Source organism: Wyeomyia smithii, chromosome 3, assembly GCF_029784165.1.
Source record: "Wyeomyia smithii strain HCP4-BCI-WySm-NY-G18 chromosome 3, ASM2978416v1, whole genome shotgun sequence".
Taxonomy (NCBI): domain Eukaryota; kingdom Metazoa; phylum Arthropoda; class Insecta; order Diptera; family Culicidae; genus Wyeomyia; species Wyeomyia smithii.
The window spans coordinates 43,606,994-43,895,351 of record NC_073696.1 but is presented as its reverse complement, the minus strand read 5'-3'; the positions used below and the strand labels follow the sequence as shown (position 1 = coordinate 43,895,351).

General features: G+C 38.5%; 2 protein-coding genes across 2 annotated transcripts; one reads left to right on the top strand and one right to left on the bottom strand.

Moving 5' to 3' along the window:
• Positions 1-133,512: 133,512 nt before the first annotated feature.
• Positions 133,513-277,154, bottom strand: LOC129726608 (uncharacterized). The gene is made up of 2 exons (XM_055683520.1): positions 276,052-277,154; positions 133,513-137,713 (listed from the first exon to the last, which is right to left on the bottom strand). Exon 2 carries the CDS (start codon positions 136,389-136,391, stop codon positions 133,851-133,853), a length of 2,541 nt encoding a protein of 846 aa, XP_055539495.1. The 5' UTR covers positions 136,392-137,713; positions 276,052-277,154; the 3' UTR covers positions 133,513-133,850.
• LOC129728251 (uncharacterized) lies at positions 259,824-260,201 on the top strand. Its single transcript, XM_055686674.1, has one exon. It carries the CDS (start codon positions 259,824-259,826, stop codon positions 260,199-260,201), a length of 378 nt encoding a protein of 125 aa, XP_055542649.1.
• Positions 277,155-288,358: the final 11,204 nt, after the last annotated feature.

The following is a 288,358-nucleotide window of genomic DNA, read 5'->3' as shown; positions in this document are numbered from 1 at the left end:
TGTGCTGTTGCTCGACCAATGTATAAATTTATTTGCGGTATAGGTAAAAGTTAAGTCCTTTGAAAAGAATATTCATTCATGTTTCTAGAAAGATTTCAAAAGTGGTCGACCTGAGTTGAATACTTTGTGTGATCCACAGTGGAATACGTGTTATAGAAAATTTCAAAGCAGCACAAATCGCTCGCTGAAAGCATCTGGAGTGGCAACATGGAAAGTGAAAAGTATAATAATGTCCTCAAACCAAGGCGGCAAAAAATTCCGATGAATGTTGCTACATCAAAAGGAAAGAAAACGCCAGACTAGCGCATATTCACCCAAAGCCGCACACATTTACAAATACGCACATGGGGATGTGCACCTTAAAGAAACAGAACGTTTCTCGGAAATAATTGCTTTGTTGAACTAAATTGTTGGCGATACACGATTTTGCTTTGGAACTGGATAATCTTGTTTGCTGATGCTGATACAGTAGGAAGGGTAAATTTCTATGTAAATTAAAGAAATGACAAAAACAAGATAACAGGATATTTTTGTTTCAAGGAAAGCACCATCGTCTCCGGCTAACGGCATAGTCCGTGGAGTTTCTTCACCCCAACCCGTTTCATACCACGGATCACAGTTTTTGTTTACCCACCGAAAAGTTTCTGCGATCTCAAGCACAAGCACTATTCACTGTGTCAGAGTAAAAGCCCATTTGAGTACCGAATACTTAAGCTGTCTACACCAACGAAGCGTTGAACCTCAAGAGCCAAGGCAGGCCGACAGTGTGAATGTGTAGGGAGGTATGTGAAAATGAAAAGTTTTTACCGGCATATTTGGGTTGACTTTTCATCAGATTTCATAGGCTCCCATTACGGTTTGTTATTTCGAAAGGATTTCGATGCTGCTGCCATCGTCCTCGTTAAAAATCTGGCAAGCAGCAACAGCTTAAAACGACAGCCGACGAGTGTCGCACAGATACACACACTACCGTTGAACCATCGCACAGTAGTACCGGGAAGCTTTCACAGGCAACACCACCATTATTGAAAAGTTTTTTCCCCTCACTGAAAAAAGTTATATTCATTTTGTACGCTGTTATGCATCGTTGCGACGAAATCATGATGGCAGACTCCAGACATTATCAGTGTCCCAATTTTTTCCCATGAATACTTCTTCTACTCGGTACACTAAGGATAGATTTCCTTTTTATCAAGTTTGTACTCGAATATGCCTTTGTGGGAAAATAAAGTTTAGAAACAAAATAAAGCATTTCTGTTTACAAACCATGTTTTCGCTGGGATTAGTTTTAGAGAGTGGATGCGGTAAAATTACATTGATTGATTTTTGGAGTCGTCCATTAACCCTTGCATTTTCTTCTCTGTCTGTGTTTAAGTGTACCGCTAAAATGTTTCGAAAACAGTAGGAAAACTACTGAAACCAAAATATTTATTATCTACAAAAACAAAATAAAAAGCAAAACATAAGCATTAAATTTTCTTCTCCAGAGAAGCACCGATCGTTGTCCTGTAGAGAGGCTCCCACTCCGTCAGCTATAAATTAAAATGTTACTACTTTCGAAGTGAATTACCATCAGCACGTAATCAGATGACGTTTGGCTGACCTATCGCTGCTGCAGTCTACCTGCTCAGGCTTGGCGAGCTTGGCAAGCTGAAGCAACAAATTTAAAACTTTGCCTCGTAAAATTTCAGTGTCTACTGCGCATTCCGACGTTGGCGAGTACGGCAGATACGGCCACAGCCTCCCCTCCCTGTGCTGTGACCACCACCGTCGTAGCAAAGCAATAAAGATAAGAAGCTAACAGCACCGACACTCAAAATCCACCGGGTGAGCATTTTCCTCTAGGTTCCTAGCGGTGGCAATTATTCGTCGAAACTCCCGGGCTCAGCTAGCACCCGGTCGGGACAGATAAATATTGGTTGATCATTTCCCACCTGATCAATTGCTCCCACACGCACAGTGCCGTTTTTTTGTCACTAGTCGTCTGACAGCGGCTTGGAGAGGTGACTTTTTTCAACGTGCTTCGGCTACTGATGCCTTATCATGCTATCACTTCGGTCCGGGGAGCCTCAAGACAGCTCAATGTCCCCTCTAACTCCCGCTGTGTCGCGTGTTGGCCGGGCTACTCGCGTTCGCTGTTTCGCATAGCAGTACCATTGCGCCGAAAGTTCGTAGAACCATAATAAACTTTGGACATTATTCCTGGGGACTTATCTTTATAACTAGTCCATGAAACGGTGACTTTCGGCTGGAGCGGATCCCCAGTTCGGCTTCGAGCTGTTCTTATTTATATCCTCGTACACCCAGAGCGGTGGTAAAACTTTTCGCCACTCACGAATGAATACGGCTAATACACTATTTATGAATAGCAGAAATGTGAGGTCCCACCTGACGGCATCAGGCTAATCAGTATCAATGTGTGATGTTCGAAGGTGGAACGGGTGTTGTTATGTTTTTCATCAATGTTCGTTTTAGTGAAGTGTTCGGAGTTCAAACGATATTACTTGGTCAAAGTAAATATCCAGCAGGAAAATCTTTCGTATCAAGGTGGTTTTAGGGGTATTTTTCCTCCCAGAGACGAAAGAAGGAATGCTTTTGATGAGAAAGAGTTTGGAAGTAACTAGGTAGGAGTTAATTAAATTATATGCTCAAGTCATACTACAAAAGTTCTAATCAATAAACGCAGCAGTCCAATTCCTCATACGCTTGTACTGCCCATAATCGCATAATTGTAACATTCGACATTTTATGGATTTCGTGCTTTTTATTGGGAAATGCTCAAAATAGTATGTGATTTTCACATCTGAAAAAATATGCCTATGTTTGTTTGAAAAAAGTCGTAAAAAATACCAAGTTGTTTTGTCACATAGCATAAATAACCGCATAATTGTCACACTACTTAACTTTTTCAAATTTTTTTTGTCAAAAAAGTTTCCATCCAAATCTACATCTGCATCCTTTGAAACTCGGAAGTTATTCTACTCCGGTAACCAACCACCGGTGATCTGTTTCTGATGTTCAGCTCATGCTTGTTGATTACAAGAAAAACTTCATTTCCCCTGTAATATATTCCAAAAGTAGCTTGAAAGTGACGGCATAAAAGTATCATTGCAAAAATTTCAACCAATTTGATCTCAAAAGTAATGTTCAATGTATACATAGTGTAAAGTAGTGCTTTCTTCATGATGCTAAGTTTAGTTGAACTGTCTATTTGCAAGAATATATTGGGAACAAAGCATTTAAGGTCAAAATATAAAAGTGTCATTTGCTCGAACAACAAATTTTGCAAATGTTACAACTATGTGATTATGGGCAGTGTAGGTGAAAATTAGGTTAAAATAGTGTTAGTTTTGTCAGATATTTATACAATTTATCAAGATGTCAGCAATTATGAAACTCAGTTTTTTCGTATGGACCGTGGATATTTCATCATCCCCCTCACTCTTCAATATTAAATATCGCACGCTAGCCTGGAGCGCTAATGCGGTCTCGATCAACTAGATTAGTTGAGAGAATTCGTTATCGATATTGTTTTCGGCACATTTTGCATGTCGTAGGATAAGTACAACGATACACCGTGCCCCAGTGCTGAGTCGAGAAAATTTCCAGGTCGAAAATATCCTCGACCTGATCGGGAATCGAGCCCGACATCACAACCGTGTGTGAGAGCTAGCCGACCGACATCGCTAACCACAGAACCACGGGGACCACTCCCCCTCTCCCTCCGTTATGTTAAAATGTGATTTGAACCGTTATGTTAAGGGCAGATATACAATGAAAACCATCTCAATCACGTTTCTCGTTTTAAAATAATCATATATAAATTGAAAAAAAAAAATCACTCTTTTTGGTGTAAATACTGAAAAGTTTTAATAGTGTATTTTTAACTTCAGTCTATACTAAGCTCAAGTTCGTGAATGTTTGGGACGATTTTCTACGTTATTTTTTCAACACAATTTAGTCTTTTTTACACGGTTTCATACAAATTTTGAACGTACCCCCCACGTAAAAAAAACCTGACTGTATAAACAATTCTCTAAGTAAAATTCGGGTTGCAAAAAAGGTCCGCCTCTTTGCGGTGCAACTTGGGTAACACTAAATGGACACAACAATCGCTTGCTTGATGCGAATCCTATCCCAGCCATCAATTTCCTTCAACTCGACGGTCAGTGGCCTCCCTAAGCTACAGTAAAGATGGGCCAGCAATGGTGACTGTCAGGCCTACTTCCGCTTAGATTGGTTCCAATGTTACTCCAAACATTGTTCCTCAAGCAACCTGAGTGGAAATAATAGTCATCAGTCTGCAATCTAAAAAATACACCGTGCTTAGGCTGCGTAAAAAAATTCTTTAACCCATTATAGCCAGGACCTGGAACTAGATTTTTCTCCAACGCGATTTTCACGACACATGTTTGTATTGTTCTTATCAAGAAAAAAACGACGTAGAAAATTTTTATCGACTTCCCACAACCGTGTTTTTCACTGTTTGTTTTACCGGAGAGTGGGTCGATGTGCAATAATGAAAAATTATCTTGAAGAATCCTAGGAAATATGATTTTGTTAAAATTTGTTTACTATGTGGTAAGAAGCTTCAAAACATTCAGAATATACACGAACATTAAATTTTTTACAGATGAATAGTGCGGGTTTGTGACAATGTATGAATTAGGATCCCAATGGAATGTATGAGAAAAATTTGATATTAAAATTTCGTTTAGCGGTAGGACTGAAAATTTTCGTTTTCTAGAAAGGGGTTCCTATGCAAAATTTCAGCTCAATTGGACTTCGGAAAGTCGTGTTTCATAGCGATTAAAATTGATTTACAAGGCACCCTGGTGAACACGCGCGCGTTGTAATGCTTGTGAAATATTTATATATAGTATAAAAATAATTTTATTTATAAGCTAATAGAATATATTAATATTTAGGGTTTCAACTATTTTTATTAGTTTGAAAAATAATATTGAAAAATTGTTGTTTTGAACACATTTGCACGAAACGCTCCCCTCCCTACTAAATGGGAGGGGAGGGATGCCTGGTAGGGTTTTCCTGTACCTAACATTTCCAGAATAGAATAGAATATATAGAAAACGGAATATGGTCATCGCATTACAGTTATGCATAAAAAATTCTAAAGTACTGTACGATAAATCGAACACCTGGGCCATAATGGGTTAAGTAAAATCCGTTGATTAACCAATCGTTAACAGGTGTAAAATAGGATTAAAAAATAAAACAAAATTTAACATATTTTAGATACAAGTTGACAATTTTCACTACATTAACAATTTTTTACTTGTTTTTGTCACATTGTAGATAAATTTCAAGTATAATGTAATTATTTCTGGGCACCTTTTTGTTACATCCACTACATTATTTGAACATATTTTTGTGCAGCTTCAAGAATTTTTTTAATATAGTTTTGCTTCAGACGAAAATAAAGGGTATCATCCCTCTTTTTGAGGTTTCCTTCACGCTGAATTAAAAAAAAATCGAAGCGATACAGTTAAAGTCAAACAACTAAAATTGTTGATAGTTAGCAGAAGTCTCTTAGCAGGTCTCGAGGTACGATGCTGACCATATTAGCCAGTCGTCGTATGGTCGTATCTTGGGCAGGGCTGGTAATAATCATTTTCACTACAGGAATTCTGTGAAAATTACAGCCAATATTTTGAAACTTTCGCTTCCAGTAAACACAGCACTTTTTCAAACACACTAGATTTTCAACCTTAAAACGAGCTGTCAAACTCCGATTTAATAATTCACGCGCATTGTTCATGGTCACGCAATAAAATTTTTTGAAAATCCAACAAAATGATATTCACCGTTGCTTAAGTAAAAGAAAAATGACGATAGGCATCGTCCACAAATTACGTAACGCTAAAAATCTAGATTTCATACCCCTACGTAACAATGTGGAACGTTTAATATGACTCCCCCCTTCCTGGAATTTTCTAACGCCGAACAACCTTCAAATTTGCAATTTAGAACAAACATCACAGTTACGTAACTGTCTCTACTACCCTCCCACCTATGTAACGCAGACACCTCTTCCCCTCCTTCATGCGTTACGTAATTTCTGTACGACGCCAAACGAAAGTTCAGTTAAATCAGTTGAGTAGATGCTGAAAAAAACTTACCACCAGTTAGGTACTGTTTTAGTAAAAGCACCCGCGTTCCCAGATGCCAACAACGTAATACTATATTTGCATCCACGACATGCAAAATATATCTACAAATATACTTAAATGAATAGCCCGAACCCGAACACTTCTTTTGCAACTTATTGACATATTTCTTGTTACATATTTTTACGTATGACATTTTACTCATCACATTCTGCATAATTTATTTTTTCAAATTTTGGCATATTTTTGGTACATTTTTGACACGGTTTTAAGTAGTTTCTGAACAAATAAATAAATTTTAAAACATTTATGACATTCTTATGAGCGGTTGAAACCGATCCAAAACATCACTGGAAACGGTATTTGCTTCAGTTGATGGAATTGAGTTGAGCACAAAGAGAAAAACGGTCACAATACGAGCAGAAGTTAGAAAAAGTGGTTCTACTGCATGACAACACTAGGCCCCATACTGAAAAAGTAGCAAAAAAACTTGCTTGGAAACGTTAAAGTGGGAAATTTCTGCCAGAAAGATGGTATAAAGTTAAAGCTAGCGATGGCAAATTATTTGAATAAATTCTAGGTAACGATTGTTTTATTAACGTAGAACTATGTCTCTCAAGCAGTTCGGCTACACAGGGGTGTAAAATGAAAATCTGAAAACGGAAATAGAGAAAATATGTCCAATTTCAAATGCTGATAATTCGGTTATTTTTCAATGCATTCACTTTGATCTTGTAGCAATCGATTGGAAAATTGTAATTTGATTTTTCGAGCTAGTGTACTATTGAAAATTGCCAAACCTTGATTTTAACCTCTTATTGGTCGCTCAACGCTTGCTTCTCCTAGCGCGGTCGGTCGACAGAATTATTTACCTGTTAAACCAGGAATGCACTCTTTGGGCTATGCAAGAGCCTATTTTCACTTAAACCAATCATTTTACAAGTGGATGGCTAGTGGAAGTAGTTGCATCGGGTACCAGCAGCAGTAGTGGTAGCAGCGCACAGTGGTCCAATAAGACAAAAAGTGGAACTTAACTCCATAGCGCCTTTCACCTTCAACCTAGCTTAATAGTGTCTTCGTTGGCAATCGTTCCGGAGCCATACTCTAATATGGGTGGATTGGGACAAACCGAACCTACAAGAGTTTATAGTACTAGAGCTTAACTTCAAGGAAATGTGTTGACATCATGATTCCACTTGCCCCTTTTTAACTTATACGTTCTTGAAGTTATCGAAAAAATAAGCTAAAGTATGACATAACTTTGCAAGGAAAAGTCCTGGAGATGTTTGGTCTCCAGCAAAAATGTGTGTTTTGTGTGCCCTAAAAATTCCTCCGAACAACATTTTCATGTAAAATGCAACTAACAAAAGTTAAGTACAAAAACTAAATTTTAAGTAAGTTCCATATAATAACATTATTACTATGTACCAATTAAAAATGGGATTTCCATTTCCTCAACAAAGTTATATATTTTTGAATCTTCTACAACTTTCCTGAAAAAACAATTCCTCTTCCTCTTAACACAAAATAGTTAGTTTTTTTTTATTTTTAGTATAGTAAACTTTTCATAATTTTTGACAATTTGCGATTATGCGGGTCATTCATGCAAACAATTGTTCCGAAGACACTATTAAGCTAGGATGAAGGTGAAAGACGCTATGGAATTAAGGCCGGCACTACCTCCAGTGAAAAGTTCTGCCCTATGTTTGTAACATTTTGGGCAATAAAATAAGAGCCTGCTTCTACTCAAACTAATCAGTTTGCTAGTGGATGGCCACGTGCGCAGTAGACTGGGACACGGTTATATGGGAAAAAAACGATGGTGTTATTTTTTGGCTCTCTTGCACTTTTCGTGTTCCTTATGGGTCCTATGGGTCCTGTAACTTTTCAGATCGATCGGTGAAGCGCTCGATTTTTAGAGCATCCATACGATTTTGTATGGGAAAAACCACTGTTTCAAAACTTTTTCTATAGAGATGTCCAGTTGGCTCCTAAAAATATATAAATATATGATATTTATAGGAAATTTTTCAGGGAAAAACTCTTCTGAATATCGCAAGGCGCTACCTTGCTTGCGAAAAAAGATATTCACCCCAAACTGATTGAATATCTGACGAACGGCTCACCATTGAATTTTATTAGCAATACTGCTGTAGCATGCTGCTGTTGCAAATTCAACCATGTGATGAAAAATGATATCGCTTAAATTTATCTCGGAGGCTTCCCCGAAGATACTTTGAGCAAAAATCACACTTTAAAAATTGATTTCAAGCGAAATTATTTCTCATACTTATGCAATAGCAGCATGCTGTAGCAGTGTTGCTGGAAAATTTCAATGGTGAGCCGTCCGACAGACATTCAATCAGTTTTAGGTGAATAGCTGTTTCTACAAGCATCGTAGCGCCGTACAGTCTTCAGAAGAGTTTTTTCCAGGAAAATTTCCTACAAATATCATGCATTGATATTTTTTTAAGAGCCAACTTGACATGTCTAGAGATAATGGATTTTCTCATATAAAATCGTATGGAAACTGTAAAAATCGGCCGCAAATCGGGCGTTTCACCGATCGATCTGAAAAGTTACACAGTTGTTATGGGACCCATAAGGAACACGAAAAGTGCATTTGTTTTCTGTCCCACTCTAATGGTCACCCTTCAACGTTGTCGATTCGACCCAATACACAAGCAAAAAAGGTATTGTTGTGCATTTGGTCAGTCGGTCACAATGGAGCCCAATATAGCGTGTATATTTTTTTCGGAAAGACAAAATAATTATCCACAACTTTGCCGAAGACGTCACACCGATCGAACAAACCGTTTTGGCCCTAATAATATTTGTAATCATTAATACCTTCCCAAAATAGCATTTTCCTTTAGCTTCTCAAAAATGAGTCGTGTTCCAAAAAATTAAACCAATAGCACAAAATGGCATTTTTTGTTTATAGAAACGTCTTTGAAAAGTTTCAGCCAAATATAAAATGACCAATTAAATTGTTTGCCCGTTTTTTATGGAATTGCTTAATACAAGCAGCGATTAGAAAAAGTGGCTCTACTGCATGACAATCACTCGGCCCCATACTGTGAAGTCCTACCTCACTGCTTATTTTCTCAAAGACACCGTAATATGGAATAAAATTGTAATGAGCGATGGGCAATTATTTGAATGAACTCTAGGTAACGGTTGTTTTATTGACGATGGACTACGTCTCTCAGGAAGTTGGGCCACATAGGGGTGTGAAATAAAAATCTAAAAACGGAAAAAAATATACGTTCAATTTCAAATGCTGACAAGTCGGTTATAGTTTTCAATGGTTTTACTTCGTTCTTGTAGCAATTCATTGGAAAATCATTCATTTATGCATCATCTCAAATGAAGAAAATTGTAATTTGATCATTCGAGCTATTGTACTATTGAAAATTGTCGAGCCTTGATTTCAAGCTGTGGTTGGTCGCATAATGCTTGCTTTTCCTAGCACGGTCGATCGACAGAATAATATACCTATTAAACCAGGAATTCACTCTTTGGGCTATACAAGAGCCTATTACCACTCAAACCAATCACTTTACTGGCGGATGGCCACTAGGACGATCCTAACTAAGCAGTAGCGGGTAACAGCAGCAGCGGCGGCGGATAGTAGTAGGTACCAGCAGCAGTAGTGGTAGCAGTGTTGAGGGTAGATGCAGCTGCACTGCCTCTAGTGAAAATTTTGCTTTGCGCGGTAGCGGTAGGTGCAGTTGCCAGCACTACCTCCAGTGAGAAGCTCTGCCATATTTTGATAACACTTTGGGCGATAATATAAGAGCCTGCTTCTACTCAAATACTAGTGGACTAGGACAGTCCTAACTAGGCAGAACTTTTGATTTTAACACTTGCATTGTTGCATTCGGGAGTGATCGCGGATTCTTTGAATGATACACACTAAAATTACGATAGAATATCTTCTCAATGTTAATGACCTTCATCTAGCACGATTTAATAATGTAAATCTCTGGAAATGATGCCCGAAATTTAAAATGACAACTGCGGTCGATTTACGGCTTATAAATATCATCCCGGTTCCGACAGTACTCATATAAGTTGGCGTTCGGCCATCTTTGGTTATTTTCTAGGAATTTTTTACAGAGAGTCTTTTGATTAGAGTTGGACAAAAGTTATTGTGATTGATCACTCTCGCATACAAAAAAAAAACAAGTTATAAACAACTATATATAGTTCTACGTTAACTTTACGGTCGTTGCTTTGAGTTCATCTTATCTGTTATTTTTTAAAATAAGTTACATTTTTTTTATAAAATGAAAACAACAAGAACTTAGTTATACAAATAACTAAAACAAAAGTATGTTTTATATTTGCGTATATTTTTAATAATGAGTGATAAATAAATTGAATTTGACACGGTGATTTCTTTTTCAAATGGTTGTTTTTTAATAAATGTTACAGCTTATTTTTTGTACGTTTTTCTTGTAACGAGGGGAAGGGGGGTGTCATCTAATGCTAGGTTTTTTCAAGGGAGAGATGAGATTTTGTGATCAAATGCTGCGAGGAGGAGAAGGGATTAAAATCTTGAAAAAAAGCTACATCATTTAAGTATGCTGCTCCCTTATTAATCCATATTAATTTTGATATCAAATCATTTTTGATACAAATTTTGGCACAATTTTTTCGGCACGGCAATTTTGACATATTTTTGTAAATTTGAATTTATATTCGGCAAGCCAAAAGTTTGTGACACGTTTTTAACACTTTTTTGCATATTTTTACTGCATTTTTAATAAGAGGTACGCAACAAGGCCAGCTACTGTGTGTGTTCTTACTCTACGAAACGTTCTAGTAGCAAAGGCTGTTTTCCTTGGTATGACATTGGTTTGATTAGTAGAAGCTCAATGTTATGGTCCTTCGATTGCCTGGAATAGCGGAGAAGAGAATTAGCAGATCGTTTTAAAGATAAGTTACATTTTATTTTTAATAACAATTAATTGCAGTGGCGCCATGAGATTCATGAACGAAAATTAGCCGTAATGCTTTAATATTAGCGTTTTCATACTAAATATTCGTATTCGGTGCTTAAGAAGAAAGTATGGAGATTGTGAGAGAGTAAATTATTCAAAATATTCGTTAGGGTAAGATTTCTTCTATATATTTCTTTCGCATCACTAACGTATCGCTCCTTTCTGTCAAAATTTACTGGACTGGATATTTAAAACAAATATAGAGGTACCGTACATTTGGTACATTTATAACGCATTATTGACATGTATTTACAAATTTTTGACACGTGTTTTGATATATCCGTTTTCCCTGTTTAACTCGCTAGTAACACATTTTTACCCAATTTTAGACACATATTTGTAAATTTTTACCGTTGTTGACACTATGTTTGGCATGTTCTCGGCATTTCATCGTCACGCTTTCAATACCCCCTCTGTGTGCTGGTGGAGAATCCTGAGTGAAAACTCCCAGAATATGTACATATAACTCGGTGACGGAATCTTGAGCGGGATCGTTTCCATGACACAGACAGAATATGTTTGGAAAAACTTCTCAGTGATTTCTATTCTGGACATTCACGGGTTCTCCGTTTGTTAAATGGTGAAGTGTTCTCCGAAATTTCCGTGAACAAGCGAAATCGAATTTGTTCGTTTTTCCTTTCTGCGAATACTTTAAATTGAAAGGTTTCGAATTCGTTGGATTCTCCTGCGTGAAATCTAGTCCCATTAACAGGACAGTCTTTAAGATTTCTTTTTCAGGCTACCTTATCGACGGCGCCCACGATTCCAACGTGAGGAATCCTAGAGAATCTTCGCTTTAGTATTCGTCCGGGCATCCATATAACACACTTTAACTTTTGATCTTTAATAAATTTTCGATACATTTTTGATATATTTATGGAATATTTTTGACACATTTTCGACAATAAAGTTTTTATTGATTTTTTACCAATTATTGACATGTTTTTTTAAAATTTGTGATATATCTAATACATTTTACATTTTTTGATCCTCTGAAATGTGATAAGGAAAGGAATTTTATGAAATTCATTGACACTGGTATTATATTTTGACGTAGGATTACGTCTTACCCAATTGTACAACAAAATGCATATAATATTCGAACACTAATGACTTGATCGATAAAATGTCATTTGGCAGTCGTCAAATGCAAATAGTGAAAGCAAAGAGCTCGCGTGGATGCTGCTTTGGAGGTAAAATTTCCAGGTCCAGGTAAAATTTGACGACAATGAAATGCCTTGATAGCTCCACAGAGTAGAATCTGTTCAATATTTTTTGGGTTCTCATAGGAATTTATGTAAAGGGGCAGTTTCAACAGCCAAAAATTGATTTATTTCTTCTTATTCCACGTAATTGATTGTTTTGTTTTCTTTTATTTATGCCAGCTATACAAATTATTTACGTCCCCATCGGCAGTTGACATAAAAGTTAGGTATTTAAAGTAAACGGCTATAAATATTATCTTTTTAACCAACCAACCTTACTGATTATTGGAGCCTATTGCGAAGATCTAGAAAAATCATCTGGGTAGAGCTCCAAACGCAAATCCTGCGCACGGCTAAGTATGGGCAAGATAACTTTGTTTTTTTTTTTAGAACTAGAACTAGCTTTAGGGAATTGGTTACTGCTGAATACATAAAAATGAAAAATATTTTTATCGAAAGTCCAGGAACAATAACAAACTCAAAGTTTTTCGTACGTGCCTGCATCTTTTTAAGTGCAAATCATGCATAAATCAGAAGGAACCCAGTTCAACCTGCCCCCAAAACTACAGTTGGCGAAAAACTCCGCCAGCGCAGGAAATAACTCCCCCAAAGTTCATGTAAATTCTGCCACATTCATCAGAAATGCCTATTCCATTCCAGAAAAGGGTTCACCCGAAATTACGAGCCAATCATTTATCCTTTGTTGCTGGAAAGCCATATGAGCAGATTGTGCCCGGGCTTCGGGTCCAAGAATTTGGTGCGTGGTTCAGAGTTCGGAGATGGACAACAGTCAATATGTGGGCTAACACTTGTATTTTCGGTGGTCGTTTGGTACGGTTTAGGGTGGTAAGAAAAAAGCGGATAGCTATTCTGGGAGCGACTGCAAACTCAATTTATCTCTTCGGTTGAAATGTGATAACTTCTACCGGTACAGGCCATTTACTGATACTGTACTGAGAGTGTGTCGCTGGTGTAGCCAGGATTAATAGGAGGACTTTGATAAATCAAAATTGACTTTCACTCAAAAAGTGAAGATGGAAACATTATGGAGTACCGCCGGGTATGGTTTTACGACTCAAGTGCTCTGTATGTTAAGGGAACCGAGCGACACGTTTACTCATTGGCTCGCTTCTGGAATGTGGCAGATGATGGAAGATACGGTTGAAGGGAAGTATATGCATGATTTTCTGTTATCGATGGCAGACACCCCCGCACCTCGGATTCGCATCTATTTATATGGCATATTGGAAGTTTCTCGTAACACAAATTTGGATCGATTGTGCGTGCCCCTCTCGAGAAGGACTTGAAGAGATAAATACAGGTACATGCCGATAACCGAGTGCGTTCGGATGGAACGAAAGCGAGATAAATCCACATATATGTGAAAATTCAATCAAGCTAGAAGCCCATTCGATTTCATTCGATTCGGTAGTTTATCATAACGGTTCCCAATATGTTATCATTATTATGATAAATCACTTGAACCCGCCATTTTCGAATGTTGCGGAATTGGAAAACGCTTCTTAGAAGCACCAAACGAAAGGTTATCGGCAAAGAAAAACATTATCGTTACTGTAGCTACATGTCCCGAATCGAACCCGGCAATCATTCACTGATATAAGCCGCGTTTTCATTACCAACCATCGCCATCGTCAAAACGTGGTCGTGTATCTGCAGTACTCTAATATTCCCCGGAAAGGTCCTAATTCAATTTGCGCCCTTATTCTCGCTCGCTGTTCTTGCAAGATTAATCAAACAGAATATGGTGTTCGATACTGTTGCTGCCACGTTACTGGTCTCCGGGTTCTGTGAATCGTCTCGTCTCGGTAATTCCACGGACGCTAGCAGCAAGACGAGATTGCAATGAAACATGTATAGCAGCGCATGATTCTGCTTTTGCAGCCCAACCAGGTTGGGCCACTTTTAACCTTGTCTTTGAATCGACTCCAACAGATACGTGGGTACCGCGCCCACGCTTACCTATGTCTTCACCGATCCTGCGGATGATGCACCACAAGACGTGCTGTCGGTTCGCTTCAATGCACAGATTAAACAGACGGAATTGAAATGTTGAACTGAAGAGTTTTGGGCCGGCAACGGCTGTCGTAGCCTAGGAACTGTTGTCGAAAATGTGATTCAGAGTTGGAATTGGTGCTTAATTGTGGCTGCGCTAAATAATGTAAACTTCTATTTATTTTTTACTTATTATTTTTTGTATCGGCAAAAATGTATAGGTGGTTTTCTGTCAAAAAAAGACAGATCGAAATAATAAATACATCGAGCAGTTTTATTGAGGCAAAGTTAAAAACGAATTAGGTGATATCCCTAAACTACGTAACGCTAAAACCCGAATACTTGTATTTCGACCATCTTGCTCGTTTTGCTGAGGAGTTTGTGTGCGATTAAATCCATTTGACAGAAATATCGATGCGCTGTTAGAAGATGGGTTCTGGGGCGGTGCGGAGCCAATCACTGCTCTCATATAACTTCCATCAGGTATCCATCGTTGTCTATCAGAGCATTTGAAAGATCGGATTCAACCCCAGCGCATTCGAACAGACATCCTGGCCTAGATGTAACATGTTTTATCGAGATACTCCTGTTCATGTAAAAACCCATTAAGATAGCGTCTTTCCGTTCAGGCTAGCTATGAAAAAGTTCAGTTTTCCCCTTTTGATGGATTCAGTGAATATCACTTGTTGTTCGCAATGAGCAGATAAAGACACAAGAGATGTACCAGCCCAAGATTAATATTAGCCCCTAAGTACGGTTTGAGAATTTCATCTCTGAATGTAAACGGGTGTAGAGTCAACAAAAATCGGCAACTTGTTGACAATTGTTCACTGACACATCAGATTCACCTAACTCTTCTCCAGAAAATCAACCTCTATCAAACTGAACCTCGTATTACACCGACAAACTTAACTGAAGACTGGAAATCCCTGAATGGATAGAGTACCAGAATTCTGGGTATGTCTTTCATGCAATAAACACATTTTCACATAAAACCTGTGGTTGTATTCAAATTGAAATACCATAAAAACACAAAAAACACATGGAGGAGGAGTATGTAGATAAAAATGGTCGACAAGGGTAAAAAAAGTAAGTCTTCGAGAAAGTTGTCTTCACTAGGCGCAATGTGAACCACTCCTTATCACTCAGGCGACAAGAACGTGTAGCATGATTGTAGGATCTATATAATGTATGTTTATGATAATTTTAAAATACTCGTTTAGAACGTTATTTTCGATAAAAATTACCATTACTATACCATACATACCGTGGACCAAAACGCCCAAGTGCATGGCTAAGACGCATCACAACAAAAGCCAACTCGCTCCAACGCAGACTGCTTATATGTCCCTGGCAGAAATTCGCCCTCGAAATGAGAAGCGCTCAAAGTCTCAGAAGCAAAATCAAAAGCAATACACACTAGGCCAGAATTAGAATCTAGCAGAACGAAATTGGTAGCGCTCTCAGGGTTTGACCAATCAGTTTGCGATCTTCTACAAAGTTTCTTAGTATAGTTGAAGCTTCCGAGGAATAACTGCGTCATTTTCTTGTGAGTACAGAAGTTTTTTAAGTACTTAACCCTCTAGTGCCCAGTGCCGCCTTCGGACGGTCTTCATTTGAACTTCTAAAACGCTTCAATCAATACTTAAAAAATGTTTATTAAGTTTCAAAATGATTATTTCGAAGTCCGTCTGAAAATTAATTTGGGCACTAGAAAGTTAAGTGAAAATATGACACAGAATTCGAAAAAATACACAACTTTATGAATTAGATATCGCATCGGTTAGCAAGTATTAGCAAACCATGACTTTTTCTAAAAATTGTCCGTCAAAAAAATATTTGTTTTCTGAAATATTGAGAGATGTGCTTTTTGTGTTTTTGTGATATTTCGATTTGGGTATAACCATAGGTTTCATGTAAAAATACAATTGCTATGTATTTATTGCATATAATACACATTCCACCCCTCTAATACTCCATCCAATTGTATCAGTTAACGATAAAATATATATAAAACTCATGAATAATTACTATATACAGTCAGGTTTTTTTCACGCGGTTTTTTATACGCGGTTTTTTTACGAGGTTTTTTTACGCGGATTTTTGAATTGCCGCGGTTTTTTTTTACACGGAATTTTGAGTTAACGCGGTTTTTTTACGCGGATTTTTGAACTAACGCGTTTTTTTTACGCGATACCGCGCTAATTCAAAAAAAATTTCACGAATTTCCGAATTAACGTGGGTTGGAACCAAAAACGTTTAAGTGTTTATCTAGTAAAAAACTTAGTCCAAAAAATGCTCTCTGCCCACCGAAAGATCCGGAATAACCGTCAAAGAGGACAATTTTAAATACTGGTTCTGGAGCGTCTAGGGGTTTTTCTAAAGCCCTTCTTGCTGGACTACTTTACGCGGATTTTTTAAAAACGTAGTTTTTTTAAGCGGATTTTTGAATTAGGTAACGCGGATTTTTTACGCGGATTTTTGAATTAGCGCGGTTTTTTTACGCGGATTTTCGAATTAACGCGGTTTTTTTACGAGGTACGTATCCCCCGCGTAAAAAAAACCTGACTGTATATATAAACTATTAACTCATGAATAATTACAGTTCTACAGTTTTTGAGGAATTTTAGCAATCAAGGCGCGCTTTTTTTACGAAAACTGTAGGAAAGCTGGGTTTAAATGAGAAAAACGTAAATGTTCAATAAACTCAAGCATGCTATGTACCTTGGGTGTGAGTCAATGAGATCAAATTTAGAATCTAAGATTATTCCCTATCTGTTTCATATATTTTTACATTCTGATTTCCAAAAGCAATAAAAACATTGGGCGCTGCTAATTTTCTGCTCGAAAATATTCACTTATTTTTTTACATGGCGTTCATGTGCAAAACAAAAAGAACTGGTCCTAAATAGGAGCCTTGTGGGACTTATGAAATAACTTGGAAAGGAATTTGATTTCCTTCCATTAAATTTTATTATTTGTTGCCTGCTGGTTTAATATGATTAAATCCACTTCAAAAGACCAGGCTCAAATTCATTTTTTGCAGTTTTAAAAATAGAATTGGTATATGAATACGGTCAAATGACTTGCTTGAGTCTATGTAAAGAGCTTCAACGTGGTTCTCATTACCCATTGCATTCAGTGACTCTCTGAAATCAGCGTGAATATTTCCTATCGTGATCTAAGATTGCGCAACTTCCTGCGCATCTCATTGAAGTGGGGTGTTTGATCGTGCATCGGATTATGCAAAACCTGATCCTGGAGCTGAGCTCAATTATTGATAAACCATTGAATATTCAGATTTTTTAAATCAAAATAATTTTCAAAGCTGCTACTGTTTCTTGCCGATACATACCCATGTTTTTATGAAAACTACTTCAGCTAGCTCTGATAACCAAGCAAATAAGAGATGCAAATTTGGCTGCTGATACCTCCACCGAAAAAGTCTGTTTGAACATGTATACAGTATTGTAGCCCATGAAGTAATACAGTAATCACCCGATTTATTTTTTATTTTTATATTTTTTTATCACATTTTTCACCCGATTTTATCATCATAAAACATTTCATTAAAAAAATGTCAGGGTGAACTGATTTTCTATTACGCTTCAATATTTAAGATATTTTCATAATTCTGTATATCATTCTGGATGCAGTTTACATTAAAAATTCAACCGATGCACAATGTTACATTTTGCTGTTATCGTGCGAATAATTGAATAGTGATACAAATGTTTATTATAACCGTATAATATGTTCGGAGAAGTTTCAAAATATTTGAAAACGCATATTTTGATGTAGAAAGCTGGGTGATCAATCCTCCTAAAAGTGAGATAGAATGTTTACTTTTTCATTAGATAAAGATAGACGGTTGGTGTCTTAGGCAAAGTATTAGGTGATCTCAAATTAAGAAACTTTACAGAAGATATCATGTTTCTATCTCTTATATATTGCAAGCAACATAAAATTTTCTATGAGAAGGCATTAAAAATCGTTATTTACATTTTAAGATTTTTCTGGTTGCAATATGTGAGAGATATCAGCATGCTGTCTTCGGCAAAGTTTAGTGTTGTGAGAACATCTCAAATTTTGCTTATGGTACTGCGCTACAAAAAAGCAAGTAATTCATTTTACCAATTCAAACAAAAACACGAACGAATAATAAAACTTAATTGTAATTTATTTGCAACATTACATCGATTTTTTTAGGTTTTTTATTTTTTTAGGTTTGTTCAGAAAAGTTTTAGGCAACTGAATTATCTATCTAAAAAAATGTTTTTAATAAAATAGTGATGATCGACCTTTTTTTAGTCACTCATTGTTTTTGAAATTTTTTTTTCAGTAAGCAAAAGCAAAAAAAAAAGCAAAGCCTTGGTGCTACATTCCGATTCGGAACTCGACCTTCTGTTTATTTTACACAGACTTCGCAGCCAACTGTTAAGTGTACAGGACAATTGCGGGGCTAGCGCTACGATCCTACTGACACAAACAGTCTCTCCCGAGCCGAGACTCGAACCTACGACGACTGGCTTGTTAGGCCAGCATCGTACCGCGAGACCAGCTGGGATGTTTTTTTTCAGTACAGGATCTCAAATTGAATTTTTAAAATATTTTTATAAAAGCTCAGACAGTTTTCTCAAATTCATCCCTTGACAACTTTTCTCTATCTTTTGTCATTATTCAGATATATCGATTTATGAAAAAACAACTGCTGCTTTTTTCATATGTTTTTACGCTTATCGCTTATCGCTGATTTTACGTATTTAGTTATTGATTTAACATCTTCAATAAAAAAATAAAATTTTAAAAATTTCCCGATTTTGTCACTTTCCCTATTTTATCACGCCAAAAATCATCAGGGTGAGATATAATCGGGTGATCACTGTACTTCAAATTACTTACAAAACAATAATTCATCAAAACTTTACCAGTATTAAAACGTTTAGTTATAGGGAAAAAATTCTCTGATTGTGACGTATTTTGATAATACAATACATACTAATTTCACTAATTCACGCTAGAAGCAGCGCACATTGTTACTATTTTACCCGAAGATTTTCAACTAACCGCTCTGCAAAAACCTCGAGAAAAACAGTAAAAAGCAGTCAGAGTTCACTATAAAATAAAAGGAATTGGTTCATTTTGGTCCAATTGGCGTATCATTTACTTCAATAGAGATACTGGCCAAAAATATGAAGTGCGAAATCTAAAAAAACCCTGGGCAATTTCACAAAAGATCAAATGTCTCTGGTCGTAGTGATGAGTCCACAGAGAGAAAAAAAACTTTTGCACTTTTCTTTCGATTTCGTTAGTTTATACATCAAAATATTCAACAACTCATCTAGTTTTATGTAAGCATGGATTTCAAAAAGATTCAAGATTGTTCTCCTTCTTGGTTGCTCTTTTTCTCAATTTCACAGATTTCGTTTTAGTCTTTTGATGTTTCGACTAATAAACATGACAAGTTCTGAATATTTACGCGATAAATTAATGCCACGCAGACATAGCCGGATTATGAGCGTTTTGGTCCCACAACATTGCTCTTATTATGGCCAATCATTTTTTGTTAAAAGTATTGTTAACTGGAATCGACTACCTCATAGAATCAAATTAGCTGTTCGTAGAAAACCTTCAAGCAAGATTTACTCATCCACCTCAGCAATTTACGTTAGTCTTTTGTATACTTCTGATTCGGCCACCATTTGTTCATCAAGATTCTGAGCACCGGTTCTGGTTTTATTATTTATTTCGAAGAACCGGTTTGGTTGTTTGCTGGCTCGGTAGAAGTTTATGCCTTCTCGGAGATGAATTCTTTGAACTGTGCTACGGGAGGCACCAAAATTGTTAATCGACAGTTCCACTCTGTCGTTTGCGACGTCAGTGTTTCGTTTATACTTTCCATGTTTCCGCCATATGGTATTTTCAGGAAAAAAAAACTCTTTAGCAAGCTAAGATGCGGACCACAATGGGTTTTCTATATGACTGTGTACACTTTTCATCCTTTCTTTTTGCACGACGTTTGTTCTCAAAACAGGTTTGATCCACAGAATGGAAAAAAAAACTGTTATTGATGTTTCCAGCACAAGGGTATTAAAATCCGTCCGCTAGGAGCGCTGAAGTATGTAAAAGTGTTTGTTCTATTGCTGAATTGACTTAGTCTACGATAGTTAACATAATCTATACATATAAAAATGCAGCTCTGTCTGTCTGTCTCTCTGTTCCATATAGGCTTGGAAACGACTAAACCGATCGGCGTAAAATTTTGTATATAGGGGTTTTAGGGCCCGAGAAAGGTGACTAAGGTAATTCGAGACCCCTCCCTCTTCTGGAAGGGAGGGGTCCCATACAAATGAAACACAAATTCATGCACATCTCGAAAACAAACCAAACGAATGGAACCAAATTTGGAATGTGGATGTTTTTAGGGGTAACAAATATATAAATAATGGTTTGACACCCCTCCCTCTTCTGGAAGGAAGGGGTCCCATACAAATGAAACGCAATTTCATGCACATCTCGAAAACTAACAAAGCAAATGGAACCAAATTTGGCAGGTGGATGTTTTTAGGTGTAAAAAATATATCCATAACAGTTTGACGCCCCACCCTCTACTAAAAGGGAGGGGTTCCATACAAATGAAACACAAATTCATGCACGTCTCGAAAACTAACCAAGTAAATGGAACCAAATTGGGCAGGGGGTTGTTTTTAGGGGTATCAAATATATCCATAACAAATTGACGCCCCTCCCCCCCTTAAATGGGAGGGGTCCCATACAAAAGAAACACAAATTTCGCACAGTTCGAGAACCAATCCACCAAATAGAACCAAATTTGGCATGTAAATGTTTTTAAAGGTAACAAATATGTTCATAAAATTTCGACACCCCTCCTTCTTCTGAAAGGAGGGGTTCCACACAAATTTCTGCACATCTCGAGAAATAATCAAAATGTATCCAAATTTGATATATTGAGGTTTTTGAGAGCAAGATAAAATTTTGACTCCAGACGCCATTGTTAAATTTAAGATGGAAACTTCCGGTTTCTATCCGTAAAATGTCTTCAAATATCATTTTCAAATCCAAGATGGTGACTTCCGGTTTCTGAAAAACAGCGGGATATGACCAAATACCACCCAATATGGGTATTTCCGAAATCGTGATGATACACTGAAATCACAAATCGACCTCAGGCAACATTTTGAGTTGTGATATGGCAACTTTGACTGTTGAATGGTGACTGGAAAACTACCGAAAATGACCCAAAAGTAACCAAATATGGGTCTTTCTTCAACCAGAATGTTGCTCAGGGGCCAGAAATTGTCACAAAATTTCATTTTGAAATACAAGATGGCGACTTACGGTTTCTGAAAAATAGTCAAAAAAGGCCGATTTCCATCCAATATGAAATGCTTCGATACTAGAATGATACACAGGAGCTAGAATCGACCACAGACACCATTTTGAATCCTGGTTTCTGAAAAATAGCCCAAAGTGACCAATTACCACCCAATATGAGCGTTTCTTTAACCAGAATGATGCATAAAGCTAAAAATTGACCTCAGGCACCATTTTGAATTGTAAGATGGCAACTTCTGGAAAACAGCCGTAATCGTAATGATGTATAGAAGCCAAGCATTGACCCTGGATACCATCTTGAATTCGAAGATGACCACTTTCAGTATTTGAAAAATAACGAAAATAACTGAATACCACCCAATATGAGTATTTCCGGAGAGGCGATGTACCATAACCATTGCATGGAAGTGAAATATTATATTGAATTGTAGAATTAAACACCAGCGTTTATGGTGGCTATTTTTTACTCCCATGCAAAAGCGCTGAAAAATATCAGCCCTGGTCCGTGTTTCCTACCGTCTTTACACTCTTAAAATATGTTGAACAAGTTGTATATCCCGGGGATATTTACTGCTACTAAGTAGCACACCTTCCTTGAAAAGTTACGATTTCTTAGTAGGCAAATAACGAGTAACTTTATTCACGCCTCGCACTGCTAGCAGACTTTCAGAAGACATGTTCAGTGATGCACAAATGGTCTCAATAGACTGGCTGATTGCAACATCAACTGGCTGATTGCAAAACATCGCACTTCTGTGTCACGCAGCCCAAAGTTCGGCATCTTCAGTGACGATGTGCACCACGTCTGGCCAAGCAAGCCGAGCGTCTGCAGTTCGCTTCACAGACAGGTGTTCTTCCTTACCTTTCGTGCTCACGTGCTCGCTACGTTCCGAATGTAGCCATGATTGCAGGGCAGCAGAATCCAACAACGATTAGGATGTCTACAAACTGGGAAGGTGTTTCACACGCTTCAGTTGTTACGGAGTGTTCAATACAATTCTCCAGCTGGCGGTGCAGGAGAATGAAGAGAACGGCCAAGTTATGCTACCGAGCGAGACATTCCCTCGGGGACCTTTCCACTCTGTTCAATTAAAAAGTAAAATTTTGTTCATAACTTACCCGAACGAACGAAAATATGGATGTAGAAATACATCAAGCAGAGAATTTCTTGTTTTCTCGAGTTAAATCAAAATTATACAGCGTCCATTCCAAGGAAAGCGAAAATAAGTGCGCCATTGCACAGTGGGGCGGCTCCATACAAATGCTGGCCAAGCGAAAAAATATCTTCAAATCATTGAAAATACATGGTTTTAATATAGTTTTGGGACGCTGAGTCCGAATTTGATATTATTTTTGCATGAAAATGCGCATTTTTGACGCCAGGGGAATTTTCATGTTTTTATATATATTATATGAGGAAAATTTTACGCCGGTTTCAATCTTTTGGAAAATAAAATGCATGATGCTTGAAAGACTTTCATATGCCATAAAAAACATAAAATATTAATCACTTGTTAAGAAAAAGAAAAAAAAATTGAAAAATATGCTTCGTGTTGAAAATCACTTATGACTTGTTTTTTTTTTTCAAAGTGACTATATTACATTGATTCTTTTTATCGCATTCGCTTTTTTTTTCATTCGCATTTTTTTTTCATTCACTTTCACCTTCATCTTTATTTTTGTGTTCATTTTCAATACAGTTTTAATATCTTCAAGAAGGGTTTTCAAAATGCAGTTTCTAACGTCAAAATAATTATTCACTATTTGCTCTGTAGAAATTAGCAGGCGATGTATTTTGTCATGGTTTATGTTTACACGATTGTTTTTACATGTGACTGGTATGATATAAACTTAAAACATGATGTTGGTGATCAGTGCTAGTATTCCAAAACATAAACAATGACTAGTTTTTGATACTTCGTTAATTATCGAAATATAGATCAGTTAAACTTGTAAATATGAAAATAGTGTGATTAGTTATACTAAAACTTGTTTGAAAACGTTGTTATTATCAGACTAATATGAGCCATTTGTTATTATGTAGACGGTTTGCAGTGTGCAACTCAAATTTACATTTTTGAAATCCGATATGTGCCGAACACTCGTTGTTTCTCTTCGAAAGAAAGGTACTCTGCGCAACTCTGCGCAGGATCAAACTAGATGCATTTTACAGCATTTTTTCCAAGCTATCTTTTAAAACTAGTGCCAATAGTGCCAAACTCTGCCGTCTAAACTTTAAATGCTGTTTTATGCAAAAAATACGTAATTTTTTGATTCCGTCAAATTTTTTTGAGTATTACATTGAGATTGTCCATTATCCAATGATGAGGATTTATTCTCCACTATTTTATAGACAACTTTTACTTAGACGTCATCAAGATTCAAGTTACTCTTGAGGCTCCAGCAAATTTCGCAACATTGCATTTTTTTCAAGAAAAACGCTTAAAAACGCTGACTCAGTACAATTTGAAAATTCATAGAAAATTCAAATTTTGTCGTTATGCTCTAAAAATTTGGATTCTGTCACTTCAATAGTATACAACTATAGGAAAAATATAATTGAGATGAAATTCACATTTTCAATTTTGGGTCGATGGCCAGCGATTCCCCACTGTGCATTGGGTTCAGTCAGCGTTCAGAAACTTTTGATAAGAACGATTAACATCGTACAAACTTTCATTTACCGAAACTGAAATTGTTTCGATGAAAACTTATTTACCCACTCGCGCATTGCTACGTCGCGCATAAACGGTTGCTATGAATTTTTCGAATTTCGCAAAAGCATTGGAAAAGAAATGGCTCGCAGAAACTTTGCTTCGAATCCTGGGTGCAAACATTGCTGGCACAATTTGGCGCATTATTGAGCTGATTCCATTGTCCCGGGGCAAACTGCACAAATAAACCCGGAATATTTGCTGTTTCAGTTTCTTTTTGTGTTCGCCTCTCGTCGTCGGTTTCGCGCCCGGTGCCGGTTTCTGCCTTTGCCTTTGCGTTTCCAAACGATAGGGGCTGCACTCGTAAAATTGGATGATGTTTGCTTAGCTGCCGGTGACAGATTTCCACTGTGCCGTGTTGTTCACTATAAATCCCCACTGCTGCTTGCTACTGCAGTGGTGCCAGGCTAGTGGAGGAAGTCTACCCACCACCGTGCGGCCCACCTTCCTACTAACCCGCATGGCGGAGCAACTTTTCGAGGGTTTACTTCCTGCACCATTTTTCCCCGCGGGAAATTTTCGACGAAGTGAAAATTCTTTTCAGTTCAAAATTACCCATTGAGAAGAAAATCGACGTCAGCCATCTGTCGCATGGTTTGTGTGTCTGTGTGTATTGTGTGCTTTTGTCGCGCTTGGTGTAAGTGGTGGAAATACGCGAAGGACGAAAAGTGGTAGTGCATGAATCAGGCATGCCAATCTTCGCGAACAAGCCAGTAAAATCGATTGTTTATGAGGGCAGTATAGTTACAGAGTTGATGGGCAATTCACGAGAGCAACGATAGAGAAACTAGTATAGAGAGATTGCGTGGCTTTTGTTTTGTGGATGTCAGAAATTGTAGCGCAGCACAGTTTAATTGTACCGTTCCCTTTTTTGCTGTTGATTTGCACTACGATTTCGGACGTGATGAAGAGTAGAGATTCGAACGCTTTTCATAAAAAAAAAAATAAATAAATTTAAAATATTTCTTCTAGAAGATTACTTTTGACGTGAGAAATCAATGTAAAATGAAGCTTCTGTGACGAATTGTAGAAAACCCCTTTTTTGACGCCATCTTAACCCCAGTTCTAGTTTTTTTTATTGTTTCTTCTTGCCGTAACATTTTTTATATTGTCCTATCGTCCTATATATGTTCTACCTTTGCTCTTCTTTTTCGATTTAGACGTTCTTCGCATTTTTTTCGTCTATATAATTGTTTAAATCTCTGTGCTCTGCTGATTTTTCTGGTCGAAGTTTTCGACAAACCTTCTGCAAGTGAACCATTCATATTAATTTCTAATGTTTTGTTTGTGGACTCAGTATAGAACAAATTTCCTCTGTTTACAACAAATAAATCGATATCAAATAAATGCAGATCTGGACATATAGATGAGAATGATCTCTGGGAATAGATAGGCCTTCTTCAAATTATTTTTGTTTACACTTCGCTTAAAAACCAAGTAACGAATGCGTTCCAGCTTCGTCTCGCTCTAACTGCACCAATTCTTTAGTCTGTGTCACTATAGGCTGTTCTTGTGGTGCACCTACCTTCTTCCTGTGGGACTCCCGGACAGGGTTGGGTTTTAAATTGCTGTTTACGGTCCAACAATGTCAATATGCACAGCGAACCACAATATACATTTATCAGCATTTCAGGAATGCTGCTCTCGGTTTCTGCTGCCTGTCGGTCAGTTTTTCGTTCTTGGGGACAAATTTACTTGACATTCTGCCGGTGTGGTTTGTGGGCTGGGGTGCACAGCACGTGGAGTCAATTTGGTGTTGTTTTTCGTTTCGGTTCCATTTTGTTAAACCCGCCTTGAATATTAATTGTGTGTCAGTGCTAGCTATGCAGGGGTGGTAAATTCTTGGGGTGGCTGGATAACTTTTATCGTATTTGTCTTGGCTGTGGTGATCAGAGTCAGCTTGGCCTTCAACCGGTACTCACAACTGTTACAGCGTTGGGAAGAAGTCAGCAAGGCTTCGATAAACACATTTTTTTTAAGTTATTTATTTTTACAGCCATCAACCCTACTAAATTCGGAAAAATTTGAATAGCAGGTAGATTATAATATTCATTTATTGGTAGTCTACACAGCAAACCGGCAAAATCACTTTGTTTACTCTATTATTCCGGACTGGTTTCTGCACTAATCTGATTGAAAATGTAAAACACCCAACATGCATCCGAAAGCATCGGTCGAAGTAAATGGGTAACTTGCTGTATTCTCGCCCCCTGACTAGGACCGATGCTGGTTTGGCTGGCTGGCTGAAATCATGGACCAAGGAGACAACGATGATCGGCCGGTACGGTTGGCCAACTTTATGTACACACCCCTGGAGGAGTGATGAAAACCGATAAGACTCTGACAAAGGTGTACAAATATTTGCATATGTTTGAGTTTTCACCGCTCGCTCGTTCGAACGATGACGACAAGGAAAACCATTTCGGATATTCATAACTGTCATCTGCCAACCGGTATTGTGTTCGTGGTGCGTTCGAGTTTACAACCATCTGGAAGCCAGCGGTGCGAATCGGTACACTCTGGGTTGACTGGGTTTTCTAAGGGCTTACCAGAATTGGCTCTATTGACACACGTGTTGAATTTTGATGAAGGTCTAATCACCCCCCTACTTGGTACTGTCTCGATCGTAAGACAATAGTAAAATTGTAGCTCCGTAAATTGCGATTTAAACGACGGTAAGATTTTATAAGCACTATAAATAGGCAAATTTCTCGTACCAGCTTGAGTATCAACTAAAAAATAATAATTGGCGTCTGGTAATACAGCGATAGTTGAAAAATTAATAAATATTTTAAATTAGCTGTTCCAGCAAACTTCGTTGCGCTCATTTTTTATATTCAAATAATTTCAAACACCCCAAATTGATTTCACCTACATTAAAAAATTTAATTTTCGATTTGTTTATAGTCTGCAAATGCATAACGAATTGGACATTAGATATGTTCAAACTCAAAAGAATAATCGTTTGAAATGATTGGTTTTATTGGAATGAGAACATCTTTACCTTTCAGAAAAAGAAGTCGTCAACATGGATTTCGGAAATACCCATATTAGGTGGTGTTCGGCCATTTTTTGCTGTTTTCCGGAAACCGGAAGGCGTTATCATGGATTTCATAAAAGCATGTGAAGATCATTTCTGGCCTCAGTGCGTCATACTGGTTTCGGAAATAATTATTTTGGGTTGTAACCGGCCTTTTCGGGCTGTTCTCTAGAAACCGTAGGCCACCATCTGAGAACTCGAAATGGTGTCTGAAATCGATTTTTGACTTCTGTGCATCATCGCCATCATATCCATTTTGGATGGTATTTGGCCACGTTCGGCTATTTTCCAGACACCGGAAGTCGCCATTTTGGAATCCAAATTGTGTCTGTGGTCGATTTTTTGGCTTCTGTGCATCATCATGATTAAGGAGATATCCACATTTGAAGGTATTTGATCACTTTTGGCTGTTTTCCAGCCCTCTTCCATCCAAAATAGGCAAGGTTTACAAACCATCCGGGAAACATTCATCACCCCCAAAAACCTTCACATGCCAAATTTGGCTCCATTTGCTCGATTAGATCTTCAGTTGTGCAGAAATTTATGTTTGATATGTGTGGTACCCCCCCCCCCCCCCTTTCTGAAGAGGGAGGGGTGTCGAACTATCATGAAAGTATTATCTGCCCCCAAAAATCCTTTCATGCCAAATTTGGTTCTATTTGTTTTATTAGTTATTGAGCTGTATAGAAATTGGTGTTCTATTAGTATGGGATCCCTTCTTTTCAGAAGAGGAAGGGATGTCGAACCATCATGAAAATATTTTTAGCCTCTAAAAATTCTAACATGCAAAATTTGGTTCCATTTGCTTGATTATTTATGGAGTCATGCAAAAAAATTGTGTTTCATTTGTAGGGAAGCCCCCCCCTCCCTTTCCAGAGAAGCGAGAGGTGTCAAACCACCATAGAAACATTTCTTACCCCCAAAAACCTCCACATGCCAAATTTGGTTCATATATTTGTTTAGTTTATGAATTATGCAGAAATTTGTGTTTTATCTGTATGGGAGCCCCCCTTCTAGAGAAGTGAGGGGTGTTGATCTACCACCGAAACATTTCTTGCTCTTGTTAACTACTACTCGCCAAATTTGATTCTATTTGCCTGATTGAATTTCGAGTTAGACAGATATTTTTGGCTCGTTTATATGGGAGCCCACCCTTCCAGAGCGAGGAGGGGTGTCAAACTACCACAGAATTATTTCTTGCTTCTTTTAAACATTTAAGTTTCAAGTTTGGCTTCATTTGTCTGATTGATTCTCGAGTTATGCGAAAATTTGTGTTCAATTTGTATAGGGGCCTTCCCTTCCCTTAGCCCCATCCTTCCCCGGCCCCAAAAATTCATATATACAACTTTTCATGTCGATCGGTTCAGTAGTTTCCAAGTCTTTATGTATCAGACAAACAAACAAACAGAAGTCCATTTTTATACATATAGAATATTTATTTTTTTGATGAAAAGAATTGAAAGGCTACAAAACTACAAACTCGATGATTTTTATTGCACCAATAATAGCCTTCAGTCTTCCCTTGTTCTTTACTGAAACGTTGCTTAGTTATTAGGGGCATTTACGAGCACTAAGGTAGCAATTTTTTGGATTTTCGATTGGGGATGTCCATTTTCGAGGGTCAAAACATCAAAATTTTGAACACTTTGAGGCACCCCTAAATCATGTCCGATTGAGCTGAAATTTTACACAGATTATATTTCTAGGTCAATGAGCAAAATGTAAATGGTCGGTGACATGACCATTTTCGCTGCCACCCTAATAAGCACTTACATTTTGAAATGCAGAAAGAAAACATACTATTTGAATCATTTTTAAATTTTAAAATTTTACAAAATGACATCAAAACATAGGAGTGGTCATATGGATATTTTTTTGGCAACGAATCAATAAAATGGAAAGCTCATACCAGTAAGAACCAAGTATTTTTCACAGTTTGTAGACTCAAGAGTAATTTTATAGAGGTCGTACGCATTTTGACATAAGTTTGTAGCTCAGGAACCTTCGGCTTTACCGAAAAATTGTTGGAAATCGAATTGTAGGGACCTAAAAATACTCTAAATAAAATAATATACACCGTAAAAATCTATTTATTTTTGCTGTCAAAGGATGCATTGTGTTATATTGATTGTATATTCCAATAAATCTATGCTGGGTTGCTGGAGTACAACGAACCACTGCCACCTATCAAAAAGGCGTATTTTTTTTTTGTATGCCTGAAGGGCGTTAAGACTAAAGTTGGTAGTAATGCTGTGCCCAAAAATGACTCGAACAAAATACCTAACTTTCATTTTTTTCATACATTTTGCCCACGACACCTTTACAACGGCTAGTTCTGCCAACTGATGACTTAAATGCGCATAAAACTGTGGTGACTAGCAAAATCGATTTATTGTGCATAGTCCGTCAGATGAAATGAAAAGTAGATAGCAGCACCGTATAAGAATATCGAAAATCAGATGGCCTCACCGTGCAAGGTTATTGAAAATTAGATAACAGGACCATACAGAATATCGAAAAAAATTGCTTCACCTTTCTCCACCTTGCCGTAATCATCAGATTACCAGTATACACATTATTTCGGCCTTCGTTCACGCGCAGCGACATTCAAGTCCGCTCGCTCTCGGTAATTTATTGCCGAAAACGGCACCATTGAGTGTTCGGTTAAACAAAGTTACGACTGTAACATTTTTCGTAAATAATAATAAAGTATTGCAGTCCGAGGTTTAGGCTGAGTGTTAGAGTAGATTACCAATCTTAGTGTTGTTGACCTATGGTTCCTGAACTAGAGCAATAGAGGTTAGTTGCTCTTTGGTGAATCTTCTGCTAAGGACGCTGCAGGCTCCCTAAACGTGATGAAGATTTACCTGGATGCAGCGAAAGCTGCTAATTGCGTGTTGGGTCCGCCTTTGGTTGGATTGAAGGAACCAATACCTGTCAGACGGTTGCCGACAGCAGAACTGCTGGTTTGGGTTACCTGTGCTTCGACACCGGCTAGCTTTGTCTGTTGTAGGCGAAGGGCAACAGACACATGGCCAGCACCGGAAGGTGGTTTCTGGACCTAAGTTTGCAAGCTAAGGATGGTTGAGGATATGAGCTCCTTTGAGTTTTCTGCGAAATGTTCTTTCAACTCGCGGGGTTGCGAATGGGGAGTGGTTGAGGCATCAAGCTGTAACTAGCCGTCTACTAAACCTTAACCTCAATTGCAGGTGCTGATGACCATTTGTACCTGCCTGTTCTTTGCGAAATTGCGTTGAGTAGGTGGTGATGACTAAACTGATCGTTCGCCATGTACCTTACTCTTCGTCGCAACAGAGGTTTCCTTCCGTGTTTTTGGTCGTCGATCTGCCTACCCGGCGCATGCAAGCCTTACCAAACATGTAGTTTAGTACGAAGCGCTGCTCGGTGATTCGGTTGGCGGATTATTCATCGATCTCCAGAAAAAGTTCAATGGTTTTCCCTGCTACCTTGTGGTTTCTTACGCGTCACTCCAGTGCAGAGATACCGTGCGTCGTTCTGATTCTGGATAAATCGCAGTATCTTCCCGTTTGAAGTGTCTAGCTGTTCTAAAAATAACCTGCGAACAGGATCGTTTTCGGCAGGTTAACCGTGTTGCAAGCACACAGGTGTGCTCCTCCCCTGTGAGTTAGGTCTTTATGGGTGGTCTTCACCAGCCACACAACCATTTCGCAACTCCTGAACTCAAAACTGAATAGCGTCTAGTGCCGCAATTTGATCTAGGATCGAATCATGCACAGCTCCAAGTTACTCCTTGGATAAAAGTTTGTTGGGGTAGCCGTCAAGGCTTATGGCGATGCTAAAAGCCTCAACCATTTCCCTGTTGGTAACGCCCTCCGAGTGTCTCGGGACCGAGAGACAATCCTCATTGCAGACCCGAGATTTTTTGTTCGCCGGACGATCGGCGCTGGTGTTTGGTGACGGAACAGCAGCTTGACCTTGTAGATTTGGCCGGCCGGAGGATCGCAGGGCGAGCATTCTGACTTCATCCCTTGAGTGGCCTTCTTTCGAGTATGCAGCGTACCTGACGATTCGCTCTCTCCGTACGGGTAGCAGACAGAGTAGAAGGTGCGTCAGCGTCTGTCTTCTTTGGGGAATCGAGGATCATGGAGATGGTGGATGGGTATTCTTACAGCAAAACACTATCAAGATTAACCCCTGCCTCCATCTGCTGTTCAAGAAGAGTTCGTTCGACCACTTCCTTCGTTTCCTGTTGACTGTGTTTTTTGAAACTGTTTGGATTGTTTATGTTGTCCATGTGAATCTTATGATAAGCTAGGGAAATACAGTTTCGCTGCGTCAGAGCCCCCTTTAACGCAGTAAGTGTAGAGGCACAGTGGAGGGTGCCCGGGTACTCCACTGGCTTCGTTTGCGGCTAGGGCAATTTGTTAAATCCCCCCTGCCATTAATCCCTCGGCACGGGTTGCACGACACCATAGATAAGCGGTTCATCCATTCTTTTTAGATTTTGTGAAATTTGTAGTATGTAAGTTGTAAATATTTGTTTTGTTTGTGGTTGGCTCTTCGATATTGTTGTTAGCTGTTAATTTATTGTGTTTTCCAAATATTGTTTATTTTTTTTTTGTTCATCTATAATTCATTTGACACGACACAAATACAATTTAATGTTTAACGGCGCCAATTATATCTGGTAGCTTACTTTCTAAAGTATCTTAATAACTAAAAGCAATTTTTTTATCCTCGCTGCCGACTACGAGCTGAAACTAAATCTAACTTAAAGCTAGAATGTTTTGCATTAAAAGCACTGATTTGTTGTTTGTTGGTTTTCCATCGCCATAGGTAAGCAGCATATTGAATATGTTCCGCTGCTGGGCCAAGATATTACGGACTGGCATATTGGGTTGTCTCCCTCGGGTCCTGAGAGTATCGTGCGGGTCTAGTTGCTGTTTCCGGATCCGGGGTCTTAACGTGTTCTTGTCGTTTGGTTGGATGTAGACGGAAGGGAATAGGATTAAACTGGGGCGTGGATGGATTTCAGGAAAACGTATATAAGGGACATGTAGGATAGGTCACGGCTCGCCAAGACATCACGAACAGGAACAGCCGGCTGCCTACCTTCGGCCTGCAGGGAAGCTATTAATCTAGACCTGGCGTCACGGTGTACAAGGCATGACCAAACAACGTGCTCTATGTCGTGATAACCTTCACCACAGGCACAGATACCACTTTCCCCGAGCCCAACACGACGGAGATGCGCGTCAAATCTATAGTGATTGGACATAAGCCGGGACATCACGCAAATGAAATCCCGACCTACATCCAACCCCTTGAACCACGGGTTCGTCGACACCTTGGGGATTATGGAATGTAACCACCTTCCCAGTTCCCCTCTGGTCCAAGCATTTTGCCAACTGATGATCGTATTCTGACGTACAAATGAGAAAAATTCATTAAAGGCAATTGGTCTTTCATAAATTCCACCGTTTGTTGCGCCCACCTTAGCCAAAGAGTCCGCTTTCTCATTGCCCGGTATCGAGCAGTGAGAAGGGACCCACGCTAAGGTAATCTGAAACGATTTTTCGGATAAAGCACTCAAATGTTCCCGTATTTTTTCCAGGAAATACGGAGAGTGCTTAACATCTTTCATCGATCGGAGAGCCTCAATAGAACTGAGACTGTCCGTGAAGATGAAATAATGGTCCGTGGGCATTTTTTCAATAATCCCTAGGGTGTACTGAATTGCAGCTAATTCTACGACGTAAACAGAAGCAGGATTATCGAGCTTATGGGAGACGGTTAAATTGTTATTGAAGATACCGAAGCCAGTGGACCCATCAAGAAGTGATCCGTCAGTGTAATACATATTGTCGCAGTTGATGTTTCGATATTTATTGGAAAAAATTTTAGGGATCCGCTGCACGCGTAAATGATCCGGGATTCCACGAGTTTCTTCTATCATGGATGTATCGAAAAACACAGTAGAATTAGAAGTATTTGATAAGTCGACACGATTTGGAATATTCGAAGAAGGGTTAATATTTTGGGACATGTGATTTAAATACAATGTCATAAAACGGGTTTGAGAATTAAGTTCGATTAACTTTTCAAAATTTTCAATCACAGGACGGTTCAAGACCTCACATTTGATAAGAATACGAGAAGACAGGCTCCAGAAGCGGTTTTTCAATGGTAGTACTCCAGCTAAGACCTCCAAACTCATCGTATGGGACCCAAGGCGATACGCAAACAACGATATTGTATTCGCTCCAGTTTGATCAAATGTGTGTTTGCTGCGGAGCGGAAGCAGAAACACCCGTACTCAATAACAGACAGTATCGTTGTTTGGTAAAGCCTTATAAGGTCTCCTGGATGGGCTCCCCACCATTGTCCGGTTATTGTACGAAGCAAATTCACTCTTTGTTGACATTTTTCCATCAGATACCTAACGTGACAACCCTAGGTGCCTTTAGAGTCGAACCAGACACCAAGATATTTGTGTACCGAAACCTGAGAAATCGTTTTACCCATTAATTGTGTTTGAAGCTGAGCAGGTTCATGCTTCCTAGAAAAAACTACTATCTCAGTCTTCTCCGGAGAGAGTTCGATACCTAGCTGTAAAGCCCAAGCAGACAAATTGTCCAAGGTATCTTGCAATGGTCCAATCGGCAGCTTTGGCTCCTGTAACAGAGATTACACTGTCGTCTGCAAGTTGTCTTATCGTGCATGAATTTGCCAGACATTCGTCGATGTCATTTACATAAAAGTTGTAAAGAAGGGGGCTTAAACATGAGCCCTGGGGAAGACCCATGTAGCTAATGCGACAAGTTGCAAAATCGCCGTGCGTAAAATGCATGTGCTTTTCGGACAACAAATTGTGCAAAAAATTGTTCAAAATTGGAGAAAATCCTTGTCAGTGAAGTTTACCCGAAAGAATGTCAATAGAAACGGAATCAAAAGCCCCCTTAATGTCCAAGAACGCAAACGCCATTTGTTCTTTGCGAGCATACGCCAGCTGAATATCTGTTGAAAGCAACGCAAGACAATCATTCGTCCCTTTGGCACGGCGGAAGCCAAATTGAGTATCTGATAGTAGACCATTTGATTCGACCCAATGGTCTAAACGACGGAGTATCATTTTTTCCATCAATTTCCGGATACAGGATAGCATTGCAATCGGCCTATAAGAGTTGTGATCAGAAGCTGGTTTCCCTGGTTTTTGGATGGCGATCACCTTCACTTGCCTCCTTCACTGGCGAGGGATCTACATCCATCGCGCTAAATCTAGCGCACTAGCGCCGACAGAACACGTTCCTCTTTACTTCTCCTTTCAGCAGGGTTGGTTGTCCGAACGGTCAAAGCTGCAGCCGTTACAGCCAGCAGCACCAATACAGCAGCTCCAAACAGCCACCAGCAGCGAGCAGGGTGTTTGATCACTCAGCACAGCGACACAACTCGCTATCAACTGTTGGCTTCTTCTTTTTCCTCCTTTGTGTTGAGATTCTCGTCCACTGCTGTAGCACAAATCACTTAGCAGCCAAATCGGCTTACGCACCAGCAAACAGCCACGATGCGAAACAGTTGCACAAAGGCGGGCGACCTTGAACCTTCACTCGACCAGGCAAACAATGCCAACACTTGCTCGCGCGTCTTTTGTTTTATATTCTATCGGAGCGATCACCAAACACGTCCTATACTGATGCGTGTTCAGCACAGAATGATTGTTTATTTTTGTTCAACATAGATTTAAGCTTTACTAAACCTACTAACATGAAAATATCAAATTACTGTATAATCAGGCAACAAAAATTTGTGAAAAACGAAAGCTATGTATTCTTGCCGTTTACTAGTTCGTGGAACCCCCGCCGATTCACAACCTGGGAACAAAAAAACGTTGGAGTCCACCCTGGAACGTGTAGACCAGACTGTGAGGCTTAAGCCGTGGTTCCCAAGACACCATCTGAAATCCAGGAGGCGGCCACAACTTGTAAACGGTAACAATAAACCTTATGAAATTTTAAGTACAGCCGAAATTTGTTGGTGGGATCACAACTGCCACCCAACTAGCGAATCGTGTTCGTTAGTTGGATGAACTGACAACTGGGTAAATTTTTCAAAGGGGAGCGCCGATTGTTTGTTTTCTTCCTGCTTTGCAAAATTTCCTAATTTTATTGCGGTAAAACTATGTCGAAGAAAATGAGCTTTGCTCATCTGTCGTGCTGCTGTAGTAAATATTTTATGTAGGGGGATTTGGGGCATAATGAGCACACGGGGCGAGATGGGCACCCCTCTTTTATACGAAACTACGCATTTTTTAATACAATATGGTATGTGGAACTCTTCCGTAGTTACTACAGTATCTCTTTATGTAGCACAAAAGTGGTTTTTCTGTTTAAAATATGGAAAAATATTGAAAAAATCAACTTGGTTCCCGGATGTTGGAAAAATTATTATTATTGCGCATTACCGTGCTGGATCGAAATCCGTACACCTAAGCACATGATAATCTTCGACGGTCAATCAAAATAAAATCAAGAAATCACATATTGCTTCAAACTGACATGTTTACTTATAGGCCTACTTAAATTTTATCACTATTTTCAAGCAAAATGATTAAAATCACTCCGAAACTCGAAAAAATCATGTTTAAATAGAACATGTTTTGAATCGAAATCCGTACACAGTTTTTCGTCTGAATCAAAACCCGTACACTTTTGAATCGAAATCCGCACACACGCGATAGAGACTGAATCAAAGTCCATACAGTAATGAATCAAAATTCGTATAGATATAGAATTTCTAATTTTTTATATCAGCTGAAATAGATGCAATTTTCGTAACGCTTCGTTGCGGCACCTCTGTCGTAGTAACCGAAACGCCGGAACCTCTCGAAGCTTCCCGGTACGACTTTCCCTTGCGCACCTCAGTCAAAGCTCCGTCGGAATTGTTTGCCGTATATTTAAACTTGTTTTCTTTCATCATATGCTGAAAACAAGAAGAAAGTTCAACAATATAGGGTAATCGCTCCTATATTCATCTCAGTACCTATATTCATCTTATCACGCCTTTTTGATCAATTTATCGTCAAATTTTACCATATTTTCAACGTGAAACTTTCAGCCACTTGAGAAAATCGACTAGCAAATAGATTTACTTTCAAAAATTTGTAGAAATTTGACGGTAAATTGGACAAATGAGAGAAATGAGATGAATATAGGTGCACCAAGCTGTTGAGATGAATAATGGAGCGATTACCCTATGCATGATACACACACTGTACGGATTTCGATTCAAACAATTAACAAGAATCAAAATCCGTACAGCACAGTTTTTGTTGAATAAATACAATTTATACTATTTACCAGACAATATTCAGCTCGAAAATGATAAAGACTTACCTTTTCCATCAATTTCAAAAAGATTCACAGAGTAAAACACTTATATCTCACTCGAAAAACCTTTTTATCTGAAGAACGTTTCCTCAGTAAATTCTCTAACGATACAACGAAATGACAACTGACCGATACACAATTGATATTTCATTTTTAATATTTTTGTTTCATGGCCTACTGGCGCAAAGTTCAATTGAACAGAAGGCCAACAGCTCAACGGACATGTACATGTAACTATCATATGAATTTTCCTTTTTATAATGCTTAAAACTTAAGGAAAACATCAAGGTGTACGGGTTTCGATCCAGCACGGTACAAAATAAGCTTCTACGGTCATTTAAATGGCTCAATCAAGTATGTAGACACATCAATATGTGGTATGGGTTGTACCCCAATTTCATCATCATCAAAGTTTTGATTTTAAGCTATAATTAGTGTTAAAATCTCACGTTAACTTAAACTAATTTGATAGGGGCGAAATGGTCACTTTTAGGTGCGGTAAAATGAGCACACCTTGTCACATAAACTTACCTGAAATTCATCTCAGTAGACTTGTGAGTTTGTCTGTTTCCATAGTCAGTGTTTGTTTACAGTGTTGGTGCGAACATACATTAGAAAATCTTTGAGACCGAATCGGTCAGAAAAAGGGACTGCAGGCAGAATTGGCCACCACAAGGCACGACGGGACATTCACGAAACAAGCCGCCAAGTATTACGGCATCCCGCGACAAACGTTGGCCCATTAGTTGTACTTCTATACAGTTTCAAGATATGTTCTATAAGAGTGCTCATTATACCCCGTCGGTGCTCATTATGCCCTTGTGGGGTGCTCATTGTGCCCCACACGTCGACTGATTGTTAGTTTTTGATACATGAATCTAATTTGTGTTTTTCACCACTATACGATAAACTATTCAATTTGTTAATAGTGTACCTTTAATTATAAATAGTTAATTCAAGTTTTGCACTGAAGACAGCTTAAAATTTTTGTCGCTTTCCATGCTTAAATCGGCAAAGAAGTTAGGGTGCTCATTATGCCCCTATTCCCCCTATTTGGTCAATACTATTTCATACAAAAAATCCAACGAGAAGCAAAACGATAAAGCGCAAGCACATCACTCTGCTTTTTGCCTAAAAAATGGAGGATCGCTTCGCTGGATATTTCCGGTGAAGGCGTTGAAGAAATAAAAGAACAAACAACCGAACAGTAAACCTCTAAATTAAACAAAAAATGTTGTAAATTTATAACATGTAGTTTTCAAATTACGCGATTGATTATACCAGAGATGATCTGAATGAAGTGTCCAGTTAATAGCATGAGCATGAGCATGATTGTGAATGAAGTGTCCAGTTAATAGCGCTGAGAAACAAACTTATTAGTGCTGAATGGATTAAGCGTAATAACTAAACATGTTTACAAATTTTTTACAACAATAAATAATATAATTTTATTTTAGTAATATTTCGGACCCCTGAAATGCATTTGAATGACGTTAAATTCTGACAATAGAGTGCTTTTTAGTTGGGTGACAGCCCAACTAACGAACATCCAACGAGCGAATCATCACTGTATCGGGAAAACCGCAATGGCAAAAGACGGCAAAATTATCCACACTAAAATTGTTTCAACATACAACGCCACCTAGGTGTATGTGGAAGCAAGAAAATAATCCGTCAAGATTGCTGCATCCGAATAAAGTAAAAGAGAGAGAGATAGAAAGCAGAGAGGGAGACAGACGATGGAGAGGAGATCGTTACTAGGTGACAGACTTGGAAGAAGAGTTGTTGGCGTTCGTACAGCACTACGACAGTAAAGACGTAAAATAAAAGTGAGCAGACAGACATAAGGATGAAATTACAAAAAAAGGAGCAGAAACAGTTCGTTGGAGTGGAACAACAGCCAACACAATGGCCAACAGACAATGGCCAGCTGGAAGAATCGACGTCCCGACCGTACACGACATAACTCGCCGTTCAGCTGGATAAGATTGGACGTTCACGTGCTGTAATGCCGTGAGTAATGTGTTGGAATTGGTATTTCAGCGTGAAATGTGCACTCTGAATAAATAGTAAAATGAATTTGGTTCTTTGATATTCAAAAAAAAAAGAGCCAATCCCTTTTTTCGCCAGAGTGTTACGGACATAGGTTCTCATTGCATAGTACCCTTACTAACACGCAGAGAATCCTGAGTAAGAATCCCCAGGATACCTCTAACTCGGTGACGGAATCGTGAAAGGAATCGCAAACACGATCCGGAGGATTCCCACTCAGGATTCTTATTGAAGAATCCTAGAGCCATATACAGGGCATTCCTGAGGATTCTTTTTTCAGGAAACCTTTTCAAGGACGCTCACGAATCCAATGTGAGGAATCCTAGAGAATCTATGCGAATCGTATGTGTTCGTCTGGGTATAGAGTCCCCCCGAACACGCTACGACCTTGAGAACGTGAAAGTGAGTCATCTGGACAGAGGAGAGCTTTTATATAAATATTCTATTATTATATATTATTATATATTATTAGGAAAGCTTATATATATATAGCTAGCTTATATATATATAGCTTTATATATTATTAGGAAAGCTTTTATATAAATATTCTCATTTCTCTCTGGGCGTGTTTGTTGTTGAATATGAGTACCTCAAAAAATCTGAATTTTTAGTTGTCACCCGTTAGTTGTGTTAGAATTAATAATTTAAGAAATTTGTGAGAAATATTAATTGCGCCTGTTAAGTAGAACACGATGCTTATTAATGTTTTGAACTTTGTCGCCCAATGTTAGCAGACGGTTTCAATCTAATTTCTTTTCTTATATTCTTCAAGCTGACATTTAGTGTTTTGTGATATGTGGAACATGTTCACAACTAGTTACACGTACGATGCATTTCCACACGGAATAAAATATTTAAAAAAAACATATCTTTTATTTGAAGGTTTATTCATGAGCCGAATTCAGGCCCCTGAGCACCGGTTCCGGAAATCTTAACCGGTACCTAATCTCAATTATTATTCATTAGTGTACTTTATCTCATTCTCATTTTTGAAAAATTTCAGAGCAGCAGATAAACACTGTAAATAGTGTAAGATTACGTCCTAAACTTTCTCTAATAACCAGAATAATAATAAATTCATGCAATTTGTCCTGAAAATTTCGCTTTCATTCGATTTCAATTTTTCACCATCAAGCAATTCAGGTTTATGTACTTTCAAACGAATATTTGTAAAAAAAATGTTTGTCTATAAACTTATACAAAATACTATTTAGATTAGATCACTATAAAATTTCTATTCATTATTGTCCTATTAGGCACTAATGAGCTCATTCACTTTTTAATAGTCTTATCAGTCGTTTACTTAATTTGGAACATGGCACAAATATAAGCAGAACAGCAAGGCCGGGTGAATATAATATTTAAAAATATGACCGCGTGATTTAGAAATGGCCTCTTTTGTTCGTTTTAGGCGCAGTTTTCTAAAATCACGAAACACAGCAAAACGTGTTTAGCGTCTGAACATTTGTTTAATTTATTTCATTTTCCTCTGTTCGGGTAGTGTCCCTACTCAAAAAGCTGAAAAGCTACAAGGTGCAGATTAACTTGCACTGCCTGTGAGGTGGAACTTTAATGAAAACAAAGTTCTTCTCCTCCTTCTGTTTTGTCTTTCCCTTAGCGAGCTCGGTTGGATGTGGAGCTCCATTGCTGCGCAAACACAAGCTTCCGGAAATGTTTTCCGACAGTCCGGCTGGAACGCAACGCCGGCCGGTGTCGACCTTCGTCAAGTGAGAAGCGCTTGGAGTCGGGGTCAAGCTGGAGAGAAACAAAAAATGTTTCTCCCATAGTACGTGAATTGTAGGGATTCCGTTCGTAGGAGAATTCGATTGAAAATGGCGATTGTGGTTTCCTAAAGAACTTGCTTCTGAACTAAAACTTACGATTTGTTCCACTTTACGAGATGCTCAGGAACTATCTGGTGGCGATCTACTAGATCTAAGCATGCTCTGCTGATTCAACTGAATCCATTTATCATTACCATGTGTCATTGAAATCGACACGATTGATTATTTATTTTAAATTCTCCTCTGTGTGAAATCATGCAGATTACAAATGGGAAAGCAAGTCGAAAGACTAACTGAATGATGAAATGGCAAATTCCCCCTTCTGTTCTCAAGCCATGCCACAGTGTCGTGGAACGATGTGATTTACTGTCGTCGCATACCTTCGGTATTATGTACGTGTGAATGTGAAACCCGGTTACGAAGAGAATGCATGATGATCATTATCCGCGATGAAAATGTTTCTTCATCACTGGCTTCGATGTGGGTAAGGTACGGTAGAACCTCTCCCGCCGGATATCGTGCTAACGAACAACATTCCGCGCATTCCAGTCATCAGCAACGGTGGCATTACCTTTTGATGTTTGCATCGTCACTTATGAAACGACGCCGAAAATCAATCGAGTCGTTAAGAATGCTTAAAGCGTCTGTCTGCCGAACGTTCCGCACTCCGCACCGGAATAAGACAATTTTCCTATGACAAAGCTTCGCCTCTCGAGGCATCAAAGTTGTGTATGCGAAGGAGATTAAATGAGTGGATGAGGGACTCGTTTTCAACGGTGGAAGGAATTGATTTTCCACATTTCCGAACGAAAATAATGACCTTTTGCTTGTGTGAAGAAGTGTAACGTCTGAATGATATCGACGCTGACAGTAAATAAGGATTATACTTGTGCGGAAAGTGGATTTTATGCTTGAGCCGGGTAATTCCGGGGGACTTGCTAATAAATCTTATTGGTTTATGGGGGACTTTTTCGAGCTATTTTGTGCGCAGAAATTGTGAGTGAATGGTTTGGTATGTTAAAAGGGGCGAAGAAATGAATTATTGCAACAAACAGTTCTCCATACCATACAAGTTGTAAGAAGCTGTTCGCTTTTTTAAGCAGGAATGGCAATCGGAATTCGTTGGGATTGTTGTAATCTAACTTTTTCATAAATTTATTCTACCTGACAAATTTATCGCGTTCGAAGTCATATTGAAGATTACAGTTAGAGTATCGCAAACTAACTTGTCAGTACAGCATGTACATGTCAGCAGGCAATATTTGCACTGCGAAAGTACTACTTGATAGTTTTCATTGTCAGCTTAGAGCCAGCTGTGAAAAAGTTTCAAAGGTTGTTAGGAGACAAAACCGCTAGGTTTACCCATTCCTGGCGGCTGATGCCATATAGTATTACCACACATTAAAACTTCGATTGAAGTTTAACAATTGTACTAAAAATTTGGCACAATGAAACTGTTAAATACGGTTAGAGAACCGATTGAAGTTTAATATGCAATGCGGTTCGTGTCAATTGTGAATATAGTTGATGAGTAATACGAGTTTATAAGGCATTTTTTGAGGTAAAAATGGATTTTTCTTCGCCGGGATAGGATTAACGTAGAGTTACGACAGCCTGTCTTATGTCAATAAATTTCTTGCAACTGTAAGGGAATACACTCGATTGATGTTCTGAAGTACTAAGATAATCTCTAATAGTTGAGCTAAAAGCAAAAAGCAAAGTCCAGGTACTAAATTTCGCAGCCAACCGTAATAGTGTGGACAATTGTGGGGCTAGCACTACAATCCTATTGATACTAACAGTCTCTCTCCCGAAACGGAATTTGAACATACGACGACTGGCTTGTTAGACCAGCATCGTACCTCGAAACCAGCTGGGAGTGTTGAGTTATAAAACACATAGAATATTTCTGAAACCACTAATTCAATTTCAATTGCGTTCGATTCGGTAGTTTTGAGGTAACGTAAATCAAGTAGCGTTTTCAAAAACAGGAGAAAGATTAAAAAAAAACAGTGATGATGATATTGACGATGATAAGTAAAATATAAAAACCGCAAAACCGTTGTTTTGAAAAATAAACCTTCATGTAAATGAATACTTCGCAGTAATTCAGAAACGTCCCAACAACAGAAAAGTATATATTGACTGCAACAACCATATTAAACCAAAAAACAATATCGCACGCTAGCCTGTAGAGCTAATAGCGGTCTCGATCAGCTAGGTTAGTTGTGAGAATTCGTTATCGATATTGTTTGTGGCACATTTTGCTTGTGTAGGATAAATACCACGATACACCGAAAAGATCCTCGACCTGATTGGGGATCGAACCCGATATCACAACCGCCGGGTTAGAAGACTAGTCTTTCTTATTAAGTATTCGAGGAAACTTATTGAAGAAAGATTGGTCTTGTAATCGCCATGGGATGGCTGACAAACAATGCGTTTGTATGCAGTGTTGCGAAATTTCGACACTACAAAATGAAAATGATACAACAGCAGTTTCAATCTCACTCTCTTCAAACTGATATTGAGTTAACTATCAGTGAAAATCATGTCAGTGAAATAAATGGTATACCCTAATTAATGTAGAAATTCTTCGATCTGAGCCAATCCATTGCATGAAGATGATGGAGTAGGTAGGTATCTTCATCTTTCACCGCATAAACATCGCTAAAGTATCACAGCATGTGCAAAATCATAGTGATGCTGCCAGTCAGCATTAACACTTTCAACTGATTGGAGCTAAAGGTAATTATTACTTTCAGCTCGTTCGTGTTGAAACTGATTTTCGCACTTGTTAGTTTCGACTGAGAACCTATCACTGACAGTGAAAATTTGCAACACTGACGGGGACCATAAATATTAAACCTATAAATATTATTATATGTGATCTTTCTACTGGTTCCCAAATAGAAATCCTCCAATAGTGGTCCTCTTGAACTACTTCAACTCTAGTTGAATGAAACTACTAACTACTTCTGCAGAGTATACCAATATTCACAAATCACCTTGCGCCTCCATTACAATCTCTGTTCGCAAAGAAACTTTTTGTTCAACGAGGTAAAACAAAAGTCCTATGAAATGAATCCCGCCTGACCCTTTCAACCTGTTTCATAATATTTTATATTATAGACCACTCAAACAGGTATCTCATACATTTTCCTATAATTACGATAAATGGTGGAACAATGTTTATATGGAAAACAAAGGAAGAGAAGCAACGCATGAAAATTTTGCTCGCGCATCGCGAAAATCCAAACGTGATAGTTAGAAGTGTTTGGAGAACATTTGTCGGCTATCAGGAAGATAAGATGGGGGTCAAATCGAAATTCTATGGCCGCAAAAATGACGTAAAGACTGGCCAGCCAGCAGTTTTTAGCGGAATCCCAACTTTTCCGTCCGTGATGTCGCAAGCAAGCTGTCGTCTACAACTGTGAATTGATCTTAAAAACGAGCCGGACGGTCGACTTACAAATGGACGATGACTCCAAATCGTGACGATAAGCAAAACAAATCGCCCAGACAACGATCGCGAAAGCTGTACGTGAAGATGCTGCCGAAGTTTGATTGCGTGGTACAGGATGATGAAAGTTATATTAGGGAAGACTTTGCACAGCTTCTTGGATACGGCAAATGGAAGAAAAAAGGCGACAAGGATTTTCAAACACCTTAAGCTGTCGAAGTTGGCATAGTAATATCTCGTGTGGCAGGTCATCTATTCCGGTGGTTTCAAGAGCAACATTTTGTTTTTTGTTAATTTGTTAAAATGCATAGTTTTTCATCACATAGAAAAATGCCAATATCTCAGTTCCCCGATAAGCTATCAAGTATCTTTTTTCATGTAAATTTTTGCCTTAAATCCCGCTTCGCAATGAAAACTTTAGTTCTTGATCAAAAATTTTTTTTATTTGTGTTTTATCTAAAAATTATTAGAAAAAATATATTTCTTGTGATGTTCAATGGGCTCTGCGAGTCAAACAATTGAATGCGATGCTGAACCAAACCATGCAAAATATTCAAAAATAAAAAAAAATATGGAAAAATTTAGGAATCGAACAGAGTTGAAAAAAGTGCAACAGTGTTTGTAGCTGAAAAAAGTCATTTTTTCATAAATCACGTTTGGGCAACCTGAAAACGATTTAGAAAGTCGAAATGTTCTACAAAAATGCTATAAATAACATTATCTTTCAATTTAGGGGTGAGCACCTTGACTTTTTCAACATTGATTTTTTTTTGGGACAGCCTAGTGCACATACATGAGTGTCGGAAAACCTACTGTAGTCTTTCCTCAAGCAGTATAGTTGCTCCGTTCTGTTTTGGCCGGATTTGGCATCTTGCCATTACGATAAAAGTCTATGGATTGGTATGCCGCGAACAACGTCCAGGTGGTGCCAAATGACTTGAGCCCTCCTAACAGAGCTCTGCCCTATAGAAAAATACCTCCTAACAGAGCTCTGTCCTATAGAAAAAGACCACAGTCAAGCGGAACCTCAAAAAGACACAAAAATAGTTCTTCGAACTAAATTTTTATTTTTAACAACGGCCTTTACCCGTTGACACACAAGTTCATTAAGCAGACAGTATGTGCAGTAGGGAAAGCGAAAAATAAGCGAACTGGAAACATGAGACAGATTTGGAAAAATATACCGCATTCCGACGGAGCATGAGCCCGCAATCTCCCTGTCTCCGGCATGGTGTTTTGACCAAATAAACTACGGGGGACGGTAGTACTGTTCCACAATCTATATCGTATCACATTCCACTGCCGACTTATTCTATTGCTCATCCCTAACTGCACACACTGCTGTGCAAGCGTTATTTATAGACTGAAAGGAATGTCTCATCACACCCAGAAGAGTCGGCTGATGCTGATAACGCTTATAGACCTGTGTGGTCGAGACCAAAGTGAGTCTGAGTCGTGCTTGCAAGTGCGACACAACAACGGAAGGGGCTCCGCAGGGCTAAATTTTTCGAACTAAATTTCTATATTACGTCCTAACGATTCTTAACCCTCTCCTGCTCACAAGGTTTATCATAAAAATTTATAGCTCCACGAGAAAATTCAAGCTGAACACTTTGAAAACTAACTAAAATTACTGTCAACTGTAGTATTTTGAAGAAAATGCCCAGTGATGCTCTGAGGCAGCATATAAAAGTTTATGGAACAATCGTAAGCACAACAAACTATTTTATGTCAAGATATGATGATTATAATTCTTGGTGCTCTAGAGTCACCATGAGTGGGAAAGGGTTAATTACGTTACTAAACATTACGTTACTAAATATACGTCCCGTCGGGATGCGGTATAGTTTTCCAAATCTGTATCTTATTTCCAGTTCGCTTATTTTTCGCTTTCCCTACTGCACTTACTGTCTGCTTAATGAACGAAGATAGTTGTCAACGATATGTGGTTCAAGGTTAAATGGCGTTCTGCGGCGAACAAAAAGATCAAGAAGGATGTACCTGTAACTGTAAAACTGTAGGAACTGGAAATAAAGGCGGGGCTTATCAAAAGACTGCTCTAGCCAGAATGAATGAGATGTATTTTTCGTACAATAGTATTACGACATACGAATGAAAAATTTTCGAACGTTGTAGAATGGTATACCTGGAAATAATTAAGTCACTCTATTTCCAGTTATATCATTCCACAACGTTCGAAAAATTTGTTATGCCAGAGCGGATATCGCACGCTACTAAATATATTTGGAAAAGCATAATGAATGGGTATTACTAAATTACAACTGTAGTTTGATGCTGCTGAAAATGCACAGCAGTGTTATGTTTATTGCGATTTGTTGATACTGTGCATAACAAGCGGTATATACGAAACAAATCCGATTTCAAACAGAAAAGTTCGGCACGTTCTGCTCACGATACTGAAACCGTTTTAGAAAATTCACAACACTTCATAACAAGGATGTAACGTCTTGAAGAAGTCGGTTATAGTTTGACACCACAGCAGAATTTCGACCTTCATACTCATGTAATAATATACGAAAAGTATATGGAAAAATATACCGCATCACACCATTAAATTGATTAACCATAATCGAGTGTATTTCCAAAGCTATTGCAAAAAATTTATTGATATAAGACAGGCTGTCGTAATTTTACGTTAACCTTGCGGTCGTTTCTTATAAACAACCTCTTCAACTTTCATTTTTTACGAATGAAACGTGACAAATTAACATCGTGTGATTCAATATAATTTTTTTCAATATCAATTTATGATCGTAGCACCCTCTATTGTACTATTAAAAAATGTATTGCTTTTATAAACGCATATCTCGACCAATGAGAGCTGAAAAAATATCAAATATCAGACTAAACTCTCAGTGTCAGTTCAAATCAAATTAAACAACCAGTTACTATCCCTTTCTTTCTCAGTACGGCCGACACTGAAGTATACAAACGATTTGAGTTTGTAAACGATTTGATTTTGTTTATTGCTGCCTTTTTAACCTTGCAAATTATAAAATGTGCAGTCCTTCATTTATTCCAAACGAATAAATGGTGACACTAAAAATCCATGAAAAAGAACTGTTTGCGAACTAAATGCGATTATATTTTGATTATCGAGCTAGTTTGAATTATGTTAAAATGGTTTGTGGTTGTGATTGATATATATTTTGTAATGTGGAACACAGGTTAAACCGCCAGATTCATGCAACCACACAACTCATGTAAATCATTTGATAATTGAGTTGAAAGGATTTCATTGGTGCGTTGTGAAATAAATTTCACTCTCACGCTCACTCCACTTTTTTTAAACTTTTCCTGATTCCACCTAAAGTGAGGTGACAAAAATTGACTCCGTGAAGTGAAATCGACAGTGAAGTGAAAATGAGAATAGGACAAAAGAAATGAGGGAGTTTCCCAGCTCAAAAATTTTTAAGTTCCAGAAAGTCGATTGAGTTGAAATTGTGTATGAGGACAAATTCGGAAAAAACTAAACTTTTGCGCCCTACCGCTAAAGGAAATTCAAAGGTCAATTTTCTCTCTTACGTTCCATTGGCCGCAGCTCAAAAATTCGTAAATCCCAGAAAGTCGACTGAAAAAAAATAAATGATTATTTTTTACTGGAAAGTAAATCCGATATATATATTACACAGCGCAACAAAAATTGACTTTTTTTCTGCCTTGGCTCCATTTTTTGTGTATTTTTACGCAAAACTAAATTTCGCCAAGTTTGAACATATTTCAACTTATGGGGCAACAATGCGCCATTTTCAATTTTTGAGAAACCGGAAATTTTGATGTTTTTTCGACGCCATTTTGTTTTAAGCCAAATATCAAAATTTTAAGAGTTTGTCCACATATTAGCATCTTTTTACACATCTTTTGAAAAAAAAACAGAACTGAATTCGGACAAAAACTGAGCTCAAAACGGTGATTCTACGAAACCGGTTTTGGCATAGTATATTTCACAAAGCAAAATAATATAGAGTATGTCTGAGCAATAATGGTCATGCGCTAATATCTAAAAGTGGTAATCAAATTATGTCTTATATTGAAAAAAAAACTCAGAAATCGAATGGTAGGTGTCTGATCTACGTAAAATGTTAGCAGATAAACCTATTTTTGTATTGTAGGAGAATTGGGGCAAAATCGACATTTTGCTGACATTTTACGTAGATCAGACACCTACCATTAGATTTCTGAGACCTTTTTACTCAGAATTAGACATAATTTGACTTAAGATTTTAAGATTTTAAGATTTAAGATTTTAGCGCATTACCATAGTTGCTCAGACATACTCGATATTATTTTGCTTTGTGAAATACACTAAGATCGCTTTCTACGCCTTTTTTACGCGGCTTTTTCACGCGGATTCCGGAATTTACGCGGTTTTTTTCACGCGGATTCCGGAATTTACGCGGTGTTTTTTGCGCGGATTTCGATTCCTCTTCACTCGGATTGCAGAATTCACGCAGGTTTTTTTTACGCAGATTCTGGAATTTACGAGGTTTTTTCACGCGGATCCCGGAATTTACGCGGCTTTTTTACGCAAATTCCGGAATTACGCGATTTTTTACGCGGTTTTTTTTTACGCGGCACGTATACCCCACGTAAAAAGCGACTTTAGTGTATACTAAAACTATGCCAAAACCGGTTTCGTAGGATCACCGTTTTGAGCTCAGTTTTTGTCAGATTTAAGATCTGTTTTTTTTAAAGATGTTGAAAAAGATGCTTATATGTGGACAAGCTTCTGAAATTTTGATATTTGGTCTTAAAACAAAATGGCGGCGAAAAAACATCAAAACTTTCCGGTTTCTCAAAAAATCAAAATGGCGCCATTGTTGCCCCTTAAGTTGAAATATGTTAAAACTCTGGGAAATTTATTTTCGTATCAAACTTCATCAAAAAATCATACATAGAAGCCAAGCAAAAAAAAAATTGTTGCACTGTGTTATCGGTAGATTAGATCAATTGATATTTAAACCTTCCCCTTCTTCGTTAAATCATTTCATTGTTCAAAATAATCGTGAAATAATTCCACGCGAAACGTCGCTTTTTCCGTTTTCGCTTTAGTGATATGACACTTATAATAACCCAGATTTCACAACAGATGTCACTCTGCAAGAAACTTCTCTCACTTACGTGAGTCCCGTAATAGGGCTGCTTCCAGTTCACTCTGAATTCACCGTAAAGTAATTCCCATACTAAGCGCCAATATGAAGATATACGAGGAATTGGTGGAGAAGTTAGAACATTTTCGATCGCTCGCGGTCAAAACACAAACACTAGGAAGAAAATCGAGATTTCCAATACTATTACTACTGCCTGTTTCTACTCCCATCAATTTATTTATCAACCTCTTCGTTATTGGCATCGCTTTTGTCGAGATTTCCATTATTCCATTTTCCCATTAGAATTTCCTTATTCCATTTTTCCATTAGAAAAATCAAAATTTGACTGTCAGATTATATGTGGCTTAGTTTTTCTTCCTCCAGTTCTGGTATAAATATTAGTGGTTCGAATTTCGCAGAATTAAACGGTGTGTCCAGAGAAATTTCATCTGCATCGATAACAAGATTGTTTTGAACCACAAACCTATTTGCTTTCAGGACTTATTGTGGTAAGAAAAAAAATCCTGACAGGATTGAAAATGTTAAAACACCATATCTTTTGATATTATTTTTTCAGTGCGTTAGATCATTGATATATTTTGAATTATTCATTGGTCGATTGGTTGAGCATTCGATACAATATTCGATGGTAGAAGAAAAAGCTTGTCATATAGCATAGCTACAGTGGTGTGCGCTGCAGCTATCTATCATTAAAACTGGTTTAGGGGGCGATTTCTCTCAGCCAGGTACTCACAATTATGAGGAGCACACTGTTCTTGGTACCAATCACCAAATTTTTTGATTTATCCTGACACGCACCAGCAGATCCTCGCTAATGCAATGAAATCGTTACAGTTTTCAAACATCTAGTTATTTTTGATAGCAAAATAATAGAATAATAAATAAGCAAATAAACAATAACGACGACGTTCGAGCATAGCATGAAAGTTGTCAGATTTGTGTCAATTTCATTCCCTGAAAGGTTTTTTCTTCCAAATAAGTAAATGTTCTCGGGAAGTCATTTTAAAAAGCAAGCCAGATTCGGCACAGTTGTAAAATTGATCAGCAAACAAACCATTAATCATCATGTAATTGCAGAACTCCCTTGAAAAAATCGATTGCCTGAAAATCGGGTGCAAAGATATCAACTACTTCATTTATGTGATTTTGGTTCCCTAAAAAGTGCCATTGGTGTTTTACAAAAGTTACATCACAAAGTTAGTTTAATTTATCGTAATTGCGGATTGCCATTTGTCGATCACACTGGATGATACTATTTCTTTTATTATTTTTTCTCTTCTGTGCCCGGAGATGTTTTTAAAAAATGTCGGCAACTGCTCGAAAAACCGGAAAAATGTGCTCGGAATCTGCAAAAAATCTATCCGTGATCCGAAAAAATTTCGCTCGTGCAGGCAAAAGTCTGTAAGAATCTGCACACAATATAAGAAAATCTGCGCCACGTAAACGGTGAATCCTGCAATAATTAGATTAACCTTGAATTTTAGTTAATGCGATAAAAAAAACAATATCGTTTTGCAGATTTTCGGATACGCCATTTTTTGGTTAGTGTAAGCAATTTTACTTATATTGAACAATCAAAAGATTTTGGGCACTAAGAAGGTAATTTCTCTCCATTGCAAAAAGCCATTGAACATCTGATTCATTGGACTCTGCAGTAAAGGCATCTTCGCTGGTTGAAAATTCCGGTCTTTCTGCGGTGAAACTCACCTTTCTTCCAGCATCATGAATTCAAACCAGCATCATGAATTGAGACAAACAGTCTCATGTGCCTGATCAAGAATTCCGACCATACCTCCAGTAACAAACAATGCTTGCTGCTTTGACAACAAGGTCAACATAAGAACATATTGATCGTATTTCCAAACCTATTACAAGGAATACATTGACATAAGAAAGGCTGTCGTAAATCTACGTTAACCTTTTGCGGCCGTGTCTTATAAACAACCTCTTTAACTACTGAAAACAACAAAACACTGATGGTTGTCCGATCATGGCGAAATGAGAAAAAAAGCTTAAATTTTCAAAATAAAAACAAGTTATGCGATGTCTTCAGTAAAATGGTATACAGTAGAAATTATTCACTGCAGGAAAAAATTCTTTTTGAAGAAAAGATAAAAAAAAATAATTATTTTATCTGAACATCTCATAAAACCCTCTTTTCAAAGATCTGATTTCTTATCACATATTATACACAATACTAGCTAAACATTGATGCTTGTTCGAACTGGGCGAAATGAGCACAAACAGTTATAATTTTCTAAGGAACAAAATTTGTTATCCAAACTTTTTCGTTTTAAGGGGTTATATCTACTAAATGCTCAAAAAATTAAGACTTTTTTCATGATTTTTTTTTCACAGGACATTTGAGATGTAAGGTATATTAGTAATATATCATTGGATTGAGCAACTCTTGCAGAATGAAAAAAAAATATTTTTATTGCTATTTTCGTTACAAAATGGCGGCTGTGCAGCGATTGCCATGAACCGCTTCTTTTAAAAGTTGTTCCGCGGCGAGCATTAGAAGTCGTGCCTAACTCCCCTATAACCAAAACAAAAATTTTTTCATTATCTACATAAGTGTCGCTTGTGAAGTACACATGATTATATTTTTAGAATTTTTCTTCGCAAAATGGCAACGGTTTGAAAAAAAAAGTTCTGTTTTGACAAAAAAAAATCGACTTAGATTGTTTATAACTTTAGTTGTTGGTAATAAATCGTTTAAATCCAGTGTACTTCACTAGATAATCTAATCAAAAAGCTACAGTTAAAATTTCTAGTCAATCGGATGTAAACGTTTTACAGTTTTACTGCTCGCCGATTTTGAAAACATGGTTTTGAGAAAAAACGCGTTTAAAGTTTCAAAATGCTATAAATCTTAAGAATCGCAATAAAAAAGCCCCTGATAATTTTTTACCTTCAGTCAGCTATCCCTGCGCCGTAAAATTGTCCTTCCTGGGTATTATTTTCCACTTCTTCCTTTTTGTCATCTGATGTATGGCTGCGCCTAGCCTCTTTCGCGATGTCGGACATGCGATGCTTAGCGACTTGGACACAGTTGGCGCCCGATCCCGCGCAAAACTCAATCTTGTCACTCATATTTAAGTACTTTTGAATATTACTCACAGTTAAAAAGTATAAAAAACTCAAACAAAGAATGTACACAACGAGAACGGCTGATCGACTAAACAAAGGGAAATTGTGAGTAAACACGTTCTGTAGAGACGCTATAATGGTCGAAATTTGATGCAGAAACCTCTATACTTCAAATTTGAAACACGATAACGATCGAAGGTAACTTCTGTTAGTTTACAAAGCCTCGAAATAAAAAAAAAACGAGCATCGCCAAATTAAACAAAAAATGTGATTTTGTAGTATAAAAGTTGTTCGGTAAAATTGATTTAAACAAACTTTGAGCTTAGATCTGTACTTGGGCGATGTAGATTTTGATTCTTGGATTGTTTTAGCATGATTTAGGCCAATAAAAATAAATGACGAAAATATTTTTTTTTTGGTAGATATAACCCCTTAGGTTTTAATTTTTTGAGAGCACAAAATTATTTTCTACAACAATGCCGAAGACAGTATACTGATCTAATAAGCCGTTCTTATTGATATTTAATCTCACCCTTTTGAAGGTGATACGTATGAAAATTTTCCTCCCTTCCCTTCCCGCCACCCTCATGCTCATGCCCAGTGTTAGTTGGCATTTGTCATTTTCGACTATTTTCCAGAATCTGGACATCATCATCTTGGACTCCAAAATGGCGTTTGTAGTTGACTTCTTGTTTCTGGGCATCGTCCTTGTTCCGAAAATATTTTATTACTGTTTTTAAGATATCAGAAGTCTTCATCGTGAACAATAAAATGGCATCGGAAGTCGATTTCCAGTCTCTAGATATTATCCCGGTTCCGAAAATACCCATATTGGATGGTACATATTTGGCCTTGTTCTCAGCTCTGATCGATTAAAGTCTGCATTCAAAACAAGAAATCCAATCCATTAAGCAAATTTCAATTTGCTTACAAAAACAACGTATCAACCACTGACGCGCTACACATGTTAGTGGAAAAAATCGAAAAATCCATCCATGCCAAGGAAATTTCTCTGGCAGCCTTCCTTGATATTGAGGGAGCACTTAATAATGCGTCTCACAACTCAATGAAAATAGCCATGGAAAGACATGGCATAGACAGGAACACAATAAAGTGGATTCAAGCCATGCTAATAAGTCGCGAAATAACAGCTAAACTCGGTGGGACGTCCCTAACATGAAAAACTACGAAAGGATGCCCTCAAGGAGGGATATTATCTCCCCTGTTATGGTCATTAATCGTAGACGATCTTCTTCGGAGCCTATCGGAAAACGGCTTCGAAGTGATAGGTTTTTCAGACGACGTAGTGATTTTAGTTAGGGGGAAGCACAACTGCGTTATTTCTGATAGAATGCAAACTGCACCTAATCTCACAGCTCAATGGTATAGGCGAGAGGGGTCGAGTGTAAATCCATCCAAAACAATTATTTTTCCTTTCACTCGAAAAAGGAATTATTCATAAATTGCGATTGGAAGGCATCGATATAAAGCTTTCCACTGAAATCAAATATTTGGGAATCATACTTGACCAGAAACTAAGCTGGAACACTCAAATAGAACAAACAGTTACCAAGGCCACAGACGCCTTATGGGTATGCAGCAAAGCCGTTGGAAAAAGCTGGGGTCTCAAACCCAGCATGATACATTGGATATATAAATCAATAATCATACCCAGAATAACCTACGCCTCGGTAGTTTGGTGGCCCAAAACCACTGAAACATCCACTCAAGCTAAGCTAGGTAAAATCCAAAGATTGGCCTGTGCATCGATTTGTGGAGCTATGAGAAGATGCAATACTTCCTACCTTCTTCCACTTCATCAGGTGGTTCAACTAGAAGCGGAAAAAAGTGCTCTAAGGCTAAATCGACAGTGCAACATAAAAGAAGGAGATCTAACAGGACACCTGACAATACTGAAAGATTTCCAAATAGATGATCTAATAAAAAATAAGGAAGATTGGCTGGAGAGGAAACCAAATTGCAAAATTCCTAACAGAACAGTAGAGATTGAACGAGAAAGTTGGCAACAAGGTGGACCCACAATTCGGGGTTTTTCACTTTGCTTCTACACAGACGGTTCTCAAATTAATGCTTCCGCAGGTGCGGGATTCACAGGACCAGGAAAATAATAATTTTTTTTCCATGGGACACTGGCTAACAGTATTTAAAGCCAATACATAGGCGATAATAGAATGCCCGAATACGTGTCTGAAATGAAATTATCGACACGTATATATTCGCTTTTTCTGTAATAGTCAGGCAGCACTTAAAGCCCTGAATTCTCCTTTCTGCCACTCTAAACTAGTGTGGGAATGCATCGGTGGAATCGAAGGAAACGAGAAGGCCGATTTACTAGCCAGACAAGGGTCATCCACTAACTTTGTTGGCCCAAAACCTTTCTGTGGAGTCTCCCCGAGCGCTCTAAAAACTGAACTCGGTAAATGGGAGAAAGCGACCTTCAAAGCAAACTGGGATGTCATAAGCAGATTACGAAAATCGAAAATATTCATAGATCCAAATCGCGGGAAGAGCCTCGTCCCTAAGGACATACTTACCTTACCAAACAGTCCCAAGCCGTGGTGTGGCCTTTGCTGTACGTAAGAGTCGTCTCCATTCCACTCGGTCCATGGCTGCAGTTCGCCAGCTCTGCAGTCTGCGTAGGGTCCGCAGGTCGTCTTCCACCTGATCGATCCACCTTGCCCGCTGTGCACCTCTCCGTCTCGTCCCTGACGGATTGGTTTCAAGAACCATCTTTACAGGGCTGTCGTCTGACATCCTTACAACATGCCCAGCCCAACGCAACCTGCCTATCTTAGCAGTGTGGACGAGTTCGCGGTTCATTCGCCTTCTCCACACTCCGTTTTCCATCTGCAGTCCACCGAAGACGGTACGTAACACCTTCCGCTCGAAGACCGCAAGGGCGCGTTGGTCCTCCACAAGCATAGTCCATGTCTCATGCCCGTAGAGGACTACCGGTCTGATCAGCGTCTTGTAGATGGTTAACTTGGTGCGGCGACGAATTCTACTCGATCGGAGCGTCCTCCGGAGACCAAAGTATGCACGATTTCCTGTCATGATGCGCCGTTAAATTTCTCTGCTGGTATCGTTGTCGGCAGTTACCAGTGAGCCCAGATACACGTACTCATCAACCACCTCGATTTCATCACCACCAATTTGAGCTCGAGGTGGGAGGTTAGCACTGTCCTCTCGTGAACCCCTTCTTTTCATGTACTTCGTCTTCGATGCATTAATGACCAGTACAATCAGTTTGGATTCAGCCTTTAGTCTGATGTACGTATCCGCCATCTTCACAAAGGTCCGAGCCACAATGTCAATATCGTCAGCGAAACCAAACAGTTGAACAGACTTTTGGAATATCGTGCCACTCGTGTTAATCCCCGCTCTTCTAATGACACCTTCCAGGGCAATGTTAAACAGACCTCTTCGGGGTTCGAAGGGGCTCAAGAGTGCCCCCGAAACTGGAACTACAGACATCACTCGATCCATCGTCGCTTTGACCAACCGCGTCAGTTTGTCCGGAAATCCGTAGTCGTGCATAATTTGCCATAGCTTGTCCCGATCGATTGTGCCGTACGCCGATTAAAAATCGATGAACAAATGATGGGTAGGCACGTTATATTCGCGGCATTTCAGCATAACCTGCCGAACCGCGAATATCTGATCCGTGGTGGCGCGGGCACCCATAAATCCCGCCTGGTAGTGCCTCACGAACTGCTTCGCATATTGTGATAGTCGACGGCAAAGTATTTGGGAGAGTACCTTGTAGGCGGCGTTCAACAGAGTAATTGCCCGGTAATTGCAGCACTCCAGTTTGTCACCCTTTTTGTAGATGGGACACACAATACCCTCCATCCACTCCTCCGGTACTCGTTATTCCTCCCAAACCTTGACAATGACCCAGTGCAGACCTAAGGACATTCACAGGTCTTATTACAGGGCACTGTCCGAGAAAGTATCATCTCAACAAGATAGGCAAACTTGATGATGATAAATTTCGCCTGTGTGGCACAGGCGAAATTTATCCGTTCAAGTTATTGATTTATAAGTGTTCAATGAGGCCAAACTTGTTAAAAAGTATAAAGATGTGCTCTGTGATGCTTTGTTTGTGTAAGAAAAGTGATGGTTTAGTAAAAAAACGCTTGAAAATTGAAATATGTGAAACTCGTAATGCCGGCAAAGCTGTTCCGCGTGTGTATGAGTGCTTGCTTTGTGCGTCGACTTTTCAGTGATGCGAACGAAGAGAATGATAATTAATATTTGGAGAGCGAAGAATAGCTCTGCGTTGCGCTGTGTTGTGTCGCTAGGTGTTGGTCGGTGTTCGTTTCGCTAACATAAACATCACCAAAACGATAAATGATGCATACAGCTCGTTGCTGTTACTGTCTTTGTGTTGGTGAAAGCGAGGGAAAGCTGCTCCAGTGTTCCTGTCTTTTATTTTTGGTAGCTTCGATGAGGTGGTTTCTACTATGTCGTGGAGAGAGTTTGGTTCCGGTGCGTCGTTGGATTACTGCTGTCTGGGGAATGGAGGATGGATGGCGAATGTGAGGTTCCGTAAATGGTGAGCGGCTTCATGGAGCTCCGCTTATATGTTCTATCATCCCAATTGCTGTGTACGGCAGACACAGCCGTGCGGTGCCAGCAGAGAAATTTTACTGAAGCGAGTCCGACAACATCAATACAAGAATACCCGTCGCGCTCACATACATCGTCGCAGTGAGTAATAATGAGTGTGTGTGAGACGAGTGAATGCATTTATTGCGTGAGTCGAGAGTATGAAAGGGTGTGTGAAAGTAGACGAAGGTGATCACGAAGGTAAGTTACCTAATGTCGAATTCGTTTTCGCGGTGTAGCTGCACTTTTCCGGACTACACTTTGCAGCTTTAAATAAAACATTTTCAGTGTGGTTGCATTGGTATGCGTAATAATGGGATAGCTGTTAATTTGTTTTGTTTTGGTTATTATTGCCATCGTCATTTTGTCTCGTTTCCATTTCATATGTCCTTCTAGCAAATGCTGAAAAAAAATTATCTGAAACTTTACCACGTGGAACGAGAACCAAAACAAACCAGTTTTGACACATACGCGTGAATGTGTTGGTAACTTCCTACTGTAACAGTACACTCTGTTTTTTTCGGGTGTAGTCCGGGACAGAAAAAAGTGTAGTCCAGAAGGTCAAATAAAACATTTACGGTGTCAAAAGTGTAGTCCGAGTGTAGCCACACCGCGAAAACGAAAACTACATATGTTACCATATATCAAAATATTCTTGAACATGTTCACATCACTCTATCTTGTCAAAATAGAGATCCTTGGCATATTACCTCTCCTACTAACACAACACCATTACCATAAAAAATAAAAATAAAAAAAATAAAAAAATATATAAAAAAATAAATAAAATAAATAAATATTTCCTGTAACGTCTATGAAGGTAGTAGTATAGTCCCTGCACCTTCTTAATTAGACGTTGAACTAACATTCCTACTTCCTTTCCCCGGCGATTGTAAGGACGTAGCCAGGTATCCAATGAAAGGCTTAGTTTGCAACTCACATCATCTGTAAGAAGGATACTAGTCCCAAGTTTCTTTTCTGTGACAACAGATGCTGTGTTTGTGAAGTTATTACTATTATCACTATATTTATCCTAAGCTGATCATTGTATAGCCACCTACGATGTGTGTATTCCCTCTTGCTATGCTAGGAGGTAATTTTACGTTAAGATAGGGTAAACAGGTATAATACGCCCCCCCCCCCCCCCCCCCTAAGGAACATCTTCTATATTGTAGGTATGTTTATCACAAACAAAAAATCTTTCATGCAGTTGGATACACTATCTAGTTGGTAATGCACTGCTATTATTTTGTTTTGTAATTACTATTACACAAAAACGCCATAATTAAAGCAAACGCTAAAGCAATGAACAAATCAGCCGGGCTAGCGGTGGGGCATATTGCCCGGGAGCTGTAATGTAGTAGAAAGCATTGAATACCTACTTAAGCAAATTATACAATTTTTATCGTTTCTTCACTAGATACAGCTGCTTAGAGGTTCATTTGAGATATATAAGTGCAAATACCAGGTAATAAACTTTATACACTAATGAAAAAACGTTACGGAAACGCTGAATAAAATTAGATCTGAAGCCGCTCAAAACAAAATTGATTTTTGTTTATTTTTTGCTGCTAGTGATTCCCAATTACGGATTCCCAATAGTCTCATGTCTTATTTTTTGTGTGTTTCCGAATAAATGCCCCGGGGGGGGGGGTGGGGTGGTTCGTTTTATACATATTTATTCAAGTTACAATTACGAAAATCGAGGCAACCAATTGAATATACCTACAAGGGGCTAAACTCTGTCAAAAACAAAACTGGCGCTTTGTAGGAATAATCATGACTAAATAAGTTGAAACTCTTGAATTTAAATGCAATCTAAAATCAAGAATAAATTCGCCTTCAAAACCAGACATGATGTATTAAAAAAAATGATCACAAATTAAGTCTTAACCACATTCCGAAAAAGCAAACCAAATGATGTAAGTTTGGGAATAATTCCAAATTAGATTTAGACGAGCTTTTTGAAAAGCATGAAATGTAAGAGATAAAAATGACTTTGAACTGATGTGAACGTTCTTTCGAAGTGAAATAGTTAAAAATAGTTTATAAGATCGAGCAGAGATTGAAAAAATTATCAACAATAGAGAAGACCGTAGAGAAAAATAATTCCAAATTTGTAAATCTCTAATTATCGAAGAGAATGAGTTCAACAACTACTTTAAAATCAGATTTAAAATTATGATATGAATTGCCAATCGAAGTTAGGTTGAAAATTGATCTGATGATAATAAAAGAAAATGGAAGATCATAAATTGATAAGATGTTCATCCCCAAGCAAGCCTAAAATTAATGAAAAAATAAATTAAAAAATCATTTTATATAGGACGAGGGTGAAAGAAATATTACTGGTCGACGAGAGCGAAAGCTTGAGAAAGCTACCGTAAAAAGACTACAGATGATTTAACCATTTCTGTAAAGCTTCTAGTGAATGCAGAAGTGCGTCAAAAGGCCGCAGAATAATTTCTCGTCGAGTTGGTCGCTTCTACGTTTGCTTACGGGAAAACTCAATTACCTCTTTGAAAAAGTTACCTGTCCTTGAAAATAGTCAAAAAGTTCATGAGAATGGTTAAGAAGCTATAATCTCTCATTTTTTTCAGTTTGAGCTCTTGGGTAAAACCTGTGTTTACCAGTGTGATTATAGATTAAGAACTACCCTTCCAGGATGTCGAACCGTTGAAGCTTTTGCATGACATTAGATTGAAACTAAAAAAAACTATAGTAGATATTGCGTGGTGTGACGGAAAAATGTTTGCTTACAGCTGGGAGGTAAGCAAGAGTGAATGGTAATTCGTGCTGAGCTTCCGGCAAGAAGCAAGAGATTATAGCAGTTTGTGCAAATCTTTAGGGGGCGGATGGTGGCGCGTGTTGTTATACTCCACAGCGGTAATTACAAAAAAAAACTAATACTGTAGTGAACCAGTACTTTCTTCCCAGCCTGTTCTCTTCTACCGCTCTCAAATATAGATGAAGACAAAACCTTTGAAATTAGTGGAATTTTATAGTGTTATTGTTAGGGAAATATACAAATACCTATATAATTAAACTTATTCTAAACAAAAACATAATATTTTCGTTAAGGAAAATAAATAAATTTGACGGTTTAGGAACATTGAATAATGTAGAAATTGTGTATTTTGTATATATTTGTATTACGGTTTCTCCCTTCTAATGAAATCTTATTGCATAAGATCTTTGTCGTCAATCAGATTTAATACGGCATTTAGTTTCAATTCCCTCTATGATCGTCTTCCTAATTGCCTATCTGCTAAACCGGATGAGGTCTTATATAACGTGACCAACCCAGCACCGCTTGACTGTAACAAAAGGATAACCAACCTCTAGCTATCTCCTTGATCCCGGAACGGCAGCAAGCCACCGCCAAGTTCAAATGAGTAAAAATCAATTTAACCGCAATAAATCACTTGACAAGATAATTAAAATTGATTAACGACATTTCCATGAAACGGCATGGACCACAAACCCGTCATCACGGCCGCCAGCTCGTCCGATTCAACAACACCCATGTCAAACCGCCGAGCCATGAAGCAGTGCAACCGAACCAAGTGGCTTTTCCAGTCCTTTCCGTACGCCAGGGAGCAGCTTTCACTGAGCCGGATTATACTACAGCCGCTGAGTATACACTCGTACCTTTTCCTACATGTACTTACGGTATGCGCAAATTGCTGCATCTTCTGGCGGAGAATTCATTTTGTTGGGAAAAGACGACAGTGGCTCATTTGGGGGCGATGTTCTCATGGCAAACAGGATTCTCTGCGGTGAAGGCTTGTCGTTGTCGTCCTCGTTCTCGTCGTTGTTGCACCGTCATCAGTGAGCTTTCAGCTTAATGTGCATCTAGCTAGAAGCATGTTCGTCATATTCCAGTGTACCGGGCACTGAAAGTGGGACCCATAATAATTACGTTAGAGGTGTCTGTTGGCATCCATGCGCGTATAACGAGCGAAGATTGGAAATAGAATGTGCTTAACCTAGTGCACCGAGATTTTCAGCAGTGGAAGAAGCATTCTTCTCCTCAATTCATAAGTATCAATATTTATTTTACTTTGAATTCATTGTTTGTAGTGTAAGATAGACAACTAATTGTATTCTAACTACTTGAAAACTAATTCGGAAGTGTTTGAAGCCACAAACAATCAACCTCAGTTCGTTGACTGCCTTGGCCTGCCAAATAACTCAACATATTCCAGTTTAGTGCAACGTGGCCCCATTGTGGTGTAAGCATTCAGTTTCATGCGAAACTATTTATTTAATTTCATGTTCAATTGCGAATGCCACCAGCCACCATTGCATATCCAAACGATTCAATTATATTTACAACACGTGCTTGAACAGGGCGGTGAACAATATGTACAAAATTTCAGTCCCTTCCCCTCCTCCTGGCACGTGCATCAACAACAGTACGGAACAATTATTGTAGTCTGTTTGAAAATAATCAAATCAAAAGCTTCGTGTTTAGCACTCCCAGATAGCCACCGGAATGGGCTATTGTGAAACCATACACAGTTACGTACACACACACATTCAACGAATAACTGAATTATGCTGAGATTTTCTAAAAGTGTTCTATGGTATTCGAATAAAATAAATATTGTATGTAAATTCATATGCCGTACGGATTGTTTGAATTGTGATGTTTTTCAAATAGGTAAACTTTCACGCTCTAGTGTGGGTGTGACGCCACCGGAAGCATGAGGATGTTTCAACTAATTAGGGCTCAGCAGGGTAAAGCGTGCCGGCGATTGCAATTATGGTTCGTTACAATTCCACCCGACTGCGACACGTGCGATATGGTGATGCAGAACCGAGTGCGTGAGTGTGGAAGACTCGGGCTAAACTTCCACCGAGCAATTATGCATATATATATGCACAAAATCGAATTATATCGGATCAACCGGTCTGATCCGATGGTGGTGCTGCTACTATGGTGTTCGACCCTGGACCGGAGCAGACACACCGCACAGCACGGCCAGGCTCGATCAGTGATTATTTCATTACCGATAATTTGAAATTTAATTAAAAGTTTGCTCGGACAAATCATTATAAATGTACACATCAAGCAAGTGCGTTTATGCAATTTTTATTGGGGCGGTATATTCGGTTGTGGATGCAATTACGAACGGATAGGTTTAAGGTCAAGTGAGCACTCTAAAGATTTGAATGTATAAACCATTGAAAACTTATGAATGCGTTGATGAAATAAAAACAGAACAAGGCTGGGGTAAAGAAATAAGTAAAATCTGCAGTTTAATTCAAAAAATTGATCAGGACGTTTTAGTATTGAAATAAAAAATATAACAGCAGTTATATAGAAAACATAAGATAATCACTGGTCAACACAGGTGCACTCCAAAAGCAGAAACCGGGAAAAACGAAAGACTATAGCCACAGACTAACAGACGTAACACTGGAACCTAGCTCCATCGCCACAAAAAACGATCATTTCGAATTTCCAATCGAAAAATATTCATGGCGCGAAAACTCCGTCTGGGGCGCTGTCATGCAATATCATACATATTTCGTGGTTCCACATTTGACACACGCAGCAACGCTAGCGCTAATATAAAAATACATGACGCAGCGCGAACACGGCAGCAGATGGTGCTAGTGTTACTAACGTAAAGTACTGAAAGCATCCGAACGATGATTTTATTGAAAATTTGTGTTATGTTATGTCTGTTAGTCTGTGCTATAGCTATTCAAACATATTTGTGAATTTTGATGTCCCCAGCCACTTTTTTTCAGAGACTTAAACGAGTTTGCTCATAGTGAACCTGTATATCAGAGAAATGACAAGGCACTCACCGTTAAGGAAACTGCCAACATCAAAACGGGCGAGCTGTATAATTTTGCATTGCCGTTATCCGTTTTGATGTTGACAGTTGCCCTAACGGTGAGTGTCTCTGCGTCTCTCTGGTGTATAGGCTCCCTATTTGCTCGTAAAAATAACGTCGACGACGAATAACTCAAAGCGACGAACCCGGTGAGCAATTACTATGCGAACTCTCAAGCGTTTGGTATTGGCTAGGGGCACCAAAATTCATGGGAATGGTTGGATAGCTATGATTTTTCTTTTTTTCCCTTTTGACTTTTTGGAATGCACTTTTTTCCATTCTGTCGACCAGTGTAGTTCAGACCACCATCAGAGTAAAGCAAATCAAATAAAAAAAATTAACACTGACCATAGAGAATGCTTAAAATAAAGATAAGATTTACCAAAAATGAAGACGACGTTCACAGACCAAATGATGATATTGATGTTCGACGCTATTTTCAATTTCATAAAAACTAGATCGATTTCAGGATAGTGCTCAAATACTCCTCTGTATTGATATTTCCGGAGCTTTGAAATTCAATTTATGACTTCCAGTATGTGCATGGTTATGTAAAATGATTCCGGAAATAAGAATGAAACCTACAGAGAAATGAGTAAAGATTTTTTTATGCAATAATTTGCTGAAGCTGAAACACAGTGGATCGGGACGTGGCTAATGCACATCCGGTAAACGGAATTTGAAACGAGAATGACGGAGTGTATGCTTTTGTACCGCTGACAAGCGACTCGGACCGCAGTTGATTGCTATCCAGTATCTTGACATTGGAGAAAACAGTATTTTCGAAGTAGCCGATACCGGTTATGGTGCGATATTTTTATCAGGAACCTACCTAGTATGACAACCCCTGGTGGCTTTAGAATCTAACTAGACACCAAGGTATTTGTATATCAAAACCTGATAAATCGTTTTACCCAGCGGATTCATGCTTCCTAAAAAAATTACTAACTAAGTCTTCTCCAGAAAGAATTCGATACCTACCAGTGAAGCTCAAGCAGACAAATTGCCCAACGTATCTTGCAACGGTACTGCAAGTTGTGTTATCATGTATGAATTTGCAAGACACTTAAACAATGTGATTTTCTCAGCATTTATAAAGAAGAGATTCTCAGCAATTATAAAGAAGAGAATGAGCCCTAGGGAATATCTTAGAGAAGATCCTTGTATCTACTACGCAAAGTTGCCAAATCGCCATGCGTAAAATGCATGTACTTTCCGGATAATAAATCAAATCTTCGGCTATGATATGCTTGAGACACTGAAGAGCTAGGATTTCCCTAAGAAGAGCTATAGCTGTTCAAAGTTGAAAATGTCGTTTTAAATGCAGAAAATCTTGTTTTCTGCCAACATTACCAATGTACCGGCATCAGTAGGATTCCCATCAGAAGTAACCTGTCGTAACGAGTTTATACACTCAGCTGGATCAAGCAAACAAATTTAGGTCAATATTCTAGACGTAGGTAGAATCTACAACGCGTGACAGAGGTTACTTCTGATGGAAATATGACTGACGCCGGTACGCTGGCAGTGTTGGCAGAAAACATGATTTGCAACATAAATTTCGACACAATCAACTTTGAACAGCTCTGGTATTGTTTTGGGACACCCTAGCTCTTTAGTGTCTTCGGTCAAGTTGTTAGGCATCAAAAAACCTTCCATTTGAAGTCATTAAACTTATGGTTAGCCGTTTTAAGCTCTTTAGAATGGGAAATGCAAAAAAGTTGGTTTTTCCATACAAATCTCCATATAAATTTGAAATGCAATGCGTCAAGCAGAGACAAAACCAATCGACTTCCGATAAATTTAGGATTGTTTGCAGCATCGTACCTCGAGACCAACTGGAAGGTATTTCCGGATAACAAATTGAGCAAAATTGGAGTAAATGTTTGTCGGAGGAGTTTAACCGAAAGGATGTCAATTGAGACGGAAAGTCCCCTCAAATGCCCAAGAGCACAGAAGCCATTTCTGCTTTGCTAGTATACGCCAGCTGAGTTTCTGTTGTTTTGACTCTGACATTAATTACCACTTAAAAAATGTTGCGCATAATGTTTGCTTTTGTACTCTTCATGTTCATGTGTATTTTTTTTTCAATGTTCATTAATAAAAATGTATGTGTCAGGGTTGACAGGATGTCAAAAATAGATTTTTTTTAATTATTTATATTACTTTTATTATTATTTTTATTAATCAAGCGCAGAAAGTACAAAAAGATGTAATTCCCAAAAAATCATCATCCAGTCCACAATAAAAAAAAAACCAATGAATACTCTTCCCAGAGACGTTCACCTTAGGAAAAAAAGGTAGAGTTTTTCGATATGTTCATTTTGATTAACTACTTTGGGAAAATTCGATATATCTTTCGTTAGAGGGTCGTTTTCAACTTTCATATATTTTGTTAGGTTACACAAAAAAACTGAAAAAATGAGAAACTCTTTCCATACGAGATCTTCGTTAACCTCCTCAGATTTTTATTTTCTATTGCAGCTTTTGAAAAATCATTGTTTGTTTGGAATAGCGTTGAAAAAAGCAACAAAACCACATGAGCTATGTGATGTCATTTTCATGAAAATCGCGCCTTAATATGATGGGTCGAAAGCGACCCATTCTGACCGAATGGGTCTGCAAATATCACCATGGTGTGGTAGTGGAAAATAGCTAAAAGTGTACTTTTCGATGCCTTGGCGTTCAAGCAACAAAGAACGAGAAAGCACTAAAAAAAAAGTAGGAGGGTGGTATTCAAGACACGACCGCATGACGTTGACTACCGTATTCTTAAAAAAAAAATATTCCATTGAAGCAAATAGTAGAGGGAATTGCAACGCTTCTTTTACAAAACTTCTGTAACAAAATTTCGAGGCTCCAGAAGGTACCAGTTTCCGATTATTCTCGTCCAGAATTCCAGCCATTTTAGTATTTTGCAGTAGCCATTTATTACTAACAGCCACCAGCATAACGGGTGAAACCGGCACGAGATGACCGGTACTATTTTGTCTTTCCTCCTTTCAGCTGCTAACACCTAGCGCTGTCGTGAAATTAACATCAACATAAACATGCATTTTTGCAAGGTTTTTTCCGCTAGCAACAGCAATTTTAAAACATAAAATTCAACTAACCGCTTCTATTATAAAACTGCTAGGCACCAAAAGGAGCCAGTTGCCGATTTCTTGTTTACTGGTTTCCGTCCAGAATTCCAGCCATTTTAATATTTTGCAGTAGCCACCAGCATCACGGGTCAAACCGGCACGAGATGACCGGTACTATTTTGTTTTTCCTCCTTTTAGCTGCTAACACCGAGCGTCCGTATGTACCCGGTACGGTTTAATAATGAAACTGATGGGGTGAAATGTTCAAACGATACGTTTTATACCAAGGCTTCGTCAGATAATTAGAAAAAGGGAGGGGCTACATAGATGATGGAATGGTAGAGACAAATGTTTCTTGAAAGCTGCGCCGGCCGCTGTCGTAATATTAACGCCAACACAAACATGCATTTTTGCAAGGTTTTTTTCCGCTAGCAGCAGCATTTGGTAAAACAGAAAATTCAATTAGCCGCTTCTGTACCAAAATTTCGAGGCACCAAAAGGTGCCAGTTGCCGATTATAGTTTCCTGGTTAGTCCGTCCAGAATTCCAGCCATTTAAGTGTTTTGCAGTAGCCATTTACTACTAAAAGCCACCAGCATTACGGGTGAAACCGGCACGAGATGACCGGTACTCTTTTGTCTTTCCTCCTTTCAGCTGCTATCACCTAGCGTCCGCATGTCACTGGTGCGGTTTTGGAATTAAAATGACGGGGCGCCGGCCGCTGTCGTAAAATTAACCCCAACAAAAAGAAGCATATTTGCAAGGTTTTTTCCGCTAGCAGCAGCATAAACATCGGAAACAGAAAGTGACAACAACAACAACAACAAAGTCAGATCGATTGTATCCGTTAGTGTCGACTGTGCTTGGGAAGAGAGGTAGTGATTGGCTGCGCGGTATGATTTAGACAATCGATATTAATTACCAATTTTTCAATAGTGTATCTCAAACAATAGTTTGTTTTTGTTACATAAATTTACCCATAAAAGAATTTCTGATCGATTGATGCCAAAACCTCGAAAACCTGATTATAGATGACTGCAAAATAAGCGCTCAAAACCTGACCACTTTTCTCTGGTTTTCCCTGGTTGAATTACTAGATTTTCAAATTCAGGGGCCTAACTTCGATATAGACGTTAGTCAACGTCAATATAGTCGTTTTTGAAAATGTTCTTGTTGATAATTTTGAATGGTATGAAGTTCATCGTGAATTTTGGCGAAAAGTTTAAGACCGATGTTGAAAAAATAACTATCTGCAAAAAATCTCTGTTTCATCGAAATATGCTAGAATATTTTGCGCATAGTTTTCAGTGAATTCTCGCATATTTCTCCGAGAAAACTAAAGTCTTCACCAAAAATTGATAAAAATCACTAGTCGTTTTTTCTGAATTTTTTGAGCATTTTCGGACTGCTCATACGTTTGCATAAAAAATACTTAAGTCTAAATATAAAATGTGTGTATAGTTAGGGATGAGCAACAGAATAGGTCGGCAGTGGAATGTGATACGATATAGATTGTGGAACAGTACCATCATCTCCCGTAGTTTAATTGGTCAAAACACCATGCCGGAGACAGGGAGATAGCGGGTTCAAGTCCCGTCTGGATGCGGTATATTTTTTCAAATCTGTATCATAATTCCGGTTCGCTTATTTTTCGCTTCCCCTGCTGCACACATTGTCTGCCTCAAAGAACTTGAATACAATGTCAAATATTGTATAAAATTTTCACAAAGTAAAATAATTTACACTTAGGGAACACTCGTAAATAATCACTCAGGGGAGGAGAGGTACTTAGCGAAGTGTTACACTGCGCGAGGCCACCATGAAAAATTGCGTTACGTAGGGGTGAAGGAATATTGAGATTTGCCAAATTCCGCGTTACTTAATGTACGAGTGTTCCCTTATCGGCTGTGATTTGTGGTATTTCCATAATAAGAAAATAATCCAGCATACACAACCACTATCGCCGTATCAAAAATTTCCTCGGTGGCGCGCCGAGTCCAAATTGTCGGCAAAGGCGGCGTGGGTAAAAGTGTTGGCGGCAGCGGCGTGGCGGCGCACAGGACTGCATGCGACAAATTTGGAGCCGGGAAACAAGGGGAGGTTAATATGATAGTAAATATCGTATTTTTCAATCCGTGGAACCACTGAGAGAGATGAACTCTGTGGATCGAGGCTTCTACACATTCGGTGTACGTAACACTGAACGAGTCTAACGGAGTGAATTATTTTGCACCACAGACGAGCGACACGGATTGCAGTCTAGTATCTGTACATCGGAGGAAGCAGTATATTCAAAGTAGCCGATAAAGCTGTCTTACATAAATATCTCGAATCGGTTATGACGCCGTCGATCTCCACGTTCTTGTGAATCAATACCTACAAGCTTGCTCGGTTTGACCTCAAATCTTCCGAAATTTGCAAAATAATCATTGATCTTGATCCAGGTTCTGTTGTGGACCGAAAAAAAAACAACCAATAGACCTGCTGATCCGTCCGGGTAAAACTGAGGAATGACTGAAAATAGGACAAGAGAGAAGTGAGTAGCTGCAACTAAAACATTTAAACTGATGCTGCTGGTTTTAGTTGCTGTGCAATTGATCTTACCCTCCCAGTTGCTCCCGAGGTACTAACAAGCCAGTACAATAAACAGTTGGCTGCGAAGTCAGTGTATAAATAAACAGAAGGTCGAGTTCCGAATCGGAATGTAGCACCCAAGGCTTTGGCTTGCTTGGTTAGGCCATTGTTCTTGCACATGCAATTCACTAATAAGTCAGGTGTTTCCCAAGAAAGCGATATGGGGCCTTTGCTATCCGCATTGTTTTCAAACAACGTGACGCTGCTGATAATTGCAAGGTGGTATGTGCACTTGATTTGAAACTATTTTTGGAAGTTCGAACTATCGAAAATTGCCATCGTCAACAAGATTGGATTTTTTTACCAAAACTGGTTCGTGATCTGTATCACCTAGCACAAAGTTATAACCTTCCACAGTATTTTGAAACCGATCATCATCGACTTCGATGGTTTGGAACTTAAGAGGGTTGATCATGTAGGGGAAGGATAATTTCGAAGGCTACAACCAGTTTGGTTTCACTTCAAAAATTGGTCGTGATTTAGAAAGCCGCACTGCCTTGAATCGCTTTCTACTTTATTGGAAGAACTGCAATCCGGTTTGGCTCCCTCACCAGCTAACTTGGAACTTACGTATTTGCGGCACGGACCATTATTATATCTTTACGGATAGTCTCAGTTCCATCGAGGCTTTCCGATCGATGAAAGATGTTAAGCGCTCTCCGTTTTTCCTGGGGAAAATACGGGAAAATTTAAGTGCTTTATCCGAAAAATCTTTTCAGATTACCGACGGACTCTTTGGCTAAGGTGGGTGCAACAAACGATGACATTTATGAAAGACCAACTGCCACTAATGATTTTTTTTTTGCACTTTTGCGATCATCAGTTGGCAAAATTCTTGGACCAAAGGGGAACTGGGAAGGTGGTTACATTCCATTATTCCCAAAGTATCGATGAATCCGTGGTTGTAGATCGATATTTCGTTTGCGTGATGACATTTGCTTATGTTCAACCACTATAGATTTGTCACACATCTCCGTCGTATTGGGCTCGGAGAAAGCGGTATCTGTGCCTGTGGTGAAGGTTATCACGACATAGAGCACGTTGTATGGTCATGCCTTGTACACCGTGACGCCAGGTCTAAATTAATAGCTTCCCTTCAGGTCGGGGGTAAACGGCCAGCTGTACCCACTCGTGATGCCTATAATATCCAAACCGGAAGAAAAAGTTTATATCCCTGAGACGTTATTTTCACTTCGAACAATATTACGAAAAATCACCTCCGACTGATGAGAAGACCTCCTTAATAACGTTTGGCGTATTATGTTCAAGTATACTATTTAGAATAATTTGTCGAAAAGCTAGTTTTGAGTACCTACTCAAGGAATGTTGAAAACAAGAATAAAGAACACAAAAGTTCCTCCTTTCACCAGGCAATTTCCGGCAGGAAAATTTACGAAAATTACACGTCGCTTTTGGGCACCGGCCCCAGAATGCTTTGTCGCCTGGTGTCACATTGCAGAAAGAAACCTATATTGCAAGGTGATGCAGTCACTGCCGATGCAGCCGTTTACCCCGGCTGGTCATGTACACAGTTTAATAATATAGCCTTCCGCTGTAATACCCAAGCACTTCCTGCCTGGCCAAGCCGGCACAAAGCAGCCTCAGCTTTGCCGGGGGGCGTTCTATAATGAATATACGTACGGATGTGTACCTCGTGTTGGCACACAATACAGAGGGCAAGATGATCATTGTTAGGTACCCAGACTATTCGAGCCCAAATCCGAGGGCTGTCGGGAGCGGTGCGGCAAATTGACAAAAAAGTCATGAAAGCACATTTCTCGCCCAGGTGCGACACCGAGGTTGGCGAGGCCAGCAGGCAGCAGTTATAGTGCGAAAGCTAGATTGTCGTGTTTTCCAATTTGGAATCATGTGCAGACTGCAAATGCAGTAGCGTCGTTTTCGTGGACCAAAATGGAGTGGCAGCTCTCCGAGAATATTTTGTTGTTTTGTACGCATAACATGACACTGTTGTGTGTCTTATCTGGTTCCCATTGAAAGTGGTTAAAATAGTTCGTTGTAGTGTTTCGGTTAGAAAGAGCAATGATAAGTTGCAGAACGAGCAGCTTAATCGTCTAGCAGTGGCCAGCTTGTTCTGCAAGGCGAATGAATCATTTGTTCTTTGCTCGTCGTTAAACAAGGATGAAACAGTGTACGAACGCTGTAGAAACGTTTTCCATTTCTTATGTATGAGTGGTTGTAATTGAGGGGTATCACCTAATTGTTGTTTTTCCTGCATATGTACCAAGAACCACAACCCAAACGATTCGAAAACTAAACGGTATCTGTTAGTTCAGTTTTGCAATGAGTGCTAGGGTGTGTGACTTGAATATCGTATGCCAGGTAGCCAGCAGAAGCTATTGTTTGTGTTTGTGTTTTACATGAATTTTTTCATAAGCTTTTTCCGGGTTGTCTAAGACTAGCTAAGTGGTTGCCTGCAGACTTTAGAACCGCTTTGGTGAACATGTATTAACTGGTTGCAGTGGCGTCTATACAATTTTGATAAAAACAGTTCACATTTTTGGTTTCTTTATTTTGTCACTGGAAAAAAATTGCAAGATCGGCGATATTTTTCAATGATACTTGCTTTAGGTTAGGTAAGCTGCACAAACTGCTCATTTCTAGTTTCGTCTCGTTCCCCTGAAATTTTATGTGTTTCAAGCCTCTCCGGTAGAATACGATGCTCTTTTCTCATTTTTTTGTGTTATAAGCCGCTTTCTGTTGGCTCTTTTGATCGGAAGGCGCCACAATCAGGAAAGAAACGCATGACACAATTTTGTATGGACAGTAGGGACTCTTCGTATGCGGTTGATTGTTAAATTATTCATAATATTTTAACTTTATTTAATGGAAAATTCCGCTTGAAAAGTACGGCAAAAAACACAATTTGATATAAATCTAATAAGGTCATTGCAAATGCTCCCACTATATGCCATCATTTAGTTGTTTAAATGGACTCATAGGACGACCGGAATCGGTATTTTCAGCGGCGGTATACATTCAGTAAATAATAAAAACAGCACAGTAAACCAACACACACACGAGCGCTGATATCCCACCAGAATCGTTATTGTCTGCCTCAGCATAATTTCTGATCCGGATTGGCATCGGATTAGATTCGGGACGCTCTATGCTTCGAACGAAAACGTTTGACGCAAGGCAGCAAATCTACGAAAGCTACGCCGTTCCCACGGTAGGAAGCAGTAGGAGGACACTGTGTACGGTTTCGTACGCCACATTAAATGTAATCTACAAACGACGATAAACTGCTCCAGCTCTTTTGCCAGTGTCGCCCAAGTTTGGTTATGAAGGATGCGAGCCCAAATTGAATGAGTTTGTCAGATGAAATCGCTATCATTTAGCAAACTGTAGTGCGACGCCTGAGTGTAACTTCCTGCTGTTGCTGGATATTTCGCACTGCTGCGAAAAAGCTAGGCGGGTGGCTGAAGAAATGAGATTGTTACGCATTACGAGAGAAAGCAACAAAGTTGACACTATTATCTCGGAGTTGTGTCGTACGGAATTGGGCCGGAAGTTTTGTCACACTTAATACGTCTTTTTTTGCACGTTTTGCTTGCTGCTTTGCTTTGTGTAAAAAAGTATTACATATAAAAAAGGACCAAATTTGAAAGTTTGCAATGTTCTGTGAAACACTAGAATATGTCCGAATTTAAAGCTTTTGTTTAAACTAAGAAAATATGTATCGCTATCTCAGTCTGAATAAAATGAAACAATCTCTAAGTGATAAAGAAATGTTCTACAATTATTGCTTTTACTGCAGGACCCACCATAAAGTAGGGCAAAATGAGGTGTTATAACAGCACGGAAATATATCTGTAAAATTCAATTTGAAACAGTTTTCTTTTGTCTAATATAAACCAAGTAGAATCTTTTACCCTTTTTTATGTTTGAACATCCGCAACCATTTGAATAAATTTTCCATTTATGTAGTGTTTCCTGATGTTTAAGAATAGCAAAATAAACTTTTTCCAATTAGTGTTCCCTTCGAGGGCATCCTCCGTCTGGATACAGAAACGAATTTATTCCAGACTTTTTAGGTGCCAAAAATAGCTGCAAACCGCAGCAGAAGAATCGGACTACTGTTCGGCGGTGGAGAAAGGTAAAATCGGAAACTTTCACGTGAATAAATCTGACTAATGGCTTGTCAATGTTTCAACCTTCCTCGTTAGTGCATCTCTCGGGGAAGTGGCATAGAAGGTGTTCGGGAAGCATCCTGGAGAAAGCGGATGGTATGATGCTCGACGTGTTATTTATTGTACTCGGAGTCCAGGATGAAATGCAAAAAAAAACTAAATAGGTATATTGGCTAGTTTTGCAAGTTTATTAAAAAGTGTAGGTCTTCAGTTATAGTTTCCTCCTGACCTTTTGTTATTGCATCACAGCATTTGCTCCTATTCGGTATTCATCAAGATACTAACTATTGTCATACCTATGTACTCCACAGCACCAAAGTCGCTCTTTATGCGTCCTCTGTTCGCGCAGAATTCACAAATTTAAGTGTTTTTTAACAAACTTTATAATTTATACATTTAAGCACATCTTTCAGATTATCGTACAAATACTCTTTGTGATTCGGGATTTACAGCAAATTATTAAGCATACTTTTTCGTTTTATTTGCGCTGATCGCTTGATGTTAAGCAAGATTTGAATAGGTTTCATATAAATTTAAAAATTAATTGATAGAATTCATGTTAACAATGTAACAAACCATCCTCAAATAATCTCACCGAATAAACAAGAATTTATCCCTTTATAATCGGGGCAAATGTACTGAAGCATCGTATATCAACATACAAATTTCAGCTGCTTACACTTGTTTGCCACATTCAGGATTCAAACATTAAGCAGTGCACAATTTGTACGCTTAAGATTGGAGCCTAGTGCTTCTTGTTTGCAAACCGATACGAATTTCCTCTGCGAATCCGCCCAGACAATAGTTTTAATCCACATCTGATGATTTTACAGCAGATGAACTCAAAATGATACCAGTCCAAACCACAACCGTAGACTGCACAGCAACAGAGGTACCAAACGGTGTTGAATACGGGAAACGGCAAACAAAGGGACTTGGCTTCCAATTTCTGTCCATAGATGAGTTTGCATGTAGATAAACCAAGTTGGTGCCAAGCAAGTGCGCTTGCTTGCTCCTAGGTAGCAGTCAAGCCGCATTACATTTCATGTGTGCAGTGCACACATGCTTCAGAGCACAATATTTGCGTCTTCACTGGATAAGGCCAAACTCAATGAACCGTTTAAATTCGGGCCAGTTTACAGGCAGGAAATGCTACTAGTTACTAACTATAACCTAGTGATATTAGATAACACAAACCATTCGGTTGAGTAATTTAACAAATATACATTTTGTGAAAATTTATCATCTTTTTTAACTCAAATGTTTAATTGGTTGATAATAATTTCTTCGAAAGTATTCATGTTTGCTATACAGAAAAAATAAATATCGCAACTTTTCAGTGTAGTAACTAACAACGAACTCATATGTCAAAGGTAGCGTTGCATCTCAGGGAGCAACGGAAATTCGTACCCTGTGGAACGACCTGCACTCATGGCAGAGATGGGAGAAGATGGCAGAGCGCTCGTAATGTTTGCTATTGCAAAAGCTGGGAACATCCATTAGCAGTTGCATCGTGCGCATTCACAACAGTGTTGCATTCTGGGTGAAGGGTCTGTACAAACTGTTATTGGTATCGGTTCGATTTCCCCCGAGGAAATGTGGAATCTTCTTAAGTGCTGTGTTTGGTTGGTTCGAATAGTTTATCCGGAAACGAAACTCAACAATAAACTGAGAGACACCCGGTGCACCAAGAGCACTAAGAAAGCAGCTAATATATAAATCTAGACGACAAACTACTTCGTTTTATTTGTGAATATTTTTTTTATTTGCTCTGTTCTCTGGCACTTTAATTGATGTAAGACAATTATTTATTTATATTCACTCAGTTTTTGTGAAATAATTGGATATTCATATTCATTAATTCTATGTAGGCAAACAAATATAACAAAAGCTCACGCTGTGGGACAACGTAATTTTATTCCCCTAACAGAACACAGCAAAGTATTCGAATAAGTTTCTCGAGTTTCATCAGAAATAAAACTTCAGAAACTCAAAGCTCGTAAAGCCTTAATACATAGTTTCGAATACAAAATTTGAATTCTGAAATCAAACATCCAAAATCATTCACGTCAAACTGCAAATTATAGGTCCCAAAACTAAAACCCAAAATCCAAAATCAAAACTCTAATATCGTATTTTCAAAATCCTGAATCCTAAATTGTAAATTCGAAGTCACAAATCCTATAACGTAAACGCTAAACTGGAGACCCTTAATCCTTAGGCGACATCCCTAAATTACGTAACGCAAAAAACCCAATTTTCGGACCCCCGACCCCCATATGTAACGAAACGTAACGTCAACACCCACCCCCCCATAAAAATTACGTAACGCTGTAGAAGAATTTGCTTGATAAAAATGCTCGTTTTTGGAAAGTCTCTCCAGAGATTTTTTGTTACGTAACGCTGAACTAACCTCCCCCCGTCCCCTGTGTAACAAATCGTAACGATCAACAATACCCCCTCTCCCCCCTATGAGCGTAACGTAATTTATGGATACCGCCTTATACCTGAATCCTAATTCCCAAGTTTAAAATTCTAAATCTCAAGTCTTAAATCTTAGATATCGAATCCCAAAATAAAAAATTCTCAATTTTAAATCCCAAACAATAAGTCCTAGATCCTAGTTATTAAATCCCAAATTCCAAATCCTTAGTCCCAAATTACAACTCCCAAATCCTAAATCACAAACCCTAAATTCTCAATACTTTATCCTAAATCATGAATTGCTAAACCTAGGTCTCAAATCTTGATTTCTCAACGCAATATTCAAAATTATCATTAAAAAAGTTTATAAACTTGCTAATTAAATATAAGTAATTATTCAAACTTATTGTTCAGGGTCTTCAAACCACAAGGTTACTTAGTTCACTTCGACATGCGAGAGGTCGTTGGTTCGAATTTCGAAACAATGATAAACATGTTACTTACTCTTAATAGTATACGATGTGCAGAATAGAGCAAACGATCTAGCAATAGCATACGAGATCATTATATTATGATGGCTATTCGAATTACCTTTTTTGAGTAGATAATAAAAAAAAACAAACCGCATGAAAAACCGCGTAAAAAAGGATCTTAACCCTGGAAAGATAATCTGCGTCAATTTGACTCCTCGCTTCCGGCAATGTTGCGCTCTGTTCATCTGACAGTGCGTCAGATTTTTCTCGGTTTTTCTAAATCAATAAAGAAATATTAAAATCTAAATTATGGGTTTTGCTATTTATCGTTGTGTTAACACCGTAATGATCATTCATCGAGAAAAAGTTGCATTTTCAATAATTTGAAAGTTGGGAGTCAATTTGACGCACGATTATCCTTTTACGCATACGATTATAATACGAAATTTACACCTCGTGGTTTCCAAAATCTGCAATACATAATTTTGAATCCCAAACCCAAGTTTTAAAATTTGAAATCCAAATTATTTCTACACTTTTAAAACTGAACTAGTTAGATATTAGAAATCCTAGTCCATAATCTGGAACAAGTAATTAACCAATCTTATATCTACTTGCAACACAAGGAATTCGAATTAGTAGCCTGAATCTGAATTTTAAATCTAGAAATCCATAATTTGAACTTCGATGTAATAAGTTGGTAACACGAAATTTGAACACGAAGAAATCAATATGCTTAAATTGAAATTCCAGGATCCAAAATTAGAATTCTAAAATCCAAAGGTCTAAATCCTAAATTTAGATCCTATTATATTCATATAGGGGAGGAGTACCAGTTATGGCAATACCTGAAAAATGTACCATTTATGGCAGGAACCAGTTATGGCCTATGGAGTTTAAATGGGCTATTGCCATAACTGGTACCATTGCGCTTAGGCGATATAGCCATAACTGGTACACTTGCCATAACTGGCTCACCTACCCTAAATCAAATCTACATTTTCAGTACCGTAAAAACGGATAACTTTGATAGCTGATTAAAGTATACCTTGGATATTTGAAACTTCAATGGGTTACCTCCGGGTTTCACATTTTTAAAATAGGTACTATTTTTAAAATAGGTCGGGTGGCAGCAAAAATGGTTATGTCAAATTTCTAAAACCGACCATGTACATTTTGTTTATTGACCTAAAAAAATTATATGTGCAAAATTCCAGCTCAATTCAAATTTAGATGAGCCTTAAAGTGTTCAAAGTTTTGATGTTTTGACTCTCGAAAATGGACATCCCTGATAAAATAAATCTAGTTTGAGATACCTAATAAACATTAAAAACATTAAAATGATTCATCATACCACATGTATATCATTTTACTGTTTATTAGGCACCTTAAACATAATTTTCAATTACGGATGATAATTGTCGAGGGTCAAACCACCGAAATTTTATGGTCGTTGAGGCACCCCTAAATCATGTCTGATCAAGCTGAAATTTTGCACAGGTACAAGGTCGGTTCTTTAAATTCGATGATGGAGTTTTTTCCATACATCTCGTTGCCACCCTACTGTACTAGACTGCATCAAGCATCAAGATCCATCAATATTGTTTTAAACATTTTTAATTTTTTGCTGGAACCAGTGACTAAATTTTCGTTCGAGAGTAACTTTTATGATGCTGAAATAATGAATGAAAAGTCAAATGGTCAAAGAGCCCTAAGCGTAGAAACATTTTGGATCATTTCTGACTCCTTTCCTCAAAAACTCTAGTCTCTACATATTTTTAGCATAGATTTTCATCAGATCCCCTTTTTCCTTAATAGTTTAAGCTTTTCATGGGTAATTCCAAGGTAGGCTACCCACGTGCTTCGTTAATAATGATTTTTAATGATTTTGGTGATTTTGTTTGATTGTCTGTTTGTTACTTTTATCACTAGCCCATATGAAAGTTTTGGATATTACCTAGGAAAGTGCAAATTCATGGCACATATTCTCATTTGTATGAATAAATTTTGTGTTGTTGTATATTGGGATATTGCTCTTTGGGTTAGTTATAAAAAATATTTGATTGTTCGAGTGCTTCAGAGTTCAAGACCACGAAAAATGTTTTTCTTTTCATTTTTCGGAAAATTTTATGACGCTAACAGCACAACATCGCCATTGTTACCCCTTAAGTTGAAATATGTTCAAACTCGGGGAAATTCAGTTTTGCATAAAAATACACAACAAAATTATACATAGAAGCCAAGGCAGAAAAAAAGTCAATTTTTTTGCACTGTGTAATCACATAAAATCAATACAACAATTGTAAACTCGCAAAATCAAGATTCCAAACTTTAAAAAAAAGTATTGAACCGTTATATACTCGGCAATTTTAAGACACGTAAGCACTCGACGGGGTACCTTCTTACTTCTGCAATTCTTGACCAATTTTCGATCTTGACCCATCTAAAGATTGGAAAATTTGTCAATTTCCAGTATACGTGACCTAAAAAGCCATTTTCCCTTATCGGGAATCTGCTCCGCAACAGCCATTTCGGACAACTCTTCAGGTAAACTCAAAATGTATGAAAATCATTGTACTTGCCAGATTATGCTCCACCTGATCTTACCAGCTTGCTCTTTTTCGTCTCGTACCAACCCGATTCGAGGTGAGAACTTTACAGGGTTGTTCGTCGTTCTCGCAACGTGCCCTGTTTCCAGATTGGGCCACTTTCTGGATGTTGGGTTTTCCGTAGTGGTGCGCTAGCTCATGGTTTATTCTCCGTCTCTACATTTCGTTCTCTTGCACACCGCTTAAGATGATTTTTAGCACCCGCCCCTCGAAAAGTCCTCTACAAGCATTGTCCACGTCTAATACTCGTGGAGAACAACCGGTATAATAAGCGTTTAGTGCAAGGTGCACTTTGCGCGGGGACCTAGGCGTTTCGACTGTATTTTTCTGTGGAGCCAATAGTAGGCACGAGTCCCGCTGATAATTCGCCACCTATTTTCACGGCTGGTATCGTTGTTTTTAGTCACCATTGAGCTAAGGTACACGAACTAGTTGGCTACCTTAAAATGAGTTTAAGCAAAGCAGATTAATTGACCACATTTAATTAACATCGTGCCTCGCGCGTCTATTCCCGCTCATCTCACAACACCTTGTTTGTAGCGCAATATAGAACAGCAGGCAGGAAAAACCAGCACCTTATCGAAGTCCCTTGCGGTATTCGAATGGGTCGGATAGACCACCCGATATCCTCACACAACACTGCACATCCTTCATCGTAACCTTTATCAGTGCGGTGAGCTTCCCGAGGAAACTGTTCTCGCCGAGTATTCTCCATTTACAAATAAACGTATCAAAGGCGGCTTTAAAGTCAATGAAGAGATGATAAGTAGGGACACTGTATTGGCGGCATTTTCGGAGAATCTGCCGCAGGGTAAAGATCTGGCCCGTTGTGGACCGACCCTCCATGAAACCGGCCTGGTAACTTCCCACAAATCTGTCGGCTAGCGGTGACAGTCACTAGAAAATTATTTGGGATATCACTTTATAGGCGGCATTCAGGATAGTGATCGCTCGGTAGTTTTCAAAATCTAGCTTGTGACCTTCCTTGTAGATTGGGTAAATAACGCCACCCTTCCACTCTTCCGTAGGCATTCCGTCTCCCAAATCTTGACAATCATCCGATGCAGACAACTGGCCAACTTGTCCGGGGTCATCTTGAGAAACTCCATTTCGATACCATCTATTCCAGCTTGCTTGTTGTTCTTAAGCCGCCGGATAGCATCATTAACATTTGCGTACCTGACGCCTCCCGAGCTGGAAAAATGAAAATGCTTTTACCTGCCATTCCGCAAGATTGAAACCGAATTTGATCGAACCTTTCTTAAAAGATCACAAATTTATCACAGTTTTTGAGACAGTAGGGGACATTTCGACAGTTTCCGTTGTTCCGGATTTGTCGAGAGGAACCGTGGGGTAAGTATCCTTCCAGAGACACAGGCTAGATTAAAAACGATAACGAAACCTTGCTTGCGTCGTATCAAACTTTAAGTGTCTGTAAAACAACACTATTGGCGATCGGTATTGACGTCGATGATGTCAGAAAAGTGCCGACCCCATTTATCAAAACCTGGTCGATTTGAGTTGTTGTTCGGTTGGGTGATTTCCAGGTGCACTGGTGTTGGGGGCTATGCCGGAACAAGGTGCTACGTATGGTCATGTTCTTGGAGGCGGCGAAGTCGATTAGTCTTAGGCCATTTTCATTCGTCAGTCGGAGTGCGTCCAACTACCGGTCTAAATTCCTCCTCCTGACCGACTCGAGCGTTGTTATCTTCGAACTCCGCCTCACACGATTGAAATTTTTTCGATGTCTAAAACAATTTTTTTAGATGGCACCTGTCAACGTTTCATGCGTTTTTAAGTCATTTATTAAATTTCACATCTTTCATTTTTCAAACTCATGGCCTTCACTAGAATCTTGAATAACAAATTCTGGGATCAAAACTTCAAGAATGAGAACTTTTGGTACATTATCTCAACCGTACACTTTATCATGCCACTCTGGCCGTCAGTTTCAGATTTTAGATTTATGAACAGTGATATCTGACAACTTCTGTCTTCCATTTTCGAATTTTCCCCGTGGTTCTTTCAACATTGTGTGTAAAATTTAATTGTTTCAAACGCTGCTACCTTCAAAATGGCATTCAAATACCCCGAAAGCGTTCATTTTCGATTAGGGGAGAACTGTACAAACGCACCAGTTAAGCATTTACGCAATTTACAGTGCTTCTAATCATTTTTGAGAGACATTGAACATGTAAGATGATTGAATGGTCTATTTTATGTATGTTTATGACGAAGTTTGTTCTAAAATACTGGATTTCTATGTTGTTTTTGATGAAAATTACCATTGCTACCAAACAAGCTTGCGGCCAAGACGTACCACAACAAAGGCCAATATGTTCCAACGCAGAAGGCCAAAATATCCCTAGGATAAGCGAGAAGCGCTTGAAGTTTCAGAAGTAAAAACAAAAGCAATGGAACATACTCTGAGTTTTCAAGTAATCTTCGGCAGCGCTTCATAGTTTATGCAATTGCAAGTCAGGAAACCATTAAAGCTTATATAAAATTCATAAATAATTACATGGTCAATATAGAGCTATATATAGTTCTATAGCTTGTTAAGTATTTTAGTCATTATGGCGCACTTTTTGACGTGGGAAACGTCTTTGTTTACTATACTGGGATACATTCTGTAAAATTGGAAATGAAACGGGCAAATGTTGCGTCAGATTTCAAACGCTAATAACAGCATAACCACATGATGGATAACAATAACCAATATGTTGTTGGATAGATAAAATGTATAACAATTTTCTAATGTGTTAATTATCACTCTAATTTCATTGCTAAGCGGTAAAATTGATAATAATTTCAATAACAAATTTACGCGAATAATGAACCAATTACATGCGAGCATTCCTAGCACAGACGACGTGAATGGACACCATCCGTTCCCTGTGATATTCCCTGTATCAATTTCGAAATAAAAATTGACAGAGTCTCCCCGTCCCAATAGGTCAATTTATTTTTGCTTCCATGAGCTTAGACTAATATGATGTCTCGAAGGTAAAAGTTTTCCTAAAAGTTTGAAACAATACCCATCCTTGAACAATCTCTTAACCTGCGTGTTAGGTACTGTAGAACCTAATAAAAACTGATGTCTTGAAAGAAAACATGCCAGTAAAAGCAACAGTACCAGTGGAGTATAGAACCACAGGTCTCTCGTCGTCTATGATTGCATTGGTACTCTTCTATTCGTACTGCAGCAGTACTATTCGTATTGCAGTGGTACACTTTTGTTCGTACATTTCTATTCGTATGCAATTGAGGAAAAACTACAATGCTGCTGTTGATGGTGATTGAAAGTTGATTTCATAAATATGATTGCCATAAATTACTCAACAAGAATTGTAAATTTTTGCAACCGATATTTTTTTAATTCTATCTTCAATATTCACTAAATAATCGTGACCGGATAGTATCGAAAGAGTAAATTCCTAAATATATACATTTATAGAAGAGTAAGAACCTGCGAATGCTTGTGATTTTTTAGTTTATTTAGTAAGATTCGTACAGAATCTCTTTTTATATTTCAAAATTGTTAGATGATATATTATTATTCTAAGCTTTACCATAATAAACGTATGTTTCCTGTCTTCGTAATACAGCGAATGAAGTTGCAGGCAAATGAAAAAATTGTCAAGCAAAAAATAAAAATATAATTGTGGATTTCTACGATTTTTTGCTGGAACTTGTTAGGAATTTTGTTCAAAATATTTTCTTATGTTTTCCAATTGATGAACCTTTGTAAGGGCTTCCATATTATTTTGAAAGTAATATCCATACTATAGATTTGATTTAGTTAGAGTTAAATAAGACAAAACCATTCATTATGATAACGTAAGCATTATTGGATTTGGTTTTTGAGGATATAGAGATAATTCTGACTTTGACGCATTATGAGAAATTCTTTGTGCTTCTTCAACAAGCACGATATGCTTGTGCCTTGTTAAATACATATTTTTTTGCACAAAAAAAAAAAAAAATACTAAAGGTATAATATCGCCAAATATAAATGATATTTTTTCGAGTGTTGTTGAATATATTCCAAAAATTGATTTCCAGGGGAGGCTGAAAATAAACACATTGATTCTGTCTGCAGACTCTGTATATTTTGTAACAAAAAATCCCCTAATTACAGTGTTTAGTCCCACATCACCATTTCATACAACCCTAGGGCTGTATACCTTGTAGTATTTATATTACAACTGTAGGAAAGCTGGGTTTGTATGGGAAAAAGGAAGAAATTTAGTATTAAAAGCCACATGTGTAAGGGGCCATCCACATACCACGTGGACAGATTTTTAACGATTATTACTTCCCCCGTGGACAAATGCCCATATAAATTCTTTTCTTTCTTCTCTGTCCACGTGGTATGTGGATGGCCTCTAAGTAATTTAGGGAATTGATAACAAGGGTCATCTCACCCCACTAGTGCGTTTGGTACGGTTCTCCCCTACTAGATTACGTTGAAATACTGCGATTACGTTAGAACCAGCAGCTAGCACAGAGACGTGAGAAATATTCAAGCGTGCTTGAACAGGAGTACGAAATGTAGGCGGTATTAGCTGAAAAGGAACCCGTTACAACAAAATGTCCCGCGTTGTAAGACGTCAATAGTGCCGCGCGCGTTTAAAATTTCCCGCGGATTTAATAAAATTGAACTATCAGATATTTTCATTAGGACAGTTCCATTCTGTTAAGTGTCATCCTACTCATTATTGTGCTTTCGCTACCAGCCATGTATACATTCGACATCTGCTTCTATAACAACTAAATAAAGGGAGCGTAAAGCCCTGCTTAGAGTTCCAAGCAACGAAGTGAGAATCTTATACAAAATGTTCGAAATACCACTTCGCTTGGAAATATAAAAAACTTCTATCGAACAAAATCTATAGCTGTGGTATTTTTTTTTTCATTAGGGTTTCTTTCTTCTTGCATGCAGCTACCTTGCATGCATACAACCCGTCGACTGTATTTTGGACGAGTAGCTCGTCTGAGTAAGCTATTTATGTGTAATTTTTGACTATTTTCAAGAAAACTACTAAAACTAAAACCAAAAACCCCATTCCCCAATTATAGAGGAATTAAATTGGAGTCCCGCGTTGGAGCTCTAACTTTTTAAAATATTGCTATATGAGAGCCTTCACAGTTGGCATAACGAAAATTTATACTCTCATTTACTGGACAGGTGCACTATTAACGATTTTTTTTCACAAATCACATATTCTGAACTCATGTGACAAAAATTTGCCACATTGGCTACTGCATGGGATAAAAAGTCTTCAACCTTTTAATGAAAAAACGTTAATTATTGTAAAAAACAATTGATTTCCTGACCTAATTTTCACTTTACCAAAATTCATTCAATCTATTCAATTTATCAGCTGTATCGTGAGTAGAATGAGTGGGAGCGTTGTACTTGTGAGAGAAAATTTTGCGGCCATTTCGCCTTGATTTCAACGTCTAAAGTTAAACAATCTATCTAATAATACTGTTCATTGATTGTAGTCGATGAATATCATGCTTTGCGAATCACACAAAACACTGGCCAACACAATATTGGCTGATGGTTGCGCTTATCAATCAATCATATAAAACGCACTCTCTTGTGATGTCTATGGTCTCATAGGGTGGGGAAAAATGATCGATTTTCCAGAACCAAGTTTTTTTGGTTTCTTTTGAGGTCCCATACAACCCCAAACTTACTTGAAGTCGATTGGTTTTGTCTCCGCTTGGCGCATTGCATTTCAAATTTGTATGAAAATTCGTATGGGAAAACCTACTTTTTTGCATTTACCTTTCTAGAGAGCTCAATAATGCTCTAATAATGCACTACATTATGTTAAAGTATAGTATTTTAGATGCCTAACAACAAGACACTGAAGAGCTAGGATGTCCCTAAGAAAAGCTATAGCTGTTCAAAGTTGAGTATGTCGATTTATATGCAGAAAATCTTGTTTTCTGCCAACATTACCAATGTACCGGCGTCAGTAGGATTCCCATCACAAGTAACCTGTCGTAACGAGTTTATACACTCAGCTGGATCAAGCAAACAAATTTAGGTCAATATTCTAGGCGTAAATAAAATCTACAACGTGTTTCAGAGGTAACTTCTGATGGAAATCGGACTGACGCCGGTACACTGGCAGTGTTGGCAGAAAAAATGATTTGCAACATAAATTTCGAGATACTCAACTTTGAACAGCTCTAGTATTTTTTTGACACACCCTAGCTCTTTAGTGTCTTCGGCCAAGTTGTTAGGCATCAAAAAACCTACCATATGAAGTCATGAAACCTATGGTTTGAGCCATTTTGAGATCTTTAGGATGGAAAATGCAAAAAAGTTGGTTTTTCCATACAAATCTCCATATGAATTTAAAATGCAATGCGCCAAGCGGTGACAAAACCAATCGACTTTCAATAAATTCAGGATTGTTTGGGGCCCCAAATAGAACAAAAAAAAAACTTGGTTCTGGCTTTCTGCTATCAAATTTCGCTTTTTCCATATAACGATTCCCCACTCTAATGGTCTCATTCAGCTCGCTCAATTTCATTTGCGGCCATTTGGCACGGATCCACGAAATTTACCCTCCACCAAAATTCTCATAATTTTCCATTTTGCCGCGACATAGTTAAAATTAATTATTTACTTCGTTGCGAAAGATCCAGTTCAACGACTGTATTCACTTGGTGATTTTTATTCCACGACTACTGCCGAAAAAACACAAACTTCGAAGTTGCAGGTAATCACAGGCCTAAGGTTGCAAATAACCGAGTTGAGCCTTTGTTTAGAAACATTTATCATTCATCACCGTTGAATTTTGAAAATGAATGACTTTTAGTTTGGGGTAAACACAAAAAGTTTAATGGAAATGGAGAAAAATCGATATTACACAGGGCAAAAAGCTCTGGGTGAAAATTTTTCACCCTAAAATTCGTGCCAAATTATCAAACCTTGCATCTTTCAAAACAGTTAGCAACTATCTGAAATTGTACTCAGCGAGGAAGCCCAATCCCCGTCGGTTGGTTTACGATTGCGAATAGCTTCTACTCGAGTGAGTTTATTTTGCCGCTTAGTTCTAAACACTCAGCCATCGTGTTCTGGTGCAGTTCAGTGCTTTTTACTGCGAAAGTGCATTATTCAATCAACTCAAGCACCTGCACTTCTATAGCGCACAAGGTTGTATTTTGCGCTGTAGTTGGTTTGCGTTCGCAGCGGGCGAAAAAAAAACGTAAATTCCCTTCCCCAAACCAGCAAATTGCACGCAAACTTGAGCTTAAATTTCTTGCCGGTTAAAGTTGTACTGCGCCACGAGGAGTGGCGAAAAACATCATGACGCAGCGACTCTGAAAAGTACAGGTAGATTCGTAGTACGACTGTCTACGTTCTTCCGCTGCTATTGATGGGAATTTTTCCTAAAAGAGCATCCGGTATAACACTAAAAACAGCGTGCCACCGGGCAGATGCTTCCCTTGCCGTAAATTGTTTTTTCGCATCGGCATAAAACTATTGAAGTGTGCTGAAGAAGAAAGCGCACAACACAGGGGCCCTCGAGAGTCAGCTGGACGATGAATTACGAATAGATAGTTGCATTTTTAGGATGCTGGTTAGAATTTCCAAGCAATCGACATTTCGGGGGAAGTTGTAAATGTGTTTTGCTATAAAAGAAACTATTATTATGCAAACTTTTCACGACTTTTTTTAGGAAAGTTTCACTTGTGAAACACCGTTAAAAACTACTAACGAAGAACCCATTCCTCGAAGATATCAACGCAGAGGAAAGCTTCTGGTATTTGGTTAAGTGCGAATAGTTTTGCTTGGGATGATAGACATCGTTCGAATGCCTGCCTGGAGAAATGAATCGTTCCAAGTACCTATTCTGCAGTTCTCGTTGCTTGTCGTTGAAAAAGCCGCCCGAAAAACCAAGTCATAACGGAATTCCAAAACGGTCGAATACAAAATTCTTCCTGCTTGCGATTTGTTACTTTGGAGCGAAACCACTTCATGGCAAAACTTTTCCCCGAAATTGAAAATTGAAACTGTCTAGGTGGTGTCCGGAGGGCTGGCAAAGCATGACGGATGCGCTGATAGCGGTAAAATTCTTGGCAGCTCCCGTTAATATCCGGGAATATTGGATAGCAACTCGGCAGGATTTGCTCGGTCAGGCATGACATCGCAAAGAGTGCGGAATTTTAAGTGTATGGTAACAGTTCCTAATTGAAAAGAGAAACAAATTTCTGGAATTCGGTAACAGTGTACATTGCACGAATTCGAATGGAACAATGATCCAAATAATAATTTTGAACTTCAAAGAATTTAACGAATTTATATAGATTGTTGTTACGTTTTTTATCAGAAGCGATAATTTGAAACATTTTCGAGAGTCCTAGAATTGACAAAACAATCCCTTCGCTTGAGCTATTTTTTGCAATCAATCAATTGTTCCCAAACCCCGCGAGCACTTTTTCGTCTATCGAATCAGCCAATCTTCAATCAAATGTTTTCACTGGGAAAATAGGGTGTAGTTTGAATAAACAAACTGAATCGTTTAACCTAACCCATGCTGGACTTCTCTTGGGAATACGTCTTTGTGTTTCCAAGGAATTTGCGCAGTCTGCAAGGTAACTACAGTTTTCGTCCCGCAGCCAGCTGCTGACAGAGTACGCAGGCTAGCACGCTTCCTTATTGAATCACGATTCCTTAGTGGGCTGGTAAACGAACCAAACACCAGCCAACCGGAGACAAGTCAGTCGATAACACAGAAATTATTTACCGTAAGCAAGTTTGTTGTTGGTTGCCGCGGGTGACGTCAATCGGGGTCCTCAGCTCCTTCCGGTCTACTGTTTCACTTGACATGGTAACTGACGGCAGATAGAAGCCAGGCATTACCTGCACTTGCACAATCAGGGGTGCCAGATGGCAACAAGGAGCAAACAATAGGTTGAGGGCTGGCGAGGGGCGGATGTTGGCACGACTGCTGCTGCTCTGCTCGTTCAATCTTCTGATTGATTGATGATTGAGTTATGACACATCGTTTGTGCTGCTTTGCCGATGTTAATAGCAGAGTATGCACGAAGGGAAATTTCGCGAACAGCTTCAGAAGGAAGGTTTACTCGCAAGTTTATTCCAGCAAATATGACGGATTGATATCCCGGTTCAGGAACTGTAGGGTAATATACTCGGTACCGGTTTTGGCATATGGGGAAATAACGTGACACAGCCACTTTTCAAGTTCAGTTTTACCCTGAAATTCGCTTTTTTCTGGAAGCAAATCACAGCGTACTTCATAAACGAAACATTTTACTGATTGATGCAATAACGCTGGTCATAATAAGCTTTGTGTTCGGAACTTAATGAGAACATAATAAAGGACTATGGGGCGTATTAATTTTTAGGTATTGAGGCGCTATTTTCTTTAAATGCAAGTTTCACAGCTTAATCCTGTCCCTACGCTGAGGTTTTTTTTTTTTCTTTTCGTGGTAACAAACTTCCGGCACAAAGACTTAACTCGTTGATTGGGTTTACAAATTTCACCTTAGCACGGCAAAAAACTTTTCCGTCAGTACAAACAGAACGACACTGCGCTACGGGACCTTTTGCAACCAGATCGATCCAAACACCAGGTCCGTCTGCTAGAGCTAGATTCAATTTTGCCTGCCACTTCTTTTCTCACCAATTGCTAATTCCCCTGCCAAAAGTGCCATGCGACAACATTTGGCAGCAGTTCAGGATGTGATAATCGGACACTGACAAATGAATGTACGAATATGTGTCTGATTCTGTCGTTTGGAAATGCATGGAGGACTGTGTCCCGACTTTTAAGCTTAGAGCTCAATGTATTCGAATCGCCAGCATTACACGTTTTGTTAGGATGTTTGAAATTGACAGAAAGTTCAAGTTCCATTTGTAAGAATCAGGAAAACGCTTATACAATCAGCAAAATGGTATTCCATAACTTTAAAATACAAAAAATTATGTACCAAAAAACTGTGCTTTCGGATATACGAATACGATAACGATGCACTGCAAGCGTGCTATGAAATGCTGTTTTTTTTCAATCCCAATATTATAATTACCCAGAAATATCCAAATTATATTATATTTGTAACTTCAAGTACAGTCCCTCCTCTACAATTATGGGTCAGTCAACGTGTTGTCTGAATGTTCAAAAATGGATATAAAAATTGCAAATATTATCAACTACGAATGTTCAACTATCTATCTCTGTGATCTGATGTGTACTTTTGATCAACAATTAGTTCCACTGCAGTTGATGCGTATAAATCGGTTGGAAAGAAAAATATCACTTACATAGCAAAAGACACATTTATGAGTCACTTTCGGCATTCAACATCATTTAGTTTATAATATCGTCAAAATACATAACGCAAGTTATTTTATTGTTGTAAAAGCTTGATAATAAGTTATTTTATTCAGTCTTGATGCATTATCACGTAAAAGTAATAAAAATAGCCAACATATGAATATGGACTGACCCACAATTGTGCACCGCAAAATGTAACATTACTACAATTATAGGTCACTTCACTTTTTGCACCGAGCAGAGTTATAATTTTTAGGGACATTTTCAACTTTAAATCATTTTAATCGTATAAATAAGGTTACAAGTGAGTTACAAAAAATACCACTGCTAATGAAAATTGTTCAGTTTCGTGAGAATAGACGTATTTGCGTAAAAGTGACTAGCTCATACCAATGAATATACGCAAAAACGGACTCGGAATGACTCCGAACTAAGGAATTATTCTGGGTTTATTATCTCCAACGTCTAAATTTCAAATCTACAAAAACACACTCATCTCTTTTTATTTCTCTTAAAAACACTATTTGGAAAAAAGTAAAGTTTATTTTAAAGAATTTCATTCTAACTTCATCTTGCTCACACTTGCAAGACAGAGAAAACTGATTCTACAGAATCGCGTCTCGTACTTAAGAGCTTCTATGTACACATTTTGACGTAGAACTACGTCTCACGTGAAGTTGCACTACACAAAGGTGTAAAATAAAAATCAAAAAACGAAAAATGGAACGCAATTCGTCCCTTTTCAAAAGCTCATTAGTTGGTAACTTTTCACCAGATTTCCTTTGTCCTAGCAGCAATCTATTGAAAAACTAACCACGCATTCATTCGAATGAAGGAATCTGAAATTTAATTATGAATGAATTGTCAAGCCTTTTTAAAGCGCAGACTCCGTCTTCTTATCGGTTGCTAGATGCCTGCTTTTACCATCGCGGTGGAAAGAATATTATACCCATTCAACCGGGAATGCACTCTTCGGACTATATAAGGAGGTTGCTCCTGCTCGAACTTATCATTTACTATCGGATAATATGGATAATAGTCGACTTTCCGAGTCTGTTTTCGTTTCAAAACAAAATGTCTTATTAGCGAATGGTTGGACGGACTCCGGTGAAGCTCTTTTTTGCTTTGGCAGCAACACATCATTCTGGATCCTGACAATCCAAATCTCTGCCGGCTGTTTATTCTTCAGTGGGAAAACAGCTTTCCACTGTTGTCATAGTGTCTTACACTGTCGGGGTATCACAGAGGTGCGATCAGCATCATTTTTGATTTAAATTGTGCAAAAAACTGTCCTTTTCAGGACAAAACAAAAAAATGATTGAAGATTTATTATTTTCTCAAGAGGTTTTGCGCTAGAACAAAAAATAAAATATTATTTTATTCTGAATGCACTCTGACAGTTAAGCTCCCGGCGTTCTTCAATCACGCCACTGGGATAAAACTATTTTCTTCCACTTAATTTTATCCACAGTTAGCAGCGAAATTCTCTTCTCAATCACGTGCCAAATATAGAGTTAAACCAAAATGGTTTTGTTTTTGTTTTGTTCTGACTTTACCTGCACTATGTTACAGTTCAAATACTTTGCCCTATTAACATTGCTAAGAGCGTGCAGAGCCGAAACAGAGAGATTACGGCATACTAGAGATCGTGATGAATCACCATGAGATACGTGTTATAATTCAGGGGAAGGTGAATTATTAAAAGAATTCCCCCCCTCTCACACCGGAGTAAACGATGCACCACAATGAATATAGAATTAAAGATATAAATAATAATTTAGAAATGAATAAGTTAGTAGAGTTAGGAGAACAGATTACAATAGGATTAAGAGGATGATTGGCGGCTAACGGTCAAATTGAAAATTGTACCAACATAACACTTAGAATCAGGGTTCACACAAAACACTTACACCGTATAGATCTGCCGGAAAAAGGGGATAAAGAATACGGGAGGACAAAATGTAAAGAGAAATAAGGAAAGTTGGCTTGAGAGGAGGGCTGGAGCGACTAAAAGGAGAGACGGCTCGACCACTCAATTCTAATCCAGCAAGCGGACGAGTATAGTAAAGTTAAAATTAATAAAACCTGTGAATATAACCTGTGCATTAGTAAAAAAATAAGAAAAAAGTACAGCGCATCTTGCGCTTACCAGCGGCAGTCAGGTAAATCTTGCTTCCAATTAGAAAACTGCCAGATCGAGCCGTGCGAATGAATTCTGAGCCCAGCCATTTCCCTCCCCTCACCTAGCCCCATTCAGTATTGGCTCGAAAGAAGCGGATAGCACGCGGTGCCAGATATAGAACGGTAGACTCACGTTAACTGTCCGGAATTCCCACGGGGACCAGCAACCACCCACACGTGGGCACAATGCTGATAAAAGTCATTTTTCCCAGCAACATTCTTCGAAAATTACAGCCAATCATTTTCAATTTTCACTTCCAATGATCGCAGCACTCTTTCAGATACACTAGATTTTCGTCCTTGTAACGTGCTATTATACTCAGATGAAATAGATCGCGCACATCGTTCACGATTACGGAATAAAATTTGACGACAAATCCAACCAAATGATATTCACTTCAAAGCGAAAAAGAAAAACAAATAGCCCACTCAACCAAATTAACCTCACCGAAACACTTTTTCACGGTCACTGACCGATGCCTTGACAATCTTCGTTAACTGATAAACTGATTTTGTTGTCTTGCTTTCATCGCATGAAATATAATGAGGTGTTTTGACAGTTCACTTCCATGCAAGAAGCGGGAAGGGAGAACTCTGAAAGGATTGTAAAAAAATAACGTTTATGAATGCTTTTTTTCACTTTCACTCAAGAGTGTCAACAAATATCAACCCTGCGTGGGCAGCATCATCGAAGGACGAAGGAACCACATGGTAGTGCACGAGTAACATCTACCGTTGCCTTCCCGAAAACAGCATATCCCGTGAACGACAGCCACCGTAGCCTACCCCGAAAGCAGCAGCCGTTCCACCCCCGAGAGTACCGCCGAGCAACACAGTAGCTGTGCGGCGAGAGCAAACGAGTGAACTTCACCCACCGTTCACCCGATAGATTCAGCCCAACTAGTTACCCGAATTGGATCACCCGGCAGAACAAGCATCCCGAGTCATCATCCGAGGCAGATTCAGCAGCCGGCCGGCCCCCCCTACACACACACACACCCACCCATCCAAATTGTAAGTTAGTGAATAAAAACTTAACCTAATTTAGAGAGAGTTTTCGATAGAGCCGTCTGCATCCCTGATCGGTGTCAGAAAGCCGCCCTCGAGAAGGAGAGTTTCTCCCTCGAGATCGAGCTAGCCTTGGCAAAAGAGGTCGTGAGAGTCCACCCCGCTAGTCCCCAGAGGAACGACCAGGGACTTGGGGAAATTAGACGTGACCCTTCCGGTAACGTACCACAGTAACAACTACTGATAACACAAAGCCGTTAGGCATTATAGAAAAATGCATTATGCTCATAAACCCTTGCCAAAAATTTCACTCTACTCTGGTCAACGCCAATTAAATAAATCTAAGAAACATGTCCGATACTTGAAAATCTTGGCATGCACATTTTCAAGAAGAACTAATCAACGATTAAAATTTAATTAAGACTAAAGGGCGTTACGGTTAAAATGAATCAAATAAAAATGTGTGTAAATCGGTCATCTTTTTATTTAATAATCAAATCATGTTTCTCTGTCAAGTTCAATTCGTACAGAATGAATGAAAAATATTGACTCTCGCCTCCTTTTTAGCGAATGCGAATTACCGAATCTTCCTCTTGACTCCTTCCAACAAGTTTGTACAGCCTTCTTGGCCGCAGAGCGCCAGTTAACCTTAAACTGCATCTTGTTGACAACTCTCTCATGTCTTCTTGAGGTTCCGCTTGACGATAGCCCAGTATTTCCCTATTGGAAGGAGCTTTGGTTTTTTAGGACGGTCCAGGTCGTTTGGCACCACCTGGACGTCGTTTGCGGCATACAAGTTCCATCATCCTGTACCTGGCAATAAAATTTCGTCAGCATGTTCATGTACAGCTTTCACGATCGTCGCCTGGCCGATTTGTTTTGCTTAATGTCATGATCGGAGTCACCACCTTTTTGTGAGCAAACAGTCCGGCTCGTTTTTTAGCTCAATTCACAGTTGTAGTTGACAATCCCAGCTTGCTTGTGACATCTCGGACGAAAAGGTTGCGATTTCGGTACGGGCCAGGGGCGACTCGTGGCTGTTGAACCTACCTGTGCAACTAGAAGTTCTGAAAATCAGAGTTTGGGGAAGTAACTACAATTTTATCCGCGAATAAAAGCAAGTAATTCCCTTTGTTACTATTTAAAAATAAATCTACAAAATAAGAAAATAAGAGCATGAATTTGGATTTTATATTCAATTTTTGCCTGACGTCCTCATGTGCATTGCACAGGTTGCACCCATGGACGAGTCGCCCCTGGTACGGGCCATTCTTTTCGTCGTTCTTGTGGCCTTCGGTTTTTGGTTTCTCCCCGATCCTATCTTTCTGGCAGTCGACAACCGTTCTCCAAACACTTTTGTTAGGTTGGCGACAGTTGATTTGGCCACATTCAATAATTTTGCAATTTGTGCAAATAGTTCGGAATTTCGCGATGCGCGAGCAGAATTTTGTCGCCATTTTCACAACTCAAGCGTGTAACGTAGTTGAAAAGAAAAGAGTTTCATGAAATTTCACCCTTTTACCTAACGGAATTTTGACAGCTGAGAATGCTTCACAGTAACGATATCGGACGTAAGTGACCGCATGATTTTTGCTTTTTTTATCGTAAAACACTTGAACACACTTGTTTATCAAACGCGATCTGATGTGAGATGACCAACTAACTGCCTGACTCTTTCAGTACCTGAATAATGTCAGTGCTCATTATTCCGCGCAAGAACAAGTGATATTACGCTTCACAGCAGGGTTCCTACCAAGTGAACTCCGTGTTCTCCTTCGGTTCATGGTTTCTTTTTAGCTGCGTACCTACTGCCCATGAGAAGAAATTTCATTGCCTGATTCAGTGCTTGAATTTGATATGGGATTGAGATAGGAAAATGCATTTCTTTTTGAACTGCATACTGTTCTTCAAAAGCGAATATCAAAATCAAACATAAGGAATAATAATTTAGATGAAGAATAAAAAAACATAAGCAAGTATAATATACACGTACAACTTTAAAATGAGAGGTGTTTAAGTTTTTTTGCTATACGATAAAAATACTGCAAATTGAAATGGACCAATTTTTGACTATAATACCCTTGATTGTAACTCCCACTTACTACGTTACTTCTACCAACGTGCTAGAACTCTTACTTCCCACTCTCCCCTCAGACGATGCTTCCTCATGTCCGATACGAGAAAACGACTGTTTATGATAAACTTGTCAATAGTTTACAAACAATGATGTTCAATATATCTCGCGTGATCAACTGGCAGACGATCAACCAGAGAATTTGTTCGTTGAGAATTATAGGTTGTATCTTCAACTACAGCATCATCAACGTGCACTGCATGCGCGAAGGTTGACCTGACACTTACTTTAGTTACTTACTTTACTTTACTTTTTCGACTAACGGACCGTTCACCGCTCCAGGGCCGAACGAATTAGAGATGTCCAGCTTCTTCTGTCTTGGGCAGCCGTTCTCCAGTCTCCCCGTACACCAGCAGATTGTGCATCTTCTTCCACCGCGCACATCGGCACACCGCGTGCGAGGCCTACCACGGAGTCAACGGCTCTTCCTGGTTCTCTACTGAAGATAGTTTTGGCGGCTCTCTCGTTAGGCATCCTGGCTACATGTCCAGCCCACTGAAGCCTGACCTGCTGTATTACCTTCACTATATCAGCATGTTTGTATACCTGGTACAACTCGTGGTTCATGCGTCTGCGCCTCACTCCATCTTCTAGTTTACCGCCAAGTATCGATCGCAGAACTTTACGCTCAAAAACTCCGAGCACTCGTCGATCAGCTTCCTCTAACGTCCATGCTTCATGTCCGTAAAGGGCCACCGGGAGTATCAGCGTCCTATACAGCGCTAGTAATCAGTTATGGCGGACAAAGCTTTTTTTAATAAAAATCCGTTTCAATCTGTCAAATCTTGCTTTCAAAACATGACTGTAGCAATCAAACAAACCGTAGTTCAGTTTAAAACATGAACTAGACTAGCATAACATCTACCATACCACTCTCCCACTCTGCGAGAACATTCCAAGCTAGGGGCTACAATCGATATGAAAAAAAAAATCGCCAAGGGGTGCGTGGACAAAAAAAGGTTGAGAACCGTCTTGCAGTCATTTTCATAACCCTGACCTGACGACCAGAAGGAATTGTTCCACGGGCAGTTGGAGACAACATACGACAGCTACTCGGTACGGGACATCAAGATCGTTATCGGGGATATGAACCCTCAGATTGGTAGGGAAGGGTGATGCATAGACCGGTGGTAGGTCCTCACAGTCTACACACCGACACGAACGACACGAACGACAACAGCCAACGATGCATCAGCATTATCGCTCCCCGTGGTCTGGTGCTTAAAATCACCTTTCCACGCAAATATATCCACAAAGTCATCTGGAGATCACCTGACCACTAAACAACAAATCAAATTCACCACGTTCTCATCGATGGTCGGTGTATCTCGAACATCGCAAACAAACGCTTCTCTCGGAGTGCGTATATAGACTTCAACTACCACCTAGTAGTATGTGTGCTCAAAACTATCAACGGTATTTCACACACGGCAAAATCGTCCTTCTTGGCCAAACATCTGGCAGTTACATAACTCGCAGGTTGTCGACAATTATGCGCGCTTACTTGATGAGGTACTGCCTTCCACAGTTTCTCCATCGATGTGCTTCGATTCTCGACAATAAAAATACGCTTGGATATGGGAGAAGCCGCAATCGCAGCACTAGATGAGGTAAAAAGAAATGCCAGCAGGAGGGCGAAGATCATGGAGAGCAGGAGCAACTGTTTCGGGCAAATGACACGAGAAAGTTTTATGACAAGGTAAACTAATCCCGTAGGGGCTACGCACCGAGTCCAGATATGTGTAGGGATGAGGAGGCGGGAAACCTGATCACAAGTGAGCACGAGGTGGTCGACAGGTGGAACAAGAGAAGGTATTCTTGGAGTGCCTATCAACGATAACAGTGCCCCAGTTCTCGATATTCTGGAGATGAAACGGGAAATTGGGTCACTAAAAACTATCGAGGCGCAGGTAAGGACAGACTGTCGGCAGAACTCTATAAACACGGCAAAGAGGTACTAACAACGGCATTCCACTGTGTGATTTCCAGGATTTGGGTGGAAAAGAGAAGGAGTTGTATGCTCCATCTATAAGAAGGCGCGATCGGCTATAATGCAGCAACTGCAGTGGCATAACGTTGATCAACGCCGCCTACAAAGTTCTCTCTCAAATTCTGCTCCGCCGTCTTTCTCCTCTGGCAAAATGTTTCGTAGGTCAGTACCAAGCGGGCTTCACACAAGCACGCGCTACAACGGATCAAATCTTCACCCTCCGGCAGATCTTTAAAAAATGCCGGAAGTACAACGGGCCCACACATCACGTTTTCGTGGACTTCAAAGCAGCGTTTGATACAATCGATCGTGACCGGCTATGGCGAATAATGCAAGACTGCGGTTTCCCGGATAAACTGACACGACTTATCAAAGCTACCTTGGATTGAGTGATGTGTAACGTGTGTAACTCGATTACCTTCTAAGCGCATAGAAGATTGAGACATCTCCTTGATGAACTATCCTGCATGTTGTTCAACATTACTTTTAAGCGTGTAATCCAAAGAGAGGGCAACGAAGCGAGAGGCACGATTTTCAGCAAATATAATCAACTCATAGGTAATCTACACCAGACTAAAAATGAAGGCTAGGAGAGTTGCACTAGAAATTAATACGTCGAATCCAAGTATATGAAAGATAAGGGTCGAGAGAAACCTATATCCGCCTTCCACGGACGGTAATCATGGACGGCGATGAACTCGTAGTGGTAGATGAATTCTTATAATTGGGATCTCTGGCAACCTCCGACAATAACGCAAAAATGAAGATCTAACAACGTGTTCCGTATTAGAACGGAAAGTGTTGCGGATAATAAATGGTGAAGTACAAACCGACAGCGAAGAGTAGCGCAGGGCACTTCGAGAGATTTCCATTGCACTACGATGGGTTGGACATTAGGGTGGTACAAACAATAAATGTTAGCTCCCATGCACTTCCCATGTTTCTTATGGGTCCTATAACAATTTTGTCACTTTTCAGATCGATCGGTTGAACTATATTTTTGCGCCCGACTTTTAAAGTTTCCATACGATTTTATATGGGAAAATCTACTTTTTCAAAACTTATTCTCTAGAGATGTCGATATATCGATACATGATATTTGAAAAAAAAAATTACTGGAAAAAACTCTTCTGAAGACCGTAAGGCGCTACGATGCTTGTAAAAAAGATATTCGCCCCAATCTGATTGAATGTCTGACGAACAGCTCACCATTGAATTTTTCCAGCAACACTGCTACAGCATGTTGCTATTGCAAACTTTCTTAAGGATGAGAGATAATTTCGTGTGGAAGTATGCTTGAAAGTGTGATTTTCGCTCAAAGTATCTTCGGAGAAGCCTCCAAGATAAATTTTACACGATATCATTTCTTATCACATGATTGAATATTTTGAATTGAAAGAATTTGGTCACTCTCCGCTGTTTTTCAGAAACCGGAAGTCTCCATCTTGGATTTCAAAGTGGCATTTGGAGATATTTTCTGGCCTCTGAGTGTCATTCTGGTTCCGGAAACACTCATATCAGAAACCGGAAGTCTCATTTTTAAATTTAAACATAGTGTTTGGAGTCGAGTTTTGGCACCTGTGCATCGACCCGACCATTTTGGGTTGTTTTTCGGAAAACGTGGTTGAAATATCAGTTTGATTTGTATAAGAGCCCTTCCATCCAGAGGAAGGAGGAGTGTACAATACTTTTTGCTCTGAAAAAACTCCACATGCCAAATTTGGAACCATTCACTTGATTAGTTCTTGAGTTGTGAAGAAATTGGAGTTTCATTTTTATGAGCCCTCTCTCCCAGAAACGAAAGGGGTGTCGAACCTCCGTGAAAAATTTTCTTGCTTTCGAAAACCTTAACATATCGAATTTGGTTCCATTTAGGAACCAGAAGAGGGAGGGATGTCAAACTATTATGGACATATATGATCCCCTAAAAACATTCACCTACCAAATTTGGTAAAGAAATTTGTGTTTCATCTGCATGGAACCCTTCCCTTCAAGAAGATGGAGGGGTTTCGAACCAATGTGAACACATTTGTTACCCCTAGAAACATTCACATTCCAAATTTGGTTGTATTTGCCTGATTGGTTCTCGAGCTGTGTGAAATTTGTGTTTCATTTGTATGGGTCCCCTCCCTTCCATAAGAGGCAACCAATGTGGACGTATTTGTTTCCCTTAAAAACATCAATATACCATGTTTGGTTCCATTTACTTGGTTAGATTTCGAGATGTGCAGAAATTTGTGCTTCATTTGTATGGGAACCCTCTCTTCCAGAAGAGAAAAGGGGCTCAAACTATCTTAGTCACCTTTCTCGGCCTCTAAAACTCCTATATACAAAAGTTCAAGCCGATCGGTTCAGTAGTTTCAAAGCCTATATGGATCAGGCAGACAGACAGACAGACAGAGCTGCATTTTCATATGTTTAGATTTGAGTGCACATATTCAAATTTAAAGACGACTGTAATATGAAATTTCAAGAGAAATACGGCTTTTTCCGTCTTAAGGATGTATCCAATGCTTATGTCCGAGGTCTCGGCCTTTGGACTTGGCCTTCCTCAGGAGATATAAAGTTGTACGCCAAGTCCAAAGGCCGAAACGTCGGACATAAGACATAGTAGTGTTTTGATACAACCTTAAGACTGAAAAAGCCGCATTTCCCTTGAAAATTAGATTTTAGTGTCTAAAACTCAAAATAACTCAAAAACAGATGTCTTTTGCATGTTAGTCGCTGTAACTTCTTGATTTGAATTTACACAAGAATTATTTAACATTATTGGAATAATATGGTTTAGATTTAAGGCTTAAGGAAAAATATGTTCGTTATTATTCGTTCAACATTGAACTTTTGCAAGGCAAATAGTTGTTAGAAAAGTAATCTGAAATACGATGTACGAACAAGCAGTCTATCTGTCTTCGGTATGGTGTTTTATTCAATGCAGACTAGATGTGGTATCAGTGCTGATAAAAATATTTTTCACTGGCGCAATTTTTAAAAATTGCATCTAATATTTTTTCAATTTCCACTTCCAATAAACGCAGCACCCCTTCAAATATATTAGATATTCTGCCTTGTAATAAGCTGTCAGACCCTGATCAAATATTTCACGAGCATCGTTCGTAGTCACAGATGATCGCCACTGTTTCTTTGGTAAAGTGAAAATGAAAATAAAACAGCAAGCGTTAACAAAATGAAGGGCCAAAATTAACTCAAGGGCGGACTTTCTGAAGCCAGATTTTATTTCATCCATCACTATCCGCATAATACCACTACAGGTCGGACTCGATTATCCGGAACATCAAAAATGTTTTCGTTCCTGATAATTGAGTTTTTAAGATAATCGATTCACACAAAAAATACTAAAATTTTGCGAATAACAACCTAAAACAAATATTTCTTTTCTTTATTTTACTTGTATGATGCAGTGTCGTAACCAGAAGTTACTACTGAGGCGAAAGGAGGTAAAATCTTAAGAAGCAAAAAAAAAAATAAATTGGACATTGATTATTTTCACTTAATTCGAACATGTCCCAAACATGCCGGAAGTGACATAAATGGTAATAAATATGCCAGAAGGGATGGTAAAGGTAAAATTTCGGAATAAAAATTGAAAACGGACACAAAAATAAATAAAATTCCGGATAATCGAGTTCCGGATAATTGAGTTTTTCGGATAATCGAATCACACAAAAAATACTAAAATTTTGCGAATAACGAACATAAAACAAATATTTTTTTTCTTCATTTTACTTGTATGATGCAGTGGCGTAACCAGAAGTTACTACTGAGGCGAAAGGAGGTAAAATCTTAAGAAGCAAAAAAAAAAATAAATTGGACATTGATTATTTTCACTTAATTCGAACATGTCCCAAACATGCCGGAAGTGACATAAATGGTAATAAATATGCCAGAAGGGATGGTAAAGGTAAAATTTCGGAATAAAAATTGAAAACGGACACAAAAATAAATAAAATTCCGGATAATCGAGTTCCGGATAATTGAGTTTTTCGGATAATCGAATCACACAAAAAATACTAAAATTTTGCGAATAACGAACATAAAACAAATATTTTTTTTCTTCATTTTACTTGTATGATGCAGTGGCGTAACCAGAAGTTACTACTGAGGCGAAAGGGGGTAAAATCTTAAGAAGCAAAATAAATAAATTGGACATTGATTATTTTCACTTAACTCGAACATGTCCCAAACATGCCGGAAGTGACTTGAATGGTAATAAATATGCCAGAAGGGATGGTAAAGGTATAATTTCGGAATAAAAATTTAAAACGGACACAAAAATAAATAAAATTCCGGATAATCAAGTTCCGGATAATCGAGTTTCCGGATAATCGAGTCTCCGGATAATCGAGTCTCCGGATAATCGAGTCCGACCTGTACCCAGTACACAAACCGAATTTATACAATTACAGTGACAATAAAACACAAACACAATAAAACTCAGAGCAAGGAATGTTTAGAAAATTTAAAATGGTGAAAATCAATCGAACACGTTGTCACTGCAACTGACGGATGACTTGACATTCTTTTCTTACAAAAATTAAAAAAAATTAAAAGAAAATGAACATTGCATAAAAGGGAAATATTTACTTGTTATGATAACACTTATGATGTTATAATTTATGGTGGTTATATATCACTTACATACAAAAGCGTTGAAATATATCAATCGTGTTTTTGGAATGATTGATCAGGAATTGTGAATACAACCAGAGCCGGATTTATGGGGAGGGGGTGAGGGCCCCCACATTTTTGGGGCCCCCACAAATCGAGAAAAAGATTTTTTCTCTTTAAAAAAGTTCGTTTTATAGTAAGAAAATTTGAACAGACTATTTCAATCTGACACCTTCCTCCATGACACACATTAACACACCATTTGAATCGAACCAGCGCGCATGGGAGGTAAAGCAGAGAAAGAAAATAACCCACAAGTTTTTTAATGCATTGCTCTTGCTAACTTGTCTGAATCAGGGATACCAGATGTGCTTTTCAAAATGCAGATTTTCTGAGTTCGTGTGCAGATTCTATTGACCTGCAGATGTGTGTAGTTTTTTCCTCGTTTCTATTATTGTCGGAGTCGTCTTGTATTTGCGCAGTCTTTCTCAAATTGTGTGCAATTTTTTGCCTGTGGATCGCAATTTTTTCAAATTGAGGTAGTTTTTTTTCATGTATCAAGAAAAATATTTGAAGATGGAACTTATTGAAAACAGCTTGCGTACTACTGTGAAGAATGAAGGACAGTCAAACTTAGCATTATTAAGTTTCGAGTACGAGTATACTGAAGGAGTTGAATGTTGATTATTTAATTAATAAGATTTCTGCAAAAAAACTCGTAAAGCATAGTTTACAGGTCCAAGCGAAGTGAAAATTTGACAAGCGAAAAAGCGTGAATTTTCGCTTGCGAAATCTCTCGCGAAAACCCGTTTGTGGAACACGCAGGTATTTCACCAGCCTGCAGTTTACAGTTTAAGTGAAGCGAAACCCACGAATTAACACTCCGAGCGAAGTGAAAATTGGCTGCACCTAACAATAGAAACGCACGCAAGTTTTCTCTTCCTGCTGCTTTTTTCACTAGCGTTTGCATCCACAACCTTCGATTTCGCTGGATCGAACTTGTTTATAATTCCAAGCAAGGTGAAATTTTTGCAGGTTGCATTTTTCACGAGCGTGAAAAAATGATCATTTTGTATGAGATTTTCACTTCGCTTGGAACTCCTAATAGGGCTTAAGAAAAAATTCTATCAAATTTTTGGTAATTTTTCAATAGCAAATAAATGTTTTTCACTCGTACGATAAAAAAAAACGGTTTCGTTTTATTTTGGGGCCCCGACTATAACTGGGCCCCGGGCCCCCACAATCGTAAATCCGGCTCTGAATAGAACTGATTAGCGGAAGAACCTGCCCGTAAATTGCATTATTCATTTTTAGAAAACTACATAGTCGAATATCATGTGCATGATTTAATATTAGCTCTTGTTCATGTGTTGCTGTCAACCTCCAGTTTGCCTTCGAGTACAGAAACAGTTTTTCGAAAAACTTCCGACGCATTTAAAAAACTTGCAAACAATTTTCTGGAACAACACATGATTACATAATCATTCAGCTAATAATTCAAAACCTGTTTAACCAGGATTTGTAGTTTAATTTTTGGGGAACTCAAAACATTTATACCCAGAAGCGAAAAATTCCTCAGTTTACAATCTATTTACGGGTAACAGGTGCTCCTAAAACAGCTTCAAATAATTTTTCCAATTCCATTACAAAGCGTAGGAAGCGAATTCCAATCAACTGATCTGCCCATTAACAAAACAGCAAATTATCATTTGTCGAGTACAATAACGAGCAACTGCAAAAGTGGGTTGATCGTCTTCTCGCAGTATTCGTGCGAGCTGAAAAAAAAGCAGAAAAAACTCCATGTGCCAGCAACAGCCCAGAACTTGGTGCAGAAGCTTGATACTATACTGAGTTGCCCATCTAACTACTGCTTCATTAGAAATAATGGTAATAGGAAGTAACGGTAGCGATAAAAAACCAAACACCCCAACATCGAACGATGATAGGAGGGAGCAGAAAAAAAAACAAAGAAAAGCTCAGCAGTGTACCGTTTCGAGCAACATTTTCCATGAACTTCAAAATAACGCAGAAAAGCACAAGTGCATGGAATTGTCGTCGTTTTCCTCCTCGTCCTTGTTCGTCGTAAAAAGAAGCAGGAACGGAGCAAAATTTACCAGGTGATTAAACAACTGAACGAGCAAAAAAAAAAAAACAAATCATACTCAGTTCCCGTTTTGGCTGCATTGTAATACTTGAACAAACTTACAGCGTTCCAAACGGATGTCACCGAACATTTTTCGGGACAGCAGCAAGCACTTCCAGTGAGCAGCGAAAAGATTAACACGAAGGCAGTTGTTTTTGATGGGATATAAAAAACGTCAAAAACATTGAAAACAAATTAACCCTGTAGGTTGTTAGGCAGCGGAGATAATTTTTACAGAAAATATACATAAAATACTGTTTTATTAGAATCATCTGTCTCTTTCGCGCCGTGCCGGGCTCTGTCCCGTCACTCGGCGGCGACAGATGCTGCGAAGAAAGGAATGCGGCAAAAGACCCATTTTGATGACGCCATACCCCGGGAACGGGGGAACTTACTCGGCCAACGCAACGGGGACAAGCTCCGGCTTGTGTAAATTGTTTCACACCGTCGGCACACCGCCACCACTATTACCGCCACCGTCACCGGAGGGGGCCGCAAAAGTAAGCAGCCACCGTCATTTTTATGTCTTATTTTGCACGGCATTTTGCGCCCCGATCCGGCTGCGTGTTGCAATGCTAAGTTCGGCACGGGAAAACTCCACCAGATGATGCCGGTTAGATATAATTTTCTTATTTTTTAATAGCTAGAAAATTTTGCGTGTGAGGAAATTCTTTATTGCCAAAGCCTCTTATGCCACGGGAAAATGTGTAAGATTCAGTTTGCATTTACGAGCCGGAGTTTATTGTTTGGAAATGGTGATAAAGCTTAAGTATTGCTGGGGTAAAAGGGGAAAACCAGTGAGCAAATTTGAGTAGAGGATATGGGGCAGTATGTAGGGGCGCAAAGCAAGCGATAAAAAACCTTACGTAAAAGTTTGCCCCCCCCGTCTGACATCCTTTGTTTTCAGCCTGCGTACATCACGGAAGTAACTTATGTGACTTTACTTTTATCTGTGTTTATTGTTTTCGGCCAATTTCTTGCATACTTGCAAGATCTGTGGATTCCACATTTGAATAAAATTCGCCCCAGTGAATACGCACTCTAGTAAAATAAAAATTGTGATATAAGAGAGATAATAAACGCGAGAGGCAGGTTGAGCGAAAGTCAGTCAGTTTTTAACAGTTTATTTCATATGTTTACTAGCTGACCCGGCAAACTTCGTCTCGCCCATTTTTGTGTTTAATTTAATATTTTTAAACATTTCAAATTCACTGAACCTTGCGATTTGTTTATAGTCTGCAAATGCACAACGAATCGGTCATAGGTTATAAACAAAGTCAAAAGGTAAATCGTTTGAAATGATTGGTTTAATCGGAATGACAACATCCTCGACTTTTGGCTTCTGTACATCACCTCTATTCCGAAAATATCCATATTTAGTGGTATTCGGTCATTTCCAGCTGTTTTTCTAGCTTCAATCTGATTTCGGAAATACCCATATAGGTGGTATTCAGTAATTTTGTTGTATTCCAAAAACTGAAAGTGGTCATCTTTGAATTCAAAATAGTGTCCAGGGTCAATGCCTGGTTCCTATGCATCATCTCGATTACGAAAATATCCATATTTGGTAATATTCGGTCTTTTTCGGCGGTTTTTCCGAAACCGGAAGTCGCCATCTTGGATATCAAATGGCATTTGAAGACAATTTTTAGCCCCTGAGTGTCACTCTGGTTGAAGAAACACCCTTATTGGGTGTTATTTGGTCATTTGCGGCTATTTTCCAGAAACCAAAAGTCGCCATATTGCAATTCATAATGGTGTATGTGGTGAATTTTTAGCTTCTGATTCCGGAAATATTCATGGGGGGTGGTATTTGGTCATTTTCGGCTGTTTTCCAGAAACCGGAAGTCGCCATCTTAGAATTCAAAATGGTGTCTGTGATCGATTTCAAGCTTCTGTGCATCATTCTGGTTCCGGAGGTTCTCATATTTAATGGAATTCGGCTATTTTCGGCTGTTTTCCAGAAACCAAAAGTTCAAAGTTCAAATGTTATCTGAGGACGATTTGTGGCTTCAGTGCACCATTACGATTCCGGAAGTACCCATATTAGAAACCGGAAGATTCCATCTTAAATTTGAAAATGGCGTCTGGAGTCGAGTTTGGGCTCCTGTGCATCGACCCGATCATTGTAGAATTCCAGAGTACGGAGGAGTATCAAACCACCATGGAAATTTATATTTGATTTGTATAAAAGCCCTCCCATCCAGAAATGGGAGGGGTGTTGAACCACCATTAAAATATTTTTACCCCCAAAACCTGCAATGCACATGCTTAATTTGGTTCCATTTACTCGATTAGCTCTGAAGTTGTGAAAAAAATTGAGTTTCATTTGTAGGAGACCCCAACCTCCCAGAAGCAGGAGAGGTGTCGAACTATTATGGACATAGTTGTTACCCCTAAAAATATTCACCTGCCCAATTCGGTTCCATTTACTTGGTTAGTTTTCGAGATGTGCAAAAATTTGTGTTTAATTTATATTGGACCCCTTCCTTCCAGAAGAAGGAGGGGGGGTCGAACCATTATGGACATATTTGTTACATCTAAAAACATTCACATACCAAATTTGGTTGTATTTGCTTGCTTGGTTCTCGAGCTGTGCGAAATTTGTGTTTTTTGTATGGGACCCCTCCCTTATAGAAGAGAGAGGGGTATTAAAAGGGAGGGGTCTCGAACTATCTTAGTCACCTTTCTTGGCCCCTTAAACCCCTATATACAAAATTTCACGCTGAGCGGTTCAGTGGTTTCCAAGCCTATGTGGATCAGACAGACAGAGCTGTGTTTTTGTATGTTTAGATAGTTCAACCGATTACCGTGACGGTAGCTACCAATCGAGTGTACTCCTATATGTATTTAATTTTCGGTGGTAGCTTTTAAAGGATGATTTCAAAATAACTGTCGAGAGTCACCTGTTTTAAATTGCTGTCATATTGTTGTTTATTGCGCCTTCTGCGATCTTATTTCTTCGTTGTATGGAAATTCTATTTTCGTGAATTCTACCATTTTCCTTCGAATTTTCCTAGTTTTCTTGTCATAACAATTTTCCTTGGACGAAGACGAACACAACAGAACAAAGCCAGCTCAAATCAGACGCTCCGTTGTAAAGTTATGGGCGGTCGCACATATATATAACTTTATTTTATATATATGACTAGCTGACCCGGCAAACTTCGTCCCGCCAATTTTAATGTTTAATTTAATAATTTTAAACATTTCAAATTCACTGATTCCTTGCGATTGGATTATATCGTTTAAAAATGATTGGTTTTATCGGAATGACAACATCCTCGACTTTTGGCTTTTGTACATGACCTCTATTCCGGATATATATTGGGTGCATTTCAGTTATTTTCGTTGTTTTCCAGAAACTGAAAGTGGTCATCTTCTAATTCAAAATGGTGTCCAGGGTCAATGCTTTACTACATCATTTCGATTACGGACATATCCATATGTAGTAGTACAGGTCGGACTCGATTATCCGGAGTTTTGAAAAACATTTCGCTCCGGATAATCGAACCCTCCGGATAATCGAGCAATTTTTAAGATTTCAATTTTTAACATCTCTCATCTAGAACAGTGAGTTTTCTATTATAATATATTGTACACAATACACGTGTCAACCAAACAAACTGAAAATTATCTTTAGACTGTTTGTCGGCGTTTGTTATACATATGTATATACGTAATAATAATCAATATATTATCTCGAAGATGAAAAAACGAAATAAAATAAATTAAAACTACCAAAGACAGCTTTCGCAACGAGAGATCAAAGGAAATATTCTCCAGAAAATATAATAGAATGTCATTTCTTTTATATATTTATCTGTTTTTATTATCTTAAATATTAAGAAGAAATGAGGTGTTACATAATTACATATACAGACCCTGTTCGATTTTGAAAACACTCATGATTTCTTTTCTATTTCTTGAGTGACCTATTACGACCTAGACGCTCGATATGGCCACTAATAGGCTACTTTGCGGATTTCAAATTGTTATTGATTTCGCTTGATGAGTTTTGGTTCAATAATCCAGGAGTATCCGAAACACCACCGAGACAGGCCTGCTTAAGGTTCTAAGTACTGCATTGATCATGGCCATTATAAGGAATATGTTCCGGCCATAAATTCGATACCGGTTGACCATTAGTGGTTGTCCTCATCGGCAACAAAAAACCATGAAACCTTGCTCTTGGAGGTTGTAGAGTAAGAATCGGCTGGATAAACGACCAGAAAACTGCTAAAAACGAACTGCCTGAACAGAACGGGGCACTGTTGTTACATTTTTGAACGACCCCGAAACTCCCAATGACCCGGAAGACAAAAGTACGTTAAAGAAATATAGAAGAAAAAAAATACTCCGGGTCATCGAACCATTTTTTCCGGATAATCGAGCCACGGATAATCGAGTCTCCGGATAATCGAGTCCGACCTGTATTCAGCTATTTTCGGCTGTTTCCCAGAAGTTGCCATTTTTGTTGTCTAAGGTCAATTTATGGCTCCTTGCATCATTCTGGATCCGGTGATACTCATATTGGGTGTTATTTGGTCCTTTGGGCTATTTTTCAGGAACCGTAAGTCGCCATCTTGAATTTAATAATGGCATTTGGAAACAATTTCTGGCCCCTGAGCGTCATTCTGGTTTAAGAAACACCCTTATAGGGTGTTATTTGGTCATTTTCGGCTGTTTTCCAGAAACCGGATGTCACCATCTTCGAACTCAAAATGGTGTCTGTAGTCGATTCTAGCTACTGTGTATCATTCTGGTTCCGAAAATATTCATATTGTATGGAAATCGGCCATTTTTGGCTGTTTTTTAGAAACCTGAAGTTGCCATCTTACAATTCATAATGGTGTCTGAGGTCAATTTTCAGCTTCATTCTCGTTCCAGAGATACTCGTATTGGATGGTATTTGGTCACTTTAGGATGTTTTCCGGACACCGGAAGTAATCATCTTACAATTCAAAATGTTGTCTGAGGTCGATTTGTGGCTTCAATCGGTCATAAAAATCCTGGAAATACCCATATTGGGTGGTGTTTGGTCATTTGCCACTGTTTTTCAGAAACCGTAAGTCGCCATCTTGGATTTCAGAATGGCATTAGGAGACAATTTTTGGCCTCTGAGCGTCAATCTGGTTGAAGAAACACTCATATTGGGTAGTATTTGGTCATTTTCGGCTGTTTTCCAGACACCGGAAGTCGCCATCTCACAATTCAAATTGTTGTCTGAGGTTGATAGGTCGATTTGTGGCTTCAGGGCATCATAACAATTCCGGAAATACGCATATTGAGTGGTATTCGAAAGTGGTATTCGGAAATCGGAAGTCGCCATCTTGGATTTCGAAATGGCATTTGGGAACAATTTTCGGCCTCCGTGCGTCAATCTGGTTAAAGAAACGCTCATATTGAGTGGTATTTGATCATTTTCGGCTGTTTTCCAGACACCGGAAGTCGCCATTTTACAATTCAAAATGTTGTCTGAGGTCGATTTGTGGCTACAGTGCGTCATAACAATTCCGGAAATACCCATATTTGGTGGTATTTGGTCATTTGCCGCTGTTTTTCAGACACCGGAAGTCGCCATCTTGAATTTCAAAATGGCATCTGGGAACAATTTTTGGCCTCCGTGCGTCAACTTGATTAAAGAAATGCTCATATCGAGTGGTATTTGATCATTTTCGGCTGTTTTCCAGGCACCGGAAGTCGCTATCTTACAATTCAAAATGTTGTCTGAGATCGATTTGTGGCTTCAGTGCATCATAAAAATCCCGGAAATACCCATGTTGGGTGGTATTTGGTCATTTGCCGCTATTTTTCAGAAAGGGGAAGTCGCCATCTTGGATTTCGAAATGGTATTTGGAGACATGCCAGAAAAAGAAAGGGTGTCGAAACATTATGGACATGTTTGTTACACCTAAAAACATTCACTTGCCAAATTTGGTTATATTCGCTTGATTGGTTCTCGAGCTGTTCGTAATTTGTGTTTCATTTGTATGGGACCCCTCCCTTATAGAAGAGAGAGGGGTGTCAAACCATTATGGATATACTTGTTACCCCTAAAAACAATCACCTGCCAAATTTGGTTCCATTTAGATGGTTAGTTCTCGAGATAAGCAGAAATTTGTGTTTCATTTGTTATGAACCCCTCCCTCACAAAAGAGGGAGGGGAGTCGAACCACTTGTTACCTCTAAAAACATTCATATACCAAATTTGGTTGTATTTGATTGAATGGTTCTCGAGCTGTGCGAAATTCGTGTTTCATTTGTATGGGACCCCTACCTTCCAGAAGAGGGAAGGGTGTCGAATCGACATGGACATATTTGCTACTCCTAAAAACATCCACATGCCAAATTTGGTGCCATTTGCTTGGTTAGTTTTCGAGATGTGCAGAAATTTGTGTTTCATTTGTATGGGACCCCTCCCTTGCAGAAGAGGGAGGGGTCTCGAACTATCTTAGTCACCTTTCCTGGCCTCTAAAACCCCTATATACAAAATTTCACGCCGATCGGTTCGGTAGTTTCCATGCCTATATGAATAAGACAGACAGACAGACAGACAGAGCTGTATTTTTATATGTTTAGATTAAATTCAATTAAACTTGTATTAAGATTTTTTTTTAATTTTCTACCTTTGCAGTTCAATATTTTTAATTACATTTCCATATGAATGCATTTTCATATACTTTTGAAATTTCGACATAGTTTCATCTCTTTTACAAACTTTCACTTTATTTGGTTTAATTGCCTCAGGACCTTCTCCGAACTGCTGGGAGCACACATTCTCGCGCGGGTATGAAAATCCACAACCGCATTAATTTCCCATTGTTAACGCATGCACCATTTTGATGACAATAAATTTAAATCGTTTTAAGTCTTTGCAGAATAAAAAAAAAAAAACAACCAGCCACAGTAATCAAATTTGTTTAAGGATTATCCCCGGAGCTAGCAATAAAACGGTATATTCGATTACAGCTTAATTCCATGGAAATGAGATTACTCCCAGCGAAGATCCGAAACGTACTGATTGGGGAAAGCGATAAAATAGATATAGATACACACTGGGTGAAAACTGACAGCCAGGCTGTCGAGATCTGTTTCGCGTTCTGTGAGTTTGGCGCAGAGATTTTAGCATACCACAACTAGTCCGCAACGCTATCGGAAGAATATTGATGAGACATTTACAGCCCTTCTGCCACACGTAGAGCCATGCATGTTGCCACAGTGAGTACATAGTCAGCAAAAGGGAGAGAGAAAAAAGCGTTTCGGGTAATTCATTCAACATTAATGTCAGTAATCCCTTTGATCTCTCAATCAAGTTCGATGAACCTGCTGAAAGCCAACTTCGTCCATATATTTCTATAGACTCTGTTACCAGCGCATTTCGTGTAACGATTTCGTTTCATTCGAACGCTGTGTATCGCCCTTCGAGCTGTTATTTTATCCCGTCGAATCCATGTCGGTATATTTCGTTAAACCTTTCTTAATTAAATTGCGCGCTCGCAAACTTACCGACTGGGGGGTGGAGGAAACTTATTTCGACTACTTTCATCCACAGCGCGAAAGGGTAACTGAGGAAGAGACCACCAGCTTGGAGAGTGGTTTGAACTAAATCAATTGGCAATTCGCGTTTGAGACGTCAGAGGACGGAGCTGGTTGCATAGTAGAATTACCCTTTCCCAGATGTGATGTAATTCCTTCAGCAGCTTTTCATCGAACCTCGATCGGATCCTTTTATTTTTTTGCTCATTTAGGACTCACCGCCACCGTCATCGTATTTGGTATCACCGTCAGTGGTGGTAGTCTATCGGCGGAATTTCAACCCCGAATGAGCAGCAGCAGCACAACTTGTTGGAGGTATGAAAGCAATGGAACGGAACATGAAATGCTTTTAATTTGGGTAGCGTAACATAAAAACAAAATCAGAGCGCTGCCACCTTACTTACCATCGCTCGGGCCACTCCGGGTCTGGGGAATGTAAATTAGGTTTCTCGTCACATTCCGGACGGGGTGGAAAAAGGGTCTTAAGTTTTCAGTTCAGCTATGATGCAACTTGACCCGACCCTTGGCACTCGCTGTGTTGGAATAATTATTGATCATTAGGCGAAATTGGGGAAGAATGACTGGAAAGGTTGCGGTATTTGGACACAAGACGCAAACACTGATTGGATATGAATTAGGGAGATACACTGAAAATCTACAGGCCGAATTGATATACAGTTTAAAAAGTTACCTAATAAGAAGTGATGATATTTAATTCTATATTTATTAGTCAAAATAATTATATTTTCCAAACGAATCTAAATTGAACCCAAATAGTGGACGCAAATAAATAAAATTTCCATTCCATTCATCACTCACCCAGTAATAACACACAATGCAAACTGTGTCGTGTAAATCTTGTGAACATATGAACCGATTCTCATACTCTTCGCCTCCCACATTATTATTCCAATCGCGTGCAGACATCGCGCAAATACCATTTGACATGAAATTAATTGGTAGCCCTTTTTTATTTTTCGCCATCGGAATGAATGATGAGGCGCCTCCATTTCCGCTCGACCGCAACAATGTTCTAACAGCTGATATGCCCGACAGGGGTGGGTATGTGTGTTTATAATGCAGCTCAGCAAATGGTTATCAAATATGCGCGAACGGTAACTAGTTTGCTGCTATGTAGCTTATTATTTTTTTTTTTTTTGCTTTTTGCTTTGTAGACATGATTTATGTAAACTCGGCATTTATTGAAATATCACAAAAGCAAATCGCAGCTTTTCTAGCGCTTATGTGGGTGTCTGTTTACTGGAATTCACGGCAGAAATCATATTGTCCGGGTTCCAGGTTATTTATTGTAGTTTTGTAATCGAACAACAAAACGTTATACATTTCAATATTAGCGTGATTTAGGGCACTTTTTTAATTAAATATGACTCCATCACAGTACAATGCACACTGGGCCAGAAATGGAATCTAGCGGGACGGAATTAATAGCGCTCTCAGGGTTTGACCAATCGGTTTCCGATCTTCTACAAAGATTCTTATTATTGTTAGGGCTTCATTTTGGATGTTTGAATTAGTTCGGAATTTAGCCGCAAAGGTGGCGTTACGATGCTAACTTCTTTCCCTTACGCGCTAGAGCTTTGCGGTATTCAACAAAGTTGTAGATCTCTAAATTCCATGAAACTTTACAGAATATACAAAATTTCTAACTCTTTAAGTTTCAGGGATCTATATATAATATAAATATCTACTTCACAAAACTATGTATTTTTTTCAAATTTTGTGTAATACATATTTTCAGTTAAGTACTTCAAAAACTTTTGTACTCGGAAGAACACGATGTAATTATTCAATTTTTGTCTAGTAACAATTTGTAAGAAATTAATTCGGGTGCACTCATAAAATTATCACAACAAAACGTGAAATTCAGACAAAATTTAGAAAAACTTGTAAATCTCTGAAACTTGAAAAGTTAGAAATTTTGTATATTCTGTAAAGTTTCATGGAATTAAGAGATCTATAATTCTGTCGTATACCGCAAAGCTCCAGCGCGTAAAGAAAATAAGTAAGCATCGCAACGCCACCTTTGCGGCTAAATTCCAAACTAATTCAAACATCCAAAATGAAGCCCTAATAATACCAAAAAACTTTGTAGAAGATCGGAAACCGATTGGTCAAACCCTGAGAGCGCTATTAATTTCGTTCCGCTAGATTCCATTTCTGGCCCAGTGTGCAATGGATTCAATATGATAACAATAAAAGCAATTTGATATTTATATTACGGTACAAGACCAACACTCCTGGCTGGAGAAAAATTTTCAGTTCGTGAAGATTCTGGGAAATGGGAGGAAGGTGGAGCTGTCAACAAGGCCAACTACACGGTGACAAAAATGTCCGGTCACACATTTTTGGGGTCGCCTGTAGCCTACACGTTGCATCACTCTGGTGCCATCTATATGTCAAATGAAAGGGTTAACTTTGCTGCCCAAAGTGGCAGAGCTTCGTTTCTGTGCAGTTTGTTTACATTGAGTTGTGAGCCATGGCAGAGTTAGGAGCAGCTGTTATCGCTGAATATGTGAACTACCTGGACACGGTTTTGAATAAAAATGTTCTACCTCAAGCTGAACTATTGTTCAAAGACGATTACCACTGCTTCCAGTAAGATGGCGCCCCATCCCACACCACAAAGGTTGTTCAGACGTATGTGAGGAAAACTTGACCGATTTCATTTCGAAGAATGAATGGCCTCCGTCGTCTCCGGATCTGAATCCACTGGATTATTTCGTGTGGGGATACATGATGTCGAAGCTTAACGACTATAAAACAACAAATTTGGAGCAATTCAAGCGAGTTATCACGAAAATCTGGGACGAGATGCCGATGAAGCACGTGCACGCCGCTTGCGACGACTTTCCGAGACGTCTGAAGCTGGTTCGATCAGAGAAAGGTGGTGTAATTCCGAGATATCGTCTGTGAAGTATCTTTATGAGTTACTGAATAAAGCTATGAAAGCCAGATTCAGATTTTCTTCTTATTCTTTTGAAATATTGAGATTTTCCTGTGTGACCAGACTTTTTTGTCACCCTGTAGGTGCTGTCCGCAAAATATTAACGATGAAATCGATGAAGTTCGAGTTCTTCAATTCTGTTCTTCTTTATTTTAAAAACTAGGAGAACCCAAGTTTTTAAAATAAAGAAGAAGAGAATCGAAGGACTGCGAAGGGAGGATAACAACCGTTTTTTTTTTTAAATATTTTGTTTGTTTTAACCTTCCTACACTCCTTGTGTAGAGAACGACACAAATTAATTTTGTTTCGATTTTTTTTCCTGACAATACCTAAACCACAAGAAAAACACAAAATACTTTTTTTCGGAGAAAAGAATATTTTCGATTTTTGAGATATTTAAATACTTACGTCGTCTATCCTGGTGTGAAGCTCTCTACAAACATGACATTTCAATTGGTTTTGGACAGAAAGACTTTGCTTTGCAGCAAAAATGTGTTTTTTCAGTGAAGGCCTTGAAGCCGATGATATAGGTATCACATATCGATGATATAAATAGGTATCAAATAATCTGGTTTCGAAAACCGAATATAGGTATGTATGTTAGTATACACAAATTTATCTCAATTTCCACAGCATAGACTGAACTCTTAGTTGCGTTCGAAACAGCTTAGAGGCTAGTTAGTTGCTGCTACTGCAAAACAAGTACCTATTTAGTGCTTGCATAGCCTGTTTGAATAATTTCATCATAACACAAAAACGTACTTTTAACGTTTTGCGCATATTTCCACTTCCATCCTGGTCCTCTCAATTTTATCCTATTAGTGAATGCATGCTCTTCTCATCTTCATAATAAATCCTTGTAAATCGTTCAAGCAATGGTAGGGGGCAAGTATACTCGAACTTTTGGGTATATTGAATTTTGAAATTTACATGTGTAGAAAAACTACACACCATGGTAGACAACGTAAGTTTTTTTGAGGAGGCGATGCAGGTTAATACATTTTTAATATATACTAGACAAACCAAACACGTTCATGCGTTTTATCAACCGCATTCTTATTGCATATTGATTTATTTCAGTTCAATGAATGGAAATATTATGATTTCTGGATTTCTTCCAAGTAAACCACAAACATTGATGTGTTGGCTTAAACCGTTTATATCGTGTAGCATTACACACACTCGTGCGTGGCCCCAATAGCCTTATATTCTCTTTATTTTCTATCTCAGCCTCAAACCAGAAAATCGCTTCTCTAGAATAGACGAGAAGTAGGGTATTTGTTCCATTATTCATCTCATTGAGCCGACATTCACGAAGAATGCACGAATTTAACACCAGATTTACACTAAATCATTGAACAAGCGAAGCAAACCTGATAACATGCTCTCATGGAATCGCCCAGCAATGGAAATTAAGTAAACTTAGCTAGGTTTATCCTGAGTTTTGTAAAACAAACCTTTTTTCACAACGCTTCTATATCCATCCCAAAACTTGAAGCACTGCTCAATTATTCATCTCACGACGCCCCCATATTCATCACACTGTTAATCATAAATGAATTACATTGTCACGAATGAACGTAGCCGCAGACCGTCGTAGTAGGTTACCTAGGTATCCGCTGTAGTTGTTTACGCGCAAAATTGGTAACCTAGGTAACCACTGCAGTGCTGTCGATTTATGTCAATTATGTCGGAATAATTCAAAATTTTCAGTATGATATCTTTGTATTAACAGAATATGATTTGGCAACTTTTGGTTATCTTCAACGCAGTGAAAACAGATGAAAATACATACAGTTGAAATTTAGGATTTGTAAAAAATCATCTCATATATTTCTGCTATTTAAAGCTTGTTTTTGGAAATCTGAGGTGCACAGTTTAAAGATAAAAGTATTCTCAGTGTAGTGAATGATTTTGTAAAGTGATTAACACAAAATGTAGTCCGCATAGATCAATGCGTGGATTTTGTTTTCTCGGGCTCTTAAATTGTGGTTCACGAAAATGTAATTTCAAGGTCATAACTACTAGTGCTTGTACGTACGTGCATATTGGTGATAAAAGAATTAAAAAAATTTTTTGTCAAGCCATCTTGATATATGCCATGAGAGCTCAGATACAGCGGGGTCAACGAAATGACCACGTGGTCTTTTATCCTGACATAATTTATTTTTGCCACCAAGTCGCGAACAAAGCTTTTGCATTTTTATTCTCCGAAATACCCAAACAACAATCGAAACATAATAAAAAAATAAATTGTGATCATTTGTTGCACCAATGAAATTCCGAGATTTTAAGAAACATTTTTTGTTATTACGATGAAATTGTAAAGAAACAAGCAACAACTAAAGTTGCATTGCTGCTTCAAAAATCTTCACACCAACAACGTAATTCGCGAGGTTGGATTTGTTGTTGGAACGTGTAAACGGCATTTGAAAACCTAACCTTCACTGAATAGATCTAGTGGGTGGAGCATATAGGTTGCCAACGTGATGCTTGCGAGATACAAAAAACAAACACACAAAAATACTTATAAAAGTTGCTGTCATGTTCTGAAGCCATGTAACAGCCACTTTTGCTCGGTCGTTCGCCCCATATTTGTTTTTGAGATGAGGTTATTTACTGCGTTGTAACTTTTGGGTACTTGGACTAAAAGTCGTCCAAAAAATGTGGGTCTCTAAAACGAAATGTGATAAATTGCTTTGACTTCATTATCACGCTGAGGTACTGATGAATTGAAAAAGCAAAACTAAAACTGGTAATGACCATTAGCATGATAAGGGGAGTAATATTCAAAACTGAGCCATGAACTTGCAAGTGTTTCTACAGCAAATGACGTAAATAGTACAAACGAGAAAAGTGAATAGAAATTGATAACTGGAGTTGAATCCTCAAATTTCTAGAAATAATCAAAGATAAATCTCTATACAGACAATCTCTTTTCATTCTGACCAATTGCCGTTTTACAATCTTACCACAACGCCATGAAATTTCTATTGCGCCCTAGTTGCTGTTACGATGCATCTTCGTAGCTGAAATTTTACCATTCAGCATTTACCATGTTGTTATTAAATTCCATGCATTAGTTCATACACATTGCGGTTTCATTCTTGAAACTTGTGTTGAAACAACGAAAATGTTGCAATTGGCTCCACCTCCTGCGCTTTTTTTTTGTCATTGTATAATAAACTGAGATGTAACTGCAGCTTAATTTCGCATAAGAATTTGTTGCTGTGATGCACAAAGTTCATAATCGAAACATTTTTTGCTGCTTGGGTATATGGGCGACCAATTGTTTGATTTTTGTGACACATGACCTTTTTAATTTTGCTAAGTCAGGATAACGTACCTCTACACTAAAAATATTTTTTCGTTATTGTTTGCACGCACATTTCGTAAACATGAAATTCGTAGATTGTACAGCACTTTTTCTGGATGTATAGAACATTCGTACTGCAAGTTATAGAATAGAATTGCAACTTTACGCATGATTTGTACAATTCACGAATGTACTTTCATACGAACGTAGATAACAACGAACAAAAAAAAAACGGAAGCACGAGTATTTACTTGAACGAAATTTTTGTGTTTTGTTATTTTTGATTTCGTATAATGTACATGTTATTGCGTAAGCTTACTAATATTTCGTACTATTTACATTATGCAGCGTTTGTTTGAATGATTGATTGCGTTCATTTCTTGAACCTTTCGTTACGTATACGAATAGAGATCTGCAACCATTTCGACAGTTCTGACGAAAGTACCTTCATATATAATACTCATTAAAGATACACCACACTGCAAATATTTTTTGGTTATTCCACTCACGCACATTTCGTAAACATGGATTTCGTAAAGTGTACAGCACTTTTGTTGATTTTATAGAACATTCGTATTGCAAGTTATCGAATAGAACTGCAACTCACGCATAATTTATCCAATTCACGAATGTACTTTCGTATGAACGTGGATAACAACGAGTAATTACTTGAAGGTGTTCTGTTATTTTTGATTTCGTATAAACAGAGTTGGTAGCCACATGGTTACAGAGTCCGCTTTGATGAGCAGATGGTCGTGAGTTCCACTCCTTCACTTGGTCCGAATCCGTTGCTTTCCCACGATGAGGTAGAGAACATTTATACGCTTCTGGAACAACATCACTCTCGCATCGATAGAATCGCCGCGACACATATACCCTTCGCTCGGGTTTCGTATTGAAATAACTTCAGTGAACATTTGTACGTCTCTGGGGTTAAGTTGGAAGGCACGCGTCGTCGCTCTCTCGCAATCGATAGAACTAGAATCGCGTTGTGGCAAACCGGTGATGATCTATTAATCAAGCTCTCTTTCTCTCTTTTTGTTTTTGATTTCGTATAATGTATACATTATTGCGTAAGCTTACTAATTTTTCGTACTATTTACATAATGCGGCGTTCCTCGTACGAATTATTTGCGTGAGCTTACTAATTTTTCATACTATTCACGTTATGCAGCATTCTTTGTACGAATTATTTGCGTAAACATATTAATTTTTAGTACTATTTACATAATGCGGCGTTCTTTGTACGAATTACTTGCGTGAGCTTACTAATTTTTCGTACTATTTACATTATGCAGCGTTCTTTGTACGATTGATTGCGTTTATTTTTCAAACCTTTCGTTACGTATACGAATATAAATCTGTAACAGTTCTGACAGTTCTGACGAAAGTACCTTCATATTTATTACGCATTGGTTTCGTTGCAGTAAACAACAAAAGGTTTTGTATATAAAACATACGTTTTCGTGGAATAAACTAAAATATATTTTTTCAGTGTATTGGAAGTGGCCGTCATGATATGTCCAATACCATTAGTCTAGTCTGGTATTACACTTCGCATGAAGCGAATAACCGTACTGGGAGTTGTTCTCCAGATTTCAATGGGTTCTAATAGCCCCCTATCGAAGAACTTATGTCTTTTACTAATATTAGCCAGACATCGGCATAACAGGTGTTCCGAGTCTTCTTTTTCCATGCCACATAAGTGACATCTTGAAGTTTTCCCTAACCTTCAAGTGATAACGGCTCGGACAATTCCCTATTATTAGACCAGTATATGTGTTTAGCTCTTCCTTTGAAAGCTCCAGTATTTCGCGAGTCACAGAACCGTTCGGTGTGATAAACCTCTTTGACTGCCTACCAATGGAAGTGTTTGTCTAGTTGGACTCCACCTTCAAAATTTCCCATGCTTTCAGCTCCATTCTGAGTGAAGAAGCGGATAAGCCACAGAAAGGTTCTGGTCCTATGAACTAATTGCAAGTTCATCGGCTTTTTCGTTTCCATCGATTCCACAGTGACCAGGAACCCAATATAAATTTACTTGATTATTGCAACCCTGTGTTTGAAGTGATTGAAAACACTCCCAAACAAGTTTTGATGTGCATGTTGCAGACTTCAGAGCATTTAAAGCTGCTTGACTGTCGGACATGATGCAAATGTTGGAGTGTCTGTATTTCCTGCGTAGGCATATAACAGAACATTCTAGTATAGCTTAGACTTCGGCTTGGAAAACAGTTGCCCATCGGCTCATCGGAATTGATAGTCTACTCCTGAACATGTTACTCCTGCTCCCACTCGATCGTTCAATTTTAAACCATCTGTGTAAAAAAACAAAAAGTTCTATCTTTTCTCCATCCAGGCTTCATTGTAGGTTACTAGGGGATTGATACGAATAGTTTTTAGAATCTTTAGATGACCAAATTGGGTTCGAAGAGTTTCAAAAGTCTTTTGATCCTTGAAGCACTTTTTTTTTTAATAGGGGGGGAATGTTTGTAATGATTTATTCATGTACTCATATCTATTCAGAATTAGTATTGTGTGTTTTGCCACAAATGGTGACATTTCAACACTATTATATAGATCATTGTAGCACTCTTTTCTGCTTTTAAGTGCATGAACTGATGCAGTGGAAGCATACAGAGTAAAGCTTCCAATGCCTTGGTTGGTTTAGTTCTCATTGCACCCGTTATTGAGAGAGTAGCTAGCCGTTGAAGTTTTTCCAACTTATCTTGTGCACCTCTTTCTTCTGTTTTTGGCCACCAGACCAGTGAAGCGTAGGTAATTCGGGGTGTCACAATTCAAAACACGACTTTTGTAAAAAAAAATAGATAGATAGTCCAGTGCAAATGTTGTTCGTTTGTAAGTCTTTCCGTGATAAAAAAGCATAAATAACTGAACAATTTTGGATCTGGCGGCTGACGCTAGGGCGCCATTGTAATCAGTGCTACCGACTTGAAAAAAAGTCATTAAAATTCAACCTTTCAGTTTCTGAGTAAAAAGATTTCTCAAACGAAAAAAAACTAGGCCTTTCAAAAAACTGGTCTTGATTGTTTTTGCAGATTTTAAAACATCAAAGTCTTCATTCAAGAAAATTACAAATGGAGCTGCAAGCCTTGTAGATAACTTGGAAACATATCGTGTTTTTGTTGAAAAAAAAAAAAAAAAAAACAGTTTTACCCCTGACATGCAGCACACCTGTACGCTAAATATTCTGGAGTATATGTAGATGCAGCTACTCTGGTTATTTTGTCAATAATTATGAGCTCCGTGTAGGTTTGCGTGAAATAGAGGAATCAAATTAATTATTGCCCGTTCATACCCAGAAAAATACCTTCGATGATAGCTCACTTCAGTTCTGTTTGTCAAAATAAATTCCAGATGATTGGTTTCCTGATTGGTACATTAATTTCTATTGGGTACTTCAAACTGTTAAATCGTTCATTGTTGCACAGTGCGAAGCGTGCTTTATTCGATTGCTGGTAAATTATTCCTAACTACTGATCCGTGAATCAAAGGTGATTGAAAATAAAGAGATGAAAACGTGCGCCCATATTCAGAAACGCTGAAAACTGACTAATGTACTAGTTTATGTTGAAATCAATTTCGATTTAATTGTAACAGGTGGATGTGGGTGAATAAATAAATATAAATACATGGAAAATAGAAATTATGAAATGAATGGTTCCTAGTCAATTGAAATAGCTAACGATACGATCAGAGTAAATAAAGTACCACATAATACAAATAGGTAGTCACATAACAAGGAATAATTACATAATTCAATTTTGAGTTTTCCTACCATTTTGCAACCGAACAGTTCCTCTGCTGGTAGCTTCAACCCATAGTTTAAAATGATACCAATACATCCAGTATGGATAATAGATTGGGCTGCTTTAGTGCAAACTAACGAATAACGATAGTTCTTCACTTACCACACATTTTTTTTACTTCTAAAAAAACATCTACACATTTTCTTTGTTTTCATTTCCGATATTTCACGCTCGATTTGAATCGCATTCCTTTACTTTGCGACTTTTGCGGCAGAGCCTTTGCCGCCCAAACAAGCAGCGGAAAATAAAGCTATAAAGTATGCCCGTTTATGGCGTAGTAATGTTTAATTTTATCCGTACCATTTACCGATTTCCAGACACCAACCGCAGCCAGATTTATCGTGCACATTTCAGCAATAACATGTTATCAGCCCTAAAAACTAGCAACCAGCTGCGGTTGGGACCGGATGTGTGAATAAAAACGTAACAGCATATGGAATTTGCACTATCAATATCATTTTTCGGATGCTGCTGCTGCTGCTGCTGCTATGGTGCATAGAACTCAATCCGCATTATCACACCCAACACCCCCACCCGAACGAGAAATACTTACCCTCCAAGGCTGCGGCAGTGCTTTTATGGCTGTGATCATTCTGCTTGCGCAACCATGATTCAGTAAACGCGTATCCATTAATGGTTTTGTTTAATTTCTGTCGTGCTTTTATTATTTTATTACTCTCGCCAGTTTGCACTCTTATTCGGTATGAATGGGGTCACATTCATTTTTTTTTGGGGATACTTTTTTGTGTTTGTCTTTATGTGTTTTGCGCTCGCGGTCTCGCTCATTGATTTCATTTTAATCTAATTTTCATACTCAATAATTTATCTACAAAATGTTATTTACAGTAATCTGTCAGCTTTCGATCCCAGGGCGCTCCTAATTTATGGATTTCCGTTCAATGTTTTAACGTCATACTTTAGCGTACTTCTACTGCTGTCGATTGAAATATTTACAATCAATGGTTTGCATTGATTTTTGATTCTTTTTGCTATTTTTAGTATGCTCGGTTACGCCCTGACAATGAACAAATTGTATCGAATTTACTTTTTCGCTCGCAACTCTTCCCCGCGTGCTCGTGGCGCACTTCATCAAAATCGTCCAACTGGAATCTATTGATGGGATTGGTCATCAATCAATCATTTAAAACGTGAAAGGGAATGGGATAACGTAAAGGTGGTTTGTTAAAATGCTTTATTTTTGCAATGCGCCTACGACGCTAAAAATGGAGAAATGAGCACAATTAAACAAAATATCAATTATGATGACGGTGGCGAAATTTTCAGGTTAGGATACGGGTGTATTCCGGCTCTCGGGCCAAACATGGGACAATACAAAAAATGTGACGTAAAATTATGCATATTCATAGACGGTACAAAACAAAACGGACGATATTGTTTTTTTTTTTGCTCCTAATTTGGATGGAAACGAACAATGAAAGTAAAATAAACGTTGTTTGTCATCAGTTTGCTTCTCGTTAGAGCTGCTGTCGCGAGCGGTTCCTTTTGTTTATATTTATTTGCTATCATTTCAATTATCATCACTAGAGTTTTCATTTGTGTTTTTTGTTTTGTTTTGTTTGGCCTGTCTCCGCTTTTCTGGTTGAATTTTTTTTTCTATACTGCCTCTGACGTTTAATTTTGGTGTGGTATTCTCCACCCGAATTTCCCTGGAAGATTAGACATGGGTCGCTGTGTGCTGTATTTGAATTAAATTGTTTCTTATGAATGATTACTATTTTTCTCTCTTCATTAGTTTGGTGCTTGGTAAATAATTTGAAGAATATGTTATATCTACTAATTGCAGTAAATGAAAGCTTTTTAAAAATAAAAACAAACTGCTTTGGTTAAAAAGTTATGTTGGAACTCCTTCTAGTAAAATCTGCGTTTGCTGTTAAAATCAAAAGTGTCATTTTTATTTATTCAGAAAATGTAGATAGTTGAAAAAAAAATAATAATATTGGTGATCGTGACATTTTTCAATTGTTTTGAAATTGTATGAAACGTAGAGGACTGATAATGGCGTTCAGTTGTGTGTTGTCGGAGTCAAACTTTGATTTCTCTTTCCGTGCATTGAGTTGAGGCACCGTAAAATGTTAAGTTGTGCCAGCCGGGCATCTACGCGATTCAAAACTGAGAATGAATGCCATTAGAGATGTAGAGTTGTTTCACAACGCTTCTGATAGAAATGAAAAAAAAAAAAATACTGTGACACTTATTGCATCTGTGCCGCGAAAAAGTATCATCGCGTTCGTCTGAATGCTTCGCAGGCTTCGGAATAACATTGATGATTGCAAAATCATCTAGTCAGAGTGTCTGCTGTCATGCTAAAGTTGTTTCTAGCACTCGTGACGTAGTGGCTGTGGAGGTTGTTACAAGACTGCAAGCTTCAGGGAAATATGGTTCAGTTTTGCCGACAGATATCAGCGTTTGTCGGTTTCAATTGACCATGAAGATGCAGTGGAGCGGGAATCACCTTTGCCTCGGAGTGCAACAAAGTGAAACACGGCAGAAAAAATATTGCTCTCACTCAAAAAAGTAGGATGCCATCAGCGAAAAAATAAGTAAGCCTTCCGTGCACTCTGTGCGATACCGTGCATTCCATACATTATACATCGAAGTCCTTACATTGTAACATGTAAGTTGTTTTTTATTCTTCTAATGCGTTTCTTTATTATCGAGCGCAGTTCTCCCCTCCACGAAAAATATGTCCATTTATTCACTAGGTAGACACCATAGTAAAAGAAATATTGATCAATTCAATCTAATGCTGTGTTGTGAATTTCATTTATCAAGCAATTTGTACCATTGAAACATTTGTTTTGCAAAAAGTTGCAAGCTAATTAATTACGTAGCTCTGAAGTACAGGAGGTTGAGTATATTTGAATTACTACAAGGTATACAGCCCTAGGGGTTGTATGAAATGGTAAATATTAAGACCCCTATTGATTTTAACTTTTGTTTAACATGTTTCACCACGCCTACACCGTGTATCTCACACTGGTACAGGTGCAACCGTGTTAAGAACAAGAAGGGAGTTGAATTTTATGCACGCAGCCTTTTGTATCGAGTTGAACGTAGATTTTTGCATTTAAGGCAGAGCGACGCAGATTCGAGAAAGAGAAACGAAACAACATACCTTTAATACTACTGAAGTATTTTCATGAGCACTAGAAGAAAATTTGTGCTTTTCTGATGCGAAAATTACCCTGGTTCTAGATTAACTAATCGCTATTGGACCGGTAACGGTGTTCAACTGGGTACAAAAGATCAATCGAACCGAAAAATCACCCAATATAGCAGCGAAATTTCTTAAAATGAGGTTAATATCTTGCTGCGTTAAACTGTTCATAGGCAACACTATTGTTCATAACTCTTATCTTCAAGCATTCGTAGTTCTGAAAAGAACTGATTCCATAATTTTAAACTAGAAATGTTTACTACAGAACGCTGATGATCGCACCACCGCACCGGTAGCATCGAATATTTTGATTGGCCGCACATAATAAATTTGCTCTCCGCTCTGCCCTCCGGTAGCTGTGCCAGCAAAATATCCTGCAGCAAAAAGAGGTACCAGTTGCTGTCGTATGAAAAATAAAGGTAAGGTATTCCGCAGTGTCTGAAAGTTGACTCGTACGCAGCTCTCGTTTTCTAATACCGCGTACCTATAATAGCCATACACCTCGATCCAATCTTTGCAGAATCAATTTTTCAGGTAGGTCGATTTTTGATGTCGATATTTTTGTACCATTTTCGGCTTAATCGATCATTTTTCAGGTATTGCTACGATAAGAGAAGTTGATCTGATTTTCAGCAGAATCGATATTTATAGATCGGCTGCTCGGTTTTTTGAACCGATTTCTCAGATCTTTATTAATCGATTCAGTCAAACCGATTTTTTTCCGAAATTCACCTATTGCTAACGTGTGACGAACACGAATGGAGCTGAATTTTCTACACACAGTCTTTTGTATCGAGTTAAGCGTAGATTCTAGTGTTGAAGGCGTGGCCACGCAGTCTCGAGATAGAGAAACGAAACAAAACACTTTGTTAAGTCAGAATAGGTGGGCAGTGGAATTTATTCCGTCCACGTTATTGTTCGTTATTGTGCTCGAGAAGCAAGGCGATAGCGAGGGAAATGTATGATAAAGCATGACCTTGGAAGTCGTTCGCTTACTATAATCGTTTGTAATCTAACGCAACATTTTCGAAAATGAGTTTTTTGCATGAACCGCATCTACTCAAGAAGCTGAAGTTGGGAGATTAAAAAAAAATTCGAAAAATCGAACTTTAAAGCTGATTTATATCGTGTTGAAATTTCGTCTAAAACAGAATAGCCATTCTGTTTCGGAACAGAGTGGTCTATGTACATAAATCGGTGTAATACTAACATGTAACACGTAACATGTAGCATATTACATCTGATAAGTAACATGTCACTTGTTCTGTACATGTCACACGTAATATGTAACATGTTACACATAATGTAACACGAAAAATGTAACATGTAACATGTTGTGTTACATGTAATGTTACACGTGACATCTTACATGTGACATGCCATATGTATCATATAACATGTGACACTAGCCATTTTATACGAGTTACCGTCATTTTCATTGTCATTTACCAGGTTTGTGTACATAGACCACTCTGTTTCGAAACGATTCGAGGATTCCAGTAAATATATATATGAAGTCAGAGTGGTCTATGTACATTGGCGAGATAAAATCACCGATTTCGCAAAGAAACTGTTAATTTTATGTATCCCAATGTTAAACCACTTCATAACCTTTATATTAGAACATTTTGTTTGAAAGAATCCGTTGAACAGAATTTTATTCAGAGATTTTTCGAAAATTGCTTCTCTTGAACAATTTGTTCGATGGCACATAGACCACTCTGTTCCGCAACGGCTCATTTGTCAGTTTCATTTTCAATTTTACAAAATGTAATCTAGCACAGAAAACAAAAACGTATTCCTACGTCAACAAAAAAAAAAGTTGATGAAGAACCACCTGGTTTGTTCGAAGCACAATTCTCATGCTTAATAAACACATCAGTGCGAATTGAGAAACACATGATGCGACTCGAGTCAGCTCATCATCATTAGGTTGTAGAGTGTTTTTCTAAAAACAATATTTCAAATTCGATTACGAATCAACATGTATTGAATAAACTTTTTGATTCTAGAAAAAGAAAGAATCAAAGCGAAAATTTACGCCGCGCCTCCGTCTTAAATGAAATGTTCCTCCGGATACTTAAGCACTAAGCAAAGTAGCGGTTTCAACATTAGCCTTTTGCCAGGTCTTTGGACATCATTCCGTTTTGGAAGATATCTATTTTAGATGAGAATTGATCTTTCACGGTCGTTTTTTTTGGGAGTCGCCATGTTGGATCTCAAAATAGAGTCCATAGAGCATTATTTCCATGCCGGAAATACCCGTTAGGGTTTACATTCCCGGGAATTAACTACGTTTACCCGAGCTTCCTGGATCCCGGTATTCCTGATTTTTTTCTGAAAATTCCGCATAATTGACTATAGTTTCTTTTTGTGCACTACTGTGCAATTAAATAAAAAATACCCTATGAAAATGCCATTCACAGCTTCTCAGCAAGTGGAAATAGAGTCGTGAACTGTCTGAATTCAGACAAACTTTCTTTTGTTAACGTGAATGTTTTTTAAAATCATATTTCAGTCGGAGTTATAACAATGTATACGATTATTTTTGTTACCTTTCATTAAAAAATTTTGTTTCAAATCTTATTTTGCAATAAAAATATTTTATTTTTATTTCCGTGTGCTGGGAATACTCGGAAAATCAATTTCCGGGAATGATGTAAACAATACTGGACCACTTGAGGCTGTTTTCTAGAAATCCACAGTTTTTATTATGGACTTAATATGGCACTATCAGTTGATTTCCGGCGTTATTCTGGCTCCACGAATACACATATAAAATGATAGGGTAAAACTACTTAGCCTGGATCACGTCATTCAGTGGACCACTGGTCATATTAAGTCAATTTAGGCTAAAACTTGAGAGATCATCCTCTGGTGGACCCCTCTCCTATGATAGATCACTCGTCACATAACCTTAATTTCCCTTAACATAAATCGAAATTCGGTAAATTAACTTATAGTGGACCTCTTTCTATGGTTGAGCGAATTTTTAAGAAAAATCGAGAGATTTTAGAAAAACTTCAATCGGGAAACATCTTATCCAGTAAACCTGCATCATAAATCGAAACATTTTTTGAAATTAAAATTTTTATGTTAAGAGTAATTGAGTTAATCTCGCGAGTGGTCCACTATAGGAAAATGGTCCACTATAGGTTAATATACCCCAGCTTTTTCAGCTAATATTCATAAGAATCACGATAAACATTTGTAGGGTAAATTAACCTACGGTGTACCCCTTTCCTAGAGCGGACCACTCGTCAGATTGACTCAATTTCTCCTAACGTAGGGTAAATTACCCTATAGTTGACCCCTTTAATATAGTGGACCACCCGCCAGATAAAACACAATTCATGCGAAAAATCAAGGCAGTATCAGAGAACATCTATCCAGCAAATCTGCATCAGAATCACGAGAAAAATTTTTAAACTCTGATTTATGTTAAGTAAAATTAAGTTGCACTGACGAGTGGTTCACTAAAGGTAAATTTACCCAAAAATTCCAAAGAGAATAAACAATTTTCATGAAAGGCCTAGTTCAAAGACCGTAACCTTGGAAATAAAACATGGTAGCGTTGTGATCCACTGTTGAGACTAAAAAAAGCCGTATTTTCCTTGGGATTATTCATTTTGTTTATACTCAATTCATTTTGCTGAAAATTATTTTTGTCTCATAAAAAAAAATATTTTTCAAGCATATTCTGACGTTCAATCATCAGCAGTTGGTATCAAACCTAATGCTCTCGCCAACTAAATACCATCGGAAGATGGGAAATTTTATGAGGAAGCTCTAATGAAACGTGATTTCTAGTTATTCGTGATTTACAGCGGTATAAAAAGTTACATCATTATGTTTAGTTTCCATAGGACTGATTGAAAGGATCAGAATGAAATTGACTATAAACAAACCAGAACGTTTTATTTTCTCATAGTTTTTGCCCTAAGGAACCTGCAAGAAATATAAATGGATTAGGGAAGATTTCGAACTGCAAATTTTCCCGACTCTGCAGTGTAGCACGGTGTATCGTTGTACTTATCCTACAACATGCTAAATGTGCCAACTAATCTTATTGATCGAGACCGCTATTAGCCCCACAGGCTAGCGTGCGATATTGTTGTTCTATTGATCTGCATCTCTCAAGTTCATCACGGAGCTCTTTACAAGCTGGACGTCTTTTTGAAGAGGAACGATAGAGCTTTCATTTAAAGTAGAAAAAACTTGCCACTATCTTGGAGTTTGAACAAGCGCGCAACCACCGATTTTAATTTTGACAGCACCTGTGAAAAACTGAGAAAAAAGCCTCAAGATGCATTCACTACCAACGATCCAGATATAAATACGGAACGGAATAATCGGCATGGACCTAGGCGAACGAAAAAGGACAACGATTATTGGAAACTCGGTACTTAGAATGTAAGGACTCTACACGAACCGGCACGCGCAAGTATCCTGACTAGAGAGCTGCGGAAGGTGAATGTGGAGGTTGCAGCTATCCAAGAGGTGCGGTGGCCGAAATCGGGAAAACGCGAATTCCGAGCAGTAAATCCTATTGCGGACACTTCATTTAAGTACCACATCTACTATAGTGGCGGCGTGAAAGCAGAAAGAGGAGTCGGTTTCGAGCTAATTGGAAAACAGATGAAGCGTGTCATTAGATGGAGGCCGATCAGTGACCGTATAGGCGTGTTGAGAATTAAGGGCAAATTCTTTAACTAGAGCCTAATAAATGTGTACGCACCGACCAACGAGAAACCCGATGACGAAAAGGAGGAGTTCTATGAGCTCCTGGAAAAGGCATACAATGAGTGCCTAGGACACGATATAAAAATTGTCATCGGAGATGCAAATGCACAGGTTCGGGCAGGAAGACTTCTTCCACCCCGTAACTGGTAGGGAAAGCTTCCACTCTACTACGAACGACAATGGCCTGAGGCTGGTTAATTTCGCTGCAGCTAGAGGAATGGCTATATGTAGCACTTATTTTGCACGCCGGAACATACGTAAGCACACCTGGATGCACCCGAATGGAGAGCTTTGCTCTCAAATTGACCACGTTCTGATTGATGGACGGCACTTTTCAGACGTTGCAGACGTGAGGTCGTTCAGAGGACCGAACGTTGACTCGGATCACTATCTCGTAGTAGCCAAAATCCGCGCCCGGCTGTCCAACGTGCTGAAATCCAAGGCAACTAGGAGGATGCAGTTGAACATCCAGCGGCTATCAACTGAAGGAGTGGCTGCAGAGTACTCGCAGAAGGTTGATGAACGGATTGAGGAAAGAGTTGAAGGGAACCTGAATGAACAGTGGAGGCACATCCACAGTTCGATCAGCACTACAGCGCGATAAGTGTTGGGTACAACTGCGGCAGCTGCGCCCAATAAGTGGTTTGACGCTGAGTGCCAGCGAGTGACGGAGGAAAAGAACCACGCCAGAGGTCACATGTTGGCCACGGCTGTGACTCGTCAGAGCGTGGGTAGATATCGAGATGCTAGAGCCGCTGAAAAGAGACTCCATCGCCGGAAGAAACGACAGCATTGGGATCGTATTCTTGCAGAGGCGGAAGAGTGCTTCTCCAGGCACGATGCGAGGAGCTTCAACAAGAAGGTCAACGGAATCAGGAATCGGAACGTGTCAGCCCCTGTCATGTGCAACGATAGGGAGGGGAACCTGATAACCGATAAAACAGAGGTGGCCAGGCGTTGGAAGGAACACTTCAGTATGCTGTTGAACGGTGAGGGAAACAGTGGAGTCGAAAGGAGCAGGATGACTATTGAGAATGATGGTCAAGCTGTGGATCCACCATCCATGGACGAGGTGAAGAAAGCAGTGAAAAAGCTGAGAAACTACAAGGCAACCGGGAAGGACGGCATTCCCGCCGAACTCTTCAAAGTCGGGAGCAAACAGCTGTATCGTGCCATCCATAGGATCATGCTGAGAGTGTGGTCTGATGAAGAATTGCCCTTGGACTGGTTGGAGGGTCTCATATGCCCGATCTACAAAAAGGCCATCGCCTGGACTGTAGCAATTATCGGGGCATAACTCTTCTCAATACCGTGTACAAAATTCTCTCCCGCATCCTGTTCCACAGACTGAGGCCGTTGCAGGAGACCTTTGTTGGCAAGTACCAATGCGGTTTTCGAGGGGAATGCTCCACGACAGACCAAATGTTTACCTTGCGACAAATCCTCGATAAATTTCGAGAATACAACTTGCAGACGCACCATCTGTTCATAGACTTCAGGGCAGCGTACGATTCAGTCAAAAGAAATGAGTTATGGCAGATTATGATTGAACATGGCTTCCCAACATAGCTGATTAGGCTGATACGTGCATCCCTTGAAGGTTCTACATCAAGCGTCAGGATAGCCGGTGAGATATCGGACTCGTTCGTGACGTTAGATGGTTTGAAGTAGGGTGACGGGCTGTCGAACTTATTGTTCAACATCGCATTGGAAGGTGCTATACGGAGGGCTGGTGTGCAGAGAAGCGGCACCATCATTACGAAGTCGCACATGCTTCTCGGTTTTGCGGACGATATCGACATCATTGGTATGAACCGTAGAGCTGTGGAAGAGGCCTTTTGACCTCTCAGGATGGAAGCTGCGAGATTAGGGCTTGTCATAAACTCTGCCAAAACGAAATACATGGTGGCTGGCAGAGTGCGTGGTAGTCCGTCGGAGGTTGGTGCTGCGGTGGTGCTAGATGGGGAAACATTTGAAGTAGTCGACGAATTTATTTACCTGGGATCATTAGTGACATGTGACAACGAGGTTAGCCGTGAGATATAGAGGCGGATAGCAGCCGAAAACAGGGCCTTTTACCGACTACGTAACCAGTTAAGGTCCCACAGTCTGCAAATCCGTACTAAACTTGCACTCTATAAAACACTGATTCTTCCGGTGGTTCTCTACGGCCATGAATCATGGACGCTGAAAGAGGCTGATCGGCGAGCTCTTGGTGTTTTTGAGCGAAGGATTTTGCGTTCAATCCTTGGCGGCAAACTAGAAAATGGTGTTTGGCGCAGACGCATGAACCATGAAGTGTACCAGGCATACAAATCGGCGGATATAGTCAAGCGGATAAAACACGGCAGGCTTCAGTGGGCTGGACATGTAGCGAGAATGCCGGATGAGCGTCAAGCGAAGGCTATATTTAGCAGGTATCCCGATGGCGGTCGTCGACTTCGAGGTAGACCCCGCACTCGTTGGATGTGTGCTGTCGACGAGGATGCACGCGAAGTAGGTGTTAGGGGCAATTGGAGGATAGCAGCCCAAGACCGAGGGACATGGCGTCGTATTCTGGATTCGGCACTGGATCGATAATCGGTCTGTCGCCTTAAAAGTAAAAAGTAAGTAATCCAACTCAAATCTGCGAAACATCGGTAGGGACCAGTGACGGAAATGAGACGAGTATGATTCAATCGTCGCTTTATCACCAGCTGCACAAATCATGATCTGAACACATAGCGACTCAAGTTGAATCCTCTTAATCCGTAATGAAATACTGGTTTGGTGCATTGGTTTCTCGAACTAAGCAGATACACGATTAGACTATATTAGCCAGCGAAGACGATGTCGGAGCGAACAAGTCACTCGTTGTTTTTCTCTCCATACGTGGCCCATCGTCAAAGGGAAAAAGGACAGCAACAGAATACAATGCTGATTGAGTAGCAGCAGAGGTGTGGTGTGGTGAGAGGGACTACTTGGTTACGGTTGAGTTGAGCGAGAGAAGGAAAGTATACACTAGAGATACTCATAAAGAGGGAGAGTGAGAGAGAGAGATAAGTGATGAAAAAAACCGTCAATTTGGCAACTAGGTGTCACATGTAAGAGGTGCCGGATCTCTTCTGGAAGCGCCAGTTAACTAACTTTTTCTTTTGACTCGTTTAAACGGTGGTGACGATGGAAGTCCTGGGAAATGATAAAGTGCATCAGAAAAGCGTGATGATGTTAAATTTTATGTATATGTTTAATTTTATATACATTCGCCATAACTGATCACTATTTCGTTGTCCATATGAAAGGGTGGTGAACCATCAGTTAAAAATCACTGTGATAAAGCCATTTCAAAACATTCTCAATTCATTGTTTTAAAATTGAACATGAAAAACATGTGAAAATAAATATATTCTTCATTTACTCTCTTTTTTCAAACAAGAGAATCACGATCACCAGCTAAACAAATACAAACAAATACAAATAGATCACAATTATAAATAATGTTTGGTGCACATCGTACGAATGACTTCACTGAGTATTTTTATTTTATTAAACTGTTACGTTGTTTTAACCAATTTTTTGCGTATTACTCACCTAAACCAGTGACAACATTGAGGTTTATGTAACTTTACGTTGCTTTTACGTGTTCGCTTGGTAATATTTTCTTTGAGTGTAGGTTCAATCAAAAAACTTCAGAATTTATCGATTATTTATCGACAATAACGATAAAATCCTGGAAACAATCGATGCTATCGTTAACGGGTTTTTGCATATTTTCATTCTTACTAGCATGCATAAACAAAACAAAAAAATACTAGCATAAAGAGTAGAGTGAGAGCATCTATATACATATTCCCATTTCTCTCTAATCGTGTTTGTTGTGGAGTAAGAGAGCATCAAAATATTTCTAAATTTTAGTTGTTACCCGTTATAAGGGCACAGGATTCTTTGATCGTCAAGGTCTGGCCGTTTTAAGGATTTCCGCCTTTAGCCGGTAAAGATACTGAATTGCAAGCAAATGCTAGACGAGTAAAAAACTTACACCCAATCAGACTTGTTTCGGGTGCCGTTCGCCGGGTCTGCACTGCCGTGCTATGTACTGTTGGATAAGATGCGTCTATCCGTGCTGACCCACAAAGCAAAGAAAACTTAATTTTGGAGTGCGGAACATTTTCCAGGGTTCATTTCGAGCTCAGGATAGCCAACGATTTTACATGACTTCACCGTCTGGGGTATGTTAAGAGCCAGAGTCTGCTCTGAAAAACATGAAGATGTGGAATTCCTGAAGCGACATCTGGTGGCAGCCTGAGATAAAATATCATAAGAGCACCTACGGATCTCGATCGTTTGTTGTGAATAGTTAAATTCAATGGCGAACAAGTTGAACTTGATCAGTGAATTTTCATAAAGTGATATGCCTTCAAGTGAAATTTTTTTTTTTGTTTTGATGAATTTATCTTTTCGTCTCAATGTAGCACTAACAACAAACAACAATATCGCACGTTAGCCTGTGGGGCTAATGCGGTCTCGATCAACTCGATTGATTAGTTGAGAGAATTCGTTATCGATATTGTTTTTGGCACATTTTGTGCATGGATAAGTACAACGATACTTCGTGCCCCAGTGCTGAGTCGAGAAAATGTTCAGCTCGAAAAGATCCTCGACCTGATCAGGAATCGAACCCGATATCACAATCATGTGGGAGAGCTAGCCGACCGACATCGCCAACCACAGAACCACGGAGACCAAATTTTGCTCGGTTCTATATCTACCTTTCAACAAGAGGCAGCTTTTGAAATGATTTCTTGAAATAGCTGTATATCAGTATTAATCGCATGACATGAAAGATTTATTATCGATTGCAGTAAGATAATGAAATTATCGACTTTGATTTTTCGGAAGATATGTTACAAAATCTTGCCAAATTTCATTTAAATGAATGACAGTGCATGATGGAGTTTAAGTTGAAAAAGTTTATAGAAAGTAAACCTCCAAACCACGAATTGTCAATTGTTTTGTTATGACAAATTCTTTTTTTTTAGTAAAATCGAAATTTTGGTTGAACTGCGTTTTCAGATAAATTCTAATACGATGATCAGTCTCCGATATTATATTAAAATATTTCAAATAGTATTGTTGCATACAGTATATTCTCTGGTCGAAAACCCAGGTAGTCAGATCAAACAAATCATAAATTATTTAATCAGATATTTATTTTTAAATAATTAGTAGATATAACAAATTAAAACGAAGCCAATGCATATCATTAATTACAGTCCACTCTAACTAGTTCTTCCAATATAGACAAAAAAAATTACTGCATATATGAATGAACATGAACTTTTCATTTTTTTTTTTGCTATTGCTACATCTTTCAAAACCCGACCAAATTACCGTAAAATAACTAAGAACACGTTTTTCCTCTTGTTTCAGCACATCCAGTCAACCCACTGCTTTCTAACGATTTAAAATCTACTATTTTTTTGTTGTTTCCTATAAAAAAAACACGCACACATACTCACACCATTTAACATCTGTACACTCTCTCACTAACGCGTTCGTCTAACATTGTTGTCCTCCTCAGTCACACTCTTATAAGTGCACATCGTCCGATTCTAGCTGCAGCGAGCCGGAAGGGTGCAGTATAGTTTTCCCCAGCAGCGGAGGCTTCATCCGATGTCAAATATCCGCCGTCTCGTGGCTGTCACCGACATAACCCTCGTCCGGGCTATCCGCCAGCGGTCCGGTCAGGTGCCTTAATTTGCCTCCCTCGCGATCGGCCCCGTTTTCCTCCTCATCTTCCTCCTCCTCGCGCTGCTCCGGTATTACATCCTTGTCGAGTAGCTCCGTCGTTTGGGCACCAACGCATTTCTTCAGTACGGGTACTCCCGAGGGACTGCTGCTGCTGCTGCTATTTGTCTGCGAACTGACAGCACCGGAAAGCGCCGGCGGAGGTAAGTAACGGTTGAAGTCCGACCCGACTTGGCCGGCAATGGGTATTAGCTGCGCAGGGTGATAGCCAGGCAGAAACGCTGGCCACTGCTGGGGAGGTGTTGATCCGACACAGATGGCCGCCGGGGCGTTAATGTAAGTTAGCTGCTTAACGCCTCCCGGTTCAGGTTTGTATCCTTCCGGGGGAGAAGGGAATTGACTTGCGCTAGTGGATTCTCCGCCAGCCTGCTGCGGATATCCTTCGGCAGTGTATCGAATGTCCGCTGGAATACCACCGTAAAGCTGATAGGTTTGCGATGTTCGCGTGATGAACTCAGCGTCGTTCGAGTAGCGAACCTTAGGTTGCCCCTTCTGACCTCGGTTGTGCGGTAAAGTTCGATAATAGTTAACCGTTGGTTCTCCTTGTCCCATCAGGTTCAACTCGATAGGAAACCCGTTTTGATCGAGGAAGCATCCCGGGCTAAGGTGGATGTCCACTTGGTGCTGGTACATGTCTTTGTTGAGTCCTCTGGGCAGTGTTGATAAGGCAGAAAACCGCGGAACCACCGGTCGAATACCCATCGATGGTTGGAAGTAAGTTTGCTGATAACTGGCTTCACTGCTGGCGTCCTGGAGACTGTTGTGATCGTCCGCATCTTTCTCACTCAAGTCAGACTCCAACATTTCCAAACGACCTCTCGTTTTGTTTCCACTCTCCGCATCGTTAATCAAATCGGGGTTCTGCTCCTGGTAACTGCGCGTCGACGGTGGACTGCAGAATTGCACAGAACCTCCCAGTGCTAGGTTGCTCAGTCCAGCCTTATCGAGGTTATTGGCGGTGTTTAAGTATAGCACCACATCCTGCGGGTTACTCTCGTTCAATGCAACCGATCCGTTTATCTTCGAGCACGTTAACGGCTCACCGATGTCGTTTGTGATCGATGAACACTTTTGACTACTTGACTGCGTTTCGGAATTGGATTTTCCCCGAGCTTTCTTGCCCGTGTTTCTCCTCCCGCCGCGTCGACTACATCTACAGATTATTAGGCAGACAGTAAGAAACAGTAGAAACCCTGTGGCAGCACTAACGCCGACGATGATTAAAAAGTACTCCTGCGAGAAGGTAACCTCCTCCACTACTGGCTCTTCCTTTACGATGACATGCAGCGTGTAGTTCGCCTGCACTCGTCCTGCTGAGTTTTCTGCGACGCATGAAAATGTTCCATTGTCATCCGGACTGGTGTTGAAAATAAGCAACTCGCTGCGTTTTTCTTCGCCTCCTGCTTCGTCATTGTAGTGATAAAGATGCAAGTTGGGAGCTAGTAAACTATCGTTTTGCAGCATCTGTCCTTGAAACCACCAAGACACGGACGCCTCCGGGATGGCAGATATTTTGCAAGTGAGCGTCATGTTTCGACCTTCAGCAATTTCCCTGTACAGTGCGTCTGGCGTTATTACTGGCAAACAAGCCAAGTCTTCCTGCTGAATGTTTCGTATAACATGTCCTGCCAGCCGAACCGGACCGGAACATTTCGGTTCCTCCCGCTGGGGAACGTTAAAACTGTTCAACCACGTATGAATATCCAGCAGGCGGCAGTCACACTGCCACCGGTTCGCTTGTAAGTTGATTCCGTGTAGAGACTCCGGCAGGACATGGTTCCCCTGAATATTGGTGATCCGGTTACCATCCAGTCGAAGCCACTCGAGATTATCCATACCGATGAATGCCTCGTCTTCCACCAGCTCGATCTGACAGTTGCTGAGCTCCAGAGTGGTGAGAAAGGATAGATGCTTGAATGCGTTCGTTCGCAACGCTCGAATGGGATTTCCGCTAAGAGACAGTCGCATCAGAGCCGGATAGTCAGCAAAGGTTTCTGTCGGCACAACCGGTAGCATATTCTCCGATAGGTCAAGCTCCACCAAATTGGTAAGCCCTTTGAAGGCCCGATCGTGAATCTTGATCAATTGATTCCTTGCCATATAGATCTTTTGCAGATTGATGAGATCCATTCGCTTCAAGCGTTCACTCTGCAAAATTGTTAACCCGTTGCCAGTGAAGTTTAACACCTGCGTACCGGGATCCATTCCTTCTGGTATCCTGTTAAGACCTTGTCCACCGCATTCCACCGTCTGCTTACCACCCTTCCACTTACACACGCACACCTCCGATGGACAGCCATCCGCACCGGTAATCAGTCGCATCATGTTGAAAAGTGCGCCCAATATCACCACATTAAGCCACATTTTTTCCAAATCTTTAGTTCGCTTCTTTGCACTAGCAACTGTCATCTTTTAGTTCGATTGCCTGCTGACTTGTTGAAATTTTCATGTTTCAAACTAATGTCAAGGTTTTTCCAAAACACTTATTCCCGGCGCTCCACTCAAATTGGAAATTATCTCTTTTTGTTTCACATCTATTCTGAACCACGCACCCCAAATATCATTTATTTCGCTCTCCACTTCTCGAAGAACACCAACCGGAGAATTTAATCTTCAAGTTGAACTTTTCACTCTGGTTGCACTTAAAGAAGCTAATATCGAAGTTTTTTTCTCTGTTTTGTCTGTCTGTTGGTATTCACTCCCGGGCAGGAGATTGAAATTTTAGCATTAGCACTAGACTGCGTGGGTAGAAGTCGGTCTGTCCGGCAGTCCAAGTCACATCCCGTCTACCGAGTGTGGGCCAACTTTGGAAACAAGTCGCGCTATTGTGATTGTTTTCGCTGTTTTCTCCCTTGCACGAGCACCGAATCGGTTAGTCGAATTTCCATATTTATTGTTTTTTTTTTTTCGTTGAAGTGGCCAGCTTTCACACCCGTTTCAGGATTTTGAAATAAAACACTAATGTATAAATTTTCTCACCGCCACGGACAGGTGTGTGTAGCACCGAAAAACCTGTGTCGGTAGAAACCAGCTTTTTAATTTGTTTTCACAGTCCACAGCCGCACTGCTAACCGTCCGTCCCTATCCGTCAAGCGTGAAAACATATTTGTCTTTCATTTTCGTTCCGCATCTCAACAAACACAATCCGGGGGACACGGTCACAATCTCAAAGTCTGCAGGACGGTGCTAGAAGGTGACACTATCTGCACTCAATTCCAGTGCTTGCACTTTTATCCGGCACGTTGTCCTTCTGACTGCGGTGGCTATAGCATCAGATCTTCATCAGCGTCAGACAAAAAACAAGTATGAAAATCATGACCGAGTCATAATCTTTGACTTCGTTAGATTTCGCTCCGTGTTACCGCCGATCCTTTCAGCGGCTTCCGAGAAACACAGCTCAGAAACAGGGTCGCTCATCAAAGACTAGAAGGATATGGTAGAGCGGCGCTGATGATGACGATTGTATGCTGTTGGCACTACAAATGTCAAGCCGAGACCCGCCGCTTTTTCACTGCTGCTGCTGCTCGCCTATCGTCCTAGCGATAACGAAGACCTCCTGCTGCGTCGCAAAGCCGGAGACCGCTTATGGGGTCTGGGATAGAATGGCAGCGGAAAATGCAAATCCAAGGTGCTCATCAGACTGAAGCCGTCGCGGTTCGGTCATAGCATTTTTTAATCACCGGTCTTCCTCCAGAGCTCGCTGTTTGTACGGAGCCAGCGAGTGCGATGGTCTGCAATGAAAGCGAAAAATGCGGAGAAAAGTTGATTTTAATAATCGTGGAGTGAAGTGAGCGCAAGCAGGAATTGTTGATGAAATTAATTATACTTTCTGGCAAGGTAGAACGGTAGAAATTGGATTTTTTTTTTGTGAATGGAGATGCATTATTAAGTTAACCAGGTGGGATATAATTATTTCCGTTGCATGTATCCTGTAGCGGGCAAGTGATGTCCCGCGAACGATTTGCTGATAGATTTTCGAAAGAGCGAGTAATGAATGGGTGGGTTGCAGTAATGAACACCGTACTTGAACGCAAAAAAGATGCTTTTAATGAACATGCTCGAGCAGCGCTTTAGCAGAGCATCGAATATGCTGTAAGCACTTTCCGTTTTTTGTGGTGCCTTCGAATTATGAAGTCTCCATAATTATATTTTTCACTGCCAATGAAGTCACGGTATTTTACTTTTTGTATATCAACCATATTCGTAATCATACTAACGGAAGAAAATGAATAAACCGAAAATTTTCTATTTTTTTTTTAATAGGGGGATTTGTTAGTAGCTTAAGTATTTATGATAAATATTAGTAAATAATGAATATGTGTGTCCAATCACAAATGGTGACTACTCAACACTGTTAGTAATTTGTAATTTTAATTGTTAGGATTTGTTTAGAAACATTTAGGAACCTAAATGCGAACTAATTGGCTATAAGGAAAGCTTATCGTAGCAATTGAGGATTGCAACGATTTTTGTCGAAAATTGTTAATAATTTTATTTGACATAGCTTCTAATGGTTCAACACCAGTAAGTCTATGTAATTCGAGTGTACCAAACCAAGGAGGACGCTTCAAAATCATTTTCAGAATTTTATTCTGAATCCTTTGGAGCGTTTTCTTCCTTGTTGAACAGCAACTTGACCAGATCGGTACAGCATAAAGCATTGCTGGTCTAAAAATTTATTTGTAAATCAAAAGTTTGTTCTTTAAACGAAGTTTAGAATTCCTGTTAATGAGAGGATATAAACATCTCGTATATTTGATGCACTTGGCTTGTATACTCTCAATGTGCTCTTTGAAAATAAGTTTTTTATCGTAAATTAGTCCCAAGTACTTAACCTTGTCAGACCAACTGAAATTTAACCTCATTCATCTTGACAACGTGATTATTGTTTGGCTTGAGGAAAGAAGCCCTAGGCTTATGAGGAAAAATTATCATTTGAGTTTTAGAAGCACTTTTGCAAGTAGGAAGAAAAAATATCTAAACTTTTCTGCAATCGACTGCATATGACACGAAGGCTTTTTCCTTTTACGGAAATGCTTGTGTCATCGCAGAACAATGACTTTGTGCATCCTGGAGGCAAATCAGGAAGATCTGAAGTGAATATGTTATACAGGACTGGGCCCAAGACAGAACCTTGAGGCACACCTGCTCTGACAGGAAATCTATCAGATTTTGAATTCAGATAGACAACCTGCAGAGTTCGATCAGTAAGATAATTTTTCAAAATTTTGATTAGGAAAATTGGAAAATTAAAAGTTTGCAATTTCGCAATCAAACCTTTATGCCAAACACTGTCGCATGCTTTTTCTACGTCTAAAAGAGCAGCTCCAGTAGAATAACCTTCAGATTTGTTAGCTCGTATCATATTAGTAACTCTGAGCAATTGATGAGTTGTGGAATGCCCATGGCGAAATCCAAACTGTTCATTTGCAAAAATTGAATTTTCGTTGATGTGTGACACCATTCGGTTAAGAATAATTCTCTTAAACAGTTTACTTATTGAAGAAAGCAAACTGATTGGTCGGTAACTTGAAACTTCAGCTAAATTCTTATCCGGCTCTAAAATCGGAGTATTTTTTGCATTTTTCCATAATTTGGGAAAATATGCAATTTTGAAGCAGCAATTGAAAATTTTCACTAAAAATTCCATTGTGCTCTCAGGGAGATGTTTGATTAGTATATTAAAGATTCCATCGTCACCAGGTGCTTTCATATTTTTGAAATTTTTAATAATTGATTTAATCTCATTCAAGTTAGTTTCAATTATTTCTGCAGGTAAAAAATTCTAGGAAGAAATCAAATCAAATTGACGTGTGACTTCATTTTTAATTGTACTCACAAAATTCAAATTTGAGTTATGAACACTCTCAAACTGCTGAGCAAGTCTTTGAGCCTTTTGTTCATTGGACACAAGAAAACGTTCACCATCTTTTAAAACTGGAATAGGCTTTGAAGGTTTCTTAATAATCTTCGACAGCCTCCAAAGGGGTTTTGAATATGGTTTCAATTTTTCAACTTTAGTCTCAAAATTTTGATTTTTCAGAAGAGTAGATCTATGTTTAATCTCTTTCTGTAAATCTTTATAAATAGTTTTAAAAACAGGGTCACGAGAACGTTGATATTGACGTCTGCGGACATTTTTCAAACGAATTAGAAGTTGAAGATTTTCGTCAATTATTGGTGAATCAAATTTCACTTGAGCCTTTGGAACAGAATAATTTCTGGCATCAATAATTGCACATTTCAATGATTCTAAAGTGGAATCAATATTCACTTCGTTTTGCAAATCAAGCTCATTATTGAAATTTCTCTCAATATGAGCTTTGTATCTTTCCCAATTAGCCTTGTTATAATTGAAAACAGAGCTCATAGGGTTTAAAACTGATTCATGTGAAAAAGAAAAAGTTATTGGAAGATGGTCAGAATCAAAGTCAGCATGTGTGATCAAATCACTACATACGTGACTTTGATCTGTTAGTACCAAATCAATTGTTAAAGGTTTTTTTACAGAAGAAAAGCATGTAGGACTATAGTAGAGAATAGTAACCTGAAGAACAATCATTGAATAAAATTTTGCCATTGGAATTACTTTGAGAATTATTCCATGATCGATGTTTAGCGTTAAAATCGCCGATTATGAAAAATTTCGAACGATTTCTGGTGAGTTTTTGTAAATCACCTTTAAAATAATTTTTGTGCTCGCGTGTGCATTGAAATGGTGAATATGCTGCGACAATAAATATAATCCCAAGTTCAGTTTGAACTTCAATTCCCAAAGTTTCAATAACTTTCGTCCCAAGATGGGGAAGAGCACGATGTTTGATTCGGCGATGAATAACAATTGCAACTCCACCGCCGGAACCCTGAATCCTATCATATCTATGAACCACGTAATTGCGATCATATTTTAATTTCATGTTAGGTTTCAAAAATGTTTCAGTAATAGTTGCAATATGCACATTATTTACTGTTAAAAAATTAAAAAGCTCATTCTCATTGGCCTTCAATGAGCGAGCATTCCAATTCAAAATCTTGATCGGTTTATTTAAAATCATTGCTAAATTTTAAATTAGAAACAATTTTAATTGTAAAATTGGTACCTATTTGAATGGCTTCAAACATTGATTTTGCCTGCAACATGGCGTTCATGAGATCGAACATTGCCTGTTGCAGAAAAGAAAGTTTACCTGCCTTAATAGGCCCCAGGCAGTTGACATTAGAAAGAATATTTTCGGCAGTAATATTAGCTGGGGTAATAGGTGTACAATTATTTTCTGGCGTGTTTTGCTTACCCATATTAACGGTCATTTTCGAACTACCAACAATAGGCGGTAGAATGTTCGAACTACCTGTAACCTGTGCCTATGATAAACGGGTATGCAAAGGAGTAGGCTTGGAGAATTTTGTTTTGAAGCTTGTTTTAATTGGGGAATTGAATTTTGTTTACCTTGCCTTGCCTTAACAATTGCTAAACGGACTGGGCATTGATAAAAATTCGACATATGGTTGCCGTTACAATTCGCACAGCGAAAATTTTTACTCTCTTTCACAGGCCATGTGTCCTTTTTGTGAGAAGAGTCTCCACAAATCAGGCATTTTTGGTCCATGTTACAGAACTTTGAACCATGGCCATAACGTTGGCAAATATATGCGCACGCACGTTATAAAGCATGTGTTTTTTCAAAAAAATTTAAGTTATTAACCTCACAGCGGTTAAAACGAATTAAATAGTTTACAAGGGAAATTCCAGTTCGCTGACTGTTTTCGCCTCGTGATTTTTGTTTCATTAGAATTACTTGGGTAGGAGCAAGTAATTCTGTGTTGAACTCATCAACGGTTTGATCGTTGGTGAGACCTTTCAAGACAACCTTGAACGGCTTGGCTTTCTTAGTGTCATATGTAAAAAATTTGTTCATCTTGTCATTTAAATACTTAACAAGACGATCACGGCTCTTTATTGAGTCGGCTAATAAGCGGCATTCACCTCTACGGCCAATTTGATAGGTAACATTAACGTCAGAAACAAACGTTGAAAGTTCCTTTTTGAATATATTAAATTCAGAAGAAATAGTTACCACAATAGGTGGAACTTTCTCCTTATTTAAAGATTTTACATTTTGTATAGTTTCATTACTAATAACTTCCATTTCACCAGCTTCTTGCTCAGGCAAAATATCAAAAGGATTGTCGCTACAGACTCTCGAAGTGGCAGAAAGAGATGCCTCTCTTTTCCTCCCCGCAGCGATGCGTGGTTTCTTTTTTCGCCCAGCCATTTCAGGTGATACGAAAAAAGTTAAAACAAATGTTAAATTCAAAAGTAGGTAGTCTTGAGAAAGACTGATGGGAAATAATTTTCAGGTAGTCTTTAAAAGACACACTGACGAAACACAAACATTGAAGCTATAGGCAGTCAAAGACCAGTCCACAAGCAACCGAAAACACGTCTATTCTGTAGGACAGTTCAAGACGCACTGATCTATTTTTTTTTTAATTTCATTAGTTCTAAGTAATTAAGGAAATTATTGAAATTGAGCAATTATTACTTTAAGAATGCAGCATGTACAAGACAATGCATTATGTTTTGGTTGAAACAATAACATGGGTTATTTCTAGAACTATTTTCTCGATATATTATTATTATCGCTAGCATTCGCTTCCTTTAAAGAATATACCAAAAGAGATTTTTCATCTGACCATAACTCCCACTTGTCTATTTTTCGAAGTACTTTATAGTTAAAGATTGATAACGCGAAAATTTTTTGGAACGTTTATGTTTTTAGCTTAGTATTTTTTTTTTTTCAATTAAGTTCCATCGGTATATTGTTTTTTAAGAAATGAAATTAAAATTTCCGTTAAACCTTCGTTCTGGTACACAGATTGCTTGATAAGTAAACCACTGGGTAGGAAAAATGATTTAGGCAAAAAGAACGAAATCCTTATTTGTTCATTACTTTGACCGCTCTTTCACTCTTTCCTGGCGAATTGTTGTTGAAGTTTGCAGGAAACCATATACAGTTGGAACCGAAAATTTTTCGCATTTGAAATGTTTTATCGTGAATTTTTCTCCAAGATGTTTGTCCAGTTTAGCTAGAACTGTACAATGGGCTTGTGCAACATCACTTGTTTAGACGCTATTTTGCACAAAACTGAGCATGCATAAAGAAAAAAAAAACAACCAGCATGAAGAAGGTAGAGAGTTCTCTTTGAGTGTCTTTGTTGTGGAGTAAGGGAATCTCAAAAAAACTTCTAAAATTTTAGTTATAACACGTTAAGACGATGAGAGTTGCTCTTCAGCAACATCAAGCTCAAATAAATAAAATAGATAGAAAAACATGGTTCATTTTTCGAGTGTGAGATCACGTTTGGTTCTGTTAGGTTTGTTTGTTTGTTGACGAAAATTTATTATTGTACATAAGATATTGAATGTATCCTTACATTAATCATACAACCTGTCGCATAGTTTTACTCAAGTATATGCATCCACCACAATGAACGGAGAAGATTTTGTTTTGTTAATAATGATTTGCAGATCGAAATAAGACTTTCTAAGTACTACGTAGCCTGCAGATTCGCACAAAACTGGTTTTGTATAGAACAATGATCCTCCGTGCTGTATAGAACACTGATCCTCGGTTGTGAATGAGCGCCAAAGGAAGCCTATCGGTTGCACGGGGTTTTTGAACTCAAAGTACTGCATACTTGGCGTCAAGTTAGAAGTTAGAGTGTGGTGCATACGCATGAATCACGAACTCTACCAAGTTTCCAATTCTACTATAACAGTTAAGGTGATAAAAAGTGGCTGGACTCATTAGGTTCTCATTAGAGAACAAAAAAGAGGCCGTAGACTCTAAGGTAGGCTTCGTACCCAGTGGTTGTGCGCTGTCAAGGAGACTGCAGAACGGCTGTGCAAGACCGACAAATCTAGCCACCAGAAATTGCCATGGCAGTAAAGTAAATAATTAGGGGAACTGCTCCATCATTCATCTCAAAACATATATTCATCTCATACAACATGAAAACACAATTGAAAACAGAAAAAAACGCATATTTTCTAACTAAATCGATCTGCTACTCAATGGAAAGGATTCTTCTTAGTTCACTTTAGATTTATCATAAAGTAGAATAATCAAAAACTCACTTAAAAGCTCTAAATTTGAAACAATAGTCAGGCATCTGCACTTGAAAACTCATTTATTTCAATCACCTACCTCAGAAAACAAAATCCGCGCATTGTTCTGTACGGCTGCAACGGGATTCGTTCAGCAGCCAACCAAAGTTTTTCTCATCACTAGCGGACCATTTTTATTTTAATCACTCAACAAAATCACTCACTACCCTAAGAATACTTTAATCTTTGAAATATTCACCTCAAATTTCCAAAAAACAGCTTGAATTAGCAGAAATATATGAGATGAATTTCTGCAATTCCTAAATTTCAACTGTATTTTTTTTTTTCATCTGATTTCACTGCCTTGAAGAAAATCAAAAGTTGCCAAATCGGTTTCTGTTAGTACAAACAAATCATACTGAAAATGTTGAATTATTCCGACATAATTGACCTAAATGGACAGCACTGCTGTGGTTACCTAGGTTACCATATTAGCACGTAAACAACTACAGCGGATATCTAGGTAACCTACTACGACGGGCTGCGGCTACGTTCATTCATGATAATGTGATTCATTCATAATTAACAATGCACTGCAGTGTGATGAATATGGAGGCGTCAACAATACAATATCGCACGCTAGCCTGGGGGCTAATGCGGTCTCGATCAACTAGATTAGTTGAGAGAATTCGTTATCGATATTGTTTTCGGCACATTTTGCATGTTGTAGGATAAGTACAATGATACACCGTGCCCCAGTGCTGAGTCGAGAAAATTTCTAGCTCGAAAAGTTCCTCGACCTGATCGGGAATCGAACCCGATATCACAACCGTGTGGGAGAGCTAGCCGACCGACATCGCTAACCACAGAACCACGGGGACCACAACGTGAGATGAATAATTGAGCAGTGATTTAAGTTTTGAGATGGATATGGAAGCGTTGTGGAAAATGGTTTGTTTTACAACATTCAGGATAAATCTAGCTAAGTTTACTAAATATACTATACTGAACGATTCTATAAGAGCACGCTGATTTTGTTTATTTGTTCAATGATTTCATGAAAATTTGTTGTGTAATCCGTGCATTCTTCGTAAATATCGGCTTAATGAGATGAATAATGGAGCAGTTCCCCTTTGTGTGGATTGCGAGCTTTTTTATGGATGCGGTAATCAGAGTTTTCTGCCGAAACAAACCCATTTTTTCGATGAAATAAATAATTATAAACTTTTGGATGAATTATAGTAAACAGAGTGGTTATTGAATTCGGCGCTTCATGATTTTCTGCAAATAGGGAATCGCTCCTATATACATCTCAACACCAATATTCATCTCATTGTTCTTATTTGTCCAAATGCAGAAAATTGTAATTTGATTATGCAAACTATAAAAAATTGTCAAGACACGTTGAAACGCAGATTTCAACCTCTGATTGGTCACCTTATGCATGCAGTCACTGCGACATGGTTTACATTGGACAAACTAAACGTAACCTAGGGATACGTTTCAAAGAACATTTCACAGAAGTCACAAAAGCAAGTAAAGTTTCAAAAAATGCCCCCACCACACCTTTTCAAATCAAAAGTGGCTGAACATATTTTTAACGAGGAACATCCACTAACTTCGAATAACATTCACCTGCTCCGCCCCTAACAATAATTTATGGAAATTAGACGTAGCTATATCTCCCAGCTGGTCTCGAGGTACGATACTGGCCTAACAAGCCAGTCGTCGTAGGTTCGAGTCTCGGCTCGGGAGAGACTGTGTTAGTGTCAGTAGGATCGTAGCGCTAGCCCCGCAATTGTCCTGTACACTCAACAGTTGGCTGCGAAGTCTGTGTATAATAAAAAGAAGGTCGAGCTCCGATACGGAATGTAGCACCAAGGCTTTGCTTTGCTTTTTAGAGGTAGCTGAAAGTTTAGAAATTTATAAACAACACTCATGCACGCTTCTCAACATAGACGCAGGTAATCACCCCTCATGGCTATTCAATCTTCTTCCCAAAAAACCCAGACATGGTACGGTAAACAACCGACAGCATAATTCCCAACCTAACTCCAATTAAGAGTGTAGAATTTTCATTTTACCTACTACAAATAAAAAACAGGATTTACGCTTTGCTCTTTACCAGTACACATAAGCACTTAGGATGACTGTATGTCGATGACAGTCGAAATATATATTTGCGCGGACTGAATTTCAATATTTATTTCCCAAATTGTTGGTAGAGGCTAACGGAAACCGATAATTATTTCTTTTGATTTCGCAAATCAATCTGCTAAGAAGCTTAGTATAGATTTTCTAAATTTGCCTAGTGCTTGGTAATACGGTCGACTGAATGGCATTCCTATTTAATCGGAAATGCTAGTTTTGGGCTTCATAAACGCCTACTTTTGCCTAAATAAATCATTTTACTATCGGATGATTCGACCGTGGGACATGATTCAGCAGCAACAGTACTTCCTCTGGTGAAGCTCTGGCTTTTTTTGACTTTGTTTTTCAAAATATGCCGGTCGTCTAATTTTCAGTGTGAAAACAGCACTGCGGTGTCAGAATACATTTATTGCTCTGTCGTGGTAGAACAGAGATGCGATCAGCATCATATCCAATTTTGAATAAAGCAACAGACTGTCTTTTTTAGGACAAAACAACTAAAATATCGAAGATTTCAAACTTTCTTAAGACGAGTTTTGTGCTAGGTTCAAAGTGAAATGTTATTTTAATCTGCATACACTGTTGTTTGTGCCGCACAGTGTTTGTTGTAATTTTGTTCAATACTCAATGTTCATTACAATTCATTCAACATGTTAGAACGCCTTTCCCTCATATCTGTCAACACGAGCAGAATTATGTTGTCCTCCAGCCGCATATTTGCAATATGCGTAACTGCGTAACCAAAGACTGCGTAGCTAAGAGTGCGCTGCATCTTCTGTTATCTGTTTCCATTCGATTGGAAAAGAAATAACAGCAGGTTTGTGTGCAAAGCTACGATCACAAATTGACGTAAAACTACATAAGGCTGTTCTTTACATTACGTTCGATAGTGATCACTTACAATAGTTTTTATCCAACACTAATAGAATAAGTTTGGCAATACTGTGATAAAACTGGAAATACTCAAAATAGAGTCGAATGAAACTCAAGATGTTAATTCCTGGTTGGAAGTCTCCAGATGCTCTTTTGAAATGCAAACAGCCAATAATGACCAAATTAAATGAGTTTTCCCGGATTCGGGATGGTATTCGGATTCCGTAAATCGACCCCAGCAGCCATTTGGAGAATATTTTCAGGGTCACCCCACCATTCCCAGAGACCTGTTTTATTGGTGTTGAAACAACTTTATTAACATTGATATAAGATAGTCTATCGTAATATTAGTGTCTATCATTAAAAAAATTATTGTGAAGAAGAAGTTTGCTTCGAAATTATCACTTGCGATCCTTCTCTAATGCAACAATGGAAGTGTTGAAACAAACAATTTTATGTAGTTCTACATCTACTTTGTGGTCGTGGCTTTGCATACAATCTTATTATATTCAATATTTTGTAAGTTTTTTAACTCACCGTCATGTTGGATTCAAGTCTCATCTTTGGACTCAACTCTGTTTCGAAAATATTATTTTAAGGAGTTTTCTGGTTTGTTAGATTTCTAAATGATGAAATAAAATATAAATATATTCTTATATTCATTGCATAACACTGAAAAAGTTTTTTCATTCGAAGAAATGCAAATTTCGAATGTTGGTTCCATTTATTTGAATTTGTAAATGTTTTTCTTTTACCACTTCTGCTTTCTAGGCATGTAATTTTGTATAAATAATTCTCATCAATTTGCATTTGCAGAGTCTTTTGTGATATCCGAGTGTCAGTTTAATTTCCATCTTCCATTTCCATCCATTTTTCATTTCCATCTTCTCACCTCTTTCATCTTCAAACGAAACTTTTTACAAACGAAGTTCCCGTGTTTTTATGTGAATTTCGGAATTTACACATACCCCGCGTACATAACGATTTATTACCTGGCATAATTTTAGCCATTTTGTTGTGAGTTACTTTGTAATATTACTTTCCTCAGATGCTAATTGATTCATTAAAGGTAGACAGTGTGTGCAGCTGGGGAAGCGACACATATGATACAGACTTGGAAAATGTACCGCATCCAGACGGGATATTTTTCCAAGTCTGTAATATATTTCCAGTTTGCTTCCCCAGCTGCACACACTCTGTGGCTTTGATGAACTTGACACGTGTCACTTGAGATCCTATTGTGGTCATCCACCTCTGTTCAGCAACTCCTATCCCAACCTCCACGTGGTGCCGACCGGGATACGAGTAACCTTAGCGGAGATCGGGTAACCAACCCCGGTAGAAACTTTGGTCGTATGCTGACTGGGAAGGGAGAGCGTACGCGGCTGTTTCCCCATGTTAGGGGCGTACAACAGCGTCTGATCCGGAGCGGGCGACTGAATCATGAAACGCGGTGTCTCGCCAGCTATATCAAAGACAGCAGCCCCGTCGCGAGACTAGGTATCGCAACCCTAGTAAGACAGCATACTGAATATTAAATACTACGAACAATCCAGATATAAATACGGAACGGAATAATCGGCATGGTCCTAGGCAAACGAAAAAGGACAACTATTATTGGAAACTCGGTACTTAGAATGTAAGGACTCTACTCGAACCGGCACGCGCAAGTATGCTGGCTAGAGAGCTGCAGAAGGTGAATGTGGAGGTTGCAGCTATCCAAGAGGTGCGGTGGCCGAAATTGGGAGAATGCGAATTCCGAGCAGTAGATCCTATTGCGGACACTTCATTTAAGTACCACATCTACTATAGCGGCGGCGTGAAAGCAGAAAGAGGACTCGGTTTCGAGCTAATTGGAAAACAGAAGGAACAGCACCCGAATGGAGAGCTTTGCTCTCAAATTGACCACGTTCTGATTGATGGACGGCACTTTTCAGACGTTTCAGACGTGAGGTCGTTCAGAGGACCGAACGTTGACTCGGATCACTATCTCGTAGTAGCCAAAATCCGCGCCCGGCTGTCCAATGGCTGAAATCCAAGGCAACGAGGAGGATGCAGTTGAACATCCAGCGGCTATCAACTGAAGGAGTGGCTGCAGAGTACTCCCAGAAAGTTGGTGAACGGATTGAGGAAAGAGTTGAAGGGAACCTGAATGAACAGTGGAGGCACATCCACAGTTCGATCAGCACTACAGCGCGAGAAGTGTTGGGTACAACTGCGGCAGCTGCGCCCAATGAGTGGTTTGACGCTGAGTGCCAGCGAGTGACGGGAGAGAAGAACCGCGCCAGGGGTCACATGTTGGCCACGGCTGTGACTCGTAAGAGCGTGGATAGATATCGAGATGCAAGAGCCGCTGAAAAGAGACTCCATCGCCGGAAGAAACGACAGCATTGGGAGCGTATTCTTGCGAAGGCGGAAGGTTGCTTCTCCAGGCACGATGCGAGGAGCTTCTACAAGAAGGTCAACGGAATCAGGAATCGGAACGTGTCAGCCCCTGTCATGTGCAACGATAGGGAGGGGAACCTGATAACCGATAAAACAGAGGTGGCCAGGCGTTGAAAGGAACACTTCATTGTGCTGTTGAGGAATTGTGCTGGTGAGGAAAACAGTGGAGTCGAAAGGAGCAGGATGACTATTGAGAATGATGGTCAAGCTGTGGATCCACCATCCAAGGACGAGGTGAAGAAAGCAGTGAAAGAGCTGAGAAATTGCAAGGCAGCCGGTAAGGACGGCATTCCCGCCGAACTCTTCAAAGTCGGGGGTGAACAACTGTATCGTGCCATCCATCGGATCACGCTGAGAGTGTGGTCTGATGAAGAATTTCCCTCGGACTGGTTGGAGGGTCTCATATGCCCGATCTACAAAAAGGCCATCGCCTGGACTGTAGCAATTATCGGGGCATAACTCTTCTCAATACCGTGTACAAAATTCTCTCCCGCATCCTGTTCCACAGACTGAGGCCGTTGCAGGAGACGTTTGTTGGCGAGTACCAATGCGGTTTTCGAGGGGGACGCTCCACGACTGACCAAATGTTTACCTTGCGACAAATCCTCGATAAATTTCGAGAATACAACTTGCAGACGCACCATCTGTTCATAGACTTCAGGGCAGCGTACGATTCAGTCAAGAGAAATGAGTTATGGCAGATTATGATTGAACATGGCTTCCCAACAAAGCTGATTAGGCTGATACGTTCCACCCTTTAAGGTTCTACATCAAGCGTCAGGATAGCCGGTGAGATATCGGACTCGTTCGTGACGTTAGATGGTTTGAAGTAGGGTGACGGGCTGTCGAACTTATTGTTCAACATCGCATTGGAAGGTGCTATACGGAGGGCTGGTGTGCAGAGAAGCGGCACCATCATTACGAAGTCGCACCTGCTTCTCGGTTTTGCGGACGATATCGACATCATTGGTATCAACCGTAGAGCTGTGGAAGAGGCCTTTTGACCTCTCAGGATGGAAGCTGCGAGATTAGGGCTTGTCATAAACTCTGCCAAAACGAAACACATGGTGGCTGGCAGAGTGCGTGGTAGTCCGTCGGAGGTTGGTGCTGCGGTGGTGCTAGAAGGGGAAACATTTGAAGTAGTCGACGAATCTATTTACCTGGGAACATTAGTGACATGTGACAACGAGGTTAGCCGTGAGATAAAGAGGCGGATAGCAGCCGCAAACAGGGCCTTTTACCGACTACGTAACCAGCTAAGGTCCCGCAGTCTGCAAATCCGTACTAAACTTGCACTCTATAAAACACTGATTCTTCCGGTGGCTCTCTACGGCCATGAATCATGGACGCTGAAAGAGGCTGATCGGCGAGCTCTTGGTGTTTTTGAGCGTAGGATTTTGCGTTCAATCCTTGGCGGCAAACTCGAAAATGGTGTTTGGCGCAGACGCATGAACAATGAAATATACCAGGCATACAAATCGGCGGATATAGTTAGGCGGATAAAACACGGCAGGCTTCAGTGGGCTGGGCATGTAGCGAGAATGCCGGATGAGCGTCAAGCGAAGGCTATATTTAGCAGGAATCCCGATAGAGGTCGTCGACTTCGAGGTAGATCCCGCACTCGTTGGAAGTGTGCTGTCGAGGAGGATGCACGCGAAATAGGTGTTAGGGGCGATTGGAGGATAGCAGCCCAAGACCGAGGGACATGGCGACGTATTCTGGATTCGGCACTGGATCGATAATCGGTCTGTCGCCTTAAAAGTAAAGTAAGTATATTTGTAGAAAGAAGAAAAAATTATTCTACAATGTTATAGTTTCCTTAATTTAAAGTTTTGTAAAAAATTTTTATTTGTTTTTTGTCTTTGAAAATAAGCGATTTATATTGGAAAAACACATTTCTCGCTCTAACTTTTTTATTTCAATTTTCCCCTTTGAACTGTCTTTGAGCGACTTTTAGGGCATTTTAATAGAAACAATCTGCAATGCTGACTTCGTGAATAACACGATTCTACTCTAAGTTATTGATATTTTTCATAAAAAATATGCATTTTTCATTTGTTTATCATTTTTTTCTGGAATATCTCTTGGTCCCAATTTGAAGGGCTCATTTGACTCTTCATATGGAGATATTTTTTGAAAATATGTTATTATATTTGAGTAAATTCAAATTTTTTATTTTTTTTTATTCTCGCTTATTTTCTGTTGGTCAAGCTCCGCCACTGTTGTTGTGCCAATCACCGACGCCCGGGAGGCGACTCCACCCAGGACCCTAACTAACGACCCGTTGATTACGGACCGGTGCCAACGGCTTTACTTCCTGATGCGATGGTAGGCGTGAGCCCAGAGATTTTTCGCCTCAGAAAATCTTCCTGTGTCGGCTAGGATTGAATCTAGACCAGTTGGGTTGGTTGTGAGTGGATAACGCCACCCTACTACCATTGACACCTATGTCGGCGTTGGGACTCGAACCCAGGCTACCAGCGTGGTCGGCGGAGACGTTACAAACTATATTTTTATGTTTGTCCATAGAAAAAGACAAACAAATGAAAGATGCATAATTTTTTATAAAAAGCATTAATAACTTAGAGTAGAATTGAGTTATTCACGATGTCAGCATTGCAAATTGTTTCTATTAAAATGCCCTAAAAACGTTTAAAAGTGAAAATTGAAATAAAAAAAGTTAGAACGAGAAATGTGTTTTTCCAATACAAATCGGTTATTTTCAAAGATAGAAAAAAAAAAAACATTTTCCACGAAGTTACTTTAAATTAAGGGAGCTATAACATTGTAAAACAACCTTTTCTTCTTTCTACAAAGATAAAAGAGCTAGAATTTGGGTCACACTGACTCATGATAATTTTTTATCGAGGGCTTTATCATATGTAATAAAGTTTTTATCTAAAATATTTCTATAAAGTTCTATACTCAAATTCCCCCCTAAAATTGGATTCTAGACCATCGTGCAATGGTGCCCTTTTTACGCTGAAATGATGTTAACGTAGGTCCACAACTTATATGTGAAGTCAAAACTTCGAAACTTCAGGGGAGCGCAACGGTTAATGCTAAATACGGAAGGTTAGTAAATATATTAAAGCTGTAACTGAATTCCATAATGTTCGTCAGCTTAATATTCCAGAAAGGAGCATACTTCTAACTTTTGGTCTACGTTGTCTACTTGTCTACGGCTAGTTGATCCAACCAAGGCTTTATTTTTAAGAAGTGTTTTCTAAAACAACGATACAGATGAAACAAATATGAAGGAGAATTAACTTCTGAATGATAATTTTCGTAACTAGCTAGAACGTAATGCTCGTAAGTGGTTAAGTGAAGGTGTTTATCTAATAGAAAACTAAAATTTTGAAACCACAAATCACACCACAATGATTGCGCTAAATATACTGTGTTTGTAATTTATCTTGTGGCTAAAAATGAAAAGCTTACGACTAATGTTGGGTCACATTAACGATACAATCTGTGATAAATGAGGTTTAACTGACGCTAATGAGCATCTAATAAAGCTTTGTCTTAAATTCAAAATGGTTTGAATGTACCAACGTGTTTCGTCAAAGAAAGAAATGTAAACGACATAGAAGATACCCACTTTTCAATGCAGAACAACAACAGTTCTCAAAATTGTTGGGAAAATAATCTGCTGATGCCTTAATTCCTGTCAGCACTAGCATAGTGATGGACGTTTGAAGTCTGTCTCGTTCTTATGCTTCAGCTCAACTGATTCGGTAAAGTAATTCAACTCAATTCAAAGATACTTTTTTTCATACACCTAGGAACGACTTTCTATGAGAACTATGTTAAAGCTTTCGAACGTTGCCATTCATCCCAACGGACAGCATACAAACGTAGACACCAGAGCAGTGCCATACGGACCAGACTTGAACAGAATCGATCGATCAATAAATTGACCGGAACCTGGAAAGAAAAGTACTTTCCATCGACACTCGATTACAGTAATGATTTTAATTCATCTTCCGGCTTCCACCCAGTGGCTACAGTGGTACAAGCAAAGCACACGACCGATGTTCTCCGTTTAAATCGGCCACCACTCAGTGCGGTTGTTACGCAATCGGAATGAAATGACTGCTGAATTCAACGAGACACAGCTTTTCCTATCTTTGCCTACGTTCGCTTTCTTCCGCCCGCTGGGCTGCTGTTGGCAACAAAGGCAGCCAAATTACATACTTATCCAGTGGCACGGAAAGTGTCTGAAATTGTGTCCTTTTCCGCGGTGGCGACGACTGATGGTGGTGCCCACGGAGGCAGCATCGCATTGCAGAAGCGGAACGTTTGAGCTTCCACCTTCCCGCCGCAGTAAGCTTGGTAACCGTAAAGGGAAGGTTCACAGGGGGTGGCAATAACGCGAAGGGCGGTCGGCTTAAGTGTTTGCATTAATGCTCTAGCACAAAGGATCCGCAAAGAAGTTGATGAAGTGCCGCACTGCTTGGAAGTCCCGGTGCTGCCTAGCGTCCTTACTCCAAGGATGATGCCGGGTCGCATGGGATGACTTGAACAATAAAATTTTTAGGTCGGCTTCGAAGAAGCAAAAATATCCGTTATTTAATGAGGGACTGTTTTCTTGTTTGAACTGTAGTTACTCGATGGTGCATGAGATTGAATGTGACCGGTGTTGTGCGGGAGTTTGAAATATGCTGTGAATGCTTCACAGAGTTTGGGTTGAGGAAAAGTTCAATGTTTACAAAGCAAGGTACTGTTCCGTTTGACCGCACCAAAAGGCGCTTTCCCAATCTTCGGAGGTGGTTCAGTTAGAACAGATTCGATAAAGTAGAAACCTCAACGGTGATAATGGCAGCAATTACCAGCGTCATCAGTATAACTGTTGTCATCCAAACTGAAATGAACTATTCCTTAGGTAGAACACAGAAGCGCAACCCTGTTTCGAATTCGATTTGTTTCCTTTCCAGAAGCCCAGAAACGTTTGCTTAATTACGGATTATCTATCTTCGTCCAAATGCATATCCATCCTGACGACGGCTGTCCTCACTGGGATCCATCCAAGACGAGACCGGTACGAGTGTGTGCTTGATATCGATTTAACGCAAGTTTCGAACCCCCATCATTTATTGAACTGTAATGGTGCGTCTATAGATACGTGCAGAAGAAATTGGTGCTCTCTTGCTTTTAATGCTGGACGTTGCTGCCGTTGGTTTACAGAAAAATCGATTCACAAAGCACATAAGTATAAAACTGGGTCCAACGGAAACGATTCGAAGCGGATTTCCTTTGTTTCCTTATACGAGTTTTTTTTCACAACACTTTTACGGTTCTCAGATAAGTCGGTTGAAAGTCGGTCCAGGCGGGAAAATGGATTGAATTTATTCTACGCCCGTTGCTTGCAAGAACAAGAAAATTCATTTTTCAGGCACTGGCCGGCTGGTGGTCAGCTTTTAAAGGAAGAAGACCCCCTGTCCGCGTCGTTGCCCCATATCTGCTGGCCGTGATTGAAGTTTCCACTTTGAGAGCAGTAGAATGCGTGTTTTATGTTCGGATATTATTCAACTGAGATGCTTCGTTCTGAGTTATACTTTGAGTTTCATTTTCTGCGTTTAGATTATGACGTTTATGAGCATACAGTAGGTTCTAATAAAAAACGAAGCAGTAATTTCAGCAAGTTATACTCGTGCTTAGCGAAATTTTGAGCTTACGAAGATAATCAAAATGTTCTCAATATTATGTCTGAATTATTCCTAAATCATGAAATCATATTCTATAAGGTTCTACTTTTATTGGTTTAAAATGTTCCAGGAATCTATAAAACTTATTGCTATAATACTATTCTGCATTATGATATGATTATGAACCTACCTAAATAAAAAAAAAATATTTATGCTTCATAACGTGTTAAACTGCTATTAGAGAGTTATTTATAGGGAGTCGTGAGCCCCACCACTTTAAAATGAGTTCTATTTTGACCTAATAAATGATTATAGCTTCATGCAACTACATTAATCCATAATCATTTGATTGCATTTGTTTAATAGTTTGTTAATAGTTTAATAGTCTTAGCGAATTGTGTTTAAATTAAATCCATTTTGCGCTGTTTGTAAGTGCAAGCTTACCTCAAATTAAAGCATCTGGGACCGGTTAGATTTAATTGCATCAAGAAGAAATGTTGATAATAAAGGAATTTCTGAGAATTTTTTACAATCATTTAATTAGTCTAAAGTCGGATGTATCGCTAGCAGCACTTACAACCGAAATTTCTTCGGTGACATTTTTTTTAAGGGGGGGACTTGTTAGTAGCTTAAGTATTTATGATAAATATTAGTAAATAGGGTAATCGCTCCATTATTCATCTCAACAGCTTGGTGCACCCATATTAATCTTATTTCTCTCATTTGTCCAATTTACCGTCAAAATTCCACAAATTTTTGAAAGTAAATCTATTTGCTTCTCTATTTTCTCAAGTGGCTGAAAGTTTTACGTTGAAAATATGGTAAAATTTGACGATAAATTGATCAAAAAGGCGTGAAGAGATGAATATAGGTACTGAGATGAATATAGGAGCGGTACCCTAGTATGTGTGGACACACAAATGGTGACTTATGGACAATGTTAGAAATTTGTAATTTTAATTATTAGGATTTGTTTGCTTCCGTAATTAGAACTTATCATTTGTAGGGATTCAAACCTACTTGTCGAAAAAGGGGCAGAAAACTTACAACTAACTTAATTGCTAACTTATTGGCTATAAAGAGAGCTTATCGTAGCAATTGAGGATTGCAACGGTTTTTGTCGAAAATTGTTAACAATTTTATTTGACATAACTTCTAACGGTTCAACACCAGTAAGAGGAAAGAAGCCCTAGTCTTATGCGGAAAAATTATCATTTGAGTTTTAGAAGCATTGGGAGAGATTTTCCACTTTAGCAAGTAGGAAGAAAAAATATCTAAACTTTTCTGCAATCGACTGCATATGACACGAAGGCTTTTTCCTTTTACGGAAATGCTTGTGTCATCGCAGAACAATGACTTTGTGTATCCTGGAGGCAAATCAGGAAGATCTGAAGTGAATATGTTGTACAGGACTGGACCCAAGACTAAACGTTTGCGGTGTCATTATTCGCTTGAATATTATCAACAGTGGAAGTTGCAATGCAATAAAATACAAAATTTATTACTTCACCTTAACTAGAAACAATGATGCAGATTTCACGTCACTTCGACCAGACGCTGGCAGTGGCCGAAGAATTTATAGCTAACTTGACTGAGGAACTGGCGGCACTCTCTAATAATTTGGTGAAACTTTGTGTTGTGTTGTGAAATTCTGCAGTTTTATTTTTGCGAAAATTTATCTGTACTCATATTTGAAAAGAGCTGAAGTTTTTTTGACGTGGAACTACGTCTTTGTTCACTATACTGGGATGCATTCTGTAAAATTGGAAATGAAACTGGCAAATGTTGCGTCAGATTTCAATCGTTAATAACAGCACAACCACATGATGGATAACAATAACCAATATGTTGTTGGTGGATAAAATGTATAACAATTTTGTAATATGCTAGTTATCACTTTAATTTCATTGCTAAGCAGTAAAATTAATAAAAAGTTTCAATAATAAATTTACGCGAATAATGAACCAATTACATGCGAGCATTCCTAGCACAGACGACGTGAATGGACACCATCCGTCCCCTGTGATATTCTCTGTATTAATATCGAAATAAAAACTGACAGTCTCCCCGTCCCAACAGGTCAATTAATTTTTGCTTCCATGAGCTTAGACTAATATGATGTCTCGAAGGTAAAAATTTTCCTAAAAGTTTGAAAGAATACCCATCTTTGAACAATTTCTAAACCTGCGTGTTAGGTTCTGAAGAACCTAACAAAAACTGATGTCTTGAAAGAAAACATGCCGGTAAAAGCAACAGTACCAGTGAAGTAAAGAACCACAGGTCTCTCGTCGTCTATGATTGCAGCGGTACTCTTCTATTCGTACATTTCAGCGGTACACTTCTATTCGTACTGCAGCGGTATTATTCATATTGCAGTGGTACACTTTTTTCGTACATTTCTATACGTGTGCAATCGAGGAAAAACTGCAATGCTGCTGTTGATAGTGATTGAAAGTTTAACTCATAAATATAATTACCATAAATTACTCAACAGGAATTGTAAATTTTTGCAACGGATATTTATTTAATTTTATCTTCGATATCAACTAAATAATCGTGACCAGATAGTATCGAAAGAGCAAATTCCTAAATAGATATATACATTTATAGAAGAGTAGGAGCCTGCGATTGCTTCGGAATTTCTTGTTTATTTACTAAGATTCATTCAGAACCTCTTCTTACATTTCAAAATTGTTAGATGATATATTATTATTGTAGTATATGCAGTTGTAGGCAAATGAAAAAAAAATGTCAAGCAAAAAACAAAAATGTAATTGTGGATTGCTACGACTTTTTGCTGGAACTTGTTGATAATTTTGTTTAAAATATCTTCCTATGTTCGCCAATTATTGAACCTTTGTGAGGGCTAAACGATATTCTTTCGAGTGTAGTTGAATATATTTCTAAAATTGATTTCCAGGTGAGGCTAAAAATTAAAATACGTACAGTCGCTGAGCAAACACATTGATTCTGTCTGCAGACGCTGTATATTTTATAACAAAAAATCCTCTAATTACAGTGTTTAGTCCCACGTCACCATTTCATACAACCCTAGGGCTGTATACCTTGTAGTATTTTTTTATAAATTGATATATTTGTATAATGACAAGAGATAGAATATTTTTTTAAGAAATGCACTTAAAAAAGTGTATAAACTTTTATAGAAACATATTCGAAAAAATTAATTTGAGATCTTTCACTAAAAAAAATCATCTTTAAAACCAAAAAGTGATTTTTAAACAATTACTCACTTCAGCCACTAGCCACTCTTGAGGAAACTAAGTTTCTCTAACAGAAACTTTTTCAAATTGGCAATTTCGTTGTCTGAAACTCCTCTGAACAAATTGGAGTGGATACTCTTAAGAAAGTAAGGTTTTCGTAACGAAAACCTTCTCAAAGGGCTCCTAGGCGACCATGTCGCTTGAAATAAAAATTGCTAAAAAAACTTGTTTTCCTCAGTATGCATTTTGGCATACGTTATCATTTCAAAGCATTCGAAGCATTGTAGCACCTGTACAGATTAATCAGAAATTTAATTAAATTATTAACCTAATTTCAGTTAAAAAAAAATCTAAAATTTTTGGCATTTGTTAAAAAGTTCGGATTTTGAAAGAGGTGGGTATTTTTACGGTATGAATCAACAACATGCAATATAAACTGAAGTTTGCCTTCATTATGTGTTGGAACACGGTTAGAATTTTTCATGAATTAACCACTATGTTCTGTGGCGTCGTTTATAGCGAATAATTTTTGAAAGAAGTTTGCTATTCCTCATTATTTTTCTATTCGGCTGGGTCACGGTCACGAAAATCAATATTAAGTACAAAACTCGAAAAGAGAGCATTGGTTTTCTATAAAACGAGATGGGATAAATTATATACTAGTAACTGTTCAGGATTTTATTGCTTGCGACATTCGACATCAGCTGTTTAAGGCCAAACGATATTGAAACCAAAAATGGCCGACTTAGAGCCACCACTTTGAATTTTTAAAGGCACAAGACTCGGTAACAGGTAATTCGTCACCTGTGAGAACGCTGTTTTATGTTTGCTGCGGTGAAGCAAACATAAAATAGCATTTTCACAGGGAATGCATTTATTTATTCCCGAGTGCTTCTGAAAATTCGAAGTGGTGGCTCGAAATTGGCTGTTTGTGGCTTCAATACCGTTTCACCTTAAGGACCATTCGCTTTTAATCGCCTGATCAATTTTTGTTTATTTTCAAGCGGGATATCAAGCCAATCCAACTAATTCTGCGCTTAAATACCACAAGCGATTCTTCATCTTTCCAGTTACAGCGTCTGAAACGATTATCAATATCGATATATGCGAAAGAATCATGTAGAAAATTCATAACTTGAATCATACATTGGATAGCATTCGTACACCCGAAAAACACCTGGATGTAAAGTTTGACTATAAAAAGGGATATGTCTCGAATGCAATTTATGAATGATCAGATTTCGTTTGATGCTCTTTTAAATTAGTTGAAGAAAGGTTAGAATATATTTCCGGCCTTTGAATTATTCAATTTATACAAATTATTCTCCGAGAGTGTCAAATTCTGAATTGTTGATCCGTTTTCTCTGCTGTCGAAGAATTGTGGAATTTTGGCTCAACAGGGTACATTTTGTGTGAAAGCTGAGCCTGTTCGACCGTAGATGCTTGTGAAGTCCATGGTAGGCATGACTTCCGTTAATAATACGTTTTCTGATCCTAAGGATTGGTACCATTGGCCGAAGTTACGTTGATTGTCATCACTGCTTAGTTGGGTTAGCATCCTAAAAAAGCTGGCCTCATCCATAATTTTTCAGAGTTCTTTACGGTTAACTGTATCATGTGCGGCTTTGAAATCGATCGATTCTCTAGAAAGAAAGGACATGTCCGTTGTTGCCGGCTTTCTATGAAGCCAGCCTCACGTTCTGACGGATAACTAGACGCAATATCAGTAACCGTGCAGTGTTCTCTTTGTCTAGCATCTGCCGACACTCTTCGTCGAATCACTCATTTCTTCACGCTCCAGGACGTCTTTTGCTTCACTGGTCATGGCTGCTTTACGGTGCTCCAATAGTCCTCGAGAGGCATTCCAACGTTTTCTGGCTGCTCACCTTCCAGCGAAAAGGTCAGATTGTACCAGTCACATCACATCACTGATCCGTATCGATGTTGGCTTCTCGGTCGGTTCTGACGTCGATGATGTCCGAGAAGTGCCGACCATCAATTCATTCATGATTAAGAAAAAATTTCTCTCGTCCAAACGTGACACGAACCCGCAATCTCCTGTGTCTCCGGCATGGTGCCTTGGCCAATCAAACTACTGGGGAGATAGTTTTCCCTAAGACCAATATCGATCACCCTTGACTATTGCGCTGTGGAAGTTATTTTTGTAACTGAGCGATTGCCGCTCTCACACTTTTGAATAACGACTGACTATATCTGATGGAAAGAGTCGACTAGGAGATTCAATTGATTGCGAATCTTCTACCGAAACGCATCTTACGGGAGAGCTCCGTGAAGCTGGGACTACTTAATGAGCTAATTACATTTTTTTAGGTTATAACGTACATTTCAAGTTATAAAATCTGGACGAGAGAATTTTTTTTAAGTCTAAATCACACCCTCAGCCTGTCTTCAGTTTTCACGTCCTCGAGAAAATCACATACATTGCTTACTTCTTAACTCATGTAGTTTATCGAATAAATTTCCCTGTGATAAAGCTTCTTATCCACAAATCAGGTCACACTCACTTCCGAAAATGGGTTTTACAATATATGCATTAAGCTTTTAGAACTTAAAGTAAGAGAACAACACACTTTTGGTAGCGTTCGTTTTAATCGTGGTATTTGGTATTTGTTGTTTTCAATACAAAATGATCATGCTCCCACGAATTTGAGGTATTAAGTCTCTCCTAGAGAACTAATTCAACAAATTTATTTTTTAAAAAGTTTTTCATAACAAATCAGTTCCAAAATCCCCAGTTCTTGTAGTTTACATATCTAATCATTTAACATTTAAAGGGTGATTATAGACGATTTTTTCACGAATATAAATTTGAAAAAAAAAATCCTTTGGATGTACTTGGATTCGATTTTTTTTAAATCTAGTATAATTTAGATCCTGTGTTCTCTATCCCGATTTTTCATAACAGGAATATAGTTTCATGCAAAATTTTTCTAAAATATTCAACTAACTTATTTTATTTCGCCAGTGAGATACAATGAAGGAATCAAGTCTCCCCAGGCTCCCCTACTATTACCTCGCTTCGCGGTGTTTATTTCAGAACCATGTTGTAAGTAGCTCCGCCTTTATTAAAGTTATTTCATATGTACAGGGTATCAACGGATGAAACAGATGAATACTCCTTCTCTGGTCCATTTTGTTATCATGTTGACCCGGCACACTTCGTCCCGTCGTTAAATAAATAATTTTAAACATTCCAAATTCATTGATTCCTTGCGATATGTTTATAATCGGCAAATGCACAACGAATCGGCCGTTGGATATGATCAAAGTCAGAAAACAAATCGCCTGAAATGATTAGTTTTATCGGAATGACAACATCCTCGACTTATGGCTTCTGTACATCACCTGTATTCTGCAAATATCCAATTCATAGCTCCTTGCATCATTCTGGATCCGGAGCTACTCATATTGGGTGGTCACTTTCCGCTGTTTTTCAGAAACCGGAAGTCGCCATCTTGAATTTAAAAATAACATTTGGAGACAGTTTCTGGCCTCTGAGCGTCGTTCTGATTAAATAAACACGTTGAATATATTTGCTTTATTTTTTCTCGAGATGTACAGAAATTTCTGTTTCATTTGTGGGAAACCCCTTCCTTCCAGAAGGAGAAGGGGTGTCGAAACCTTATGGTCATATTTGTTACTCCTAAAAACATCAACCTGCCGAATTTGGTTCCATTCATTTGGTTAGTTCTCAAGATGCGCAGAAATTTGTGTTTCACTTGTATGGAACCCCTCTTTTCTAGAAGAGGAAGGGGTGTCAAATCAATATTTGTTTCCGCTTAAAACATCCACATGCCAACAAATTTGGTTCCATCTACTTGGTTGGTTTTTGAGTTGTGCAGACATTTGTGTTTCGTCTGTATGTGACTCCTCCCTTCCAGAAGAGGGAGTGGTCTTGAATTATGTTAGTCATCTTTCTCGGCTCCTAAAAGCCCTGTATACAAAATTTCACGCCTATAGGTTCAGTAGTTTCCAAGCCTATTTGGATCAGACAGACAGACAGAGCTGCATTTTTATATGTTTAGATATGGTGTCTGTAGAGATGACAGCTTCCTTCGGATCTGTATGTTGCTCATTCCAGCAAGATAAAAATTTTCATTTGCACAGCATTTGCAAAACAAACACAGCCTAACAAGGTAGGGCAGAGTTTGCATCGGGAGGCACTCAAATGTGTGTGTCACTTTAATGGTGACACCCTGTATACCAATCTATAAACAACTGGTATCTACGCTAAAATCTTTCATACTTTATTCTCAAAACCTTCTCGATTATATAATGTACAAGTGATTTCAAAATAGTGAGGAAAATAATGATGAAGTAACTTCTCTATAAACTGGTGACTATTCCGTGGAATTTTTTTTACAACACTGCAGTACAAAACATACATTACATGCGGAAACTTCTCCGACTTAGGCTGTACAAATAGAACAAGATATGTTATCTACTAGCTAAAACATACGTTCTCACTTGTTCAAAATGTACTAAAATTCAAAGGAAGTTTGCTCTACCGTTATTGGACTGCGATATGCTCTCTTCTTTCCACATTTACGCTTTGATTACTCTTCCGCCATTGTTTGTAAAGGTTTATCTGTGCTATGTCAACTTTATGTGAGTGTGTAAAACTCATCGCATTAATATTCAAGTTGAAAAAGGCTGAACCACCTACCAGATTGAAGAAGAAGCAGCGCACAGTGGTCCAATGAGGCAAAAAGTGGAACTTAATTCCATAGCGCCTTTAAACTTCATCCTAGATTAATAGTATCTTCAGAGCAATTGTTTGTATGAATGACCCGCATATTTGCAAATTGTCAAAAAATATGAAAAGTTTACTATATTAAAACTAAAGAAATTAACTTTTTTGTGTTAAGAGATAGAAGAATATTTTATTCAGCAAAGTTGTAGAAAATTCAAAAATATGAAACTTTGTTGAACAAATGAAAATCCTATCTCTTTTCGGTACAAAGTTATAAAGTGCACTACATGGAACTTATTTAAAAGTTAGTTTTTTGTACTTAACTTTTGTTGGATGCATTTTACACGAAAGTGTAGTTCGGAGGAATTATTAGGACACACAAAACACACATTTTTTGCCGAAGACCATATATCTCCAGGACTTTTCCTTACAAAGTTACATCATATTTTAGCTTATTTTTTCGATAACTTCAAGAACGTATAGGTTAAAAAGGGGCAAGTGGAATCATGATGTCAATATTTTTCCTTGCAGTTTAGCTGAAGTACTATAAACTTCTTTAGGTTCCATTTGTCCCAATCCACTCATTTTAGAGTACGGCGAGCATATGTTACAGTAGGTTTTCATATATTAAATATACTAACTTTTTTGTGTTAAGAGATAAAGGAATGGTTTATTCGGCAAATTTTTAGAACATACAAAAATATTAAACTTTGTTGAACAAACAAAATTTCTATCTTCATTGGGAACAGAGTTACAGAGTACTTCATGTAAAAGTTACTTAAAAGTTAGTTTTTTGTATTTAACTTTTGTCAGTTACATTTTACAAGAAAACGTTGTTCTAAAGAAGCATTTGGGCATACAAAACACACGTTTTTGTTGAAGGTCACACATCTCCAGGACTTATCCTTACAAAGATATAATACATTTCAGCATATTTTTTCGATAACTTTAAGAACGTATAAAGGAAAAAGGGGCAAGTGGAATCATGATGTCAATTCTTTTTCTCAAAGTTTAGCTCAAATGCTCAAAACTATTATAAGTTACATCCGTCCCAATCTACCTAATCTTTATTCTATACGTTGTTGAAGTTATCGAAAAAATATGCTGGAATGCGCTATAACTTTGTAAGGAAAAGTCCTGGAGATGTGTGGCCTTCAACAAAAACGTGTGTTTTGTATGCTCAAATGCTTCTTTAGAACAACGTTTTCTTGTAAAATGTAACTAACAAAAGTTGAATACAAAAAACTAACTTTCAAGTAACTTTTACATGAAATACTCTGTAACTCTGTTCCCAATGAAGATAGAAATTTTGTTTGTTCAACAAAGTTTCATATATTTGTATGTTATAAAAATTTGCCGAATAAACCATTCCTCTATCTCTTAACACAAAAAAGTTAGTATATTTAATATATGAAAACCTACTGTAACATATGCTCGCCGTACTTTAAAATGGGTGGATTGGGACAAATGGAACCTAAAGAAGTTTATAGTACTTCAGCTTAACGTCAAGGAAAAGTAATGACATCATGATTCCACTTGCCCCTTTTTAACCTATACGTTCTTGAAGTTATCAAAAAAATAAGCTAAAATATGATATAACTTTGTAAGGAAAAGTCCTGAAGATATATGGTCTTCGGCAAAAATGTGAGTTTTATGTGTCGTAACAATTCCTCCGAACAATACTTTCGTGTAAAATGCATCCAACAAAAGTAAATTAAATAAGTTCCATGTAGTGCACTTTATAACATTGTACCGAAAAGAGATAGGATTTTCATTTGTTCAACAAAGTTTCATATTTTTGAATTTTCTACAACTTTGCTGAATAAATTATTCTTCTATCTCTTAACACAAAAAAGTTAATTTTTTAATATTTAGTATAGTAAACTTTCCATATTTTTTGTTAATTTGCAATTATGCGGGTCATTCATACAAACAATTGCTCCGAGGACACTATTAAGCTAGGATGAAGTTGAAAGGCGCTATGGAATTAAGTTCCACTTTTTGCCTTATTGGACCACTGTGCAGCGGAATAAGCAGAAAAAGTGACGCCTAACTCTGCGAATCGGCATGTGCCACTGCAATAATATTAGCTCGCTCGCTGTAAGATCCGTTTATTATAACTTTTAATGAAAAAGTTTTTACCACTCACAAGAGCTGCGGACAAAAGAGCGGGTGGCGCACAAAAGGACTAACTTTTTCGTTGGCTAGGTTCCGCGAATGGTAGGCAACTTTATCATACACGATGCACTCGAGCGAGAGTGCATTCATCCGGAGAAGCAAATCTCTATCCGAGACGGTACCAATTATGTGTCCAATCAGTCTGTCCGGATAACCGAAGCACGTTGCGCATTGCGATGCGTGTTACTCTGTGTTTGAACAATATCCGGTGCAAATTACCCCTCCTTAATCGATGTCAATGATGTCGACATTTGGTTTCCGAAAAGCTATTTCGAAGTGGTTTTTATTTTCCAATCAGTTGTGTGGAAACAAACAGAGTGAGTGTTTATTCCGAATTATCGAGTGCAGCAGGATAATTGGTTTCTGATTCCTTCGGTCTTCGATTGGTTTTGTGGGCAGTATAAAAACAATTTCATTGACAGCATCGAAACAGATTTAATGCGAGGAACTTCTGTAACAAAATGGCAACAGTTTTAGTTGATATTATTTGAAAGCATTATTGGTCCCATAAAGCGTCAATAAGAGTCAATTAATGGACGATTATTTGTAAATCCTGCACAGGTTTTTCGCTTTTCGTTTATTGGGATCATTGTGTGTTCTCTTTTTAATCGCTGGTGGAAAAAGACCATCATTTGTTGCACATCGAAATTAAATTCATTAAAATAATTTTTGAATACATAAACCATTATGAAAATTTGATCAAGCTGCTAGGTGAATCGGGAAAACTTTGAATAATTTAATCCCACTTTCGATTATTGTAATGTATATTCATAAAAAAAACAGCAGAAAAGCTCCGAAGGCAGGAAGTGTAGCGTAGTGGTGGCAGAGCGTGTGGCGTTGGGTTCGTGTACTCTTTGATTTATTCCGGTCGGTTCCTGCCGTCAGCACTGGATGCCGGTGGCCATCGTCGTGCGCACGAAAAATGGGCACAATGTTACAGCAAACCACAAAACCGAACATCGGAATGGTTCGGTCGATCCCTTTCTGGCAGGCAAACCGAGTCACGATGAGGCATTAATTCAGACAAATATGATTGAATATTCATTTTTTTTCTGTTGTGCTGTGGATGCATTTGGCCTAGTATAATTAAATTGGAATATTAAAATCACCTTCTTTTCGCCGTTTCGACAGCTGTTGCTAACCGGGCGTTTTATTCACGACTGTTATGAAAGAACAGTTACCGGGAAATAACAGCAACTGGCAACTGGGATGAATTGTTTATTGACGGAACAGACAGCTTAAATAATGAGTGCAAATGAGTTTCGAAGGAAAATATTCAATAAGGTTGGAATGAAATTTGGTTTTCTTTTGTCTTCAATTTGAATTGGATTACGTACGTTTTTGATTTCATTTTTTTTCAGAAATTTCAGCTCGGTTTAATGAATTACTCTCTAATTACAACGAATTCTATTTTTATTACAATGTTTCGGAAATTTATTTCATTACTTGCGATTGATTACAGATAAACGTCTTCAACCGAATTTGTAAGTCGACTTAGTCGACTCCTCAATATGTTGCTAATACCTTTGAAGTTAAAGCCCGTTCATCCAATAAACAAAAGTTCCTTATTTACGAATTAAACGACGCTTGGCATCTCCCTTCACGGGTAACCGTTTTTAGTGGAATTCCGCGCAGAGACTTGAAATTCAACTTTTATTTCCAAGCAAATGTTAGACTTAACGCTAGCGAAATTTTCGTTTGCTTTCGTGTATGGGGCTTCATGTCCTTCCCTCGCACGGCATTTTCAGGTCCTCCTGCCATCCGCACTGACTTTAGGCATCTGCTGAGAGAGACAAGCATAACTTTCTCCGAGCCTTGAGTAACAAGTATGCTCGGCTGGTAGGCGCTCGGTTTCTAATTAAAATGTTTCACCTCCCTCCCATCGGGGTTTACATTCCCTTGCATTCCATAACGAAATACGCAGCAGTGAGAGGCTAAATTCGTGGCAACATTTCAATTTTCAACCTTTTCGTCAATTCTGCTTGAGTGCCGACCAGTATAATACATTCTCGGAGGAAAGCGGTTTCACCTGCAATCAGGTACCGTCGCCGATTGGCTTTGGGCAGAAACTTTGCGAAACAAATTCACCCCAATGATAATACTGTATACTTTCTCGTTCTCTCTCTCCTGTCATTGTTTTGTTGTTCTTCCGCAAAATTGATGCAGGGGTCGAAGACATTTATTATGCCTGTTGTAAGTTGAAAACCTGAGGTGAATTTAATTTCGCGGGATAGGAAGGCGATCTCTGACAGCTGGATGTTTCTCTTGAAGAAAACCACCGGCACGCATACGTATTCAGTGATATAAATGTCCGCTGCTACCACGAACTCGGTGGGGTGAATATAAAACATGTTTCAAAGCATAAGCCAACCGAAACAAGCCGTAGAAATAGCTCGGATCAACATCCTCCAGGAGGAAGTACGTTTTCCTGTTGATTCGTGCTAAAAAGTCTCAGCGCGGGGCCAGGAAACCCGTCGTTCTGTGTTGTCCCTTTGTGTCGCGCAATCGTTCGCTGGAAACGGAACGTAACCGGAAGCATTGACGGGGCAATAGCGCCGTGACGACGGTAGGTAATTTCATCGATTTCCGGCTCATACCGCAGCAGTAAATAACGGTTGAATTTGATTCGGGTACTTTGGATATACATTTTCAAAAGTTAAAACATACAATGTTAAGCTCGATGGTTGAGAACTTTTTTTTTTTTCATTTTAAGGGGGAAATGTGGTATACTTTTGCAGTCAAAAAAAAAAACTATGTAACTCATCACTTCAGCCTCAGGTGTAACAAGTGACACTTTTTTCATATCTGTGTCATTTTAAATAATCCCCTATAGTTCACTACATCCATTTACTAGGATTTGGGACTTCCTTTTGACGTTCTGCAGCAACCCATTTCGACTGAATTTTTCTACTGTTTTATCAGTTTGTATACCTTTTATGTTCAGCCAGCATTATCGGCGATGCCAAAAATAATAAGTAAATACTTCAAACCTTGTTCTTTGAAGAATTTTTAATGCTAAGTTTGGCTGCCAGAAAGTGCCTTTTTTGAAAATTGAAACAGGTTTTCAAAGGAAACTACAATAAACAATTTAAAGTCTTAAGAAGAGTTGTGTATCTTGAAGATAGCAACAACTTTGTAGAAAATGCCAACTGGATTAAATGTGATTGCAACTTGAGAAAATCAGACAAAATTTTTTTTAGTGGGTATTGGCAGAAATTTAACTAGATCCTAATATTTATACTATATAGACACTTAGTGTCTTCTTTTAAAAATTCATAGTTCTATAACTTGTTGAAGATCTAAACTTCATATCATGCAACTAAATATTTTACTTTCATTTTGACTGTATACCTCCTTAATAATATCTTTAACGAATATCTTGAAATATTTGAAATAGCATGTTAGAAAAATTCACCGAAGATACCTCTTCGCTGAAACATAGAAATAGACTTTCGTCCGTCTTGCTTTAGTTTGGTTCACCTGTGTAACGTAGAACCATGGACGAGCAGTCTACATGCATTTCTTCTCTTTGGATTGCTATAATGAATCCATTTTCACCACCCGTCACGATGCGATTAAGAAAACCCTTCCTTTTCTCAGCCAGAGCAGTTGCTCACAGGCGGAATAACGACGCTCAACATTGCTTGGCTTCTAACTACAAGTAATCTAAGTTGCATATATTTGAATCATTTCCAAAGCATATTCTGCCTTGGAACGGCTTGGCGGGTAACTTCTTATAATAAAGCAAGCTGTTCCTACATTTGGCATAAATTCTGCTCGAGCAATACCTTAGATGGAGCCTCTTGAGTTTTAATCGTCTTTTTCGTTGAAAAAATATCAATTGTTAGGCAGAAAACGTGCTCGAGTTTAAATCGCACTGTATAAAAAGCATAGGAAACGGGATACAAAAGCGTTTGACCGTGTTGATTACAATATTCGGTTGGTTAAAATTGAACGATAAGGTACACCATTTGACTGAGTGGTTAAAATCGTTCCTCGTAGACCTCACACTGTACATTAAATTAGACAACACCGAGTCAGAGAGCTTCGTTAATCTTTCAGGTGTTCCTCAAGGAAGCAACCTTGGACCACTACCTTTTACCCTTTTTTCAAAGATGCTTGTTACGTCATTTCACCTGGTTGTAAACTTATCTATGCTGATGATCTCAAACTGTTCCGCATCATTCGATCCATAGCGGACTGCAATGAATTGCAACAATGTTCTGATGAATTCTCTGATTAGTGTAACCGTAATGTGCAATACTGATTGCCAAATGCTTCGTAATTTCCTTCACACAATAATTTAAGTCGCTACAATGGAATTAAGGGGAACTGCGAAGGTGGTTACATTACATAATCCCCAAGGTATCGACGAACCCGTGGTTCAAGGGGTTAGATGTAGGTCGTGATTTCATTTGCGTGATGTCTTGGCTTATGTCCAACCACTATAGATTTTACGCGCATCTCCATCGTATTGAGCTCGGAGAAAGCGGTATCTGTGCCTGTGGTGAAGGTTATCACGACATAGAGCGCGTTGATTGGTCATGCCCTGTACACCGTGGCGCCAGGTCTAAATTAATAGCTTCCCTTCGGGCCGAGGATAGGGACCAGCTGTTCCTGTTCATGATGCCTTGGCGAGTTGTGACCTACCCTACATGTCCCTTATATCTTTTTTCCTGAAATCCATCCATGCCCCTGTCTAGTCCCACTTCCTTCCAACCACATTCAACAAAAGGGCAACTGAACCCCCCACCGTGATATCATGGCTCAGCGGCACACACTATACAACAACAACAATGAACCGCTGATTAAAAAGAACATTTAATTTTAGATTTTATTTTAGCTTGTATTCGGTAGCGAGGGTAAAAAATTTGCCCTTATATATATATATATATATATATATATATATATATATATATATATATATATATATATATATATATATATATATATATATATATATATGTATATATATATATATATATATATATATATATATATATATATATATATATATATATATATATATATATATATATATATATATATATATATATATATATATATATATATATATATATATATATACTGGCGCCGTTAAACATTATATTGAATTATGCCGTGTCAAATAAATGTTGTATGAACAAAAAAATGGAACTATTTATATCCGGTGAAACCCTCGAAAGAGTGTCGGTAACAAAAGATATGGTTGTACTGCTTGATTCGCAACTGTCCTTCAAACAACAGTATTCTCACAGATCAATCAAACAGAAACTGCGGCCTTATGATGAGAGTCGCCAAAAAATACGTCCCTTTTGCTTGCTAGCGCTATACGTCTTACAAGTTTGCTCTCTTTCGGATACATTTGCTATAATATGGAGTCCCTATACTGACATCTTGACCAACCGGATTGAAACAGATCAGACTAAGTTACTGCGTAATGCATTGAAAACACTTCCATGACGTGTTCCTGCCCAATTACCCTATCCCTGAGAATACTGTCAACTTACTAAATTGACGCTCCAAACATCCTCTACGAAATCAACGTAAATGTGCCCGTTGACTTATTTGACTTCAATGTATCAAGTGTTGTTGCAATTTGTTAATCTTAGGTTAAAATTGTATCAAAGGTAAGTGAGTAGTTCCGTGTGCCATCTGTTTAAATAGTATATTGTATTGTTTTTAGACTTAGTGTAAAACATGTGAATGTTCAAACAAAAGGTGATTGTGTTTTAACGCGCTTTTGAGCGTTTTACGAGTAGTTACCCAAATTAGCTTTTCCCCACCCACCTAACTTCATTAAGATCATGAAGGTCAGATAATTAAATGCAAGCATGCATACAAATACATTTCGTTTCACATAGGCCGAAAAAACACAACCCAAAGATCCCCAAGTTTAGCCGTGTTACATTCGAAGGGAGTAGTCTAGACAGATTTACCTTACGCTACTATGTTAACAAACTAAAAAAACTGAATGTTTTCGAACGGTGGATTGCACAGAAAAACAATTTAAGAATGAATTGTAGGAAACTAATAATAATTTACAAAAAATGCAATTCAAAAAAAGGTTTGACAAAACTGATTAAACCATAACACTCATTATTAATTTACAATTGTTTTTCTCAGACCTGAAGTTACAACTAAACTTTTGGTAAAAAGTCTTACATTTGTAAGACAAATTTTTGCTCGCAAATTAGGTCGATTTTTTCTTCAATATCAATATTTTTTAATAAATTATAAGTTCCAGTGACGCAGCATGGTTTTATTAGTATCATAAGGCTCCTGTCAACTAATTTTATCAATGCATCCATTTTTGAGATAATTCGAAAATTACAGATATTTTTAAAATTCGGGATCGAAATTTTCCGGTCTATGGATACACATCTTTTTCTTAAGTTACGCGTGGTTCTTCAGCTACAAGAACAGATTCATTGAAATATATAATCGAAATAATACAATTGATTTTTTGACTGCAAAAAGATTGGTAAATAAAATAAATAAATGAAATTTATTTTTCCGAATAATCTAGGAAATGACTAAACTTATGATGTGTTTGCTTAAAGTGTTTTGAATTTTATTTACGTAAAATATCGTTATTAAAGACAAAATTAGTTCTTCTAGAACAATAAAAAAAAATTATTACATCTTGCGACATGTTTCAATAATCTGCAGTAAATATTTTGAATTGGTTTCTATATATATTTTTGTTGGTTTCTATATATATTTTTGTTGTGTATTTTGATGCAAAACTAAATTTCCCCGAGTTTGAACACATTTCAACTTAAGGGGTAACAATGACGCCATTTTGAATTTTTGAGAAACCGGAAATTTTCGATGTTTTTTCGACGTCATTTTGTTTTAAGACCAAATAGAGAAAGTCTACGAGTTTGTCCACATATAAGCATTTTCTTACCCATGTTTAAAAAAACAGATCTTAAATCGGACAAAAACTGAGCTCAAAACGGTGATTCTACGAAACCGGTTTTGGCATGGTTTTAGTATATTTCACAAAGCAAAATAATATCTAGTATGTATGAGCATCAATGGTAATGCGGAAATATCTAAAAGTGGTAGTTAAATTATGTCTTACATCGAGGAAAAAAGTCTCAGGAATCGATTGGTTGGTATCTGATCGACGTAAAATGTCAGCAACATATTAATTTAGCCCCAATTCCCCTACAATACTAAAACAGGTTCTCTTGACGTTAGATTAACATTTTTGAAATCTGTTTAATTTAATATCAAGAGTGTGAGCGATACTCAAAGATGCAATAACAATTTGTCTTTACATGATGCATTTTTCGAAATTTCTCTATTTTACCAAATACGTACCAACATACATTTTCACAAATGAACCTTGAATAAATACCTGAGCCATTCCACAGAAAAAAAAACGGACAACCAATTTAACCGACCATTTTTGATTTGGCTGTAAGTTTGCATAGATGTTTCTATTGGCAAAAGCTGCAGTTTGGTGCTAATGGTTTAATTTTTCGGAGCAAGAATCATTTTTGGGAAGCTATTAAAAATGCTACTTTGGGAAGGTACTGATGTTTACAAATATTTTAAAAGCCAAAACGGTTTGTTTGATCGGTATGACATCTTCGGCATAGTTGTAGATAACAATTTTGTCTTTTTGAAAAAAATATATACACTCTTGTTTCTTTAATGGAAATTTTTTTTTCAAGCGACAAAAAATTACCTAAACAATGAAACCGGTCCGGTTATGAGGAAATGAAGAAAAAAAAGATGATTTTGACAGAATTATCGTGTATAACTCTGCCGAGGAAACTATGCCAATCAAACAAACCGTTTTGATGCAGAAAATTTTAGTTTCCAATAAAGCACTCAACTGGGAATTTAAAATAATTTTGATTGGCATAGTGTCTTTGGAAAACAAATTTTGTCCTTCCATAAAAAATGTACTCTGTGAAAAAAAATAATTAAAAATTCATTCAAAATACCACAACTTTTTTTTCTAGATTTCTCCATAACCAGATTCAATTACTATAAGAATTTTTTTGATGTAGAATTACGTTCTGTGATATGATCGTCATGAGATAGAAGTGAGCCAGATCGCGCGAAATGACCTATGGTCGAATATCGAGCATTTTTGATTTGATTGAAACTTTGCACACGTATTTGGCTTAGCAAACTGAGCATTTTTCACAGATGGAGGGAGTTTTGACACCCATGAGTTACATTCTAAAAGGGCGTATGCCTTTTGGCATAGGTTTTATTCGAAGCATTGTGGCCCAGAAACCGTTGGTTGTATAGAAAAACTGTCTGAGAATAAGTTGTAGGGAATTAAAATTGCACCATAAAAAAATATACACTGTGCAAAAAAAATTTTTTGACCAAAAAAAATAAAAATAAACATTTAATTTCAATTTAAAAAACAAGAGTTGAATTATTTTTAAAGAAACTTGACGTTAATACGCAACTTTTAAAAAAAAAGTCCAGGATGGAGAGATGAAAAACAATTTTTTTATGGTAGATTAATTTTTTTATGAAAATTCAAATTCAAACATTTTTCAAAATATTCGTATTCTGATGATTTTAAAAGATGCAGAGAGTCATTTTTAATCAAAAAGCTCTTGACAGTAAACAATCTAAAGGCATCGGTTATCGAGTTATTTTAACTTTAAGCTCAATAAATTATTAATATTTAGGAAAATACACGTTTTTTTAATTTGTCCATGGTTCTCCAGCAAAAACCATAAGTTAATTGGAATGCTTGATCAAAAATATACAATTCATTCTTTGACAACAAAACGATTGAATAAATAACTCAAGCGCTAAACCTTAGCCTACCTACACGTTCCCCCTTGCCGAATTTTTTATAAAAAAATATGTTTGTAGTGCAACACTACCTACTTGTTTACTAATTATAACTGTTTGTAAAGTACGCAACCAATAACTACTGGGTTACCCATAATAACTGTTTTCGTATATAAATACGATTGCACTACTCCAGATGTGTTAGTAACAGTTTGCATTTTGTGAAGATGAATAAAGTGAAAATGGAATACACCAAGCCCAAATGCTGTAAACCCTTTCCTGATCAACGGTGCTCATCAAGCTTACGCAAATTAAACGAAAACGTTATTACAAAATTAAAAATATTGAACAGTCAAGCTCATTTTAATACGTCTTTATCAATTTGTGATTCGAAATGAATGATAGTCAAGCCACCATTCATCCCTTCGTTGTTTACTATTCAGAATCTGGAACACTTAAGAATATCAGCTTCATCATAATATCGAAAGTACCCCATCACTATACTGTTGCGGTTCAGGTGTTCATTGCCAAATTATTAGGTTTTTTGAAAACAACAATAGAGTTGAAAAAAGCGATATAAATGTCTGATGGAGCTGCCTCACAATATAAAAATAGAAAAAACTTTGCAAGTCTTTGCAAATTCAAAACAAAATATAACGTCTATGCAGAGTGGCATTTTTTGCGAATTTTCATGGTAAAGGCCCATGCGATGCAATTGGTGGCATATTAAAACGAATGGCAGGAAATACAAGTTTAGCTAAAGAACATGAACAACCCATTACAAGTGCAAAAGAATTGTATGATTGGTCTAATCAGAAAAGTAATAAAATTCATCAAAAATGTCAGTTAGTTGGGTATCATTATGAAGAATATGAACAAGGAGTAACAGAATGGAGCAATATTTTCAAAAAATCTATAATAATAGCTGACACACAGAAGTATTACTCTTTTGTTCCGATTTCAGAAAATAGGATACAAACGAAGCAGTTTTCAAAAGATGACGAATCATTTACTTATGATTTATATAAAATATAAGGTGAAACTAGTTCTGTAAAGTAGCTATGTCATAAAAATATATGTTCCTAAGATAATAAAACTCGAAAATAAATATTTGATTCTTATATATATTTATAACACTTAGAACATTTAACTCTTTTCTTGAGAACCGTTCGCCCAATCGTTTTGTTGTCAAAGAATGAATTGTATATTTTTGTTCAAGCATTCCAATGAACGTATGGTTTTTGCTGGAGAACCATGGACAAATTAAGAAAAACATGTATTTTCCTAAATAATTATAATTTTTCGAGCTTAAATTAGAAATAATTCGAAAACTAATGCCTTTAGAATGCTTACTACCAAGAGCTTTTTGATTCAAAATAACTCTCTGCATCTTTTAAAATCAACAGAATACAAATATTTTGAAAAATGTTTGAATTAGAATTTTCATAAAAAAAATTAATCTACCATAAAAAAATTATTTTTCATTTCTCCATCCTGGACTTTTTTTTAAAAGTTGCGTATTAACGTCAAGTTTCTTTTTTTTTTTTAGTTTTAAATTAGTTTATTTGACACGGCACGATACATTTTCTGTTTTACTGAGCCAAGTACAATTCGTTTTAATTCTACGTTAGCAGGGAAAAGAGGGAGGCCTTTTCTTTATTCTCGCGGCCGACTACGAGCTAGTGGGGATTTAAGGTGAGAGGAGGGGAGATACAATTTTGACTTAAAACTATTTTGGAACTTTGTTTTTCAACTGGTAGAGCAATTGTATTCTTGTTTGTTGTGGGTTCAAAATATTTGTGTAAGCATGGTTGCGGGCTCTTCGTTTCCGTGTCTTCAGCATAGCATATTTGTATCCTTAATCTGACAAATAGACAAAGAAAATTTTAAATTTTAATGTCAGCGTTTTTCAGAAAGCAGTATAACTGTGTCATGTACTGGAGATCACCGCTTCCCAGAATGTCTCTAACGGGTACGTTCGGTTGTTTTCCTCGGGCCCGAAGGGAATCTATAAGCTCGGACCTAACACCACAGTATTCGGTACACGACCAAACAACATGCTCGATGTCATGGTAGCCATCGCCACAAACGCAGTGATTACTGTCTACAAGCCCTATACGAAAGAGATGCGTGTTTAACGTGTAGTGATTGGACATAAGTCTAGACATCACGCGAATGAAGTCCCGACCTACATCCAACCCCTTGAACCATGCTTTCGTCGATACCTTAGGAAAAATGGAATGTAGCCACCGTCCCAGTTCATCTGAGTTCCATGATGATTGCCAACTGTTGAGTGTTCTCTGACGCAAAATGCTATAAAATTCATCATAAGCAATTGGTCTTTCATAAATATCGCCATCAATAGCACCCACCTTAGCTAAAGAGTCAGCCTTTTCGTTACCCGGAATCGAGCAATGAGAAGGGACCCACGCTAAGGTAACCCGGTAATTTTTATCTGTTAAAGCACTTTAAAACAGCCGTATTTTCCCCAGGAAATACGGGGTGTGCTTCACAGGCTTCATCGATCGCAGAGCCTCAATGGCACTGAGACTGTCTGTGAAGATGAAGTAGTGGTCTGTGGGTAGGGTTTCGATGATTCCAAGAGAGTACTGAATAGCAGCAAGTTCTGCGACGTACACGGAAGCAGGAGCATCGAGTTTGTAGGAGGCGGTAAAATTTTCGTGGAAAACACCGAAGCCAGTGGACTCATCTAGATTAGATCCGTCAGTGTAAAACCTTTTATCATAACTAACATGTTTGAACTTATTCGAAAAAATCTTAGGGATCTCTTGGGGTCGCAATTGATCCGGGATACCAGAAATGTCTTGTTTCATGGTGGTGTCGAAAAATATAGCATTATTAGAAGTATCTAAAAGTGCGACATTGGAGGAATCGTATGAAGAAGGATTAATATCTTGAGCCATATAGTCAAAATATAAAGTCATAAATCTGGATTGAAATTGAAGGTCGACCAACCTCTCGAAATTTTCAATTACTAATGGGTTCCTAACTGTGCATCGAATTAGCAACCGGTAAGAGAGATTCCAAAAACGATGTTTCAACGGAAGAATACCCGCTAACACTTCAAGACTCATCGTATGGGTCGACTGCATGCAACCCAAGGCAATACGCAAACAACGATATTGTATTCTCTCTAATTTTATAATGTGCGTGTTCGCGGCGGAGCGGAAGCAGAAACAGCCGTACTCAAGAACTGACAATATCGTTGTTTGGTAAAGCCTTAGAAGGTCTCCTGGGTGGGCTCCCCACCAGGTTCCGGTAATCGTACGAAGAAAATTAATCCTCTGTTGGCATTTTCGTGTCAGATACCTAATATGACAAGCCCAGGTGCATTTAGAGTCGAACCAGACCCCGAGATATTTAGCGACTAAAACCTGAGAGATCGTTTTACCCGTTAGTAGGAGCTGCAGCTGAGCTGGGTTATGCTTCCTAGAAAAAACGACCAACTCAGTTTTCTCCGGAGAGAATTCGATACCCAGCTTAAGAGCCCATTCAGACAAATTGTCTAAGGTATCTTGCAATGGTCCTTGCAGATCGCTAGCCTCGCTACCAGTAATGGATACAACGCTATCGTCTGCAAGTTGCCTTAGCGTGCATGAATTTGCAAGACATTCATCGATGTCATTGACGTAAAAATTATATAAGAGAGGACTTAAACATGAGCCCTGGGGAAGGCCCATGTAACTAATTCGGGAAGTTGTCGAATCGCCATGTGAGAAATACATATGCTTTTCTGACAACAGATTGAGCAAAAAGTTATTCAAATTTAGTGAAAGTCCCTGCGAATGAAGTTTCGCGCTTAAAACTTCTACAGAGACAGAGTCAAAAGCCCCCTTAATATCCAAGAACGCAGAAGCCATTTGCTCTTTTCGAGCAAATGCGAGTTGAATTTCAGTAGAAAGCAACGCTAGGCAATCGTTCGTCCCTTTGCCCCGGCGAAAGCCAAATTGAGTATCTGAAAGTAAACCGTTTGTTTCGACCCATTTGTCTAACCGTAAGAGGATCATTTTCTCCATTAATTTCCGGAGGCAAGAGAGCATTGCAATCGGCCTATATGAATTGTGATCAGAGGCAGGTTTCCCGGGGTCAAGTTTCTTTTAAAAAAAATAAAAAAAATCAACTCTTTTTTTTTAAATTGAAATTAAATGTTCATTATTATTTTTTTTTGTTATTTGTGCCGTGTCAAATAAACTATAGATGAAGAAAAAAAAATTTTTTTTGGTCAAAAAATTTATTTTTCGTACAGTGTATATTTTTTATGGTGCATTTTTAATTCCCTACAATTCATTCTCAGACAGTTTTTCTGTACAACCAACGGTTTCTGGGCCACAATGCTTCGAATAAAACCTATGCCAAAAGGCATACGCCCTTTTAGAATGTAACTCATGGGTGTCAAAAATCTCTCCACCTGTGAAAAATGCTCAGTTTGCTAAGCCAAATACGTGTGCAAAGTTTCATTCAAATCAAAAATGCTCGATTAAATTTTCGCGTATTTCCAGGCGATTTGAAATGATTTTGCTCTATACTGACTTTGAGTTTTATTAAATGATTCGTTCCAGGTCGCATCAGTTCGACGTATTTAATTTTATTGCAATATTGCATAAGAAAATATAGTCAATCTTACAAATTTTTTTGCGGAACTCGGGAATCCCGGGATCCCGGGAATCAATATTTCTGTTCCAGGGATCCGGGAATTCCAGGAAAAGCTATTTCCCGGGATTGCAAACCCTAGTAGTGATATGTAGTAGGACGTATTGATGCATCTATGATTTTACGTGATCGTGACTGGATGTATATTTGTATGGAATTACTTGGAACAGACCTCGTAAAATTTCTACTACAAAGATACCCTAAGCTCAGCTTAACGTGTGAAAAGGAGGAACCTTCAATCCGTCGTTCCGCAAATCATCGGCTGCTCATCCCCGTACCACAGGGTTTTCTACAGTTCAAATAGAACCTTGTTACTCCAACCTAATCCGGTTTGCCGAAATCCATAGCATGTCACGCATATCAAACCCAAACCGGTTGTCGGTTGTAGATTGCAGATGCCATAACAGTGGTAAGTTTTGGCAAGCTCATCCCCGGCAGCAGCAGCCGAAGCAGCGATCAGATATGTCTGCGTACGGCAAAGATTACAACTCCCTCCGCTCTGGAACGATGCCAAATCATATTAGGATTTAAGTAGAAGGACCCTCCAGTCAACGTGAATCGTCGCTTGTTACGCAACCCCCATTCTTTCGCTTTATCCATCCGGCAGTCATCAGACGATAATGGGGTTGCGTCATGAAGGCAAGCTTGTGTATAGTGTCGTATAAGATAAAAGCTTCCCCATTCGCAACTCACAGGGAGACTCGCATCATATGGGTGGCAGCCCAAGTTCGACCCCTCTCCCCGACGGCATTAGGTGACGTAACAAGCCAGCAACGTGTTGAAAAATGAAGGAACGGAACCTTTCACAGCTCGCAAGCCATAACTCCCTCGTTCTCTCCCAGGTTCAAATCACACGAACAAACGCTAAAATCTCGATAAACCTCTGGCCGGAGCAAAACCGTCTTACGTAACAACCGAGCGCCGTACAATTTTTGCCGGTCCGACTGCTCACGAACTGAAGCTGAACCGACTCATTAGTAGTTATGAATACGGCTCCAGCCTGGCAGTGTCATGGACGGTTTATTTGCTGCAAAAGGTTTCCCCCACACCCCCATATGAGTTATGACGAAAGATTAAGCCTGCGGGTGCACTGCTGAGAGTAGCAAGTTGCAATTAATTATTGAACTGATGGCTGCAGATCCCATCCCAAAGGTTGGAAAAGGTTCGCTTTTTTTTAATCACACAAAAGGGCCGGATGGTTTCCGAGCAGCGAATTGCTTTCAATGCAAGTTGTAGCATCATATTTGCAGCAGTTTGATTTTAATCCCCAACCATCGTGTTGAGAAACATATTTTAGCAAAAAAAAAATAGAAGAAGAATAATTCTCCATTTTTAGTGCCAACAAAGGTTTTATTGAAAGGATAAAAATATGATTACCGTAACAAAACTGATAGCAGCATTTTGCAACGCTGTAATCAAAAAGCATCTTCGACGGGGGACGGTCTCATGTCTGAGTTATATAAAATTTCACTTATATCCACTTGCCAGCCATCATCTCTGATGAAAATTATATTACAAGTAATCTTGTTTCACGGGAATGTGCTCCGGGGGATTCGTAATAATTCCTCCATTTCCTTAACCTGAATAGTCAAGGAGTGACTTGTCGCATGTGACACTTCTGGTAGAAATCCATCCTTCCAGTGCGCTTCTACTGTTTCGTTGTCTCTTTGTTCACTTGGTAGACAAAGGGCACGAGTGGCCAGCCAGCCATAATGCACCTGATTACGTGACATTTGTGGTTCCGGCGATCAAAGAAGTGCTGACAACGACGGAGCGATATGGATTACACACAGCTCTTTTCACCGCCAGAAGAAAAGCGACCCGTTGGTTACCATTAGTAACATCACCTGCCCAAAGTCGGTTCGGAGTCCAAGCTACGGATCAACCCGTTCGTCCGTCCGTCCTTCCGTTGCCATGTTTGTTGCACTAGCATTGAACTGCTAGGACGTGCCGCCTGATATGTTTGAATGAGAATTTCTTGTGTGTATGTAACGGGTGCCAAGGAACTGGAAATAAGAATTGCGTAACGAACCTTGGAGTCATGGCATGCTCGAAGCTCGTAGGGGTGAATGGAAGGAAAACATCTGAGTGCTTCCGAAAGGCTTCCATTAGTGCTAAAAAGGATGTTTCAGATCAGCACTCAAAAGATACGGTGGGTTTCTGCTGATAGCCATCCTGAAAGGATGCACACACACTGACTGCAGTTTGATCTGGGACTTTTTCACGTGTTACGTGTCACTGGCATTGTGTTGCTGTCCGCATCATCGCATGTGTTGATTACACCTAGTGTAGTGGCGTGCAACGGATATATATTAAGATGTAGATTTGGTGTCGTTAAGGAAAAATTGAGATCGGATACTTAACTCGGCCAAAAATCACAGATTAATAAGACTTATGTGCAAGAAAAATAATCGTATTTTTGGAGGCCTTTGATCCGTTTCAATTATATACTTTGTTTAGAAATCTAAATATTCACTAAAGCTTTCGAATCTACCTTTTTAAAAGAGCATGTCTAGTAGATTGGTTACAACGTTTAAAAAATTCTAATAATTTTTAAACTAATGAACGTATTCAAAAGGACCTGTTTTGAACTAGAAGAATTTCCTAACGAATAAACGTTGATCATCCATTGGCAGCTTTGTAACTTTTTCTCGTTTGCACGTGATATTTGTTTAAGCCGAAAGCTGACCTTGGGGGCCGTTCCTAAACCACGTGGTCATATTTTGATCCCTTTTTATACCTCCCCCACCCCCCCGTGGTCTTTCGTGGTCTTTTGGCCAACCCTCCCTCCCCCTTGCGACTTAAACCACGTGGTCTTTTCATTTGTCTAGTGCCAAAAATTCGCTTAAATTTTTAAATTTTTATTTTTAAACATTCGGTACATTCTATATTTCTAAAATGCAAAAGCTTTTGCTCTTGACTTCGTGGCAACAATAAATTATAAGTCAGAAAAAAAGACCACGTGGTCATTTCGTTAACCCCCCCACCCCCATGCGTGGTCTTTCGTGGTCTTTTGACAAACCCCCCCGTCCCCCTCTCTGTGACCACGTGGTTTAGGAACGGTCCCTTACGTAGACAAATCTACACCCAACACAAGCTGGAAAGATTTTGTTACTTTTGAGCTACATTTCATTACTTATTGTGTCCTGTGACCGCGCATTATACACAAAGAGTAATAACCAAAAAGTAACAAAAATGATGACGGCCACACGCTTGTATGTGTTTCTGCAGGCGAACATACAACCAAGAACCGCAATACATGTGTTAGCAGGACTTCTCTCGCTGCATGTATATTGATGCGATGATCAGGTCCATTTTTGTCCCCTTTATTAACACATAATCAGAATCTCACCCGTCATCCTCCAATGTCTAATTAGAAATACCACTGTTTCGTTTCCCAGTGTTTACTTGAAATGAAAATATGTAATACCGCGCACTGTGGGGCAGAACCCAGAAAAGTCGCGACAAAACTAAAAAAAAATTAAATTCAGTTTTCATGTCTCATTTTATTTTCTGCTTGCAGTAGACATGTTACCGACTGGAAATCATGATAATTCACTTTGAAAAATAATTTAGAAATTGTGCTATAATATTGTGAAAGAGAGGATTTACAAGGCTTGTGAAATGGAAGAAAAAATTTTCACAGATATTTTCCAATAGGGCATACAAATACATAGAAATTAATTAGCTAACTCATATAATCCTCATAAAACAGAGTATAAACTAATAGGTAATGTGATATTATGACAGTTTTGTTGAAAACAGGTTCGTAGCAGGCATAGTGTGTAGAACAAGTTTTTTTTTTGTAATTTTTCCTCATTTTCGGCAATATGAAAAACATAAAGTTCTACGTTGTTCTGCTATGACACTATTCAGTTAGCGCTCAACCTCCGAGTAGAGCAGACGCGAATTTTTTGCGATACATCGGAAGTCGTGTACGAAGTTTATCTGAAATCTTTTTCCAAAGCTAAGAGCTCTGGCCACTACCGGCCCCAGCTGTTTTCTTTTCACCCATACCGCGTAAACGCGAAGAGCTAAACAACCATGAGACGTCGCGAGAATACGTTCCGCATTGACTATGCTCATGTGCCACGAAAACCGTCATTCGAAGAATTACACGAGTTCGTCGATACAGTGCTAGAGTTAGAAAAAGATCAAGTTGTGCGAATCCAGCCCAGTCGTAGCTTACAATGTGCCTTCGTAAAGGTCAGTGAACTGTCGTTGGCCCAAAAGATAGTCGAAAAGCATGACAACAAACATGAAACGGAGATTTCTGGTAAAACGTATAAGATACGCATTAGGATGGATGACGGAGCAGTAGAAGTAAAATTGTTCGATCTATCTGAAGATGTGTCCGACGAATCAATTGCTGATTTTCTCCGCGCCTACGGAGAGGTACTCTCAATACGTGAGTTGATGTGGGACGAGAGGTTTACGTTTGGCGGAATCCCAAGCGGTGTACGGGAAGTGAAAATGATCGTGAAGGAGAATATACCATCCTACGTCGTCATCGACGGAGAGACAACTGCCTTGTCTTATTACGGCCAACAGCAGACATGCAGGCACTGCAATGAGTTCGTTCACAGCGGAATATCCTGTGTCCAGAACAAAAAACTACTGGTCCAGAAGCTCGACTCTGATCAGTCATATGCAAACATCGTGAAGCGAACCAAACCGAAACAGCTCCGTACGTTGACGAGCAAACCAAAGCATGCCAAGTCGAAGGTTAACAGCAACCTGGCAGGACCGAGCAATACAACCGTCTTTTCACAGCAAACAGTAAGCACTGTCGAGATCAACGCAAGCAAGCCAGCACTCCAGTCGCAGGCAGCGGCTTTACCCACTTCGCAAGAGCGAAACAAAGACTTTAAACTGCCATCGCAACCACCCCGTACCGACGAACCGAACCGAAAAGTTACGACTAGCGAACGAGATAGAGAGGGAGACGAAACTGATCGCTCTGCAACCTCGTCAAGCAGCAGAACATCTCGTAGACGTCCACCGGGTAAAAAGCTACGACACGACGGAACCAACGATTCGCCGGGAGAAGACATTCTTTAATGGAACTCACAAGTTACAAAATTGCAACAATAAACATCAACACGATCACTAATGCTACAAAACTAAACGCTCTACGGACATTCGTACACTCACTAGAACTTGATATTGTTATGATGCAGGAGGTAGAAAACGAGCAACTGCACTTGCCCGGTTTCAACGTTATTTGCAATGTAAACAATGCTAGAAGGGGAACAGCGATCGCACTAAAGGAACACATACGATTCTCCAATGTTGAAAAGAGTATCGATGGGCGATTAATTGCACTGCGAATTGCGAACACGACACTGTGCAACATATGTATATGCACCCTCAGGAACTACTTACCGCCAAGAACGCGAGCGCTTTTTCAACTACACGATCGCGTACTATCTACGACATCGTAAAGAGAACGTAATACTTGCAGGCGATTTCAACTGTGTTATACGACAGTGTGACGCAACGGGTACAAACAACAGTCCGGCTCTCCATACAACCGTCCGACAGCTCTGTCTCCAAGATGTATGGGCTAAACTTCGCCCACAATCTGGTGGGTATACGTGCATAACTCACAACTCGATGTCACGACTAGACCGCATCTACGTTAGCCGGGAACTAACTCCCCAGCTGCAGGATACTAACACACACGTCGTTGCCTTCTCAGACCACAAAGCTGTTACCGTACGTCTGTGTCTCCCAAATCTCGGCAGAGAGAGTGGCCGAGGGTTCTGGTCTCTCCGCTCGCACCTGCTGACTCCGGAAAATGTCGATGAGTTCAGGATTAAATGGCAATACTGGACTCGCCAACGCCGACACTACACTTGTTGGATGTTATGGTGGTTACGGTATGCAAAACCGAAAATCAAACTTTTTTCCGCCGGAAATCTACTCTGGCCTACAATGATTTCCACCGCGAATACCAATGGCGATATGAACAGCTACGAAGAGCTTACGACAGATATTACCGCGACCCAAGCTTGTTAACAACCATCAACCGACTAAAGGGTGAACTTCTAATGCAGCAACGACAGTTCATGCAGATGTTTGTACGCAGCAACGAATCCTACGTAGCCGGTGAACCGCTCTCCACCTTTCAACTCGGAGAAAGAAAAAGGAAACGAACAATCATCACACGATTACAAAACGAAAGAGGTGAAATTACCGATAACGCACAAGACATCGAGCATCAGTTGCTACAATATTATTCACAACTCTATGCAGATGAGTGAATCGGAGCAGAGCGGGATGACGATTTTGTCTGCAGAAAGGTGATACCAGAGGCTGACGATGGTAATAATGCATGCATGAGGGAGATTACAACAGCTGAGATTTTTTCGGCAATAAAAACGAGCGCACCAAGAAAATCTCCCGGTAGCGACGGTTTGCCCAGAGAATTCTACATGTGCACCTTCGATGTCATCCACAGAGAGTTAAACTTGGTCATGAACGAAGCACTCGAGTCGCACTTCCCAGCCGAGTTCGTAGACGCAATAATTGTGTTGGTGAAAAAGAAGGGGAGTGAGAGTACCGTACGGTCGTACAGGCCGATCTCGCTTCTGAATTTCGACTACAAACTGCTATGCCGCATACTCAGGGAAAGACTAATAGCAATCGTTCAGACGCATAAGGTACTAGGCAAAGTACAAAAATGCGCCAATGCAGGGCACAACCTTTACGAAGCCACGCTCTCAATTTAGGATCGCATTGCTCAAATTATAGCACACAAACAGAGAGGTAAGCTCATATCTTTCGACCTGGACCACGCGTTTGATCGGGTCAACCGACGTTTTCTTTTCGACAACATGTGCGCACTCGGTTTCAATACGAGGATGGTAGGTTTACTCGCCTGTTCCGCAGAACTCTCATCTGCTCGGCTGCTTATCAACGGTCACATATCGACTCCGGTTTCAATCCAACGTTCGATCGCACAAGGGAACCCGTTGAGTTCACTACAATTTGCTATTTACCTCTTGCCACTGCTAAATCAGCTGGAGCGAGTTGGTGAGAATGACGTCATCGTTGCTTATTCGGACGACATTAGTATGATTGTCTCGTCTGCCGAAAAAATACAAGCCGCCTATAATCGTTTTGGTCGGTTTTCCGTCGTCTCAGGAGCGAGACTGAACATGGAAAAAACCACCTCCATTGACGTGGGGGACACTACTGGGGCACTAATCAACGTAGAGTGGCTACAGACTGAAGAGACGGTAAAAATACATGGAGTAATCTACGCTAATTCAATTCGTACAATAATTAAACTAAACTGGGACGAATTAGTAGTAAAATTTTCTAGAACGCTATTTTCACATGCGATAAGGTCGCTAACACTGCTGCAAAAGGTTGCATTCCTTAACACATTTGCTACTTCAAAGATTTGGTACATCTCATCTATCTTACCACCGAAAAATATGCATGTTGCGAGACTGACCTCAGCGATGGGAAATTTTCCCTGGAGAGGCCTTCCCGCGCGTGTCCCAATAACACAGCTGTCACGTGACCATAAAGAAGGGGGGCTTAAACTACTTCTGCCAGCGTTTAAATGTAAAGCGCTGCTGATTAATCGACACCTCCGCGAGCTTGAATACATGCCTTTTTATAAAGCGTTCATTGAAGGCACCCCGCGACTACAACTACCGGTGAACTGTCCGTGTCTGAAACAAATACGGCAACATATCGCTTTGCTTCCGCCGATAGTCCTGCAAAATTTGTCCACCGACGGTATACACCGACACTTTGTAGAGGGAACTGAAAAACCGAAAGTGGAACGGGAGGACTTAACAACAAACTGGCGCCTAATTTGGTCCAACATTTTGCAAAACCGTTGTTTAACATCGCAACAAAAAACTACACTATTTCTGTTTGTAAACGGTAAAACAGAACACCGTCGCTTGATGCATATCATGCACCGTGTGGATAGCGAACAGTGTCTACACTGTCACACACCAATCGAAACGTTGGAGCATAAGCTAACGGAGTGCCCGCGGGTGATCAGCGCTTGGGCAACACTACACCAGTTCATCGCAAGGTACTTACCTGGTCGACGGAGAGTAACGTATTCAGATATCGAAAAACCAACAATGACGAGAACATCAAAAATGGTGAAAACTAAAATCCTGAAGCTGGTATCCATTTATATAGACTATATTATAAATGATAATAACGCAATAGATACAAATGATCTATGGGCTACACTTGAAATGTATTTGTAAATAATAATTTAATAAACATGACTACATACTAAAAAAAAAGTACTAAACCAAAAATCAGCTGCTACTAGTTGCGACTTACTGAGTAATTCAAGTTTTCGCAACGATTGTTTTCATGTCAATTCATGTAAAAAATCGTCAATCAGCAGTGTCCGTATCGATGTTTTTCTTACAATAGGGTTTGGTGAATGCCGGTGTATGCAACACCACCGTAATTGTGTTCGGGGGTCTTTCGAAACTGACGTCCAGTAGTATTAAGACCCCTCGGTAATAACTATTAGTACTAGGAAACAGTTTGTTATTGGGTGAACAGTTTTTTAATCAAAAGTAAGCGTTTAGTATTCATGTTAAATGGTATAAAATTAAACAAAAGGAGCTCTTAGAAAGGGAACATGGCCAACTAATCTTCAATTGAACAATGTTCCTATTTAAAATATTTTGTCACAGACGACAACATTGAAATTAAATTTTATATTTATCCTCAAACATGATGACATATCATAGGTGTACTAAAACTATACAAAGTCAACTACAAACTGTCACTAATTCATTTCATGATGACTCGAAAGTTCGAATATATCCGAAATTGTAACATATGTACTTAAGTCCCAGTTAAAATTCATTACTGACATTTTGAGTTTATGAATAATGAAAATAATTTTATCTCGTTAACGGTCAGTCCTACAGTTGTAATATGTTCGACAACTTTATGTCAATTGATGATATAAACAACTTTCCCGAAGAAACAAAATGGCTAGCACCATTTATTCAGAAGACAGATGTCAGCGCCATCTGTAGAAAAAAAATGAGGCTACCTGAATACATTTTTCAATAAGATGTTTTTATGGTGAACAACATTGCCGAAAATATGAACACTGTGGAAACAACTGTTAAGGAGTTATGAGGTTTTGTCGCGCCAACGGATCAATTTGCCCCACTGTTCCGCGTGAGCTGAGTTGCCGGAGTTGCGAATGCGTTGCGTTTTAGATGGGCATGGGTTCTGTATCTTCAAACAGGTTCAAATGAGTTTCCACGAAGCGATGAATGTGTGATAGCTTGCAAGAAAGCAAATTTTTGTGTTTTTGCCTTTCTCCTGGAAAGGTATAGCATTCACTTGCAAAACCGAAAGTATAAAATTTCTCCAAAGGGCCGAATGGCATATATCACTCGACTCAGCTCGACGTGCTGAGCATTTTCTGTATGTGTGTGTGTGTGTGTATGTGTGTGTGTATGTGCAGATTTTTATCCTCACTCACTTTTCTCAGAGATGGCTGGACCAATTTTCATGAAATTAATTGCAAATGTAAGGTCTTGTTGCCCCATAAAACCCTATTGAATTTTATGGTAATCGGATTTTTAGTTTAGAGGTTATGTATCAAAATGTGAAAATCATGAAACATCAATATCTCAGAAACTACACAACCGATTTGAACAAAATTGGTTTCAAAAGAACGGGCTACCTAGAAAACTCTTAACTTTTGAATTTCATAAAGATTGAACTTGTGGTTCAAAAGTTATGACAAGAAACGTGTTCTGAAGACTGTTTAATCTCACTCATGTTTCTCAGAGATGGCTTTACCGATTTTCATAAAATCAGTGTCAAATGGAAGGCCTAATTTACCACAAAAGATCAAAATAATGGTCGCAGTGGTCCAAATCTTACAGAAAAAAAGGTCTAATTGTCCCGTAAGACCCTATTGATTTGTTTTGCAATCGGACTATTACTTTGCCTGTTATGTTTAAAAATGTGAAATCCAGCTATGCAAAGGAACATATTCCGAAGACTACTTCGACTCACTCACTTTTCTCAGAGATGACCGACCCGATTTTCACAAAATTAGTGTCAAATGAATGGTCTAGCTGCCTCAGAAGACCCTATTGAATTTTACTGTAATCGAACTGTAACTTCATTTGTAATGTGCCGACTTGTGAAAATCACGAAACTTCATTATCTCAGAAACTACACAACCGATTTGATTATAATTATCAGATGAGCGGGCTAGTTAAGGGTTAACTGATGAATTATGATTGAACACGTGGTTTGAAAGTTTGACTGCCCTACACGTTCCCATTTCATTTGATTATAATCAAACTTAAGCAACCGTTATGTATTAAATTGTTAATAAAACAACGAAATTCTATTGTCTCAAAGATTACTTGACTTGTTTGAACATAACTAGTGTCATACGAACGAGTCATCTCTCAAACTTACAAATAACAAACCTAATAACAATTTGATATGTGGCTTAAAAGTTATGGAAAGAAGAGAAATTCAAAGACTATTTAAAACTATACCTGCTTTGATCGAAATATGTGGCCTCAACATAATTTAAATGTGGTGTCGTACTATTTGAACGTTCCAAGTTCATTGATTCCTTGCGGTTTGTGTGAAGTCTGCAAATGCACGACGAATCGGCCATAGGATATGATCAAAGTCAAATAACTCGTTTGAAATTATTGCAGAAATGACGACATCCTCGTCTTTTGGCTTCTGTACATCGCCTTAATTCTGAATATATTCATATTGGGTGGTATTCTGTCATTATCAGCAGACTTTCCGGCATCAATCTGACACCGGAAATACCCATATTGGGAGGTATTTTTGGTTGTTTTCCAGAAACTAAAAGTGGTCGTCTTCAAACTCAAAATAGTGTCCAGGGTCAATGTTTGATTTCTATGCATCATCACGTTTACGGAAATATCCATATCGAGTATTATTCGGTCATTTCCGGCTGTTGCCTATAAGTTGCCATTTAGCAATTCAAAATGGTGCCTGAGGTCAATTGTTAGCTCCTTGCATCATTCTGGTTCCAGAGATACTCATATTGGATAGTATTTGTTCATTTTAGGCTGTTTTTCACAAACCGGTAGTCGCCATCTTGGATTTCAAAATGGTATTTAGGATACTGGTTAAAGAAAAACTCATATTGGGTGATATTTGGTCACTTTGGACTGTTTTTCAGAAGCCGAAAGTCGTCATTTTGAACTTTAAAATTGCCTGTGAAATCAATTTCTGTCAATTTCTGTCATCTGGGCATAATTCTGGCTCCGAAAACATTCATATCGAATGGCATTTGGTCATTTCCGGCTGTTTGCCAGACACCGGAAGTCACCATTTTAAAATTCAAGATTGTGTCTGTGATCAATTTTTAGCTTCTGTGCATCTTTCTGGTTCCAGAAATATTAATATTCAATGGGAATCGTCCATTTCAGGCTGTTCTCCAGAAACCGGAAGTTGCCATCTTACAATTCAAAATGTTGTCTGAAGTCGATTTGTGGTTCCAGTGCATCATTACGGTTCCGGAAATACCCATATTGGGTGGTATTTGGTCATTTGCTGCTGTTTTTCCGACACTCGAGTCGCCAATATGGTTCCATTTAGCTGATTTGTTCGCGAGATGTGCAGAAATTTGTGAAGAAACATGTACTTCCAGAAAAGGGAGGGGCGTCAAACCATTATGGACATATTTGATACCTCTAAAAACATTCACATACCAAATTTGGTTGTATTTTCTTGATTGCTTCTTGAGCTATGCGAAATTTGTGTTTCATTTTCATGGGATCCCTCCCTTATAGAAGAAGGAGTCGGGTTTCAAACCATTATGTACATATTTGTTACCACCAAAAACATTTACCTGCCAAATTTTGTTTCATTTGGTTGATTAGTTCTCGAGATGTGCACAAATTTGTGTTTCATCCAACTATTATGGACATATTAGTTACCCCTTAAAACATCCACATGCCAAATTCGGTTTCATTTGCTTGGTTTGTTCTTGAGTTGTGCAGAAATTTATGTTTCATGTGTATGGGACCCCTCCCTTCCAGAAGAGGGAGGGGTCTCAAACTATCATAGGAACCTTTATCGGCACCAAAAACCCCTACACACAAATTTTCACGTCGATCGGTTCGGTAGTTTTCGTGCCTATATGGATCAGACAGACAGACAGACTTGACTGCATTTTTATATGGCAAGATTACAACATCAATATTTTAGAACCTAAAGAGTGAATATACATTTATTGGATTGAAGCGTTCATGTAAATCTATTTTTACAGATAAAAGTTTGAATGAGAAAGGCTGGATCTGACCGCTAGGTGGATTGATTTAGGTTTTTTCTAACGCTGTTTACAGATCGTGATGTGATTTCAAAATGCATTTGAAGTCTTTGAAATCATCAACGTTCGCCTACTGTGTAAGGTGTCGTACACAAATCACGTAACACATGAAGGGGAGGGGGGGGGGGGGTTGAGTATGCGTTACTTTTTGTTACGTAGGGGGGAGGGGGCTAGTAGAGACAGTAACGTAACTGTGATGTTTGCTCGAAATTGAAAATTTCGGTGGGTGGTCAAGCTGATCGGCGTTACGTAATTTTAGGGGGGAGTCATGCTGATCGTTACCTATCGTTACCTATCGTTACATAGAGGGGGGAGGGGGTCTGAAATCTAGATTTTAAGCGTTAAGTAATTTGTGTACGACGCATAACGGGGCAAATTGCTGCTTGGCAGCTCTTGTCATATCATTTCTCTACTCCGTATACGTACAACAAACTATTACACGCACACCGGATAAATTGGAGATAGAAAGAACTAGTAAGATCGAGGACATATTAGCGCGGCTTGCGTTGCAATGACGGTTCGCCTTGCCGTGGGTTAATGTACAGTCCTAAGTAGAGCTGTACATTAACCTGCAGCAGGGGGGGTCGCACTCGCAGCGCAGCCCGTGTACAACATATGAGACGTTGTTGTTTCTTAACTGGAGATGGAAAGGGAGCACTTTTCGACAGAGAAAATTTTGCATGTGGTTGAAACGTCCATTATTAGATAGCCGTATTCCCGTAACACGTGCAAAATATTTTTTTTTTCTGTGTGGACTCATCACTGCGACAAGAGCTTAGATCTATTGTGATATTGCCCAGGTGTTTTCTGTACTTCGCACTTCATATTATTGGCAGTATCACTATTGAAGTAAGTGATACGCTTATCATTCATATCCGTGCTTGTGTGTAAGTTCTACCTTTCCGTTTCAAGCTTACTACTCTACTATACCGAGCCTCTGTCCCTCCTAACAATATCGCCTAATTATAATTCCCTGGAGAGAACTTCATACGTTACTCACACCAGTTTTATTATATCAGGGACTTATTTTTGTTAGAAGGAGAGTCAACAGTGGTACTGTAGAATTAGATTGAAGAAAGGGAACGCAGTGAGGAGCCTGAGAATAAACCCATGCTAAAAGTCCTTTGACAACCGAATGGCCTGATTCTACTAAGATTCGAACCCAGGACCACCCGCTTACCGAAGCGGACTCTGTAACCTTGCGGCTATGGAGCTCCCCATGCAAAAATATATGAAAGTGTGTGATGTTATTTGACTGCAGAAGAACGTTATTGCCTTTTAAGTAACAGATTTGTTACCTAAAGGGCCATTTCACGTTATTGCTGCTTAGGTAACAAGGAAAAATTTTGCGTGTACACAAAAACTGGATCAAGGTGACGAAAATACTCAAAAAGGGAGAAACGCTTTGTTTGGTGGTCCGGAGAAGCACATTTAGTTGTTTAATATAAAATCAGATACGTCGATCGGAAAATAATCACTGAGATGTTACTATCCGCCGCACCATTCTCTACTAATATGATTTATTTAAGCCAAAAAGCGGTTCCTATATAGAGGGTTTATACATTCCTATATAGAAAATATATCTTTTTTCATAATTTTTGAATAAAATGTTCAAACGGTTCAAGTTGAAGAACCAATGTTACCTTCTCGCGGAAATGATGAAAAATAGTTTATTTTTAAATATGTTGGGATCAGTGCTGATAAAATTCATTTTCCCCAGCAAAATTCTTCGAAAATTACAGCCAATCATTTTCAATTTTCACTTCCAATGATCGCAGCACTCTTTCAGATACACTAGATTTTCGTCCTAGTAACATGCTGTTATACTCAGATGAAATAGATCGCGCGCATCGTTCACGGTTACGGAATAAAATTTGACGACAAATCCAACCAAAAGATCTTCACTTCAAAGCGAAAAAGAAAAACAAACAGTCCACTCAACCAAAATGAACCTCTCCGAAACACTTTTTCACTGACACTGACCGATGTCTTGACAATCTTTGTTAACTGATAAACTGATTTTGTTGTCATGCTTTCATCGCATGAAATATAATGAGGTGTTTTGACAGTTCACTTCCATGCAAAAAGCGGGAAGGGAGAACTCTGAAAGGATTGTAAGAAAATAACGTTTTTGATGCTTTTTTTCACTTTCACTCAAGAGTGTCAACAAATATCAACCCTGGTTGGGATATTAAAAGTCTCATTAAACCTCCCAGTCAACCACAAATCGTATATCAATGTGTGAAAATTATCGCAAATATATCTTAACGAAGTCGAAATCGTGTACCACGGTTATTACCATGCGCAGAAATTCAGTTTTAACTGTATATCATGGTCGAGTCTAACTCATTTACGATTGTAGGCTTAGAATTGTAAGATAGTGTGAAACAAATCACCTTTAATCGGAAATTATCGTATATGAATTCGTATATCAATAAATTGCATACCATTGTTCCTCTGCCCGTATATCGTCCACAAATAGTACGCATATGCTGTTTTTGCGATATTGGAATCGAAACATTATTATACGTATGAAAATGTTGACTGGGCTATATTGATATGTTTGCATACAATCAAGAGCTTAGTATATTAGTTTCCTAAAACTAAAAAGAATATGTAGAATTTTCCTAAGCTCTACTCGTACCCGTTAAGAATTTTTATTGAAAGTTTGCGGAAAACTTGCGTTTTTTATGATTGCAAATTTTTAATTTTTTCTGCAAATTTTTAATTTTTGGGTGCCTTATCAACGAAACTTACCTTAGCAATTTGGTTCAAAACACATTGAGAAAACGTATATTTGGTATAACACTGGTCAACACAGGTGCGCTCCAATATCTCAAACCGGAAGAAATAAAAGGTTATGGCTATTCAACCATTCCTGTAAATTTTGGTGTCCCTAGCCCTCCCTCTCATTTTTTCCGGTTTGAGCTTTTGGAATGCCCTTCTTTTCATTTTGTCGACCAGTGTCATTACTCGTTGGTATACACTTGCAAACATGTTCTTGTTATTTTAATTTTATTTTTATTAATTCGAGGTTTGCCTTTGACGTGGTTTATAACCAATTATCACAGTAATATTTTTCCCGTATTACAAAATCATCCACAGTAGAAAACCAACAATTTGATATTAAAAATCAAATTTTCATCACAAATCTTATTTTTGCCTTTCTCCTAGAAAGGTATAGCAATCACTGGAAAAACCAAAGGTATAAAAGTGGTCTCAATGGCCGAATGTCATATACCACTCGACCCCTTTCGACTAACTGAGCATTTTCTGTATGTATGTATGTATGTATGTGTGTATGTGTGTGTGTGTGTATGTGCAATTTTTTTTCTCACTCACTTTTCTCAGAGATGGCTGGACCGATTTTCATGAAATTAATTGCAAATGAAAGGTCTAGTTGCGCCATAGGTTGCTATTGAATTTCATTGTAATCGTACTTTTAGTTTAGAGGTTATGAATAAAAATGTGAAAATCACGAAACATCAATATCTCAGAAACCACACAAGCGATTTCAATAAAACTAAAAGCAAATGATCCGGCTGTCTCCAAAACTCTTAACTTTCAAATTTCGTAATGATTGAACATATGGTTCAAAAGTCATCTAAAGAAAAGTTATCCTGAGATTGTTTAAACTCACTCATTTTTCTCAGACATGGCTGAACCGATTTTCACAAAATTAGTGTCAAATGAAAGGTCTAGTTGCCCCATAGGTTGCTATTGAATTCCATTGCAATCGGATTGTAACTTTGTTCGCTGTTTATAAAAATATGAAAAAAACAAATTAAATCACTGGCTAATTAAAAGGTAGAAAAGTGACCCAAATGGCCGAATATCATACACTACTCGACTCAGCTCGACGAATCGAGCATTTTCTGCATGTATACATGTATAGGTGTACATGTGTGTGTGTGGGTGTGGGTGAGTACGTGTGTATGTGCACCATTTTTTCGCACTCACTTGTCTCAGAGATGGTCTGACCGATTCTTCATATCTTGGTGTCAAATGAAGGGTCTATTTGCCGCTTAGGTTTCTATTGAATTTCATTGTAATCAAACTTTTAGTTTTGGCGCTGCGTCAAAATGTGAAAATCGCTCTTATATCTCAGAGGCTATGAAAATAATTGAATTCGAATTAATGGGCTTTTAAACCTTTGAATAATGAATTTCATAATGTTTAAACATGTGGTTTGAAAGTTATGGAAAGAATCGTAACCCGCAGACTGTTTAAAACTATAGCTACGATCAAAATATGTGGCCTCAACATCATTTAAATTTGATATTGTAAAAAAAGGGCCGAATGTCGTATATCACTCGACTCAGTTCGGCGAGCTGAGCTTTTTCTGTATATGTGTGTGTGTGTATGTGTGTGTAACGTCCTACCAATCTCATTCGATTTTCTCAGAGATGGCTGTACCGATTTCAATGAAATTAATTGCAAATAAAAGGTCTATTTGCCCTTTAAAACCCTATTGAACTTTGTTGTAATCTGATTTCTAGTTTAGATGTTATGTATCAAAATGTAAAATCACGAAACATCAATATCTCAGAAACTACACAACCGATTTGAACAGAATTTATTTAAAATGAACGGGCTACCCAAAAAACCTTAAACTTTTGAATTTTATGAAGATTGAACACGTGGTTCAGAAGTTATGGAAAGAAACGTGCTCTGGAGACTATTTAATCTCACTCATGTTTCTCAGAGATGGCTGGACCGATTTTCATAAAATCAGTGTCATATGGAAGGTCTTGTTGCCCCATGAGACCCTATTGTTTTTTTTTTGCAAACGGATTATTACTTTGGCTGTTATGTTTAAAAATGTAAAATCCAGCTATGAAAAGGAACATATTCCGATACTTGGACTCACTCACTTTTCTCAGAGATGGTTGAACCGAATTCCACAAAATTAGTGTCCAATGAAAGGTTTAGCTGCCTCATAACACCCTATTGAATTTTGCTGTAATCGAACTGTAACTTCCTCTGTAATGTATCGAAATGTGAAAATCACGAAACTTCATTATCTTAGAAACTACATAACCGATTCGAACAATATTGATTCCAGATGAACGGGCTAGTTAAGGGTTAACTGATGAACTATGATTGAACACGTGGTTTCAATGTTTCACTGCCCTATACGTTCCCTTTTCATTTGATTGTAATCAAACTTAGGCAACCGTTATGTATTAAATTGTTAGAACAACGAAAGTGTATTATCTCAAGTATTACAAGACTTATTTGAACATAACTAGTGTCATACAAACGAGTCATCTCTCAAACTTACAAATAACAAACTTCATAACAATTTGATATGCTGTTCAAAAGTTTGAAGTGAATATACCTCTATTGGATTTAAGCATTCATGTAAATCTATTTTTACAAATAATAAGTTTGAATGAGAAAGGCTGAATCTGACCGCTAGCTGGATTAATTTAGGTTTTTAAATGTGACTGTGACTGTCCGTTGCACCATCAGCTAGTTAAATGATTTGTTTGAGCAGAAGCAGATTTTTATATGTATAACCTAATAAGTACATTCCTGGTTAACTAGCTATATTAATGTCGACTGTGTAAGGTAAAACAAGCATTTAGTTCAGCTTTTATTGGTCGAAATCTACGTTTCAAAAAGGCTTGACAATTTTTAATAGTGCGATAATGCGAAAAACTAACCGAGTGCTAAGCATTTAAATTGGGTTTGTATAGCTAGTTTTCAAACTTATTCCAAGACGGTGCAATCTTTCCTCTATGTTTTGCTTATTTTAAGAAAACCTAATTTCTTCTTATGATAATTTGAATTTTAAAATTTTTTCTTAAATCAACAACTGTGCATTGCGATATCTAATAAACTTGAAACCAAAAATTCTTTCGAGTTTCTCAAAATATCGAGAAAAATGTCCCTTTTTCATGATTTCAAACACAAATTATTTTCCACAATTTTTCAAGTGCTTTTTGATGACTCAACAGTAATAACGTTAAAATTTGCTTCGGTTAGAAATTTGTTCCCACTAGAGGACACATGACTTTTCCACAGGCATTTGTTTAGGGATTATTTTTGAGAACGACGTATGTGGTCATATAGAGGATCTTTCGAAATTTATATCTCAAGAGCTTTTATTCGTACTGAAATGTTTTTTTTTATTCTCGCTTATTTTCCGTCGGTCTAGTTCCGCCACTGTTGTGGCCAATCACCGACGCCCAGGGAGGCGACTCCACACCCAGGACCCTAACTCATGACCCGTTTATCAACGGACCGGCGCCAACGGCTCTACTTCCTCATGCGATGGAAGGCGTGATCTCAGAGATTTTTCGCCTCAGAAAATCTCCCGGTGTCGGCTAGAATTGAATCTAGACCAGTTGGGTTGGTTGTGAGTGGATCACGCCACCTCACAACCATCGACACCTATGTCGGCGGTGGGATTCGAACCCAGGCGTCGAGCGTGGTTGGTGGAGACGTTACCAACAACACTAGGCCCCCGCTCTACTGAAATGTTGTCTATGGAAAAATTATGATTTCTCAATTTCGAACAAAAGCCTGCTGAATTTTTTCTATTAGAATTCTAGTAAAACAGCAACTCTTGAGTAATTTTCTGAAGAAGCGTGAGCTCACGCTGGCATGGTGTCCACCCTTCGAAAATAGTCTGTATTTTTTAAGTCGTTTCATTGTTTTTGAACATGGTAGCGTAAGGTAAACCTTTTTAGACTGATACCTCCGAATATCACTGTTTATAAAACTGATCCTTGCGTTGTGTTTTTCTGGCCCCAAGTGAAAACAAATGCATTTGTATTTGTGTTTGCATTTATTTGATTATTTTTTCTGATTTTTATGGTTTAATGAAGTGGAGTGGGTGGGGAAACGGCTATTTGAGAAATTCTTTGAGAAACGCTAGAATGCGCGTAAAAACCCCATCATCTTTTGATTGAACATTTACATGTTTTACACTAAGTCTAACAACAATACAATATACTATTATAACAAATGGCACATGAAACTACTGAACGTAGCTTTGACACAATTTCAACCTAAGATTAAAAAATTGCAATATTCGCTTGAGTCTTTTTTTTAAAGTAACACTCGATATATTGAAGCTAAATAAGCAAAACATAAATCATCACATATCGTCTTGAGAGTTAGTTTTGGCCATATTCTGTACGATAAAATAAGAGGCGCAGAAATTTCGCAATCTTAAATTTCGACATTCACTTTGATTTTGGGAAGGTAGGATTCACCAGTTAACAGTTTTCCCTCAAATAAGGCCCTGGACGGAGTAAACGGCATCGATTACCATAGATCACGCTATGAAAGTGATCTCAATACATAATGCAGAAACTCGGCCGGTAATTCAAACGAATGGTTGAATAGCTATAATCTTTCATTTTTTCTGGTTTGAGCTTTTGGAATGCACTTTTTATATTATGTCGATCAGTGTTATGCATGGTAGAAACAGCTATCTGTTGAACTGAAAAAGCTATAATTCGAGACTTAGTTCATTGGAACCGATGCATAAGGTTCGAACAACCTGCTAGCTTGTATTCAGCTGGGAAATTCATATTCATATATTGTAGCGTTCCGTTAAAAAAATCAAACACATCATCATCCCACATGCTTTGAAAAGTGAAAGTCTCGCGGCAATGTTTCAGATTACAATGTACAACATACCCATCATCTACAATCTAGTCAACAAACGTGGGACACACCGCTGTGCAACCATTGTCTACGTATTCCACTACAAAATGACCCTTGGGCGAGAAGCAAACAGCTGTGCCACACTGTAAAACAGAATCGTCTTACTCGAAACGTTCCGAAGTGCCGAAAGTGTCCCCCTACTTGTCGTGCCACGCCAGTTTCGGCAGCGGAAGTAAATCCCCACCGCGAGAAGCTCTTGGTGCTGTCGGGTAGCTGAGAAGAAAGATGACACCCGGAATGCGCACACGACAAGTTCGCTTCTTTAGCGGAAGTAAAACCACGTTGCCGCAGCCAATAAATTGTTAGCACTTCTGTTGTGTCGCATATGTGAACACATCCTGCGAGTTACTCACTACACGACTGCTGTAGGCACTGCCAGTAACCGAACAAGACGAAGATGTGCCAATAAATATTGCGAAAACCCGACAACAATAGCAGGATTTAATTTTTCCGTTTGAAAGGAAATACAGCTTTCTCTCTCTCTCCTGTGTGGCCTTCGGAAACATCGGGATTAGACCGTGTGTGATTTATTTGAAATGTGGCAAACATGTCGGATATGTGTTCCCACATATACACACAGCAAACAAACTCCATCTTGAAAATTACGGCTGCGGATCTGTCCCTCCGTGTGCTGCGTACTTCTCCTTTGTCGCATTGTTAAAATTAGAATGTTGATTTGAACGAACGGAAGTGATTTTGCGGAATCACCGCGAACACCCTCTGTTGGCTACATACAATTTTCACAAGCAATTTATTTTCCGGTGTCGTCGCCGGTTTGACAAAGCAGCGGAATCCACGGTCGAAGAGAATAAATCAAATCGCACTAATGTCTTTTTATCACCCTGACAGTAACACTTGAGCCGTAATCAACATGCCACTTTCGCCAGAAGTTGTGTAGCGCCAATACCGACTAGACACTGACTTAATAATACTTTCATAAGATGTCTCCAGCGCGTTCGGGCTCAGGAACGTTACCGAGAACCACTACTGGCGCTTCGCTCTGACGTCGAACACCCGAGGGGGAAAACTTCGTGTATCCGTGCAAACTGCCGTGTCTTTACCTAACAGGGAGCTTTCACTAAAATCTTTCAACAGCGTCCCGTGAGCTGAAATACGTTTTGTAGGGATGATCAGCGAAGTATCGCTAAGGACCATGCGTCTCCACCAAACGATGTTTCATCCGGTGGGATTTCATTTTACTCCAACCTTTTTTATTGGATCACCCCTAACCTAACCATAGTTTCGGAACCCACCGGCACTGGCTTTGATTTATTCCCCCCAGCTAACGCCGTGCTTCCGCTTCACGCTCGATGGGAAAATAAACATCGCGTAATAATGATTTATGGCCATTATTAATATTGATAACAACAGCAACAAAATAGATCGTTCAACTATCTTTTCCACTTACATACAAACTGCCGCCACCGTAGACCGGTTGCAGTACGAACCCGGAACGGGTCGCGGTGCGCTGGGTGGGTGCAGCAATCCTGTCGTCAACTCGGTCTCTCCGCTTGCCGTGATGTTTATGGGTTTTCGCTCGCACTTTGATTCACAACGTTTTATGGTTGTTTCCGCTAGAACGGGTCCACATACACGCACACTGTGTGTGTGTTAGAGAGTGTTTTATATTTTTCCTTTGCCTGTCACCATCGGCCAAGGGAAAACCCTCCTGGGGGTCTCGAACCGGTGAAAATTCTGTCCCCGCAAACTAGGAGGGGCACAAAATATATACGCACTATTCGAGCGCAAACAATTGATGGCCGGTCGCTTCCCGTCGTAAAGTTTCCGCTGTAATGGATTCCACGATTGATGGTGACCAGGCAGGGCTCGGCGGAAGTGGCCGGCAAACCAAGCCAAAGACATTACCGGTTCTGGACCGGTTGCTGGCTAGATGCTTCATTAATAGTGCACGAAGTCGGCTACCGGTACCGGAGGCGGTGTCAGTCTCTGTTTGAGTTTACAATCTATGTGTGCTGGATGCTGCTCGGCTAGGGGTCGCTTGATGGTTCGAATGACAGTTTGTTTTATATTCAGCTGCTGCCAATCTTGAATAAATTAATTTTGTGTCTTGAAGAATGAAGAATTGATTATTGTAGCTTCAACTGACGGTTTGGTGCTGGCTACTTCAGGCGATAGAAAGAATTGTGCTAGTTTTCATGTGCAAACATGACATGTGAATGTTGAAAATTTTATTTCAAAAATAACCAATCAAGCCTCTCATTAATTTTGATCAGTAAACAAATTGCGATAATTTAGCAAATGTTTTCAGTGTATCGATTTTTTTTTTAAATTGATAGGCGCATTATAATTGGAGTTGTCAGCCGAAACGCCATTCGATGTCATTCTCGGTGTATGGATTTTCCTCGTTAATAAAACTGATATCTGAACAATAAATCACGCTGGCTTTGATGTTCAATGCGTCTTGCGATGCGAGACAAATTGGTAACCAATTAGAAAGAAGAACAAAATATAATACAGTAAAATGAAACAGAGCGGCGGAATCGATAACTTTGGAAAATTGATTGAATGAAATTGCGTCGTAGGTCTTCTACGTCTTTCAAAATTGGGATGCTATTCGTAGCGGTAGAACGAAAAATTCGCCTATCGGATAGAACTGGTTGATAAACTACCGCTCTCAACGTCAGCTACGCTTCAAACAAAATGCACAAGTATAAAAGCTCTGAGGCCTGTGAAAAACTTGTTTGTAATTTAATGATTAGTGTTGAAAATACACGAGCCTATCAAATATTACTTCAACTGATACCAAACAAAAAATTAAAATTCAAAATAGATTGATTCTATAGACGAGTTTTTTCGTATGTGTTGCTTTGATAAATGTAGCGCAGAGTTTATATATAGCACATCCTTATATGCCCGACGGGGTACGCGGGTACCCACAAATTGAAACTCTTGTATCTTTGACAATTTTCATTCAATTTTAATAGTTTTAGTACCAAAAGATTCAGCAACTTATCTACTTTGAAACCAGTGTCAGTGGTGCATTTTTCTCATTCCCGGAAATCCGGTTTTTCCGGAGATATGTTCCGAAACTGAGAATTTCCATTAATATTTGATAACATTATTGGTATAATAACAATCGATACCTCAAATGAGTACTTCCAGAATCAAGATGATGTCCAGAGACCTGCAAACGAACCTATTGGTCATTTTGAATACCATTTTCCGAAATCGGGACCAGACCCAGAGACCCGCAATCTACTCCAGAGGCAATTTTTAAATTCAAGATGGCGACTTCCGGTCTTACGAAAACAGCTAAAATTGACCAGATTGCACTTCATATGAGTAGTTCCGGAACCAAAGTGATATCCAGAGAGATGAAAATGACCCCAGCGGCCATTTTGAATTAAAAATGTCAACTTACGGTTTCAAGAAATAACCAAATACCCAAGATGGGTATTTCCGGAATCGGGATGATTCCCAGAGCACATTGTTTCCAAAGCTGTGAAAACGTGATCGAAATTATTTTGACCCAAAAACATTGATTTTAGAGCCGTAACGTCTTCAGCACAGTTGTTCCATTAATTATTCTCCATGTTATAAAAGTTGCAATTCCATGATTAATCCACTCAACAGTGAGAAACGAATTTTACTTTTCTAATTTTAAAATATAAAAATCCACTTTGTTCAGCAAAGTTGTAGCAAATTTTAAAAGAAACAACTTTATGGAAGACATCGTACTTCTATCTATCTTTTAATGAACTTTTGTGGAGTTTTCTATAGATTACTACTAAAACTCTTTTTTTGCTCGTTAACTTTTTATAGTCATTTTATACAATTTTTGAATGCTCTGCAAAATTGTTTGCTACAACGTAAAAAACAATATCTCCGAAGAAAGTTTATTTTTTTCTCACATGTATTTTTGGTTGTTGACGATTTTTACTAGAATAATGCGCTAGTTTACACTAATTACTCTTAACACAAAAAATGATGATTTTGGAGTCGTAATGTCTTCAATAAAGTTGTTCTGTATATTATTCTACACTTTGTATAAGTTAGAATTTTGTGATTAATCTACCTGAAAGAGATAAATGAGTTCATTTTTCTCATTTTTGCATATATAAATTCACTTTGCTGAGTTAAGTTTTAGCACATTTTATAAGAAACAACTATATCGAAGACACTATACTTGTATCTGCTAATCTAAATGAACTATTGTGAAGTTTTCTCTAGAATTCCCCTTAAAATCATTTTTTAGTATAACTTTTTATAGTGATTTTCTAAAATTTTTAAATGTTCTACAATGTTGTTAACTATCATAAAACACACGAGTTCACTGAAGAAAGTTTATTTTTATCTCTTAAGTTTATTTAGTTATTGAAGATTTTTATTAAAATAATGCACTTATTAGATTAAAATTAGTGCACAGGAGACAAAGAGAGACAGATGCCTATATCTGGATTAAATGAAGTTTTACTCATACTTAAATATAGAAAAGGTTTAGTCTTTAGATGTTTGCAGATTTTAAAGATATCTGTTAGTAAATTAGTGCATTGTTTCAATAAAAATCGTCAATGACCGATGAAACATGAGAGATATAAATAAACTTTCTTCGATGAAACTGTTTGTTTCATAGCTGTTGATAGCAAACAACAATGTAGAACATTGAAAAATTGTAGAAAATCACTACTAAACGTTATATTGAAAAAAAAAATGATTTTTAGTGGTAATCAGTGGAAAACTCCACAAAAGTCCATTTTAACAGGCAGATAGAACTATAGTATCTTTGACAAAGTTGTTTCTTATAAAATGTGCAACAACTTTGCCTAACAAAGTGAATTTTTATATGCAAACATGAAAAAACAAAAAATTGCTTCTCACTGTTAAGGGGATTAATCACAAAATTGCAACTTCTATAGAATAAAGAATAATTAATGGATCAACCTTACTTAAGGCACTATGGCTCTAAAATCTATTTTTTCGGGTTTTTGCAGCTTTGGAAACAGTGTGCAGAGGCCGGAAATCAATTTCACACGCCATTTTTTAATTCAATATGGAGACTTCCGGTTCGTCTGGTGTCATTTGGAGGTCTCTGGGTAGCACCCCGATTCCCGATTCGGCCATTTTTTAATCTTTTCCAAAAATCGGAAGTCACCATTTTGATATCCAAAATGGCCGCTGTTGTCGTTTTCAGGTCTCTAGACACCATTTCGATTCCGAAAGTACTCATATAAGGTGGTATTTTGTCAATTTTACTGTTTGCCGCAAACCGGAAGTCACCATCTCAAATTTTCAAATGGCGTCTGTAGTTGCTTTCCGGTCTCTGGGCATCATCTAGATTCCGGAAATACCCATATTTGATAACGTTAGGCCAATTTTTGTTATCTTCCAGAAACCGGAAGTCGCCATTTTGGAATTCAAAATGGCCTCTCTGGTCGTTTTTAGGTATCCGGACATCGTCCTGATTCTGAAACAACTCATATGAAAAGGTTTTTGGTCAGTTTTAGCTATTTTCCGGGAAGCGGACCTTGCCATCTCAAATTTCAAAACTGTGTCTGGAGTTAAATTCTGGTCTCTAGGCATCATCCCAATTCTGGAAATATCCGTATTAGATGGTATTCAGTCGATTTTGGTTCTTTTCCAGATACCGGAAGTCGCCATTTTGGAATCCAAAATGGCGTTGGGGGTCGTTTTACGGTCTCTAAATATCATCCCGGTTCTGAAAACATCCATATTGGATGGTATGTGACGTTATATTATTTAATTGTTTCTATGGCCACTAGAAGCCCCGGTGAAATCTGTTTGCGAAGAAACATATTGAGGGCATATCACTATAACACCAAAAACCATCAATATGGCCTGTGGAAGTAATTTTATGAAATTTGGACCAATGCATTGGTTGTGAGATTTCGTTCAAATGTTTATGAAATTCCAAAGTTTCGGAACATATCCCCGAAAAACCGGATTTCCGGCACTGAGAACATCCTTCGAGGCACCGCTGACTCATTTCAAAGAGAAAGTTACTGAATCTTTCGTTGAATTACAATTTGTGGGTACCCGGGTACCCCGTACTCAAGGGGTAAAAAAATTCAAATCTCACCTATTGAACACCCCCCCCCCCCTGATACTATATAAAAACTAATGTTATCAAAAGTTGCTTTTTAATGAGCTTTGAGATGTCACTGAGTTTTATCAACTTTCATTGCAGTGAACTAGGAAATTTCGTCTTATGAAACCTAAAAAGGTACCCGGGTACCCCATCGAGCACACAACGGTTGAATTTTTGTCTCAAATTCGAAGGTTAGAATAAAATTTTTCGTATTCGCAGATCATTTTAACTACAAACGATTATATATCAGAGAAGAGTGAAAACGATTTCAAGGTTTAAGGCACCGAATAAAAGTCATGCACCATTTAGTTCAGTAGAATTAACTAAATGCACTGAATTTGTTCTAAATTACAAATCACATTGTATTTAGTTTATTTTCGGTATGAATGCGTACCAAAGAGGTAATTGAAGTAGTTTTCGACAATCGCATAGTGAAGCTTCCTAATAGAAATGATGGCCAAGGAATCACATATATAAATTGAAATTGCGTTTTTGGGTTTTTTCGGTATTTAATTATAAACATAGTTCGAATAACGTGCATTGTCTAAAAAAGTAAAAATTCTTCCATGCATAAAAAACATAAAAATATTGAAAAATAATTTAACGAGAACAGTAAGTCGTTCAACTCGGCACCTGAAAAATCATGTTTTATCGTATCTATAACATAAAAAACCTGAAACGTTGTTATACTGCAATCACCTCGCGATGTGAGTTTCGGGTAAATGGCCAGCGGGAGAAAACTTGTTCTTCAGCTCAGTAATTTGATTGACTAATCATTAGACATCCTTTTTCATAAGGGTGAAGGCCCAACTAACCAGAAAACTACATAATTAAAAAAAGGTTGTTTGTGTTTTTTTCCGACGTTTCGGCCTTTGGACTTGGCCTTTCTGAGGGGATCTATAAATTTAATAAAACTATTTGTAAAATACATTGGACATTTAAAAAAACTCTAACATCAATTTTCCCGTCAACAGTCACATAAAATTGATACCGTGTTAAGTCCCCATAACTTCCTTAGTGTATTACATGTTTTCTTCTTAACGACAACCCAAGACGTCATGTAACATGCAACTTTGGACTATTGGATAAGCCATGTTCCACGTGGACTAGTTTTTGGTGATTTTAGACCCCCTTCCTTCAATAATCGTTCATATATATCCTAAAATTTTATATAAATCTTGGATATTCACCAACATAAACTGTTCACGTGGAATGTAAATAGCCCCCAAATTTGCATCTTATATTTATAAACTCATTAGGGTCAGTTTAGATTGTTCAAATTTGTTAAAACAGCGGAGTTTTACTCCAAATTCATTAAAACAATGAAGTGATCAAAGTCACCCCGGAACAGTGATTGATGTGAAAGTTTTGAAGCATTTTTAAAAACAGCAAAACTGTCGCTAAACTTTTGTAGCAGTGACTGGATCTTGCTCAATGCATGCCAGTACTGATTTTAAAAATATCAATCATTTTTGTATCCAGTATATTCTTAGTGATCAAAGCCACCCTAGGGTAATCGTCCTATTATTCATCTCAACAGTTTGGTGCACCTATATTCATCTTATTTCTCTCATTTGTCCAATTTACCGTCCAATTTCTACAAATTTTTGGAAGTAAATCTATTTGCTTCTCGATTTTCTCAAGTGGCTGAAAGTTTTACGTTGAAAATATGGTAAAATTTGACGATAAATTGAGCAAAAAGGCGTGATGAGATGAATATAGGTACTGAGATGAATATAGGCGCGATTACCCTATATTGAAACATCAGAGTTAGCTAGTGAAACGGTTCAACTTTATGTGAGTGTTTTAGGGGAAAATAATGTTGATGTTTCTAGAAAAATGTATAGTGTTATTTTTAAAAGGTATTTCTAAATTTGTAGATCCCCTGAGAGAGGCAAAGTCCAAAGACCGAAACGTTGGACTAAAAACATAGTAGGTTTTTATCCACCGTTAATAAGCCGTATTACCCCATGAATTTCACGTTACAGTCGTTTTTGAGCAAAAAACATCAAATTGGATGCACATATAAAATATTTTGTTAGGTTATAGAACCAGAATTGTTTAAACATTGTAACAAAGGCACCTGCGCATGCCTACAGGGCTCCGTCACATTAGGTGGCACGCTTAGAACCCGGAAAAGAAGACGATCTTCTACCGGAATTTCTTCAGAAAACACAACAGATCATACTAGAATACGGCAGGCCATCGGACAGATTCGTCAGTAGGTCAAACTTTGCTTATGTTTGAAGCCGAGTCTTCCGCTTGGCTTGGGTGACGAAAAACCGCAAAAAGTCACCCGTAAGCACAATTACAGAGTAAACAAAGAACTTGATGCGCTGTGCAACTCGTCGCCGTGTTTGCGAAGGAGAGTTACCGGTGTTTTTTACAAACAATACAGCACGGTGGAGCCCACGGATGACCGCTCTCGCGATACTAAACGGGTATTAGACGAAGCAAATATTTGCTATTTTTCAATACAGATTTTATTTTGTGCAAATAAAAATCGTACTAAAAATAGCAAATATTTGCGTCGTCTAATACGTCTAAGACTAAGTGGGATGAACGCCACGGATTAATGTGCCAAAACAAAGATAGGCCTAGAAATACCATTAGGATGATGGGTAGTGGTTCGCGAAATACACTCTAGGGCTGACATTAAGTTTCTATGGAAAATATACATCAACCGTTAAGTTATTTTGATTTTGTGTGGTCTCTTTAAGGGCTATTCCCACTGCTTTCGTTCCGGGACCGGGCCGTGGCTATTCCGTGTGTCGTCCGGGCTCGTTTGAGATTGATTGCATGCGTTCTTATGAACGCATTCTCACCGACCCGCCTTGCCCAGACCGGGATGCTAATGTTCATTATCTCAAAAACTTTCTATATTCTTTAAAATACATCACGATTCGTAAACTACGTTGGAGAAAACACAAACATTTGCTTTCTTGCAAGCGGATACAAGCCATAATGAAAACATATTCATATTCACTCATTGCTTCATGGAAGCCAAATGGAGTTGCAGATCCGCATGCAAAAATTTTCTTAAGAATTATTTCTCCCTAAAGCATTAACCTGTATTCTGTTTCTCTAATGCTTTTGCTATAATTTTCGGCAACGCTGCTTAGAATGTAATATAATTTTCGACTTCGAGTGTTAACAATATAGCGTGGTGAAATGGGTCGTGAGTGGCCACAACTGACTTGACAAGATAAACTAAAGAAGAAAAGAAAGGAGATGATCTAGTTAGACATTTGAGTTACGGGAGAGATTCTGAACGCAGACTGTTTTTGTAATAAATCATAAAATTGAGGATTTTCGCTCTACGATGATTAGTACTTAGGATAGCAGATATGATCACTACAAAGTAATTTTGTATAGTTTTCATTGTTAGGCTTCTGCATCTGAAAAACCGGATGTCTACTGCCAACTAAACAGGCAAATTAGTTTTTTTGCTGCACAACAGCAAATTATCACTATAAGCTTCACATTTACTTCTAACTGGTGACAATTAAAAATTTGGAATTTTTTTAGGGCTCTTTTACTTTACCACAAACACGCGCAGAGAGAAATGAGAATATGTTGTATATGTAAGCTCTCTCTCTCCTCTTTATGCTAGTTTTTTTTTCTTATGTTAAGTATGCTTTGTTCTGTTCAAAATGGCGTCGAAACAAGGAGCATTCCGCAAGCGCGACGCACAGTTCACTTTGAACTACACAACAAATTTAGCAAAAAGTTCTCGGTAAACCATTTTGCAGAGAAGATCTTCGACTGTGAATTATTTCCTGCAAAGCTCAACAATAATCCGGACAATTATCAGGAGAGTAGTGGAAGACCCTAGCTAGAGTAGTGAACAGAAAAGGCCTTTGTCATTTTTGTCTAAATCAATATCAATCAAAATGTATACCAGAATGAATGTTTCAGCAAAATTTTGATTCTGTTTCTTCTGAAACACCATACCGATGAAAAGTTTGTGTTTTGGCCAGATAAAATATCATCATAATACGTCAAAAAACACAAACGTTCCTGTACAACCACTCGACTCCATTTGTACCCCAAATACTCAGCCCACAACCCGAAACCATTATAATGCACAGCTATAAGCGCAAAAAAGATAGCTAAAAAGACGGTTGGAACGGTTGGAACATTCACAGACCAAACTTGGGAGTGATTCAATTATTTTTTAATCTCTTGATACATAACAGTCAAAGGTATTTAGAACTGTAATTTCAAACAACAAATTATACTACATAAGTATTTCTGGATTAATGCCAACCAACGTAGTTTTCAAATTATTATCAATTTAAATGGAGACTAAACGCGATTTTACTTGCCAAATTCATATAACTACCTGCCACATGATTGGAATGTTGTTTTACCTGAAATCAAAAATAAAAGAAAAGGTTGTTAAAAAATTGAAACAGTTAAGGAATGTATTAAACACTCTTTAGCAGTTTATTTTCACACTTAGGAAGCTTTATTTAGATAATTGTACTCAGTTCATTTTACACTAGTATAATTTTGTTCAACTATATATTGTACACATTAAAATCTACATTAGTAAAAACATTGTTTTCTACAGAGTCGGCACGCTTTTTACCTTTGTTTTACCTTTGTTATACTGAACAAAGGTTATAAAATCGGTCCAAAAACGCAAAATAGATCGAAGATTCGGAGGGCCGAATCGTATATACCATTCGACTCAGCTCGACGAACTGAGCAATGTCTGTTCGTGTGTATATGTGTGTGTATGTGTGTGTGTATGTATGTTGTCTGTATGTATGTGCCGCAAAAAAACTAACGCACCTTTCTTACAGAACGCAATATCCGATTTTGATGATCTTATACGCAAACGAAAGCTACTGTTCTCCCCCAGAATGCTACCGAGTGGATTTTCGATTAGTGGCTTAGATTTTGAATTATTGATCAAAGAGTATTTTTTATATGAGACAATTAACTTTTAAGGCAAAATGAATGGCACGGCGGGCCATGTGTTGTATACCAATCGATTCAGATCGACGAACTGAACAATTTCTGTATGTATGTGAATGTGTGCCTGTATGTATAGATGTGTAAATATGTTGTTTATATGTGTAGTATATCAAAATCGAACAAAAAAAAAACACCTTTTTTACAGTACGCATATTCCGATTTTGATGTTCGTATGCTCAAATGAAAGCCCCGGAGCTCTTTGAAAATCATAATGAGTGCGATTTCTTATTGGTTGCTTGAACTGTAGAGTTTTGACCAAAGTATATTTTAGACATGGGATATTTTACTTTCCGAATAATTTATCTCTCTCTCCATGCTTTTCCTTTTTCTCTATCCCTCTTTTTTCGTATCGCTATTTATTTCTCAAAGGAAAGCAACAATCATCGACAACTTTTCATAACTTTTACACTTTTCGTAGTGCGTCTTAACTGGTGTAAATAAATTAATTTTAAAGCAAATTGCAATGCTTACTTAGCTTCTTTTCTTTCTTGCGAAGCTTCCGTCCACACTTTCTTTAACATATATAATCAATTGTACGTTGAACCCAGATTTGCGAAGAGTAAGAAGCTTTTACAGCTTTCGGGGAGCATTGAAGCAAAACCTGATCCCACAGTGTGCAATTGTAACACAATTAGCGATGCAGATATTGCATCTATGCAGAAAGCATAAAAAAATCGCTGTTTTGTTTGCAATGCTACGTTTTGAACAGCTGGAAAATTTTTCAGTTGAACTTTTATTCGATGTTTAATATTAGGTTCTAAATATACTTTTTACTCGTGACCAAGAATTTAAAAAATTGTGAACATCGAGATGCGATCATTTGTAGTTTGGATGAAACTGAAGCAACTTTATATGGCTGTACACGTTTACTAGTGTGCGCAGGTGGAAAGTCACTTATTCCTATGATATGATACACTTCGCTCATATAAGATATAAATATTGGTTTTCTAATTTAAGACAAAGTGCAAATATGTTATTCCATTACTCGTTATCGCAGGAAGTTTTATAAAGTCTTTATTTCGGATTTTATCATACAGCCTAGGCCTTCGAAAAGAATAATGTTCTCGTCTACACTCCGAAAATCCAAATCTCTCAAATGTCGCGAAAACCTTCATTTTCAGATTATGCATTTGAGATAGAATTGAATTGATTTCGTCAATGGTTATATTTTTTTCTTCGTAATGCTGATCTGAGGTTAGTAGAAGTTTGCTTCAATTCGTAAAAAAGACTTGATGCTGATTCATAATTCTAGGTTCTGCGATTTCTGAAAATAATGCGAATGTGGTATTCAAACCTGGATTATGGGGAATTAAAAAATTAGAACTGCTTCGAACTAACATACATATTTGCTGTTCTAGTATGAAATCAGCATCTTTGTTAGCTATTACTATTTACTGTTTACTGTTTCTGTTTATTTAAAAAAATATGTTGCTTCTATCCAGCATTTAAAATTGGTTATTGGCTCATATACTCCAGTGATAACATCCATAATATTTGCGAAAACCACGTCAAGCTATAGTTCAAAGATCGTATTTGGTTCACCTTGTGAAAATTATCTTTTGAATTCATTTTATTCATAATTGAAATTGGATGTACGTAGCTATACGATTTGTGATTTACTGGCCTACTGCCTATATTCGCATACCAGTCCCACGTGCATCCTTGTCGTTCTTATAGAGAAGTTATGGTGAATGTCTATCTCATTATATCATGTCGAAAATATGGGAATAAACCACGCTCAACAGTTGAAATAACTTAAGCACGAAAAATACCTTTACGTGCTGTTTTCTCAACTTGATGAAAATGAAGATGGGACTGATATGCGATTATAGGCAGCCTAATAAGTATACAATCATAATTAGTATAACAAAGGTTTCTGCACCACTAGGTGGATTAATTTAGGTTTTTCACTATATCTTTCATAAAGTTCAGTACAATAGCTTCTGGATATTTCATGGCAGCTGCTTACCATATTTTTTATGTCTACGAACTTTGAGAAACTGATTCTTCCCTCTTCAAGATCCGCTTCATAGTTGCCCAGTAGCATTAAATTAGCCGGAGCCCCAGGAAACAAGATGGGTCGATGTTCTTCTCAGAAAATTGAACATTATTTTGTGAAAGCCACTGTAGGACAGACCGATTTCGGTAAAAATTAAAGCTAGAATAAAATCGAGTCTATGAGTTCTTTTCAAAATAAGTTTCGTCATCTTTTACGATACAGTTGTCGGAACTATTCAATACCCTCTTATACCTGGACACCTGGAAACCAGATTTTCGTCCGGATTTCGGCAGTTTTTTCACAAGCGTTACCATACATATCGTTTTTCATCCTACTCGTGTGTTACACTTTGCTTCATTTTTAAATCACAAAACTTTACAGGTCGGACTCGATTATCCGGAACATCAAAAAAATTTTCATTCCGGATAATCGAGTTTTCCGGATAATCGAATCACACAAAAAACACTGAAATCTTGCAATTAACGAACATAAAATAAATATTTCTTTTCTTTATTTTTCTTGTATGATGCAGTGGCGTAACCAGGGGAAAGGCGAAAAGGGGAAAAATCTTGAGAGGCAAAAAAATAAATTGGACATTGATTATTTTCACTTAATTCGAACATGCCCCAAACATGCCGGAAGTGACTTAAATGCTAACAAATATGCCAGAAGAGATGGTAAAGGCAAAATTTCGGAATAAAAATTGAAAACGGACACCAAAAAATTAAAATTCCGGATAATCGAATCTAAAATTCCGGATAATCGAATTCCGGATAATCGAGTTTCCGGATAATCGAGTCCAACCTGTATATAACAACTTTTTGACTGTGAAGAATTTCATTTTCGGCTTTAAATCCAATTTTCGCTATTGCAAAACGAACAACTCAATGGAACGTTTTTTGAGTCATTTCATCTCAAGGTGGCTGAACCCTTTTCGTTATATTTATCACTCGTACTATTAAAACACCCAGAAATAAAGCAGGAATCATATTTAAAACTTCTAACAGATACGGATTGAGGGATCGAAAATTCTATCTTGCGCTATCCTCTATGAGTAACGTTCTTGATCCGTCTTGATTTACTATTAAGTTCTAATAGATGATGTTTGACAGCAAATAAATATTGATTTTCGAAAACTTTTATTCATCGCAAAACTCTACTAATATTGCGATAGAATAAAAATAAAAAAAAAAATCCGTTGCAAACTAAAGTTGACCGCCACAAGCGCAGTGCTTCCACCACAAAATGAACGTTTCCCCGGTAAGATAATCTCCCTAATCTGATTCTGGGGAGCCCGGTTGCGGCTGGAATACTTTCCATTAGCACTGACCACCGAGCCGCACGTCACCAGCGAATTCTCTCACAATTCAGCTGAAGATTACTGCCAACAGCCTCATCACGGTTTGTGGACGAAATCATTATTCAGCTGGATTTTTCTTCTCGCTTCACATTCCGCTCTAAACTCGTTGAGTTAAAAATAGTATGAAAATATAAAAAAGCAGGCAGCTGACGTCTAAAGCCTTCCTGCTGCAAGCCCATTCGACCGCATGCCCGGCCGGGTGAGGATCACGGTGCCACGAGGACCGCCGAGAACTGCGAGACGGAGACGTACCTACATTGTCAGAAGTTAATCTGTTTTGCAGTGAAGGATTTATGCAATTTCGCAGTCTTGCAGCGCTAGGCCCCGCTGCTGACGTTTGCAGATTCGCTTTTGCAGGTAATTTTTTCTCCAGACCCAGAAACTAGACGGTGGGGTTGTTCATCAAATTTTCAAAGAAGTCTCGGTGACATGGAAACCACAGTCACATCCGTCAGATGCGAACTAGACGCGGGTAGAAGGCTTTCGCTGTGCTACAGGATCCGAAGAACGTTGGCAGGTGTGATGAAAAGTTATTTTTTCATGCTCTGTTACTTGTTTCAACGATAATTAATGAGTTGTTTGTACGTTGGATTTTTTAATTCCAGTCATTTACTGTATTCATTAGAAGGTTTCATTCGGAGTATTTCAACAGTTATTTTTTGTTTTTGTTTAGTGGTCAACATATAATAAATGTACCAGCGGAGGAATACTCATCATAAACCAGTTTTTCGTCACCGCCAAAGCACTACTCAATGCTCGTAAACCTGAAACGTGCTCATTTCAACAGTAATGAAATTTTATGTACTTCTCAAAATGGAGACATTCAGCGGTCAACAGCGCGTGCCTCACCGCGCCAAGAGCTCAATTCATCGCATATCGATAAGGCGAATTTCTTCTTTTCCGGGCCTGGAACTGCTGCTGGGACTCGTTCGAGCGCCCACAGTTCAACATAAAACCGAAAAAATGGAATGTCAATAAAATGGGTGGGCGCACCATTGTGCTAGAGCGAAATTCAGAGTGAAAAGACGAAGTCGATCGCATCCAACCGAGGGGGAAGTTGTATGCCAAGACAAAGCATCGGAAGGCAATAACAAGCGGAAACATTTTCCCGAAATGTTATTGGGGGGTTGATAAATGCACACTAACAGACACTTCCAGCTGAAGACGGGCAACGACGGGCGGGTACTGAAAAAGCATCCTACTGGGTATAAAAATTTCCATTCCGGATGTCTTTTCAGCCGCTGCTTACATTGTCTCCCACAAAAGGTACATCTTGTGACTCACAGACCGCACATGGTTGGCTTCATACTGCGAGGCATGTTCGAGTCTATAACATAACAATTTTCATATGACATTCCGAGTGTACGTGCAGCACTGGATGTATTCCAATATTATCTCCATATTTATCATATCCCCAGCGGAAAGGATTCAAAGCCCTAAAGGTATCCTAGCTCAGGCTCTGTCAAGCGGAAACATTTTCTGCAATCAACGGTGGCGGAGTTGAGAAACGACTTACCATATCTCATCACTCAATACAGCGGTGCGCCCGGGCGTCGTCCTGGGAAAGTGGTATTATTTGTATGAATGATTACGTATATTAACATGCCACCGTAATGGAATCAATCTTGGCGGCATTAGTTGACACCGTTTGTTCGGGTACGTCAGCCAACCGTCAGAGATATAATCCAAGTTATTGCAATAGGAATTTATACATTTGCTCGTGCTGCCGCGAACCGACTGAGGCGGTTTGAGCTGGTCGGTTTATCTATTTAAAATATTTTCTCATAATCATAATCTCATAATCATAATCTCATATTCATTCTCATAATCTCATGTAAAATGCACATATAGTAAATGTTTACCAGTGCCCTAATCCTTTGACTATTCTTAATACAAAGCGGAATAAGCAAAACTCGAAATCCATGCAAATATTTTCTATTGTGTTTATTCCTTTTTAAGCAAGTTTGAGTCATTCACATGCCTCTGTGCTAGCAGGGAGTTTCAATGCAATGCCGGTAAAGGCAGACATATAGAAAATGACCCCTGAGAAAATATTTTCTGTAATCGTTTTTTTCTTTTTACCGAAAGTCTGGAGAATTTCAAGCTTAGCTAGTCTTCTATATTTCTCACGATATTTCTGATATTCACTGAACTTCCATGTTATTATTTTTAATTATAATTATTATGGAATATTTTGGTTGCATTTTTATTTTTGTAGATTATCGTCTCAATCAGTCCGTGTATAATAGCAAAAGCGATTTTTTGTTTCTTATTCCGACAGTTTCGGTGACTTTATTTCACCGAAACTGTCGGATTAGGTAACAAAAATAAACGTTTTTGCTTCTATACACGGACTGATTAAGCCGATAAATTTACGAAATCAACCGCTACAGTCGACAAACAAACTAGTTTGCATTTTAATTTTCCAACAGTTTGAATGCATATAACTTTGCGCATTTTCGTATTAAACAAAGAGTTTTTGTGTCTAGAAGTACGAGAACCTACGAGGAGGTTAAAACAGGTTTAAATAAGTTGACACAATCCATATGTTGAAGCACGGTTTACACGAGATACACATTAACCCGTTCACCAAGTGTTTCCCGCGCTATTGTGATTGTGGAAACCTCGTTGGTGTTCGATTATTGGATTATTTGAGAAGCAGCTACATCTGTCTTGCCAGTAACAGCACTTCGTGAAAAGTAAACCCTGATTCAAATGCAATTTCTGTGGAATGAATCAACGCACCATAATCAACTATTTGAACGAGCATCACATAACCACTCCACATACATCTGATCTTGAATTGACGAAAGTAAACACAAATTCGAGAAAAGAGCATTTTTATACTACAGGAAAGTGCAATATATTGCGCCACCAGAAATCTTGTGAATCGACGTGACACGGGTCCATAACAATAATTTTCTAACAGTGATTTGTTTTGCGTTCTGTAGGTAAATTTGGAAATCAATGTTGTTTCAAGAACATATCAGCATTTTTGTCGTAGAATTATGTTGGGTTTGCCACAAAAGGCAGAATCACGAAAGGCAGAAGCACGAAGGCAGAATCATGAAAGGCAGAACTCTATGACCGTACACACAAGGCAGAATATTTCAAAAGGCAGAATTTCGAAGGAAACGAAAGGCAGAATCACTGGTAGCAGAACCTGACTCACGATAGCCAAGTGCGTGATGGCAAATTGGTGCGAATCCTGGTCACGGTATCAAAACTGCTACTCTACATTTATTATTTAATATTATTTGGGAACCAGACATAACAACTGGTCATAATTATCATAATTATTAGATCCGAAACGCGCAAACTGGTTTGGCTCAGGTCCTTAAGACTCTCGCGGCATCGCGGAGTATAATTTTTCGATGTTAGGTATAACTTACACTAGTCTCACCGGCTTTTTTTTCTTCACCAATCATTTATTTGACACGGCAGAGTCTTACCGGCTTGTTGGATATAATTAACATAAAATAATTCATGCGGCGAAGACGCATAATCGAGGGCAAGGAACCGAGACGACACAAAGCCGCAGTGGTTTCCGCGGTCCGAGCCGGCCGCCGACCCTCCGTCGGAAGCGACGGCCTCTCGCATACACACAACTGATCTACTGGTTTTCTAGAATTATTCAAACAGGTTTTTTTCCCTTAGTTAAGTCCGAACGAACGGTAGCGAGTAAGGACAGCATACACTTGAACAGTAGAGTCGGCCTAAGGCCGTGAGTGTGTGTTGTTAAAAAGAAAATAGACCATTTTTTGATTCTGCCATTCGTTATTCTGCCTTAGGAAATATTCTGCCTTTCGTAATCCTGCTTTTCGTGATTCTGCCTTTTGATTTCCCGCCTTCCGTAGGAGACCTATGTACCGAAAAATTTTGGAATACGAGTACAATTTTAAACGTCAGAAACATCGTCACGAAAGTTGTCCAATTTTAAACTCCGTCAGTTTTCAACGGATTTCTTTCGTTTTGTAGCAATCTATTGTAAAATTAGACGCATAGGTCCATACACCATTTTGGTATTCAAGATGGTGACTTCCGGTGTTCGGAGAGCAGCTAAAACTGGCCAAATATTGCCTAATATGGGTATTTTCTGAATCAGATGGATGACCAGGGCTCGAAAACACACTCCAAACGCTGTTTCAAAGTTAAAAATGGTGACTTCCCAAGTTCGGAAAACAGCCAAACAACGTTTACATTTCAAAATTGACATTTTTTCGTAAGGTGATAAAAAACTAAAACAGATAATTGAATTTGATAAATACCCCATGGAAGTTATTTATATAGGCTTACCTGCCCAAAATTTACGCCCTTGCGAGTGGCTTTTCGGTAGTTAATCGGAACATTCGCCTCAGCGGACGCAAACATGCGTGTGGGTGTGTTTTTAAGTTCTTTTCTTGTTTTATTAATCAATTTTTACTTAGTTTTCTCAACAAAATTGTTGGAGTGGCTCTGGCCGATTTAGAAATTGTTCAAGAAAAAGGGTTGTTTCAAACTTTTCGATGAAACCTTTACCATCAAGGCATCAAATTAGTCTAAGTTCGTGGAAGCAAACATAAATTGACCTATTGGGACGGACAGACTCTGTCAATTTTTCTTTTGATATTGATAAAGAGAATAACAGAGGGAATGGTTGGTGTCTATTCAGGTTGTCTATGCTAGAAATGCTCGCATGTGATTGGTTTTTGTTCACCTAAATTTGTTCTTGAAACTTTTTATCAATTTTCAGTGCTGAGCGATGAAATAATAGAAAAAACTAACATATTATAAAATTGTTACACATTTCATCCGTCTAACAACATATTGGTTTTTGATATCCCTCATGTGGTTATGCTGTTATTACCGTTTAAAAACTGACGCAACATTTGCCAGTTTCATTTCCTTTTTACAGAATGCATTCCAGTATAGAAAACAAAGACGTAGTCCCACGTTAAAATACTGAAAAATCTTCGTTTCTAGTCTTTGCTAATGGGTGTGCACGCTTGCTTAAATTGACACCAGCGGCATTACTGACGGTTTTTGTCTTTGATAATAAAAGTGCACACTTGCTTATGGCGACACTAACGGCATTACTGCCCACTAAGAAAAATGTCAAAAAAAATTGTTATTTTTACGATCAATGAAATCGTCATTGAGTGGCACGCCTGTTTGTCTGTGCTTCAAGTCTCCCCAGAAATTATCGATGGGAGGCAGCTGGGGGACGTTGGGCGGGTTCGCCAACTTGGTAGTACATATTCAGCCGCTCCATCTCCTCCAACGATCGCTTTGAGTGAGCCGACGCCAGAATACCGCATCTTATGGTATTTCTTGAACTTCCTTGGTTCTATAAATTTCTACGTTCACAGCCAGTCTGGAGCGAAAGAAGAGCGGCTTTGACAGTCCCTGGTTGTCAGTTTCTTGAGGAACTTGGTTTGTGAAATGAACTCCACCTCGGTGCTCACTTCCTTCGTAGGGAAAAAAAACGAAGTGCCCTGCCAGTCGTTGCCATCCGGGGTGATATAGGCCTCGTCGTCCATTACCATCGCCACTTCGCGATTTGCCGGGGAAATCGACTTGACCATCTCATTCACTCGCTGCCGCAGCGTCATTGCCTGCAGCTCCGAGACCAGTGGACGGGACAGCTGCTTCCTGATATGTATGTCCATGTTCGCCAGGAACTTTCACTGTTTGGCCAGTTGCACCGACTTCAAGGCCAAGCGCACGCAACGATGTAGCCCCGTTTCCCTCGGTCTTCCTCTTTAGCATCCATTGTAGCTACTTGAGAGATGTCGGACGTATGGAACCGGGCTTTCTGTCAATGCTCTGGTACGTTTTTGACGCGGCGCGATAACGTTGTTCAAAGACCCACACTTCTGAACTGATTAGCTTCACTGTTTTCGTCATCATGGTCTGAGTTCGACTGATAGAGCTGTCAATTTTTTTCTGGGTTCTGGGTTTTTTTATGCTGCATGGGTAGTTTTGTCAGTGTGTGTGTGAAGTTAAACTCATGAAAGATCGGCAACTTCCATTTCATGTAAACGTTATGGCATAAATCACCTAATATTAGTATTAAGTTATTTTTATTTGTTTATTAGCTCATTAGTTTTGGATATACAGTAGGGTGGCAGCGAAAAGGGTCACGTCCAATTTCGAAAACCAACCACGTACATCTTGTTAATCGGCTCAAAAAAATCACTCGTGCAAAATTTCAGCTAAATTATACAAGATATCGGAGTTCCTCAAAGCGCTCAAAGTTGATTTTTTTACCATCGCAAATCTATCAATCTATCACGAAATTGGAAAAATCTAAAAAATTTTTTGATGTCAAATAATTCATTGGATCATAAAACGTTAAAAAAATCGACTCTCGGAGACTTAGCAGTTTTTTGGCAACCGAGAGCATAATATGATATATTTTAGAATTGGAATTGAAAATAAAATGAAACGCCCTCATAAAAATCAAGTTAAAGATGCCTAATAAACATTACAATAATTTACATGTGATTTGGAGCGCATGATGAGTCATTTTCAAATTTCATTCTGAAATATATCATATTAGGCTCTTGGTTGCCCTTAAAACGGCAAAGTCCCAGAGAGTCGATTTCCGGCCAAAAATATTTTTCATGAACAAGACTAGCGCACGACGTTTTATATACTTCTTAGTCATCTGACATAAATAGTAGGAGGGTGGTATCCAAGGCACGACCGCATAGTTGACGTAGGACTACAATAGTTTTATATTTCCCTTTGAGGCTCTGTTTGATTTGAGCTCGTTTTACTTTTGGCACGGTTCGATTTTGGCACACTTGTGCCAAAAACGAGCGATTATGTCTAATCACATTTTTTAATTTTCTTGATTATTTGTAATTTAAGCTCAACATCCTCCAAAAGAGGAGTACTTTGGTTCTTTATGTTGCCGAAGCGGATGACCGGGATCGGTAAAACGGTTCCTGGAATATGCACATGTGCTGGTAATATAATGATCATGCATGATCTAAGCAGTACTAAGCCTCTAATTACTCGGGTAGTAATATCAAGCATCTAGGTCGTCAGCCTCAATTCATCACGCGACACCTCAAACGACCTGGAACTAAAACTACTTCATTGGTGGAAATATCTATGAAAAATAGTCATGAAAAGAGAACCGTTCATTTTTTGCACGGTTCAATCTTGGCAACAAGAAAATTCTGCCCTGTCGGGTTTGGCAAAATCGAACGGGGTCTGTATTTTGATTATTTATTTGCAGTACTCTATTTCAGAAGAAAAAATATTCTTTTTATAATTTATGAATACCTTTTACTCTAATGCAGTTAATTTTCTTTAATACGCGAAAATGCAAACTTCAATACAGACCTAAATTAAGTAGGATTTAGTAGAAATTAAACAAAATTTATTTGTCTTGTGAACGATGGCCCACTCTCCGATCACCAAGCGGCAAAGATGTCACATAATTAAATTTTCCTGCAGTTACAAGTTCGTGAAAACAATAGCTACAAAGAAGTTTTTAAACTTAAATGTATATTCACAGAAAATTTAAAATGGACATTACAGAAACAGAGTGTAGAGTTCAAAAATAAACAACTAATTTTATCTGTACAATGAACCTAATTTATATACCCTGCTACACGTGCAGAATTTTGTTGTCCCCAATGGCGCAGTGTATTTTGCGGCACCCGAATAATCATATTGAATACGGCAATTCGATTGTGTTCCAGATCGCAAAACGATACCTACGCGTTGACCCAACACGCCCTATTGTGCGTCGACAGCAGCAAAGTAGTCTTCACTTGGCTTGGCTGCACACAAATAAATATCGAGTTCTACTGCAATGATAGACGACGAGTGACCAGCGCTTTTTTTTTTTTTTTTTAAAGGGGGGATTTGTTAGTAGCTTAAGTATTTATGATAAATATTAGTAAATAATGAGTATGTGTGTCCAATCATACTCATTATTTACTAATATTTATCATAAATACTTAAGCTACTAACAAATCCCCCCTTAAAAAAAAAAAAAAAAAAAAGTGACCAGCGCTCTATTCATACATTGCCCGGTGCAGTACTGTTGCCAGCATGTTTTCATTCAAGACATCAGTTTTAATAACATTCTAACCGCAGAACGTAAAACTGTCTGATACTGGCGGTGGTTACGAACTTTCCAAAAAAGCTTCACTTTCAAGACATCAAAATAGTCTAGGCTCATGGAAGCAAACATTAGTTGACCTATTGGGATGGGGAGATTCTGTCAATTTTTTTTTTGCCACAGCTGTACAGGATTTCACAGCAGGCAGTTGGTGTCTACTCATGAAGTCTGCGCCAGGCGTGCTCGCATGTGATTGGTAAATTGTTCGTGAAAATTAGACCTTGAAACTTTTGTGAAATTTTCACTGTTTAACAATGAAACTATAATGATAACTGAGGAATAACAAAATTGTCCATCATTTTATCAATCCAACGACATATTGATTATTGTAATCCATCATGTGGTTACATCAGTATTACCGTTTGAAATCTTTCATTCCAACGTTACACCTTGGTTTTAGTTTCCGCAGAATGTATCTCGATATAGTGCGGTTAGACGTCCTACGTCAAAAAATTTCGATTTTGGCGTCGTACACAAATTACGTAACGCATCAAGGGGGGGAGGGGGTTGAGTTTGCGTTACTTATCGTTACGTAGAGGGAGGGGGGGGGGGGGGTAATAGAGACAGTTACGTAACTGTGATATTTACTCGAAATTGAAAATTTCGAAGGGGGGTCAGGAATTTTGTTTGTCCAATAAACAAAATGAGTATGATCGGTTTTCGAAATTCGATAATGATTTTTTTCCAGACAGTCATTGTCACACATACAGTGTATCGTAATCTTAAGCTAGAGAGTTGAAGGGAAATTATTGCTAAAATTTACCTTTTCAGACCAATTATCATCGCCATTCTACGCTAAACTTGCAGTTGAGTCTCATACACAACATCTCTAGCTTTTTTTTTATTTTGGGGTTTTGGTGCTTGCAACCTTGCCAGTTTTCATATCCAACAGGGGATTTAGCATTTTCATCGTACCAGTGCACAGTGGCCGGAAAAGGCAATATGACGAACTTAATTCTTTTGTGCTTAAACGGTTGATGTTAGCCAAAGACAATGTTTATAAGAATTGTTCACAAAAATATAACGGACAGGTTGATAAGAAAATTTTTTGATCGTGGCCTACTATCATAAAAATAAAAAATCTAACTTTTGATACAGCGAAGATACATGAATAGTTTTTTGAGCAAAGTTGTAGAATTTTTCAAAATATGAAACTTTGTAGAAGACATTAAATTTCTATGACGTCTATTTACTGAAATACAAAGCATTTTCGCTGTGAACCCACAAATTTAGTTTTTCTAGCATAACTTTTTAAATATTGTTTTTTCAAGAACATAATGTTCTAGACAAATATCACCAACATAAAAACACAGGCTTCTTTCGAAGACAACATGTTGCTACAATCGTTCTATACTGAGCTAGAGCGTTTTTTCATTGAATTATTTCCCAGATTTAAATGCATATAGGGGAGAAAGAGGCAAACCGGTGCACATCATCAAATGCTTTTTTTAAAGCTTAGACCTTGTACTATAAGCTAGTTGAGCTTTGATACTTGATTATTCATAAATGAATGAGTAGATTGATGTTTTAGGTATGTATGTTTCTGGAGTTTTCTATACAAAAATGCACAAACGAACGATGATTTGTGAATTTATGAAACAGATGACTCGCAATACCTTCAAAATTAGTGAGAACACTTCTTAGGTATATTTAGTTGTTGATAGGTGCATCCATTATGGATCCATCAGTCATTCGACTCATATGGACTGTTGCTGGCAAGTGAAATCAAGGATATATGGAAACCAACAAATGATCTACATGCAATTCAACGTTGCGCTTTAATACTACAGTACATTTTATCTGGCCGGGAAATTAACGCATCAAAATTCAAACACTATTGTTTGGAAACTGCTCGTTTGTTGGTGTCCATATATCCTTGGTTTAATTTACCATAAAATATTATTTCAAGGTGCGGACATTATAAACCATTTCAATATTCCATCAGGCCAATTATCTGAAGAAGCGCAAGAGTCACTGAACAAAGTGATAAAGAGGTTCAAGCTAAATCACACGCGAAAAATTTCACGAACTGTTACTAACGGTGATCTTATACGTCATCTATTGGTTCCTTAAGATCCAGTAATTGCTGGCTTGCGGGTCAAACCGCAAAAGAAGCATCAAGAATTTTCAAAAGATGCTAAGCTTATAATAATTTTCACAGAGAGTGAAAACGAGACAGATAAAGATGAAATAAATAGGGTAAGAAACGGCTTAAGCAGCGGCACCAATTCAAATCAGTCGAAATAAACGGGTCTCGATCTCCTGAATTTTGATCAATATGGACAATTTAAATAATGGAAACGATAACTTTGATTGACTAGCATTCTTACTAATACATAAAATTCCGTTCAACACGGGAAAAACTTTGAAAAAACTCAAACGAAAAATATTGCAGCTATTCAGGCGCTATTCGGGTGCTGAAATAAATCCCCTGCAAAACAGATGCAAATTGCCATAAACTTTGATGAGTTTTCGACTGTTGGGATGTTGTGGACTTATGTTATACGTTCGGCTGAGCAGTCACAAAAATTTAGAACTACTTATTTTATACTATCCGACGTTTCGTCACTGGTCAGTGACATCTTCAGGGGAAAATATTATTTGTTGACAAGGAACGAACAAATAATATTTTCCCCTGAAGATGTCACTGACCAGTGACGAAACGTCGGATAGTATAAAATAAGTAGTTCTAAATTTTTGTGACTGCTCAGCCGAACGTATAACATAAGTCCACGATGCAAATTGCTTAAAAGGTTCGGGGTGATTGGAATAGGTCCCTCGATAAGGAACTTCAATTGATCATTGTTAAAGTTTGCCAAATCGGTTTTAGAATCAGAAAACAAGTGCTGACAGAGAAAAGGATAGAGAACAAATCGATATACTCATGTTCGTATTTCACCTTACAGATTTCAAGTATTTCGTCTCAATACACAGGCGGCTTCTAAAGCTGCTTAAAATATGTTCCATACCCTAATTAACAATAAACATTGCTGTTATATGTTCATTTTACTCACCTTGAATTGACTGATGGATGCACCTATCAGCAACTAAACATACCAAAGAAGTGTTCTCACCAATTTTGAATGTATTGCGAGTCATCTGTTTCATAAATTCACAAATCATCGTTCGTTAATCAGGTAGTTTGTGCATTTTTGTATAGAAAACTCCAGAAACATACATACCTAAAACATCATTCTACTCATTCATTTGTGAATTGTCAAGTATCAAAGTTCAACTAGCTTATAGTACAAGGTCTAAACTTTAAAAAAAGTATTTGATGATGTGCACTGGTTTGCCTCTTTCTCCCCTATACGCATTTAAATCTGGGAAATAATTCAATGGAAAAACGCTGTAGCTCAGTATAGAACGATTGTAGCAACATGTTGACTTCGAAAGAAGCCTGTGTTTTTATGTTGGTGATATTTGTCTAGAATATTATATTCTTGAAAAAACAATATTTAAAAAGTTATGCTAGAAAAACTAAATTTGAGGAGGTTCACAGCGAAAATGCTTTGTATTTCAGTAAATAGACGTCATAGAAATTTAATATCTTCTACAAAGTTTCATATTTTGAAAAGTTCTACAACTTGGCTAAAGAAACTATTCATGTATCTTCGCTGTATCAAAAGTTAAATTTTTTATTTTTATGATAGTTGGCCATGATCAAAAAATTTTCTTATCAGCCTATCCGTTATATTTTTGTGAACAATTCTTATAAACATTGTCTTTGGCTAACATCAACCGTTTGAGCAGAAAAGAGTTAAGTTCGTCATATTGCCTTTTCCGACCACTGTGCAGCGGTTCCATTCAAATTCATTCTATTTTTCTATTATAATAGTCAATGTAAACTTTGCGCGTACTATTATGATTGTGCCCAGTATGACTAGTTATAATCTAAAACTTCTGCATTCAATGACCCCACGATGTTATTGTGAGATGTTCAAAAGTGTCTTATCCGCCTTGAGCCGAAAGGCTTTATGTGCGTAATTTCACTGTTGTACAATTTGTGTTTTTTGAAATCAAGCTATTCGTGAACAGGTTCTAAAGCTTCCTGACCTGGCAAACTTCGTCCCGCCCAATTTTTTTTCTTTATTCAAATAATTTAAAACATTCTTGATTGATTTCACATACATCCAAAGATTGACCACGCGATTTGTTTATAGTCTGCAATTGCATCGCATGACGAATCGGATATTGGATACAATTTGAACAATTCTATATGCTAGCCCAGCCTGCTGCCGACAGTGCTGTCAACACGGGCGCAAAATTTGACGCACGCAATCGACTTCAAACTAGAATAAAGCAAAAACCAAAATTTTGCGAGGCGCTACACAGTAGAAGCAAGTTTTAGCCCAACACGGAAGATTTTTCTCGGAAATTTGTTACGATCACACTGTTTATTAGTGTGAAGAGAAAAGTATACTTAGCTTGAGTGGTCTGTTACGTACCTGTATTTGCGGAAAATATTCCACTCGCTACTGGCGCAAAAATATAAACAACACCGAGAGAAAAAAAATAGTAATTTGGAAAATAGCAAGATGGAAACGTTTCAAAGGTTTCACGGTGTAAATGTGTAAGCTGGTTTAAAATTAGGTGCTTTGATGCTGGTTCAGCAGTTTCGCAATAAATAATTGCAGGTTAGTTGAAAAATTTACGATGCTCTATGGGCCATTCCCGAAAGTATACAGGATGAAGCTATCGGTCCTTCCATGCATGAATTCCGTCCCGTTTCACGATAATAGGTTGTAATCAGACATTTTTGGCAGTTTTCCAGAAACCGGAAGTTGCCATTTCAGAACTCGATTTTAAGCTTCTATGCTTCATCCCTATTACGAAAATACCCTTTTTGGCTGGTATTAGGTAATTTTCGGATTCTGTTTTGGAGTAACTAAAAGTCATTGTCTTGGATTTCAAAATGATTTCTGTTGTCTTTTTTTAGCTTCTGTGCATCATTGCAATTTTGAAAATACCTATGTTGGGTGGTATTTGGAGATTCTGTTTTATTTTATTTTTTTGTTTCAAATATACTGTTGAAATATATTTTATTCTTTTTCCCAACAGTGAGTATATAGAAATTCTGATCACAGTAAAACATTTTAAAGCCAGTATTACAGGCCAATAAGAAAGTGAAAACTTCACATGTCATACGCGTTTATATGGTTAATAAATTGATGGTTATCGCCCAATCGCTGTTTACATAATATTTTCAATTCAATGACATATTTTACTTCACGCTCGTTCAACAAGTGACTCGAAACATTTCGATAAATGGTATTTTTATAAATTGATATCGCTAACTTGTATGATATATTACAGAACATGTAATTAATCTTTGCTCTCTTCAGCGCGCGTTCTCAAAAAGACAGATGATGATAAAGAACAATGGACTTTCCGGATGAGCAACTAAACTTTTTTTTTCATATTTTAACAATCATGTTCCAAAGTGCACAGGCTAAGTTTCTACCTCCTTATTCAGAGATACGAGAGAGATGAAACCTATCATCAGCAATTAGTGTACTTGGAGAACGAAGTCGTGAAAAAACATATGAAGTTTAAACAATGATTTATTACCAAAAAATGCACCGTATCTCATGTTGGTAAAAGTTTGAATATAAAACAAAATAGCAGCTCCGAACGTCTTCCCAAATAGATGGTTGATTGTTCCGTTTACGGCACGAGACCGAGTGTAGGGCTAGCTTGAGCTCTACCAGGACCTGTGATCACTTAGAAATGAAACACACGAAGTCCTGTACGCGAACATTCAATTCGCGGAATCATTTCTTTTGCATGATAGATAAAGATGATTGATTTTATTAAGTTACAATTTTGCTTAAATATTAACCTGTGTAACTCAGAGCGGGAGACTCTTCTCCTCCGACCTGAGTTATCGTCTATCTAGCGGTTCTATTCTAACCTATAGTATTTATTACTCTGTTTCGTTTTCGGGTTGAATTTTAGTACATATTATTATACCGCGGGTGTTTAAGAGCGTGGGCATCGGAGCACGTGCGAGAGCGTACGGTATTTGTTCGCGCGCTAATTGTGAGTATCCGAGAGCGCGCAAGCTCTCGGTACCGTGCGCAACCGTGAACGCCTAAGGGTAACCGTGAGTGACGCTGTGCCTCCGGCTTCTGTTTTGCTTTTAGTTAAATTGAAATGGTAAACATTGTGTGGCTTGCTCGTTAGGATATTTACATTTCGTAAGCCACCGATCGTTCGACGTTTTATAACTAGGACGCGTGGTTATTGATTTTCAACGACTCATAATAAGGATGTTTTGTTCTGTTCGGTTGAGTTTATAATACAAAAATGCCTTGATGTCGTTCTGTTCAGCCAACAATTCAAAATAAGGAATGCGCTAAAATGCTATGTTATTGCAAGGTGTTTCTTGCGAGTTAAGTGAACTCTGTGGCAAGCTAATGCTCTAGTTCATGTTAAAATTGTTTTGATTCTCTACAGTATTGAGTAAGCTCGGCAGCAAACTATGGTTTCTAGCCTGAATTCTGATGCATCGTGACGGAACATTGGGTAATCTTCGCGGGGTGTGACGTCACACGAGTATTGAAATTTTTTAAACACTAATTATCTTAATGGAGCATCGAAAAATCCATTCTGTTGAACACACTGTGCTTACCCGTAAATTTATCGTCGCTGCAGCAAAACAAATTTTCACCCGTGCTCGTCACCAAACGCAGCCTGGTGTTTTTTTCTTCTCCTTGGCACATGTTCATCCCAAAGCTTTGCTAGATTCTCAATGGCGTGGAAACCTTGCTCCCTCTCTCTCCACTGTGTCTGCAGTAACGCTATTGAATTTTCTGTTTTTCTTGCAGGCCAACGAACTAACGATTCAATGTGACGATTCTTTTCTTCGGCTTTTCTGTAGAACCTTATTTTTCTCGCAAAACGTATCGCAGCCGCAGCCGTTCATATACGGGGAGCGCTTTTGAAGCCTTTTCGTCCTTTATTGTTTTTGTTCGGAAAAAATGCTTGGGATATAAAATTTATCTTTCCCATTTCATCTATTTGCTTTATATTTCGCCTTTCAAGGGAACCATCAAGAGTGAAAAGCCAGGCGTTCGAAACCTCCCGGGAAGGAGGGTGTCAGAAGGAAGATCAACAGGAGTGGCGTAGCCAGAAGATTGCATGAAGGGGATGAGGGCTGTGATGTCTTTTGTAAAAATAAGCATTTAGTCTATACCGCTTCGCTGGTTACGCCGATGGACACCAGAGTGCGAGCATTGGCCGGCGCTGTTTGTGCACAGACGATGTTGCGTAATACCGAGGAGGAACGAAACGAGTTCAATGTGCTGCCAGCCTCACCGGGAAATCAGACTCGCTCTATTCAGCATTCAGAGCCAGATTATTGAGGCAGAGCAGATTGAATATGGAAAACTGTGTAAAAATGTGGAGCAATGGAAGGGGTGCGCATACACGATAAGCACTTCGAAATAGGCTGGCTCTCTTCTGCGGTGGAAATGTTTCGCTTCGTTCGCCACAACCCCGAGGAGATCCCAGAGCGGAAGCTAGCTAGCCATATTTTGAATTAGATAACAGGAACATGATAAAAGTTTAACCGTTTCTCGATCCGGTAGTAAACTAGGATGTGCTTTTCCGTGAGTGCTTTCCGTATAGATTAGGAACGCAAGTTTCTTTATGGTGGATATAGTTTTCGGTGTTTTCGTAGTTTTTTTTCTCGTTTTATTCGAAATCTATTCACATAGCCACCGAAAGTTTCAAATTGTTTTGGCAAGGTATAATTTTGCACAAACACTCAGAAGTAAGATGGTTGATAGTTTTCCCCATATTTACTTTAGTATTCATATGCTAACCAGAACAAAATTTCTATTTGCGCAAATGTTTGCCAGCTGTCGGTCTGTCTGGCACCACCACTGCATCCCATCCCATGTCAATACATCAGTCGCATTCACTGCGAGAGTGGAGCCTGTAGGAAAGGTTATCCTTACTATTAATAAGAGAGGTTCACTGTTTCTACGTGCCCCTTTCCACCAGCCGAGCTTCAGTCGGCAGCTTTACAGTGAAGCTCTGTCGCATAGGACGTAGGACCGAAATCCGAAAGACACACTTAAACGCAAACACATACTCACGGAAGCCCGTCCGCAGTGCTGATCGAAATGATGTAATTCGTTGCTGCCAGCATTGACTTTGCAAGTGTGTGCGCATAGTTCGTTCACTCTTGCAGGGAATAGGCTACTAGCCTGGTGATTACATGAAGCAGAAACGAAGTGAGTGGGACAAAGGATCATGTCAGTAATGGGACTTTATTCCAGATTGAAAGTGGACCACAAATCCGCTCAATGTGTCTGTGCTTAACAACGGGCTTTGGGTAAATCCGGGAAAATATTAAACTGTGTGACCAAACTCTTTGACGGTCACAATAAAATTCTTTGGTCGCTGAGCTAGCTTGATCTGTACTCCTATTTATATTGTATTTTTGTGTTGGCAAACCGCAGTGCAAGGTCCACAATTTGTGTTTGACGATGCCTGTTGTTTGTTTACATGTATAAATAATTGTCAGTTAATGTCTAAGCAAAAATTACGCATTTACATACTCCAATGTTATGTTTGAGTTTTGTTTAATTTTTGTTTAATTGCCTCGTTTGGTGCCATTTTACTTAGTTTTTGTATATAAATTATTTCTATTGTTTGTTTATATGAATTATTTATTTAAACTATTTTGTTGTATTTTGCATGTATATAAAATTTGAATTTAAGAGAAAACAAGTCGTAGATTAGGTAAAATCAATTAATTGTTCTAAAAAAAATCAAATAATGATAAATGAAACCCTGACACCAAACTAAACGATAAGTTTATAAAAGCTCCGAGTCGTCGGGTACAAACAACGGGGTGGTGCGCTACGCGGCAGGGAGGGTCTACGATGGAAAGCGGACAGGTTGTAAATAAAAAGGTCGGATAGCAAATATGCGAGAAAATTTTTGATTATAACCCGGAGGAGTGTAGTCGCGCGTTAAAGATCCAGTTTCAAAGTTTTGGCGGAATAAAGCCCTAAGTGATACCTTTTGTGGCCAAATTGGAAGGCCATTTTGTACGCTAAGTTTTGGCGCGTCGATGAAAACCGCAGCCGTGGTGAAAGGCAAGTTAAAGCCAGTTGAAGCCATCCAGAGTGCAACAGTGACACCCTCCGGGTTACCCGCCAGCCGATTATCCAGCTACACTTGTGGCGCCCCACTGGTGACCACCGACGCCGCTGCGTCCGATACTACAACGCCCAGCAGGCCAGAAGACCAGATCCGACCAAAGAATCCACCGCATCTCTAAGGCAACGAAGCAGCCACCCGATCAGCATCTACACCCCCAGCGAGCGGAGTGCCCGACGGACGATTCATCGCGAAAAAAAAAGATATGCGCAAGTAAAAATCCCTACTAACTCTTCCTTCCCGCGAAAAGTAGCTATTATAAAATTATTGTATGGTCTCGTAACTTTCAAGCTGTTTTTAAAATAATCGTGAGTCCTTTTGACTTGTTTCCGCTCCATAGTATACGTTTCGTGAATTTCGCTCAGTGATCAACGGTATAGGTGGGTTGAAAGTCCACTCGATTGAATTTTCTACAGGAGACCAAAGTAACGACCCGAAGCTGGGAAGTAAAAACAGGTAGAAGAAAGTGTATTGTAACAACTGGACGAGTGGGATGCATAATACCTTCCTTGACAGTCGAAAGGGTTGGGGTAAATTAATCAGCGCTTTGATGAAATATTTATCAGGATATCTAGCTTAACTATGCGGTCGAATTAAAGTTGTGTTTTGCAACTGAGCTTTGGGGATGATCGCATTATTTGGAATATCACATATATAACCAGAATTCAATATAAACTAATACTTTCACAAAGTTGGTTGGAAATTAAAAATAATAATCATGAACTTGGAGGTGCGGGGGCCTAGTGTGGTTGGTAACGTCTCCGCCAACCACGCCCGACGCCTGGGTTCGAATCCCACCGCCGACATAGGTGTCGATGGTTGTGAGGTGGCGTGATCCACTCACAACCAACCCAACTGGTCTAGATTCAATCCTAGCCGACACCGGGAGTTTTTCTGAGGCAAAAAATCTCTGGGATCACGCCTTCCATCGCATGAGGAAGTAAAGCCGTTGGCGCCGGTCCGTTAATAAACGGGTCGTGAGTTAGGGATCTGGGTGTGGAGTCGCCTCCCTGGGCGTCGGTAATTGGCCACAACAGTGGCGGAAATAGACCGACGGAAAATAAGCGAGAATAAAAAAAATTAACTTGGAGGAATCAATTATCTATGTGATGCTTGTATAGAGCAGTAAAGTTTTATATGCTATTTTCCCCCAACGTCACAAAGTGGAAGCACATATGACGGAACTGGTGGTAACTTTTAATAAATGGCTAAAGTTGCAAACATAACACAGACTGGAGATATGAATAACGCTTAGCAATTAACTTTGTTACATCTCAAGCAAATAAACACTTTTATTTTCTCTTAGTTTTTTTATTACAGTCCATTGATTTAAAATTTGGTTCTAGTTGATCGTATGCCAATGATCGAATTTTCTATCGAAGACTTTGTTTTTGTTCACTTCTTTCCAGTCTTCACATATTTTCTCAAATGTGACTTGGTAAGAACCCAAAAAGTTTCTATCGGATTTGCCTGGGGACTATTTGGCGGATTTATCTCCTTTGACACGAAATTAGCTTCGTTGGGTTGGTATCAATCCGCCACCGCGTCCTTTGGATAGTAAAATGAATGACATGAGTACCAAAAAGATAAGGCAACTCTCAGGCTAAGGCGAAGTCGTTACCACTGGGCAGTAAAAAGCGCTATGTCTGTCAGGTACGTGAACCCGTATGAAGCACACCTCAATTTGGATGGCATCCCAACTTCGGTGACGGCAGGCTATATCGTGGACTATTTGTTCGATCAATTCTCCCTGGTAACTGGAGAATCACTCACCGGATTTAAAATGTAGAGAACAAACCGAGTAAACTTGCATGCTGTACACTTTTGAAATAAGAAAAAACGTGGAACAGAATAGTTAGAAGAAAAAACATTGTTTCTTGATAAATTAAACAATGGCGTTGTTGTACTCAAAATTCATAACGGCAAATATTGTTTCATTGTCACCATATGGTGATTGATAAATTATTAAGTAACTCTAAAAATGTTGTTTTAAAAGCTAGAAAAAACCTTTTTTTACGAAGCTGCTTAAAATTACCGGAACAGCAACATTAACCAAGCGTCTCCACCGATTCAACAGTGAAAGAAGGCGCACGGCTATTTTTTCTCGTTAGAGTGGGTGGGAGCTTTTGACGCGTTTTCGAAATGGCTAGGGGCACCAAAATTCACAGGAATGGTGAAATAGATATAACTTCTCATTTTTTTTACAGTTAATGATTTGAGATTCTTGTGATTTAGTAAAATTGCTCAAATCGGTTATTTTGAAAAATAAACAAAAACTTTTCTATACAAAGTTGCGCAAAATCAATGAGGCTACAGCATTGTAGAACATCTTTCATCTTTATCTGCAAAGATAAGAATGTTAGATTTTGGATTTCATAGAAAATTTGGGTCATCCTAATTTATGATTCCAAAAAAAGTGCATCATATTGCGAAATTTTGTAGAAGAAAGAAGTTTTTTGCTAGAATGTTACTATCGAACTCTAGATCCAAAGTTCCCCCTAAAATCGTTCCCTAGAACGCTGTCGAGTGGTTAACCTAGCGTCTCCACCGATTCAATAGCGAAAGAAGGTGCACGATTATCGTTCTTTTCGTTCGCGTTGGAGTGGGTAGGAGCTTTTGACGCAGTTTGAGCTTTAGGATTGCACCTGTGTTGACCAGTGTTACCGAATGCTTTTTTGATATCTAAGCACGTCATCACTGTAGATTTTGACACTTGCCTGTTAGTTTCTCAAAATTATGTTGAATGCTCGCTGTAGTAGTTGGTGTATTGTCGAGTGGCCTCTTCGAAAATCAAACTGGTCTTCTAGCAAAATATTGTTCACTTCGGTGTGGGCTAGGATTCAAGAGTAGATGGACCTCTGAAAGATTTTGCTGAGGGCTTTCAGCAAGCTATGCGTAAGGTAGCTACTACAATCAATATTCCTTCAAGAGAGTGAGCAAAACGTTCTAAGATTTTATCCATTCAACTATGCTTTCCTCAAGACTTTGTAAAATTTATTGTTTTGATAATCACAGAAAAAGTCATAGACAAAAAACGAATTTTAAGGAGGGGTGTTCCACAAAAAACTCTATTTTGTAGTGTCCAACGTACAGAAAGGACATTGCAGTATTCAACAAATGTTTTTCTTTTGAACTTTTCAACAATTTTGCTGGAGGAAGCAATCTGGTATATTGAAAATCAGAAAAAATACTTTTTTTATCTAACTGTTAGGTGGATTGAATAAAAACCAAAAATGCCAAAAAGTAAGCCCTTGTTCAATCGAACAATTTCGCTGAAGACATTGAGTACATAAAATCAATTTTTCACAGTCAAATCTAAAGCGATCATGATTTTTCGAATTTATATCACTGTGCACTGTGAGATTTTCAAATAAATCTTCTCAATAATTGTTAATGTCTTGAAATATGATACTTGGATAGTGTAGAAACTATTTTGGAAGTTATTTCTTAAAATGGAGGTTGAAAAACCTGCTTTACAATAGGTATTTCATCGTTTTTATATCACTTTTTTGTTCTTTACGACCTTCAAAAGGGCACTACTCAAAAATGTACCGTACGATGATTTTGAAATTCTGACCGGAGATTCTGGACGTCATAACGAATCAAATGGTGTACTCAGATTCTTTGGTACATTTTTTTATAATAACGGTCTGTGAGAGCACCGGGCGGGTGTTATCTTTAACAATATAAATTTGTCTATATTCTAATATTGGCGGAGATTAGGTTTTTACAGAAATGAGAACAAAAAGCCATGTAGTGAGACGAGAGAGATGCTTTCTCTAAGCCAATTACGTAGCGATGCACTTTCGTCACGCGGGAAACCATTGATATCACTCTCGATTGAAGGTTGTAGTTAGGTTGGTTCATCGTTGCGGCGCCAACAATAGCAATTCGCCAGAATATAGCGTGTTTCGTTCCAACATCAATCAGGGTTGTTGAAACATGTCTCTCTTCAGCCGCTTGGATGCAGCTAACCGTCTTTGGTGGTATCCAATGCGACATGTTTATTAATATTTCCTTCGACGTGCTGTTGACAACTGTTGTAGCTGAGTCTAGATTGCCCGATAATAGTTTCACCTGGGATGAATTTTCCGTTGCATTACATCAGCGTCGATTTCAGTGATGACTGATGATCTGAATAAAATTCCGTAATAAATGTTTCGTAACCGTTCAACGATGTTGGTGAGAAAGATGTCAAGTTTTGATCCCACTCCGTTATGAATGTTGGCAAATACGGATGAACCAGTACACAATGAGTCAACTGTGTATCATCCAAAATGACGTTGCCATTCTAATTACACATGAAATCACCCCAGGTAAAGTGACGTGAGATAAGGTCACCAGTTATGATGAATTTTTCGTTGAATGTCGTTTCTCACTTGGTGCGTGAACACTTAGAACAAGAGCTGCCGGAAATAGAACCCACCGTCGGAAAAAGCGCGAGTACGAGGAGCAGGTACTCGCTAGCGCAGAGGACAGCTATGCACAAAACGACGTGCGGAGAGTCTTTTGAACGGTCAACAGAGTCAGAAGCAGGAATTTCCCTGTGCCGGTCATATGTAATGACAAGGACGGGAACCTGCTTACTGATAAACCGACGGTTGCAGCCAGGTGGAAGGAGCATTTTCAGGCGCTATTAAACGGTGAAGAGCTGGATGAGCAGAGCAGGAACAGGATGACGATTATGAGTGACGAACAAGCTGTAGAGCCACCAACACAGGAGGAGGTGAAAAAAACGATTAGTGAGCGGAAAAACGGCTGGGAAGGACGGTATCCCGGCAGAACTTCTAAAAGCGGGAAGCGAGCGGCTGTACTATGCGATCCACCAGATAATACTAAGGATCTGGGCGGATGAACAAATGCCGAACGACTGGTTGGAAGGCCTCATCATTGGGGTCATTAATTGGATTGTGGCAACTATCGAGGCATAACGTTGTTCAACTCCGCATATAAAGTGCTCTCACGTATCCTGTTCTTCGGAGTGAGACCGTTAACGAATTCTTTTGTTGGTGAATACTAGGCTGGTTCCGGGAGTAGACCTTACCGTTTCACCATCTGTTGGTGGATTTCAAGGCGGCATACGACTTAGTGAAAATAAACGAGCTGTGGCAGATCATGCTGGAACACGGTTTCCCGACGAAACTAATTAAGCTGAGCCATATGACGCTGGAGGGATCGAAATCATGCGTGCGGATAGCTGGCGAGACATCAGCCGCGTTCGTAACGTTAGATGGACTGAAGTAGGGGGATGTGCTCTCCAACTTACTGTTCAACATCGCTCTTGAAGGGTGCAGTACGAAAAGCAAACGTGGAAAGAAACGGTACGATCATCACGAAATCTCACATGCTTCTTGGCTTTGCGGATCACATCGATATCATCGGTATCAACCGTAAGGCCGTGGAGGAGGCCTTCGTACCTTTTAAGAGGGAAGCAGCGAGAGTGGGACTTGTCATTAACTCTGCCAAAACAAAGTACATGGTAGCTGGCAGAGAGCGTGGGAGTCCCCGTGGTGTTGGTGCTGAGGTGGAGATAGATGGGGAACGATTTGAAGTGGTTGATGAATTCGTTTATCTTGGTACGCTTGTGACATGTGACAACGTCATGAGCCGTGAAGTGAAACAACGAGTTGCAGCTGCGAATAGGGCCTTCTACGGACTACGTAACCAGCTATGGTCCCGTAGTTTGCAAACTCGCACAAAACTAGCGCTGTATAGGACGCTGATACTCCCGGTGGCCCTTTACGAACATGAAGATAGGCGCTGAAGGAAGCTGATCGACGAGTGCTCAGAGTTTTTGAGCGTATAGTTCTGCGATCGATACTTGGCGGTAAACTAGAAGATGGCGCTTTGATGAAACCTGTGACCGTTTCAAGATGGATGCTTCATACCTGGTATGGAGTTGAGAGGTAACTTCCGAAAAAGTTGAACCTCGATGAAGCAAGAGCTACGCAAAAGCAGAGCAAATGTGCTGAGCTCTCAGGTTCAGATTTGCAGAAGCGGCAATTGTCGGCTGGAACTTTGCCGATTTTCTTTAAATTTCCACTTTCAGTCCTGTTGTTTCAAGCGCCTTTTTCAGTTTCCCCAGATTCATATCTAGAAGACCACATAGTACAACCTTGAAAGGTTTGTTCTCTGCAATATCATGCGTAAAATACTCCGCTTGGATTGGCCTTAGGTATATATAGACCGTTCCGATAACTATAAATACACTTACGATCAACCGTCATTTCAAATAACGTGCAGTATTCAACCAAACGTTGGCTGCGTCCTGTTGTTTACATCCAAAAGAAACAGATGCTGTCATTTTTTCTAACATTTATTGCGAAATTTTGAAAATGAGTGGCCTTTCTCCCGAGCAAAGAAAGCGAATTGTGCACAAATGGGGTACCGTGAGTGGTCTTTCTATAAGAAAATTAGCCAGAGAAGAAGGTATCAGTGTCGGAGCAGTTCAAACCGCATTGCGGAAGTATTGTGAAGAGTGCACATTTACTGATGCCCCAAGACGTGATAGAAAACCCGGGCCTGTTGATCCCACAATGGACAAAAAGGTTAAGGAATACTACAAGCGGCATCCTTCAGTATCAGTACGAGATGTGGCGAGAAAGCTTGGAAACTCGGCGAGTAACGTTATGCGTGCCAAGGGAAGTATGGGTTTGCAGACCCGTCGGAAGCAGAAGCAGCCAAAATGAAATCCAAAACAAGCTGAATCTGTGAAACCGAGAGCTCGGAAGATTTATGACAAAATTCTGACCAAAAAAATGGGGTGTGTTATCATGGATGACGAAGCCTACATGAAACTGGACTATAAGACTCTGCCAGGACCGCAATTTTATACATCACCGAAGGGAAAGGATGTCCCTGGACCAGTGAAAGCCATTTACACCGAAAAATTCGGCAAGAAGGTAATGGTTTGGCAGGCTATTTGTGAATGTGGGAAAATATCTCGTCCATTCATTAGGAATGACACATTGAATGGTAAAATTTACGTGAAAGAGTGTTTGCAGAAAAGGTTGTTACCCATGGTTAAGCAGCATAACAATCCTTCAATCTTTTGGCCCGATCTTGCTTCCTGCCATTACACTGAAATTTAAAAAAGATTAGCTTAAAGTGGTAAAAATGGTCGGAGAACACACTGTGCAAAAGCTTATGAGTAGTGTTAAGAGAAAAGTTAGAGAACTCGCGTATCCTACGAAAAATAATCCCAACTTGAATTGAAACTGGAAAGAAAACACTTATTATCTATATTTCAGAACAAAATGACCCGAAAAATCCTGTATTTTTGTGTTTTATTCAAGAAAGAAGATATATTTATAATTTTCGGAACAGTCTATGGGAACTGCTTAATAATGTGAATCGGATGGTACAACATTCCTCAGACCTTTAGAAACAAGCTCATCAATGTGTTGTCTAAGGCCTGGGGGAAGTCTTTGACGTGGAAGGAAAGCACTTCCTCCTCTTTTCAATTGGGGGGATCCGACAACTTACGATGTATAATACGAACGGAGTAGGTAAAATAAAACTTCCGATGGGTCCGTATTAGTGTCGAAATCAGCGTTTCGACAAAGCTTGACAATTTTCAATAGTACAATAGTTCGAATAATCAAAAAATAGTTTTTCGCATTTTGGCGGATTAATAGATGATTTTCCAATCAACTGCTGCAAAACGAAGGAAATCCATTGAAAACTAACCGACTTATTGGCATTTGAAATCGGGGAATCGTGCGTGGTTGTTTTCCCATGTTATGGGGGTGCGTATAAAAGCGTCTGATCTGGAGCGGGCGGCTGAATCACAAAACGCAAGGTCTAGGTCTAGGCGAAACTAGGTCTTAGTATGGTAGCATAGCGTATGAAATTACTACCAACAATCCAGAGAATGATACAAAACGGAATAATCGGTGTAAACCTAGAAAACTCGCTACTTCGAAGGTAAGTACTTTACTTGAACTGCTACGCGCAGGTATCCTAGAATGAAATTACATTAATGCATTAATCTAGGAGGTGTGGTGACCGAAAACGAGAGAACACGCATTTCAGGCAGTACATTTTATTGCGGTTACTTCATTTAAGTACCACATTTACAAGCACTAAAGTAGTACGGAGAGTAGGCTTCGTGCAAATAGGAAAACACATGAAGCGTTTCTTCAGATGGAGGCCGATCAGTGACCATATGTGAATGTTGAAGATTGAGGGCCTAATAGATTACTTCACTTCACACTAAAAATGATGAAATGATGACGAGAAAATGAGCTTCTCTATTAAACGTATATAGAGTGTCAAGGATATGACTATGAACTACAATGACATAAGGCCTATCAATTTCGCTGTAACCAGAGGCACGCTTGTCGTTTCTGTTCAGAAAATCACTAGCGTGTAGGAGAATGTCTTTCACTGCGAAAACAACTGCTCTCACACTAATGGGCAAAGCGACGCGCTTGCTTGAAGAGAACAGCGAATCGTATGTATCTGAGGAGTATGCAAAAGACAAACACCGCGGTAAAATCTGAAATCTGAAAATCTGCTAAATTGGATTCTACGAATGTTTCTCGGGATTCTGAGGCGGATTAGTTGGATAAGATGTTTCCCAATAAAAGTTTCATGGAAATTCCTTAAATTTTCGCAAAAATTGAGTTTATCTAACCGATGGTCCACTAAATGAACTGGTCCATACTAGGTATATTACTCTATCTATCCAGAGAGATAATAAATTTGTTTGAGCTTTTCTACACAAAAGGACATTACACGCAATAACTACACAACAGAATGTACTGCAGTACTTTTACTGCGTGTCTCCTCGGGGGAGTATATGGGTAGGAAAGTAGATTGCGTTGTTTGCTTCGCTGTACAAAATGTAAAACAGCTCAACAGAACGCATTCGCACCGAACTGGCTGAAAAGTCTCATAGGCTCGATCTACAAGAAGGGCCACCACCTGGACTGCAGCAATTATCGAGGCATTGTAGGGAATAGAAAGTTTCAGTTGCCAGTTCCCGGCAAGGGCGATCTATGAAGGACCGAATGTTCACCTCGCGTCAAATTTTTCGAAGAGTTCACAGAAATAAGCTTGCAAACTCATCATCTGTTCGTAGACTTCAGGATACCGTGAGATTCAGTTAAAAAAAAGTTATGACGAATTATACTCGAACATGGTTTCTCAATAAAACTGATTAACATTAGGGTGGAGCTTATTTTTGAAAATGATCGCGGGACCTGTTTTTCCAGGCAAAACGACTTTCTTGGGGTTCAATAAGCAACATAAAAATAGTTGGATAAATTTCATTAAGGTTGTGCAAAGGACCTGAAGGTCAGATTTGTAACGGGGGTGTGAAATTTAACTGTTTTGTGTTAAATCTAAACGTTTTTGAGATATTCGCGATTCCAGTGTACACTTTTGCAATCTCGGGGCGGGGTATGTGACTATAAGAAAATGCATAAGGTGCCTGTATAAGCGGCACGTCATGTCCTCGAATATATTCTTAAAATAGACATCATACTTCCTCCGAAAACAAAGCAGAAGAGAAAGGAAGAGAATGGGAAAAAGAAAATATGAAATGTCAAAAGCTTGAAATGTACTAGCTTCTTAAAATTATATAGGTACAAGCAATACAAGCATTTCACGTTTCTTAGTTTTCCACTTTCCATTTTTAGTTTCTCTCTTTCTCTTCGGTTGTTCTCTTTTCTGGGGAACAATGATGTTTGTTGTAAGAATATATTCGAGGACATGGCGGGTTCATTATACAAGAACCTTCTGCATTTCCATTCCTCCTAAAGAGTCACAAAATTACGTGTTTACCTATAAAGGTATATGTTTTGTCGAAATATTGCTTTCGTTTTAAATCTGACCTTTAGGCCCTCTGCGCAACCTCTAGACCTTAATGAAATTCAATTCGATTTTTTATATGTTGCTTATTGAACCCCAAGGAGGTCTTTTTGCCTGTGAAAACAGGTCCCGCAAACATTTTTGAAAATAAGCCACACCCTAGTGATACGTGCCACCCACGGAGGTTCCACAACTAGCATCTAAGTAGTTGGCGAGATATCAGACACTTTCGTGACGTTAGAATGATTTCAAGGAGACGAGCTGTCAAACTTATTGTTCACCATCGCTTTGGAAGGGCCCTTCGGATTTCTCGAGAGGAAAGCTGTGTAAATAAACATGTTATAAACTCTGCCAAAACGAAGTACATTGTGTTCAATTGTTTGGTTTATAGATGCTTAGTTAATGTGTTACCCACATTGCTCTTAGGAGCTCAATTTATACGATCTCAGTAATTTATTTTGTCACGAACCTGTTGCTAGTTTTACTCATTATGTGACACTGGAGTGATTTTGCATTAACTTCTTCGTAAGAATAACAGATATTGAAAGATAGGACGATATAAATTTTTAGTCAACGGAGAGTCGATAGACTTGAAAATTTAATGTTGTTCTCCAATGTCTTAGATACATAACACAAAAATATAGAGCCCCTATTTACCAACCCTCGCTGGATCGATATTTCTTTTTTTAGCCTTAAGCCAATAGCTTTATGCGTTTTTTTCACTAAGCACTTAGCCTTCTCCACATCGTGAAAATGGTTCCGCGTAAAATTTAACGTTTCAACTGCGATCACACCCCACAGCTGCAGAGTAGCCAATTTGGCTCTAATTTGGGCACTATATAATTTCCGGTTCGTTTCAGCTCGATGGCTCGTCTTCGTTAGCTTTTCCCTGGATAACCGTTTACCGCAAACTTTGCATCTCGTAGCCATTTCCGCCCATTCCAAGCTCGATAAAAAGCAATTCTTTACGATTACGATAACGGAGCTGCAAATAACAAAGCTACAAGTTGTGTCATTGCACGAAACTTCCTCATTTCACTCACTCACTCACACCACCGTGAGGTGTGGCAAGTGGTGTTTGGTAATTGCGTTTATCTGCCGCACCGTCATTTGGACGGGCACAAAGCAGCCAACAGGCCGCCCATCTAAACAGCGAGGTCCGCTAGCCTGATGATGTTGCTCATACGGTAGTATCATCAGGTTAGAAAAATAAAAAATAAAAATAAAAACAAGACTGGCTTTCCCAAAGCTTTCGCCACATTTTGTTCGTTACTTTGTATGTGCACAAAATCCTGGGAGAGACCACAAGCCGTGAACAGTAAAGTATTTTTGCTGGGGTTGCGTACCACGGAACGGGTAAAAAAAATATAAGGTTTGAGTGTGCTGCAAAATTGTTTGATAACACCCCTTCGCGCAAATAACCTGTGATTTTTCACTTTCATGCAAATATGTATACGCTTTATGGAGATGTTGAGTCGGAGATCCTGCTCTCGGAATTGAGAAATAAAACTTGGTGGCGAAAATCAAACAAAATAAAATTGCAGATGGTCGATTCGCTGCTGGAGGTTTCCGTTCCTAAAGAACGGTTAAGTATCCCTTTGAAGCAAGCGGTGATGATTTCCCTGGAGGACCAATGGAGCATCGGAATTTGTTCGAATGCTTTTTGTGTTACAATCTTTGGAATGCCCTTGGTTCGTGCTGAATAATATTGAATTGCTATTTTTATGTTGAACCTAGAGTTAAGACTCGACCTGTCGAGTGAGTTTTTTCGTTACAACTGATTGCCTTTGCGCTCAAAGCTGATACTCCTGAGAGGTCACATTTATTTTAATTTGATTAAAATAAGTGGTTGCTATCCAATACAATTCAATCTCCATTTCGATTGATTAAAAACTGAATTGTAATCAAAAATTTGTTTCTGAGAAAAAACGTCTCATGTTTTAGTTTTCTCGGTGAACCAAGCGCAATCGCGAAGCTTACAAAACGAAAAACGCACACCCGCTGGAGGCTATGATTGGTGGGTAGGGAAAGCATACGAAAATCACACACCAAGCAATGTGATGAGCAGAAAAAAACGCATGCGACCATATCCTGGAGGGATTGAAATCCAATCTCAAAGCGCTCGTTTCAGAGCAAATAAAGTTCAGCACCACACTTCTGATTGTAACAGACATCACACCCCTGAAGCAATCAATGGTCTTGAACGATCAGGAATCACTTTCCGTGATTGTGTCAAATTTTAGGTTTTCAGAATCGTGGTTCTGAAAGTTTACAGTAATCAATCATTGTCAGCCATCAATCAATCAATCTTCGTTTGATTTGTCTTCATCGTATATTGAACAACAAAGTTGAAGCTTACCCAATTATTCATTGTTATGACAAGCAATGACTTTCGTAATGAAAATTAGAATAAAATAAAACAATAAAAACAACACTCGACTTGTGGTATTCTGTTAAACCATGCCATCATTTCTTCTCTGCGGATTACCATCAGCATATGCATTGAATTGTATAAATTCTACCGTGGGAAAAAACTCAAGCTTTTATGGGCTTCCGACGCTAGAAAAAAAAAAACAATCCCATGAATTGCATGATGAATGTACTTAATGGAGCGCCAAATCACACCATTCACGAGCACATGAGGTGCTTCATACAAAACCAGGAGTACTCCGGTAGAGATAAACACTATTTTCCATCGCCCACAGCACAGTGGGAATTTGATTGTTTGGATAGAACTGGTTTAGTCATATGTGCACCGCGTCGTCATTTCGAGGAGTGGAAATTGAATTGCAATAATTGAATGTTTTTAAGCAATTTACTTAGCACTTTTGTATTCTAGAAGAATGGGTCAATAACGGAATCCGTCTGACCCACTATGCGCTGGCAGCAAAACGTAGAATACTACGCCACAGGCATAAGAGCGACAGTCGTCGTCGTCCTCATCGTTGTCATCGTCATCATTCCACACACACAACGAAAGACTGGCAGTGCAAAAAAAAAGAAACAATTCAACCATTTAATGGACACGGATTAGCACAGGAAACGATTTCACGCGCGCAGCTATTTTAAATTGGTTTCCTCATCCGGCCCGTCTGTGGCTCGAGTCATCCAAACAAAAGACTTCACCTCGGGCGCGTGGCCGTACCGAAAGCCGGGTGTTTATTTTTACCAAGATCGTTAATTTGGCTGCCATGTGGCTTTTTCGCTTCGTGTGACAATTTAATTGCCAATGGGTTGTGCTTTTTCCTTTTCTAAGGGCGGTTTCGGAGTTACGCATTTGACTGAAAACGTTTCGGCTGTGATTACGCGCTTGAAATGGGTAGGTGATTACCAAGGGTGTGGGTTTTTCCGAGCTTTCTGCCTCTCAGAAGATTCACAAAATAGCTTGTTTACTTCGGTGATAAAGCGTCCACTGTAACACGATAGAATCCTGACTCATTTGGAGGGAGATTTTACTAAGCTGCCATTTTATGTGCCACACTAACACAATATCGTTAAATGAAATATGGTTCATTCCTACCGTAGCGTTCCAATTACATAACCTGCTCTCGCTCGTTAAATCTGATAACACATGATTTGCGGCTGCAGCTGAACAGATATGCGCCAATTTCCAGTGTACTGGAAGTAAATTTCCACCGTCATCGGCTCCAATCACCGTAATATCGCATGCATTCAAAACCCATCCAATTTGCATATCCGTTTCCACTTCGGGCTCCACTCTCGGATAGATTCAAAATAATGACCACTTGTTCTACTATGTTTGCAAAGCTTTCACCGCGCTGCCACTCTAACAAGATCACACCAGCCGTTCTGAATCGTCCGATTTTTTTCCTTGTCATAGCTGTGTGATATAATGGGTAATTCGCTTGATGGCACCATCGTGTAACGAAACGGAAAAAAAGGCGGTAGCCTGGTTAGCTGGAACTGCACCGGACTAAACAGGTTCTGGGCGATGTAGTGTTTAACTTCTGGCAATTAGATTTTCACATGGTAGGAGGAGGTTGAGAAGAAAGTTTCACTTGATGGTGTTTTCTTTTATGTAACGTTCAACGCTACACTGTCATACCCATTTTATTCTGATTGAAAAAATGAAAGTTCTGTTGATTTTGCTTTTGAACAGCAGCTGTTTGCGAGCAAGCGTTTCTATTATTTTAACTAGAATCAAGCAGAAATTTTTTGATATTAGTTCAAGGGCATTGTAAGCCTTTAAATTTTATAATCGCGGTAGAGCTTTAAAAAATTGAATATGTTTGTGCTGGTTTTTCCGAGCAAAACATTAGATTTCTTTTCGAAAAACTGAGATGAGATAAATCTACTCCGTAACACAACAAAACACAGATAACCATGAGTGAGAATTCTCAGGATACCTATAATTTCGTGACGGAATCGTGAGAGGAATCGTTTCTGCGATACGGACAGAATCTGTATGAGTGGCATATGGAAAACCTTCCCAGTCAATCACAGATCGTATATCAATGTATGAAAATTATCACAAATATATCTTAACGAAGTCGAAATCGTATAACACGCTTTTCATCATGGGCAGAAATTCAATTTTAATTGTATATCATGGTGGAGTCTGACCGATTTACGATTGTAGGCTTAGAGTTGTAAGACAGTGTGAAACAAATCACTTTCTATCGGATATAATCGTATATAAATACGTATATCAATGAATTGCATACCATTATTCCTCATTACGTATATCGCCTCCAAAATAGTACGTATATGCTGTTTTTGCGCATCAAATGTGAATTTTTATGATATATATGAGTGCGGATATTGGAATTAAAACATTATTATACGCATGAAAATGTTGACGGGGTTCTCATTGATTCCTTTAGGATCTAAACGTAGGGACTCCTAGGTTTTTTAATAATCTTCTGGATTCGCATACACGCATCTGTAAAAGATCCGATTACTTTTCCCTAGAATTATCCTAGAATAAATATAAATTTATTTGGCTCATAAAAACACAAAATGTATCGTGCCGTGCCAAATAAACTATTTATCTAATCTAAACGATCCGATTAGTGCTAGAAATAGGTAATATGACTTATGAAGCATGTCATTGTGGTTTTACACGTTGCGATTTTGAAAATTTCATCGTGAAACATTGATGTTATAAAGTATTATAATACATATAATGTTATTATTCACTTCATATAGATGATAAAGGGTAAAGCAAACCTTTCGCGTTTCTGCAACAAATTAACGCAAGTGGATTGTTATATATTCTACAATATACGAAAATTAGAATTCAAAATTTATTTTTTACGACTGATTTATTTTAAGCCCCCCGATAAGATATCAAGGATATTTTTCCATATAAATTTTCGTGTTGAAACCCGATTTGCAATGCAAATTTCGATTCTCGATTAAAATTTTTTTTAATATTTGTTTTTAAGGGTTTTATCTCAAAATTATGAGAAAAATACCCTTTTTTATGATGTTCAATGGGTTCTAAGTCAAATAATTGAATGCAAAGCTGAACCAAACCATGAAAAATATTCAAAAACAACGCTACGAAAACAAAAAAAAAATATATGGATAAATTTAGGAATCGAACAAAATTGAAAAAAGTGCAAAGAGTAGGTTTGTAGCTTAATTAAAGTCATTTTTTCATAAATCATGTTTGGGCAACCTGCAGACAACTTTTCAGAAAGGCGAAATGTTCTACCAAAATGCTATAAATAACATTGTCTTTCAATTTAGGGTTGAGTACCTTGACTTTTTCAACATCGATTTTTTTAGGACACCTTACTGTATACACTGCTTGGCAAACGTTAACCCGGATTTGCGTTTTTGAGAAACCGGTGGATCTGATTGAGGAAATATAGATTTCAACTTAGTTATCTCTTTCCCAATGTGTAACATTTTTGATTTATTCCTGAACTTGTTAATTCAGTTCTGTGTGGAAGTATTACCAAACATCTAGCGATGTTTTGACCAATTGGTAATTCGGTTTAAAACAATATCGCACGCTTAGCCTTGGGGCTAATAGCGGTCTCGATCAACCAGATTATAGTTAAGAGAATTCGTTATCGATATTGTTTTTGGCACATTTTGTATGTGTAGGATAAGTACAACGATACACCGTGCCCCAGTGCTGAGTCAAGAAAATTCCCAGCTCGAAAAGGAGGACAAAAAAGGGAGAGCTCGCCGACCGACATCACTAACCACAGAGCCACGGGGACTACGGTAATTCGGTTCAATGATGGGAATTTTGGTCACGGGTTGCCTTTGTTGTTTGAAAGCAACTCGTGACCAAAATTGCCATCAATCAACCGAACTCCTGTTAACATATGAAAATTTCTTATTGAGAATCATTCCATTTCAGCCGAACTAGATTCATTAATATTTTTATTTGGCTTTTTCAGAGCTGAACATGAAAGGATATGATTCAGAAAGACTTAAAATTTAACATGTATGAGCCGTTGAGAGCAAAAGTGGTACATGTGCCATTAAGTTAATTTTTCAGGAGACGCGATAAACGCAAACACTCAAATAGTAACTTATTTTCAACAGTTTTTTCCAACATAACTGCAATAAATCATTGCTGGAAAGGTTTCAAACGACGGTACATGAAAGCATAACGGGTTCTGGTTGAGAAACTTACACAAACTTCAATGGAAAAACATGTACCACTTTTGATCTATGGGAAAACTAATGACAGCCAGAAAACGTTTAGAGCAAAAGTGGTACATGTCCAGTCTGAGCATGAAAGATGCATTATGGCTCGCTCCAGTGGGTCACGTGGTGGCAATCTTGGACCATATTTCGTTAAAAGATAAATTTCTTTCTAAAAATTGGTTTCGAAAAAAACAGGAAGCTTTACCTTTTTTTACGCTAGTTCCAGATCTTCTGGTGAACCATCTGGAGGCCATCTTGAACCACCTTTCGATCATTTCAGTTCTTCCTAATCCCGAAATCCTAGGAAGCTCTAGGATCACCTCAATAACGAGAAATCTGGATCTTCCGGATGGCTATCGGTGGCCTGCCTAAAACCATATCTGGGTCCAGTGTGTAAATATATATCTATATCAAAGACATCAGAGTGTTATCTTCTAAATTGGCCACAGCATACGAGTTGATACTGAAAAAGGTAAAATACTTTCTATTACAAAACAGTCACGGGTACACTAGCGTCACGTAGTGAGAAAATTCCAAAGCAGACAGATATTCATCTGTAAGTACTCAATCACTTGACCAACTTTGCTGAAGACCTGAATGTTTTATATCCTAAGATCCTCGACTTGCAATTCATCTAACATGCACAGACTGGAATGCACCACTTTTGTCGGAATGGTGATTATGTTAATTGCCAAAAATTGTTTTGGCTATAACTTTGGTTTAGGTTATCAGATCTCAGTTTTTCTTGGGTATTCTAGTACATTATTGCATTCTGCATTAATTTATGCAAAAAACCCAAAAAGTGTAAAAATGGCACTTGTACCACTTTTACTCTCAACGGCTCATATATCAGCGAATCAATGTGATGGACTTTTCGTCTATGTTGCTTCAAGCCGAAGTTGCTTCTACTTATTAGAATGCAAACGCAACAGAACTTTCTGGGCGATGCGAACCGAATTACAAATTTGAATAATTAACACAAACGAGGACTAACGATTCGACATGAATGACGCCCCTGACTAGAAAAAAAAAATCATATTTTTAAGAGCCAGTTTGCGAAAGGCGCAACCGCATGTTGTTTTGATGTTCTCCGATTGGGCTGAAATTTTCGGCGTTTGTTTGTCTATTCATGTAGGAAGTTTTGCAAAATTTCAATTTTTTTCATTTAGGTTAAGTGGGTTAAAACGGCCCTTGAAAATGATATGTCCAAAAACGTCCAAAATCTAAAAAGTGCAATAACTCCTGCTAGACTTGATGGATTTTTCTAAAAATTTGTGGTATAATTCTACACTAAGAGTAATTCAAAACGCATGGTCACAATATATGGCAAAAAGGTAACATGACAAAAAAACGCATTTTTCTTTTGAAAATTGTCAATTTTCAGGGTCATCCTACTTTTTTCAACATCGCTAGAAAAAATATCTGAATATGGCATTTTGTATAGCAACTCAAGAGCTTTAATGTCATGTATAAGTCAAGTGTGCCAAACGAGGTAAAACGGTCCTAGAAGGGTTTTTTAAAAGACCGTCAAAATCACTAAAATCACTATAGTTTCTGCTAAACTCCATAGATTTTACTGGAAATTTGGAATATCACTGTACCTTACCAGAACAACCTACTTTACCAGAAGATAAGCAATTTGGGGTAAAACGTTCCTTGAAGATATTTTTCTCGAAAAATGCCGTCAAAATCACCAAAACTTCAAGAACTCGGGTTAGACTTGATACATTTACTGAAAATTTAACTCTAGTTAAATACAAACTTAGCATTTTATAAAACAACTAAAGAGCCCCCCATCCCCTTAAATGCGGGCCTGGTGATATGGCATTCTAAAATCTAATGCCCAGGTGCTGCTAAAATCATAATATTACTGTAACTTTGAGTAGAATGCATCGATTTTTCTGCAATTTAGTATGCTAATTGTACCATTAACAATGTTTGTGGTACTGGCTACTAGAGATGGTCGGGTTTAGCTTTTTTCAAACCCGTACCTGACCCGTACCCGAATTTTTTTTTTCGGTTGAAACACGAACCCGAAACTTTTTTTCCGATCAAACCCGCACCCGAAAATTTTATTTTTGGGAAACCCGAACCCGACCCGAATTCGAAGATGTGAAACCCGAATCCGACCCAAACCCGAGATATTTTTTGGAGGTCAATTTTTTAAACCAATTTGAGGCTGCCCTGGAGCTTTGAGACTCGAATGGTATTAAAATGTTAGTGATTTTACAATTGCATTATCAAACCCAAACCCGACATTTTCAAACCCGAACAAGAATTTTTTTTTTCACCAAACCCAAACCCGACCCGTACCCGACACTTTTTTCAAACCCGATCATCTCTACTGGCTACATAAGGTTTTGTGACCTATGTTAAGTCACTTTTAGGCTGGATCCATAGAACAAAAATCATAAGGTTACTATGAAGGTTACTTGATAAGAAATTTGCTTCTGAAATTGTGTGAAAATAATGCAAAGCGTGTATCAATAACAAAAATTTAAGATGTGATGGATTTTAACGGTCTTTCCTAACCTGAATTGGAATTTACGAAGACTGGTTTGTAAGACAAGCATCGTAACTCGAGACCAGCTGAGATGTTATAGAGCTATAGCCTGCTATAGCCAGCTTTTAAATGTAGGTACAAAATGGAGTTGCGCTCCTTGTGCAATAGGTTTAAATGATGGTCTAAACTTTGTTATGAAAAAATCGATTTTTTTAAACGGTGCACATTTTGAATACGTCCAATTAAAGCTCTTGAGTTGATTTATAAAACGTATTGTTTGAATTTAGGATCTAGTTCGGACGACAAAAGAAAAAAAAACTCAAAAATCACCATGTTGTCGAAGAAAAATGTAAATATCTAATTATGTAACCTCGACAGCAGCTTTCAATAACCGACATTGTATTTTTTTATAGGATAGAATTACCATATCAATTTTCAGATAAATCGATTAAGCGTACAAAAAGTTATAGCTTTTTTTGGCTTTTCAGCAGTTGTTGGACTCAAAATTTTCGAGTCTTTTTTACCCCTCTTTACCCTTTTCAAAAAATCTAAAATCATGCCAAATATTGTTTCATTATATGAAAAAACAAAACTTGAAGGTTTCAACATTATCTGAACGGGCCCCCAGCACCTGAATCCCTTGATAAGTATACATAGTTTCCATTCCACCAGCTTTTCAATTACAAAAAAATGTCTGAATAAAAATTGTTCTGGACCCGCCGATAGAACATTTCAATTTTACTAGCATATTAAAGGGGACACCTTGAGCTATCGAATGGTGAGTATAAGAGCGAAACTATTTTTTTCGGATAAGTTTCTTATACCAGAGACAGCGTGAGTCCCTTTTTTGTGTTCTCAAAGTTTTCTTTTATTCGGTTTCCAATCAGTGTTTGTTAGCGGGAGTATCCCGCGCTAGCTGGCACTGAGAGGTCAGCTCTTTGTCCTTCCAAGGAGAAAATGTAGTGTGAGCAAGTGCTACAGTCTATCTCCACACAACCACCCAACAAGCAGAAATGATGGGTAACCCAATCAGGGCTCGGATGCATCCACATCCAAAGAAGAAAACTGCAGACTTGCTCGTAAGCAGCTTGAACCAAAGGATTCCCGAAACGCTGCTGCAAAGCAACCCGTTCTCTGTTCATCCCGTTTATGAGCAACTTGATCCAGTAAATCCGGAGAAAGTACCTCCGCTGGTCGCTAAGATGACTGAAATCAGCATGGTACGTGATGAGCTCGCCAAAATGCAGATCTACCCGCTGTTTAAGCTCTGCAGTACGAGCATCAAAATTATAGCGTAATCATCGAAGGTCTCAATTACCTGCTAGAACCCGGGCTGAGTAAGGAACTGTAGCGCTTCTAGCTTCAACTCAAACTTGTGCATAGCGCGACCACTACTCTGACGGCACTTCGGTAAATTCGTGCGCTCTACTGCCTCGTCGTCGAGTGGGAACCTTACTAGCCACGTCATCGTGATGTCTCCCAGTGCATGCACAGTGCATGCAACATCAGGGCAGCGAACGGAGTTGCATAAAGCAAGCGGAGTTTATGGAAATCCGAAAAGATGCCGCCAAAAAAGTAAACTGGTAGGAATAGAACTTATAGAATCTTAAGAATAGGCTAGTTGTCTTTCAACAAATTTTTAGGCCTGTAATTGAATACGGTCTTCCAGTTTGGGAAACCCGTGCTCAATCGCACATAATCAAATGGCAGAGGATCCAAAATAAGATCTTCAAACTTTTTTTCAACCTCCACCGCTGAACTGTCACTATGGATGGTATGGCATGGAACAGCCGAAATCGATATCCTTGAAGGTAGGTTCCAGAAGGTTGCTCAGTCCTTTCGCCAGAGGACCACCCTATTTCGATATGAAATATCCCGTAATCTAGTTCCTTAATAATTTCCTAATCCAATTTACAACAAGTAGACTTTTTTGTGATTAACCTTGAACCAACGACTAGTGAACAGTTCAACTCAAATACTAAAATGATCTCGTAGAAGATTGCTGTAGAAATCCCCGAGGTCGCAAATCAAGTTCACGAATGCAAGAATTCTTATTAAGAGTTGTCATATATATTAGCACACTCATCGCTCATACAGACGTTACAACTAGAAGAGGGGTCCACCGTAATTAGCCATCCATCCGCTCTGTTCCATGATGTTGACATGATAAATATTGCAAAAACCTTCCTTTAGCGATGGATTCACCACTACCAGTTGGGAATTCATCTTAGTACAGTAAATGTTACATCGTTATCAGCGATACAAGTACCATTAGAGAGACTAAAGAGTACGGTTTGGTGCGCTTCCGCTGCTGGCATGCCGCGGGATCAGTTTAGCTTTACCCTGCCAAGTGCCACTAGCAGCGAAGTGCTTCGGGAGGCCACCAGCACACACAGATGCAGGAAAAACCGCGGCCACATGAGATGTGCATTGCTAATGACAGCACATCACGGCCACGGGGGCGGGTGGGATAAGTAGCAGGAAACCCATGTCCTGATTTCCGCCTCACATGAACGATTCATTAAGCGTACGCAACAGTCAAGCATCCCGCAGCTTCTTCATTCAATTATGATCGATAACGCTAGGCCGCGGGAGTATGAGTGTGTGTGTTTGTTCGTGCGCACGCTAATGCTATGGTACACAGTAGCCAAAGCTGTGTGTATGTGCTTATCTTGTCGTGGATTGGTTGGATGTAAAGGATGTGAGAGGGATGCTCGAGCGAAATGAACGAACGTTGATGGCAGGTTTTTATTTTGCGCTCCAGTGGGTCACATTACGACACCAGGCAAGCACATAAATTGAACTCTGATACGATGGTTGATGTGATGGAGGCTTCTGACAATCATTATGTATGTAAGTGTGTGCGTGTATGTGCCAGGGGAGAACGTTCGTGAAATACGATATGCTTCAGTGCGCTGCTGCGGAAGCGTACCGTCGTCTATTGCCAATCCCTATCACGAGTGCCAAAGTTGGCGCTGGCAGGAAAGTTGCTAGGAGATCGAAATAATTATGAGGTTTCAGCTTCAGGCGGGAGTGTGAAATCCACCGTGATGCCGCGGCGAAGGTACACGTGGACGGGTTGGGTTTATGACGGATGTTGCCTGCGCGTGAGCGCAGGTGTTGGAATTCTAAATAAAGCTTTGAACAAGCATTCTTCATCACCATTGAAAGTGGTTTCTAATTTGCGCGCGGTAATCAACTGTACGGTGGAAACAATTGGCATTATATGTTCTAGCGTTTTATGTTTATCTGGTAAAATGATACCAAGTTATTAGCTCGAACAAAACGGCGCACTTAATTACGCTAACAGGATACTGAAGCTTAAGCGATAATTGGTAGGTTTCCCTACTGCATGCTAACCTTCTCAGTTAATTTTGAGGTAAACTATAAAACAACCGTCTTAACCATTCAAGATGGATAGTGAAAAAAAAGTGAGTACCACGCAAACTACTGTTAACTATTTCCATTTGTTCATAACAAATTCCGTGTATTCTAATATATTATTAATACGCGTTGAGATTTTTTTCTGATAGCACAAACAAAGTGAAATATTATGATAGTTCTGTTGTGCTATACCAGTTTTTAACGGTAATACCGGGGAATGCAAGTTTCGTACTGCTAGCGCTGTAATGATTGATAATGATTAAATGCTATTTCACCTTTCAGTGTTCTCAGAAATCGAGAGGTTATATACATTATATGAAACCGGCATAAAAAATGTACGCTTCAAAGAATCCTTCTTTTAATTTCGCTACAATTGATTGGCATTCAGTTTCAGTTCAATTATTCAGTTGATCCATAAGTTATAACCTACACCGCAAAGCATTTGATCGTCCGTGTGTTGCCCGCGATTCATCATAATCAGCTGAAATTGCACAAAGAATCGAAAATGATGCCTGGGAGTAGCAAATCATCCTCGCCTGGTGCTCTCACTCTTCAATGATCAATAAGGTAGCTTGCCACGACTAATGCAGATCAATCAAAAAACGGATTTTAGAAACGTTAGTTTGATACTTGCTGCTGCTAGAAACCAAATTCGGACGATTAGCGAAAACAAAAAAAAACTATTTCCTTTTTCCCCTCTTGAGAATTATCACTATTCTGTGAACGTACAGAGAACAATCATAATAGCATATATCATTATTTAACACTTGCGTACCCGACCTCTCCAGAGCCGAAGAAATGAAAATTCTTTTACCTGCCATGCCGCAAGATCTGAACCGATTTTGATCACACCTTTTCCAAAAGATCACAAATTCATAATAGCTTTTTGGACAGTAGGGGACATTTCGAAATATTCCGTTATTCCGGATTTATCGAGGGGAACTGTAGGGTAAGTACCCTTCCAGAGACACAGGCTAGATTGAAAACGGTAGCGAAACCCAAGCAGCAAAAATTGTTTCGATTATGAATTTTGTGCATCACAGCAACAAATTTTTATGCGAAACTAAGTTGCAGCTCCATTTCAGTTTCTTATACAATGACAAAAAAAGCGCAGGAGGCGGAGCCAACTTTTCGTTGTTTCAACACAAGTTACAAGGATGAAACAGTAATGTGTATGAACATATGCGTGGAATTTGATAACAACATGGTAACTGCTGCATAGTCAAAATTCAGCAACAAGGATGTGTCGTAGCAGAAACTTAAGGAGAATAGCAATTACATGGCGTTGTGGTAAATAAAAGATTTTCTGTATAGCGCATAAGGATTCAACTCCAGTTATCAATTTCTATTCAATTTTCACGTTTCTTCTAACGTCGTTTGCTGTAGAAACTCTTGCAAGTTTATGGCTCAGTCTTTATTTTGCTTCTCTAATTATGCTCATGCTCATTCTCAGTTTTTAATTTTGCTTCTTTAATTCATCGGCACTTCAGCGTGATAGTGAAATTCAAATCAATTTATTTCATTTGGTTTTAAAGACCAACATTTTTCAGCCGAATTGTAAAAATGGTTTTTGGATGACTTCTAGTCCAAGTATCAGAGGCGCGATAAAATAAAAGGTCATTGGTTAGTCACCTGAGCAATGTTATTACTTTATTTAACATTTTAAACGTAACAAAGGTGTAATATTTCCCTCTCGTGTGTTGTGAAGATGATAATATTTGTAAGAAGCGCTGTAAAGAACCACATTCCCGTATGTGAAATGCTCGCCTTGCCTTGAAGACATTGACATCAGTATAAACCTCAGCAAAAAGTTACAACGCAGTACATAATCTCATCTCAGAAACAAATATAAGGCGAACGATCGACCAAAAGTTGCTGTTACATGACTTGAGAACGTGACAGCAACTTTTAGGAGTATTGTTGTGTGTTTGTTTTGTGTATCTCACAAGCATCACGTTGGCAACTTATATGCTCCGCCCACTAGGTCTATCCAGTGAAGGTTAGGTTTTCAAATGCCGTTTCCACGTTTCAACAACAAATCCAACATTGCGAATTACGTTGTTGGTGTAAAGATTTTTGAAGCAGCGATGCAACTTTAGTTGTTGCTTGTATCTTAACACTTTCATCGTAGTAACAAATAATGTTCCTTGAAACCTCAAAACTTCATTAGTGCAACAAATGATTACAATTTATTGTTTAATCATGTTTCAATTGTTGCTTGGGAACCTTGCTTGCGACATATTGAACTTTAAGTTTTTGCAAAAAAAAAACTATTGGCGATCGGAATTTGGCCGCTTGGGCGTGTTTTAGCCACTACTGGCCGAGTTCCAGAAATCGGCTCCGGGAATGGTTCCGAGACCTAGCTTGCGGCATATCAAAGAACTCGGACAGGAACGGCCATTAGTTGTCCAAGTGGCCAAATACTAAGGTCCCGTAATTTGCAAACTCGCACAAAACTAGCGCTATATAGAACGCTGATACTCCCGGTGGCCGTTTACGGACATGAAGCATGGACGCTGATCGACGATTGCTCGGAGTTTTTGAACGTAAAGTTCTGCGATCGATACTTGGCAGTAAACTAGAAGATGAGGGGTGGCGTAGACGCATGAATAACGAGTTGTACCAGGTATACAAACATGCTGATGTAGTAAAGGTAATACAGCAGGGCAGGCTTTAGTAGGCTGGACATGTAGCCAGAATGCCTGACGAGAGGGCCGCCAAAACTATCTTCAGTCGAGAACCAGGAAGAGGCCGTGGACTCCGTGGTAGGCCTCGCATGCGGTGAAAAAACATGCACGATCTGCTGGTGTACGAGGAGACTGGAGAACGGCTGCCCAAGACAGAAGAAGCTGGGCATCTCTAATTCGTTTGGCCCTGGACCGGTGAACGGTCCGTTAGCCAACGAAGTAAAGTAAATAAGTAAGAGACTCACTGTTAAAGCACTGCAAAGAGCTCTGTTGTGTAGTTATTGTGCGTAGTGTCCTTTCTTGTGAGGAAACTCACAAGACTCTCTAAAGCGAGTTATGTATTTCAGATTCCACCACGGTGTGTTTCGCAAGCTTCGTGAGTTAATTGCTCACCAGTGTGAGAATAGTCGTTTCCGCTGTGAAAGATATTCTCCAACACGATGGTGATTCTCTGGGGAGGAGCGACAAGCCTAGGCTATATTGGTTTGCAAACAATAAAAATATAATTCTTCTAGATTCCAAAATTATGACAATTGTTGTAAAGTTTTACACGGTTTTCTGATTTATAAATTTCTTTTCAAGTGTGCCCCCTTTGATTTGTTCATAAGAGTTTTACGCAACTAAATTTTCTATCTAAAAACCTTATTTCAAAAAAAATCTGACAGGACCAATTTTTTTAATTTTCTCCAATGGATTCTCAGATTTAATTTTTTCAAGATTAAAAAAAAACAGAAATCATCAATTGAAAACTTGTTTCTATCTTCTTTCTATTTTTCTATAATTAAATTCAGATACATCGACTTCTAAAACCTAAAAGGCCTAAAGGCCAAGGCACTAGATCCAGAACCCCGGCCAGAGGGTACTCTCTTTCGCGAATTCGAGGATTATAAGGCACAAGAATTTCGCGTACCGCTGAAGACCAAAAAATCAACGACACCGCTTTTGCTATCCCAGGCTTCGTCTCCAGTAACGACCCATGATGGGTCTGAGCTAAACCCGGAACACCTTCCGCATTCACACAACCGATAGAGAAATCATCATATTACTCCAAAGGAACCCCTGGATTCACCTACCCAACCTGTAGATGCCACAGTGACCGATCCACCATCTTCGAGCTAGCGACTTATTTGGCTATACCGGGACGCACGCAATAAGGTTTAATGGGAGGGAGGTGACTCAGTCTCGGCTCTACCATCTTCGAGAATCGAGAATCGACGATCCGTTCTTCGTCAGTGTTCCCCCTAACAGAGCCCTCTCGGGACCGAGTTCAGAGAAACAGAGAGGGTCTTCCAGCTTGTTAACTTAGGCAAGTGTTCGACTCAGACGCGTTTCGATTGCTCTTTGCTTTGCGACACTTTTTTAAATTTCAGCGTCGATAACGAGCCCTCCAATATTGGAATGCAGCTGCAACCAGGCTTCTTCTTTTGCCCAAATTTCCTTTTCTACCTGCCAAAGCCCTTGGAGAACTAGACTTTCTCTCACACAGAGTGAGTAATTATCCACATTTAGGCGTAGAGTATTTCAGTCGCAGAGTTCCTTTTCACTCTCTAACATCACGTGTTAGGGATAAACATGTATTTGCTCTCTCAGCTTAAGAGGGAGTAGTTTTCGTTAGCTTCTTCTTTACTAGAAGAGAAGTTGGCCAAATATCAAAACATTTAGGTTCACATTGAAGCCACATCCTAACCGTTTTCGAATTCAATATTATAGGAAGTTTCACAACTTACCATGGGTGCGTATTCTGCAGAAAGTTCGAATTTAAACTGTTTTTGCCGCACCCCAGAGCTATGAGAACGGTAACGCGATGCTCAGTTGGTAGCCGAGCAATTTATTTAATAATTCTGCGTGCGCGGATGATCAATTTACAAGAGTTTCACTGGATTTTTGCTCTGTCAAATTAGGAGCGTTTTTTCGTCAGAGAAACTATTACTCTGCGCTCTCTCTACTGCAGGTGGTGTGATGCACATTGAATGTAAGCTCACAGTTGTTAAGAGGGAAGAAAACTGTTTTCTCTTTAAGATGAAGATGAGCAAAACAAAGCCTGGCTGCAACCGGGACGCAATGTGAAAAGCAACATGGAAGCCCTCGGTTCCTCTGCCCCAGTCGCGCCTATTGCAGCTAGCGCTCGCCACAGTCGTCTCGGTCCTGAGGGCAGATGTGGATCGGAGGCTTCCAACTTGCTTCAGCAAGCAAGTATTATTACGATTCGTCCCAATAGATGCCTGATACCGCTTCACATTCAAACTGCATTTCCGGCACTTCGAGCAGTACATCAACAACACGACCAACAAGCAGCCCGCTTTCTAGCCGCCACCAAGAGGTCAACGTGAACTACCAGAATATCGACGGTATAAACAGCGTCGATGATTTCCGCGTTGCCGTAGCGAATCTTTGCTACGATATCACAGTTCTTACGGAGACATGGCTGGACTAACGCACACTTTCTCGCAAAGTGTTTGGAAATAACTACGTGGTTTTCCGTTGTGATAGGAGCGCCGACAATAGTCGCAAATCTACTGGTGGTGGCGTTCTCGTGGCTGTTAATTCCAAGTTCGAAGCCAAAACTTTAGTGGATGCTGTCTCTTCGAACCTAGAACAAGTTTGGGCAGCGATCAAACTGGGCGATCGTAAGTTGTTTCTCTGCGCTCTGTACATAACTCCGGATAGAGTACATAAGCGTGGATTGATTGATGCTCATTGCCAATCAGTCCTCTCAGTGTTGGAAACCGCAAAAGCAACAGATGAAGTTATGGTGTTCGGCGATTTCAATCTTCCCCGGATTTCATGGAGAGAATTTCGAGACGGGTTTTTCTTTCCGGACCTGAATCATTTGAGCATTCATCCTAACGCTGCTTTACCCTTGGATTGTTATAGCTCAGCCACACTCATTCAAATTAACCATATTACCAACCAGAACAACCGCATTTTAGACCTCTGCTTTGTGAGCACCCAGGACACGGCCCCATATTCATGCGAGGCCCCTGCTCCATTGGTTAAAATAGTCCCCCACCACCCACCATTATTAGTAACTATAAACGCCGAATTGAAACGCGACCTTGACACTGCATCCGCTACCGTATCTTACGATTTCCGCAAGGCCGGTTACCAGAGTATCGCTGAGTTTTTCTCCGAGCTCGACTGGAACTCTATTTTTGACTCCGTCAATGCCGATGACGCCGCTCAAACTATATCCAACGTATTGGCCTATGCCACCGACCGATACGTCCCAAAGAAGTGCCAGCATCCTGCGCCCTGACAACCGTGGCAAACGAGAGAACTTTGGCAGTTGAAATCCCAGAAGAGAGCTGCCTTGAAAAAAATTACTAAGCACCGTACACTGTCCCTAAAACGTCATTACGTGAGTATCAACCACACTTACAAAAGTGTTGCGAAACGATGCTTTCTCCGATATCAACAAGATTTACAGAGAAAGCTTAAGTCTCGTCCGAAGCAGTTTTGGTGGTTCGTCAATCAACAACGACATGAAGGTGGTATACCCTCTTCTATGACATTTAACGGTAAGGAGGCAACTACCCTGTAGGACATCTGTCAGCTTTTCTCCGAGAAATTTGCCAGCGTGTTCATTGACGAGACACTAAGTGATCATCACGTTGAACGTGCCGCCGAAAATACCCCAAGATCCGGTCAAACTTTGAACATCTTTCATTTAGACGCGATGATGATTTCTAGAGCCTGCATATAAAGCATCATTAAACCCGGATCCTGACTACATCCCTGTCACGATCGTCATCCCCATACATTCTGCTTGAAGCCGTTTTTCTCTAGCTCTCTGGCTCGATTACACGTCAAAAGGCTGTCAGCGCTTGCGAAACAGCCGAATAAGCTCCGTCCATGCGAGATCAACTGTTGCTACAAGTGGTGTGAAGAAATGCAAAAATCGGAGAACGACTGTTTCGTTTTGAACGTTTTATGGATTTTGTGCAGGACATAAATGGTCACGTTCAAACATGTTTCAACACGTTCTGGAGAGCTATATATCCAATATAGTTGGGAGCACGCAATACATTCGTACAGTAACACAAGCGGCACAATGAACGGAACTTATGATCTTATTTTCAACACTAGCGCCATCATCATCAGCGACGGCTTCAGGAAACAGTTGTCATGACATCGGTCTGGTCCTGACGGGACTCCGTCGACGTTTCTTAAAACGCAGATTGATAACCTAATATCTCTGCTTCTGCATGTGCTATATGTCACTTTCGGTGTCTTCTCGTCCTGCTGGAAATCGGCGCACATGTTTCCAGCACAAAAGATGGGAAACAAAAACGATGTGAGCAATTATCGTGGCATCACCTCGCTCTGTGCTGTTGCCAAACTGCTCGAGCTTGTCATGAGCACTGACCAACATGGATTCACAGCCGGTCGCTCCATCGACACTAATTTGCTTTGCCTCAATTTGTACATCAGTGACAGTATGGTAAAACGTGCTCAGACGGTTGTCATTTACGCTGACTTGACAGCTGCTTTCAATAAACTGAACCATCGCTTAGCCATTGCAAAACTTGACAATCTTGGAATCAACGGGAATCTTTTACTATGGTTTCAATCGTATCTTACCGTTCGCCGTCTAACCGTTGCTATTAGGGATTGCCAATCCCTACGTCTGGAATATCGCAGGGAAGTCACTTAGGACCGCTTATCTTCCTGCTCTATTTTAATGACGTGAACCTAGTTATTAAAGGACCACGGTTGTCTTACGCGGATGAACTCAAACTCTATCTTCAAGTTCACACAATTGAAGACTGTCACTTTCTTCAACGTCAGCTAGATATTTTTGCCGATTGGTGCCATCTGAGCCGTATGGATGTTAATCCATCCTAATGCTCGATTACATCATTATCGCGAAAAAACAGACTACACATTACAAATATTACGCTTGGCTAGGAACTGAAATCGAGCGCGTAAACCAAGTAAAAGACTTGGGGGTAATTTTGGATTCCCAGCTCACTTTCAAGCCTCACATTTCGTTTACTGTCGACAAAGCCTCTAGAGTTCTGAGATTCATCTTCTGGATCGTTAAAGACATTACGGATATCTACTGCCTTAAATCATTGTATTGCGCATTTTTTCGCTCTATACTGGAGTACTGCTCGGTCGTCTGGACTTCCCATTACAACAATGGCATGGAAAGAATAGAATCAGTTCAACGGCGCTCTTTGAGATTCGCTCTTCGTAAGCTGCCATGGACGGATCGCTATCGTCTACCTAGCTATGTAAGTCGCTGCTTATTAATACGTTTGGAGCTTCTGTCTTTCCGTAGAGACACGGCCATTGTTCATCACAGACCTTTTACAAGGCCGCATAGACTGTCCCGCTCTTTTGGAACAAGTGAATATAAACGTGCAACCTCGTGCTCTGCAAAACAATTCAATGCTACGATTGCCTGATCAACGAACTAAGTACGGAATTTTTGGCGCAATGGTTGGTCTCTATTCGACTTTAATTTATCTCGAAGCGTTCGTCGGCGATATCGTTTTTTTTTTCAAGATCTGACTAGTTCAAATGTAATATTGTTTGTAATATGTAATATTGTATTGACTCTCTGAAGATGTTTTAATTGTTAACTTTTAGTTACAACCTTAGGGCACCTGCTTGCCTGTTGGTGAATATACCAAATAATAACAATAATAATAATAAAACTCCAGCCCATCCATCTAAATTTTTGAAAAAAATGCATGCACAGTAGCTGGATTTAGTAAATCCTACACACCTACAAAGCTTCATTGAATTCTGAGATAGAGCTGTCAGTCTCTCAGTCGAGCTGGCACGAAATGCGTCTGAACGTTGAATCAATTTGGAAACTGGAATGTTCCTATTCCATTATTACACTCACTGTTTGATGCTACACTTCACAGTATAAAAGTGGAATTAAAGATTTTGGCATTATATTATCTTCGTGACCCCATCTTTTCACAATATTCCTCACCACGATTGAATTTATGGAAATTTCTCAAATTCAAATGTTTTTTGTTCGAATTGTGCATATTGCAGGGTTAGAGGAAGCAAGCCATGACCGAAATCGGACGCACAAATTTTTCGCTCGCATGTTATATCCGAAGAAAAATTGTTTAAATTAGTTGTGCATGTGCGTTATAGATGTTATCGCGGAGTGAGTTTATTTTCTAAATTTACAATTGTTTTAATTTTTGGAAAAGTTCGCGGATGGTTGTGCGACGCCGTGATCAAGATTGGCCAGCTGGTTCCTGCTTTGAAATCATCACATTATTTGGTGATTTTCGGTTATTTTACACTTAAAGAATTGTTAAACACATATACAGGTGTTCTATTGCAATGTGCTGAGTGCGAAAAGTGTGAAGTTCCACAAAAAAGGGAATTTAATTGTAAAAATTGAATATTATTGCGTTGCTATTTCGATTCACCAAAGTGTTTATTTTTTCTTGTTTTTTTTTCTATCGCTGTCTTGGCGACGGTTTGAAAGTGTGGAGTGTGTGGTGTTATTGCATACAATAAGGAGAGTGTTTTTCGAGCAGCTGCTCCATATAGTTTTATAGTGATTGAATCATTAGGAATTTATTCGTTGGCATAGTGCAAATTATTTTTGGCTTGTATCTAATTAAACTTGAAGTGAAAATTCGCCAATAAGATCAAAACCATGCATCGCCGTTTACAGTGTTTATGTGTTATCTCTTTTCAACGAATGAAATGTTGTATGGATTAAACGAGTGTGTGAAGGCATACATGCATGTTGCCACTGTACTTCCATTTAAAGAAAAGTCTAAAAATGATGAAAAAAACAACTGGAAAATGAAGAGATGAAAGCTAAGTATACGTTTTGTCTTGTCTGTATTGTAAAATGATATTTTGGTGCTTGTTTCTAGTTTTACTTTTTGTGAGAAAGTAGATACAGAGAGATTTTGATTTCATCATTGAAATTTTGTGCGCGATATTTTTTCCGCAGGGTTTCAGTAACAAGTTTTGTTTTTGTCCACAAAGTGTTAGTGTGGTTTGTGGAGTTTGGAGTATGTGTTTCCCAGGAATCATATGTTTTGATTTCTTGATTGTTTTAGCTTTTTTTTTGACCAGTTGTTTTACATAAAATGTTATATTTATGACTAGTTCGGCACTTTGTCAACAAGTTTGAAAATATATTCTGGCTAATATGTATATTTGCATTTTGTAAATTGTTGAGGCTTTGGATGCATGGAACATTGCTTCATATTTATTAGGCGTATTAGGCGTACATCGTTAAGAGATAATCGACGTAAACGTCGAGTTCCTGCGCGTATGTGTCGGCCGAGGGGATTAAAGCGGTTGTTCGTAACGCTTCGGTGTAAACGCGTATTCAGCCCGGGAGAGATTTGCTGATATATGGACTTCCTGCGTGTGGTGATTTCGCGAAGTGAACCCAGATATTTCATCATATCTTTCTCATCTTCATCAACGTCAAGCCGGAGACTGCTCGCGCGTTTCATCTAAATTATTACATCGCAAATCAAAGTAGATTTCGTTCAGTCGATAAATATCATTTCAACCTCCGCGTCGATACCTTCCATGAGATCGTGTTATCTACAGATAGATCAACAACGCGCAATAGTTTTAGGTATAAAGAGCATCACCTTACGAGGAGATATACGGTAGTTTTAAGTTGTCTCGGTTTAGTCAAAGGTCCTGTATCCTCGCGTACGTTTTATTGTTGCGGTATTACGTTATCAAACTAAATAAGTTCGAATCACATTATGAATATCGTGGCGGATGTAATAAACTTGAAGGCGCGACACTTGTTCTGAAGAACCCGACATTCGAAATTAGCGCATCGTTTACCAAAACGAACCCTGCTGTATACCTTTCCCTTTCTCCAACATCCCAGTGATTTCTCGTGGAAGTGCAGAGGTGTTCTCGGCTTCCAATAAAGCGAGTATCACGTCAACATATTCCTATACAAACTCCTTCTTTGACCTGCATTCGGATGCGGCTGGCGCTGGTATTGCCTGAAATAAAGATTTAGGTCGCCTGTTTTTACACATTGAGGATGCATGTTGGTCCCAAACATCATCTGTTGGTTCTTTGTGTAATTACAGCTGATCTGGCAATAACGGAGTAGCAACCGCGGGCGGTCAATCATGCTCATGCTCATGCTCAATCGTGCATATTGCAGGGTTATATAAAGTAGGCATCGTTCACAAATAAAGGGCTGTTCAAATACCACGTGGAAACTTATGTTATTTTTCACGCAAAATATGTCCACGTGGTTCGTGACCCTGTCGTTTCGATAAATTACTCACGATCTTTTTTGACACGGATTTTTACACGCCTTTCTTTGCACGGTTGCTCGAAATAATACGACTTTTCTTAACGGGCTTGTTTTTGCACGAGGCGCATTCCCCGTGCAAAAAAAATTGTACAACCGATGCTTATCTTGCACGGTTAAAATTTTTAAGCACACCTTCTTGCACGGTTTCTCAAAATAACACGGATTCTTTGCACGGTTTTCTTACCGTGCGAACGAAAATGTATTTGGTGTATTGGTTTTACCGTTCGTTTTTAAGTTGAGCACGGAATGGAACTAAATCGACAAGTGGGACATTTGACTGAATTTTTTTGTAATCAAAATTAAATTAGGTTCCACAGGTGACTGGTTTTCTGCATTACAACAACTAGTAGATTGCTAACGTGTTCACTAAACCTATAATTGTGCACGATTATGACAGTTTTCAAAAGTTTTCGCTGTGTCAATAACTTATCTTTTGTGAGTTATTTTCGTGGTAAAGGATTTCACTTTCGCTCACACGATTTATCTATTTTTATTTGGACAATAATTATTAAAAAGAAGTTCTGGTTAATCATTGTATGTGACTGCTAGTACTTGACCTCATTGGTTTCCTTAAATGTGGGGAGAAAACCTCAAATTAATTTCGTAAAATGTGTCATTGGAAGTGTTAAACCACAATACAATGTTTTTGAAGAACTGTCTTGAAGTTTAAAGCAGCCCGTAGTTTCAAATTATTCACATTTAAAATGACATTAATATGTTGAAAACGACGAAAAAACTATGATATAATTTCTATCCTCAAAAATTGTCCCCTAAAGTCGCTTAATATGTTATTTTTACGCAGCTGTTTTTGAACACTTTATAAATTTAGTTTCTTTTTGTATGAAATTGTTGGAACTCACTCGTTTTCTTCATGATTTTCATCTAAATTTGAAGGTGAAGTAACCTAGCTCTTCGAGAGTATTTCGAAGATATCATGAAAACTGCCCACAAGCAAAGTGATTTCGTGTAAAAAGCTACTTCAGTGTATTTGCAACAACCGATGTAGGCGCTACTTCCCGGTCATTTTATCACAAATCGCAAACGTCAACGAATCTCGCATTCCGCATTCCAAAATGCGCAATTTTGATACAAACCGAGCAATTTTTGGCAACGACGACGGCAACAGTAACAAACATCAGTCAAGTTAAAATCCGCATCCCATTTCGTACTGCGGCATTCGTGTTGCCCTGCAGTCCGAGTGTATCGAAACCACGTCGGTTTGCAGCTGGTCCGATATCAATCATCCATCCAGCGTTGGCGCATTTCTACACGCATCATTCACCGCTTGTTCGGCATTGCCGGAGTTCGAACCACAAAACGCATCCACGGTGCAAAACTCAGAACTAAGGTTTGGGCTGTTTTCGGTTTCAGTGGACAGTAACTGGTTGGCGATTGTAACAGTCCTGTAGGGTAACCTACCAGTTACTAGGTTCAGAATTGACATTGGACATTTTATTCGTTTATCTCTTCATCATAAATTCTACGGAGCGTACAACTAAACATATAGTATTTATCCAGAAACGACCAAAGACACAAAATCTAACCAATCAGCTAACCTTACTCACACGTTAACCCTCTGCAATGCAATCAATGTACCTAATCTAATATTTGGTGGATTTTCGACGCTACGTGAAAACTCGTCAGAAAAAAAAAACAGTCGTGCAAAGTGAGCAACAACGCAAACAACTCCCCGAAACGAGATGAAGCAAGGGGTTTGTTAGCATACACGGCACAGCCGGAACGAGCCAAAGGGGGAGTGTAGCACCCGGCATCATCATCGTCATCATTTATTTGTCACGACGCTGTCGGCTTGGGCGTCGGCACCGTTCAGGATTCGACCTTGCAGCTCACTTCTCCGGCATAGAAGCCAACCAACAATGTGCAGCGTCGCGGAAAAACGGCAAAACATCATCTTACTTGGTGGCAAAACATCCACGTGGATAGAGAGAACTAACATTACCTACACGGCCACACACGCACGCATGAAAGATGAAAATAGCTGGTGGAAGTTTCGCGGCATGTGAGGTCGCCCGGGAGGAAAATCGTACCTCTGCAGCTAGCTCTCGTTTGGTCCCCCGGCGGCGCGGGAAATTCCACGTAATGAATTGTTCTCGATGAAAGCGATGGAAGAAGAAAAAAAAATCCACTCGCAAAAAAATAATCTAAGGAAAGCGTAGAAAAGAAAAAACCGGAATGTTTTCTCTCACTAAATCCTCGTTTGGTTTTTTCTGAGCGCGCACACACACTGCACAATACGGACAGGTTATTCTAGGATTTTCCCCGGGGTGCCTCTGGTTCAGGTCCGACTCCAGAAGAGTGATCATTATCCAGTACGGAAAAAGGTGGGAAAGATAAAGTTCTTTTCTCGTTTACGAGCGGAACATCTGCTTCCTAATAGAGGGTGTGCTTAGGAAGGAAGAAAAAGGCATTTGCCTCCGGTATCGGTTATACGGTGATTTGGCCACTACTGCCAGGGAGGAAATACTTTCGTTGGCTTTACCAGCCGACTGGCTGGGTAGTTGCAAAAAATGCTGTAAATTTAGTTTTATGTGGATTTCATAATGATTCAAGTGCTAATAGGCGTTATGGGTCTTTTTTTAAAAGCTTTTGGGAAATGATATCACACCTTCTGCAGAAGCTTTAAAATTAACTCACGAAAATCATGCCCATTTTAGTTGTTCATGAATATTCACTAGAAACCGGCATTCGTGCGCAAATTGATACCATTTTTCCAACATTGCCATAGTAAACCAAGAACGCAATCGTGCACAAAGGAAAAGCTATAATTGTCTGAAACCGTCACAAAAGGAAAACGGATTAGCGGCATCCCGGCAGATGGTATGCTGGAAATTCGCTCGAAGGTTTTGCTATCACGGGCAACATAAATTGTCATCCCCGAGCTTAACGATGCACTTTAAATCAGGATTAGGGCCCCTGGGACGGATACCTGCGAGTATTCTCAAATGGCACCACGGTACCGGTGTGCGGCGCCTCTTTTGCAATTTAGCTGGACGTGTTTCCCGCTGACAAATGCATGCAAAGAAAGATTCTGGTTAGAATTTTTTTTTGCTCTGCAAAAACGGTTTTGTTTGATTTGCATAACATGAAAACCGTTGACCAGTGCAATTTTGAAGCAGCAGCAGTAGGTTTAAATTCTATTCTCTGAATTTTAAAATCACAGAAATAATTTGAAATTAATGGTTTTTAAACACCTCTTTAGGTTTAGGGGGCTCAAATCTTACTCAAATTTATGTCTTGAAACGCGAACTTGAGGAGCGATCTATTTTTTTCTGATTTGATGTGAATGAAAAAAGTTATAATCCTCATTACTGAAAAAATATTGCGTTTATGTTGTTGTTGTTAGAAGAGTGCATGATAATTTTGCAATTTATACCCGAATAGATAATGTAAACAAATCTTTGAAGTGATAGATTCAGCATCATCGATAAAAATTATTCAGGTGATGGTATTAAGATCAGCATCGAAATTCGTGACATATATCTAGATACTAATGTAATATTCAATTTAATTCTGATTATGAAAAAAACATACTTCACGCTGTTTTGAGTTGGATAAACTCAGATAGATAGACAAAAAGGAAATTTTATATTGCATTTGTTGATAAGTTTTCTATATTTGATTATAGTTTCAATGCTGCTCATAGCTTTATCCTTCATCGCTTGAATTAAAAGGAACATCTGCAAGCATTTTCAAGTTTCAAGTTTTAAATGGAAAAAAACATAAAATTATTTTTGCTTCTAATTTTTATTTTATTCGTTTAGATAAGAGTTAAATTTAGCAAAACTCTCAACGAAAAATGTATCATAAATGATTAAACTTGAACTAATCTTTTGGCGGTGAAGTCTAGCCTTTTTCATTCAAAATTTATCATTTGTTGGTCCAGACTTGCACAAAAACTTCAGCCAACAGTTCAACTAAACCAAACATTCACCACAACTGACACATTCAAAGAAGAAAGATTCTTAGATAACTGAGTCTCATGATTATTACATTTTGATATATAAAAGAAAAAATTACATTCCAACTACAATGGAATAGAACAGGGTTATATAGGACAATCAGGCCTTTTATATGCAACTTCCCGTTCCGTTCTTTTTTCCCTTGTAGTAGGCTGAACCACTACGACCGTTATTTGATCTATTGTAGAATGCCCCAACTTACTTTAAGGCCAATGACATAGTAAGCGACTCTCGTTCGTTGGCCTGGTTAAATGTACCGCCGTAAAAAGAGTTGTACATTTATCGAAGGCAACGAGAACCGCTTCGCGACGCTATTCGCGCTTACTATGTCATCGGCCTAAGTGAGATGGGCAGGTTCATCGCATTCTGCGTTGTTTTATTACTCGGCATTCGTAGTGTAGGGGAAAGTAGGTAAAGACGGACACCCTAAGGTTTAATCTAAATAATTACTTAGGTATTGCTATTTAGATCGCAGTAGTCATACAAATTGAAACTTAAGGTCATTTGTTTTCATAATCATTTTTGGTATTAGTAAACCTTCTTCAAGTTTTATGTGTTTTGGGTCTTCAAAAATGCTGTTTTTTGACATGGTTGGGAAAGACGGACACTTGGGGTGGGTAAGATGGACACTACGAAGGTAAAGGTGGACACTCACAAAAAAGATGTAGTACGTTAAGTATTCTTTTGAATTATGTGTTAAGTGATGGCCATACATTACTCTACGTTATTGGAGTCCATCTATACATCACGTGAACAGTTTAAGAGGATGGGTTTCGATGAAGGCGAAAATTCTTCGCCTATATGGCCTGTTCTAACTGCTAAGTGATTAATATCTGCTGGTTTCTCTCGCGGGTGTACTTTGTGAACATCTGTAGTACACAACAGATGCTACATGTGAAAATTCTTGGAAAATCCGTGTGTCCATCTTTTCCTACCTTAGTGTGTCCGTCTTGCCCGACCTGGTTGTAAATTTTTCAAACGATCGTAGCTCTTCATCGGAACATCGAAAATCTGCTGAATTTCACTAGAAAACCGAGGAAAGACTAATTAATCACTTTACTATTGTGAAGAAATGAAAACACGTAAGTTTCACGAGTTTTTCACTATTTTCCGTGGAATAAAAATTACATCAAATTGCGCGTTCGCGAAAATATTCTTTGTTTTACTTACAAATTTGGCAGTTTGCTTTCTGAAAACCGATAATGCAACTCAAAAGCATTAACACACTATAAAAAAGGTATTCACATCACTCAACTATCATAATACATTCTAGTTTTTGAAATATTAAAAGTGTCCATCTTACCCGCAGTGTCCGTCTTCACCTACTTTCCCCTAGATGTTCCGATGTTCCGCTTTCAATGCCATAAAAAGTTTGCCTATATTCTTGAGATGATACTTGTTCGGAGAGTGCCCTGTAATCAGACCCGTGAATGTGCTCTGGTCTTTCTAATTGAGCCCAAAAAAAACAAAGCTCGTCTGAAGATTTGGCTTTATGAATCTTTTCGATTGTAGTAGTTCGTGATATCACAGGTTGCTTTTTTCCATTCACTGGGCTAAACTTTTAAAGCACTCTGTATGACTCCACAAAAGGGTTCTGAACCAACAAAGTTAGCGGAAAACCTTTGTCTGGCTAGTGAGTCAGCTTTCTCGGTAATTTCTTTCCAGTCACGTATTCACGCATTCCATTTCCTCCGGGAATACTGTTGGCCAATGTACCATGAGGTAACATTTATTATTTCCCGGCCCTGACAATCCCACTCCTACGGAATCCTTCATTTTAGAACCGTCTGTACAAAAGCAAAGTGAGCCGTCCCGAATTCCTGGTACTCTTTGTTCCCAACTTTCTTGTTATGTTTCTAATGTTCTGTAGGGAATTTAGAAGTTTGGTTTCATTCCCACCCAATTCTCGTTGCTTCATATGAGGATATTTTTTTTGTGAATCTTTCGGTATTCTTAGGTGTCCTATTAGATATTTTTTATTCAGATTAGTATGCCGATTCAGACTCAGAGCGCTTTTTTCCGCTTGTAGTTAAACGAGCTGATGAAATGGACAAAAATCGATGCACAGACCAAAGTTTGGATTTTTTATCAGTGCCCAGTTCGTTTGGCAATTGTTAAGGCGAGGCAAGGTAAACAAAGTTCAATTTCCCAATTAAAACAAACTTCAAAACAAATTTTTCAAGCGTACCAGTACCGCCCAATTTTTCTACTCTTTTGAATACTCGTTTAACATATGCACAGGTTACAGGTAGTTCGAACATTATACCGCCTAATGTTGGTAGTTCGAAAATGACCGTTAATATGGGAGGTAAGCAAAACACTGTAGAAAATAAAATTACATTTATTACCCCAGCCAATATTGATACCGAAAATATTTTTTCTAATGTAAACTGCCCGTGGCCTATCACGGCAGGTAAACTTTCTTTTTTGCAACAGGCAATGTTCCATCTTATGAACGCCGTGTTGCAGGCAAAATCCATGTTTGAAGCAATTCAAATTGGAACAAATTTTACTCTCAATATCGTTTCAAACTTGAAATTTAGCAATGTTTTCAAATAAAACAATCAAAATTTTAAATTGGAATGCTCGCTCATTGAAGGCCAATGAGAATGAGCTTTTCAATTTTTAAACAGGAAATAATGTGCGCATTGCAATTTTACCTGAAACATTTTTGAAACCTAACATCAAATTTAAATATGATCCCAATTACGTGGTTCAGAGATATGATAGGATTCAGGGTTCCGGCGATGGAGTTGCAATTGTTATTCATCGCCGAATCAAGCATAGTTCTCTTCCCCATCTTGAGACGAAAGTTATCAAAACTTTGGGAATTGAAGTTCAAACTGAACTTGGGATTTTATTCATTGCCGCAGCATATTTACCATTCCAGTGCACACGCGAGCACAAAAATCATTTTAAACGTGATTTACAAAAACTCACCAGAAATCGTTCAAAACTTCTTATAATCGGCGATGTTAACGCTAAACATAGATCATGCAATAATTCTCAAAGTAATTCCATTGGCAAAATTTTATTCAACGATTGTTCTTTAGGATACTATTCTATTTTGTCACAGAATAGTCCTACTTGTTTTTCTTCTGTAAGGAATTAATCAACAATTGATTTGGTACTAACAGATCAAAGTCACGTATGTATCACACATACTGACTTTGATCCTGACCATCTTCCAATAACTTTTTCCATATCACATGAATCAATTCTAAACCGTATGAGCTCTGTTTTTAATTATCGCAAGGCTAATTGGGAAAGTTATAAAACTCAAATTGAAAATAATTTCAATAATGAGCTAGATTTGCAAAACGAAGTGAATATTGATTCCGCTTTGGAAGCATTGAAATGCGCAATTATTGATGCTAGGAATTATTCTGTTCCATAGGCTCAAGTGAAATTTGATTCACCAAAAATTGACAAAAATCTTCAATTTCTAATTCGCTTGACAAATGTCCGCAGACGTCACACGTCAATCATATTCAAAACCCTTTTGGAAGCAGTCGAAGATTCTTAAAAAACCTTTAAAGGTGGCGAACGTTTTCTTGTATCCAATGAACAAAAGGCTCAATGACTTGCTCAGCAGTTTGAGAGTGTTCACAATTCAAATTTGAATTTCGTGAGTACAATTGAAAATGAATTCACATGTCAATTTGATTTAATTTCTTCCCAGAAATTTTTACGTGCAGAAATAATTGAAACTAACTTGACTGAAATTAAATCGATTATTACAAATTTCAAAAATATGAAAGCATCTGGTGACGATGGAATCTTCAACATATTATTCAAACATCTCCCTGAGAGCACAATGGAATTTTTAGTAAAATTTTTCAATAGCTGCTTCAAAATTGCATATTTGCCCAAATTATGGAAAAATGCAAAAATAACTCCAATTTTAAAGCCGGATAAGAATCCAGCTGAGGTTTCAAGTTATCGACCAATCAGTTTGCTTTCTTAAATGAGTTTGAGAGAATTATTCTTAACAGAATGATGTCACACATCAACGAAAATTCAATTTTTGCAGATGAAAAGTTTGGATTTCGCCATGGGCATTCCACTACTCATCAATAGCTCAGAGTTACTAATATGATACAAGCTAACAAATCTGAAGGTTATTCCACTGGAGCTGCTCTTTTAGACATAGAAAAAGCATTCGACAATGTTTAGCATAAAGGTTTGATTGCGAAATTGCAAACTTTTAATTTTCCAATTTTCCTAATCAAAATTTTAAAAAATTATCTTGCTGATCGAACTCTGCAGGTTGTGTATCAGAATTCAAAATCTGATAGACTTCCTGTCAGAGCAGGTGTGCCTCAAGGTTCAGTCTTGGGTCCAGTTCTGTACACCATACTCACTTCAGATCTTTCTGATTTGTCTCCAGGATGCACAAAGTCAATGTTCTGTGATGACACAAGCATTTCCGTAAAAGGAAAAATAGTAGGAGGGTGGTATCCAAGAAACGACCGCATAGTCAACGTAGGACTACAATAGTTTTATATTTCCTTTCAAGGCTCTGTTTGACTTGGGCTAGTTTCACTTTTGGCACGGTTCATAGAAGACATAGAATTTTATGAGCATGTTAACATTCAATTCAGGTCAATTTGAACATTTTATCAGTAAACAGAATCAATCAGAAAAAAATTTAATCAGTTTCATGATACCAAAGACCAACGAAGATACCATATTTGAAAGTTATATGTCTGTTATTTATTTATTTATTTTATCAGTAACCGGGCTAAAGTGATGCACAACATTAGCCTCAGCAAATAATGTTCGCATAGTGTTGTTCAGTTACAAGTGAGGTTATGGAAAGTAATAATTTCTTGTCGGTGCTAATACAAAACAATTTTTAATTGAAAAAATAGAAATACAAATGTCGGAATTCTAACATCAAGATACAATGAATTTGGTTTTCTTCTATACCGCTTCCGCGGGATGCAACTAGGATTGAACTTAATTCATTTATCTAGCAAAATATAATCATCAGTACAGCTCGTTCAACTACCTATTCAAAGATCTGTATGGAGTATTTTGGTTTTCTAACAAAGCAAAGCCTTGGTGCTACATTCCGATTCGGAACTCGACCTTCTGTTTAATATTACACAAACTTCGCAGCCAACTGTAAAGTGTATAGTACAATTGCGAGGCTAGCGCTACGATCATACTGACACTAACAGTCTTCTCCCGAGCCGAGACTCAAACCTACGACGACTGGCTTGTTAGGCCAGCATCGTACTTCGGGACTAGCTAGGAGAGTGGTTTTCTATTGTCTCTTGAATACCCTATATTTAGTTATTTTAATAAATCTGAGAGAACAGGGTGTAGAGTTCAAAAATAAACACACATTTTATCTGTACAATTCACCAAATTTTTATACCCTGCTATCTGCCCCTACCAACACGTACAGAATTTTGTTGTCCCCGGTGGCGCAGCGTATTTTGCGGCACCCGAGTAATCATATTGAATTATGACATTTGCTACTATACGAAACAAGAAGAAGAAGACAATATAATAGGCAATTCGATTGTGTTCCAGGTCGCATTACCCCAGCACACAGCACTGTCTGTCGCAGCGGCAATGTAGTTTTCACTTGGCTTGACTGCACACAAATGAATATCGAGTTCTTCTGCACTGATAAAAGTCGGGTGACCAGCGCTCTATTCATACATTGCTCGGTGCAGTACTGTTGCCTGTGCCAGCGTGTTTTCCTCCAAGACTTCAGTTTTAAAAACATTCTAACAGCGGATCGTTAAACCGTCTGATAGAGGAGGTTTTCAGGAACTTCCCGAAAAAGCTTCACCTTCGAGACATCAAAATAGTCCAGGCTCATGGGAGCAAACATTAGTTGACCTATTGAGACGGGCAGATTTTGTCAATTTTTCTTTGCCTCTGCTATACAGGATATTACAGCGGGCAGTTGATGTCTACTCGTGAAGTCTGTGCCAGGATTGGAAGCATGTGATTGGTACATTGTTCATGAAAATTAGACCTTGGAACTTTTATTCAATTTTCACTGTTTAACATTGAAGTGATCATGATAACTGAAGAATCACAAGATTGTCCATCATATTATCAATCCAACGACATATTGCTTATTGTGATCCATCATGTGGTTACATCAGTATTAACGTTTGCAATCTTTCATTCCGACGTTACACCTTGGGTTTTATTTTTCGCAGAATGTATGTCGATATAGTGCGGTTAGACATAGTCCTACGTCAAAAAAAAAAACATACAGTTATCTGAAATATTTCGTATGTTGAATTTCCTGACTAGCTGAGGACTATTTCAGTCTTTTTCCTTGGATTGTTGTTTGCAAAGGGAATTCCGAGTCGATTGTATTTATTCTTTGATATAAATTTTATTAATGTACAACCTATCAAAAATTGCGAATGAGTAAATACTTGAGTTTATTTTTAAACTTTACTGAGAAAGGATCCTATTGCCTATTGAATCTGCTCTAATATTTGAGTGGATTTATAAGTTGGATTATCTTGAACTAATTAGCCAAAATGATTCAAAACTTCTGCAATAGTCGAGCAATTCATACTCTTTACATACCAAAAACAGACCAAATCGTCTCCCATGCTCGACAAAATGGAGCTTCTTTCGGAAATAAGAATAATATAATACGTAAACCATTGTGGGCACTTTTGCTCCAACTGATTGGTAACGCTCATTTATGAATAGCGGATTTTTGAGTTATTGAAATGAGGAAGAATTCAAGGAACTTCGATTTTTCTCAATTTTATTTTCAAAAAACAAGTAAGTTAATTTAACACAGTCTCAACCTCCATAAAACTTGGTAGAATTATGAGCTGGTGCTGCTAATCATATCAAATGGTTTGTGCGATATTCGACAAAGATGCTATTCTGATACTGCTGGAAAGGAATCTTTGACAACGTGATCTTGTGATCTTAAAACAATGGGAAAGACATAAAAAAAAACTACTGCCATAATTGAATATTTTGTGCATTGAAAATTATGATATGTTAGGTACTTTCTGTTATTTTCCTACAAGATGATCCCTACTGTGATTAAATGATAAGGAGTCGGTTTTACATTATTGAGTAGAATATATGACTCTAGCCAACATTCGTTCCGCTATAACTGAAATAGGATCTCAACTGAAGCAGCTTGTGAGTAACGGGATATTTATAGGAAAGCTTCTGAATCTATTTTCCTACTGAAAGCTTCTGGTTTGATACGGTTTTTCTCAAACCTCTTGAGAGACAGAATGCGTCACTACTGTTATCACCATAAAACTTTAAGGTTAAACCAAGTATGAGAGTATGAATCTAAGTGCACAAGCGCAGGTTTTATTTTTTCATAACATTTCTTTACAACATACTTCAAAGCGACATTACTTTTATGCAATATCTTTGTAATGAAAACTACTGAGATTCTGAATAAAAAGTACCTAATTTCTAATAGCCGTAAAATTGCACAGAATGGTTACGGACTAATGTGAAATTTACTCTTTTGCCGTGAGAGCCTTTCAAGTTATCTGTTTAGCAGGAGAAGGACAACTAACATAAATTGCATTGAAAGTCGCACACAAACGTTTTCGATGTTCATAAAATGTACCTCAATTGACTGAGGAAAGACGTAGTCCTACGGTAAAAGTATTCCGGTAAAACGATAAACGGTAAAAGTATTCCGACGTGGTGCGGATTCATAAATTCCCTCCGCAACTAGAATCAAGAGTTGACTAATACCAACCCACAGAGCAGTAAGCGACAGCAAAAAAGTGTTTATTTGTCTTTGAAACTGAAATAACTCCAAAAGTGCTTCATAAATAATTTGGATTACTTTCGTTCTTTTAGAACGATTGCTGAGCGAACTCTACTAAATAACGATTTTATAATATTACACAAAATTATACTTCGAATAATCAGAGGATGGAACAATGAATTTACTACGCAAACCAGTCAAAGAGACATTCACTCTACAACACGAGTAAAGGCGAATCGGTTAATGGCGCTTTAAACTCGATGTCTGAGTATTTCTATTTATTTTTCTTTCGCTATTTTTACTTTCTTGGGCTACTGAATTTGTTTTACCCTTCGGAATTGAGAACCCATATTTAACGAAATTTAACCATCCCAAAGTGACTATTTCCAAGACGCTTGCGAGCGAAAATAGATCATCACAAATTCGATTGCCTCGAGTCCCTTATCAATCAGTCGGAAAAAGAAACGAGCTCATTTTGACCTACCTGGACATTCGAGTCTGTTTCGAACGATTTCGGTGCTTGTCTTTTGTTGACGTATTCGACAGTTGGACAGCTTCCGCCCTCGAGGGCCAATAAGTCCTCTCGGCTCGGTTCTCCGTTTATTGCGAGAATGGCGAAAATGTGCGACCTGTTTTTAATCCTCTGATCGACTTTCACGTGTAATAATAGTTTGCTAATCCTTTGATAATGCGCTGTAAACTCTGTTTGTATGGAGTTTTCCCGTGAAAGGCATCACAAAGCCGGTAAACATACTCATACACACTCAAAACAATACAATTCAGTAAATGCAGTCAATTAACAACACGAATACACCGCTATTATACTCTGCGAGTAAAGCTGTAACACTTGAGGCTATATTTTGCGGATTTTCCACGAGCTTTACCGCTGCAAAGCTTATTCTCCTATATCACACGTTTACCGATTATCGCGGATTTTATATCTGCTGCGATTATTCTCTTGCTCGTGCAATTTCACCTTTCACCAAGCCGCTAAAACTCCACTCCGCTCATTTGTTTGTGGAATCGCACTGCGGTAGCACAGCTGTTAAAATTATATTTTCCTGCGTGGTTTTGGTATGAAAATTGGTCACGACACTGATTTCACGTCAAGTCGGCTGCTTTCACCACCCACACTTGGGCCACACTTTATGCAATACAACGCCCAGTGATTGATTTTTTTCCTCTCGCAATAAACGCCCTCCACCCACTGGACTGACCGAGTGATGTGCTGTGTTGACGTTTGGACACACAGGCGTCAGCTTTTCCGCCCGAAAGCGCTTCCGTAATCTGAAACACAGTGGCGCCTAGTGCTAAATCAACACAAATTAACTAATTACACATTAACAACAATGGGTCTCCAGCGGTGACCACAGCAAAGTATCCTTATTTATGGCGTGCTGTAGGAGAGCAGTTCTCTTCTTGAACAAGCGTTTAGCCTTTTTCCATTTGCACTCTTCGGTGAAGTAATATTAGACATTGTTTTTTTCCTCTTTTGCACACATATGTGTTACTTAACAGTTACTGCTATGTAGGGATTCACAGCGCACCGCGGATAAAACGGAGACACGTTGGCGTCACTTTCGACAGACGCTAGAAGACTGGTGTACCGCCAACGGTGCCGCTGAACACCATAACCAGCATCAACCCATGTGTAGTTAGAACTCTTCTGCTCTTCTTCGATTCTCTTTCTCCAACGAATCAATCGGTGGAAACAGCGCCATCCAGCCAAAAGCGGAAAATCCGCTAACTAATGTCGTGCTCATCCTCTGACTCTCTTTATGGGTGGGAAACACAGAAAAGAGACGGAGAGAGAACGAGGAGTGATTTGGGGCTGCCTAAACAGTAGCATTCCGGACAGTGAGAATGACAATGCAAGGACAATCCAGAGCATTCCCGAACGAGGGAAAACGTCGTCTGTTGTTTTGCCGAAAATATGCCATTCATGCTGAACTGCCTAACCTTGTCGGAATGCTGCATGATTTTTGGCCGGGAGAAATCAATGTTAATTCCAGTGCACAGCGAAATGCTGCGGTGACTAGGATGAAACGTGTTGTGAAAATGTGACACGAATAGTTTCCAGGATTACATACGCAGATCCCTGCTGGATTATGAAAGTATTGCTAAATGATTAGTGGTTCTGTGTAATAGGATGAAATCGCATATGATAATAGAAGTACAAGATATGCAGCAATGTAAATTTTGTCCTTCTGCTTTCAATTTTGATTTCTTGTAAATGATTATACTCACCATGAATTTGGATTTTTTTCTAACTTTCTTAGAAAAATTGTCTCCCATTTTTTGAGAAAACTTGTTATTTTTCTTTTCAACTTTTTTTCTAACACTTTCTGCGTTTTTATTTTACATCGGAGAAATGATTATACCGAATACTTGTTGGTTTCATCTTTTTCAGGATTTTGTGTCTAATATTTCAATTTTTTTATTATTTATTTCTATTTAGTGTTTTCCTATATCTGTTTCTTTTTGTGATACTTGGCCCGAAAATGTAACTTTCTCTCATTTTTTTTTTGATTGCTCTGTATCTTTTCTACTTTCCCATATTTCCTTTTTGTGTCCTTTTGTTCTCTACAGATTCTTCTTTTAACCCTTTCTCATTTTCCGATGTTTCTCTTCTGGTTTGCTTACACATATTCCTATTTCCTCATTTTTTCCGTTTTTCAAATTCTTTGCTGATTCCCCTTTCTAATTTCTCTTTCGGATTTTACTCTCGCACTAATTTTTTATTTCTCACTTCTATGTTCCATTCCTCTTTCCCTATCTCGCTTCACCATATCCTTTTACCATTTACCCCATTTATTGCCTTCTTCCATTTCACTTTCTCTTGTTCCTCCTCCTTCTCCCTTTATCATTTTACATTGTCATCCTCTCTTTCCGATTAACTTTTCTCTATCACTATGCTATTGTGTCTTCCTCTTTTTGATCTCGCACATCCTTTTTCAATTCACTTTTTAGTTTTTTAGTGTTCAGTCTAGATTATACATTCAAACTTTTCATTTCCATCTCCGTTTTTCAATTACTGTATGCTTTTCCATTTTCGTTTCCAATTTCATTCTCCTTTCCCACTTTACTTTCTTGTTTCACTTTCCCATTACCGTTTCTCGTTTTCTCATTCTATTTATTATGATACTGTTACATATCACTGTTTTTTACATCTATTTTTCCTAATTCTCTTTCCTATTTTATTTCTGATTTTTTCTTGCTTTCTTCTCCTTTTAATTTTCTTTTCCTATTCCTTCGCTTCTCGTTCCAATTTCAAATGGTAATTTTTTTCCTATTCTTCTATTCTTTTTTCATCTTATTTCTTTTAGTCATTTAGTTTTCACATTCCTGTTTCACATTTTTGTTTTATTTATTTTTTTCATTCAGTTTTAGTAGTTTTCTTTTATTGTTTGCTCTTCCATTTCCAATTTCGGATTCAATATTCTTTTTCAATTTATTTTCCTACTTTTTCAGTTTATATAATTCTATTTTTTAACTTCCGTAAAAAACAACAAAATATTGTTTCTCAATCCTTTTATCATTACGAATTTGCTTTGTATTTTTCTATTTCCCTATCTCATATCGTTTTTGATTTTTTTCATTCTCATCTTCCGTTCTCATTCTACTTTCGTTTATTAAGAAAAAATCTGCTTTTTCAATTTCCCAGCTATTTCCTTTTCCCGATTTATTTTTCATTATTCTTTCTAATTTTGATTTCTTAATTATCTCTTCAAATTCCTTTTCAATTTTTCTATCTTTATTATAATTTTTTTATTTTATCAAAAACAAATTCGAGCACATCACATTTTTTCGATTTTTCGCTTTGACGGTATTTTCTTTATTTGTCTTATATTTCATTTTCGTCTTTTAAATTTTTTTTATTCCCATTCTAATTTACATTCTTTCTAAATTTCGTTATTCAATTTCTTATTCCTATTCCCATTTCAATTTCGCATTTCCCTTTTCAATGGTATTTCTCTTCTGTTTTTTTTTTTTAATTTTTCTTTCCGAATATCTCTATTTCGCTTCCATAAAAATTCTCTCGTTTTTTCCATTTCCGTTTACCGATTACACAAATTTTTCTATATTTTTTCTATCATTTTTCACCCTCATATTCGTTACTCAACTTATTATTCCCATTTTTCTTTAATATTTCCCTTCTCTTTAGCTGTTTTTCAGTTGATTTTTTCATATCACTTTACATTTGTTTTCTATCTCTGTTTCGCTTTTCTCTTTTACTTCTTCCCAACTTGTCTTTTCTCATTTCCGTTTTCCGATTTTTTTTTCTATTTCTCGTGTTCTCTTTTAAATCTCCGTTCCATAACATTGCATTTCCTGTGTCCTGTTGCTCCATTTTCCTCCACTGTGTTATTGCATTTCCTTTTTCACATTTTCTTGTTCAATTTTCTTCTCTCACTCTCATTTATAAGTTGTCAGTTTTTTATCCTTCATTTTATATTGTCTTCCGATTGGATCAATTTTCATTTTTTTCTCCCATTTCTACCTGTTTCTGTCTCCAATTTCTTTTTTACAGTTTGCTATCAATTGCCATTATCAATTTCCCCTGCCCATTCCGTTGCATCATTTTTTTGCACATTCCTCTTTCCTATTTCCTCCTCTCATTTTCCTTTCCAATTTCATTCTACATTAAATTTCCTATTTCCATTGCTAAATCTCCTTTTCACACTGTCGGCTAAAATTCAATTTTTTTTGATTCTATTTTCTTCTTTATTTTCCCATTTCACATTAAAACATCTTTCTATTCTATTTTTTCTATTTTGAAGTTACTTAATATTTCCTTTTCCTATTATCTTCTATCATTTTTGTTTAATTTTTGTATTTCATTTTCCTATTTTGGTTTCCCTAATTTCATTCTCTTGTCTTTATTAAATTTTTCATTTCTGTCTGTGTATCTTGGTTAGCTTTTTCATATCCTTTTCTTATTTTATTTTTTCGTTCCTTTCTGTTATTCTCATTCTTCTCTTATTTCTCTCTCCCGGATTCCAATTTCTTCATCGAATTGCCTTTCTCGACTTTCCTGTGATATTTTCCTTCTACTTTAAATTTTTTTTCGTATTTTTCCTCTTTTTGTTTTCACTTCTCATCATTCCTCTTTTCCTTTTCATCCTTTTTCTGTATTCCTTATTTCTTTCCCAATTCTCATTTCACTTCTTCATTTGCGTCTACCCCTTCACCAATTTCCAAAGCCCATTTCGGCCTACCGTTTTGACTTTAATTTTCTCTTTCTAATTTCTTATTACTCTCTCTGTTTCCTAAAGTTTTTTTTAAGACCCTGACCTTACTTTATTTTCCTATTTTCCCCTCTTATTCTCTTCTCCATTTTCCCTCTCATATAACAATCTCCATGATTCTTCGTTTTTGCACGATTTTCTCTAGATTTCCCGTTTCCCATCCCTTATTTTCATTTTACCTTTCTATGACCTCTTTTTAATTTTTTTTGCATTCTTTTCGCATTTTCGTTTTTCATACCCGTTTTCATTTTTTTCTCATTTTTTACACCTTTTTTCCATTTTCCATTTTATTTTATCTATGGAATTTCTCATTTATATCTCTGTTTCTTCACTACCTTTTTCGTTTCCAGTCCTTATTTTTTATTCAATTCTTTCTAAATATTCTCTTTTCATTTCTCCCTACATAACAATCTCTCTCATGGCATTTCCTTTTCCATCCCTTATTTCTATTTTACTTTTCTACGATCGTTCACTTTTCCTTATTTTATTTGCTTTTCATATTTCAGTATTCTATTTTTGTTTTTAGTTTTTTTCCATTTCTCTGTTTTCCATTTTTCTTTTCCAGTATTCCTCATTTTTCTTTTCGTATTTCTTTGCCGATTTTAATTTTCCTTCTTTGATTGCTCTTACACTTTCTGTTTCTCCCGTTTTATATCATTTAATTTTTTTACTTTCTTCTTCTATTTAAGTTTCTTATTCTGAATGCATTTTTCTTTATCTAATTTCTCGCTTTTATTTTTGTTTATAGATCCTCTTTTTCGTATCCCGTCCTTTTTTTTTTCACTGTTTCCCCTTATTTTATTTTCTTACTTCACAAACTCTCCTCCGGATTCCCCGTTTTAATCCTTCATTTTCATTTTACTTTTCTATGATCATTTATTTTTCGTCTTTTTATTTGCTTTTCGTATTAACGTTTTTCTTTTTATTTTTTAATATTTCTCTTTTCATTTTCATATTCCTTTCCTAATATTCTTTATTTCTGTTTTGTATTTCTTTTCTAATTTTATCTTTCCTTTCTTTATTTGCTTGAACACTCTCTTTTTCTTTTTAATTCTCTGATTATGGAGATTTCTCATTCCCATTTCGTTTACTGTTTCATATATCGTTTTTTTTGCTCCCATTTCTCTTCTACATATACAAAAATATCCCAAAAACGATAACTTATGTAATGATTTGTGAAGATAGATTTTACCATGTTTCTGCTCATTATTTTGTCTGTCTTATTTTTTTTGTACACTCTTTGAAAAAATATATAAGAATTGTTTTTTTTTTCGTTTTTTCCGAAAGCGTTTGAATTTTTCACGGTATTTCATACTTGAAATAACTCATTTGTTTATTATAATACGTTTTGTTGTGAAGGTGATTTTCTGGAGCAAAAATGAAATATTTCCATCACATATGATAATATGGTTGGTTCTTCATTGAATTTTTGTCAATACTATAAGTTTATTATTCGTTCTACATCTCAAGCACCCAGTGAAATAGCAATTATTTCTTATTAGTCGTGGTGATTACAATGGAACATTCATTATTACCAGCAAAGTGATGGTACTTTCAAATGTGTTTCCTGCAGTCCAAAGAATAGCGTCTTCCATGATATGTTATTAATTGCTAGACACGAAATCGGCATAAAATGCTAACCAACAATTTAATTGTAATACTCCATGTTTGTGCGTATGGGTTTTCCCTTTTTGCTCCCTACAAGGTTACTCTACTCTGTGCCAGGACCACTTGTTATAATTTGTTCTAGCGAAGAGTCCTCATTACGTTCCACGAGCCAGCGACGCTGTTCCAACTTGTTCTACGAAGAAGCCCCATCGTGATAATATACAATTCAGCGTGGAGGGTGTGGATAGGCCAAATAACTGGTGAAATTTATGTTATTGAAGCTTTGGGACAATACCGGAATGTCTTTTGGCATTGCTGGCGTGGAAAAAAGTCGCTGCTATCTGGAAAATTAAGCTACAAAGATGACTATCCAGATGTCATTGATTTTTTTCTCTCTTCGTTGCTGTCATCAGTGCCTTCCCATCGTAGACTGTTTGTGTTGTGGGCCTGTGAAAACGAACGAGACAAGAGAATCCTCCAACTAAAGAATGGAATGCCGGTTCGCGATTGAGTGAATCCTTTTCTACGCGTCGTGGCGCCAACTTCCGGTACAAAGTGCTATTGGGAGCTGGGGGCGCTGCAATAGTACCATGCCTAACGACCGTTGCGCCCGAATGTGAGGAAGAAGAGTAATGGTTATTTATTTATCTTGCATTTAATTTTAGTTTAAAAATGCTATAAATCACGTTACCCACGTTCGACGAGCGTGGAAAATGGGCTGCGAATCGCACGAAGAGCGAAGCACCCTAAAAACAGGAGCCGAATTTGGTGGCGTACGAAGGGAAGGATAGGAATAATTCATCTTAATATACTTTGCCATGCAACACAGGGATACACGGGCGGAATTCGGACTAAAAGATTACTTTCAAGCTCGGCTGGAATGCACGTTTTGCCGAATGCTGCCTCTTTTGGAAGCGAAAGCGAAATTAGAATTATCGTCTGCTTCGCGGAAATGCAAATTAGTTAAAGTGCCCGTTCATTTGATTGGCTAGGCACTTTTCTGGAAATTCCAATTGTTGACATTGAGTGCTATATTTTCCGTAGGTAGATAAAGATGATTGAGATGATGTCTTTGACCGTAAGGTCAACGATGAACTTCACCGGCAACAAAGTTTCTTTAAGCTTCCAACCGCTTAAAAGTTATTTAAAATTCTATTTATCATCCTAACTGAGCCGATTAATCTTCGCTGCGAAGTGTGTACCTACGTATAGTACCAATCGACCACAATAAATACTATCCTAGAAATAGTAACATCAGGCACGTTAGCATTAGATACCGGCAATAGACTGAGTGCGCCACTAGCACACACACAGCAATGACTAATGGCTCCGCAATCCAGGATCCTTTACCGGAATTTCTAGTTTGTAACGACGTGCCATTCTTCATACCTTTCTTACAAGCAAATTGTGCGTGTACAATTTATCTTCCATACCATAGGGCATCAAGTTCACCCTGTGGAACTTCGTCGCTTTCCTGTTCGCTGTAAGTCATATGTTGCGACAAGCAAGCAAATGCTCGAAGCGGCTCCAATGAGAATTACAGCATAAGTAACATTACCACTGGTGAGCAGGCAGCACCTACCGGGAAGACTCTTTGCAGTTCGGGGGCTTCGATAGTTCGAAAGGATTTACACCCGACTAGCGGCAAGGGAAACCCTAACTATGGTGAAACCACGTATGCACAGTTCGAGAGCTCGGGTATTTCATCGGAAATGTTCGATGCGAAATAATGTTTTCTACTGCAGGATGGTAGCAACAGCAGAAATGGTTGTGGTGAAACGAAAGGGCTGTTACAGCTAAGTTTGTCCTATAAGCCAGTTTACTGGCAGTAGCTTTGGGACATCGTGAACAAGCTTCGTTGCGTAATATTTGAATTTACTATTAACGATACAGCGTGATTAAAACATCAAAATTATCATATCATTTACAATCGCAGTTTATTGGGTTAGTAATAAGTTCAATTTTATCTTCTCTCCAACATTCTGGGGTAGCAAGTTATTGTAATATTGCAATGATGTTTATCATCGTTGGCGTCCAAATTGGGATTGGAAACTTACACCGATTGCTAAATACTTTTTTCTTATGTTTTGTTGATTTAGCTCTGCCGAAAATATTGGTGAGCTTTGATTTTAACTCTTTCTATGTAGAATAATTCAATGTTATGTATTCTACTATATTCTTGCTGAATTATTTACTGAGAATATGTTGACGAGATTGTTATGATAATATTACCTACAATCCCACTGTACCCTGATATAGATAGTTATGACATCATGATGGATTTGTGTAGATAATCAATATCAGTGATTTTGTTCAATGCAATTGACAAGGATCACGAATTGATAAAAAAGTAAAGCTGAGTTTGACAGTCCATCAATTTCAATTTTTCAATATTTAATTCATTCAATTTTATCGTACACTAGGAAGGGATCAAAAACTCTTAAGCAGAGAAATTACGTAGCCGCTTGGTTACAGAGTCCATCATGAGAAGCGGATGGTCATGGGTTCCAATTGTAATAGAACCGGACTATTTGATGTCATGAACTTTTTTAACTGTTTGATTAAAAGGATTATTCCAAGAGAAATGAATGAGACACTCTAATGAAATATTATATATCAAGTGTGGATCTACTATGATATAAGAGATTTTTTTTTTTTTTCTTCACATAACATTTATTTGACACGGCACAAATACAATTTAATGTTTAACGGCGCCAATTATATCTGATGACTTAAAAACTAAAGCAAATTTTTTATCCTCGCTGCCGACTACGAGCTGAAATTAAGTCTAACTTAAAACTAGCATGGGATTTCCAATCAGTGTTTTGTTGTTCAATGGTCGTCTGATAATCGTCGAATGGCATGTATGGATTCGTTCTGCTGAGCCACGATGTCGTGAGTTGGGACAGAGGCTCGTAGTCCTTGGGATATATAAGAGATTTCTCAATACTAATATCTGAATTATTTGATTTATACTCTTGTTATTTTTTTATTTGCACACATTTTTGACAAAACGAACCACCCTGATGGTATAAAAGTAACCCTCCTAATGAAATATTCCATAAAATAAGCTAACATTGTCCAACGATGGCATAGGGTGTGTTTCGACACTATTGGAATAAAATATATATGTCAGCCAGAAATTCCTTTTTTTGATACAAACGAGATGTCATGTGGATGTTGAAAAATAAATATTGCTTTATAAAAGTTTGTAGCAAAATTTTCCTTGGTGTATTCGCTGCTCGCTCAAAAGCTTTTGCACTGGGATACAACTTGTCCTGAGAAATAAGCGGAATTAAACACCTGAGATGTTACGAGTTTCCGCATCCGCATCCGTAAATGCGGAACATCCGCATGAAAATCGACATCGTATTCACATCTGCATCCGTAATTCGCGTAAAAGTTGTTTAAAGAAACAACTTTGTTGAAGACAACGTATTTCTATCTGTTTATTAAAATTGACTTATGATAGTTCTTTATAGATTGCCCCTAAAAATCATTTTTTTCTATTTAGCTTTTTATAGTGATTTTCTACGATTTTACAATATTCCACATAGCAAAACAAACAGTTTTTCCGAAGAAAGTTTATTTTTATCTCACATGTTTTTTTGTTGTTTACGATTTTTACTAGAAGAATGCGCTAATTTATAGTAATTTTTACTCAAAAAATAATGATTTTGGAATCGTAGTGTTTTCAGCAAAGTTGTTCTATTAATTATGCATGATTTTGTAGAAGTTCGTATTTTTTGATTAATCTACATTAAAGTGAAAAACGAACTGAATTTTCTCATTTTTGCATATAAAAATCTACTTTGTTGAGTCAAGTTTTAGCACATTTTATAAGAAACAACTTTGTCGAAGACACTACACTTCTATCTGCTAATTTAAATGTAGTAGATAGAATATAGTGTCTAAGTAAATGTGTAGTTTTCTTTGGAAAACCTCTTGAAATCATTTTTTTAACATACCGTTTTATAGAGATTTTCTATTTTTTTAATGTATTACAATTTTATTTACTATATTAAAAGGTACAAGCTCACCGAAGAAAGTTTATCTTTTACTCTTATATTTATTAGGTTATAAGGGACTTTTATTAAAATAATGCACTAATTTACTCACAAATATCTACACAGGAGACAGATGCATATATCTGGATTGAGTGATGTTTTATATATATACTTTAATATAAGAACAGTAAAGTCTGCAGATATTTGCATATTCTGAAAATATCTGTTAGCAAATTAGTGCATCGTTTTAACAAAAATACGTCAATAACCAACGAAATAAGCCCTCCGATCGATAAAAAGGTTAAAGGGTTCTTCGTATTTTATGAATAAAATACACGACCATTTGAGTACTTTATCCGAAATCGTATCACAGGTTACATTAGTATGGATCCCTTCCCATTCTTTAATTGAGGGCAATGAGACGGCAGATTCATTAGCTAAGATCGGTACGGTACATGGTGACATTTATGAAAGACCTATTGAATTCAATGAATTTTTTAGTTCTATACGTCGAGAGTCGCTCATGAACTGGCAAAACTCTTGGGACAATGGAGGTCTAGGAAGATGGTGTCATTCAATTATTCCTAAAGTTTCTTTAAAACCTTGGTTCCACAAATTGGACGTAAGTCGTGATTTCATTTGTATGATATCTCAGCTTATGTCCAATCATTACTGGTTCAATGCTCACCTTCGTCGTATAGGACTCACAGAGGATCACCTTTGCACCTGTCCTTCCTTAAATCAATTGATGTTCCTATTTAGTACACTTTTGTTTTCTTTTCAGATTCTATTTACGCGCTTAACCAGGAATAAGACGTTCCCGAAAATATATTTGGCTCTTGAAGCTGCAGGAACCATATTTATCAAGATTGTGTTTTATGATTTGTAATTTATTTATAATTGTATTATTGTATATGAAAAGATGAGAGGGTTTTTATGCCTGTTTGAGGAGAAATATTTATTAATTTTACTCAAGCAGGCTTTTCCCTACTCCAACAATTATTTCGGCCCCGTTATGCTCTCTGCGATTGGGCCTCCTGCTTATTGCATTTAATTAGAATAAAAAAAACCAACGAAATATGTGAGATAAAATTATACTTTCTTCGATTAGGTTGTTCGTTTTGTTATAGCAAACAACATTGAAGAATATTGAAAATTTGTAGAAAATCACTGCTAAATGTTATATTAAAAAAGAAAAGATTTTTAGTGGCAATCTGTAGCAAACTTCACAAAAGTCCATTTTTAGGCAGATAGAAGTGTGGTGTCTTCGACAAAGTTGTTTCTTAATTGTGCTTCAGCTTTGTTGAACAAAGTGAATGCAAAAATGAACAAAGTAAAATTCGTTTCTCACTGTTTACTGGATTAATCACAAAATTGAAACTTCTATAAAACAGAAAACAATTAATGGGTTAACTTTCGTGACGGCTCTAAAATCAGCTTTGTATATCCAGCTTTCCACGAGCGGTAATGGCGGATGGATTTGACATTCGATGTAGGTTGTCAAACTGCTAGTTCATTGGAAATTTTCATTGAACTGAAACTAGTTAGATGAATTTGACATGAATTGGAGGTTGTCATACTACTAGTTCAATGGATTTTTCCATTGAACTAGTATTATTATATGTCAAATCCATACAACTAGTGCTAGTTCAATGGAAATATCCAATGAACTATAGTTTGACAACCTACATTGAATGTCAAATCCATCCACCATTACCGCTCGTGAAAAGCTGGATAGAGTGCGACGTTTCAGAAGGTTAGGATTAGGTAAAAATTGTTGGAAAAAAATCAATCTAGCAACAGGTTCCGGGCGGTCGTTGTTTTCTCTGCACGTACGGGGACTTATGTATTACAAGTACCTGGCAACGGTTGACGTGAATATTTTAACACCATCTGCTTGAAACAAAACGACACCCAGCTCGCAGTA

Coding starts and splice junctions, on each gene's coding strand:
- LOC129726608 (XM_055683520.1), bottom strand. CDS start 136,391: ATGACAGTTGCTAGTGCAAAGAAGCGAACTAAAGATTTGGAAAAAATG.
- LOC129728251 (XM_055686674.1), top strand. CDS start 259,824: ATGGGAAACAAAAACGATGTGAGCAATTATCGTGGCATCACCTCGCTC.